The 288,358-nt window shown below is 43.0% G+C and overlaps 2 protein-coding genes across 7 annotated transcripts; one reads left to right on the forward strand and one right to left on the reverse strand.

The window, feature by feature from the left end:
- Positions 1-17,293: 17,293 nt before the first annotated feature.
- On the forward strand, positions 17,294-224,430 carry HELZ (helicase with zinc finger). 6 transcript variants are annotated; one of them, XM_075014570.1, is made up of 32 exons: positions 17,294-17,370; positions 48,255-48,482; positions 51,502-51,538; positions 55,800-55,924; positions 67,658-67,714; positions 69,607-69,658; positions 70,727-70,802; positions 76,038-76,236; positions 84,575-84,682; positions 85,058-85,355; positions 89,652-89,919; positions 98,215-98,548; positions 115,882-116,012; positions 120,264-120,443; positions 120,967-121,071; positions 137,515-137,693; positions 139,405-139,523; positions 144,563-144,708; positions 149,627-149,774; positions 160,924-161,107; positions 163,088-163,316; positions 172,143-172,347; positions 177,924-177,975; positions 178,798-178,991; positions 183,466-183,679; positions 188,965-189,041; positions 190,204-190,771; positions 191,555-191,789; positions 192,211-192,724; positions 210,912-211,164; positions 217,194-217,394; positions 221,841-221,975. In XM_075014570.1, exons 2-31 carry the CDS (start codon positions 48,273-48,275, stop codon positions 217,370-217,372), a joined length of 5,676 nt encoding a protein of 1,891 aa, XP_074870671.1. In that variant the 5' UTR covers positions 17,294-17,370; positions 48,255-48,272; the 3' UTR covers positions 217,373-217,394; positions 221,841-221,975. The 6 variants fall into 6 exon arrangements, with proteins under 6 accessions (XP_074870671.1, XP_074870666.1, XP_074870670.1 ...); XM_075014565.1 differs by lacking the exon at positions 217,194-217,394 and having other exon boundaries at positions 221,841-224,430; XM_075014569.1 differs by lacking the exon at positions 217,194-217,394 and having other exon boundaries at positions 120,970-121,071; positions 221,841-224,430.
- Positions 224,431-243,903: 19,473 nt separating this feature from the next.
- Positions 243,904-267,550, reverse strand: CACNG1 (calcium voltage-gated channel auxiliary subunit gamma 1). Its single transcript, XM_075014628.1, has 4 exons — positions 267,153-267,550; positions 253,051-253,125; positions 247,382-247,519; positions 243,904-244,700 (listed from the first exon to the last, which is right to left on the reverse strand). Exons 1-4 carry the CDS (start codon positions 267,391-267,393, stop codon positions 244,474-244,476), a joined length of 681 nt encoding a protein of 226 aa, XP_074870729.1. The 5' UTR covers positions 267,394-267,550; the 3' UTR covers positions 243,904-244,473.
- Positions 267,551-288,358: the final 20,808 nt, after the last annotated feature.

The raw sequence follows: 288,358 nt of genomic DNA on the forward strand, positions 1-288,358 counted from the left end.
CACTGCACTAGCAATTGTATGTGCAGTGACAGAACAGGGTTAGGGTTATTATCATGAGAGAAGAGAGCATGTGTTATTACAAGACTTATGCAGTGTTACTCAGGTCTTTCGGAGCTGATAGGGAGGGTTGGGGGCGTGGAAGAGGCAGAACTCAGGCTTCTTCCCAGCGGTGGGGGTGAGGAGTGTGTAGGTGGCCTACCAGTGTTATCTGTAGTGATGGGGACCCGCAGGTGAGGTGGCTGGTAACAGCCAGAGCCCCACCCCCAAGCAGCCATTCCATTCCTGGTATGGCTCCTCCCGTGTCCCTACTACAAACCCTTCCCTTTCAAGTTTATTAGAAACAATGGAATTCCAGGCACTTCCCTTTGTTTTTATACAACCTTGCTTTTAGTTATGGTAAGAGGAAGCTACATACCAAATCTGGTAGACCTCTAGCTCTTACCATTTAGGAGGTGTTCTTGAACAAATGGACTCACAGATGGAAGGACAAAAAGATATGCATATTTCTAAACTACATAGATAGGCTATGAATATATTCCTGTGTATAAACAAAATGTAACAAGTGTTCTATGATTGAGATATAGAAATATAGCTTTTGTAGTAACTTACACTCTGCCAAGACCAACTGCATAGAGAAGAAGCAGAGACTATTACTAGTCCTCAAAACCAAAAAGCAGTCCGGTAACACCTTAGAGACTAACAATGTAGTTTATTAGGTTATGAGCTTTTGTGGGACAGACCCATTTCTTCAGATCAGGCCAACATTGACATAATTTCCTGGTTCATCCCAAACTGTCCTCAGCAGCACTGACTCACTATCCTGTCTCATAGCCCAAGGAAGTAAAATGCCCTGGGGGAGGGGAGGAGGGTACAAGGATTTGGACTAGAAAGCACAGGTTGCCAGATCTTGCAATTAGATCAAAGGGGAGAAGGCTTTTAAGAGCTCTCTAATGCCCTTTGAGTTTAAAGAGCCCAGAACTGACCCTGAAGTTTTTTCTCTTCTCAGTCTTGAGTCTCACTCTGCTTGAATACACATATGCTGAAAAAGTTGGTGATGAACAGGTAAGCGTGCAAGCTTAAAGCTAGGAACGAGAAAGCCAGCAGAGGGGCATTCCTTGCCAAAGTTGTACCATCCTTCTCATTCTGTCCCCTGAGCTTGGCAGTTCAGTTGAAAAATCCTCTCAGCAGGTAATGTTGCACAGGCACGTTAAAAAGGTGCCTTATACTTCCTTGGTTGGTGGAAGACCTGCTCTCCCCATCTTTTACAGTGGTCTTAGGTTCATGGATTTCCAGACAAGAAGGAGCCACTGTGTTCATGGAGCGTGACTGCCCCACCCCTTGCATAATACGTCCCCTTCCTCAGTATTTCTCATGCTGTAAGTACTATCAAAATGCAAATCATGTAATTCATTACTTTGAGATGTTTCAATTCCTGTTTTCCCTTCCTCAGGTACATGTTTCCCCACTTCAATGGCTGCCTATCGTTTTTCAGTTAACTCCCTTTCACATGAAAAAGCAGTCCTGCAGCACTTTAAAGACTAACAAAATAATTTAGAAGTGTGTCTGTCCCACGAAAGCTCATCAGCTAATAAATTGCTGAGAGGACTTCTCAACTGAACTACCAAGCTCAGGGGGCGGGATGAAAAGGATGGTGCACCTTTGGCAAGGAATGCCTCTCTGATGGCTCTTTCTAGCTCCTACCCTTAAGCTTACATACTTGCCTGTTTATCGCCAACAACTCTTTCAGCATATGTGTATTCAAACTGAGTGAGACTCAAGACTGAGAAAAGACAAACGATCAAGTCAGTGCTGGGCTTCTTAAGCTCTGAAGAAGTGGGTCTGTCCCACGAAAGCTCATCAGCTAACAAATTATTTTGTTAGTCTTTAAAGTGCTACAGGACTGCTTTTTTTGTTTTAATAGAATACAGACTAGCACAGCTATCTCTCTGTCACTATTCCCTTTCACATGTTAATTATCTTGACGTGAGATGTTATAAGTTACTCAAGTGCAGGGCTTGCTATGCTTTTATGCCATATCTAGATTACGGGGATTTTGTCAGCAGAAGTTTGTGTTGGAAGATATCGTCTGACAAAATTTCTGTCTATAGATTGTACCCAGACCACCAAGTGGATCAAAAGAGTGATCTGCTCTGTTGACAGAGTGTGGCTGAAGTATCCAGCTGCTCTATTGGCAAAACAGCCAACCTGAAGCACAGCAGACAGGGCTGCCCGGTGTCCTGGAAGCCCTTTCTGTCAACAGAAGGCCCCTCCCAGAAAGTCCAGACCAGCTTTTTATGGACAGAGCAGAGGCATTCTTCCTCATGTTGAGTGGCGCACAGCACGGAGAGCTCACAGAGCTACTTACGCTGCTGCTCCCAGCAGCTGAGGAGGCTGTGGGAGAACTCAGCTGGAATCCCAAGTTGCCACAACACTGCATTGCTCACACTGTCAATGATGGTGTCTCCAGGATGTGTTGACAGACAAAGCAAGTGTGAGCATCCTCCAGCAATTTTAGTTTTGTCAACATTTAGGTGTCAACATAACTTTTCTTAAGTAAACTCAGTATAGTGGACACATCCTTAGTTCATTCTTAATATTAATTCTACTCTATAGCTAAAGAATGGATTAATTTGCCAGGCAGGGACAACATTTCCTCTAATCTTTTCCATCCCTGTGGAGAATAAATGTTATGTGCACGAATGCATGTGTGAATGTGCACCACCAGTGGAAACAAAAGCAAACTGTGGGCGCTCTGCTAATCAGGTGGGTGGCATCGTAATCTCACCTGAGCAGCTGCACAAGCACAGAGTTTACAGGGAACTCTGGTAGGGGTACTACTGAAAAAACTCAAGGCTGTCTCTCAAAAGACAAGTTATTTGTTACAAGATCCATGGATCTCATAAATTAAATGCTAGTGGGGTGAAAAGGTGCTACTAAATGAGGCTGTAATGGACGTCTGACCATCTCTTTCATATGTAAAGTTGAGTTTTTTTTCTGGTCTGTTGAAATCATTGATGATGGTTGCCACCAAAAACTGGGATAGATCAACTTTAATATGCAAACTTTGTTTTCCTCACCAACGAGTAAGTGTAGATTTGAAAACAAAAACAGCAAGTAATTCCATACCAGTTGCCATGGAGTAGAAAGAGACATGAGGAAGAACTTAGTTTACAACAACCTTGTAGGAAATCAGTAGCAAGACAGTGAATGCTGCTCCTTATGCTTTCTGTTATAAGAAGGGTGGATTGAAGAGTTCATTGTTTCTGATGAATGATAGAGCTACGGCATAGATTTTAGCCAGAGTGCCATCCAGTTCTCTTTCCAAAGGAGAGAACTATGTATTGCAGGTAGGAAATGCATAACAAGGAGCTTATGCCATCCATCATCAAAGCATGTTGAATAGTAACAGAGAGGAAGCCATGCTAGTCTATACACTATCAAAACAAAAAGCAGTCAAGTAGCAGTTTAAAGTCACTGTAGGGGCTCGTCTGCATACTTGGCTCAATCTAATTCTTGACCTTCCCCCCAACCCCTCCACTCTCTGATTTGCTCACCTTGATTATGTTTTTCTGATTTGTCCTCCTTGCTTTCTGTTTTTGGTTCTCCGTGCCTTTAAATATTGAGTCTGTTCTGGTCTGGCTATGGTCTGAAGAAGTGGGTCTGTCCCACGAAAGCTCACCTAATAAAGCATTTTGCTAGTCTTTAAAGTGCTACTTGACTGATTTTTGTTTTGATCATCAAAGCAGTATGACCAAATTCAATAGGTTTCTTTTTTTACCATTTCACCTACTGAACTGAATATACGTTTCTTTTTTTTTAGCTTAAGTGTTTAATGTAACAAGTGTATTACATCTCTCATAATGGAGAAGATATGTGACTATTTCATTCTCCATTACCTGTCTGAATCTACATCTGTTGGACTGGCACCAGAGTTGAGAATCAGAGAAAAAAGGAGCATACATTTTCTTGTAACCACTTTATGGAAAATCTGTGAACAGCAGTATTTACAGAACTCATTTGCTATTTGCCCAGCATGTGAAATTGTGTGCTTCTCAAACTCGGTTGGCATCATTTAAATAAAAAAAGCTTATAATATTTTATTGTCCCATATACTCTTTATATGCTATACATTTCTACAATCATTTCCTAATTTTCAATAGTGATTGGGTCTTTATACAATATGCAGTATTCAGTAAGAGTGTCTTAATTTCAGTGGGAAAGAGCACTACTAGAAATACAGCTTTTGTTGGCTAATAATGAAAATGAATCTTACCCATAACAAACTGAATTTTATATACCAAATTAAATATCGGAGCACTGATTTCTCACTGATGATAATACCTAACATTTGAATCTTTTAATAACTGGTAGCTTTTTAAAGGGAAACAGATAGCTCAGGCCCAAATTCTAGTTTATGAAAAAGTATTTATAACACCTATGTCAGCACTTACACATTTTTAAACTGCTAGGGGCAAAAATAAGCTAGTTGAATTGAAACTTTCCCAGTGTATTGGTTACAACTCAAACATTGTGCTAGCTCAGCAAAACCTTGAATTGAAGTTGATTAGATGAGTTTCACATTTGTGTCTGTTTTCACCACAAGGGTTCCAGAATTTCAAATGCCTGTCCTCCTCTCTAAGTGCTCAGTAATTCTTCAGATTTGAAGAAGTGGGTTTCTGTGACTATTCACCATGCAAGACACTGCATTTAGCTGTTTCGAGTGCAAATCTATCAACTGCATGAAAAAATTCACACCGATCCAGACAGACATCATCTTCCTCTTCAAGTGCTCAATAATTCTCCAGATCTGAAAAAGTGGATCTTTCCCACAACATCTCATCATCTAATAAATAATATTCTTGGTCTTTAAGGTGCTACAGGACTGCTTTTTTGTTTTATGAAGATATAGACTAACACCTCTTAGAGACTATGAAAAAGTTGGTAATTTTTATCCTGGTGGCATTCAAGAGGCCTTAAACGTGACCAGGGTCCATTGTGCTTGGTGCTTTACAACCACTTATTAAGAAAGAGCTTCTGCCCCAAGGAGCTTGCAGTGTCATTAGACAACACACACAAAGGAAGTAGTTTGCATTTGAGAAGGCGAGGTGCTGAGCAATTAAAGTGCTGGTCCTAATGCACACAGGAAGCCTATGCTGACTTGGGCACAGGCTGCAGGACTATAAAACTGCACTGTAGACACTAAGGTTCATGCTAGACCCTGGGTTCTAGGACCCACAGCAGAGCCTAAACATGCATGTTGCAATGTTATGGCCCTGAACTCTCAAGTCAGCCGCTACAGGCCAGCCGCAGCTTTTTTGCTGCAGTGTAGACATTTTCTAAAGCTATTTAGCAGAGATTATTAGGCAAATTAATATAGTTAGATTTTGAGCATTTAGCTGTCAAATCATTCTTCTCTTCCTGCTGTCTAATGTCATGGCAGTTCTGGCAATCCAATCATATATAGAAGCAGTTCTTATAATGGAGTACGTGGTGTCTGTATAGGCCTTCATTCTGCAGTGTGGGGACTACTTCCCCTCGTTGTTCCTGTTGTGGGCTCAGGTTTATGGTTCTGTGATTTGCTGTGTTCACCTGATATTATTTGGCATCTTCTTGAAGATTAAAAAAAAGCACCTGCTGCTTTCTTGATCCTCATTTACAAAGGTGAGGAAAAGAGACCCAGGCCTGGATTTTCTGAATGAATGTTTTCTGTGCACCTGCTTGTAGATCAGGAAGGTTTGGGTGCATGAACCTGCCTTTTTAACAGCATACCATTTGTCCTCCACAGAGATTTTTAAGCTGCACTCAAAACTGCGGTGGTGAGAGCAAGTTAATTGAGACCTGGACGTCTGAGACAACATTCAGCTGTCTGTTCAGGACACAAGAACAGTGGGATGGTTATCCAGAAGTTTATAAAACACAGATCCCAAACAAATCCTGGTATTCACTGGGATCCTAAGGTGTAAAGAGAAGTGTGTTGGTGGGTTGAATGCTGAGATCAAGTGTTTTTGTAAGGGGCTATAAGCCGGGAATGGGTTTAATGCATGGAATTAATCCTGCAATTGAGGCAGTGGGGCTCCGTGGGGCTGCTGTGTTATCAGACCCAGTTGTCCAAACTGGACCTATGTTTGTACAACAACTTCCTCCAGAAATGAGATTTTATGATTGATTATTTAAATTTATTCAGAAAAAAGAATCATTCTGAGAAATGACTCAGAGTTGGGAGATCCCAGAATAGAGCTATTTTGGAGATGGGCAAATTATTATCAATATGTGGGACTCACGTTTCCAAATACCTACGCTGTGGACCAAGAAACTCAGTAAAGATAAGGATGGAATCCCAAACTGGCACAGTGAGGCTATGTCTACACTAGAGAGTTTTGTAGACTAAACAGAGGTTTTGTAGACAAAACTCACAGCGTGACTACGTACTCAGGCTACATCTACACTGGCCCCTCCCTTTCGAAAGGGGTATAAAAAGCAGCCAGTAAAAATGCAAAGGAGGGACTGATTTGCATATCCAGTGCCTTGTTTGCATAATGGCAGCCATTTGTCATTCAGGAAGTGCTGTTTTCGAAAGCCAAAACAGCTGTGTAGACAGGATTCATTTGAAAGAAAGCCCTGCTTTCTAAAGCAGCCTTCTTCCTGAAAAAAATTAGCAAGAGGGGTGTTTTCAAAAGCGGGGCTTCCTTTCGAAGGAACTCCATCTGCACAGCTGTTTCAGCTTTCAAAAACAGCACGTCTGAAATGGTGAATGGCTGCCGTTATGCAAATGAGGCACTGAATATGCAAATCAACATCTTATTTGCATTTCAATAGGCCATTTTTGCATGCCCCTTTTTAAAGGGTGGAGCCAGAGTACATATAGCCAAAATGTGTTTTGTTGACAGTTTAAAGCTGCATAGATACTCCAAGGGACCCTTTTGTTAACAGAGCGGATCAAAAGATTGATCTACTTTTATGCGTAGACATGATCTGTCAACAGAAGTTTTGTCAGAATGTCTCCTCTGATGGTAACTTTTGTAGATAGACTCTCCTAGTGTAGATGTAGCCTGAGAGCAGCTCTTTAGCTGTGGTGAAGAATCATGAGCTAATTCCTTTTCTACAGATAATTACTCCTGCAGCTGTGGGCATGCTAACTTGAGAACAGTTCTGAACTAGCGAAAATCGGAGAAGATGTTAACGCCACCAGATGGCAGCTCTTCCTAGGAATCTCAAATTACACTTGTTTCAGTCTAAATTACTTTATGGTTGAAAGAGGGTAGGATGTGTCTTATGTGATGGCCTTTTTAGCAGCTTATGGTCAACAAGAAGGTATGCTGTCTTGTGGGTGTGCAGGAAGAGGGAGGGTGCACATGCGCGCATGTAAAGAGATCTGAGACCTGTAATCTTAACGATGTCCTTATGGTGTTATCTGAACATTTTCAGGTTGCCAGGAGGAGCACAGGCCCACAGGCTGGAGTGCATATCTCCAGATAAGGTAAGGAACTCGTTAAAATGAAAAGGAATCTAGTAGTCTGGTCTGAGTCTAAATTCGATTATCCAGTCTTGTCATTCTGAGGACTGTCGTGTCAGAGGAAGAAATCCATGCACCTACACCTCTCCCAGGTAACCTCATCCTCTCCTTTGCACTTTCCCTACAGGACGGCTTGGTTCTCAGCATCCTTCATTCTGTGGACCAGCCAGAGAGATTTCATCAGGCTACAGTTTGAAAACTGTTTGCACCACAAGCTGCACACCTTCAAACGATATAGGTCCACAGACTGTGACCCATGGAATTTGACCCATTGTTGTTTCCTTTTGGAACATCACAGGAAATATTTGGGGAATGTCAAATAGTTGGGGAATGTCATCAACAAAAATGATGAGGGGTTTGGAATGGCTGCCACAAAAGGAGAGATTAAAAAGACTGGGACTTTTCATCTTAGAAAAGAGGAGACTAAGGTGGGTGTGGTAGAGGGGAGTATGATAGATGTCTATGAAATGACTGGTGCTGAGAAAGTAAAGATGGACAGTTATTTACTTGTTCCCACAACACAAGAACTACTGAGTCACTAAATGAAATTAATGGGTAGCAGGTTTAAAACAAGCAAAAGGAAGTTCTTCTTCATGCAACACATGGTAGGCCTGTAGAACTCCTTGCCAGAGGATGTTGGGAAGACCAGGACTTTAACAGGGTTCAAAAAAGAGCTAGATAAATTCATGGAGGATAGGTCCTTTGATACTTATTAGCCAGGATGGGTAGGAATAGTGTCCCTAGTCTCTGTCAGAACTGGGAATGGGTGACAGGGAAGGGATCGCTTGGTGATTGCCCATTCTGTTGATTCCTCTGGGACATCTGGAATTGGCCACTGTCAGAAGATGGGATACTGGGCTAAATGGACCTTTGGTCTGGCTCAGTAAGGCTGTTCGTATGTTCTTATGTAGATATTTATTACTTTTAAAGGTAACCATCAGCCCATAAATAGCTGATTGGAGACAATTTGCTTTATTCCTTAACAGGGCAAAGTCAGGAGTCAGCAGCCCCCAGCATGGGTGCCAAGAGTGCATGCAAGCCAATTTTCATCAGCATGCAAGGTGGGAGATCAGCCTTACCCATCCTCCCTTGTGCAGCTGGGTGCTTGCTCAAAGCCAAAGCCATCAGTGGATTAACAAAAGATCAGCTAATGCTACCAATCACCACCTAAACAGTAAAGTTCTGCATCTTTATTAATGCAGCTGTTGTAAGTAGGACTGTTAGTGACTTTAAAATTGTCACCAGCACTTGAACCTTACTTAGAGGTCAAAGGATCAAACTTTGGCACTGTGCCTCGTAAAGGTTGCTGACCCCTGGGCAAAGTACTACTGCTTGGTTACAACCTTAGCTCTGCCACTGACTGGTTGTAAGGTCTTGGGTCCGTCAGTCAGGCCCAGACACACGTTTAGGTTCTTACCTTCCATTGAAATCAAATCCTTTGTGGGTGTGAGACTAACCTCTGCCATTTCCCCATGGTTCCTTCCTGTCCTAGGTGGGTGGGGGAAACCTGTGTTTTAACAAACCACCCCAGAAGCCTGATGTCCTGGACTAAAAGAGTGAGTTTGTTTCCCTCACTGGGCTTATTGTGCAAGCAGCAGAAGAGTAGGAACAGCAAGCATATTCCTGTCAGGCTGCTGGGATGGTGGTACATCTCAGCATCCCTGTTTGTAACTAGGAAGTTACTGCACCAAATAAAGTGTGAATGGGAGAGAGTAAGGGGAGACATTTGGGATTTTATTTTTGGGGGTGGCAATGGGAGAATTGTGGAGGGGGTGTTGAAAGTTTTATTGCTGGGAGAGGGACAGAGCAGTAGGAGAGATTCTAAAAGATACAGGGAATGCCAGACCTTTCTAACTTGCAGGAGACACAACCAACTTGGAGCCTCCACTATGGAGAGAAGGGGCGAGAGACGCCTAGTTCCCTCCACCCCATTCCTCGGCCTGGAAAGAATTTACAAAATGCCCTCTGAGATACCGGGCCTGCTGCTCCTCCCTCCTGCAGCTACTCTCTGCAGGATGGAATATATCAGACCTGCTCAAGGGCCAGTGTCTGTGCCTGACTGCAGTGGAGTGGCCACTGGAGCTCTCTGGTAAAGGTTTGTATTTCAGGAGTTGGAAATAATGACATCTGTTTTGTTGGTGTCTCGTGCACATAGGCAGCTGTGGTCTCTATATAAAGTCAAGAATCACTAAACCTCTTTCTAGCATATTCTGTTCAGAGCTGAACTAAACATAGTTTATCGACCAGAGACTATCTTGGGAACAACTCCTCACCAATCACATGATTAAATATAAACCATCCTTCTTTTCCTCATTCAGCTGTGTAACATCTCTGCAGCAACTACAGCAGTTGCTGATAGGGAACAAGTAACATTAAGGAAATACTAGTGTCCTTTTAGTACTTCTTTTAATGCAACTTAGCAGCTGGAGCCTTGGAGGACCGTATGTAAGGCGCATGCAGGGCTCAAGCTGGGCCTGATTCAGTTGCACTCATTGCACTGAGAAGCCCCTCTGGAAGCTTTTGATCTTTCTCAGGGAAGTGGCTAACACCACATTGATTTCAACATCCACGGAGATGATACATCCTGTGAAAGAAGCCAGGATTTCGTGGCCACTGTGAAACTATCTCAGGAAGCAGTTGGCTGAGTTGATACAGCAGGCCACACATGTGAGATGATCAAACTAGTAGTGAAAATGATGTTACTGGCAAAAATCTGCACCTTGGCGTACAAATGATACCATGCAGGAAATTTGTGTTCACTTTTAAATATAGAGTTCCTTTTGTTTCCTTGTATTAGAATTTTACAAGTATAGGTAGAATGCTAATCTGAAGGACTCTTAACTTTTCTAAAAAGATCTTATCTTTAGGTTGAACCACTAATACAGAAAAACATACAGGAAAACCACAGACTTTTATTTGTAAGTTGTCAGTTGAGTGTAATCTGTTTTAATGAAACACAGTTGTTTTATCTGTTAGTGATAATGCTGGTTTTAGAGTCTTATTGCTTGTGTTTTTGTTACTCGTGTTAAAATGCTATGTTGTTGCTGAATGAAAAGCAAATTTTTCAATAGCATGGAATGGATGAATTATTAACATTTTGCTTTTTAAAAATTTAAATAGTGCTGTGGATCCTGAGGTTCTGTACCAGCTACTGTATATAATTGTGTACATTTGACACTCTCTCTCTCTCTCTCTCTCTCTCTCAAACAAAGGGGTGGGGTGTGTTCAGTGGTGAAACAAACAATGGACAACACATTGAACTGCAGTGAGTGGGAATACCCACCAATAATGGAGTTACGGAGTGGCCTGGCAACATTTTGCTGCAAGCCAACCGCCCACGTCATTCAGCCAGGCCTTGGGAGGCTTTAGTGAAGCAGATTTAATTTCAGTGTGACTCACCCATTTGGTGATACTGTGCTGAGATCCACAATCACTGGTTAGAAGGGGAAGTTTTAACAAAGGAGCTTTGGGCAAAATTCTATTCTCACAAAAATGGCTGTGGGTTCTTCAATTTAGTTCCAGCCTAAATGAATGTACAGTTTATCTTTTGAGTATGTTTGTTTGTGTGTGTCTCTCTCTCTGGGATCCCTCACGTACAGTAAGATTTTCCTTGGATGCCATTAACTGGTGAATGTGAAGGTGAGAAATTAGACCAGTTCTAGCAAGGAACATCCCCTAGCAGTAGCTACACTTGAGGTCTTTGTCTCTGTTGGTGCCAGCACCAGCAGCACTGATGCGCACCTGGGCATGTGCCATATGTCAGGCTCTCTGGTTTTATTCAAGAGACAATGCTTGATCTCAAAGTGCTGGACACCATTCTTGATGGTGGCCTCCAGTTTACCTAATCCTCCAGCTGCCTCTCCCAGGTGTCAGTGTCAATGTTGTACTTTATCAAGGTGTTCTTCAGGACATCTTTGTAGTGCTTCCTCTGCCCAGCATGAGACCTTGCCCCAGTCCTCAGCTGAGCATAGAAAATCTGTTTGGGCAGAGAGGTTGGGCATCTTAACTACATGACCAGACCATCATAGCTGCCTGTGCAGTTACAGGAATCAGCCTGTGCAAGGACTCTAATGTTGGTGCATCTATACTGCCATATAATGCCAAATATTCTCCTCATGTGCCTTTGGTAGAGTTTCTCCAGATCTTCTATGAGGGCTATAGACAATCCAAGCTTCAGCTCCATATAGCAATATTGGGATGACTATGGCATTAAAGACGGCAATCTTGGTCTGTGTCTTGATGTCACAGTCATCAAAAACTCACCTCCAGAAACGTCCGTAAGCTGCACCAGCACTGGAAATTTGGTGATGGATTTAATCGTCAATGTCAGTGTTCCTGGATGGGTAGCTTCTAGGGGAAACTGTTGACATTTTCCAGAAGTTGGTCACCTACTATGACGATCGGTTTGGGTAACAGTAGAGTGATTTATAGCTGAAAGAGAACTTTTGGTCTTTTGGATATTTAGAGTTAGTCCCAGCCTGCAGTAGGCTGTGGCAAAAACATCAGTGGTTGCCTGGAGACCATCTTCTGAGGTAGCACTGGCGTACTGGAGTTCTACCACTGATGGTGTGGTCTTGGTCTCAGCCCTGAAGCAGCCCAGAATGAAGAGGCTACTGTCCATTCTGTAAGTTATTTCAAGTCCACTTGGGAGAGCATCTCCAATAATGGCTGGCTATTAATGCCATCTTTGGGTTTGACAAGTGATGTCTTGTCTGCTGATCATAGGAGAGTGACTCCCTGTTTTGACAGTTCATAAATTGTCCTAACAGTATTAAAGTAGTAGTAAGAGAGAGGAAGCTGTGCTAGTCTATACACTATCAAAACAAAAAGCAGTCAAGTAGCACTTTAAAGACGAGCAAAATAGTTTATTAGGTGAGCTTTCATGGGACAGAAGTGGGTCTGTCCCAGGAAAGCTCACCTAATAAACTATTCTGCTAATCTTTAAAGTGCTACTTGACTGCTTTTTGTTTTGATAGTATTAAAGAACTCATGACTGTTGTTGGAGTTGGCATAGGCCTGTATTTCCTTTGCTTTGTCTCTCCACCAATTGTTTTTAAGGACTCTAATTGTTAGCTATACTTCACCCATGGCAAGCTTGTAATGATATTTCCTCTGTTGACACATGAAGTTGCTATGCCAGATGCAGAGCATTCAAAACCTAACATCAGTTAGGTCCTGGATCTCCTTATTGTTAATATCAAACCAATCCTGGTTCCTTTGCTTGGTGTAGCCCAGGGTTTCACCACAGGTTTTCAGGGCAGCAGTTTTCAGAAATGTATGTATTGCATCTAGCACAATGGGGAACTGCTTTTGGTCCATACTGCAATGCTACTCTCACTAACCATGTCCACGCTAACGAAGGGTAACTTTGATTTTTAATGTCTGGAGGTTGTTTTCAGCCAGCATGAAAGCCATGGAATGCAGTTTGACAGTCCTCCTGTTTTGTTTTTGCATTGTTATAGGACCGAGCTTGGCTTGCATTTAAATCAATGGCAAATTTTCTGCAGGATCTAGTCCATAAAATCTTTCAAAGTAGTTTATCACTAGCAGTGCTAATTGTCCTGAATTACTGCAGTTATTCTCTAGACATACAAATGCTAAGAAGAGTAGATACTGGTAACTATTCAGGGTCTAGTGGATCAAAAATGGGCTAAAAATATTTTTTTCCATCTGGTGAAAAAATTGGTTCCCAGAAATGGGAGGAAACCCAAGAAAAAGTATTGTTGAAGATAATATTTGTGGAATTCAACCAGGAATAAAACAAAGCCTGGTTAACATCTTCATGCAATAATTAATACTAAGTCTCCAATAATAATAAGGCTCCAATTAATAATTAATTAAGGCTCCAATTCACATCCACAAGTGACAGGTGGTGACAAGTCCTGAGTCAGCAGTTCAGGAAAACAGAAGCATTGTGAATGGGAGCATTAACAAACGAGCATAGGACAAAGCCAGTGGAGTCTGCCATTTTACACTGGAGCTGAATGCTCCTGGTATCATATCAGACTGGTTCGCATACACAAACCTTTTGCTTTGTCACAGCCATTCAACCTACACTTGGCTGATCTTTAAAAGATTTTAAATTCTGGAGTGGAAATAGAATCTAAGGACTCAAGAATGATACAAGGAGACAGGTTTCTGGGGCTGTGCTAACTTGCTATCTAAACTTGATTAGATTATTTGTTTTACCAGTCTGTAAAATTTTCACATAATATTTACCTACATGGCAGCAAAAATGTGAAACTTCTTTATAAAGCATTGGGAAGACAGTCACTCTACAGTACTCTACAAATGCAAAGTTCTACATGCTATGAAGGCAATCTTACCTTAGCTCAAGATAAGGAACCTTTATATAGACCCTTTTCTAAAATGAGAGGCAACACCAATTCAATGTTAGTTAAATTAAAATTAGTTAATCTCTCTCTTTACACAACCCCTATCACTGTAGTATCTTAGCTCCTCACTGTCTTTCAATATATTTACCTTCACCATATGTTTGTGAGGTAGGGCGGTGCTAATATCTCAATTTTAGACATAGAGAACTGAGACACACAAAGGCTAATGACTTGCTCAACATCACAAAGAAAGTGTGTGGCAGAGCAGGAAATAGCAGCTGGGTTTCCCTGGACCATCCTTCCATTGACATGGGAATGTATTAATGCAAACTCATTAGTAATAGTATTAATTATTGCATGTAGATGTTAACCAAGTTTTGTTTCATTTATGGATGAAGCTCACCAATATTATCTTCAACAATACTTTACACATTAATAAAATGTCAAAACAAAAAGCAGTCAAGTAGCACTTTAAAGACTAGCAAAATAGTTTATTAGGTGAGCTTTCGTGGGACAGACCCACTTCTTCAGACCATAGCCAGACAGGCTATGGTCTGAAGAAGTGGGTCTGTCCCACGAAAGCTCACCTAATAAACTATTTTGCTAGTCTTTAAAGTGCTACTTGACTGCTTTTTGTTTTGATCGTGTATAGACTGGCACGGCTTCCTCTCTGTTATTAATAAAATGTGTGTTACTAGATACTCATACATGTGCACTCCCTCTCAGGGGTGTCCTCTTTTCTGAAAGTTCAGATTTGTTAACCCTAGAATAAATGGGTCTCACCCATTAAAGCTCATGACCTAATATATGTCAGTCTTCAAGTTGCTACAGGACTGCTTGTTGTTTGTGATACTCCAGACTAACACTGCTACTCCTCTGAGACTAGGGCCCTCCAGTTTACTGAAGATGGGTATTTTCCCTTGCACATTTTCTTATTTTTCAAAAAAGATGTTTCATTCAGAAATGCATTATTGGATATTTACACATGCTACAAAATAGCTTGCATGCCAACCTCTGTGGCAAAGTGCACTGAAATATGTTTTTCCCTTACATTTATTTTATTGTAAGTTTTGCAATAACTGATTTCCCCCATGGGACTGGATTAGTGACTGTGTATATACCAACTAATACATGGACAAATATTATAACATTTCTCTGGAAAGTATATTGTTGCATTTTAAAATATATTTTCTCATATACTTTTGCTAAGAAAAATTGTCTTGTGAAACCACTTCTGGCACTGAATTAATCTTAACAATTATATAATAGTTTTATTTTTGCAGATGAACCTTTCCTGTTAGCAAGAAGTGAATCTTTCCCACGTAAGCTCATTACCTAATATATAAATGAGTTAGTCTTTCAGGTGATACAGAAGTACTTGTTTTTTTTGAAGCTACATACTAACATGGCTACCCCCGATATTATTTTAAGTATTTTTCTTCACAATTACAATGTTTTGCAAAATAATGTTAGACATGTTATTGACTCTACATGTGTCTGAATGTCATAATAATGTCTTATGGTTCGGAGCAAATAACATACAAATACAAAGAAAATAGGATTGCAATTGTTTAAAGATTTCCCCTCCATATTTTGAAAAATATATGATTCAAATCAGTTTAGCATTGAACTGTGCTAAATGCATTTATATTTAAGTTTACACTGAATATCATCTAAATTCCTTGAGGGGTAACCACCAAAACACAAGATACTTTCTGAGGCTTTGCCACTGTAATGACAGAGACTTGTGCCAGGAATATTTTCAGTACTCAACTGTAACACAGTCTTGATTATTACAAAGAAGGCCTGTTGCATAAACATAAACACATGAGGAAATAAATTGTTTTTGCTGCCCAGTTGTTAAATCAATGCATTTATTTTCCTTATTCAACATCAAATACATATTTGTCAATATGTTAAACTTTTTCAGTGCTCTGGGGAAGGCCTTATCAGGGGCTGGTGAGGAGAAGTGCACAATTTCAACTCTGAGGAAGTGAGGACTATTTCAAATGACAAAAATATTCTTGTGCAGCCTGCCATGGGCCGTCACTGCTGGCTGAGCAGGGGCTGCTTGCCTGCCTGCCTGCCACAAGCACTCATTCCCCAAAGTAAATATGCTGCAAATAGAATCCAGTCACAAAAGTTTCCACTGGCACAAATGACCTTTCCTCTGTCATAAATAGCGCACTGTGACTTTAAATGTCTTTCAAAGAGTGTGTGGAAACACTTTGCAGCCACACTGACTGGCCCCCGGAAGGACTTGTTCACTTAGGTAACTTGGGCATTCGGAGGACATTAACAAGACCACTATGTGGAACAACTCTGTCAATTTATAGCCATTATCTTGTAAAAACATAAGAATTGCAGGAAATGGCTAAAGGATACAATAAATAACGCTTAAGTCTATCTAACTTTTTACCATTACTTTTTGTTATACTTTTTGCTTTTCATTCAGCCAGGAAATTTGAATTAGATTAGGACATGTCACACATTAGTTGCTTGCCAATTTCCCTTTCGACTTTTATGTAGCATCAGGTCACAATGTTTGTGTTGAAAACTGCAGAGGAATTTGTTTAATCAACTAATTTAGAAAGAAAGGCATTTAGAAAAATAACATGTCTAATGGAACTGGAAAAAAAAACTTCTCTATTTGGCTTATGTTTTACAAAAGCTTCTCTTTGCCAATATTTGATCTGTGTCCCTTTGTTTTTCCTTTGTACAAGGGAAAGGATTACTTTGTGTAGGTAGTAATTAAATTATGTATCATATAGTACATTAATACAATGTGGGTTGGTAGATACTGACACAGATATACTTCCTCTCTGGGGTGTCCTCTTTTTTTTAAAAAAAAAGTTCAAATATGATCTGATTATTCAGAAAATGCAGTTACGTGGAGTTGCATCGGCAATTCCAAACTCTCTCTCTCGCTGTCGCTCTCTCTCTCTCTCACTCACACACACACACACACACACTTTGTAAACCTCATTTAGAATTAGACATTTCTTTTGCAAAGAGACCACATAATAAATGAATGAACTCGCTCGTCCCAAACCTGTTGTCCCCCGGGCAATTTGTTGCAAGCCGGTGACACATGCCCCAGAAGGAAGGGTCCCGGGGAAGTGTGCGTGTGTATGTGTGTGGGGGGGAAGGCACGAAACCACACGATTCCAGGCAGCCTCACTCTACTCCAGAGCCTGCACAGAGGGGCTGGGGTGGGGGGCAGCGATTGCACGCCTCTAGCAAAACACCGCCCGGAGCAGCACTCCCTGGCCCAGTGCCCCAAAGCCAGCAGTATGCGGGGCTGCTCCGCGCCCTAGCGCCGCTCCGGTGGCGGGGTGGGGTGTCCTCGCTGTGTTTACACAGCAGCAGCAGCAGGACCCCCTAGGCGCCCACCCCCGCGCCTTCCTGCCTCCTCTAACTTTCTTTGCTCGGCTCCCGTGCAGGGAGGGGGGGAGTTTTTCCCACAATGCTTTGTGGGGACGTTGACAAGTGGATCCAAGATGGCGTAGAAAGTAATGACAGGTAAGTCAGGACTTCCCTATTCCCCCCCTGTGGGGGCCCGGAGCTGGGGGCCCGGCCTAGGAGAGCCCCGCGGCGGGGCTGAGGGGCCCCCCGAGGCCTAGCAGCCTGCCGGGGGCTGGGGCTGAGGCGGCCGGCCCGGCTGGAGGCTGAGCAGTGCCGGCTGGAGGCGGCCTGTGTCTGCGGAGGGGCCTGCAGTAGCAGCAGCTCAGAGGCTGTTTACAAGCAGCCTCAGCCCGAGCGCGGGCGGCTGCTGGGCGGCCCCTCCGGGAGAGACACCCCGGGACGGAGAGACATTGCCCCGGGCCGGGCAGAGCTGGTTCAGACGGGCCAGCGCTGGGAGAGGCCTCCCACACAGTCCCCCCCCCCGGTTCCCCTCCGGCGCCCCAGGTCAGGGGTTTCTGACCGGGGTGGGGGTGGGTCTGTTTGTTTTTTTACTCTGGGTGGGGGGAGTTGCTGACCTCAGGGAAGACAAGGAGAGATGTAATAGGGTTTTTTACGGGGGTTCGAGGGGTAAAAAAAAAAAAAGTCAAAGAGTTTAACAGCTGCTTAAAAATGAATCCCCAGATGAGCGAGGAGGGCTACAGCTTGTCTTTTGTATTGCTTTTTCTTGGGACAGCCCCTGTGTAACAGTGTGACATGAAGAATTTTCACACACACACACGCACGAAGCCCTCTGTGAGATCACTATGCACTGGAAATCTAGTGGGAGCTGAAATGTGAAAAGGTCTTGTTGAACCGCCTCACTCCCCAAACAAAGCCTGAACAACACTTTAAGAGCCAAATTCTGCAAGCAGAAACACCAGTCCCAGCTAAGATTACTCCCATGAGTGAGGTTATCTGTGTTTACATGTTGGAAGGACCAAGTTCTTGTAGTACTTTTCCTCCATATGAGAAGTTGGTTGATCTCGATCTCTTAGAGTTGATCAGGCTGTGATAGCTTTGAGTGAAGGAGATTTTAAATATGTCATTGGCACAAGAGTAAATAAATTCCTTCTTTTACTGAATGAAAATGCACTTTTACAAACTGTGCTTTATTGAAATGCAAAATGAGTGAGAATTTGGCATATTAACTTTATTGTTTCTCAGAGGAGCTGACTGCATCTGGGCAAGTTTGAAGAGGGAGATTTAAAGTACTGGATAAGGTATAACTGCAATCTGATTGAAAAAAAATGGGGAAAAGTCAGTTGTGCGATTTAGAACTTCTTTCCAGTTAATCCCCTGAATAGCAGATGTGTATTTATCATGACTGGTCAGGCTAGCATATTATACATAGGAGGGTACTTCAATAATTTTCCTACTCCCCCCCCCCCTCATGAAATAGCGAATGAAAATAAAAAAAATGTTGAAGGGAAAGACACTTTGTGAAAATACAATTAAATTTGATCATAAACGAGCAAGGACTTGGCAAGTTCACATAACTGTTTTTCATCCTTGGATGAATGGAAGGAGTGAGATTTGTAGAATTATTTATAAATTGTAAAATTTTATGGAAACAGTTGTGAGTTGCTTTAGAAACTAAGCAAAACATGCATGAAAAATCAGTAGTCCATCTGAGCTAGCTTTGGTGGGAGAATTTGAGTGAGTAGTAGTAATTCCTCCATACAAAACAGGAGATTTTATATATTAAATTGAAACAAACTAGGAAAAAAACCAAAGTCAACAAGTGAACACTACTGTATAAAAGAGTTTTCGTATTAACGAATATTGAAGAATTTTCCCTCTAGATGAATGACATGGTAGGCCTTTGCAGCAGGAGGTGTATTAAATTTTCTGTGTCTGAACTTCACTCTAGTCGGTGGAGCTGTATCACTTTATTATTAAGCAAAGATCAGATGCAAGGCATGCAATGTGTTCTGTTTTCATGTTATTCTGTTAATACAACTTGAAGACTTTGAGTTCAGGAAAAATAAAAGAGGAGCTGTCACCTCCTCACATGAGGTGCAAAATGTAAATTTTATTCCCAGTCCCACTTCTTTATTCTTGTTGTATGAACATAACTTACGTTCAATGAGCTAGGCTAATTGGTGGGAAAAATCTTTATTTTAGGCATCTGATGAAGTGAGTCTGTGCTCACGAAAGCTCATGCTCAAAACTTTTCCGTTAGTCTACAAGGTGCCACAGGACCCTTCGTTGCTATTTTAGAACTGTAGCTCTGAGATTTGAAAGGCTGTAGAAGTTTATATTTTGTTTGATCAAGGTAATATTTGAAAGCAGCACATTGACCCACATTTTGGTTGCTTTTGTGTCTGTTAGCAAGGACTCATGTGCCTGTATGGGATCCCATTAATGGCAGTGGGACTCTTCTTGGGCATATGGGTCCATGTTAGCAGCTGTGATTGCAGGATCAGGGCTTTCTTTTGTAACGATTATTTTTTCTGTTTTGTGTTCAGACATACAGAGAGGAATTTCAGTCTCAATGTAAAATTAAAAAGATATGTAACAGTGGATATTGTTTTCCAGGAGGATGTGAGGCCTGATGGGTCAAGTATTGAATTATTTTGCTTGCTTAAATTTCCCTTGCAATTTTCAGTGTGTATTTCCTTACTTCCTCGGGGGGGGGGGGTGTGGGTGTGGGTGTGTTTTAAAGCAGTTGTGTCCTATCATTCTGCATTGCCTCGTGTGTTTCATGTAACAGGTGGCTTCCTTTCAGTGACTGAAGCTGTCCCTGTTTATAATGTGGTGTGTCGTTTTAAGGCCTCTGATCCTTTTTCCCTTGTGGAACTCCTTCATTGAGGTTACAGAAGTAAGATCTAAATTAGCAGAGAGCTTTGGGACCACATGTGCTCTGTGTCCCAGATCCTGTCCCCACCCTCAGTAGGGAGGGCCAGGGGAGCCTGCTTGGGGAATAGGTGAGAAAGTGTGGAGCTGCTGTGTGGCTGCTACTCAACTTCAGGGCTGGAATATCTTATGCAGCTGGTGTGCTTCCCTTCTTGAGGCAAGGGAATGGTACAAAATGGTTGGTAGATATAGGTAGATCAAGAAGCCATGGATTTTAATGAGTATCTGTGTATCCATCTCTGATTTGCTCCTTAAACTCTTGAGCCCCTGGTATAGGAGCATTTAGCCTGAGGAGTCCTTGCCAGGGGATGTCTTCTTTTAACAGCATCACAGTATTCCAATTCAACCAAAATCCTCTGGCTGCTTACTATGGAGAAAATGGCAGCAGGATTTTTGTTACATATCTCTCCTTCCACTCATCAATCAGAGTGGTGTCTTTATTATTATTTTTATTGGTGCTGCAGAAGTACCAAAAGGCTAGGGGTCCCACTGTGCTTAACATTGAACAATATTTTATTCTGTTTTTTCCCCCTTTAAATTTAAAAATTGTATCATGGATGAAGTATTATCAGACCAAATAACCTTTTTTTAAATTCCTATTTGTCTTACCATTTCTTTCACAGTAGACATGTCTTCTCTTAAAAGTCTTGGCCTTATCTAGAACAACTTGTATATAGGAAAACAATGTGTGAATGTTTCAGTCTTTTCATTCCAAATGTCAGGTAAAGGTAGTTAGGTACTCTTCATCCTTTTTTCCAAAGAAAAAGGAGAAGAGAATGAATTTAAAAAGTTCATATAGGACATACTTTTAAATTAAAAAAAAAAACAAAAACCCAGACAATCCTTATGAGAGTTTCACTGGAAGTTTTAACCATTAAAACAGGCTAGGCTTTTCTCTTCTCTCCACCTGTTCCTGCTAGTAGACTTTGTTCAGCATCTGAGCCTTTTTCCTAATTGTTTTGGCAAAAGAAAACCTCGTATAGACTGTGATGTTAGTTTCTGCAGTCAGATTGCTGTCTGAAAACACAGACTGGCATTTGGTGATTTTTGTTGTGGTGGTAGGACATACAATGCAGATCTTTTATATTGTTTTTTTTCCTCCTTTCCTCCTTTCTCCACATAAGGGGTCTGCAAAGAGAGAACCAAACAATACAGGGATAATTAGTTCCACCATGGAAGTGTACTCACTTCTGGAGTGAAACACTGAAAACAGGCATGGTAATTTTGCAAAGGTGGTAAAGAACACAGTATTCAGTTGAAACTGCATGTGGAATTTGAGCATGCAGAGTGTAATTACATAAATCAAAATTTGTGTTTCCGTTGCCCATGAAAGCTTATGCGCTAATATACATTAGTCTGTAAGGTACCACAGGACTTCTTATTGTTTTTCTGACTCCAGACTAACACAGCAACCTCTCTGATAATGGTAAGTTAGAATGCCTGACGTAGCTACAGTGGCTATGATGCCTCGGTTGCATGTTTCTCTATTTGTGGTATACTCAAGGCTTCTGTGGGTAGTCACAGTGCCATCTACAGCAACTCACAGGTTTTTTGTCTCATTCTTTTCCTCTTTGTGCCCAAACAGTAACGTTTGCAGATTCATGATGTGAAAGCCAGACTGTAGGCAAAAGTAACAGGAAGCCCAAGATGGTATGTTTTCCATGAAGGCTATTTTACAAGTGTGAGATGCTGCATTCCACAGCTGAAAGTCCTCATTTATGGCCACAGCCGCATCCCATTTATAAGGGTGCAGTTGGCTACCATATTTTCTGACTGGTCTGGTGCCTGTGAAATCTTTGTCAGTTCACATTAAAAGTAACTCAGTACATAGAAAGAAGAGTTGGTATTAACAGTCAACTGTTTTACTTGTCCAAGAAGCAATAGCCCCTGTGTGGTAACACTGTCACTAGAAGAGTTATATTATGTACTGACATTATTACAGATCCCTGCCTGGTCTGCTTCTGTTGCAACCTCAGGTAATACCTCTGGTATCAAGAATGGCCAGATGAAGATGAATGTTTTGTAATCCGTGGTTATATATTGTCTGGGAACAACATCTAATGATTTACCCTCATTTAATTAAGTTGAGTACTAATGCTTCTAAGAGGTCTACTGAGTAAATTGGAAGAATAAGAATTGTTGCAGGACAGAAGATCTGAATTTGTGTATTTTGGAGTTATAGGAGCTAAATGAAAATTTCAATCCACCGTCTCACGAGCAGCATTTGGTATGTTCCAAGCTGGCCTTGTGGCCAGTTAGAGTAATTGTTATCCAGAAATGGTGGCAATGCCTTTCAGCTTCTTTACCACATTGTGCTTAGTTTGTATAGCAAGATTTTTGCATATAAAATATAAAAATGTTGTGTTTGCCACTGACATTTAAAGTTACACTACTTAGAAATTTAGGATATCCATGTTGCTAAACAAAACCTATATAAACTGGGGTTTTAGTGTTGTTGGACTGAGCCCTTGATTGATGGATCTCGTCTTCTATGACGCTTTTGGTGAGCGACTAAACTAATCCTTGAGTGGCAGAGCCGATCACAGATGTCACATAAAAAGCCGCCAACTGCGGGCGTTGTATGTTCTTTTTGGATCCTACACTTTTCCTGTAGTGCCTGGATATGCTGACTCTCAAAGCAGTTAAGAGCCTGTACAAGCCAAGGCATACTGTGTAGTAGAAAGGAAATTAGTAACTCTGTGGAAGTTGAAGAGTACTGTTCTTGATATCTGGATTGTCATAGTAGTAACATAATTGTTTAATATAGGTTAATTTTCTTCTAACATTGGTTAGAAAGAGAAAAAAGCAACATAACTTTGTGGACAAAAATATGGAGGTACTCAAAATAAAGAGAAGAGTTGTTTTGGCACCATATAGTGACTCAGAAAATGCACAAATAAGTACTTATTCATACAGTATTTTATTTTTTTGCATGATTGTTTCATTTTCTCCTAGTGTACCTTTTAAAAAATGCAACATACTTCTGCTCCAAAGGAATGTGCCCTCCCTGGAGCTCATCTAAATTCCTCACCATCTAGTAGGATTCCCAACTATTCTTAGAGACTCACATAAAGATAACATCCAACCAATAACACTTTAGTCTCTGAGCTTGTGCCATCTTGTGAGTCAAGCAAAATCAAGCTTTCTTACTGCTTAGAGAGGAGACTTCCAAGGAAAAGCCTAGGGTTGCTTAGGAGATCTGCCATTCAAGTGCTGAGCTTCTCAGTCTGTCCAGAGACAAGAGTGGCATGTGAGCTGATTTTCATCAGCAAATGTGGCAGGAGCGCAGCCCTGCCCCTCCTCCATATATCTAGGAGCTTGCTCAAAGCCATACTGCCTGCGGATTAACAAAAGACCAGCTAAACGATGCCTAGATGGTAAACCACCACCTAAATGGTAGAGCTCTGCATCTTTACTTATTAATGAAGCTATTGTAAGTAGGACTATTAGTGACTTTAAAAAGTATCACCAGCACTCTGTCAGTACATAGAGCTCAAAAGGTCAAATTTCAGCCCTCCGCCTCGAAAAGGTTGCTGACCCCGGTCTATATTGGACATCCGAGGTTAGCATCGTAAACATGATATTATTGGATGTGCTGTTTTGATTTTAGAGGCCTCTCCTTATAGGGTTAGGGCACTTTGGCCAGTTCTTACAGCACATGCTTGTAGAACAGTGAAAGAGAGTCAACATGGTTTCAGACTAAGTGAGGGACTTTAGTTTTGCTAGCCTTTAGGGCTAGACACTCTCTCTCTTTTTAGGACTTGCCAGAATTGTTCATTTTACCTATATCAAATACTTAATCCATCTGCAGGCTAGAAGTAGGAAGGAAATTAGAGAAATGTTCTCAAACTTTAAAAGAAAGCTTTTATAATTTTATTTTTAGAGTTTGGAGTTTTAAATTCAAGTTTGAAGGAAAATCTGGTGTTTGTATTCATTTTAAAAGTGACTAAGTAGAGTAAATGCTCTTGGGAAAACTTACATGACAAGACTTATATTAGCCTGGGGTGTGGAGTGTTTCTTCTAGGAATTACTGTTCTAAGAAAAGATGTGGAGTTCCCAACATAGCTGCATTTATAGGCAGATTCAGCAGAATGGTAGCCCTTCTGGTGTACCATGTTTGTTTATGCATTTGTGGTTTTTGTTAGTACTAAAGCAGTAATTTATAGGAAACAGGGGAATGACCAGAAAAGCCTGATCCAAACCTAATAGGGTTAATATGGTTAGGAGCAGAGGTTTGAAAAAGCAGGCACATAAGAAAAGCCATACTGGGTCAGACCACAGGTCCATCTAGCCCAGTATCCTGTCTTCGGAAAGTGGCCAATGCCAGGTGCCCCCCAGGAAATTAACAGATCAGGTAATCATCGTAGCTGTGTCTACATATGCCCCCTCCATCTGGAGGAGGCATGTTAATAAGGCAGTTTGGAAGATGCGAATGAGATGCTGACATGAATATGCAGCACCTTGTAAGCATAACGATGGCTGTGCACTATTCAAAAGTGCCACTTTCGGAATGTATGCTGCCCATGTAGAGGGGGGCCTTTCAAAAGGACCCCCTGACTTCAAAAGCCCCTTCTTCCTATGAGAAAGGGTTTTCAGAGTCAGGGGATCCTTTTGAAAGGTCCCCATCTACATGGGCAGCATGCATTCTGAAAGAGGCACTCTTGAAATGCATGTGGCTGCCATTACGCTGATGGGGAACTGCATATTCGTGTCAGTGCCTCATTAGCATCTTCCAAACTGTCTTATTAGGAAGAGGCTCATGTAGACATAGCTCGAGTGATATGTGCCCTGTTGCCCATTCCCAGGCTACATCTACACTATGAGGTAAATTCAAATTTAAGGTAGTTAGCTCAATATTAAAATGTTACTGTGTTCACTGTAAATACCATTAGCTCAAATTAGGGAGCACTAATATTGCTATCATAATGTCTGAACCTGCTGGGTGTAACATCAAGTTTGAATTTAAAATTTCAAATAAAGTCTGGTGTGGAAGCACCATGTCTTAAAATCACATTTATTAGCCTCCAGAAGTGTCCCATATGCATCCCACAAAGCTATGTGGTTACCCACCAGGTATGGCTGCATCCTTCTCCACTGCTTTCCAGGTGTGCATGTAGGAGGTCAGAGTAATCCCACAAATTTGAATTTGAATTTGAATTCATCAGCACCCAGTCCTGGAAATATAAAGAGTGCCCATAATGAAAATCCTGTAATCGCACTGCATCGATAGTCATCGAATCGGTAGCCATCTCCTTCAATCATGAGCACTCAGGGTAGTGATCTGCCTATTAGTCTCAGTCTTGCAAGACAGCTCCAGCATGGAGCCATCAGGAGATAATGGATCTTCTTGCAGTTTGGGGAATCAGTGGCAAACAGACTTTGTGTGTCCAAGAGAAACACAAGCATATATAATAAGATCTCGCAGTTGTTGATTGCCAGAGGTTACTCCTGGGACTCTACGCAATGCTGGGTGAAGGTGAAAGAACTCTGGCAGGCCTGTCACAGAGTCCAGGAAGCCATCTGGTCATCTGGATCGTATCCAAAGACCTCCTGCTATTATGAACAGCTTCATGTGCTTCTTGGGGGGCACTCCACCATGTTGCCCTCTCTTCATTTTGACACTTGTGGAGGCCCTGGTCTGGAGTCTGGGGTGAGCCAAGAGTAGCTGGGAGGCCAGGAGGAAGAGGCCAGTGGAGAGGAGGATGGAGGCAACCAGCAGGGGCCTGAGGAAGTTCTTCCCAACAGCCTGGAGCTCTTCACCCTGGATCTGGAGCCAGTTCCCTCTATGTTGGTCCCCTCTACACCGGTCCCTGAACCTCTGAGACCAAACTCTTCTGGTGAGTATTTTTCTATTAATTTTAGAAACGGTTTGTGGGAGAATATAGGTATAGGTATGGCTATGGGTATAGGTTTTCTATGGATCTCTACCCCTCAGAACAGCATGTTTATATTTCTGGGGATGGAGTGCTTATCCTTTTTTGAAGATCTCCTCAAAGGCCTCATCCAGGCACTCTTGTATTTTTTGCACCAGGTTTTTGGGCAGGCTTGACTTATTGCGGCTTTCATGGTAGCACACCTTGCCATGCCAGGCAACAAGATAGCGATTTGGTATCATGGCACCACACAGCATTTTGGCAGATTTTTCAGGCTTGTGCTCACACAGGATGAGCACCTCTTCTTCATCAATATCTGTTAGTTTTAGGAAGGTGATGTCTTCTTTGGCAACCTAAAGAAGCATGGGAATTTGGATTGGATTTTTTTGCAGTCCTTTTATGTTTCCCTGGAGCTCATTGCCACACTATGTGGCTGGTGCGCACTCTGTCTCCCTCGCTCCACGTAGGTGGCAGGCTCTCTGGGCCTTCTCCCCTTCTATTTCCCTTTCCCCTTGCATTTTTTTTTCCACTTTACAGGGATCCCTCTGCACCCAGCTGTCCATGCGGCTGGAATCAAACCCTTTCCCTTCGCCATGGGGCTGCCAGGCTCTCTGGACCCTGCTACCACAAACCATCGTGTGCAGCACAGGTGGGTTTGCCCTCCATTACATGGCTTTATTCCCCTCATGAGGGCTGCTCCAATGACTGCAGAGAAAATTTTTTACCCCAAACCGGTGGAGGGCTGGAAGTCAGCATCCCCTCAGCATTTTTTTTGTCCTTACTGGGATTCCTCTGTGCCCAGCTGCCCGTGTGACTGGAATTGAACCCTTCCCCACCCTTCATCCTTGCCAAGCGGCTGCTGGGCTCTACAGTCCTTGCTCATAGTCGAGAATTGCTCCAGGAATGGCTGAAAAAACTTTTTCGCCTGCTCCAGGACATTGAATGGCTTTCCCTTCTTTGTACCACTCCCCTCCCTGCAGAACATGGACAACGAAATGTTCTGGGTAAACGATGGTAATCATGGCTTGTGCAATGCATGCTTTGAATCCCATCCATAATAGGCCTTAAGCAGCCTTGCAAAAAGAAACTTTCCTTGATAGTAGAGACAGAGATCCATTCGTTCCATGGGTAAGTACTTTGTGTGAAGTGTATCTCATTTTTAACCTTCACTCTGCAGCTGGCATGCCCAGCATGGGAGACAGGGTGAAGAAGCGCAGAAAGTCCAAGCAGGATCTGATCTTGGAGCACATGGGGTGGTCTGAAGCAGAAACCAGTGACAGGAAGAGGGAGATAGCAGAGGTGCAGCAGAGTATGCTTGAGTTCCAGAGAGAGCAAGTGGCAGACCAGAAGGGGGACATGGCAAAGCTCATAACGGCAGTGAGCGACCAGATGCAGGTCCTGCACTCCATGCTGGAGCTGCAGAGGGGGTCCCAACACAGCAGTTGGGAGGCCCCTGAAGACAGGTCACCCAGCCCCTAACGTTGCGGTCCCTCAACGTGGGGAGGGAGGGCAAGGACAGCCTGCCACTGTAGCTCCAAGAGCTGTAGCCACAATGGCCGCTGCAAAAGTCTATTCCACCACCTTTGACAATGCTTCTTTTCCCTGCCGCTTAAACTTCTCCTCCCCCACAAAATAAACTTGTTCTTTTGAGCTCGTTGTCATTTTTTGGCATGCACGAGTGGCAGGGTACACAAATAATTGAGGGGATCTGCATGGGCGGGGAGAGGGCTGATAGCACAGCTGCCCGCCACTATGCCGAGGTCCATAGAGAACTTGCGGCAGAGACACCTAGGCGGGAATGGGGAGGGCTGATAGCACACGTGCCTGCTGCTATGCCAAGGTCTGCAGAGGACTTGTGGCAGAGGCACCTGGGTGGGGGAGGAGAAGGCCGATAGCACAGTTGCCCACAGCTCCGCCATGGTCCGCAGAGGACTTGTGGCAGAGACACCTGGGTGGGGGTGAGGAGGGCTGATAGTACAGGTGCTTGCTGGTACACAAGCTCTGCAGAGGACTCGTGGCAGAGGCACCTGGGCTGGGGAGGAGAAGGCCGATAGCACAGATGCCCTTTTTTTAGGAAAATAACCCTCCCTCCACATCCATTCTTTTGCCTGCGACTTAACCCCTTTCTACCAGGTAAAAGCATTCTTTCTGTGTTAGACACGGTCTGATTTATTGGTTCACATTTGGTGGGGAGCACAAATCAGTTTGGTTAATGGGGATTGGCTGTTATTACAACAGAGAAATACGTTGCTATCATGTGCGTGGCAGATCGTTCATGAAGCTATGATTTAAAGCATCCTTGATAGCTGTTGCCCCCACATGGTTATTGGTGAGTGGTCGTGTAGGCAGCTGTGAGTAAGCCTTGCCCATGGCCTCAGCCTCCGTATTCCAGGTGTTCAGGAAATTCTCCCGCCTGGATTCACAAATATTATGCAGAATAATGCATGCTGTAATCATGGTGGGGATGTTAGTTTTGTAAAGGTCCAAATGGGTCAATGGGCATCTGAACCTCATTTTTAAGTGGCAAAGGCACATTCAACCACCATTCGGCACTTGCTGAATTTTTAAAGTTTTCCTTGTGGTTCAGGGCTCTTGTGTAGAGTTTCATAAGGCAAGGGAGCAGAGGGTAAGCAGGGTCACCCAGTATTATAACAGGCATCTCCAAGTCACCAATCTTGACTTTCCTGGCCTGGGAAAAAAGACCCATCCATGAGCTTTCTTTACAGCCCAGGATTTCTGAAGATGTGCATATTGTGAACCTTCCCCAGCCCTCCCACGTTGGTGTGAGTGAAATGACCTTTGTGATCTACCAATGCCTGCAAAACCTTGGAGAAGTACCCGTTTCTACTTATATACTCAGAGGACAGGTGTGCTGGGGCCCTGATGGAGTGTACATGCCATCTGTTGCCCCACTGCAGTTAGGAAACCGCTCGCCAGCAGAGTCATCCGCTATGGTCTGTACATCTCCCAGAGTCGCAGTCTTCCTGAGGGGGTACCAACAGATTGCATTGGCTTCCTTTATCACCACAGCTCGCACTATAGATCTGTCCACCCCGAATTGATTTGCCAGTGACCAGTAATTGTTGAGCATTGCAGACTTCCACAGAGCTATTGCTGCTCTCTTCTGAACCGTTAAAGCCAGCCTTGTTCTTGTGTTACTGCGCTTCAGAGTGGGGGTCAGCACATCACAAAGTTCCATGAAAGTGGACTTGCCCATGCGAAAGTTCTCCACCCACTGCTGGTCATCCCAGGGCTCCAAAACAATCTGGTTCCACCAGTGTGTGCTGGTCTCACAAGTCCAAAACCTCCACTCTCTGTCAGCAGTGCATTCAGGGCAGCCAGCATTTGTGAGTTCTTGGACCACAGTATAAAGATTTCATCTTCAAAATCTTCATCATCATCAACATACTCAGCCATCGTCTCACTTTCTAAGCGACAAAAAAATTTCACGACACTCCATGAACTTGCTGTAACGGTATATGCAATGACTTGAAACATTTGAGGATCCATGCACGCGTTAGCATTGTGGTGGAGAAAATGGTGTGATCTCCAGTTTGGTTTTGTGTGGTTAATGGGTGCTCTGAATTCTGGGACAGTGCTTTGCATTCTGGAATAGTGACATCAAACACCTACAAACAAGTGGCCTTAAGGTACTGTGGGATAGGTACCCACAATGCATTGCTCAGGCAGTTGAACTTGGATAAGGCTATGGAGACATGGAAACTTGACATGGAGGCACAGAGGGTCGAATTTCCAGAAGGTTTGTGGACAATTAACCTCGTTCTTATGAATTTGAATTTAAAAATCAAATTTATTAAAAATGGAATTTATCTCATAGAAACAGATGCTCGGGACACCATTCCTTCCCATCCTGGCTAAAAGCATAAGAACGGCCACAATGTGTTAGACCAAAGGTCCATCTAGCCCAATATCCTGTAGCCAATGCCAAATGCCTCAGAAGGTGTAAACAGAACAGGTAATCATCAAATGATCCCTTTCTTGTCATCAGTTTCCAGCATCTGACAAACAGAGGCTAAGGATACTGTTCTTGCCCATCCTGGCTAAAGGTCATTGATGGACCTGTCCTCCATGAATTTATCTAGCTCTGTTTTGAACCTTATTACAGTCTTGGCCTTCAAATCATCCTCTGTCAAGAAGTTCTGCAGGCCTACGCTGTGGTACATGAAGGAAAAACTTCTTTATGCTATCCATTAATTTAATTCGGTGAAGCCTACTTCATATGCGAAGGGAACAAGTAAATAAATGCTCCTTATTCACTTTTTCCACACCAGTCAAGATTTTATAGACCTCTTTCATATAACTGCTTAGACTCCTCTTTTCAAAAAATGAAAAGTCCCAGTCTTTTTAATCTTGCTTCACAAGGCACCTGTTCCAAACCCCTAATAATTGTTGGTGCCCTTTTCAGAACCTTTTCCAATGCCAATATATCTTCTATGAGATGAGGTGACCACATTTGTATGTAGTATTCAAGGTGTGGGTGTACCATGGGTTTATATAGAGGCAATAAGATATTCTCTGTCATATTCTCTATCCAGTTTTTAATGATTTCTAACTTTGTTTGCTTTTTTGACTGCTGCTGCACATTGACTGGATGTTTTTAGAGTACTGTCCACAATGATCAAGATCTCTGTCTTGAGTGGTAATAGCTAAATTAGTCCCCATCATTTTGTGTGTGTAGCTGGCATTATTTTACAATGTCTATTACTTTACATTTATTAACATTATATTTCATTTGCCATCCTGTTGCCCAATCACTTAGTTTTGTGAGCCCTTTCTGAAGTTCTTCATTGTCTGCTTTGTTCATAATTAATTATCTTGATCAGTTCAGTATCAACTACAATTTCTGCCTCCTCACTGTATACCCCTTTCATCAAATCATTTATGAATTGGTTGAATAGGATTGGTCCCAGTACAGACCTTTGGGGGACACCATTACTTGCCACTCTCCATTCTGAGAACTTACCATTTATTCCTACCCTTTGTTTCTTATCTTTTAACCAGTTATCATTCCACGAGAGGATCCTTCCTCTTATGCCACGACATCTTAATGAGAAGTCCTGTGGCACCTTATAGACTAACAGATATATTTGAGCATAAGCTTTCATGGGCAAAGACCTGCTTCTGCATGCATCTGATGAAGCAGATCTTTGCCCGCAAAACTTTGTGCTCAAAAATATCTGTTAGTCTATAAGGTGCCACAGAACTTCTAGTTGTGTTTGCAGATACAGACTAACATGGCTACCCCTCTGATACTCATGACAATTTAATTTATTTAAGAGTCATAGGTTAGGGACCTGGTCAAAGACTTTCTGAAAATCTAAATACACTATATCCATGGGCTCCCACTTGTCCAGATGCTTAGTGACCCCCTCAAAACCTTTAGTAAGGCATGATTTCCCTTTACAGACTCTGAATTTCTGCTTGCCTACCTAGTCCTGCACAAGGAGCTGGAAGCATTTCAGAGAATGCTGCCATAGAGGTCCTGGATTTCAATTTCTTTCCTAACAGCCTAAATTTGGCCTTCAGAACCTCTCTCCTACCCTTTCCTATATTAGTAGTACCTACATGTACCAAAACCACTAGTTCCTTCCCAACACTACATATAAGTCTATCTGGATGTCTTCAGAGATCCACAACCTTTGTACCAGGCAGGCAAGTCACCATATGGTTCTCCTGGTGATCACAAACCCAGCTGCCTGTGATCGAATCAGTCTGTTGAATAATAGCCATTGATGGACCTGTCCTCTATGAATTTACCTAGCTGTTTTTTGAAACCTGTTAAGGTTTTGGTTTTCACAACACCCTCTGTCAAAGATTTCCACAGGTTGACTGTGCGCTGTGGGAAGAAGTACCTCCATTTGCTTGTTTTAAACCTGCTACCTCTTAATTTCCTTTGGTGACCTCTAGTTTTTGTGTTATGGGACAGAGTAAATAAGTCGTCTTTATTCACTTTTTCCATACCAGTCATGGTTTTATAGATCTCTGCTCCTTTAGCCATCTCTCTTTCAAGCTGAAAAGTCCAAGTCTTAGTAATCTCTTCTCTTGTGACAGCCATTCAATATCCTTAATTAATTTTGTTGCCTTTTTCTGAACTTCTTCTAATGCCAAAATATCTTCTTTGAGATGAGGTGACCACATGTGCATGTAGTGTGCAAGATGTGGACATACCAAGGATACATATAGAGGCGTCAGATGTCCTCTGTCTTATTCTGTATCCCTTTCTTAATGATTTCTAACATTCTGTTTGCTTTTTTGACTGTTGCATATTGTGTAGACATTTTCAGAGAACTATCCACAGTGTCTCCAAGATCTCTCTCTTGAATGGTAACAGCTAATTTAGTCCCCACCATTTTATATGTATAGTTGGGATTATGTTTTCCAATATGAATTACTTTACATTTATTATCATGATCTACCAGTTAACAAGGGACCGCAAACAGGGTGTTTAGAGTGGGAGTTTGGAAGGGAGTGGAAGGGGCCAGGGACCCTTTCCTTTCTTTTCTTTCCTTTCTTTCAAATCACTGTTCTAGGATGGCAGGCATGGATAGTGACAGGTCTGCTGCTGTTACCTGCTCAGGATGCGCCATGTTTGTCTTCCTCCCTGAGGAAAGAAGGGATTTCGTGTGCACTAAGTGCAAGCTGGTCTCCATTTTAGAAGAAAAAATTAGAGGACTGGAGTCTCAAGTGTTGACCCTGCGCTCAGTCAGGGAGGATGAAGATTTCCTGGACAGAAGGGAGCATTTAATCTTGCAAGCACGGCAGGCGGAAGAACGGGGGAGGATGGTAGGGGATGAAGCGGAGAACTGGCAGCATGTAACTTCTATAAGAAAAGGAAGGCCGGTACATGAGTCCCCCATTGATATAGAGATAAGTAATCACTTTCAGGCACTCTCCACTGGTTCTGCGGTGGTGAATGCTTTGGAAGGAGCCTCACAGGAAGAAAATCGCAAGAGAACTGCTTCTACTGCAGGACAGAGGATGTGTAGTCCTAGGGGTGGGGGTTCAATGACCACCACCCCGAGAAGAAAAAGATGGGTGGTAGTGGTAGGGGACTCGGTCCTAAGAGGGACTGAACCATCCATCTGCTGACCGGACCTGCAATCTCGTGAGATGTACTGTTTACCGGGAGCTCAAATTCAGGATGTGACTGAGAGCCTCACAAAACTGCTCAAGCCTTCGGAATATGACCCCTTCCTACTTCAGCATGTGGGAACTAATGATACGGCCAAGAATGACCTTGAGCGGGTTACTGCAGATTATGTGGCGCTGGGAAGAAGGGTCAAAGATTTTGGAGCACACGTGGTGTTCTTGTCCATCCTTCCTGTCGAAAGGAAAGGGCTAGGTAGGGACCGTCGAATTGACGAAGTAAATGCATGGTTACGCAGGTGGTGTCGGAGAGAGGGCTTTGGATTCTTTGATCATGGGACGCTGTTCCGGGCTCAAGGATTATTGGGAAGAGGTGGGGTCCACCTAACCAAGAGAGGAAGGACCATTTTCTCAAGTAGGCTTGCAAATTTAGTGAGGAAAGCTTTAAACTAGGTTCGCTGGGGGAAGGTGACCAAAACCCTGTGGGTAGAAAGGAACTTGGAGGCTGGGAAGAAATGCAATCAGGAATGAACAACAAAAGTGGACCCTTGGTTCAAGTAGTGAGGACGGGGAGATCGACTGTTTATCTAAGGTGTTTGTACACCAATGCCAGAAGCCTGGGTAACGAGCAGGAGGAATTAGAAGCCCTGTCTCAGTCCAAGAACTCTGACTTGACTGGAATAACAGAGACTTGGTGGGATGACTCGCATGACTGGAGCGCTGCCATGAAAGGGTATAGACTGTTCAGGAAGAACAGGCAAGGGAGAAAAGGAGGAGGGGTTGGCGCTGTATGTAAGAGAGCACTATGATTGCTTGGAACTCCAGTATATAGAGGGAGAAAAGTCTGTTAAAAGTCAATGGGTCAAGCTTGGTGGTGTAGGCAGCACTGGAGATGTGGTGGTTGGTGTCTGCTACAGGCCACCAAATCAGGATGATGAGGTAGATTAGGCTTTTTTAGACAACTGAGAGAAGTTTCCAGATCGTGGGCTCTCATTATCATGGGGGACTTCAAGTACCCTGACATCTGTTGGGAGACCAATATGGCGGTACACAAGCGGTCCAGGAAATTTCTGGAGAATGTTGAGGATCACTTCTTGGTACAAGTGCTGAAGGATGCAACCAGAGGTCGTGCGGGCTTGACCTGCTGCTTACAAACAGGGAGGAACTAATAGGGAAGGTAGAAGTGGGGAACAACCTGGGAAGCAGTGATTATGAGATGGTAGACTTCAGGATCCTGACCAAAGGGGACTTCAGAAAAGCAGACTTTGACTCCTTCAGGAACCTGATGGGCAGAATCCCCTGGGATGATACCATGAAGGGAAAAGGAGTCCATGAAAACTGGCAGGATTTTAAGGAAGCCCTATTGAAGGCGCAGAGCGAAACTGTCCCAGTGCGCAGCAAGAGAAGTAAATATCGTAGGAGACCAGACTAGCTTAATGGGGAAATCCTTGGAAAACTTAGGCGCAAAAAGGGAGCTTACAAAAAGTGGAAACTTGGACAGATGTCTAGGGAGACGTATAAATGTATAGCTTGAGAATGTAGGGCAGTTATCAGGAAGGCGAAAGTGCAACTGGAATTGCGACATGCAAGGAATGTGAAGGATAACAAGAAAGGTTTCTGCAGGCATGTTACCAAGAAGGTGATCGGAGAGGGTATGGGGCCCCTACTGGATGAGGGAGGTAACCCAGTGACACATGATAATAGGGAAAGCTGAAGTACTTAATGCTTTCTTTGCCTCTGTCTTCACGGACAAAGACAGCTCCCGGACTAATGCGATAAGTGATGCATTGTGGCATGAAGGTGGACAGCCTTTGGTGGGGAAGGAACAGGTTAGGAGCTATTGAAAAAAGCTAAATGTCCATAAATCGATGGGCCCAGACCTAATTCATCCTCGGGTTCTGAGGGAGTTGGTGTATGTTGTTGACGAGCCCTTGGCCGTTATTCTTGAAAAGTTGTGGAGATCAGGAGAGATCCCAGATGATTGGAAAAAGGCAAATGTAGTGCCCATCTTTAAAAAAGGGAAGAAGGATGATCCAGGGAACTATAGGCTGGTCAGTCTTACATCAATCCCTGGAAAAATCATGGAGGGGCTTCTCAAGGAAGTCATTTTCAGGCACTTGTAGGAGGGGAGAGTGATCAAGAATAGTCAGCATGGATTCATGAAGGACAAGTCATTCCTGACCAATCTGATTAGTTTCTACGATGAGATAACTGACTCTGTGGATAGGGGAAAATGAATGGATGTGATTTATCTTGACTTTAGCCAAGCTTTTGATACGGTCTTCCACGATATTCTTGTTGGCAAGTAAAAGCAATGTGGTTTGGGTAAATGGACGGTAAGATGGATAGAAAGTTGGCTAGACGGTCGGGCCCAGAGGGTAGCGATCAACGGCTTGATGTCGGGATGGCAGTCGGTTTCTAGTGGAGTGCCCCAAGGTTCGGTTCTGGGTCCTGTTCTGTTCAACATATTTATCAGTGACCTGGATGAGGGGTTGGATTGCACCCTCAGTAAGTTTGCGGGTGACACCAAGCTAGGGGGAGAGGTAGATATGCTGCAGGGTAGGGATAGGGTGCAGACTGACTTAGACAAAGTGGAAGACTGGGCTGCAAGAAATCTGATGAGGTTCAGTAAGGGCAAGTGCAGAGTCCTGCACTTGGGCCAGAAGAATCCCACGCATAGTTACAGGCTGGGGTCCGACTGGCTTGGTAGTAGTTTTGCAGAAAAGGACTTGGGAGTTGTAGTGGACGAGAAGCTGGATATGAGTCAACAGTGTGCCGTTGTAGCCAAGAAAGCTAATGGCATATTAGGTTGCATAAAGAGGAGCGTTGCCAGTAGATCCAGAGAAGTGATTATTCCTCTTTATTCGGCTTTGGTGAGGCTGCATCTGGAGTACTGTGTAGAGTTCTGGGCCCCCAATTATAGGAAGGATGTGGATACACTGGAGAGGGTCCAGCGGAGGGCGACCAAAATAAGTAGGGGGCTGGAGCATATGACCAATGAAGAAAGGTTGAGGGAATTGGGACTGTTTAGTCTGCAGAAGAGAAGACTAAGGGGGGGTACTTGATAACAGCCTTCAGCTTACTGAAGGGAGGCTGGAGAGAGGCTGTTCACAGTTGTCACGGATGGCAGAACATGGTACAATGGTCTCAAGTTGTGGATGGAAAGGTCCAGGTTGAACATTAAGAAAAACTTTTTCACTAGGAGGGTGGTGAAGAATTGGCATGATCTACCCAGGGAAGTAGTGGAGTCTCCATCCCTGGAGGTGTTTAAATCTTGCCTCGGCTGGGCTGATCTGATGGGTTTGGTCCTGCTTAGTGCAGGGGGCTGGACTTGATGGCTTTTTTAGGTCTCTTCCAGCTCTGTTGTTCTATGATTAAAAAGAATGTTACTGCAGAAATTTGAGATCTGAGCCCAGGACCATCAGCTAGAACAGGGGTTTGCAGCCTGCAGCTCCTGAGCCACATGCAGCTCTTTAAGGACTTCTTTGTGACTCCTGATGCTATAATTGCAAAGTAAAAACAACCTCCTTCCTGATGATTATTTTCGATAAATGATGAACATCTAAAAGCCCCAAAATGAACAAACTCATATCTAAATAGCAAATGTTATGTGATCTCAAAACATTAGATACTTTCCATAGCGTCCTCCAAAGAGAGCAAAAAAGTTGGGGAGTGAAAATCAAGAATACAGTGGTGCAAACATATGTAAAGTGTGAGGAAATAGAATATGGAAAAGCTTGTGAATGTCCTGCAGTGAACATGTATCACATTACAAATATTTGTGTCTGTTGTTCTTGAAATAGGGGCTACATAAAGTATCGTTTGACATTATTTATTAAGGACTGTCTCATATTCACGTGTATTGTAGCTCTTGATTTGTGTTTTTACCAAATTGGGAAAAATGGCTCTTCTTGCTATTTTGATTGCCAGCCCCTGGCCGAGAGACTCTTAGACCTCAATCCAACGTCTGCACTTAATTCGCTGCAGTGCTTCAGTGTACATGCTCACTACAGCCATGGAGGTAGTGAATCATCTTCTTTGAGAGGCAGTAGCTAGAAGAATTCTTCTGTTGACTTTGTGCTTTTTTGGTACCAGTAGTTCTCAGCAGCCCCAGACGTGGGACTGGCTGGGAGATGGGTTCAGGGAACTGGCTGAGTACCAGCCTTTTTTTAAAAGGGCGCTGCTTTGTACTGTCTGCAGTTGGGCTAGGCCTGCTTACCTACGTCTGATAGAGGTGTGTCACGTGATTTTTCACACTCTGAGCGATATGTCTGAGTCAGCCGAACTTTCTAATGTAGATCTGGTCTAATTGTTGCTTGATGTTGTGTAGTCCAGGGCAGGTCACTTAAGACTAAATGCTTTCTGAAGATAAAGTGCGAAGTATAATATTTAAAACCTGTTTGGAGCATATCTGTTGTCACTGAATCTGACATATGTTTTAAAATAGCTTCCAGTGGCACCTACACCTAAAAGGGAATGCTTGGAGGCCTTGGTCTGTTTGTGCAACTGATATTATTTTGAAAAATCTGGGAAATCATACACAGGAAAAACCTGTTAAAAGGACATTATTTAAGGTTACAGAGTCATTCATTCAAAAGTTAGGTAGTGCCTTTCTTGAGGTTATGTGAGAAACCATAATTCAGCCCCTTAGTGTACATATTATGATACAGTCTTTAATTACATGACTATACGCTATTTTTTCCAAAGAATCTCTGCCTCATTCAATGCAAAGGTCAGTTCTGCTCTGTAGGACCATTGCCTAATTTGTGGCAGAAGTTGGAAGATGTGTAATGAATGAAATGGAAGATAGCAAGATGAGAAAGCACGGTCTTGTGACTAAAGCAGTTGAATGCTGTTCCAAAGAACTGGATTTTCTTCTTGCCTCTGCCACAGAGTTCCCATGTGATATCAGGCACATGACTTCACCTAAATTTTCACAGGTGATCACTAATAGTATATTCTTCATTTTCTGGGTGCCTAATTTGGGACAATGGGATCTGATTTTCAAAAGGGCTAAGTTCTCACAACTCAAACCAAAGTCAGTGGGAGCTATGTTTGAATATAGGGAGTGCTATACTAGGCTAAGTATTTTGAAAAGTCAGGTCTGAGATATGTCAAATTGGACACCCAAAAGTATTAAAAAGTTTTGACTTTAATCTTTCTGTTCCTAGTTCCCCATCTCTAAACTGGAAATGTAATACCGCTTCATTTCACAGGGGTGTTGAACATCATAGAATAGCTCCTGAGGAAATTATAATTGACTTGAGGGCAGGGTTTGACTGGTGTGCAATAAATAAGACGTGGGACCACACACTGAACAACGAGAAAGCAAAATCAATATTGAATTGGTGGTCAGTGAATGAGCACTATCCATTCTGTACAATGAATAATGTAGGGGGTCTTGTGGAAGAAGTGATAGGTGATTGTACCATTATACTGTATCATAATACTGCATACCAGGAGGTGGGTGATCTTTTAATGTAGTTCTTTATTTGTAACCATGTATGTGTTGTTTTTGCTGTATCCGTCCTTCTCTCTCTCTCTCTCTCTCTCTCTCTGGGCAAGGTTCTACCATGATCCCCCCTACACACTGTGCCAGGCCCAGCCCAGCCCTACCAACAGACCCTCCCCGCATTGTGCCAGCCCCTTCCCCAGCCAGTGTGGGATTGGGCCCATCTCCCAATGGAATCCCTCCTCCAGCCAGTATGAGGTCCGGCCCAGCCCCCCAAACCGAGCCCTCCCACACCATGACAGCCTCCGCCCCTCCCCCAGCCAGTGTGGGGCCCAGTCCAGACTCCTGACAGAGCCCCCCCCAACTTTTACAAAAAGTTTGCCCCCCACACTATGCCAGCCCCTCCTCCACTCAGCATAGTGCTTGGCCCAGCCCCCCGCACCCCCCTGCATCCTGCCAGCTGCAGCCCCTTCCCTAACTAGAATGGGGCCTGGCCCAGCCCCCTGATGGAGCGTTCCCCCCAGCACCGGGTCAGCCCCCACCTTTTCCCCATCCAGTGTGGGGCCGGGCCCAGCCCAGCCCAGCCTAGCAATGGAGCTCCTTCTCTGGCCAGCATTGGGCCCATCCCATACGCTCTGGAAGTATATTACGAAAAGTTTGTCTACTCTAGAACTTTCTTCCATCCCAACTTCCACTTGCAAATGAAGCTGCAATTGGAGCTCTAGTATATATTATTATATATGATGTGTCTCTCTCACACACACTTGTTAAGATCTCTGTTATGTTCTTGCTGTGTGTAAAGAAGGAATCAGTAACTTGTAACTACCAGTTACAGATGACTTAGAATTCAGTGGCTATACCAGGTACTGTTACTTTGCTATAATTTGGAGAGCCTATTGTTCAGTTTCATCAAGTATTTGTAACACTTTATGTACAGCCTTGAACAAACGGGTCACTTAAAAGGCTGTAGATCAAGAAAATAAATGATGTAGTTGTGACAGATGAGGCAATTAGATGTATACAAATTAAGTAATTTTCAGAATCTAGCACAAAGGTCTAGGTTAGCTCAACAGATGCTTGTGCAAGGCTGCTGACGTGACATGGCTAAATCAGTTTGACAGACCCCTTGACTAGGAATTGTCAGTGTAAAGTGGGTAGGTTTGGAGGAGATAACTCGTACAATTTAAATAAGGGATTACAATCCTAGGGGGGCCACTAGTGAAATTAACTAAAAGCTCTTAAAATGATCTTCTTCTTCTTCTTCATTTTCTCTACATATAGTGTCGCTGCCAGTGTCAGTGCACACTGTTCTCTCTCTTCCACTGATTCCAAAGTAAAAAGAAAAGGGATTGGTAAACAAAATGAAAAGTTATGGGTATCTCTATTGAAATCTGTCTCAGTGTGTTATAATATCTTATCATTTACATATGTAATTTGTTTAGTGTGTAAAGGCTCCAGGTGTTGGGAGATGTCTTTCCTTAATGTAAAATACTATCTGACTATTATTATTATTGATTTGTGGAAGATAAACCCTGTTTAAAGCATACAAGGCTTGGCTACCACCCATCCATTCTGAAGTTCAGTCCCAGTCCTACTTTTCAGCAGATGTAAATGAGACTAACATGGGTAAAGATTGACCACTTGGCCATTTGATTGGCTGGCCTCTCTATATGGAATAAGAATAGAAATGCTTAGTGGCTTTAAGTTAAAATATGTGGTGTTTTGAGAGGCACTTATCTCTTTGTTCCTTCTCTTAAGATCTAGTCATATCACTTTTCTCATAGGCCATGTAGCTTAAGTTCTGAAGTGCCACTGTGCTATAGTCAAACCTTGACATAGGTTTTCTTGATCTAGACTGATTTCAGATTTAACGTTTGAACTTAGGCCATTTTGCCTGCAAGTGCACATTATAAATGGAGGAATTGATATCTTTCTAGTAAACAAGTTAGATTATCAGGTGTTTGGGGCAGGGACTTAGCCTTTGTAATGTTCTGTGAAGTGCATTGCATGGTTTGAATGCTGCATAAATGGTATTGCTGTGGTAACCTTTTGAGCATTGTGTGAATGCTGAAGATAGGTGCTATTATGCTTTTAAGGAAAATAGAAGCAACCTTTGATTCTTCCCTTTTACTTCCATCCCATACATCTAGGATGTGGCATTCTTTCTGCTTTATAGTCCATAATTCTTTTGCTTTGATGTCATGATCTACACTAATGTTATTAGGTACTGGCTGGTGGATATACCATTGTTCACAGTACAACTGTCAGGCTGAATGGGGAGTGCAACAGGAAAATAGAATTCTTTGCCAGAAAAGAGCTTCATTTTCTAGTGATGTGCAACGTTATTTTGCATTTTTAGCTGGAATAACACCCTTTTGTGGTTTGACTGATTTGTTTTCTTAAAATATAGGCAAAGGTATGTAAGTTTCTATCATCATTGTAGATGAGAAAAATAAATAAGAAGTAACAATATTTTTGATTAATCTAAAGCACTTCAATGGGGATTTGTAGTTACAATCATAAAGCCTCATTTGGAGTTGTGAATGACTCTTAAAATGGGGTGGGTAAAAACTTAAAAGCCTATTATGGTTTTGTAATATGTATAGAGAGAGAGTTACTGTTGGTTAGTATATTATTCCTTATTTTATTAAAATAACAATGTCTGATTCATGCAGGATGTGTGCTATTGACAGTTAAACACTAAGTTATCATTTTTGTCTGCAAAATGTTGATACAGTCACAGACACAGTGAAGTATCAGAGGGGTAGCCGTGTTAGTCTGGATCTGCAAAAGCAATGAGGGGTCCTGTGGCACCTTATAGACAACAGGTGCCACAGGACCCCTCGTTGCTTTTGCAAAGACAGTGAAATGGTAGTTAACAAGTTGTTTGTATTTAACATTTATTTTAAAAGCTAAATGGTAGTTAATGGGTTGTTTATATGTTTCATTTATTCCAGTTTATAAAATTATAAAATTCACCCAACCAGATCTCTGGATGCACATGTAAATGAGAAAACAACAGCAACCGAATACCACACCCAGTAGTAATTTGGAAAAAAAAAAAGTCTAGAAAATCTTCTTTGCACAGGGGTCTTGTCCTTCCTGCTATCTAATGTGATCCTTCTTCCTACGAAAAATTTATCACAAGCCAGTTTGCTGATAAGTCCTTCTGCTGTGAGTAGTTCACATCTCATTTTTACCAATGGTAATAAATTGTGTGAGGTAACTATCTTATATGGAGGTTTTGAGATTCACCAAATAGTGCTAAACACATGGGTTAAGTTACGTGTTTATATTCTTTCTCCCTAATTTGTCTCAGTATAATGTCTTTTAATTAGAGTAACTATTCACAGTTTTGAAAGCTCCAATTTGTAAAGACTGTATGGTTGTCTTGAGTTTTATATAATTATCCAGTTCAGGGTTTCTTGGCTTTTTTTTTTTAAATAAAGTAACCCTTTAAAAAAAAAAGTACCCCAGACTTCTCTCATTTACCCCTACAGGTACGTGTACCACTGGTTCAGAAACATGGTCCTAAGGTAGTCTGAGGTCTTGAAACATGTGTGATTTACCCTTTCTAGATTACTTTACCCTTCGCAGGAGTGAGGTTTGTTTTGTATACCACCAAGTTACACCTAACTTAAAACCTACTTACAAAAACATGCAAATATATCACAGAAGACTACAACTGAAAACTTGCTTACTTTGTCATCTTATTATCACATGAATGAATTGGAATAGAAATAAAGTAAACCCTCAATTTTACAAAACCCGATTTAGCAGACTTGGGGAACAACGGACGTCTGCCAGCTCAGCCCTCATTGTTCCTGAATCCTTCTTAATTGGTGTCTGTAAAATCCTAAAGCCCACCCTCCATCAGCCCACCAAAAAATGTAACAGACTTACTGGGTCCACTATGGCCAAACCCTCCACAGTGGCCTGGACCACCGCTGGAGCCATCACACACTCCTCCCACCAGGTCTGGGGAGCATACGCAGACAGATGGCACTTGCATATGCATCCCACACCTGGTGGGAAGAGCATGTGGCAGCTCCTGTAGCAGTGGCTCTTTCAGCTGCATGGCGGAGTGCTTCTAGCCCTGTGGCTGTGGTGTCCCAGCTGCGGTGGGAAAGCCATGCAATGCAGGGTTAAAACAAAAAAGCAGTCGTGTAGCACTTTAAAGACTAACAAAGTAATTTATTAGGTGCTGAGCTTTTGTGAAACAGACCCACTTCTTCAGATCATAGCCTTACTGGAACAGAGTCAACATATAAAGCACAGAGGTCCAGAAATTGTTATCAAGGTTGGACACTTCAGCCATGGCAGCAGGCTTTGGCAGCTCCTCTGGTGATGGTGGCTTCTTTGGCGAGTCGCGGGCATTTTTGGAGGGCTGGGGCTAGGGGAGCCTGGTGGGGGTGGGTGGACTTTCGGCTTTAACAGACACCACTTCCCCCATTAGTCCATTAAAGTGAGGGTTTGCTGTTTTGTACTTACCCCCATTTCAGTATAAGGCATATGAAGCAGTAGAAACAAGTCATTGTCTGAATGAATTTTTAGATTATACTGGCTTTACTAGTGTTTTTATGTAGCCTGTTGTAAAGCTAGGCAAATATCTAGATGAGTTGATTTACCCCCGGAAGACCTCTGTGTACCCCCAAAGGTACACGCACCCCCATGCAGGAACACTGACCTAGTTTGTATGATGAGCATGAGCCTCAATAAAGTTATTGATTGCTGCTGATGGAAATTTCATGGCCAAATCCTGCAGTCCTTATCTTGACAAAATGCCAATTAAAGTCAGTAACTGACGTGAAATGAATGTTTTTCCTGAGTAAAGATTGTGGGATTTGGTCCTTCATTGATGGTCTTTCTTCCTATATTTACACAGTTGTTAAAATCAATTTAGTAACTTATTTTGATTGTTTTAGAGGGGGCTATTTGGGTTTCCAACCTCTGTCCATTGGTGGTGTTCTTATCTTAAACTCAAATTTCCTTTTTGCTGTTAGCTTATTTTCTCATGCTTAAATTATTTAAACATGGATTTTTGTGTTTAATTCATTGTAGACCTATGATTAACACCCTATTTAAGAGCCAGACAAGAACAGCTATCATGCTAAATCAGTCACTCAGCTCTAATAATTAGGTACGCCAAATGAAATCTAGTAATAATCATAATAAAAGAATCCTTCATAGGTCTTTTGTTGCCTCTCTAAAATAATTGCTAGGAAGCCATCTTTCCTTGAATCTTTACCTATATTTGGAAAGATAATGTCTTTAAACTCTATGCCCCATAGATAGTTCTGCCACAGTAGTGTACAGATTTCTCAGGCCGAGGAGCCACAATTGATTATTTAATTATTTCCCTAAGCTCAGGCAGAACCACTGTAGCTGTATCCTGCTGCCCCCATGGCTCTGACAGTTTGGCAGAGAAGCAGAAAATTGAGCTGGCAGAGCTGTGTTCTCCCTTTCCCTGCAGTGCAGCAGGCTGTTAGCTGGGGTGCGCTGCTGAGTAGCTCTAAAGGAAAGGGACAAGAGCTACTCTGACTACGTGTGGATTTGAGTAGAGCTGTTTGTGCAGCAGGGAGGCAGTTGGGAAGGCCACACCCCCCCTCCTCCTGTTTCCTCTGCCTAATGATGGGTCAGATTCAGAACTCCTCAGTTAAAAAAAAAATTCTGGTTATAGCTCAGGGAGCACATTTTCAATTTGTAATCAACTACACAGTTTTGTGTTAACACAGTTGCACTGCAGGGCTAGAGGTTGGACATCAGTGCTCTATCGTCAGTCTTGGACTTGTTAAAATATGCAAATAGTTCCTGAATTGCCTAGGTGGAACATTCCAAGAATTTTGATATGTGTTCGCAGACTGCACTTTTCTATTATACTAATGGAGGGATATGGTTTCAGGGACCAAGTTTGGGTGCAGGAGGGAGCTCCAGGTGGGCATTAGGATGCAAGAGGGAGGGAAGGGTCTGGGAGAGAGTTTAGATGCAGGCAGGAGTGTAGGAGAAGGTGCAGGGTCTGGAAAGGAGTTTGGGTCCATGAGAGGGTTCTGACCTGAGGCTGAGATTCTCAAGGTGGTGCCAGGTGCAGGCTTTGGCCCTGGCTGGGAGACATTTACCATAGTGGCTCCTGGCTGGCAGTGCAGTGGGACATTCATGCCAAGGTGGTTCCATGCTGCTCGAAGCTGTTGGCTGTTGTTGGCAAGCATGTCTGTGCAACTCTTGGCAGTATGGGGGCAATGGATCTCTATGTGGGTTCTGGCTGTGGCACCTCCAGTAGTGTGGCTGGAGCCAGGACAGGCTGGCAGACTACTTGAGTGTTCTGGTGTGCTGTGGGACATTTTTCTCTGGCCCTGGTGGGTCATGGCAGACCAAAGAAAAGGCTATGTCTACACTACAGCGATCTGTCAAAAGAAGTTTCTGTTGAAAGATATTGTCTGACAAAACTTCTGTCTACAGGTTGCGGCCAGGCACGAAAGCGGATTGCTCTGTTGATCCGCTCGGTCAACAGAGAGAAGCCAGACTGCCCAGCTGCTCTCTCCACAGAATGACCAAACAAAAGCACAGCAGACAGGACTGCCCGGTGTCCTGGAAGCCCTGTCTATCAACAGAGGACCCCCACCCCACCCGGAGCATCCACACTGGCTTTCTGTTGACAGATTCCATTGAGAAAGGTGTTCTGGCTCCTGGGGGAAGGCAGAATGTTGTCGATGGAAGTGCCGCATTCTGTTGATTTACTGTCGACAGAACACATTTGTAACGTGGACGGTCTGCGGGTATTGTCGAGAAAACTCTCTAGTGTAGCTGTAGCCAAAATGTTTGGTGGGCTGGATCCAGCTGGTAGGCTGTATTTTTCTTACCCTTGCTCTTGTGTGCCCAGAAAGGATGGCGTTTACATTAGAATAAGAAAATTATCTCCTTGTATACTGGGGCAGTAGATGATATAGTAGACTGGTGTGGAGCTAGTCTACAGAAACTAAGCCCGTCCACATTGGACAGGGAAAGATGGAAGGAAATAGTGAGGGAGGCTTTGGACACCAACGGGCACTGAGACCACGGTTGTTGATGATGATGCCAGAGCAGTGAAAGTAAGGTCTAGAGTATAAACAAGTAGGCTGCAGAGATAAAAACATCTAACAATAAAGAGCTTGAGTGAGACAGTGGTCTGGGAAATTTTATTTATGTGATGGTGTTGGTATGGAATTAGGAAATCAATAGTGCCACGGATAAACTGAAATCCTCTTTTTGCTGCCCTGTAGCAGGAAAGTGTAATTTAAATTCCAGAGAATAAACTGCCAATCCCATTTCTTTTTTCTCCCAGGAATTCGTACTAATACTGGAACAAATGCCAGGGGTGTGAAATTTATTATGGGCTCAAACATAAGCGAGCTAAAGATATATGTATGGGTGTGGTCTGTACAGACGCTCTTGCAAACATTCACCCAAACAAAATCTGTGAATCTCCTTAATTTTGTGACTTTTTAGAGTGTTTGTGGAAAGAAAATATTTGGGCTGAAAACCTGGCCCTAGTGAAGTAAATGGCAAAATTCCGATTAATTTTACAGGGCTGGGATTTCATCCTTTCTGAATACTCATGTGGATAGGAATTCCCATGCTGGAAGTATTCATGTAGCTGTCTTGAGAGTGCTTTGAGTTTGGAAGTCATTCAATCAGGAAACAGCAGCATGTGATGTAAGTGGCGTGTTACATGGCAGGAGTAGTGTGTCAGAGTAATCAAAGTTGGATGCTTGCATATAAGCATCAATAACTTTTAAGTTTTAAATAAAGTTCAAATTATTTCTTTAACCAAAGTTACTAATTTTAATAAAACTGCAAATCAGCCTGGCAGATGAGTAAAGAAAACGTAAACTTGTTAAATATTCAACCCTGCAAACATCTGAGTAACTTGAACATCAGGGCAGTTACTCGGGTGTATGCGGTTCTTCATGTGCTTAAATGAATCAAATCTATTGCTTGTCCTTACCATGACAATGATAATGAAAACATAAATAACATTTTTAAAACATCAACAAATGATAAAGCTGTAGGTGAGTGAATGACAGTAAGAATTTTGTAAGATCACTGTTAACTCAGAAGAGAATGTTATAGTCTTTCTTTAGACTAAAGGCAGAAAGCTCAAAATTCTCTTTCTCCATTTTAGTGACATATGTATTACAGACACAGACATGTGCACGTACACACCCACCCACCCATCCACCTGACCACCCATCAAAAAAGATGACTTCAGTCCTCGTTGTTCTAACAAATCTTAAAATATTTTTTGTACATTCTTTTGCCTTTTGATTCTGAAAATTAAATTGAGTGATATCAGCCAAATAGAGGGTTATGCCACTCTGCTCTAAAATTTATTGAACATTTCTTGTTTACAGTTGTATTGCTTAAATATTGGCGTGAAAGAGCATGTCGTAATGGGTAGATAGGCACAGTGGATTACTTAAATGGGAAAGGTATGCCCTTATCTATTTGAGCTTTAGACTTGTTGAAATTGATGTACCTTAGTTTGATAAAGACTTAGAAAGATCAAACATAAAGGTGATTTCTAACAGTAACTTTGTTAAATGTCCTAGATATGGAAATTATTTTGTATGATCATAAAAGCTGATTTTAGAGCCATAAGATTTATGCATCGTCTCATAAAAATATCAGAGAATTTATTTAAAAAAATTGCCAAAGATGAGCTGCTCCAAGAAGGAAATGAGAAATGGCATCATTCCGTGCTTTAACTATCAAAACAAATTATTGGTAAATGAATTTTAAACTAAATAGATGTCCTGAATCTGTAAAATATATTTAGGTATTTGGCCATGGGAGGTCTGATAATGTAGAGGGCAGTTACTGAAAGGGTTTGTGCTTTACTGGCAATGTATTTTTGTTAAATCACCTTGAACCTCTTTGGATATAACCTTTATCTCAAACAAAAAGCTTAAATGATTGAAAATAAAGTTCAGTGGCTTCCAGCTAGCCCTGCCTGGCTTCCTTACACTTTCCTTTCTAAAATACCACATCTTTAGTGATCCGCGGTCCCCAAAAGTGAAGAGGGAAGCAATTATAATGGTACCTGACCCGCTTGTTACCTCTGGCCTCTGTCCGACATCAATATAAATAAAACAAGAGAATGACTGGAAATGTACAGCGAAGGCACTTAATATTGTTTCTCACATCACCCACCCATCTGAGGTTGCATTGCCAATGTGAAGAGCAAACAGGCTCCTGGAGGGAAGGGTGGATTGGAGGAGAAGGCTGAAGGTTGAAAGAAAGGATACTTAGAGGCTAGGAAGGAAGTTTTCTTTTCAGATTATGTGGGGTGTCATTAAACAAGGCCCAGAGTATGGTGCGGTTCATCGTTCAGTCAGGTACTTAGAGGCATGCCTCACTTGAAATCTATGGGATTACTCGCCAGTTTAAATTTAGGCATGTTCTTGTGTACCTTGATGAATCATGGCCAAATTTAAGAGCAAGAGGGGATGTGATAAAAAGAGTAGTGTGAAGAAAGGATTAGAATGAGTTTAGGGAATGAAGTAGGAAACATGAATGAAGCTGGATAGATGGGGTGAGATTATGGTACCTTGAAGATGTGAACAGAAGGAGGCTTTCCACAATCTGATCACCTGTGTAAAGCTAACCAACATTTTATCATCCCCTTGCCCCCTCTTTAGGATTTCTGTCACTGAGTCATGGCAGACAGAAGACCAGAGAAGTCATGTGAACAAGCATGTGAATCACTTAAACAGCAGGATTATGAAGTGGCTGTGAAGCACTGCACGGAGGCGCTCCTTTCCCTCAGCCAGTACCCCCCAGGTCACTTCCCAGAGGCATGCCAGGCTGAAATCGACCGCATCAAAACTGAGAGTCTTCTCTATAGAATTGCTTCTTTTTTACAACTTGTGAGTGTAACTCTTTAAAATTATCAGGTGACATGGGAAGGAAAATCAAGTGCCTTTATTTTTCAAGGTTTAATTAAAAATCAGAACCTTATTATCACTATCATTTTGCTTGGACATAAAACCCCTTCTTGCAAAAGCAGATGTCAGCCAACAGTTTTGCAAGAGTCTGTTTGTGTGTAGTAGCTTGCAGGATTGGGACCCAACTGTTGTTTGGCTCTAGACAAATAATCGACTAAAAAACAGTGGAAACATTTTAAATTCTGCAAAGTTTATTTCAGCAATAGAAATATTCACTAATAATGTATTAAATTGTGTAAAATGACACAATGACACAGAAAATATGTTGAAAGAATATTAATTAGGTTGCCAAGTCAAGCATTCAAAAGTTAGGAAGTGCCTAAGTTAAAGTTGCTCATATGAATAGACTCTTTAGGAAGTTTAGCTATAAAGCTCTAGTAAGACACTACTGGACATATACAAACTGTTGTTTTTTAAGTACAGTAAAATGCCGATCTATGCAATTTCAACTTGTGCATAACTTGGATTAACACGAGTTGAGATCGTGAGTGGCAGGGAGCTGGGAACCAGGTGGCTCCCAGCTCCCCTCTGCTTGTGGGAGCCAAGAAACTGATTAGCGCTATTGCACTGGTTAGTCTTCTGGCTCCCGGGAGTGGTGGGGAGCAAGGAACCAGGTGACAGCCTGGCTCTCGGCTCCCCTTCACTTGCGGGAGTTGGGAAACTGACCGGCGCTGGTGCGCTGGTCAGTTTCCTGGATCCCAGGATTGGCGGGGAGCTGGGATCCGGGCGGCAAGCTGGCTCCCGGCTCCCCTTTGCTCCTGGCTTCTCTCCACTTGTGGGAGCTCGGAAACTGGAACTAACTGTCCACCACATGTGGGAGCCAGAAAACTGACAATGCAGCAGGACTGGTCAGTTTCATGGCTCCCGCAGCCTGGTTTGCTGCTCCCTACCAGTCCTGAGAGCTGGGAAACTGACCAGTGCAGCAGTAGTTTCCTTGCTCCCCCAACTTGCATGAAATTCAATTTACACGTGGTTGCACGGGAGTGCAACCTACACATAAGTTGGGTTTTACTGTACAATGTGTATGCTGCACATTGTGACCACACCATATTAGAGCAAAATTAATTAAACATTATAATTCATAGGCAACAATGTGAATTTTGAGCAAACTTAGGAAATGATAGGTTTATATTTTCTGCCGGATGTTGTGGCTTCACATAAACATAACAAACCCTTCTCTTGAAACATCCATTTGGTTAAAATCCTGGGGAGTGTCAGTGTTCTAAAGGTGACTGTATTAGACCCATGTCTGAAGTTCAAGTTGAATTAATGTACCTTCAACTATGTCATATTTTTTATCATGAAAAAATAAAATGTGTGAGAGAAAATGGGTTATTTGATAGTGACAGAGAGATGGCTGTGTTCGTCTGTATTCTATCAAAACAAAAAAGCAGTCATGTAGCACTTTAAAGACTAACAAAATAATTTCTTAGGTGATGAGCTTTCGTGGGACAGACCCACTTCTTCAGATCATAGCCTTACCAGAACAGACTCAATATATAAAGCACAGAGGTCCAAAAATTGTTATCAAGGTTGACTAATCAGAAAAATTGTTATCAAGGTTGGCAAATCAGAAGAGCAGAGGGGCGGTCGGAGGAGGGTGTGGGGTGGGGAAGTAAAGAGTTAGATAAAACTAAGTATGTAATAGAGTCTTTATAATGGGCCAGGTAATTGCTGTCCCAGTTCAAACCACATATTAACGTGTCGAATTTGAGTATAAATAACAATTCTGAGCATTCCCTCTGTGAATGATTGTTAAAGTTCCTTTTCAGTAAAACACGACTTTCACATCATTAACAGAATGGCCCACTCCATTAAAGTGCCGGCTGACAGATTTGTGAGTTAGGAGTTTTTTTATGTCTGTTTTGTGTCCATTCATGCTTTATCGAAGAGTGTTTGCAGTCTGTCCTATATACATTGTGTGTGGGCATTCCAGTAACAGAACACCACTGGTCATTACCTACAGCCCCCAATTCAAACCACTGCAATGCATCATTAAAGACCTACAACCTATCCTAAATCAGGATGCCACACTCCAGAATGCCCTAGGTGACAGGCTTATTCTTTTGTACAGACAACCTCCCAACCTTATGAGGATTCTCACCAGCAACCACAGGCTATACCACAATAATACCAATCCTGGAAGTTTTTCTTGCAACAAGCCCCGTTGCCAACTTTGTCCACATAATCTATTCTGGAGACACCATCACTGGATCTAACCATGTTATTCACAGAATCATGGGCACGTTCTCCTGTTCCTCAGCTAACATCATATATGTCATCATGTGCCAACAGTGCCCGCACATCATGTATATAGGACAGACTGTAAACATTCTTCAACAAAGAATGAATGGACACAAAACAGACATCGAAAAACTCCAAACTCACAAATCTGTCAGCCAGCACTTTAATGGAGTGGGTCATTCTGTTAATGATGTGAAAGTCTGTGTTTTTACTGAAAAGGAACTTTAACAATTGTTTACAGAGGGAATGATCAGAATGGTCATTTATATTCAAATTCGACACGTTAACACATGGTTTGAACCAGAACAGCAATTACCTGGCCCATTATAAGGATTCTTTTACATACTTAGTTTTACCTAACTCTTAACTTCCCCACCCACACCCTCCTCCTGCCACCCCTTTGCTCTTTTGATTTACCAACCATGATGATAATTATTCTGACTTGTCAACCTTGAAAACAATTTTTGGACCTCTGTGCTTTCTATGTTGAGTCTGTTCTGGTATGGCTATGATCTGAAGAAGAGAGTCTGCCCCACGAAATCTCATCACCTGAGAAATTATTTTGTTAATCTTTAAAGTGCTACATGACTGCTTTTTTGTAATGGGTTATTTGATGTTTCAGGGTTGCTGTTGATTGGAGCAGGAAGTTGTTTATCCTAACTGGAATAATATTTTTAAACCTTTTTTTTTTCCCCAGAAAAACTATGGACAAGCAGATGAAGACTGTAGGCATGGTATGCTGATTTATTTATTCTGATGTAAAATATGTAATAAGGTCTCTGGGTTACAGAATGTTCCAAAATGAATGTCAAAATGTTCACCTTCTTAGTGTCATAAAATTGTTCTAGTCAGATGATTACTCTGGTTTCCAATGTGTATGTACAACCCCACTGAAATACAACCACTTCTGCTGTGGAGGGTGGAAGCTGACTAATGAACTGCATACTGCATACTGCATAGAAGTGGAACCGGGGAGAGGATCCTCTGATGACCAAGAAGGGCCTGATTCAGCAAGGCATGTGCTTGACTTTAAGAGCGTGCTCAAATTCATCCCTATTCAGCAAGGCATTTAAGCACATGTAGTAAAGCTCATATCAAGTATTCTAGTGCATTATTGAATTGGAGTCTTACCAAAGATAAAACCATCTGTGCTAACATTCCATTCCCCTTTTATTATGGACCTGATTCAACACCCAAGACAATCAGAATCTTTCCATTGACTTCATTGGGCATGGAATTAGGCTCTACTAGCATAGACTTGGGAAGTAAATTGTACTGTGGATAAATCCCATCTTGTGGCACTCTGATTCTAACTAAGCGTGCATTGTAATGCAGAGATTTTCCCCAATCCTTGGTGGAGTTTGAAAGCAATTGTTAAATGGGGACTATGTGATTACTTGTATTGTAGATTTGTTCACCTGATGGGATAATTGAGCGTTTATCACTTCTGAGTATTTTCTGTGAATTCATCATACGCAGTGCTGTCCTTAAAGCAATCTGCTGTGTTTAAAATTCACCTATTATGTCTGTTGCTGGTATCTGCCAGAGGTGTATTGTTCTGAACTGGCTCTGCACAGTTGTCCTTCCCAACAGTGAATCAAGAAGCAGGAAGAGGTGTATGGAAGGATGCATAATGGCTAGAAGATCAAAGAGAGAGAGTGCTGTTAAATGAAGTGTATTTTCATTGACTAATAGTCTAAGGAGTCCTACTAAAGTCAAACGGAAGATTTGACATTGATTGCAATAAAAGTAGGATTTATCCTTGAGACAACTTTGTGACTTACACAGAGAGACAATCTTTTTTTCTTGTCAGCATGTATAGCAGATGCCTGAACATTTCAAAGGAGCTGTACAGTGAAGAATATTTTTCTTGCACTTTTTGTGCACATACAACGTGGTAATGGCAGAAGAATATTTCAACTGTAGAGTAGATTAACTTGCGTTTTTAATTTAAACCAGTTTCTTTTGAAACACATGGAAAGGGGAGAAAATTTAGTGTGTGCTGGCCTTTAAAGTCAGACCCACTTAAACAGCTGTTCTAGCTGGAAGTCTGATTTAGTACATTACACACACAAATCTTTTTTTTTCCCCTGCAGGTCCAAAGTACAAAATGTTAGAACAATTTTTATACCAAAAAGATGTTTTTAAAATGTATATGTACACATTTGATTGTCTTGAACTGCTCTGCTTTTAATTGATCTCCTCCCAGCAGCTAGCATTTCAAGAGAGCTGCAGAGATTGTCTCAGCCAGTCTAAGTTTTTATTACTATTGAAAGGATATTTTAAAATAAAAATGCCAGGCATATATCAAGTTTTAGGCCTGTCTACTATAACGGTATCTATTGAAGCATGCCAAACCTTTCGACAGAAAAAGCTTTATTCAAACTGCGGTTCTGACTTTTTTCAAGACAGGACACATTGCAGACACCAATGACTTCATTTTGATTTTAAAGGAATGAAATGCATGTTCTGTCATGCGCACTAGAAATATGTATTGTCCACAAACAGTTGCATTTATCGTTAGAAACACAAGGGCTTATTGTCATGGTGAATCTCTTAAGTTATTCCATAAATATTCAAAGAATTTTGTTTAAAATTAAAATATACAAGCTGCTGACATACTGTCAACAGAATGGTTCAGCTAAATATCTCCATGCAATTAAGTAACAGAGAAAGCTGTGCTAGTCTATATACTATCAAAACAAAAAAGCGGTAAAGTAGCACTTTAAAGACTAACAAAATAATTCATTAGGTGAGCTTTCGTGGGACAGACCCACTTCTTCAGACCATAGCCATACCAGAACAGACTCAATATTTAAGGCATAGAGAACCAAAAACAGTAATCAAGGTTGACAAATCAGAAAAAAATTATCAAGGTGAGCAAATCAGAGAGCAGAGGGGTTGGTCGGGGGAAGTCAAGAATTAGATTAAGCCAGATATTCAAAAGAGACCCGATAGTGTCCCAGAAAATTTGCATCCCAGTTCAAACCACATGTTAATGTATCGAATTTGAATGTGAAAGAGAGTTCAGCAGTTTCTCTTTCCAAATCAAAGTGAAAGTTCTTCTTCAATAAGACGCAAACTCTTCAGTCATTAACAGAATGGCCCACTCCATTAAAATGTAGACTAACTGGTTTGTGGATCAGGAATGTTTTGATGTCTGTTTTGTGCCCATTAACTCTTTTTCTGAGAGAGTTTGAAGTCTGTCCAATATACAAAGCACCTGGGCATAGTTGGCACATGATGGCATGTATGATGTTAGTTGAGGAGCATGAGAATGTGCCCGTGATTCTGTGACTAACCTGAATCATGGATACGTTCTCATGTTCCTCAACTAACATCATATGTGGCAACAATGCCCAAGGTGCTTTGTATATTGGACAGACTTCAGTCTGATCTGGTATGGCTATGGTCTGAGGAAGTGGGTTTGTCCAACGAAAGCTCACCTAATAAAAGTGCTACTTTACTGCTTTTTTGTTTCCATGCAATTAAGTATGTAAAATATTTTAATATAGTATCAAAAGTTTGAGGTATGTTATCCTTATTACAAACTGTGTGTACCTTATAACTGAGCTTCTGGAGATATATTCCCCCCCACCCCCAATTTGAGAAGTTCTGAAATTGTTTTCAGCAGCCCCAGTGTGATTTCAATTCAGAGTCATGTTTGGTTACCATTATAGAATTTAAAACATTTTTGATAGAGATGTTCTTTTGGGACTGTTTTTTCCTTGATGTGTTCACATAATTCCCCCTTAGTGGCACATACACTTGCCGTATTAAAGGGGAGAATTGGTTTATTTTTGAGAATCTAATCCTGTAGTCCTTGTGCCTATAAACTTCACGCTAGCATTAATGGGAGCTACAGCCATCTAAGAACTGCATAACTGGTGATGGGCAGTACAAATAGAAATGGTGACAGTGTGAAATAACAATAATGTATGTTTTTAGTGTAACATTAAACAGCTTTCCTACTTTAATAGAATTTGCATGCATGCATAGCTTAACATCTCAGTTTTACACACACATACACACACACAGTTAATATTACTGGACTAGAGCATTTCTATATCATGAAATAAATCTTTCTATTGCAAATGTCAAGGAAATTACCTGTTGGGCTAGTTATCTGATCCTAGAATTGCCTGGTGCAACATTAATGTTACATGAAGCTTTCAAATATCAGGATTAAAACAATCATTCTTATTTCAAGTGAATACCAAGTCACCTGGACTTTTTAAAGTAGCAAGAATATTAATATCTTTAGAGAAATTGACTAGTGAGGAGGTTTGATAAATTTGCAAACTAGAAAGTATGTTTTCTGCTAGCATGCATATATCCTCATGAGCACAGTTTTTTCACCAACATACGGTTTATTGCAATTTTGACTATTGAAGGGATATCCTTTGCATCCTAGTCAATGAGCTGCAGTAGAGATACACACGTCTCATAGAACTGGAAGGGAGCTTTGGAGGTCATTGAGTCCAGTCCCCTGCCCTCTTGGCAGTACTAAGCACCATCCCTGACAGATTTTTTTTTTTAATACTATTTGCCCCAGATCCCTAAATGGTCTCCCCAAGGATTGGGCTCACAGCCCTGGGTTTAGCAGGCCAATGCTCAAACCACTAAGGTATGCCTCCGCCAAAAGTTTTACTGTTCCCATATTGGGAGTCAAACCTAGACCGCCTGGGTGAAAACCAGGAATCTTAACCACTAGACCATATGTCTTCTAACCTAAACTATGTTGTCATCACCCTTTTGGCTATGATGGGCTTGCATCTCCTTAGCCCTCATGTGCATAATTTCTGCATAGGAGATGTCACTGCTAAATGGCAGGAGGCATGAGGGCAAAGCTGGTCCAGGTCTTGCCAATTCAGGAAGGATTTGAGCCCGGGTCTCAGACATGTTAGTTTTAAAGGTGAAAGGAAGACAGAGTAGTATTTAGTTAAGCGTATACTGTGCTGTGGTGAGCCTAAAAACTGGTGCTTTGTGTTGCAGTGCTTGGAGAGGGACTGGCCAAGGGAGATGTTTCTTTCCGTGCAGTGCTTTGCTGCATGCATTTCAAAGGGAAGCTACAAATTGTATCCAATATTCTTTCCAAATCACTGATGGGCGAATCATTGGTAAGTGGATCTGATTTAGTTTATATAACTTGAAAACTAACTAACTTTTAGACTTTTTAGTTGTTTGTAACTGAGAATGTTTGTAATAGTTTGTAGCTGAGAATGTCTTGTAACTGAGAACGTTTGCAGTAGTTCGTAGCTAAGAATGTCTCCGTGACCAACAGATTACAACAATAAAATAGTTCATATGGAAAATCCAAGGATGAAAATCTCTTAAAATATTCAGGTGCTCTTACATAAGCAGAAGCCCAGATTGTTGCTTCACCAGTATTTCTGAGTCAGTACACTTTTTTGCAGATTTTTTTCTACTTCTTTTACAAATCTGTAGAATGTTCAAATTAGTGGTCTGCTTCTAATCCCCAGAGAATGTGATGTAATTGTTATACATATGCAGTTTAATAGAGCAGAGCATACATTTCTCTCCTTTTTGCCTGCATTTTAACCATCCACCTGAGACCTTTTTTGTGTGCTTCAGTTGACTGAGTTCAGGTTTTATAGCAGAAAATACATTGACATGATTAAATTTTTTAAAGATGACCCAAATTGTTTTAAAGTAATCTTTAGAACTGTTCAGAACAGAAGATAATCCAAATACTTCATTCTAAAATAAAACAGTTTGACTCACATGCAGAGACCCGAGTTTTTCTCTTGTAGGCCTTTTCTTCATGCACCTGAGTAGTCTCTGTAACTCCTCTTATGTGTGAGGTTATGGCTACATGCTGGTCTTTGCATTATTGGGCTCTCATTCATTTACTCTCTGTGTTCAATGCTGCAAACGTCAATGGTAACACTAACATCAAGGGTAGTGTAAGCAAGGTCCCGCTCTGCTGTCAGTGTTGTTAGCGACTTCAGAAGCTCCTTCTGGAAGAACCCAGAACTCAGGCCTTGGCAAGAGAAGAAAAAAAACATGCGGTGAATGCAAGTTCATCATTTTAATAAGTTTATCATTTTAAGGCTGTTCCTGTAATTGCTGAATAATTTAAGAGCTTAAACATGAAGCATTGATACTAATGTATATAAAATACCATAAGCTCGCTTGTTGCTCTACAGTATGGGAGCTTTGTCAAATAATTTGTTGTCCCTTGCTCCTAAGAGTATAAAATCTAAACCCTACTTGAAGATTTAAATGTTTTGTAGAAATATTTGGCAGTACAAATCTCCTTTCTCTTTCATCTGGGAAGAGGTTCTTGTTTTCCTGGCTGCGGTTGATTGCTGAAGCCCCATCAAACATTGGGGCTGCTGTCCCTTGTTTGAAGGGCTCATTCTGATGAATCCTGACATCTTTAACAAGCCTTTGGATTGGTTGACATGCAGCGTGACTCTAACTGTAAACATGCTTCTTCCTGTTTTGTACCACTTTATTACATGTAAGATTGGGTAGCTGCGCAAGGAACAAATATGCAGCCTCCTGCATGTGAATAATTGGTTAGTTTTGAAGAAATCTGAAATGGGTCATAAATATTGTGACTGCGGAGAAATAGGTTGGTGTAATACAGTCCTGATAGCAAAACAAACATAGATATATTATCTTTTTAAAATAATCCACTCTCTGACTAATAATATTACTTTCATTTATCTGAAGCCTGTCTGACATATTTCTGAAGATAAACAAAGAATACAAAAGTTTAACTTATATTTTCATGTCTTACTTTCTTTTTGCCTTTGGAAAAATAATGTGAATAGCCTAATGCTCTATTACCTAGGCAATGCATTTCAGGCTGTATTTTGCAGTTATGATAGGTTGGCACATAGCTTATGATTTTCTGACTGATCAGAGATTGTTTTATTTGATCAACGATTCATGGCTGTTTTGAATAGGAGTATTAAAGCTAGCAAATGGCTTATTGGCTTCTCCTAGCATCTGTGTGGAATAGTTACGTAAATAAAGTTTGGAGTGTTTTTGCTTGCTGAAGCTGGAATACATCCATCTTCCTCTGCAGTAATACAGTAAAATCCCAATTTCTTCTTTGAGTGATTGCTCATATGCATTCCAAGATGGGTGTGTGCTGGCTCATGCCCAGTTGCCGGAAGCTTTTTTCCCTGGCTAGTAGCCATAGGGCCAAAGCAGCGACCCCTGGAGTGGCGCCTGTATGGTCACCAGTATATGCACCGCCCAACCCACCCTCCACTCAGTTCCTTCTCGCTGCGCTGTCGGTTGCTGGAGCTCTCTCTTCTTTGGTTATTGGGCTGGTAGCTATCACTTGTAAATTAGTAAGTAATTGTTAGTGAATTGTTAGTGGTCTGAAGAAGTGGGTCTGGCCCACAAAAACTCACATTGTAAATTATTTTGCTAGTCTTTAAAGTGCTACTTTACTGCTTTTTTTGTTTAGTTGTAAATAGTTTAGATAGTTACTTCTCACTTGTAAATAGTTTTTACTTAGTTATCAGTGAGCTGAGGCAGGACTTTAACCCCTCTCAGCGCTTTGGCATCAAGGGATGCCTGGCTCCCCAGGTTTCAAAACCTGTTCAAAATGTGGCAAATGAATGCCTGAGAGTGATCCACACAGGACTTGTTTGAGTTGCCTCAGTGAGGCACACCTTCGTGAATATTGCTCCATCTGTAAGGACTTCAAGCATAGGATGCTAAAGGACAGAGCGCAATGTTTAAAAGTCCTAGTAATGGAAGCAGCCTTGTGCCTGGACATTTCCCCTGCAGGAACTGAGAGAGGTGCATCCTAGGTGCAGAGTGCTCCAGCACCCTCGGCGCTGTCAGAAAGTTCCCAACATCGGGACCAGGGTTGGCGCCTAGCAGTACAAGGTGGCATAGAAGTCAGTCCCCAGAGCCTCACAAGAAAAAGAGGCATGAACAAGGCTGGTCTCCCGACAGGATCAAGTGCCGAGAACCCCCGCAAGATGTCTGCCGTATTGCATCATGAGTTGGGTCATGAAGTGCAGGCATTGACGCTGGCGCAAGGAGGGAAACTGCACTTTCCAAGGCTTCCCTCAATGCTGGAGGCATTCAGTGCGGTTCAGGGCCTGTTACAGATCATGGTGCTGGGACCACTGCTGTGCTCAGAGTTGTCATCGCCACCAGAAGGACTGTCCCAGAAGCAGGCGCCGACGTAGTCCACAGGGCAAGAGTCATCCTTTATGGCACTGTTACAGTTCCTGTTGTCCGACCAGTCTCCACAGGGCAGATCAACTACAATGACACTGTTCAGCATGCCTTATCACACGGCACAAGGAATAATGGAGCCTGTGCAAACCATTAGTCCTGTGGCACTGCCTTGGTTGTCAGTTGGTATAAGAGTCTGACTCTTATTACTCCAGCTCAGTCAGGAGCGGGAGTACGAGATCATCAAGATGCAGCTGCTGTCAGCACCGAAGTCAGCACCCTGCAGATGAGGGTTGACAGGCGTCTTCTCAAGGCATACCCCAGTGGCCCTTTTGGACCCCGGGGGCGGTTCAGGAAATAGAAGGGCAGGATGTGGGACTCCCTACTAAGGCGCCGGGGACTCCCCAGGTGCCAAGAGCGGCACTATCAGTGTCATTGAGGGTGTCTCCACTGGTACAATCGCAGGGGCTGACCGTGCCGGAGGCCCCTTCGGTGAGCTCAGCACCAGTGTCGGCACCGTCACAGATGGCACCAACTCAATTTGGGCACCACACTTGCAGGCACCAGGATGCACGGCACCAGCGGTAACAGCACCGGCAGGTCTGGTGCTGTTTCAGGTACCGAACTACCCTACATACTCCTAATGCAGCCCACATTTTATTTGGGTGCTCTTCCCCAGGCGCTGAACACAGCACTGTAGACCACGATGCTGGGAACTCAAACAGGAGAATAGGAACCCTCTTGCCAGTGGGCATGGAAGGGGCAGGGGTGTTGTCCTCCCCCTTCCCAGACAAGGCCTTGGCTGGATCCTCAGCATCATCAGTTATGGAGGGTGGTAGAGCATACTAGCGGTTTCTATGCAGCGTGGCCCAGAGCCTGGATATGCAAGCAGAAAAGGACCCAGTGACAGATATCTTCTCGGCACTGGGGCCCACAAGGGTAGCACTGCCTATTATTAAAACAATTGCCAATATGGCAAAGACAGTGTGGCAGACCCTGGCCTCTGCCCTACCCACGGCCAGAAGGAACGACTTTGTTCCTGTCCAGGGCAATGAGCACCTCTTTACCCACCCTCCCCCGACTCCCTTTTTGTTGATGCAGTGAATCATAGGGAGAGACGGGTTTCAAGGCCTTTCCCCTAAAAACAGAGAGGCCAAACACTTGGACTTGTATGGTAGAAAGGTTTATTCAATGGGAGGCCTACAGTTAAGGATTGCTAACCAGCAGACTCTGGTGAGCAGGTATGCTAACTCGGCCAGTGCCTTATCCCACTTCTTGGAGCTTGTTGCACCGGAGAATAAACCTGATTTTAATGCAGTGGTGGCCGAGCATAAGCTCATATCCAGGACAGCGCTTCAGGTGACACTGGATGCAGCAAGTGCTGCCACTAGAGTCATGGCCTCTGGGATAGCCATGTATAGGGGAGCATGGTTACAAGTCTCAGGGCTCCCTTATAAGGTCCAACAGACTATCCAGGACCTTCCCTTCGAGGGGCCATCTCTGTTTTCGGAAAAGCCAGACAAAAGGCTCCACAGCCTGAAAGACTTGAGGGCCATGTTATGGTCACTCGGCCTGCACACCTCTGCGACCCAACATCGACATTTCACTCCTAGGCCTCAGTTCAGACGATTCCCTCAACAGCAACCGGATAACAGTAGGAGATGGGGCCGCACCAGTAGGAGATGTCATGGCCAACAGACTTAGGGCCAGAGTCATCAAAAACCCCCACCAGGGCCTAAACAACAATTTTGATAGTGTGGTTGTGAGCGACACACTGGTCACCACCCCAGTTCCAGCTCAGCTTTTATTTTCATTTCACCTACCGACTTCTACCAGCTCTGGTGCAACATAACTTCAGACCAGTGGGTCCCGCACACAGTAGAAAGGGGATGCACTACCCAATTTTCTTCGTACCCAGCTTCCCACTCTCCCTCCCTATCCCTCTTCAGGGACCTCTCTCATGAGATTCTGCTCAGGCAGGAGATACAGCCCCTTCTCCAACATGGGGCTATAGGGGAGGTTCCCCATCATCAGTTTCAGGGACAGGGGTTTTATTCCCATTATCTCCTAATCCTGAAGACAAAAGCGGGGGCTACGGCCCATTTTGGACCTGCTAAACCTAAACAAATTAGTAAAAAAGATAAGGTTTTATATGATATCCCTGGGCCTAATCATTCTGATGCTGGAATCAAGGGACTGGTTTGCCACTCTTGACTTACAGGATTCATATTTCTACATAGCTGTTTATCTGCCCCACAGGAGGTTCCTCTGGTTTGTGGTGAGGAAGGACCATTATCAGTTCCCAGTTTTTCAGTTCGGTCTGTCATCCGCCCTGAGGGTCTCCACCAAATTCATGACAGTGGTGGCAGCCTTCCTTCGCAGGCAGGGGGTGCGCCTCTTTCCCTACCTGGATGATTGGCTGGTCAGCTCGCAGCCCCAGGTAGCACAGCACGTGCTGCTGATGCGACAAATGTTCGACACTCTTGGTCTCATGGTAAATGAGGTGAAGTTGGTGTTGACCCCCACTCAAGTAATGGAGTTTGTGCAGGCCCTGCTAGATGTGGGACAGGCCAGAGCCTTCCTGCTGCAAAGCAGGTTTCAGACCATGACATCCTTTACCCATGAATTGATCAAGTTCCCCACCATGATGGCCAGAGGCTGCCTGAGGTTGTTTGGTCACATGGTGGCATGCATGTTTGTAGTCCAGCATGCCATACTGTGAACATGTCCTTTCCAGCTGTGGCGTGCCTTGGTGTACTGACCTGTCAGGGACATCATAGACAGGTTGGTGACAGTCCCTCCACGAGTGCTATTAACCCTACACTGGTGGCTGTACGCTCAGTTGGTCTACATGGAAGTGCCTTTCAACTCTCCCAGAACCCTCCCTCTCTGTAGTCACAGGTGCCTCAAACTTGGGCTGGCAGGGGCGCATCTGGGAGAGGGCCAGACCCAGGCCCTGTGGAGCAAGGAGGAGGCCCAGCTCCACATGAATATTCGAGAACTCAGGGCCATGCGAGGTGTTTCAAGACAATTTAAAGGGTCAATATGCTGCTGTGAACATGGACAATACCACAGCAATGTACCATATAAACAAGCAAGGGGCGCATGCTCCTCTCCCCTGTGTCAGAGGGCCCTCAGGCTCTAGGAGTTTTGCATTCAGCATCAAATTCTCCTGAAAACACATCACTTATCAGGGACCCACAACTCCCTGGCAGACCATCTTAGTAAGTGTTTCATGGACCATGAGTGTTCACTACACCCAGACGTGCTACATTTAATTTTCCAGAAGTGGGGGCATCCCCAAGTAATCTTATTTGCCTCCCATCTCAATGCAAAGTGCTGGATGTTCTGCTCAGACCAGAATCAGAGCCCGGGCTCCTGGGCAGATGAATTCAGCATTCACTGGTCAGGCCCTCTGCTTTACACTTTCCTTCTGGTGCCACTCATCCACCGAACCCTACTCAAAATTTGGTCAGACCGAGCATCGGTCATCCCAGTGGCCCTAGTGTGGGCTCAACAACGTTGGTACTCGACCCTCTTGGAGCTGTCCATCTGCCACCCAATCGAACTTCCATTACGCCCAGCCCTATTGACTCAGGAGGAGGAGAGACTGCCGCACCCCAACCTTTAAGTGCTACGTCTCACAGCGTGGAAGCTCCATGGCTGAAAGTGGTGGAGCTTTTGTGCTTGGGACCAGTGAAAGATGTGCTGTTGAACAGCAGGAAGCCCTCCACAAGGGCAACATCTGTAGCCAAATGGAAAAGATTTTCTCTCTTGGCAGCTCAAAAGGGGTTATTCCCAGGGCAGACTCTGATACTGGTCAGTCTGGGCTATGTGTTGCTCTTGAGTCAGGAAGGGTTATCACTATTCTTTGTCAAGGTGCACTTAGTGGCTATCTTGGCCTTTCACCCTGGGCCAGGCCTGTCATCAGCCTTCTGAGACCCTGTGTTAAAAAGGTTTATGAAGGGCCTGGAAAGGGTCAAGCAGCAGGTGCATCCCCCTCTGCTGGTGTGGGACCTTAATCTGGTATTGTCTTGACTCATGGGGGCACTTTTTGAACCGCTTGCTTCCCATCCCCTCCTATTTCTTAGTTGCAAAACAGAATTCTTGGTGGCCATTGCTTCAGCCAGGAGGGTGTCAGAACTAAGGGCCCCCACAGTGGACCCACTCTACACAGTGTTCCACAAGGACAAGGTCAGATTGAGACCCCACCCAGCGTTCCTGCCAAAGGTGGTCTCCCCCTTTCATGTTAACCAGGACATTTCCTTACTGGTCTTTTACCTGAAGCCTCATGCCTCCCTTAGGGAGCAGAGTCTGCATACTTTGGATGTTTGGAGGGTGCTGTCCTTCTTTATGGACAGGACCAAACCTTTTAGGAAGTCCCAACAGCTGTTTGTGGCAGTGGCAGACAGGATGAAGGGCCATTTGGTCTCCTTCCAGTGGATCTCATCCTGAATAGTGGCCTGCATTAAGGAATGCTACAAGCTGGTGGGGGATCCCTGTTCCCCCGATCAGAGCTCAAGCTTCCTCAGAAGCATATTTGGCCTGGATCCCTATCCAGGATATCTGCAAGGCGGCCACCCTGGTCTGGTACACACTTTTACGGCCCATTATGTATTGATGTAGCGTGCTAGAGATGACACTGCTCCTGTCAGGGGTAGCAGTCACTCCTGTCAAGGGCAGCAGCTGCGAGTCAGGCTGCCGTCCCTGACAGACAGCTTCTTGCAGCACACAGAAACCGCATGGCTGCCCCCCTCACCTCCCCTCAGCTGCCTGCTCCCTCAACCCACCCACGCCATTGATGTGAAATGCGACTTTCGCAGAGGTTGCCCAGGATGCAGCCTCCATGTTAATCAAGGGATTACTGTACTCCAGACCTGTTGTACTGTCAAAATAGTCAGTTTGTAAAATAGCTTCTTCAGAAGTGATTTATATCAGGTATGTCCCTTTTTTCAAAGCAACATTATTAAGGGCCTAAAAGCAATCTCTACCGCTGCATAGGAAGGATAGAAAGTACGGGTAAAAGACTGATTTGGCTTAGCCAGGAGCTCTTGCATGATCTCAAAATCAAAAAGGAGTCATATAAAAAGTGGAAATTAGGAGAAATTACAAAAGGTGAATGTGAGCAAACAATGTATGTATGCAGGGGTAAGATTAGAAAGGCCAAGACACAAAATGAACTCAAATTAGCTAGAGATATAAAAGGTAACAAGAAGTCATTCTATAAATATATTAGAAGCAAGAGGAAGGCCAAGGACAGAATAGGCCCACTACTCAGTGAGGAGAGAGAAACAATATCAGAAAACTTGGAAATAGCAGAGGTGCTTAATAACTTCTTTGTTTTGGTCTCCACGAAGAAGGACGATACAGAAATCACTAACATAATGCATGCTGCGGGGAAAGGGGGAGGTTTAGAAGGTAGAATAAAAAAAGAACAAGTTAAAAATTACTTAGAAAAATTAATGTCTGCAGGTCACCAGGGCCTGATGAAATGCATCCTACAATACAAAAGGAGCTGATAGAAGAGGTTTCTGAGCCTTCAGCTACCATCTTTGAAAAGTCCTGGAAGTTGTGAGAGATTCCAGAAGGCTGGAAAAGGGCAAACATATTGCCCATCTATAAAAAGGAAAAAAAGAATAACCCAGGAAACCACAGTCCAGTCAGTTTAACTTCTGTGCCTGGAAAGATAATGGAGCAAATAATTAAGGAATTCATTTGCAAACATCTGGAAGAAAATAAGGTGATAGATAACAGCCAGCATGGATTTGTAAAGAACAAATCAGGATAGACCAATCTCATAGTTATTATTATTATTTTTTTTTTTTACAGGATAGCAAGTCTTGTGGATAAGGTGGATTTGGTGTACCTAGACTTTAGTGAGGCATTTGACACTGTCTTGCATAGATCTTCTTATCAATAAACTAAGCAAATACAATTTAGATGGGGCCTCTATAAGGTGGGTGCATAACTACCTGGATAACCTTTCTCTGAGAGTAGTTGTTAATGGTTCGCAGTCATGCTGGAAGGCCATAACAAGTGGGGTTCCCCAGGGATCTGTTTTGGGGCAGATTCTAATCTGTATCTTCATCAATGATTTAGATATTGGCATAGAAAGTACGCTTATTAAGTTTGCAGATGATACCAACCTGGGAGGGGTTGCAACTTCTTTGAAGGATAGGCTCATAATTCAAAATGATCTGGACAAACAGGAGAAATGGTCTGAGGTAAAGAGGATGAAGTTTAATAAGGACAGTGCAAAGTACTCCACTTAGGAAGGAAAAATCACCTTCATACATATAAAATGGGAAGCGACTGTCTAGGAAGGAGTACAACAGAATGGGAGTTAGGGGTCATAGTAGACCACAAACTAAACATGAGTCAATGGTGTGACACTGTTGCAAAAAAATCAAACATGATTCTGAGATGCATCAACAGGAGTGTTGCAAGGAAGACACAAGAAGTCATTCTTGCACTCTGCTCAGCTCTCATTAGGCCTCAGTTGTAGTATTGTGTCCGGTTCTGGGCACCACATTTCAAGAAAGATGTGGAGAAATTGGAGAAGGTCCAGAGAAGAGCAACAAGAATGATTAAAGGTCTAGAGAACATGAGCTATGAGGTAGACTGAAAGAACTGGGCTTAGTTAGTTTAGAACATGAGAAGACTTAGGGAGGACATGATAGTGGTTTTCAGATACCTCAGAGAGGGTTACAAGGGGGAGGAAGAAAAGTCATTCTCCTTGGCCTCTGAGGCTAGGGCAAGGAGCAATGGGCTTAAACTTCAGCAAGTGAGGTTTAGATTAGACATTAGGAAAAACTTTCTAACTGTCTAGGTGGTTAAACATTAGAATAAATTACCTAGGAAGGTTGTGGAATCTCCATTGCTGGAGATATTTAAGAGCAGGTTATAAAGACACCTATCAGGGATGATCTAGATGGTGATTGGTCCTGCTAAGAGGGCAAGGAACTGGACTCAATGCCCTCTTGAGATCCCTTCCATTTCTGGTGTTCTAGGATTCTATGGACAAACTTTTATGGCCAGAAACCCACATCTTGGTGTGAAAATTGTATGATAGCCATGAATACTTATGGGGAATGGGGTGTGGCTGGGAGTGAAGACACGAGGGTGGAGGCAGGGGTGAAGAGAGCCAGTTGCTGAGAGTGCTCTGTTCTGGAACCTAGGGGTTCGGATAACAGAAGGAGGGATCAGTGCTCTGGAAGGGGTAGTATGTGACGGGGAGGGGGATGAGGTTTCCATCTGGGGATGTGGGCTCTGGGTTCAGGATGGGGAAGTGGGGTTTGGGTGCAGGAGAGGGCTTTGGGTTGGAACTGAGAGATTCAGAGGGTGGAGGAGGGATTGGTGTGTGGGAGCAAGTGAGGTTCCAGAAGGGTTTGGAGACAGGATGAGGGGTTCAGACTGCAGGAGGGTTCTCTGGTCTAGGACTGAGGGGTTCGGAGGGCGGGGGATGGATCAAGGCTGGGGCAGGGAGTTGGGGTGTGTGGGGTGGAATCAGGGCTTCGGCTGGGTGTGCAGGCTCTGGGGTTGAGCCGGGGATGCAGGTTTTGGAGGGTGGGCTGGGATTTGGGGTAGGGAATGCAGTTGGGGTATGAAGGGAAGGCTTAGGGGTTCATGCTCTAGGTGGTGCTTATGCCAAGCAGCTTCAAGGAGCAGCAGCATGTCTCCTTTCTGGTTACTACGTGAAGGTGCAGCCAGGGGGCTCTGCAGGCTGCCCCAGCCGCAGGTGCTTCCCCCACTGTTCGCAGCTAGTGGGAGCTACAGAGACAATACTGGGGGTGTGGGTAACATAGAAATCCTCTTGGCAGTACCTACACATAGGAGATGGAGGGGAGACATGCTGCTGCTTCTGGGAGCTGCATGGTGTGGGGCAAGCCCCCAACTCCACTGCCTGGCTAGAGCAGGGCAAGCCCCTGGCTCCACTTGGCTCCCAGGTGGGATCTTGAGGGCTGGAGTGAAAGATCTGATGGGCCATAGTTTGACCACCGTGGACTAGATCATGGACATAACAGTGTGAATTTCTGATATTGACTCCTTTTGAGCTGTAATATATATTCTAATAAACAATAATAGTAATAATGCCTAGCCATCATATAAAACTTGTCATGAATAGATCTCAAAGCTCGTTAAAGAAGTCAGTATCATCATCCCCATTTTACAGATGGGGAGGCTGAGACACAATGAAGTGAAATGACTTTGCCAAGGCTACCCACCACACCAGTGGCCATGTTGGGAATAGAATCCAGGTCTCAAATCTCTTTCCATTGGGCTACAGTGCTTATTAGGGTACTTGTTCTGAAGGACACTACCTTGTGAATGTTGAGCCTATTAAGACATCATGTGAGCAACGGCCAGATTTCCCAGAGTTTATTTAACAAGTTGTCCTGCATGTGTATCCCATTTTGCCTTACCTTGTGCTGATACCTGTTGTATGGGATTAGCTTTTATCCACTGCAGGCTACCCTGCTGCATAATAATGTTTGTGCACTGTTGCACAGAATGTCATTTAACATTGTGTAATACAACTCAGCAGCGTGTTTCTCGTCCCTCTCTTGCCCACCCCTTTTTCCAAGTATTGGATAGAAAGGAAAAGTTCCTTGCTGCCTGGATTTTCTGTAGCAGAGGATTTACATTCTGCATGCACTAATGTTTTTCTCTTTCCCCAGAATGGTATGGTAACTAAAGATTTGACAAGACTAAAAATGCTTCTTGCTGAAATGGAGGTAAGAGCAAGCATGTTAGTGGAGAGAAGGTGAAAACTGCCTGATCAGTTGGCCACATCCTATTTTGTTTCACGCTCTACAACAGGGATTCCCAGCCTAAGGGTTGCGACCCTAACAGGCGTCACCATTAGATTTTCTAAGGGTCACCAGCCAGGCGGCCCCATGCCACATGTGGTTCTTTAAGGAGCCATTTGTGGCTCCTGCCACTCCTTTGGCTCCCAATCCCTTCCCAGCTGTGCTGAAATGGAACTCAGTTTAGTTGGTTTAATGGCTAGTAGGAGGGATCCTGCTGTTAACAAGTTAAATTGAGTGTTCCATTTCAGCACGGCAGGGCATGGAACTGCCTGAGCTGCAGGTGGGAGAAGGGAGTAGGAGGGCTGTGGGAGCAGCACAGAGGAGGAGGCGGCGGTGGTGACGGAGACCTGGCAAAGGGGCAGCAGAGGCAGCTGCAGTGCTCATGTGAGGTGGGGGAGGAGGGGTGTTGTGGGACTGTGAGGGGTTTAAGTGCCACCTCCAAACACCATGCCCCTGCAAACAGCACCACCCACCCTCCCTATCCCTGTGTGCAGTTTTCCCAGGGGAGAACCTCCCCCACAGTTTTGAATTGCCTTGGGTCACAAAGTCTTACTGAATTGTCAGAATGGGTCACCATCTCAAAAAGGTTGGGAACTGCTGTTCTACAAGATCCTGTGTTCTTTGAACAAGGTGCATTGGGCATCAGAGCTTCCATTGGCCTGCTAGCCTTTACCATCTTTAAAGCAGCCTTTCACCACAATCCTGAAGCTGTTGTTTTGATGAAAGAATAAGAAAAATGTTGAAAAGTGGATGACTCTGGCCTGCAGCGGGGAAAAATGAGAATATCCTCATATACTCTGTTTTGTGGCTCAGAAAGTGATTTCTCTTTACAGGGGACATTTTCCACTAGAGCTCTTTGCTGTATGCTAAAGATGAAGTATGTCTTAAAGTGAATAGCAAATTCTAGATGCTACATCACCATCTGTGGGAGGGAAGGATTAGTCTAAACATACTTATTGATTGAATTGCTATTTTCTCGTTTGGACTTTGTTCTTAATTTGTCAAATCGTTGTTTTGTTTTTTCCCCTGCAAATATAACATAAATAGAGATGTCAGTACATTGTAAGACGTTGCTCTTATTCTGATGCAGATTAATGTGATTGTACTTTGACTCTTTCTATTGCATCTACTTTCTGCTTTGGAACATTCTGCTCAATGATCAGCCCACAACTTAATTTACCAGTGTCAGGTGTTTAATTCTTATGTCTCAAACAGCTGTATTGTTCAGTCTCCAAAATAATAGTAAGTGATGAAAACTGGTCTTAAAATTCCTAGAGATAGACAGTAGAAAAGTCTCTGTTGGCAGAAGTGTGACTCTGTAATTTTCTTCATTATTTGCCTCTCCTACACAATATAAAGTTAAAAAATGGATGTTTGAGGCGTGATTGTGGATGAGAGGGGATATGATGTAGCAGATCTTCACCATGTCTAATCCTCTCTTGGCATAAGAGCCATTGTTTGCCTTACACAAGTGGCAGAAGTTAGAATAGGCCTCCTCCTGTTCTTATTTCCAATGGAGCTGGGCTGCTGAGGATTGGTGAACAGTGACTGGCTCCTCTTGGCCACAGTTACAGTGGAGACCTGGGGCCAAAGTTTTTAGATAGTACAGTAGATTTAGCATTCACATTAGAATTCCTTTGTTCAGTTACTGTGATTGCTGGTCTGTTAACATGAGACCCAGGTTTGTGAATGTTGTTTGAACTAGTTCGGTTTTTTTATTTTTTGCTACTGGCCGTTCTTAGGAACACAAGCAAAACAGAACTGTCAGTCCAAACCTTGATATGTAAGCCAACACTTTTTGTTCTTTATTATTGCAGGCAGCAGCTAGCAAAGTATCCTCAGGATACCATGGGGAGGATTTGGAAGATGGTAAGTAGATCATATTTAAGATATGCTTTGATTTGCAAGGTGAAGCATTGAAGGTGTAACCACCGTAGATGTCTGCAGAAACACCACTGTTTTACATAGGCATAGCTAAATCATGTGTCTTAGGCCACGTCTACATGGGCAGCTTCTGTTGACAGAAGTCACTGGGCAGAGAAATCATGACAGAACATCTACACACAATTTGCTCTGTCGACAGCGAACTGCCCTGCCCTCTGGTGGCAGAACAGTGGAACGGCAGCTCTGCAAATGGGTGCCCGGGTAACCAGAAGCCCTCTCTGTCGACAGAACTGTCTTCACGCTCACTCTGTCAACAAATTGCTGTTGACAGACATTATATCTGAATGGGGAGAGATATAAGTCTGCCGATTAAATATCAGAGAGGTAGCCGAGTTAGTCTGTATCTTCAAAAACAGCAAGAAGTCCGGTGGCACCTTATAGATTAATAGATATTTTGAAGTGTAAGCTTTCGTGGGCAAAGACCTGCTGACGAAGCAGGTCTTTGCCCATAAAAGTTATGCTCCCAAATATCTACTACTCTGTAAAGTGCCACAGGACTTGTTGTTTCTGCCAATTAAATAGCTCACTTCTGTCAACAAACTCTTGACAGAGCACCTTACCCTTGTAGATGGTCTGTGAGTTTTGTCGACAAAAGCCCTGTTCTGTCAACCAAAGATGCCTGAGTAGACGTGGCCCTCGTGCTTAGAAGGAGGGGAAGCATTAGGAGTACAGAGGCACACGGCATGGATATTTAGCTTGAGTCAATGAAATGAGATAGTTATCCCTCCCTCCAGTTTTGTTTGGCGATACCAGCCCCTATGTATTGGTCAGTTTGTTATGGCAACAGTATAGATCCATTTCTGTAACTTTATTTAATGAACACAACATATATTTTTGATTGTTCTGTGGACAGTTTCGGGGAAACAGCAGACCCGCTTGTATGTACATATCCTGTGAGTTGGTGTTCAGAATCATATAACCCTGTGCAATTACTACAGATAGTGTTGATACTGGCAACTGGAAGAATAATCAGAATTCCCCGTTATTCTACAGGATCTCAGGATGGTTGGCAGTTCCGACCCCCACCCAGGGGAGTCACAAGTAGCGAGGAGTACACGTTGTGTAAGAGGTAAGGTAATGGTTTTGTTGTGTGATGCAACATTCCACTGTTCAAGGGATAATTTAATTTTCAATGTGCAGATAACTCTTTAATTCACAAATAGAGAAACTACAAGGTCAAAGAATGTAAACTACATGTTGAACCCATTCACAAAGTAATTTTGGGAAGGTCACTTCACTTCTCAGCATATCAGTTTCTCTTTCTGTAAAATGAAGTTCAGACTACTTATCGTTAGCCCCATTTTGTAGAGGGAGACGCTCACAAATAGAGGTGAAGTGCCTTGCTCAAGATCACACAACCTGTGCTAAGATTAACATTCTTAGTTCCTAGTTTCTTTCTCAGTCTAAGATTGGACCTTGCTGCCTGTATATGTAGTAAGTATTTTTCATTATAAGTAAAATAGTGTTTAATTGAATGAAAGACTCATAGAATGCTAGGACTAGAAGGGACCTTGAGAGGTCATCAAGTCCAGCCCCCTGCTCTCATGGCAGGACCAAGTAGTGTCTAGACCATCCCTGATAGACATTTATCTAACCTGTTCTTAAATATCTCCAGAGATGGAAATTCCACTACCTCCCTAAGCAATTTATTCTAGTGTTTGACCACCCTGACAGTTACGGTGTTTTTCCTAATGTCCAACCTAAACTTCTCTTGCTGCAGTTTAGCCCATTGCTTCTTGTTCTATCCTCAGAGACCAAGAAGAACAAGTTTTTTCCCTCCTCCTTATGACACTATTTTAGATACTTTTGAAAACCTCTCTTCATCTTACTTTTTCCAAACTAAACAAGCCCAGTTGTTTCAGCCTGTCTTCATAGGTCATGCTCTCTAGACCTTTAATCATTCTTGTCGCTCTTTTCTGGACCTTTTCCAGTTTCTCCATATCTTTCTTGAAATGTGGCTCCCAGAACTGGACACAATACTCCAACTGGGGCCTAACCAGCGCAGAGTAGAGTGGAAGAATGACTTCTCGTGTCTTGTTCACAACACACCTCTTAATGTATCCCGGAATCATGTTTGCCTCTTTTGTTACACCATCACACTGTTGACTCATATTTAACTTCTGGTCCACTATAACCCCTAGATCCCTTTCTGCCATACTCCTTCCTAGACAGTCGCTTCCCATTCTGTATGTGTGAAACTGATTGTTCCTTCCTAAGTGGAGCACTTTGCATTTCTCTTTATTAAACGTCATCCTGTTTACTTCAGACCATTTCTGCAGTTTGTCCAGATCATTTTGAATTTTGACCCTATCCTCCAAAGCAATTGCAACCCCTCCTAGCTTGGTATCATCTGCAGACATAATAAGCTCGTCCTTCCGTCCTGGGGACTGCGCTTCTACACAGTGTTTTGGAGTCCGGAAGAATGATCTTCCTGACTCCAAATTACATGATGTCATGCTAATGAGGCACGGAGTATTTGCATCCATGCCTCATTAGTATCTTTTGCTCCGTGTATTAGTGTGTAGAAACGGCTTTAGTGTCTAAAGATGTAGAAAAGTGTCATGTTATTCTGTCTTTTCATGAGACACATATACAGGGATTAATTTCTCAGAATGAGTAGCAATTGGACATGGTTTTCAGCTGGCATGATTGACCCTGTGAAAATCTAGGCTATTTGGACCTGATTTTTCAGACATGCTGAGCATTTGCAGTTCCTATTAATGTCAGCAGGTGTTGTCAGTGCTCAGCATTTTATAATTTCATACTGGTAATCATACTGGGAGAGTGACAACTTTATGTTTGGTAGTCTTGTGATATTCATTGTGTTAATACCACATAAAAGGAGCACCAAGTGATGTTTGTCATCTTGCTCCTGGACTTAGTTATTTGAATGTTGCTGATCATTGTTTTTGCCCAATGAAATAAGCAACAACATTTTAGAAAATTATGACCTTCTGTTTCTAACTCCTCAGTATTATACCTTCATATTTTGAGCCAGATTTTTTTAATCTTCGTTCTGAATTTTTTTCTATTCAAGATAAAGACTGCTTGGTCTGTATTACGGGAACTATTAACTTTGGGCTGAGAAGGTCTTGATTAGTGAATTCATGTGATTATTATAATTCTGTCTATGGGTTTCAGATTTTAGATGTATTTAAAAAAAGAGAGAGTAATTTTTAAACCACGGTTGTGCCCAAAGTGGCACCATGGCACCATAGCTATGTGGTATCTCCCGGGTAAAGAAATGAAGGACTTGGAAGACATACTCAGTAAGGAACTGAATGTGTAAAGTAAATATAATTAGTGCTAGAAATACTGAGAAATGCAATGATGTGCAAAACTGATTAATGGTGAATAATTTTAAGTGCTCTGTCTTCCTATAAAGTGCTGTTGAGGAAGAACCCAGGTGTTTGTTTCTCGAAATATTTTCTGAAAAATGAGAATACTTCTCATACAAAGGGTCAATATTTGCCAAATAATAATAAAAATTCTAAATATCCAGTCATGCATATTGTGGTTTATAGTTGTCATTAGGCCAGGAATTAATTTGAAATTTCCTCTTAAAGGGATGTTGACGAAATTATACTTTCAGAATACAATCTCATACTTGTCAGTAGAATTATAGATTGGTTAAATATAAACAACTAGGGGTCCTTTACTTAATTAAGTGTGTGCACTTTCCTCTTGCTCCATGACAGTGGTGAAGGGGAACAGCCAGCAATATCCATGTATGAATCTGGGCAGAGTGGAGGGAAGGGAGCTGCAGACCCCCCCGCCTCCCTAAAGAGTGCCTGGAGAATGGGAGGTGTGGGGCAGGTGCAGTCCCAGGTGGAGGGGGGATATTCGCTGTCAGCGCCTTTTACCTGCTTGGTGATTGTCTCTTTTCTGTATGGTTTTATGAGAAGCTGTCACATTCAAGACACATCCCATTTTCCTGGCACTACCAACTCTCACGTTGCTTCAAGTTATGAGACAAGGAAGCTGTGTACTGAATTTGGAGGTCCTAGCTCTTACAATTTAGGAAGAGTTCTTGAACAGAAGAACAGACAGACAAACTCTCTAAAATACATAGTAAATTTCTTTTACTCAGATTTTCATACATTTGTTTTGGTTTTGCTCTACATTTAGTTTGATCTCTGTTAACATGGTATTAAAAATGCTTACTTTTGTTTATACACAATGTTAGAGTATAAGCTTTATTATCTGGTATTCCCAGGGAGCAGGGGTTGCTGGATAATGGAATGTGCTGGTTATTGGAGCGGGGCTGCTGTTCCTGGTAGGGTAGCTTACAGCTGGTCCTGCTCCACTGGCCCGAGCAGATGCTGGTTAACAGAGAGTGGTAGTTATCCAAATTCTGGATAACATGGCTTTTACTGTACTTGGAGCCTTTACAACACAGTATCATCATTTTAAACTTTCTAAAATTTTCTTATAGGAGAAGAGTATGCTAATTTAGATAATAAGCAATAAATAAAAGTGGCTTGAATATCATATTTTGCCTCAAGGTTTTTCTGTGATTGTTTTCAGTCATATAGGTCAAGATTTACCCTCTATTTCACATCATTACATAATATATTTACTATGGAAAGTAATATTAATCATCATGTGTTGTATCTTTCAGTGATTTGAATTGCTAACTTGCCACTTATTTTTACTGCAGTATGTCCAAGTTGATCTTTTTCAGTTACACATCAGTGTGGGAAGATGTCTAAATTCATCCTGTAGTGTAAACTTACAGTAAAGTCTTTCATATGCGGCATTCTGTTATCTGGAATGATCAAATAACCAGCATTTTAACCATAAGTAAATTTTAGTTACGTTTTCCATAAGTAAAGTAAGTGAAAGTAAATACAAATAAATACAGCAAGTACAGTGTAAGTTTACAGTGTACAGTACTACTATTGTTGGTAAATAAAATACTCTGCATATGTGTTTGTTTCTTAATATCTAACCTGGTTTTTCTTTAGAGTTATGCATTGCTAGGTGTACCTTTCTATTATCCCGAATATATGAATATTCGGTAACCTCCCTGTCTCCAGGCTGCTGAATATGAAAGAGTTTGCTGTATATAGGAAATGCAACAAAAATTTAACTTACATATTTTCTACATTACAAGAGAGTGACATGGATCCTTGCCTGCCCTCAGCTGTATAATACATGCTGTGTTTTAATTAATCGTTTTTACATTTGTCATTTAGAAGTGATGATTGGCCTGCTCTTTATACTGTGTAGCAGATGATTTCATAGTATTGTTATGACTTAAAAATTAAATTCTGTCCTCCAATTTTCCTTCCATCCAGTCTAGTAATATATGGAGGTATACCTTCAGAGGTCATTGAGTCCACTTCCCTGCATTCACAGCAGGACCTGTCACCATCCCTGACAGATATTTTTTTTAAAATGTATTGCCCCATATCTGTATATGGCCCTCTCATGGAGTGAATTCACACCTCTGGGTTTAGCAGGCCAATGCTCAAACCACTAGTTTTTGGGTGTTTAAAACTTTAAATAATAATAGAACTGTAGTTGCAGCTGCAGACATTAAAATTTTAGCTCCAAAAACATTTTCCAGATAATGTAGCTATCTGAATGCAAAGTGTAGAATAACGACTGCATAGCATTTTCTGAGAGAACTGGAATTCTTAAATTGTTTGTGGGTGATAAAGTGATACTGAAGGGATTTCTTAATTAAAAAGCACAAGAAAAATGATACCACATGGGGAACATTACATTATTTAAAAAAAAATCCACAAACATAAAATATTGCGCACACGTGTGGTCTGATTCTTTGGTTTCAAAGAGGTTAGTGTTCAGTATGTCCTTTGGAGATTTTCTGAAGTTGTCTACAAAGCATATACAAACTATGTACCTGAAGTTAACTAAAAGAACCACCTGATGTCACTGCGGCTTCAGAAAACTGCTGGAAGAACACACATCTGATAAGTAATAATATGACTTTTAGGGAGAAGTTTGTCCTTGACACTGTTAGATGTTCAGCACATATTTATTTGAAAGTAGAAGTTTCTTAGTAAAGAGATTTGTGGCCCTTTTATGTTTAAATTGGAAAAATGTGTTTATACCATTATGGGCATTACTATAAGAGATGCTGCTGCTGAACAGTCCCATATATACATGTTTATGTGGCTAACCCAGTTTCTAATGACTGATCTTGCCATTTTGTGTTTTATGTGTGAGAATAAAAGAAGAAGAAAACTCTTCAAAGTAAAATCTCAATTATTGTTTTTTCTTTAAATGTGAGCTATTGAAAAGTTTGAAGCATAATTGCCTTTCCTCTTTTATGTAGATTTTTAGAGCAAGGGATCTGTAGGTATGGTGCACAGTGTACTTCAGCACATTCCCAAGAAGAGCTAACAGAATGGCAAAAGCGATACGCTTCCCGCTTGATAAGGTTAAAACAACAGAAGGAAAACAAACAGTGTTCGGGTAGTTATATGGAAACGTTGATTGAGAAATGGATGAATTCATTATCTCCTGAGAAAGTGGTAAGGAAAAACAAAATCATTCTCTGTGTTTCTATTTAAAAGTGTCAGATGAGCCTGTTTTTAGCCCTTAGCACTAAAACAGGCCAAATTATTCATTAGCAAGAAACATTTTTTTTCCAAAGCTTTCATAGATGTAGGCTACATCTACACTACTGTGGGGGTCAACACTTTGAGATGATCCACTGGTGGTCAGTTTAGCAAATTTAGTCAAAACCTGCCAAATCGATTGCAGATTGCTCTCCTGTCAACTTGTTACTCAACAGAAGAGTTTCTCATTTTGGACCCTTCATTGTGTAGGCCCCACGATAAGTTGACTTAAGGTACATGGACTCCAACTACTTTATTCATGTAGCTAGAGTTGCGTATCTTACATCGACTGTGTGATGTAGCTATAGCTCTATAGCATTTTCTACAAATGTAGTTATATTTCTCAGGAATTCAGTAAAGAGTTTGTAAGTAACTGCTCGTGGGTTACTTTGCTTATTGACTATTTGTGATGCAGGATTGGTTAACTAAGTCACGCAATGGTGTTCCTGCTCTCTGATTGGATGGTGATAGTTTTAAACCAAAGCATTAATTTTCAGTGGCAAATACTTTCTGTGCCTGACTCCCCTTTGCTTGCAATTACAAGAGTTTGCATAAGGAAGAGACATCCTTGAAAAATTCACTTGGTCACACAAATGTTGGTGAATGCTGAAGAGTAAGGATTATGAGTCAGATCAAATTCAACAGCTCCTTCCAATTCTAAAGAATGTGGCACTGGTTTTGCAAAATTCAAACCTTTCCACCGACACTAAGGAGTTTTCAGTTTGTTTGTTGTTGATAAAATCTGGGAAAAACAAACACTTTGCCAAATGCATTAATGAATAGAAAGCTCGATTCTAGTACTCACACTGAAGTCACTGAGAATATTGGATCTGTTGGGAGTGCAGTCTTGATGTTGTACTGGATAAGACCCTATTTCCAACTAGAATGTTACACCTAACTGAAAAAGGCTGATTCTGGAGATCCATACCCATGAAAATCAGGTTCTTCTTCGAGTGGTCCTCGTGGGTGCTCCACAATAGGTGTTGGGCTCGCCCGGCGCCACAGATCGGAATTCTTCTAGCAGTTTCTATTGGATCGCGCGTGCGCCGATGTGTGCCGCTCCCTTGCGCACCCCCAGCCATGTGCGCAATCCGGTCCCCGCCAGTTCCTTCTCAACCACCATCGGTTGCAGACGGAATCTGCTCCAGCTAAAGCCAGAGACAAATAAGAGAGAAAGAAAGAGAATACTAGACAGCAGAGAGAAGAGGAACGAAGGAGAGAGGGGCGGGCAAGAAGGCTGTTAAGCCGTCCGCTGCCCTGAAGGCAGTGAATGTTATTTTGGGTTAGAAAGCACTGATTAGTGGCTAAGTACCCTATTAACAGTAAAGACTCACCGCGATGGCTTCTTCGGGGTTTAAGAAGTGTGAGTCATGCCACGAGGCTATGCTGGCCTCTGATGGGCATAGTGAATGCGTTCGCTGTCTGGGAGAGTCGCATGTTACCCAGAAGTGTTCCCACTGCACTAAGCTTACAGCCAGGGCCAGGAAAGACAGAGAGATGAGGCTCAAAATGATCTTGTTTGATAAGGCTCTCCAGCCTGAACCGCCAGAGAAGCCTCACGCAGAAGGGCCCTCTGGGTCACATAAAAGGAAGGCAGCCTCTTTGACCCCCTCTGTGCAGAAGAGGAGGAAACTCTCCCCGGCTCAAACCTTGCCGGCGGGCCCAGCGGGCAGGACGAGCGGAACGCAGAGCCCCCAGCCGTGAGCTCATGAAAGCGGCAGCGTAGCAGCGCACGTGGCAGAGGCTGAGCCTCCGATTACACAACAGGTGGCGCGGAAGGCGCCGCCAGCGCGGTAAGCGCCGGAATCATCGGCACCGACGCATGCGGCACTGGCTTCCATGGCGCCAACGGCGCAGGGGCACCCGGCACAGAGCCTATCGGCGTCAGAGGAAGCTACCCGCGCGGCGCCGACAACGGGGTCGAGATCCCCAGCATGGGAGGGGGCAAGGCAAAAGCAAAAACTCGGCACCTTAGTCCATCTCCAGGCAGGGCTGCGCTGCCCTTATCACCCAGCCCCCCCCTACCCCCCCGAGATACACATGCCTCACCGCTGGGCTGTAACTCCACCGGCTTATCTCGGGCCTCCCTCTCCGTTCCTCCAACCAATTTCACCGTGGTTCAGGCCACCTTCACCATTTTTGGGCATGGATCCCCTTGAATACTGTCACAAACTGGCTTCATCACTATCTATGTCGTCGCGGAGGTCCCACTCTCCCAGACATCATGGGTACACTCCCTGATCATGGTCCAGTTCTCCATCACCGGGCCCTTGCCCATGCTGCTATGGTCGTCCTCATCATGCTGAACACAGACACCGCAGGTCTAGATCCAGGGGCAGGTCCTCTCCTACTACTCGTCAATACTCCCGTGTACACTCTTGCTCTGGGACGGGAACACAGTTGTCCCAGGGGGAATTAGGTCCAGAATCCCAAGACTTCCCTTCACAGTCCTCCAGGGAGCAAGTATATCACCGAACTCGGGAGTCAGAGGATTTGGGGGAGGTTTACCCCAGTGGTTCCTCCTCATCCTCCCCAGATGAGGCCATTGCCCCCGGGGATGTCTCCCCTCCGGATGACCTTAAACAATTCCAGGAGCTGTTCAAAAGAGTAGCTTTCACGCAGGACATTCAAATAGCAGAGGTGCAGGAGAAGCACCATAAGCTCCTGAAAAATTTGAGACCCCCGGCTTCATCTAAAATCGCTATCCCGCTGGATGAAGCCATTATGGAGTCAGCCACTAACATATGGCAGACTCCGGCCTCTATTCCGCCTACGAACAAGAGAGCGGATAAGAAGTGCTTCGTCCCAGCCAAGGGCATGGAGTTCCTCTTTAGTCACCCACAACCCAATTCTTTGGTGGTCGAATCATCTCAGCAGAGGTCGAAGATGTCTCAGTACAAATCGGGGTGGGGGGGGGTCAGATAAAGATGCTAAGAAGCTCGAGCTGTTTCGCAGGAAGGTCTATTCCTCCTCTACCCTATTATTGAGAGTGGCAAATTACGCGGCACATCTATCAAACCATAACTTTGACAATTACTCTAGACTCACGCCCCTCATGGATTCACTCCCGGAGGACAAGAAGCCAGTGTTAAAGGCGATTGTCCAAGAGGGCTATGCGGTATCGTGGACGGGAGTCCAGATTGCCCTGGACGTGGCAGACACAGCGGCACGTTCAACAGCCGTAGCAGTGGTAATGCGTAGGGAATCTTGGCTCCAGACGAAGATCGTGGATCTTCCCTTTGATAAGCAAAAGCTGTTTGCGGACTCAACCGACTTGGTCCTCCACTCCAGCAAAGACTCGAGGGCCACACTTAGGACCTTCGGTATTTATACTCCCCCATACAAGCAAAAGAAAGTTTATCCTCAGCAAAGACGCTATGCTTACCAACCACGGCGCGCTCAATATCAGCGAGGCTGTGACCAAGGGCGACATCAACAGCAGCAGCAGTACAGGGCTCCCAGGCGACGTTCTCAACAAAGCCGTACACCCTTGTGACAGGCCCAGAGACAGCAAGTTTGACGGGTATGTCGGGGGCTGCACTATCAATACCATCGCTCAATGCCATTCTCATCTCATGTTCCATCATCGCCTCAAACCGTTCTACTCCCAATGGCAAAAGATCACCACAGACAAATGGGTGCTAGAAATTACAGCCACGGGTTACACGATCCCTTTCCAGTCACTTCCACTGACGAAGCCTCCCGCCTGGCCTCATCTCAGGGACGCCGCCCACAAGGCGAGGCTGAAGCAGGAGGTAGATCACCTCATGTTCATAGGGGCAGTGGAAAGAGTGCCGGAACAATTCCAAGGGAAAGGTTTTTATTCACGCTACTTCCTAACAGAGAAGAAAACAGGAGGCTGGAGGCCAATTTTGGATCTACGGGGCCTCAACCGTTACTTGCGCAAGCGATGCTTTCCGATGATCACAGTTGCCTCCATACTTATGGCACTGGACGATGGAGACTGGTTTGCAGCCCTCGACTTACAAGATGCTTACTTTCATATAACAATCCACCCGGCACACAGGCACTTCCTCTGCTTCACGGTTGGTGGGGAACATTTCCAGTACAGGGTTCTTCCGTTCGGCCTATCCTCGGCACCCAGAGTCTTTACCACAAGCCTGGCAGTGGTATCAGCCTACCTGCACAGACAGGGGGTGTTTATTTTCCCATATCTGGACGACTGTCTACTGAAAGGGGCCTCAAAGGCAGAGGTCTGACACATGATATGCGTCACCGGGAACACGTTTACTTCGCGGGGCCTAGTTATCAACCTCGCAAAGCCAAAGACCAAACCCACGCAAGATATAGAGTTCATAGGGGCACGCATAAACTCTATCACAGCAAGAGTATACTTGCCCGACGCTCGCTTCCGCGCCATCAACTCCCTGGTGCAAGTCATGACGTACAGCCCCACGGTGCCGGTCCTAATGTGTCTGCAACTGTTAGGGCACATGGCGGCAGCGACTTTTGTGGTACAGAATGCCAGGTTACACATGCGAAGCCTGCAGCATTGGCTGGCGAGTGTTTACAAACCGGCATCCCACACTGTCCACAGGGTAGTGTCACCCACGACTGAGGTGCGCATATCCCTAGCATGGTGGGAAAACCCCGAGAATCTGCTAGTTGGGGTGCCTTTCCACCAACCACAAATTTCTATTTTTCTTACTACCGACGCCTCCCACATAGGATGGGGAGCGCACATTGGCAGCAAGGTGACGCAAGGGCTATGGTCCCCTGTGGAACAGACACTGCACATAAACATACTGGAGCTCAGAGCAGTGTTCAACACGTGCAGACATTTTCGAGAATACCTGCATGGCAAGGTAGTCAGGATCAATACCGACAATACCTCCACTATGTTCTACATCAATCGACAAGGAGGGGCACGCTTCCGTGCGTTATGTGCGGAAGCAGTCCGATTGTGGAACTGGTGCATCACCAACAACATAACCTTGAAAGCCTCGTACTTGCCGGGTGCCCACAACGAGAAGGCAGATCAGCTGAGCAGGCGCTTCGCGCTCACGCACGAATGGCAGATCCGCTTCGACCTGCTACGGCACATATTTTGTACATGGGGGTTTCCCCAAGTCGATTTGTTTGCCACCCAGTACAACAAGAAGTGTCCTCAGTACTGCTCCAGATCAGGAATAGGGCGAGGGTCCCTGGGGGACGCATTCATGATTTCATGGAAGGGCCCTCTACCCTACGCGTTTCCCCCCACAACGCTTATCCACAAGGTTCTGCAGAAAGCCAGAAGGGAGAGAGCTCGCATGATGCTCATAGTTCCAACTTGGGACCAGCAACAATGGTTTCCCTTGCTTCTACGCATGTCAGATCGTCCACCACTCCCCCTACCGGTGGTCCCGGACTTACTTACTCAGGCTCAGGGGTCCATAGTGCACCCGCACCCTCGGGGACTGCGCCTACAAGCATGGTTAATTCATGGCTCAGTGCCTTAGAGAGCACGTGTACAGAGGGAGTACAACAAGTCTTGGAGTGTAGCCAAAGGACCTCCACCAGGAGGACTTATGAACAGAAATGGACTCAATTTACAGCCTGGTGTTCCGCCAAACAGTTAGCTCCCCTTGACGTTCCTATAACCGTAATACTAGAATACCTATTGGACCTCAAACAAGACGGGCTTTCTCTATCCTCGCTAAAGGTCCACCTTGCTGCTATATCAGCTTTTCGGCATGCAGAGGAAGGGCCCACTGTATTCGCCCACCCTATCGTCACAAGGTTCTTGAAGGGGCTGGTAAACCTGTACCCCCCTCGAAAACCGCTTCCGCTGTCATGGAGTTTGGACTTGGTGCTCAGCACACTATCGGGACCACCCTTCGAACCATTAGCCACGGTACCCCTCCGACTCCTTACAATGAAAACAACCTTCCTCCTTGCGGTTACGTCAGCCCGCAGGGGGAGCGAGCTCGCAGCAGTGATGGCAATGCCGCCTTGCACAGTATTCTCAAAGGAGGCGGTAACCTTACGGTTACACCCAGCCTTCATTCCAAAAGTTTCCTCGGAGTTCCATCTTAACGAACCAATAGTTTTACCCTCGTTTTACCCGAAGCCTCACAGCTCCAGCAAGGAGGTGCGCATACATCTCCTAGACGTGAGAAGGGCTTTGACCTTTTACATAGACAGAACTAAGTCCTTCCGGAAAACGGACAGGCTTCTGGTGTGTCTCGCTCCCAGGTCAAAAGGGGAAGACCTCTCTTCACAGAGAATTTCAAAGCACATTGTGTCCTGTATAAAAATGTGCTACGAGCTTTGAAAGACCCCTTTGCTGGCCCCGCCTAGGGCTCACTCCACCAGGGCGGTGGTGGCGTCAACAGCCTTCTTCAAGGGTATCGCGTTAAAAGACATCTGTAGAGCGGCAACCTGGTCATCTTACGACACCTTCGGCAAGCATTATGCCCTGCATTGGGTATTCGAGGAGGATACCCGTCTGTTGACAGCAGTCCTCTCGGGGGCAAGCTGCACATGAATTGATTACCCACCTCCTTACTTGGGTTACTGCTGGGTAGTCGCCTATTGTGGAGCACCCACGGGGACCACTCGAAGAAGAAAGAGAAGTTACTCACCTGTAGTAACGATGGTTCTTCGAGATGTGTCCCCGTGGGTGCTCCACCACCCGCCCATCCTCCCTGCTTCGGATCTCTGTCTGGTGTTTTTCAGGAGCATCTGAGGCGGTTGGTCAAGGAACTGGCAGGGACCGGATCGGGCACATGGCCGGGGGCGCGCAAGGGAGCGGCGTGCGTCGGTGTATGCGTGATCCAATAGAAACTGCTAGAAGAATTCCGATCTGCGGCGCCGGGCGAGCCCGACACCTAATGTGGAGCACCCATGGGGACACATCTCGAAGAACCATCATTACTACAGGTGAGTAACTTCTCTATCTGTGTTTGTTCTCCCTAGATGGTGATTATTTTTTGTTTTGTTTTGTTTTTTTCATATACAATGTGATGTAGTTGACTTACAATCTTAATTTTTGTCTGCCTCCCTTATTTAGTATGCAGTCATCCCTCGTTAAACGAGTACTTTAAATACAAGTACTTGCTTAAACAAAGGACACACATACCTCCCCCCTCTAATACGAGACTTACTCCCCGAGTCTCCAACCCACTGCAGCCTGAGTCCCCCACTGCCCCCGCAGACACAAAATCACCGAAACCTAAATCCCCCACCGCTCCTCTGCACCCAAACTGCTGAAACTTAACCCCCCCCCGCTGGCCTTGCACACCGGAATTGCTGAAATTTAACCCCCCCGCCGGCCCTGTGCACCCAAACCAACAAAACCTAAAACCCCCTCTGACTCTGTGCACCTGAACTGGCAAAACCTAAACCCTCCCCTGGCCCCATGCACCCAAACCGGTGAAATCTACCCCCCCGCCCCCCCGTGCACCTGCACTGGCGAAACCTAAACCCCCTGCAGCCTTTGCGCACCCTGAACCGCCGAAATTTCAAGACCCCACTGGCCACGTGCACCTGAACTGCCGAAATTTAACCCCCCCGCCACCAGCCACGTGCATCTGAACCGCCGAAATTGAACTCCTCTGTCGGCCCCCGCGCACCCGAACTGCTGAAACTTAAACACCCCCCACCCCGCTGGCCCCGCACACCAGAACTTCCGAAATTTAACCCTCCCCCCCTTCCTGGCCAGCCCCTGATCACGCGAACTGGTGAAACTTAAACCCCTGCCAGCCCCTGTGCACCCAAACCGCTGAAACTTAAACCCCCGATGGCCCCATCCACCCAAACTGCTGCAGCCTTAACCGTCCCTCCCCCCCGGCGCCAGCCCCACAGACCCAACCCACCACCATGTTTTAATCCTCCCTTCCACTCATGTCCCCAGATTTCCCCCCAGCCTTTAACCCCTGCAACGCCAGGTTCACTTACCTTTAAAAAGCAGTGCCATCTGCTGCCACTCCCAGCACTTGGAACCAATCAGAGACTTTTACAAGTATTTTAGTAGGAATTTAGTGTCCCTCTTACGAGTTTTCACCTATGTGCAAACAGTTAGGAACCAAATGTGGTCATATAATGAGGGATGAGTGTATATCTATATTAGTTATTGTCCTTACTTGTATTAGAATCCTGCACAATATTTTTGCCAAAATGTATGCTGAAACCAGGAAACAATCATTTTAGGCTTGTTGTTTTAAGTTACCAACTTCCCCTGAGTGTCTTCTGTATTGACCAAGTCTGTAGATGTTTAATGGTAGGCTCCTTTTGTCTTTATATCTAGCTTAGTGAATGTGTGGAAGGAGTGAGAGTGGAGCATAGTCCTGAACTATCGGTTACTGTCACCACCAAAAAATCTCAACGGACGTGGACATTTGCTCTCACTTGTAAGGTAAGAGCCCTTCTCTTTTGAAAATGGATCTATATTGAAGGCTAGCTTGAGGCAGCACTTGGTCGTACGTTTTTGCAGCAGTAAAACCACAGACTTCTGCAACTGGTGTTTTACTTCCGAAACGATCATTTTAGAGTGAAGGAGTGGAGCATGGTCCAGCCTCCACTCTGTTTCTCCCCATTGGGGAAGTGATTGCTTGTCTGGATGCCGCATGCTAGCGGGATGCCATGTTCTAGAGAGTGCAGAGACTCAGCTGTGCTTGCTGAATGACGCTGAGGCTTCTTTTAGCCTCCTATAATCTGGCCTCAAATGAAAAACTGCACAAAATAGTTTTCAGCATTTTATTGTCACTTCAATATTTGTATTTCTCTGTAGCCTGCAAGAATGCTGTATCGAGTGGCATTGCTTTATGATGCCCATCGTCCTCATTTCAGTATCGTTGCAATATCTGCTGGAGATAGTGCTACCCAGGTATCACAAGAAGTCCCAGAAAACTGTCAGGAATGGATAGGAGGAAAGATGGCCCAAAATGGAATAGATCATTACATGTACAAAGTCAGTATAGCCTTTAACACGGAAATCTTTGGAACATTTCGCCAAACGGTAGTGTTTGATTTTGGGGTGGAACCAGTACTCATGCAACGAGTAATGATCGATGCTGCTTCAACGGAAGGTAATGTTCATCTATATTTCTTTTCTTCTGACCTGACTTGATAGAAATGGCTAAAACAATGTTTCTCCTCACAGTTCTGAGATTGTGAAACACTTCCTTGCAGTGCCCATTAGTTCATATGATCAGGACTTGATATTTTATGTTCTCCTGTGTTGTAATAATCATTTTATTATAAATACAAGATAATGGTTATACTCATTTGTTCTTTTCTCATCTCTGCGCAGAACATTTATTTTAGCAGATAATGAGTGTGCTCCATCATATAATATATAAAGTCCTACACGTTTATGCAGATTTGGGTGTAGATTTTTAGTACAGTAATTTGCCATAGCGTCCATGGGATTAATGTTGCCTTGCCAATTTACAGGACCATATGGTCCTAAATCTTGATATGGAATTGCTAGAAATTGTTGGAAAGTAATATAGGCTCTACTTGCACTGGGCAGAAGTCATGATTGTCTCTGTGTTCAAGTTAAACTTGAACTAAATGTTGCCATGGTCATTCTACTGTATTTACTGCATTGGTATATGGCAGTCTGTTAGAAAGAGTAAATCAGGACTTTCAGTTCTAGACACCTCATTATTAGAAGGATATCTACAAATTGGCAGGCATTCAAAAAAGAAGGGGAAAGATGACTAGGGAGGATGAGTGATCCATTTATGGGGAAGGATTAAAAGAGCTAAATATGTGTCACTTGGCAACAAAGAAGGTAGGGTGAGGCATGGTAATCATCTGTGCCTCTACGAAAAATGGGGAGATGCAAAGACTAATTTTACTGTGTTGCAGTGGGAATAACCACGAATAATGAGATGAAATTAAGGGAAGAAAATTGAGATTGTGCCTCAGAAAAAGAGATTTAACAGATGTTGGCAGAATCTCCCAGTGGAAGTGGTAACAACTGCTTTGCTTAGGACATTTTACAGCAACTGAATGCTAGAGTCAGGCAGACGTGAATAATGCCTGCTATTTAATTCTGCTTCACTAGTATCATTTCTCATTGTTTTTGAATAAATAAAAGGGTTTATTTCTCCTTCTTTTCTGACTAGCTTTCCCTTTTGTAAAAGAATTTCCAGATTAGCACACAAAAACCTTTCTCCCTTCACAGTGTTGAGTTGTTTGTTGGTTAAGCTGCTCTGAAATGCTTGTGGTCCTCTTAATGTTTTTAGTTTTGTTTTTGCACTGACTGTTCTCCAGATGCTGATTAGGTTCAGCATCAAAACATGCCCTCTGAAGAATTTTGTTTTTTTTTAATGTAACGAAAGTATTGACCTTTGAGGCAAAGGGGAAGTAATGCCTTTCACTCCCTGAGACTGGTCAGTACAGACATGGCATGAAAGCCAAGATTATTAGAAATGTTTTGCTTCACAATGAATCAGGTATGAGTAGCCAAGCAGACTTACAATACTGTGGCGCCAAGAGCTGAGTGCTGATTCTTGTTTTGGACGTTTGGGCAAATCTGTTCCTCTGAATAGGAGATCAGAACTCAGAACCATTTAGCATAATTCCCTCTCAAAGTCAGTAGGAAAGTGCAACCAGTTGTACTCCTGTTAGTTGTAAATCTTATGAAGTTGACAAGATCTAAGCCAAAATTGTCAAAACTGCTTAGGAGATGCAGAAATGTAAATAGCATGTTTCAGAAAGCATGAGATACTGTGTTTAAGAGCAAGTCTGTGGTCTTTTCAGGAACTATTTGTTATATGATCTCCATGTTAGAGGGCTGCTAACCATAGCTGATAGGCTTACAATTTGTATAGACCTGGAGTCGTTGCACTGCAGAGCTGTTTAAGACAAAAAGAGCCAAACCATAATTTATTTTGCAAAGGCAAAACTATTAATCTTCAGACAAGTCTTTGTCCTTGTCAGTTTAAATTGTCAGGATTTTTCAGTGTTGACTACTAAAAATAGATCAAGGGCAGGGCAAAATAAATAGCACTCTAGTGCAAAAAAGATAGTTGAAGAGTCATACTGTACTCTTTCTGAAATGTCACATCTTTACATGCAGAGATAGCAAAGGAAATCTCCAATCAGTCAGATTATTATTAATATTTTTATAACATCCCTTACAATCACACATAAACAACAAAGCTCTTTCCTTGAGAACTAACAATCTCTTATGGGCCACAGAAGGGGTCAGAATTGAAACTGAAAGCATGTGATAGAGTAGGGATGTCAGACCGTGTTGAATGTGTCTACTCCAGCACCCTAGGCACCTGACTTGTGCCAAACCAGAGGTCAGTATTGTCTTGAGGTACTACCAACAGTTCTACTGCTTACTGGGCATTGAAGAAGAAGACATTGAGATGTAAATTAGAGCCAAATAACAGCACAGAACACAGAGAGGCAGGGCTGATGACTGTAAACAAACTATATGGGAGCATGGGAAAGTTGGCCACACACATAAGTAGACAGCTGGCTGACTAAAATCATGCTAGACCACAGAGGTTGCTGGACTAGAGAGTACCGGACTAGAGAGGTTCAACCTGTATTTCTTTCTGTGTGGGTTTCTTTTTCCTTTCTTTTTTGTTTTTGGCTGGCATTATGTTTCCTTGCATAGCGTGGTGCCAGGTTACTAGGTAGAGGTCTGATGGAAAAAGTATTTTCTGAACATCAAGCAAGCAATCCTGAAAGACTCCTTTAGTTGCTGTTGTTGAGCGCCGATGCTACCAGTGATGTACAGATCTATGCCGTGACTTGGGCAGGTCAATAATAAAACAGCTGTTAAAGACATTGTAGCTATGACCTCATGAAAGACAAGCATCCTCCTTCATTTAAATTGAGCGGCCGCTGTCAGCTTTCTTGGGCAGCTCTCTCATGGAAAAAGCTGCAAGTAATATACAATTAGTTTTTCATGCATTAAAAATATTCCTAGAATTGGAAATGTATAAAATTCTTCTTAAGAAAGCAACTCTGCATGCATATTCCATGTTAACACTTAGAAAATAATTATGTGACAGACCAACAGTTACAGGATGTGTCTGTAGCATGCAATATGAAATGACCAGTTTTTGGGCAAGGAAGGATAATTTGACTGAGCTGTTACACTCTAATAAATGATCAGCCAAGGAGAATGCAATACTCATGGTTATATGATCCCTAACTCTGAAATAGCCTAACGTGGGCTTTGTTTTCCTATTGCATATCACTAGCATCTGACATAGTTCAGTTTGGGGAAAGAAGACAACTATTTGTGTCTTCTTTCTAATCGCTCTTAGATGATCTTGCCGAAAATATTAGTTTATTCAGTGAGACAGATCTGTTTCCTGTCACTGTAACATGTTAAACTAAGATTCATGTTGCTAAACTGGCCTCATGTTATCAGTCAGATGTCATGTTTTTAATTTCTTTAGGTCACAGAATGATGAAGATAAAATAAAACATTTCGGTTGAGGCTATAGTCTTTCACAGACACTGCTGTGATATCTCAACACCACTTTAAGCCCAATTCAAAGATAATACATTAAATTGTAGCAGATGCTTCACCATGAAGGCCAAACCATCCCAGCTTTTAACTTAACTATTTTTCTTCCTTTTATCAACGTACGTCACACTTTCAAGTGATGCTTGGAGATTTAATTGTGTGTGTACAAAGTGAATCTTTACAAGTGCCAGCCCAAATGTCATATTAACCTAGGAGTTAGTTTTTAAAATGCTAAAGGCCATCTGTGTACTGAAAGTCACGAGATTCCCTGTCAGCTAACCTACTGGTTCTCCCACAGCTTAGCTGATATGAGTAACCTCTTTTAGTTCATAGATATTCTTTCTGTTTTTGGAGGGGGAATATATCTGCTTTTTTATCTAAATTTTGAAAAGGACATGCGCATATGTTTCTGATTATTCTTAGTTGTTTTGATAGATGCCTTCCATCACTTGCTTGATTTGTGTTCTCTCTCTGTTTCTATCTATATAGTTGTTATATTTTCATATTTTGTTATTCTTGTATATGAGCTTGTTCTTTTGACTGTTGTCAGTCAGCATATGAAGTTGGAATAGTTCTTCAACAGTAAAATAATGAAAGTTGTCCTAGACAAAGGAGAAACGCTTCGATTATTAAGATGAGTGACTTCAGTAATCGCATGTTCTACTTAAAGAACCAAACCACATTTGGTTAGTTAAAAATTAAGTTTAGCTTATAAGTTCACAATTACTCTGTTTTACATGATTAAGCATTTGTGGGACACTTTCAGGGGGTAAAACAAACGTTTCCCACTTACATTAAGTACATGTGATCAAATTGAAGAGAATTATCTTGAAAATTTGAACTGAAATCTTGGCCTTGTTTATATCTCCACATGTAGATCTTGAATACCTGATGCATGCACGGCAACAGTTACTAACTACAGCGAAGCGTTGGGATTCTACTTCTAAGACTATTGTAGATTTTGAGCCTAATGAAACTACTGAATTGGAGAAGAGCCTTCTTATCAGATACCAAATTCCTCTGTCTGCTGATCAGCTATTTACACAGTCTGTTCTGGACAAATCATTGACCAAGACCAACTATCAGTCACGGTTGCATGACCTCCTTTATATTGAAGAAATAGCACAGTATAAGGAAGTCAGCAAGTAAGTCATACTTATACAAAATTCTGTCTTAAGCAACTGCTGCTGTCCTACTACAAATTATTAGAATGTCACCCTTTCATTGTAATTGCACTTCTCTGTCTGGTTTTGAAAGGACTAACAGTTCAGAGATACTCACCTCTATTGTACTGTGTTTTCTTAAGATCCTAATGTTAGCTCTTTTCTTCGGTTTAGAATGTTTCTGTCCCCTTGCCAAAAAAGGGTCTCTTGCAGTTATTTATCCGTAACATCCTCAGAATAAAAGGGTTTACAGAACTGAAAAGTATTATTGTACTTCTAAACAGCTGATTGCGGGTGCAAGACAACTTTGGAATCTTCCCCATGGTGGGTCAGATCCTGATCTTTGTTGCACTGATGTACACCTAGGGTGCCTGCCCTGGAGAGCTGATGCTTTCCCTACTATTCATTAAACAGGCAGACTGAGTAATAGCTTTACGAGTGTAAGATGGGCACATAATGTAGACTCTATATTTTTGTGTCAAGAATATCCATTGCCGTTATATATATATATATATATGCTGTCCAGCACCATTAGACACATGACAAGGATGCAGGTTGAGAAATGAGGTACACATTTCAGGTTCACAGTTATGCTATACTAGACCATTTTTCTATTTTTCCATGTTTGATTAATGATCTCACTTTCACTTGTGTGGTATGAAAATATTTCTAGGTGATACACACTTACATCAAGAACTCTTAATGGCATCATTTCCCCCTCAACTTGATGCAGTAGCAAATAAAATCTTGTATATACCAATACAAGAATGTTTCCTGAAGAGCACTGTGTTTCTAGACGTAGTAAGGTGTTTAATTGTGTGTTGGATGTTTAAGAATATTCATAATATATGCTATTATTGAAAAAGACTTTTTTTGAAGCTGGAAAATAATATCTGTTCGTTTCGCTTTCATATCGAGTATAAGACATAGTAAACTTGAACTGGTTCATTGATTATACCGAGTTATACCTCTCCTCTGGTGAGGAGCTGGAATGTAAGATACAAAGAACTTGCTTCTATATGGTGTTTTCGGCAAACAAACATTGTCTGTCTAGTAGACCTCCATCACATGGATTTTTATTGAGGTTTATCTTTCAAGTCTTTTTGAAACAAGATCAAACTTAGATAAAACAGTGATACAAACAAAAAGCAAATAATGTTTTACTATGTTAATTTTCATGTTGAAAATTATGTTGCCAACATCTCATGGAAGACAAAAGAGCAGCTTGCATGTACAAACGATGGAATAACGAGTACATTCCAATACATGATGCTTCACTTTTGGATAATTTGGTACTGCAATAAATTATTGCTGTTCCATGACTTTCTGTTAAATGGATTAATAAAAGTAAGTTTAATACATGTTTTTAAGTGTCTTCTGTTTGGTAGAGTTGATAGAAATATTCTTTTGATTAAATTGTATTATAGTCAACCCATTTTTACTTTTACATATCTTGTGATGCCTGAGGTCACAAGCGGTGATGTGGGACTCTTTCTGGCCTCTAGTTGGTATTTGTACAGATTGTAAAATGACTGATTGTCAGCATGGTATCCCAGGAGAGGTTTCACACATGGAGAACATGTACTAGCTACCAGTTGATTTCCAGGTCAAATTCAAAGTGTTGATTTTGATCCGTGACACAATAATTGATTTGTTTCTGTCTTCCTCCAAGACTGCCTCTCTTCATGTGCGCTATAGTGGATGTGATCCTCTCAAGTATTTGAGTTAACATCTTTCACTATAAGTACGAGGATGTTTCTTGGTGAAGGATTCATCAGTCTGGTTTTTGCTCCTAGCCTTGATTTGTCAGAACATGTGTTTATTTATTTATTTATTTATTTATTTTTTGTTTTTTAAAATCTTTACGTCATGCTGCAAATTGCAGTGCTTGTCCTGAGCCTTCGCTACACTAATTCCACCCCGACCACCCCAGTCAATCTAACTTAAGCAACTTCAGCTATACAAATAGCATAACTGAAATCGACATACTTACAATTATGTCTTCTGTGTGGGAAGGTCAGCGGGGGCTGTTCTTCCATCAACTCCAATTATTCTTCTTGTTCTGGTAAAGTACAGGAGTTGACAGGAGAGCACATAGAGATTGCTTTATTGCATCTAAGTGGATGAGATACATTGATGGCTGGTGGATCAGTTGCTGTGGCATCTATCCATTATGTAGTGGAGACAAGCCCGCAGAGTTTTATCTTGGAGGACCAGAGGACAAGTGCTGAAATGTGTCATGTAGAAGAGGTTGCAATGGCATTAGCAAGTTGTCTCACAAGGGAGTCTTTGTTGGGGTAGGGAAGTTTCTGTGAACTTTATATGTAAGCTGTGTATATTATAGCATTGAACAAAATTTTTATTTTGGATAGTTAATTTAGCCTGCTTAGAGTAGAAGATCAGGGCAATAAAGGTTTTAGTAAATAAGCCATCACTCTGATTTCCATATGCAGACACAGTGTTCGTCTAAACAAGTCAGTGAGCAGGCCAAATTCAGATGTTCTGATTTAGATGCTAATTTGTATCCATGGAAATTTGGATCTTTCATGTTGTTTTTGAGGATTTAAACTCATCTTCAGTTTCACATTAAAAAAGAAAGCTAATAATAATAATAATACCTATTACTTACATGATGCTTTACGTACTAAGTGCTGTACAAACACTAAGTAAGGAGTCAGAGGTGAAATAATTGCAGCTAACTCTATTTTGAGCACATGCAGTACATATTTGCTATCCACATTGTACAGCAGATTGTCACTCAAGTTTGTGGAAGTCTCACATATTGGCTTTCATGGAAGGTCAATGTATGTTTGCTGCTTTAGTCCCTGAGTTCATGGGCCATTACGACAAATCAGACTGTGCCACAAAGTAGTAAAATGCTGCTGTGCATGCCCTGTGTGGAACTTACTCAGATGAATATTAAACACCATTCTGAGCCATCTTCTTAAAAAAGAGACAGAAAAAAAAGGTGACTAAGGAAGAATATGACAGAGGTCTATAAAATCATTACTGATGTTGCAGAAAATGAATAAGGAAGTGTTATTTACTCCTTGCCATAACACAATAACTAAGGGATCACCAGATGAAATTAATAGGTAGCATAATGCACCATCAGTCTGTGAAATTCCTTGCCAGAGGATGTTGTGGAGATCAAGACTATAACAAGGTTCAAAAAAGAGCTAGATCAATTCGTAGGGCATCAGTGTGTCTTAGCCAGGATGGGAAGGTGTGGTGTCCTCTGTTTGTCAGAAGCTGGGAATAGGTGACGGGCTGGATCAGTTGATGGTTACCTATTCTGTTCGTTCCCCCTCTGGGCCACCTAGCATTGGCCATTGTCAGAAGACAGAGTATTGGGATAGATGGATTTTTAATCTGACCTCATATGACTGTTCTTATGTTCCTATGTTTTTAACACTGGCATAGCCATATTTTATATGGGCTATTTGGTGTTTTTGAGAGCTATAGTCTACATTGGCAATGGAGAGGCTAGTGCTCTGATAACTTTCAAGTTTCGTGATTTAAATGTAGACTATATCATTTTCCCCATCTAGGTAGAAATAGAAAAAAAAATATGTTGAAATTTTATAACAATTAGTAGGAAGGACAGAGAGCAGATTTGATCAAGAGATTTTTCTCTGTTTAGTTTCATTCTGCTTGTCTTCAGCTTTATGCTGCATAGAAAAAATCTGAGAGAAAGAAGTAAATCAAAAAGAGTCGAAGACTAGAAGGGTTTCACGGTGGCATGATGACTAAGACAGCTGAAGTTTCACAAGAAACTCATACTTAGTTTTTCTCACCGACCTGAGAGTTCATCTTGCAGTGAAAAATAAGTATTTCTAAAATTATACAGAGCTTGAATTTACAGTGTAAGAACACTAAAAATTAATTATGGCTTTTGTGGTAAAGTGTTTGTGACAGCACACTAAAAAGTGTTAATTGGACTTGTGTTTCTGATTAGCTGAGCATCAGATCTTTAAGTGTTAGTGTGAAAGCATCCATTGTGTAATCCAGAAATATTATGTCAAATATGAGAGAAACCTCAAAAATATTTGAATTTTTATGCAAGTTTTTAGGAGACAAAGGAGTTTACTTCCTCTAAGAAAAACTCTGTGATGTACTGTTTAAAAGAACCTACAGTAAAGCAAATGGTAGTTTTGACTGTTAGTAGCCAAAAACTGTTAGTCAGGCTTAGTAGTAGTTAATACACTAGAACAGGGAAGATTGGCCTGGGAAACAGGAAACCGGGGTTTTGTTGTTGCCTTCACTCTTGCACTGGAGTGTTAAATTGAGTAGATGGCTAAGATTTGCTTTTTTAAAATGTAACCTTTGATTTTGGGTGCTCCATTCTTGCATGCCTAACTTCAGACATCCATGACCTAATTCCCTGAGGAGCATCCAGGACACCAGTTGAAGGGCCTTGATATTTAAAGTTGAACACTCAAAATTAAAGGTCATCATAAAAAATATGGCAGTTAAGCTCTTTGTTGCGTCTGTTTCATGATCTGACTTCACAGGGATGTTCAGAGGCTTGATTCCCCCATTTATAGAAACAAACTTTTGAAAGTAAACTGCAGTGCAAGTACAAAATGTTATTTTTAGTTGGCTTGATTCAGATCTTTTCCTGGGGGAGGGAGGTTCATTCACTCAGGTCTTATTAAGCGTGAACACGGAGTGTGTTTGTGTTCAGCCTGAAAAAGAAAGGGGGAATGAATACAGGAAGTGTAGTACTTGAGTACTAGAGGAGTTGAATGGTTCACCAGAAGGTGTCTCCCTAGTCAGTGGAAATCATTTACTAATACTGAGAAGAAAGTTCTGATTACAGTTTTCCCCCGCCTTACGAGAGTAATTCGTTCCTGAAAAACCCCTCTTAGGGTGAATACTCATAAGTCGAAAACATAATTACGATTAATTTCAATGTGAAAAAAATTTTGTGTGTTCCTGAGCCCCAAAATTTACACTCATTTATGCTAAAACAACACCAAATTCCATTAAAATGAACGCAATTACTTCAATAGTTAACATTAGTTACCATAACACAACCTAACAAGGCATTTTCCCTTTATTAATTACTTTATAATATGGCTGTTTACCTGCTTTCAGGGGGCTGTCCCAGGTGCAGAGACAGGGTTGCGAGGGGAACGGAAATTGAAAAGCGCCTGGGAGCGGGGATCCGGGAAACCACTGCTGGGCGCTGTGGAGAGATGTGCTGGGCAGGGTGCAGCTGCGGGCAGCCATTGCCTGGAGCCATGGCCTTTCTCCCTCTGCGGGGCGGCCGCCTCCCGCTGAGGCACGTGAAATCCAAATCAGTCCTCGTAAATGCGAAGAAATGTCTCATAAGCCGAAGTAGGGGTATTAAATGAAACTCCTTGTAAAGTTGAATTCTCGTAACCCAGATGGGCGTATCTTGGCGTATGACTGTAGTAAACTAGAACCAATGCAGCCACTTCAGATGATGCTGTAAAAGTGGCATGTCTCAGAATAATATATATAGTCATCTAATATATATTTGATAATATGGACTGTTTTAAGTTGATTTAAGTTAGTTAAAGTTCTGATTAAATAAAACATTATACTGCTGTCTGATATCTGATTACAATAATGAGATTTTGAATGTTACTGAGGTTTATATATATTAACACAACATTGCTGCAATCATCTGAACGGACTGTGAGCTGTAGTTAAGATCTATAACTGACTAATAGAGCATTCTGACATATAAGCTGATAAGGAAGAAGTCGTGCATGCATTTTCCTAAATGCTGTTAGAAAGTGGAAGGGATTCTTTTTAATTTCCACCATGATCTTCTGAATTTATGCTTTGAGGGATACTAAATGATCACTTTTACTGCAAATTGCTTAGTAGCTATCGCAATTATCTTAATTATACTGAGGATGAAGAAAGTAAATTTGTTTCCCCGTCAAGTTAAAAGAACAAACGAACAAAAAAAAGTCTCTTAGTTCTGCATTGCTTACTTTGCCAGGGATGTTTCTATAAGTTGGTGTATGTGTTCTACAAAGAACAAAAATACCCCACAAGAAGACAGGCTTGCAGTTTTCATTTAAACAGAAGGATGTATCAGATGTGACAAAAAAAAAAAATCTTCCATGGGTTTAATAGGTGTTTAACATGCACAGAAAAAAACTGAAACTGAAACTGATTTGATTTTGGCACTGGTTTGGGACTCTGATACTTTGTGGTAAACATTTTCTGTTACAATGGATTGAATAGTATTCAGTAATTTTCCAGGAATGACTGAAAAGAAGCTGAAGAGATTGAAACAAAGACAGCATAAATGGTGGAAAGCATCATATGGAGACAGCACACTTAATAGTAGAAAATTGACCATTTCATGTGATAAAAATCACTTATTTTTAGTGGAAAGTAGCATATTCTGCATCCCTTCTACTTTGATTGAGGTACTCCCTTGTTACTCATTACAAAATATTAGGCTAAACTTGCTGACAGTGAGACAGATACATGAATGTGTGTGATTCACTTCCAAGGGAGTGGCAGAAGCTCTGTTACTTGGCACATTTTGAAACCAGGATGAAGAAAGAGCTAGAAAACATTCTGGATTGTTGTGCTGTAGAAAAGGGATGGACGAGACAGGCTAATAGGTCATTTTCATCTTTTAACATTTATGATGTCTAAGACTTTTTGAGAAGTGCAACTAAAAAGAGCTTTGTGCACAGATGCCCTATCTGATTAGGCATGTGAAATGTTAGATATTAATCATTTATTTAAAATACATCCATGCTGTTATTTATTGGTATTTGCTTCTAATTTCATAAAGTTTTAGAAGAATCTGTTAAACTCCACGTATGTCATAACCCTTTGTTCCCCTCCAGACAGCAGCTTACCCTCTTTGATCTGCATCTGGAGCAAGGTATACGGAAGGAATAATAACTGTGATCTGTTCTAGATTTGTATATATGTACCTAAATTCAATGTAGCCAATTAATGAATATATTGTAAATTTATAAGCTATTAAAATGACTTCACTACTTGAGTAAAAATGGTAGGATTTGGTTCTGTCTATTCAGAGTGTTTTTTAAAAACCTTCAAAGATGTTGCTGCTTATAACTGCCGTTCGATGTTAGTTGTATTCTATTCAGAAGCATAATAGACATTCAGGCTGCTTCTACACTTTCACTCTCCCATCGGAGGTGGCATGATAATGAGGCAATTCGAAGCAGGCTAATGAGGTGCTAACATGCATATTCAGTGCCTCATTAACATAATAGCAGCCATGCAAATTTCAAAGTGCAGACTTCGCATTGCAGAGTGACAGTGAAGATGGCAGCAGTTTCAAAATAAGCCCCCCACTTTGACATTCCCTTACTCCCACAAAACTAGATTGGAGTAAGGGAATGTCAAAGCGGGGGACTTAATTTGAAGCTGCCCCCATCTTCACTGACAATCTGCAATTTGAAGTCTGCACTTCAAAATTTGCGTGGCAGCCACTATGCTAATGCAACACTGAATATGCATGTTAGTGCCTCATTACAATGCCACCTCCAATGAGAGAGTGAGCGTGTAGGAACAGCCTTAGACATTTTTCTACCCTTCATTTACTTTTTTGTTTGCAGTTCCATTCCTTCCTTCTATTATGTATTGTTTTCCTTCCCTAAGGTAATGTATATTTACACTTTTTATATCTTTACTGATTTATTTAATATAGGTCTAATTTGAGTCTGTGTTTTGTAATGAATACATTCAATGATGTCAAGGAATATGTCAGTTATGTAATGATTTATGATGTTTTTGTACCGCATCGTCTCTTGGCTTTGTAGTTGGGTTTGAAGTTCATGGACCAGATTTACCTGCCAAAAGAAGAATCTCTGATCTCTTTTCATTCTGAATAAACTGAATATTTATTATTCTCAAAGTGCATGTTGCTTGTAAATAACAGTTAAAAGGTTGCCATATCTGCCATTACAGCGAGAGCAATTGCTTTCTGAGAATTTTTCTCTTATCCATAGAATTTGTAGCTCCCTTCTCTGAATGGAAGCACAAAATTCTTGAGTATTCTATGGTATGGTGTTCACCTTTCCCCTTGCTCGGGTGCAGGTTCTGTCATCCTTATTCACAATGAATAGTTACTTATGATCTCATTGAACTTATGTGGAAGAAGGTGTCACTCAGTGTAAGGGAGGTAGGGCTGGATCCTAAATGTGTGGTGTCTCTGAATTGGAGGCATTTTTTATTTGACTACCATTGCCTCCTGATTTTTAAAATCATCTCCTTTTCTGAACTAATTTATACTTTTTGATTTAGGTTCAACATAAAAGTGCAATTGCAGATTGTAGCAAGCTTCATGCTTACTGGTGTTTCTGGAGGTGCAAAGTATGCCCAAAACGGACAACTTTTCGGTCGCTTTAAACTCACTGAAACGCTTTCTGAAGACACGTTGGCTGGACGGCTGGTGATGACCAAAGTCAATGCTGTTTATTTATTGCCAGTCACTAAAGAGAAGTCAGTACAGCCCCAAGGAACCAAAGAGAAGGTTTATGAAGCAGCTATTGAAGAGAAAACAAAGGATTATATCTTCTTGAGGATATCCAGGGAATGCTGTGAAGAACTTAATCTTCGAGCAGATTGTGAAATGCAGGTATGTTTGAATGGAAGATACTTGCCATGGGAGGGAGTTTTCTCCCTCCTAAAGTAATTGCATGTCAAAAGACTAGAAATATCTGAATTGGAATATTTTATTCCTCGTTATATGCATTAAAACTAGCAAGGGGAAACTTTTCAGATTAAATTGTTATGTTTAAATATGATTTTTGTATGAAATGAAATTAATATTTTAAAACTGTTAGAATATATTTTAATAAGGTTCGTTTTTGACATAGAATTTGTTCTAATCTGATTAAGCATCCGGTGCAGATCTGAGCTTGTGTCTCTCCATGTTCTCAGGAGTACAGCTTGAAAGTTAATAAGGCAGAGGTTTTTGAACTCCAGTTCAAACACACTACCATTTTTGTGCCTGAGTATGGGCTTGTTCAGCAGAGCCTTCAGCTTCATCTTGTTGTTATGGATGGGTTTGTGGAGTGACATGGGTATTCTTTCCACTTTTGACACCTATCTTTGATATTTCTTTGTGCTGCCTTTTGTGCATTTGATTACTCTCCCTTTCTCTGCAGTCTCTCCTGTTGTTCCCCTGGACTTTTATCATCTTGTTCTTGAGTATGTGTCAGTAGGGATCCCTCTCTAGATGCACATATGCTTCTTGATTGTAGTTTGGATTTTTATTTAAAGTAGCTGTATCATTTGGGGCTGAGCACATGGCCTTTGCCTCTTTATTCTAGGTCATAACGAGTGTGAACCTACTTCAGTTCCCTCTTACTGCCTGAGGAAGTGAAGTAGAATCCACCATCTTCAGAGACCTGTAACATGTCTTTTTCAGCTTATTTCAGCCTGTTTGGCTGTCTTATCCTCACTGTTGATTGTGTAGCATATTCTTTAAAAACAAAACAACTGCCCCTCCAGATCTGGAAAATTACATCAATGATTCTCATGTACAGCGGGGTGAGGTAAGGCAAGACACATGATGCCAACAGTTAGCCACACAGGGACAGTTCACACCCTCTTTGAAGGGCTGCAGGCCTTGAACACAGGTCCACGTGTCCCCACACAGTGCATAGGCCATGACCACCACTCCACTGTTCACTTGAACCAGAGAAGAAGGGGGGCTAGCAAAGCTTTAGCTCACAGAGTCCCACTTGTGAGGAGACACAAGAAATTGTCAGCCATCTAGGTGAATTCCTGGTTGTCTGCTAATTGTGGTCTCTGCCTGCTTGGCTGAGTATTGGTTTTGTCTTCCAGGCCTGATCCTGGCTCCTGCTTTCCTCATCCCAGACCCCTGTTTATTTCAGATGCTTGTTTTCCAGCATTGGTCTAGGTTCCTGCTCCTACAGCTTATTCATATGCTGGATCTGGATTCACCCCTTGGCTTGACTCCTGATTCTGCTTCTGATGTTTGGCTTGGCACCTGTTTCTGAAGCCAGTTCTTGCTGTGGGTTCCTATGATTAGGTAGGATCACTCATGCCCCAATCCCTAAAACTCTGTGCCCTTCCACAAATTGATGCGCATTAATGATGGACACAGTCCAAGCCTCTTCTTCTTAGGAGAGAGTTACATCCCAGGTAAATGCCCTGTGTGCAACTCCTTGTCTAGGACCTGCAGATCCGGTGAAAGGCACAAGCTGCATTTGCTTGAGCAGGCCACATAAGTGATTTTGAATTAAGAGGTGATTGTTATGACTAAATTGAGGCTGAATCAACCTGCACTCCCTCAAGCAGTCTTCATGCTCCAGGATCAGCCAGTAGAAAGAAGGTGAAGAAGTTACTGTCAGAGTCAGCACTGAAAACATTGTCTCCAGCCGCCTCACCACTGGTTATGCAAGATCCTGGCACCAACAGTCTCAGTGTTGACTGTCCCAGCACCAACATGCTGGTATCAATGACTCCAGTTCCTGTATCAGCTGTATCAGCATCACGGGCAATAAAGCTGCCACCTGCACTCACTTAAAATGGGACACAGACTTACACAGTTAGTCTGAGCATAAACAGAAATCCAAGACTGAAGAGAGCTCCCAGAAAGAGAGGAAATGAGACATCACTCTCCAAGGGCAAAACCTCTAAACAGTTGGGCAGAATGAGAGATGTGGCGTTAATCCCTATACTGATGTCTGTGGAAGGCAGGAAGCCTGCTTCAGAGTCCTGGCAGACCACAGGCTAGATACAAAGGCGTGGCAGGTCGGATTGGGCCTACAGACCATATTTTGCCTGCTGCTGGGCAAGGAGGTATTCATTCATCTTGTCTCTTTCTGGAAACCATCACACCCTAGACATGGTGCCACTAATATGTTGTCGCATGGATGGAGGTGGCTTTAGACCACCCGATCAGAGAGATGAGGTAGATGAGGATTTCTTCAGACGGCTAAGAGAAGTTTCCAAATCACAGGCCCTAGTTCTCATGGGACACTTTAATCATCCAAGCATTTGGTGGGAGACCAATATAGCAGCACACAGACAATCCATGAAGTTTTTGGAGAAAGTTGGGGATAACTTCTTGGTACAAGCACTGATGGAACCAACCAGGGGCCATGCACAACTTGACCTGCTGCTTGTGAACAGGGAAGAACTTGTAGGAGGAATAGAAGTGGGTGGCAACCTGGGCTGCAGTGGCCATAAGATGGTAGATTTCAGGATGCTGACAAAAGGAAGAAAGGTGAGCAGCAATATACAGACACTTGATTTCAAAAGAGCAGATTTTGACTCTCTGAGAAAACTGATGAGCAAGATCCCTTGCGAAATGAAGATGAAGGGAAAAAGAGTTCAGGAAAACTGGTAGTATTTTAAAGAAGTCTTACTGAAGGCACAAGAACAAATCATCCCGCTGCATAGTAAGAAATGCAAATATGGTGGGCAACCAGCTTCGCTTAACAGGGAAATCATTGGTCAGCTTAAACTCAAAAAGGATGTGTATAAGAAGAGGAAACGGGGACAGTTGACTGAGGAGGAGTATAAATATATGGATGGAGAATGCTGGGCAGTAATCAGTAAATCGAAAGCACAATTGGAACTGCAGCTGGTAAGGGATGTCAACATAAGAACATAAGAATGGCCATACTGGGTCAGACCAAAGGTCCATCCAGCCCAGCATCCCATCTGCCGACGGTGGCCAATGCCAGGTGCCCCAGAGAAGGAGAACAGAAGACAATGATCAAGTGATTTGTCTCCTGCCTTTGTTCTGAAGGCTAGGGCACCATACTTTATCCCTGGCTAATAGCCATTTATGGACCTAACCTGCAAAAATTTATCAAGCTCTTTTTTAAACCCTAATAGAGTCCTAATGTCAAGGGTAACAAGAAGGGTTTGTACCGGCATGTTAACAATAAGAGGGTTAACAGGGAAGGTGTGGGGCCACTACTGGATGAGGGAGGTAACCTAGTGACAGATGATGTAAGAAAAGCTGAAGTACTCAATGCTTTTTTTGCCTCAGTCTTCATGGACAAGGACAGCTGCCACACTACAGTGTTAGACAATGCAGTATGGAATGGCAGAGGACAGCTCTTGGTGGGGAAGGAACGAGTTAAAAACTACCTAGAGAAACTAGATGTACACAAATCCATTGGTTCTGGATTTAATGCTCCCAAGGGTACTGAGGGAATTGGCGGACATCATTGCTGAGCCTTTGGCCGTTATCTTTGAAGACTCTTGGAGATAGGGAGAAATCCTGGATAACAGGAAAAAAGCAGATGTAGTGCCCATCTTTAGAAAAGGAAAGAAGGACAATCTGGAGAACTATAGACTGGTCAGCCTTACCTCACTCTCTGGGAAAGTAATGGAGGGGATCCTCAAGGAATCCATTTTAGAGCACTTGGAAGAGGGAAAAGTGATCAAAAGTAGTCAACGGATTCACCACGGACAAGTCATGCCTGACCAATTTGATTAGCTTCTATGATGAGATAACAGGCTCTGTGGATATGGGGAAGTCAGTGGATGTGATATACCTTTACTTCAGCAAAGCTATTGATACAGTCTCCCACAACATTCTTGTCCATAAATTAAGGGCAAGGTTATGGGTATGGATGGAATTACATGGACTATAAGATGGATAGAAAGCTGGCTTGATGGTTGGGCTGAATGGGTGGTGATCAGTGGCTCAATATCTGAATGGCAGTCAGTTTCAAGTGGAGTACCTCAAGGCTTGGTTCTGGGACCAGTGTTGTTCAACATCTTTATTAATGATCTGAATGAAGGACTGGATTGCACCCTCAGCAAGTTTGGGGATGACACTAATCTAGAGAGAAAGGCAGATATGTTGGAGGGTAGAGAGAGGTTCCAGAGTGACCTGGATAAATTGGAGGATTGGGCCAAAAGAAATCTCATGTGGTTCAACAAAGAGAAGCATACAGTCCTGCATTTGGGATGGAAGAATCCTAACCATTGCTATAGGCTGGGGACTGACTGTCTAAACAGCAGTACAGCAGAAAGGGACCTAGGGATTATGGTGGATGAAAGGCTGGATATGCATAAACAGTGTGCCCTTGTAGCCAAGAAGGCTTAACGGCATGTTGAGCTGCATTAGGAGGAGCATTTTGAGCAGATCTTGAGAAGTAGTTGTTCCTCTGTGTTTGGCACTGGAGAGGCCACATCTGGAGTACTGCATCCAGTTTTGGGGCCTCCAGTACAAAAAGGATGTGGATGTGCTCGAGCAGGTTCAGCAGAGGGCAACGAAAATGATTAAGGGGCTGGAGCACATGACCTATAAGGAGAGGCGGAAGGATTTGGGCTTATTTAGTTTTCAGAAGAGAGGAATGGGGAATGGTTTAGTAGTAGCCTTCAGCTTCCTGAAAGGGAGCTCTAAAGTGGATGGAAACAAACTGTTCTCAGTGGTGACAGAGAGCAGAACAAGGAACAATGGTCTGAAGTTACAGAAGGAGTGGAATAGGTTGGATATTAGGAAAAACTACTTCACCAGGAAGCACTGGAATGTTGCCTAGAGAGGTGGTGCAATCCCCATCCCTAGAGGTTTTTAAGTCCTGGTTTGACAAAATCTTGGCTGGGATGACTTAGTTAGGGTTGATCCTTCTTGAAGGAGGGGGCTGGTGTCGATGACTTCCTGAAGTCCCTTCCAGTCCTATGATTCTATGATATTTTGAGCAGGCAGTTTCCACTTATGAGAGGTAATTGCAGCTGACCATTATTTAGTTGTGACACTGTGAGTACCTGTCCTGAAACTGACAAAGAGCTGTGTATAGCTTGTTTCTTTCACCAAGAAAAATTGGTTCAATAAAAGATATTACCTTATCCACATTGTCTGTCTAGTATTCTGGGATGAACATAGCTGCAGCAACATTGCAGACATTATAGACCAATCATTGCTACATTTGGAAATCCTGGTGATAGATCTTTTGCCCCCTGTGTCAGTTAGGGTTGTTAATGACTAACTGATTAACCATTGTCAGGGGGTGCTCCAGCTCTATCGGTCTGCCATGGATGGGGGGGCACACCATTGTGGCTGGAACAACCCGTCTGCATTGTCCTGGCCCGGGAGTACCATGGGCATTGGCACTCCAGCCCGACCAGAGCATTTCTGCATGCAGTGCATTAAACCTAACATTTAACCATTTAACATTTTGCCATTTGACTAATTAAATAGGATTTTACATCCCTAGTGTCAATTCTGACTTGCTGTAAATTTTTATTCCATAGAGGGCATGGGTCCAGAGTCATTGCCAGTTGTCTTCCTTCTGCAATGGTCACGTTCCTTTTGTAAGCCTTTCTGTTGATTCCTCTGATCCTCAAGGTGATTTTCAAAGTGAAAAGAGATGTTTCAATGATAATTCTGAGCTCTGTACTGGAGGAGTCAGTTTTATCTTGCAGGCCTTGTACTCTGACCCATCTCCCCAGTTGTTGACATCATGACCAGATACTCCATCCAGAGCTAAAATCACTGGATCTGAAGGCATGGCTTCTGGCTACCACAGACAGAGACTGCTCCCTACATGTCTCAGAAGTCATAATAAATAGCAAGAAAACCTTTGCTGGAAGAATATAGTCATCTAAATAAGAGGTTCTTGGTATGACCCCCCAGCATGCATGTAGGGACAGTCTAGGTCTTGATACATCAGAACCTCAGCTGCTTATTACACTTAACACATCCCAGCCTCTTCTTCAGCTTGATTAAGGTTTAGCTTGCATTCTCAGCATGTCATCAGTCTATACAATTGGGCTTAGTCTTTTCTTATCCCATGGTAGCAAAATTTCACAATGGGCCATTATACATTAAGTCAGTGGGCAGAGAATCTATTCCTGCCTGGGACCTCATTAGTTCTCCTGAGACATATGGAGCATCTCTGTGAAACTGTTCCCTGCAACATCTCACTTTGAAGACCATCTTCCTAATGTCTGTTACTTGGGCTAGGAGAAGGGAGTGAGCTTCAAGCACTTATGGCTGAACTCTGCAATATGACATTCTATAGGGACAAGTGTCCACCTCCTCTAATTATTGCTATAGTTGTGCTTTGTAAAGCTACCTTCTCACAGAGAATATCAGTTCTGGATAACTCCCTGCATTCTGGTGTGTCACTCATTGGCTTAAGTACCTCTGTTGCTCAGTGTCCGGACACACTCAACCAGACCTCAGGCAACACTTTCCTCCTGCTTCAGATATAAATCTGTGTCCAAGATCTGCAAAATGCAGAACAATCTGCTGACCTTTGTGAAGCATTATTCCTTGGATTTGGCTGCCAAATGCTGGGTATGAGAGAGCAGTACAGTAGGGTCTCAACATTCGTGATTATTCTGTGTTGACAACCCTCACAAATGTTGAATTTTGAGAATACGGGGGCCTGGGAGCCCCAGGGAAGCCATGGCTGTTGGGGCTCCCTACCCAGACCCCTGTAGAAGCCACAGCTGCTGGCATTCCTCCCTGGGGCTCCGGGGAAGCCATGCCTGCCAGTGCTACCTGCCCAGAGCCCCAGGGAAGTGGCTGCTTGCAAATAATCTAGGTTTGTGAATATTGAGACTCTACTGTACTACAATTACTATTAGGCTAACGTAGCTGAAACTCCTATTCTCAACTTCAAAGAAAATACTACTTCCCCATTGCCAATAGCAGTTTCCACACTGACACACATTCGAATAAGAATGGTTAGTTATCCTACATCTGTGTGCTCATTAAAAGCTAGGCATTTCAAATGATTTGTTAGTAGGAAGATTTAGTATGGCCCAGTTCCTCTTACAGGTAGTAGCAGACATCCTTCAGTCTTAAAAGACCACAAGTGTGCACCCCTGAGAGGTAAAGAATTTACTCAGTTGTCTTATGGCATCTGCAAATGGGGCTGAAGAGACCCACTCGAGAGAGAGAATCTCTGCCACATCTTTTATACTTAAAGGTGATATTTTGACTTTTGGGGATCTTTCTGCAAGCCGCACTGCTTCCTCTCATAACTCCGGAGATCTTTGTATAAGCTCCTGTTTCCAAAGGCTGTGATCTTGAATGTTATCTTCCCATTTGTCTGCATTCATGTGTGTTTCTGTGAGGTCTCAGTTGCACACATCCTTGGAACTCAATTTTGGGCAACCTTTGGGTGTGTTTCCAGATAGTGGATATGCTTTGAGATGTGTGTATCATTCATTCGGCACACGTGCCTGTGCCAGTGAAGGCATACCTGAGGAGTGTTTTCATGCTGGGTATACTGGCCTATTTGAGAATCACAGTGTTGGCGACTCTGTCCCTCCAGGAGATTCCAAAGATTCAAGGTAACAAACATAAAAGGGATTGAGCCTCTTTTCCTGATGAAAGTATAAAGTCCATGTCTCACTTGCATAGAAAAGTTTGCTGATAACACGTGCATGATAAACACAGATCTTTGTTCTGTCCGTTTGTTTTGCTATACCTACTCTAGACATTGTTGTGGTGCCTTTTCCAGTGCAAGATGCTGTGTTCTGTTTCAGATGAAAGATTGACTGTGATAGTGGACCTAAGTTATTTGGGTTCAAATTCATAGTTGTTGATCTTGGTGGCAGGTGCTTCAACTCCTTGGCACGTTATGTTAGTGTTCTTCAGCCCAAAGTCTTGGCAGGATCTGGAAAAACTGTCCATAGTTAGGTGAAGAAATTGTGCAATTGAATACAAGAAACTAGAATGAAAATGCTAATGTATCCGTGTAAGAGGCGCACTAAATCTCCCTCCACCAGATGTCGTTGATGGAGGAATCCCTTCACAACATTAAGATTTACAGCACCATTGTCACAGCAAACAGTATTGGAGGTACAGTCAGTGCTTTGTTTACTTTGGAATCAGCAGGAAATGGATCAAAATAGAAAGCTTTGCCTTAAGTAATGTGCGGTTTATGGACAGGATAGTTAGGTAAAGTAAATGCATCCTGCTCTAGAACAAGGAAGCATAAACTCTAGTTAACAAAAATCAAATAATTCCATCCTCCCACTATTTCCCTTATTAGAGATAAGGGGATTGACTCTGCTACCTAGTTGAAATAATCCCAAATTAAGGCCACTGAAATTGATTGATTGAAATAAATCAATTTGTATGGAGGATGTCACCTTCCATTCAGTTTTGTGAGAACGTGCAAGGATCCTAATGTCTTCATTTAACATGGATAATTAGTCTACAAGACTTTTATGATGCTGAGTACTTTGTGTTTGTTTTCGTAAATCAACAATTAAGGGCTCTAACTAACTCTGTCAATAAACTCCACTGGACTGCAAAATGAGTTGGGGTTTTTAGTAACTTTGACTCATTTTTTTCTTTTAAAGCTTCTTATGAAACTCGGAGTGAGTTGCTCGGATCTGTCATCTTAGGATTCCAATATCCAGTAATGAGAATTGGGTCCTACAGTTATTCATAAAGAAGTGTAATACTTTGTAAATGTGCTAGAGAACCAATGGTCAAATCCTAAAGCCCTTTATATAGATTCTAATTAGCCCTGATTTCAGGGACGGTTCTTCAATGCAAGGACTGATGGACAATTGAGTAAAAAATTAATAGCGAGTTCAGTTTCTGATCCCATATACTTTGGATATACTGAAGTCAATAAAAGTTTTACCATCGACTAAGATGGACCCAGTATTTCATGTTTCATTTTGAATGCTCACCAGATCTGTCCTATTGCTGTGGTCTGTGAATAAAATATATAGTTTGATTCATATCTCTGTCAGCAATCTAAGTAAAAATCCTCCCTGATCATGCATTTTTGCTGGTGCCCTGCTTTTCTTGTAATGGAGGCACCTTAATATGTTTTGCAGTTCTGATTTTATTAAAGGCATCCTTCTTAGTGGTGCAATGGACATAACCATTGTTCAGTGTGAAGTACTCTTTCTTCCTGGTCTCTGCTGTCTTGGTGCATACCTCTTGGTAGGCCATGTCAGGATAATTTTTGACTGCCCACATGTTTCCATGTTGTTTTCTCTTTACTGGCAATGGAACTCTTAATTCCTTTCCCCACTGTTCCCTTGTAGTGGAATGAAGAACGATAATGCAGGTAACATACCACTCTTTTCCAAATAGTATCAAAGTACTTCACAAAACAGCATATCAAACAGGAGTTAATACAAATTAGATTAAAACATCTGTATGTATTATAAGGTACAATGGCAAAATACTTACAGCTAGTAAGAGATTTTTGACTTTAACTCAGATTCTAAGAAAGGGCTGTTATGGGGCCATGCCAACATGAAAATCACATTTCTATCTACAATTTTTGTTAGTTAGTTAGTTAAAGCCTGCTTCGCCCGCTGGCTGTAGGGCATCAGTAAAGGTCCTCCACTTCTGTCTGTCTTTGGCCATTTTGTCCAGTGTGTCCCAGTTGTCGTTCATTCTCTTCAATGAAATACTTAAAAAAAAGACTTTTCCTGTTTATGTACTTGGTGCATTTTACAGCACTTTGCAAGATGGCTAGTTTGTGTGTTTTTACATTATAAGCCCCAGTCTTGCATTGGCAGAGCTTTGTTCCTGTGTAGCCCCAATTGCAAGGTTGGGGCCATAGTCATTTGTTAGGAAGACACTTCTAGTCATCCACAGGTGAAAAACTCCTGTGATATGTTTATACAAAGATAAAAACAGACCAAAAAAATGGACAAACTATTTTGAAGGGGTTTCCACTGGAACATACATTCTAAAAACTTAGTTAAATTTATCTTGACATTGCCTCTTTAGTAGTATAGGAACGTTTTTAGAGACCAATGAATTGTGACCTCTCTTCATGCACTGTTGAAAACTCATACTCTTTCAAGTGCGGGGGAGCACCTGGATCGGACGGAGACTTCTCTTACACGAGGCTCCATAGACAGGGATTCCCTAGAAGTTAGTCAGATAGGGAACGTGGGAAATAATATATGGGCAAGATCAGATGTGAAACAATCATGCATAAAAAAATCCAACGCGTCTGTGAAAGGCGGACATATAAATAGTGGTAGTTTTCTAACATGCTTTTACACTAATGCTAGGAGTCTGTCTAATAAGATGGGTGAACTGGAGTACCTCATATCAAAGGAGGAAGTTGACATAATAGGCATCTCAGAAACATGGTGGAATGAGGAAAATCAGTGGGACACTATCATACCGGGATATAAATTATATCGGAAAGACAGAACAGGTCGTGCGGGTGGCGGAGTGGTACTATATGTGAAGGATAATATAGAATCAAATAAAGTAAAAATCCTAAAGGAATCAAAATGTTCCATAGAATCATTATGGATAACAATTCATTCCTCTAATATGAATATGGCATTAGGAATATATTACCGACCACCTAACCAGGACAGTGATAGTGATGCTGAAATGATGAGGGAGATTAGAGAGGCTATCAAAATAAAAAACACGGTAATAATAGGAGATTTCAATTATCCCCATATTGATTGGGTGCATGTCACCTCAGGACGGGATTCAGAGATTAAATTTCTTGATGCCTTAAATGACTGCTTCTTGGAGCAGCTAGTACAGGAACCCACAAGGGGAGAGTCGATTCTCGATCTAGTCTTGACTGGAACGCAGGATCTGGTCCAAGAGGTAACTGTTACTGGACCGCTTGGAAATAGTGACCACAATATAATAACTTTTAATATTCCTGTGTTGGGAAGAACACCGCAGCGGTCAAACACTCTGGCATTTAATTTCAAAAAGGGGAATTACACTAAAATGAGGAAGCTAGTTAAACAGAAACTAAAAGGTAGAGTAATTAAACTAAAATCCCTGGAAGCTGCATGGAAACTGTTTAAAGACACCATACTAGAGGCCCAACTTAAATGTATACCCCAAATAAAAAAACACAGTAAGAGACCTAACAAAGAACCGCCATGGCTAAACAGCCATGTTAAAAAGGCAGTGAGAGAGAAAAGGGCAGCTTTTAAAAAGTGGAAGTCAAATCCTAGTGAGGAAAATAGAAAGGAACATAAACACTCCCAAATTAACTGTCATAATGTAGTAAGAAAAGCCAAAAAAGAGTTTGAGGAACAGCTAGCCAAAAATTCAAAAAACAATAGTAAAATGTTTTTTAAATACATTAGAAGCAGGAAGCCTGCTAAAAAAGCAGTGGGGCCCTTGGATGATAAAGATATAAAAGGAGCGATCAAGGAAGACAGTGCCATTGCGGAGCGATTAAATGATTTCTTTGCTTCAGTCTTCACGGCTGAAGATGTTACAGAGGTTCCTAAATCTGAGCCAGCCTTTTTAGGCAACAAATCTGAGGAACTCACTCAGATTGAAGTGACATTAGAGGAGGTTTTGGAATTAATTGATAAGCTGAATAGTAACAAGTCTCCAGGACCAGACGGCGTTCACCCAAGGGTTCTGAAAGAACTCAAATGTGAAATTGCGGAGTTATTAACAGTGGTTTGTAACCTATCCTTTAAATCCACTTTGGTACCAAATGACTGGAAGACGGCCAATATAACACCAATATTTAAAAAAGGCTCTAGAGGAGATCCTGGCAATTATAGACCGATAAGTTTAACATCAGTACCAGGCAAATTAGTAGAAACACTAGTAAAGAGTAAAATTGCAAGGCACATAGAAGAGCACGAATTGTTGGGCAAAAGTCAGCATGGTTTCTGCAGAGGGAAGTCGTGTCTGTCTAATCTATTAGAATTCTTTGAAGGGGTTAATAAACATGTGGACAAGGGGCACCCAGTGGACATAATATACCTAGATTTCCAGAAAGCCTTTGACACGGTCCCACACCAAAGGCTTTTATTTAAATTAGGTGGTCATGGGATAGGAGGAAAGGTCCTTTCATGGATCGGGAATTGGTTAAAAGACAGAAAACAAAGGGTTGGAATAAATGGTAAATTTTCACAATGGAGGGGGGTAACTAGTGGTGTTCCCCAGGGCTCAGTCCTGGGACCGATCCTGTTCAACTTGTTCATCAATGATCTAGAAAATGAGGTAAGCAGTGAGGTGGCAAAGTTTGCAGATGACACCAAGTTGTTCAGGACAGTCAAAAGCAAAAGGGATTGTGAAGAACTACAAAAAGATCTCAGCAAACTGAGTGATTGGGCAGCAAAATGGCAAATGAAATTTAATGTGGGTAAGTGTAAGGTAATGCATGTTGGAAAAAATAACCCAAATTACACGTACTACATGATGGGGTCAAATTTAGCTACGACAGATCAGGAAAGGGATCTTGGAGTTATAGTGGATAGTTCTCTGAAGACATCCACGCAGTGTGCAGCGGCAGTTAGTAAGGCAAATAGGATGTTAGGAATTATTAAAAAAGGGATCGATAATAAGACAAAAGATATCATACTTCCCCTATATAAAACTATGGTACGCCCACATCTCGAGTACTGCGTGCAGATGTGGTCTCCTCACCTCAAAAAAGATATATTGGCATTAGAAAAGGTTCAGAAAAGGGCGACTAAGATGATTAGGGGCTTGGAACGGGTCCCATATGGGGAGAGGCTAGAGAGACTGGGACTTTTCAGTTTGGAAAAAAGGCGATTGAGGGGCGATATGATAGAGGTATATAAAATCATGAATGGTGTGGAGAAAGTGAATATAGAAAAATTATTTACCTTTTCCCATAATACAAGAACTAGGGGACACCAAATGAAATTGATGGGTAGTAGGTTCAAAACTAATAAAAGGAAATTTTTCTTCACACAGCGCACAGTCAACCTGTGGAACTCCTTGCCCGAGGAGGCTGTGAAGGCCAGGACTCTATTAGGGTTTAAAAAAGAGCTTGATAAATTTTTGCAGGTTAGGTCCATAAATGGCTATTAGCCAGGGATAAAGTATGGTGCCCTAGCCTTCATAACAAGGGCAGGAGATGGATGGCAGGTGATAAATCACTTGATCATTGTCTTCTGTTCTCCTTCTCTGGGGCACCTGGCATTGGCCACCGTCGGCAGATGGGATGCTGGGCTGGATGGACCTTTGGTCTGACCCAGTATGGCCATTCTTATGTTCTTATGTTCTTAAGATCATGAAAAAAGTGTTTAGAACAGAGGCCTAGGAGCAAGGAATCTTGGAGTCTGTTTCTTTCTCTGCCACTGACTCATGATGTAATGTTGGTTAGGACACTGAAGCTGGGGTTTCAAAGGATTTTATTATAGCTTGTCACCAACGCCAACATGGACTATGTGCTTAGCATTAAAGAATCCTCCCATGAAGAATAAGGTTACGTCCAGTCTGCTGTGATTGTGAGAGGAAAGGAGGGTGCTGAACGTGGTGGGGATGAGATCTAGGACTTTGGCTGTTGGTGTTAAGAAGAATGTAGAGAGACGTGCGTCTTGAAGGGCTGTGGGGATCAGTGTTGGACAACCACTGAAGATGGGAAATTGATGTTGACTGAGGTGAGGAAAGATCATGTCAAAGCAGAAGCATGAGTTGTGTCCTAAAAGGTGGTAGGTGTGTCCAGCACTTAGCACAGTGAGGGTATCCTCTCAGTGCTTAACACCCAAGTTTAATGATTCAAGGTTCCTTTCTGCCAGTCTAGAATATAGTTCCTGTGTACCTGGTTAAGGGATTTATCCAGTGACTGGTTCAGAAAATAGTGTAAACATCCCCAGAATAATGCAACGTCCTAGTATTTTATTACTATTTCTAAAAGGTATATTAAAAATATACTCAAGGTGTATTGGTAAACATAAAATGTGTGTTATATGCAGCATTTGGTAGGCTCACATTCTAAAGTAACCTGGGCTATAGAAAAAGAGATTCCTTAATTAAGTAACTTTTGAAAATCATGTACAGGTTGAACTTCCCTATTCTGGAATCCTTGAGACCTTACTGGTACCAGACTAGAGAATTTGCCAAGACACGGGAAGTCAATATTGTCTAGTAGCACTTGCGCTGATTATTAGGCTCTTAGAAGACATTTGGGGTAAATTAGAGCTAAGGAATAGCATAGAACTCTTGAGAACCAGGACTGGACAGATTTTATGGGGTTGCGGGAGATGGCCGCACCCATGATAGGTGGGTATCTGGCTAACTAAAATCATGCCAGATGACGGATATTACCAGATCAGAGTGTTCTGTATTAGAGAGTTTGGTAGCTCAGTGGTTAGAGCTTTGTCCTTGTAAACCTAGTGTTGTGAGTTCAGTTCTGGGGCAGGTTAGATTTAAAAAAACTATATCTGTTAGGAATGGTGATAGGTCCTGCTGTGAGTGCAGGGGACTGCACTTGAAGACCCCCACCCCCAAGGGCTCTTCCAGTTCTGTGATACAGATATAACCCTATAGTATTTGCCGTGCTAAGTGAACACCATATTGAATGCTATGATGTCACCTTTAGCTCTTTAGGTGGTTGCCTTTATATTTTACGTAAAACTAAGCAAGATGGGGTGAATATTAAGTTTTTGTATTGATTTTTTTAAGAGGTTTCCAACTTTTGGAGCAGATTCTGCCCTAATATAACAACCACTGCTGTATTACCTCTATTAGACTTTATCCAGGGCTGGATTTGGCCTCTTTTAGTAAATATTGGTACTGTTCATATTACTGTACACATATTACTGTACAAGAGCGCCGAGCTTAAGGTAGATTCGGCAGGTTCCAGCCCCAGTGAGCTTTCATTGTTAAGAGCCTAACCTTGCATACCCTAAAATGGAATAATTGAAACATTGACCGTTGAGTTTGCAAAATTGGGCCCTAAATTATGAAGTGATTTCACAAGCAATTATTAACTCTGGGATGTAACAACTAACGAAGAATGAGGATTACAACAGTAAGGTGATACTATTGCCTGCATTAGAGAAGTTCTGAGGTCTGTTTTTATTGGGTTTTGATTCCACCTGAGATAGCATGTTGTTGATACAGTGGAATGATCAATAATCCGCTGAGAGAAATAAGGGGATTTCGAAAGGAGCAGAGTCCTTTCAAAAAGGACCCCTATGTAGCCACACCGAGCTGCACGCTTTCGAAAGTGGCTCTTTCGAAGTGCTGTGGCCGGAAGCGTCCTAATGCTGATGAGTGCCTCATTAGTAATCTGGCCATTTCGAAGTTTTGGCCAAGTGTGGCCACAGCCTTGGAGTTTAACCCCTAAATTCAATTTGCAGCTCTATTGCAGAGTTGTTGTGAGGTCTTGAGTAAGTCACTGTTGAGTCCCTTCATTTTCCCATCTATAAAATGGGGAAAGTAGTACTTAATCACTTTTCTAAAGTGCTTTGAGATCCTAGAGTGAAGGTTGCCATAGAAGTACAAGTGTTCTTAGTGCGTGTTGCAGTCAATGTATTTCTTGATGAGTACCCATTCATAAACATCAGCTTGGGCATCCTCTGGCCCATTGGGGTTCTACGTGTGGCCCATAAGACATTTTCTTTACTGCTTTGCATGTGCAGGGTTGCCAGATTCCATGGCAAGGGTCCATGAGTTAAAGTGCTTGCTGATGGCACAAAATTGTCTGTGAGAGCTGTGCACTCTCTCTCTATCCAGCCCAAGTGCTGCTATGCTTCAGCAGAACCAACAGATACGCATGTGCAGTTAGCTAAACTGATCTATCTGGGGAGACTGTCTTGGTTATAACAGTCTTGTGGCACTCTGAGTGTGCTTACATGATTATTTGCTTGTTATCATACTACCTACGTCTACCCCAGCATTCCTTTTGCAAAAGAGGCATGCAAACGATGGAAATTGAAAATACAAATGAGGCACAGATTTACATATTTGGCACCTCATATTCTCAGTTCGAAAGAAGAAAAGCAATGTAGAGGTGGCTGTTTCAAAAATAAACCCTGTTTTCAAAGGAACCCTTATTCCTATTTTATTTTAGAAAGAAGGGTTCTTTCGAAAACAGGGTTCATTTTTGAAAGAGCTGTGTCCACACTGCTTTTCTTCTTTCAAAAGAAGCTCTTTTGAAAGGAGAATATACAAATGAGATGCCAGATGTGTAAATATACACGTCAGTTGCATGTTCAGTTTCCATCATTTGCATGCTTCTTTTGAGAGAGGAATGCTAGTGTAGATGTAGCCATTATGAAGAGCTGTGCTTCCAGGGTAACAATCACAGCAAATATGAATTTATTTGTTCTCTTCTATTGGTGTGGTTTTATGTCAAATTATTTATATAGATTTCTGTTTTAATCGTAATTCTTCTATTCAGTACTTGGATCAAGACCATTTGTTTCTGGAGAGATTAATACATGCAAAATTAAAGCTGTATAGATGATAGTCTGGATAATTTTCATGAATTGTTTCCCCTTGTAGCAGCTTTTATCTGTTTCTGTAATTAAAATGTATTTCTTTGTTTTTGCTTCATTTGTAGAAATCCATTTTACCGTTCATTGCTTAACTCTGGGTTTAATGAAGCATGCCAATGTGCTGTGGTTACACTTCTGGCTTTGTACCAAGATTTTGTTGTTCTCATTCTTTATTTATTAGCATTAAAACAGCCATAATTGGAAAGAAGAAAATGATCATGTTAATATACAGTTAATCTCAGAAATCCATCTTTATAAAGACCGTGAGGTATTTTAAGCATCTTTATAGTTCAATAAGTCAACAAATTTTGACTTGGAAAATATGCTCACGGTATATGGGTTTTTCCTGTCTTGGGAGTGTGTCATGTATGGTCATCTACTGGTCCATGACAATTTCTTCTGATCAGATCAATATTTCAGAATAGTTTCTGTAACCTGTCTTTCAGCTTCTATTTTAAAATATATTTTTAAAAGATTCTTCGAAGATAGTCCTTTCCAGTTCTGCATGAGATTGCTCAATTATTTCTAAAACCACTATGAAATTCTTTAATAATAGCCAAACATGCAAATTACATTACAAAGAAATGATGTTTCTCTAAGGTTGTGGACTTAAGCAAGTTTTCTTAATAGTACATCTTTTGATCTCATTCTGTCGGCTTCAGTTTTTCCTTGAAGTTCAGTATAATTTGTCGGAAGATAAAACTGAAGTAAAAAGAGTCCTCTTCATTTAGTATTTTCTGATACATTTATTCATTCACTCCTTTTGTACTGTAGGTTGAACTTCAATTTCAGTTAAATCGCTTACCCCTCTGTGAAATGCATTATGCCTTGGACAGGATCAAGGACAACAGTATTTTGTTTCCCGATGTCCGCATGACTCCCACCATACCCTGGAGCCCCAACAGGTACAAAATTACAAACACTTTTGTTTAAAAGATATGTTAATTCTGTGCTGAATTCCTTACAGCTGATGGCTCCGATACACTTCCCATTTAAGGGTACGTTTGCTCTTCATGAATGGTGAAGGTATTGCAGGGGAGGAAGTTGAACTGCTTTAAAAAGAAAATGAAAACAGGCTTTTGCATGGTTAAGACTGGTGCATTGCTTTTTCCTTTTCTTCCCAAAGTAGACCTATATTAGAAAACTGAAACATATTAGTATTATTTCCTATTTCTTTATCCCTTTGCTGAAAATGTGGATGGTGCTTTATCGAGAAATAAAAGTACAAGTTCCTGTTCTAAAGGGCTTACAATATAAATTTGCACTTGGAAAAGTCAGTACTTATTTGAGTTTTCAGGATCAGCTCCAAAGTTAGATGTGGCATTGCACTGTCTGACCAATAAAGAGGTGATAGGCAGTGTGGCACTACGCTGCAAAACTGTTGCAAGATCCTCTGTTCACTTATCTTGTTAGTTGCTTTTATGAAGTGTAAAAGCTGTAAATTATATTAATAGTTTTGAGGGAGCTAAATCTGGCAGAAGGGCAGGTGTGGTAGAGTCAAGGTCAGCATGGGGATAACTGATCAAAGTGGTTCTTGTAAATGAAGCTGTTAGTGGAAAGAATGAAACTTTGTAGACTTGAAGTTCAGAAGGGAACATATTGAATTTTTTAGTTTCATGATTATACACTGGAGACCACAGAACTTTCCATATGCCTATCCCATAGCCTCTCTCCGAGTTACTGAAGTCCTCAAATCATGATTTAAAAATTTTGAGGTACACGGAATCCACCATTTACATTAGTTGAAACCTGTAAGGAACTCTTTCCTCTGACTTCATTGAGCTTTGGATCAAGGCAATAAAGAAAGCACAGAAAGGATTTACCAACAGGCCTGGATGTGGGTGGAGAGGAGTGAAAAGGCAGAAGTGTAATTAAAATAAAATTTTATATTTTCTGTTTTTCTGAGAAGAATATTTGAGCTGTCTGTAACAGAAAAATAAATCACTCTACTACTCTGAAGTTAGTCTTCAGATCGTAGTATATACACGTAATTTGATTACATACGACACATTTCCTATAAGTAAATAATGCAAACATGTTTAATATCAGGCAGCTATCTTCCATCAAGCACTGTATAAATTAGTTTTGCCATTAAGACAAAATCTATGACAATCAAGACAGTGCACAATGTGAATTATGTTCAGAACATAGTAATGAGATGTTTCCTTCAGAATGTATATTTGTTTCATTTTCTTCTGATCATCATCAGCAACAGAGTGACTTGTCTGATGATAATTCCAAATTTATAATTGTAATACAGCAGAGCCCCTGACTCAGGGCTTATGAGTTCTTTCTCACTTTAAATTATATTAAATCTTTTGTGCACCATGTCAGAAATCAAATTTTGTAAACTCTAAAACCAGAGTTGCTAAAGGATAGAGTGTGAAATTAACAAAAAGTGATGTGAAGCAGCATGGAGCTGAAAAAGGCTATTAAATGGACTTTTTGACTAAACATTTATTTGACAGAGAGCACACTCCATGCTTTTTCTTGGCAAATTAATAATTTTTTTTTAAATTAAACAAACAGTCATCAAAATTGGAGGTTTTGAGTTCATTATAGAAATACTTCTTAAAAAACTAATTATTGCAGAGTGGGAAGAGTGTTAATATGAATACACAGACAATCATGCTGATACTTGGTGTTTGACTTCTCTCCCTAACATTGTTTGCTTTCCTTATTTCTTGTATTATATGGACGATATTTTCAAAGACATACATAGTATCTATGTACCATTTCTCAGGGCAAGTCTACACTGCAAAGGAAGGTCAAATTAAGGTATGCAATTCCAGCTACATTAATTATACAAAGGACACAATTATCTAAGGTATTAGATAATTAGACGTAATGATCTACATTAATTATCTAAGGTACGAAATTCTAGCTATGTTAATTATGTAGCTGGAGCCAGCATACCTTAATTCGGGCTTCCACACTGTCTCTACTAACAGATGTTGATGGGAGTGTGTGTTTCTGTCGAGTTGCCTTACTCCTAACAGGAGTCAGGAGCACTGGCACTGATGCGGGTTCCCTGTAAGTTTGATTTAGCGCATCTCTACTAAGTGTGCTAAATCAAACTATGGAAGATTGACTGCAGCAGTGTCGATATTCCCTGTAATGAAAATGTCTCCTTGATGAGTAGGAATTTGGGGCTCAACTGCCACTTGTGCCTATAAAAATCTCTCCCTAAATCTCTCTGCTGCATTGACTCTAAAGCTGATACGAGATGGTTGGGGAATGAAACAGTAGGACTGGATTCAAATTTTGAAAGCATGTTATGTATTTCCACTTACGGTTAAGAAGAAAAAAAGTGCTGTTGTGCTGGTACAGTAGAATGTTAATGCAGTTTGTCAGATACTATTCCCAAAATATTAAGATTTCAGGAATTTCTATAAACCAGCAAATGTCACACTGTATCATTTTCCATCTGATTTTTGAATATATATTGTTGGTAAAGAGAAATGAAGCACAATCTAAGTAGCTGCTTTTTTGGTTATTAGGCCAGCACACTTTGATAACATAAATCAGAGCATATTTGTGATGTCAATATTTATAACATGAGAAAATAGTTTCATGGTGTGGGTAAACCATTTTTATTTACTTATTAGATAGTGAGTTTTTGCCTTTGTTCATCTATATATTCATGTAATGCTGGAACTTTTAGTTTATCTGTGATATGATCATTAGGGCTGACTTTATTTGAAAGCATTTTGATTAATTTTTATTTCTTATTTTCCTACAGTTGAATAGATTTTTACATATTCTTCCTGTTTTTTAACAGGAAAAATATTACAGTTATCGTTGCAAGACATTTTTTTCTTTCATCATAAATAATCCTGTGTAATCTAATCCATTTATATCATTATAAAACACTTCTTGTTAAATTGTTCACATTTTTATTAGACTTCTTTGATTTCTGTGGCCTAACTGTTATGGATCCAAGGAGGATTTTTAATTACTTTGGCCTAAATCTTACATAAGTTAGTAAAGTCGTGTTAGAGATAAATTTGGCCCACTATCTTTATCTTTTTAATGCAGGATTTTTCTGACATGCTCTTGGGGCCAGATGTTTAACTTGTATAAATAATTGCAGCTCAGCTGAAGTCTGTCTAGTTATGACAATTTGCACCGTAGGATCTGGTCTACACAATCTTTTCTTGACTCAAACTGACTTCCCCTCTAGGTTTACTTCTATTTTTGTTTTGCATCCTATCATGTTTCCACTAGTTCTTAGGCTCTTTCGTCATGTAGTTGTTCATAGCAGTTCTATGAGTTAGGAATTCAGTTAATTCCCTCTTGGTTTTATCCCATACCTCTACCCAACACAAGTTTTCCAGGCCCAGAAGAATTATAATGTAAGTAGACAGATAGATCACATTACAAAAGTATGGCCATATGTGCAACAGTGACAGGTGTTTCTTGCTATGTATACCAACTTTTAAATCTGTCAGTGAGAATATTAAAAACTGCATATAGAAATCCTTAGCCTCTTATGTTCATTGGAACTTTCCAAAAGTAACTTCCTGTTTAAATGCGGACACTCTTAACCCAGTTATAGTACTAGTAGGATTTTTTTTTAAAGACCTCAGATGCATTTTTCTTATGGTAAAGAATAAGAGTGAAGAAAAACCTTCAATTGGCCGGGTAGCTGTAAATTCTCTGGGTAACTTTTATATTTTGCAATACTACTTAGTTCAGCTATACCATGATTGAATGCCTGTATTTGGCCATAGCTAAAGGTGGCTTGTTTAAGTTGCCACCGTCCAAAATTCTGTTACACGGTTAATAGTTGTCATTTGGCTGACCAATGACAGATGTCTGTTCAGTTATATTGTCTTTGTGATGGTTAAGTGTACACTGTATCTGAAATGTATACTCTAGCGGTTAATTGTCATCAAGTTAGGCAGTGCAAATCAAGCATTGGTTAGTGTGCTTCTGAGTAATTTACTGATTCATCATGAACTTTAACAGAGCTTTGTGATAACAGCATGTAGTTTAGTTGTTGGAATAGCTTTTGTTTTTGTTAAAGTGCCTCAAAATGATACAGTTGATAACATGTAGGGGTTTTAAGTCTTTTTTATGTGCTGTACAGTTTGATTTCTAATTGACTATAAATTGCTGCTAATTATACAAACAATCTTGCTTTCGTTTTACAGACAATGGGATGAGCAGTTGGACCCTCGGTTAAATGCAAAGCAGAAAGAGGCTGTTCTGGCTATCACAACTCCACTTTCAATACAACTGCCTCCTGTTCTTATCATCGGTCCCTATGGGACAGGCAAAACATTCACTCTGGCTCAGGCAGTCAAGCACATACTCCAACAGCAGGATACTAGGTGAGCTGGGACACGAGAGACAGAGCACCATAGTTTATTAGAAATGAAATGCTTCTTTTTACTTAAATTCAAATGAAAATTAACAGTACAGAATTTCCATCCATCTCCTAAAAAGCTCATCCATCATTGTTTTTAAAGCTATTAAGAAAGTAATGTTATAGTCATAAACTATATTCTCCCATTTTAAAAAATTCATTAAAATGGGTCCGATGTAGAATAAATGCAATTCACTTGATGTGGAAAGTTGTGGAGTGTGTCAGACAATAAAGGCTGTGTTTTATTTAAAATCTAGGTTAGAGTAAGAATCATTAAATATTTTTTTTAAAGTTGAATTTAAAGTTTACATCTTTTCCTGTTAGAGAAAGTGAATTAGGGAGCATTGTTGAAACTTGGGCAAAGTCAGGCACTAGTTTCACTGAGGGAAATGTGCAGGAAGATGGCCAGTTTCCTTTTTTTTGTATTCTACTGCTTTGAATTGTTTTCTGTTTCTTCATTGCTTTTTTATTTGCACCATTTATTCCAGCAGGATTCTCATTTGCACCCATTCTAATAGTGCTGCTGATCTCTACATAAAGGATTATTTACATCCATATGTAGAAGCAGGCAATCCCCAGGCGAGACCTCTCAGGTATTCTTTAAGGTTTATTATGTCTCTTTAAAATACTATTCTTAAGAAAAGATGTCTGTAAAAAGGGTTTAAAGACCTGTTAACACTTAAAAACACATTGGCATATAACAGTAGTGCTTTGAACAGCACGGTCTGTTTAGAAGGAAAATGGATAAAATGGGACATGAAGCGTAATGTCAATGTGATTTTGTTTCATGTGTTAAGTAATGATAAAGACATCCTTTTTTAAGCTTTTCTTATTTCTGTTGATAAATGTGTCTTTCCTACCTGAGCAAACTTTTGATATGCTCCTCTAAAAGCTACTATGATGAAACAAAACAGAGATTAATTGGCTTGGACTTCAAAAAAGATTCTGACACACCTTTACCATGGGCATTTGGAAACTGGGGCTACACATGCAGCTTTTTGAAGCAATCTCTCGAAGTCATAGAAGCTGTATATTTAGAGAATCATGTGAAATTAGTTTGGCCTCTTCTAAAAGGCAATTTGAAGTAATGTGTGTATGTGAATAAATTTGCTTGATCTGGGTGTCTTGGGGGAATTAGCTAAGGAAAAATTATGGGGAAGAGGATTTAAACTTGCAGTCAGACAATAAGGAGGAATTCATTTATTGACTGAGGAAAGTCCTTTGGAAGGTTTTGCTAAGTGATCATGCTGTGTAATATACTGCCAGTGTGGTGTGTTTTTATCTAAAACAGTGGAGATTTATGTTCATGATTTGCTGAGCATCAAGCTGTGAATACGTCGTATTAATTTGCATCATAATGTAAGGTAAAATGCTACTATTTAATATCTAAACTACCATGCAGCTTCATTGAAGTCAACAGGGTTGCACAGAGGGGACCAGATCCACAGGTGATGTAAATTGTTATAGCTCTGTTGACGTTTCAATTATGACAGCTTACACAAGATGAGAATCTGACCCACTGAGCCTAACTAAAGGCAGATGTATATATTTATTGTGGACCTGAAAGGCAGCTGCAACCCAGAAATGTCTTATAATGCAATTTGTGAAGCACTTTGGGAAGAAAGGCATTATGTGCATTTTTTTTTGGTTGTGGTTATTGGGGGAATGGAAGGAAACTCTCTCCCTGTTTTCAATTACTATATATAGGGTTGAAAGGGTGGGGGAGGGGGAAATAATATGTGATTTAACATTGTAAAAGAGTTCTGTGTGAGTTGTAAAAACATTTACTTCATGCTTTGGGATGGAGTGAGCAATAAAACGGCGGCAGTTCGCTTTGGGTTAGCCACTGGTGGGCTGCCACTGCTGTATTTACCTGCATCACTTTAGGTGCGGGTAGTTGCGGCTTCCATTGGCTGTGATGACCGTTCCTAGCTAACGGGAGCTGCAGGAAGCAATGCAGACTGGAACATTGCTTTGCAGTGCTCCCATTGGCCGGGAACGGTGATCTGCAGACAACTGGAGCTGCAGTTGCCAGTACCTGTGGAGGTGCAGGTAAATGCAGGGATGTCAGCCCACCAAGGGCTAACCCTGGGGAACCGATTTCGGCCTGCAGGCCGGTATTTGCTTACCACTGCTATAGGAACTAAATTTTAGCCTCCTGTGTGCCCAGGGTTTTCATTAAACTATGCCATATGACTTTCAAAATTACATGTCGGTTGGTTAGAAAATATATCTTTCTTTATGGTAAAAGATGGCACACAACTGTTTTGAGAAAGCAGTTTTTTCTTCTTCCAAGTTCAATTCAAATATTACTTTTTTAAAAACTAAGTCATTAACGTATTTAATTTGAATATAATTGGCACTGGGTTTTGACCACTTCAGAAAGTGTTACTCTATCAGTGAGATTATACAAATAATTATTTTCTTCCTATATTAATTTCCCAATTTTTAAAAAATGAAAGGGGCTCAGATTTTCCTCATTTTATAGTTTATACATTTCTCGACTTTTTAAAGAACATTTGCTTTCAAAAGTACGATAGTTTGTTAAGGAGCTAATTGTGAAAATCAGTGCAATTAAATAGAAGGGGAGTTACAGCATCACTAGTTGCAGTGGAATGAAAGAGATAGATAGACTCCCAAAATAAAACCAAATTAGTCTTACTATGTACGTTATTGTCCTTGCCTAAGAGAAGCCTTTTCTGGTTAATTTTCACAGCACAGTTGGATATTTCAGAGACCAGATTTTGAAATCTCCAATTGTAGCAAAAACCAGAAGCCGATACTGAGACATCATAAGTGGCTGTGAACTTTCCCCTGGAATTGTTTTGCTATCCAGCTGCTATTCAATCCCATAGCTTTAAAATTCCACTCATTCCTTAGGAAAGTCTATTTTAACAGGGTCTCAGTGTTTCTTAATGGAATTCATTGTGGTAGGCAGGAAGTTGCCTAAAGTACACTTTATGCATACATGCCATTGTGAGTGGTTTCATTTTCAGTTGCGTTGGGTACTGATAAGTTTACTTTTTATGTCGAAGAACATGCATCTTGCATGACCCATGTAGACATTAGGATTCAGTTCAGCTCATAAAAAATATAATTTTTTGTTGTATGACTTAAAATTGTGCGATGTGATGTTAAGAGTTGTAATAGGCACAAGCATGCCTCATATGCCATCAGTACTTGTAGGCTGCCTGTGATACTCCATGTATTAGAACTAAATATAGTGAAGATGATCAGTTTCCTGAAGTCATCATTTGCGCTGACATACCAATGGCATTCAGGTTCCACCTACATTGCAAAGTGTGTTTTATTTTAATTTATTTAATCTCTTGGCCTCTGCAGAGAATAGGCCAAATTCCAGTTTTCTAAATTTTATTTCTGCCAAGGGAAATGGGTATTATGAAAAATAAATTGCCTTAGTTGATTGGACTGATACTCAGGAATCTTAGTTTCCAATTCTGCCCCTAACTTGCTAGATGACATTTGGCAAGTCACTTCACTTCTGTGCCCAGTGTGAGATGATGGTACTTACCTTCTTTGTAAAGTGCTTTGAGATCTAGTGATGGAAAGTGCTGTGAAAACGCTTGATGATATTATTAGTTATTGCCATAGTCTGATATGATAGGTGATGGAAGAAAATCTCTGTTCAGAACAACACTATCCAAATTACAAGCTATTGTTTGTAGTACTATTAGCTTTTGTTGCACTGTAAACTAGTATTCTGTTATCCAGTTACATAAACTAGTCTAGCATGCAGCATGTTGTTCATATCTGACAGCTAGATATTACTATTTGGCTATTAATAATTGATAGGAATCTTTGAATTAGATTATTGTATTCTTAGAAAAGTATTACATGTTACGAAGTCAATCTCAATGGACGTTTAATAGATGAATTGTGTTGAAACAGGAAAGGATGTATTCACCATTAACAGTGGGATTGCACCTGATTTTTTGGTATTGCACCTGATTTTTTGGTATTGCAAAGAATTTTGTGCTGTAGCCTTTGATATAGATTGTTGCTTTTCTGGGGAAACCCTGTGGAGAGGTTTTGCATCCAGCAGTGAAGGTGTCAGTTATTGCTCAACTTCAGAAGGGAAGGTACCAGCAGTTAAGCCAGCAGTGGTTAGGCCCCTATTTAGGAAAGTATCACTTGATATTAATATTCTTTTCAGTTACTGCCTACTCTTGATAATTTTGCTTTTTGGAGAAGATTGAGACCTTTTTGATGAGATAAGTTTAGCTTTGACTCTTCATATTTCTTTGACTTCGTTTAATCTGTTTTTAGAGCTTGTCTTGGCATCAAAGAGCATTTATTTCTTTTTTGGACGATCCTATCCCAGCTGTGGAGAAAGGTCCAGTGTCTGTGCTGAGCATATTGGCTCTGTCAGGTGTCTTGGATATTATGGACCATGAGTTGTTCTGTTGAGCAGTCTCGATAGGAGGGATTGTTCTTTAGTTGTTAGGATAATTGCGTCACCAGCAGTACATTTTGTGTTGTTATAATTAGAGTAAAGAAGACTTAGTTCTTTGATTGCTTCTTTTTAGTCTGTCATGATGAAAGTTTCCAATTAAAATAATTGTCACTAGTGTAAGTAGTGCCACAAGTCTTTTTCTGTATTCTAGGAAAATATCAAGTGGAGCAGAATCAGTTAAGTGTCAAGGCAGGAAATGGTAGTTACAGTGATTGATGTGTTTATAGATGACTGAAGAGTTTGCTTTAGGTTTTCTTTTATTTATTATGCAAGTGATGAAATGGATAAATATTATCTTTACTAGGGATGTTTTGTAGATTACTTGGGATGACAGTAACATTGGTCTTCAAGGAGAAGACATAGTATTTACTAAGTAGTGACACTTGCATAATCATTTTTCTATGTGTATATTTTGTGGTGTGGGTTATCTGTAAAGTAAATAAATTATTGCATCAGTGGTACAGTTTAAAAGTTTTAAGTTTTAGAACTTCTAAATTTTTGAATGCTCTGATTTAAATTAAAATATGTTCTCTAATTTTACAGCCCTTTCAAAGCAAAAGTATAGCAAATACATGGTAGTGTGATATGATAAGAAGAGTCTACTAGGATGATTGTAGACAGCTGTATTTTTGATGTATAGTGAAGCTAAAGATATGTAGATCACCGCAGTGAAGTGTAATTAAAACTTGTATTGCATACTTTATTATTATTATCAAAATAAAAAAGCAGTAAAGTAGCACTTTAAAGACAAACAAAATAATTTATTAGGTGAGCTTTCGTGGGACAGACCCACTTCTTCAGACCATAGCCATACCAGAACAGACTCAATATTTAAGGCATAGAGAACCAAAAATAGTAATCAAGGCTGACAGATCAGAAAAAAATGATCAAGGTGAGCAAGTCAGAGAGCAGGGGGTGGGGAGAAGGAGTCAAGAATTAGATTAAGCCAAATATGCAAAAGAGCCCCTATAATTATAGTTGTTATTAACATTAATTATTATTGCTTATTACTAATAGTAACTTTTCTTTGTTAGAAAATCATAGTCTATAGTTAAGGAACAGAACTGAAGACAAAGAAGTGATATTACAGTCTGCCAGCCCAGGAGCATGGAAAGTTACTGGCAAAAGGCTTTCTTAGATCACATGACCTTTGTCTGTATTGTGGGGGTGTCCAAAGACCCCACTCAGCATTGGGTCGGAAAAATGCAAAGCTTCAGGAGATACAAAATTTATACAAATAAATTCATCAGAGCAATTCCATACAATGAGAATTAAAACAAAAATTGCCTATATTGAAGAACAAGTCATTTACATAATTGGTTGTAAGCAGTAAGGAGAACATTAGCAAACTAAAACAAAAAAATCATACTAAACAACACATAACACCCATTAACATCCTGTTCCCTGGGGATACCTTTATCTCTGCATGTTAAATGGATGTTAAATATTCTCACTGACTAATATACAGTTGATAATGCAATTTCAAATTAATTTTACAGCTAACACAATTTTATATTAAATATATGAACTTTACATTAATGTACTGTTAAGTTTACAGTGGAAGGGTCCAGTCCTGCACTTGGAAATGATGTACAAGACTCCTGCTCTTGTGTGGAGTGCCACTGCATTAAATCTTGAAATCTTGGGATGTGCAGACATTGAGCCTGTCTTAATAAGCTTAGCTCACCAGTGTTAGATCTGTAGAGAGGCCGTTTTGTTCATGAGCATTCTGTAGAATTAACTCAAATTATAACTTCACTGAAGAAACAGACACATTTTATTTTGAGTCTGATGCTTGTAAGTTGAGGTAGCGGCCCATTAACAGGAGGGACTACAGCTTGACTGAACACACCTCGTTAGCAGCTGACATGGCCACTGTTCAAGGCTCGAGTCTCCTTTTGGAGTGTGGATGCTCTCTCTTGAGCTAGGCTTACTCAGGAGGAGTTAATTGGAGCAAAGTGGGATGGGGGTCCAGCTCGGTGCCTCCCAGAAGGGGCAGGACCAAGGACAGAAGGGACAGGGCCAAGGGCAGAATGAGTGGGCCTTAGAGCAGGCAGCCCTGACCACTGCTTGAATTGTAGTACTGGGCCTCCCTTGATTCCCTGGGCAGTTGCCCCCTTTGCCCTCCCTTGCCGGTGAGTCTGCATAACTTACATTTTTGCTATAAAGTTAGTGTAGCCTTAATCATTTGGAGCTGAATGGGTGTATCTGAGATGAGATTTGCTCTCAGAGCACATTAGTCCCTTGTAAAAACAAAACAAAGAACAAAACAAAAAAAATTTTGAACGGTAACTGACAAGCTGGAATATTCCATATATGTAGTGGAGATGATGATGTTTGAGTGTTAAACATTGTAGCTTGAGTTTTGCACTATACAATTCTATCTTTAATGTCACAATTGTTTAAATAGGAAAAAAAATCAAAGAACTCATCTTTCTACTGGTTTTGCTTTGTACTGTCACAGTTACAAAGACAAAAACTCAAAAAGCTGAGTGTAAGATCAGAAAATTACAACTCAGCATGGAATTTTTTCCCTGAAGTTATGAGGTGATAACATTAATTTAGATTGGAAATGTCAGTGTAATTTTAAGTATAGTTTTCAATACTAAATATATACTATAATAATCCCATTTCTCACCAGGTTTTCACTCTGTTTCACCATTAAAGTAAGGAATTAATAGGTTTGTTCAGTGTGATATGGAGGCAGAGCAGTGTTGTACACAGGGTTGTGTGATTTAGGAGACTGTGAAGGAAAGAGATGAGAAAATAACATGGTACGGGAAATGCTGTTTAATAATATTTCAGAGAGCATTTTTAAGTGGGGTCTATAGGAATGTGAAAGAATTAGGATGTAATTATCTGTGGGACAAAATGAGAAAAACCTGAATAACACAATATTTTAGGTAGAAACTGATTTTACATTGTGATAGAACCTGCTCTGAACAGAAGTAGATCCTTCAGTTCCCTGCTGGAGCTCAAAGGATTTCTTCTCCTTGCTGACAACATTTGTGTCATTCTTTCAGCTGTGGAGCATTGGACATGCTCTTTCTAGAGATTTTTGGCTCTGGTTGTCAATAGGCTAGAAGGGTCACTAATGGAAAATTTACTCATCTGCTGATTTCCTTTCTTATGTGTAATCTCTCCACTAATCTTCAGAGACAGAGGGCAGCTTCAGTGCTTTCACACTGTGATGTGGAGACCTTTGGGTTTGCCTGCTTGGCAATTCACCAACAAAATTTTTGCAAAGCCGTAAAGTATTATTTAAAGAGAATCTAAGCTTTGCCCTTTAACCAGTGAGTGCGACCACTGCCAATGAAAAGATGGAAAACATTATTTTTGATTGTTCATCCCTCCTGTGAATGAAATAATAAAGAGAGATAGCTTATGTGACCATGCCTGCTGCGATCACAGCTGAGAATGTCAAATTCAGGATGTACTGATAAAAAATAGGGCAGACAAGTCTTTAAACTAGTGACTTATTTTATAATTAGATTTCACAAAGCCAGCTACAGAAGTGAGCTCCTGTATCATCACACCGGGTAACAAGAAGCTACAACACTGTCCCCAGAAGCAATCTCTTATCACCCATACACCTGGTCTTTATGATTAGAGACAGAACAAAACAGCACTGAAAATCAGATTCATTGTACGTCAGACACATACACTTCAGATCTTTCTAAATAACACAGTAGCCAAATCCTTTAGTAAAACTATAACTAAAGGGTTATTAATTAAAATAGGTTTTAAATGGTTGAAGGAATCATATATGTTACAAGTGATTTCGGAGTCTGTAAATCAGATTCATAGCAGTCATAGTAACTCTATAAACTTCAAAAGGTGTGTTAAGGTAACCCGAATGGATTGGGGTCATTCACCAGTCTTCTGTTGAAAACTTTCCTTTGTTAGAAAATCATAGTCTATAGTTGAGGAACAGAACTAAAGACAAAGAAGTGATATTACAGTCTGCCAGCCCAAGAGCACGGCAAGAGGTGAAGTCTTAGATCACACAACCATCTCACATGTCCTTATGTGTATCGCTGAATTGTGGGGCAGCCAGTGCCAACAGAGCTCTGTGAAATACACACACATCTCCTAGAACTGGAAGGGACCTCTGGAGGTCATTTAGTCCAATCCTCTGCCCTCTTGGCAGGACCAAGCACCATCCCTGACATCTATTTGCCTCAATCCCTGAATGGCCTTCTCAAGGATTGAACTCACAACCCTGGATTTAGCAGGCTAATGCTCAAACCACTGAACTAAATAAATGTCTCCTGCTGAGATTCCCTGAGTGGGTTGATTCTCTTCAGTGGCCCAGCGTGTGGAGCTGGCTAGTCTGGATGTAAATTTGCCTTGTGGGTGTCACTCAAGAACAAAACATTTTTGAACACTTAAGCAATATTCACAACTTCACATACAGTGAAGATACATGAATTTAAAGAGGGTTGTGTTACTTAACAGATTATAACTTTTGGATTGTTTCCATACTTGACATATTTCATATAAGGTTTATTGTCATTTTGTAACATTGGTTTCTGAACTAGTACAACTAGTTATCTTCCATTTTATACAGCTTCAAAATTTATTTTTACCTCTGAGTTGAAGCTGTTCACAATAAGACCATTCAGAGTTCTCTGGATGACCAATTTTGCTTTGTGGAATAAAGAAGTGTGAATTAACATATCCACCCACAGGTGCATAGGCTTTTTAGGGTAGTCGCTTAACCAAAGAGCAGCAGAATGGGGAGTGATTAGGATTTAAATTGGAGATCCTCTTATGTGATGGTGACATGAAAAAGCAGCACCATTCAGTGGTAGGGATGTTAAGTGACAGCAGGATTTACTGCGAGGAATGTCTTATCTATACTAAGCGGAAGATCGACTCGGGATCGACCCAGTGAGGGTCGATCTTCCAGTTTCATTTTGTATGCCTGGTGAAGACGCAGCAAAATCGAGGTCTCTGGAGTCAGCAGTCTACACCTGTACTCCACACAATTGTGTGGAGTAAAGGAGGCCAATGTGAGAGTATAGAGGCTAGGTCTTCACTAGGGAAATAAATTGATTCCGGTACGTCAATTCTAGCTATGCAATGCTGTAGCTAGAAATTCATGTCTGAAATCAACTGTTTCTCTAGTATAGACTTAGCCTAAAAAAATCTCCCAGGCATGTTGAAGGAGAGGCTGCCACAGATGTTTCTATCTGGGAGTTCTTTGCTTTTATAGTTTTTCTTATCTTAGCATTGAACTGCATTACATTTGATACTGCTTTGACTCCCCCATCCTCTTGCGGATGATTTTAAAAAAAAAAAAACATGGTACAGCCCTGAGAATTTTTCTGATATTGTGCAGACTTTGTGGTGCCCAGAACAAGGTGACAGAATTCCTGTTTAATTAGTGTGGTTTTGTGGGTTTTTGGACAGCAGAAATTGAATGAAAAATGTTTAGAGTCGTCATGTCGCTTCCGGGAAACATCCATGCTGAACTACATCCAGCACTTGCTAGTCTGTTTGTGGAGGCTTGCCGGTAGAGGAAGAAATTGACATGCCATACATACTTAGATCCAGGCAAAGGCTTTAGTTTGTCATAGAGAGGCATTGAGGGCAGGCCAAGAAAGCAGAAGAACTGGATGACTTTTCCTTGATATCTTTATTCCAGTACTTTTTAGGCTTATGGTTGGAATCTCTGGGGATATCTGTTGATCCTGGGTTCAAAAGGACTGCTTTGGGGAGTATAATTGCTTGAATGTCCTTTTAGTAACCTGTAGAAAACATTTTGGGTGTGCCGGAATTAAGACACAACCTTTTCCTTTTTCTTTGAATATCATTTGAACAAGAGAATTGTGAAGCACGTAGAAGCTTAGAAGAATCCATCAGTTTTCCAAGTATGCATGGCTGTGGCAGAAGAATGCATGACATTCTGGGAAGCATTGGGTATTACGGCAAAATAGTTTGCTGTTGGTGAACTTAAATCCATTGCACCATGCCATGGAGATGTTAGCAAAATGCGTAGCACAGAGAGCAGCTTACAGGACCACTGCTAGCCAGTCAATATGTTCTCAAGGTGTCTTTTAATGGAATCCCTATTTGTGCTTATTTTTGATTTTAAATAAAATTTTATACCAAGTTTTTGTGTTTATTTTTAATTTTAAATTACAAATTAATTTTTTTTGTTAAAAGGGGGCTGGATGATGGTAAAGAAGAGGTGGGAGTGGCATGAAGGCTTCTGAAAAATCGAAAAGAGGGTGTGATACCAAAAAGTTTGGGAATCACTGACTTCGGCACTTTTAAAAATTTACCCTAAGGCTACGTCTACACTAGAGAGTTTTGTTTCAACACAACTTGTGGATCATCTACATACAAAACACGTTTTGTTGACAGAAACTGTCAACAAAAAAGCTGTGCAGACGCTTTGGGGACCCCTTTTGTCAACAGAGCTAATCAAAAGATCTATCTGCTTTTATGTGTAGATTCTATCTGTCGACAGAAGTTTTGTCGGAACATCTCTTCTGACAGTAACTTCTGTAGACAGATGCTTGTAGTGCAGACGTTGTGTGAGTTCCCAGTAAAGCTCATAAACATGGAGATGGCCTTAACTTTTAGTCACATGTGGAAGTTTGTTATTTTAGAGTTAAACTGTTGGCCTTGCTCACTCAAACAATTTGATAGAAATTCTACAATGTCATTGTAATGTGGAGGAACAGAAGAAAATAAGCAGGTGGACATGGAGCAGTCAAATTCTGTGCTGGTGTAACTCTGAAGGCAATGAAGAGTTAGATTAGCAGAGAATATGATCAACTCTCTGTACTTTTTGTACGTGTAGACCTCAGCAAAGTACTGGTAAATGCATTTTTCTGGAACATACTACTGTCAGATTAGAAAAATAATTTAAATAGGTTTCCTTGTAATTGCAAGTTATATGGAGAATGCTTTTTAAAATGGCATTAAGAAATACTGCAACATGTACAGTGCCATTTTCTGAAAAGGGACGGATCCCTGCTCTGAGATGTTGAAAGGGTTCTATTACAGTATAGTTGCTGGACAGATTGCTGTATAAATTATCCATACTTTTTTTCAGTTTCACCATGTATTTCCTATGGATTTCATTGCATATGTGTATTCTAGTTCTGTGCAAAGATAGGTCAGCCTGAACCACAATGTTCTGATTTGAATTTCCTCTTAAATTAGGTGTATTTTGGGGTTCTTGTTGTAATATATTTAATATTGGGGCCTAAATACTCAGCTGGCTGAGGCCAGCCTTCCCTTTCTATGGCCACAATTTACAACCATATCATTTGCACTTGTAACTTGGCTCAAGAAAATTAAGTTGCAAGCACAAATTTGAGTAATTGTATTTTTAAGTGCCGAGTTGCACCTGCAGTTAGATACTTAAAATATTCAAATCTGAGGAATCAAAAATTTGTTGTCCCCCTGAAAGGATGTTTCTGGTGGGTACCTGCAGTGGTCTGTCCTGGGTCTGGCTTTATTCAGTATTTTTATTAATCGCTTTGAGGACGTTGTGGAGAATATGCTTATACATTTTGTGGACAACACCAGGCTAAGAGCGGTTGCAAGCACTTTGGATAACAGGATTAGAATTCAAAATGATCTTATAAGTTGGAGAATTGATCAGAAATTAATAAGATAAAATTCAGTAAAGGTAAGTACAAAGTACAATGCTTAAGAAGGAATTGCAAAATATGTAAATATTAAGTGTTTAATAAGTATTAACGGTGGTATTGTAGAGAAGGGTCTGAGGATTCTAGTGGATCATAAAATTGAATATGAGTCAAGGATGTGATGTAGTTGTGAAAAGGCTATTATATTATGAGACGTATGAACAAGACTGTCAGGTGTAAGATACCAGAGGTAATTGTCCTGCACTGGTTGGTACTGTTGAGGCCTCAAATAGAGTATTATATTGTATTTTTGGGTTCCATGCTTTGAGAAAGATGTGGAGAGACTTTAGGAAATCTAGAGAAGGGGTTCTTTCTCTAAGGGGTTCTTGGAAAGAATCTTTCCAAGGCAGAGTGCTGAAATTTGACCTTTTGACCTCCATGTATGGTTCAAGTGCTGGCAATGCTTTTAAAAGGCGCTAAGGCTATGACCACAAAGCAAAGTTATTTTGAGATAACAGCTATTATTTTGAAATAGCTTTGCGAGCATCTATACCATGCACATGCTATTTCAAAATAAAGTTGAAATAGCAGGCATGTTATTTTGAATTTCGTAAAGCTGATTGCAAGGGGAATACTGCATATTTCAAAATAGCTATTTCAAAATACGTGCTGTTAAGGCATGGAATAGCGCTATTTAGGATAAGTTATAATGGTGTCCAAAGGCACTATTTCAAAATAGGCACTCTGGCTGTCTCTACACTGGCATTCCTCTTTCAAAAGAGGTATGCAAATAAGGGGAATCGAAAATGTAAATGTACAGATTTGCATATTGGACACCTCATTTGCATATTCTAATTTCAAAAGATTCTTTCGAAAGAAGAAAACTAGTGTAGACATTACTCTTTCAAAAGTAAACCCCATCTTCGAAAGAATCCTTCTTCCAGTAAGAAAGGGGGAGGAGGGGCGGGGCTGAGCTTCTGCCTCATGCGCCAATGAAAATTGGCTCGCATGCCACTCGTGGCACCTGTGCTGGGGGTTGCTGATGCCTGGTCTAGAAAAGAGCATCAGAAATGATTAAAGATTTAGGAAACCTGACCTGTGAGGAAAGGTTAAAATAAACTTGGCATGTTTATTGTGGAGGAAAGACCGGAGGGGGACCTAATAACAGTCTTCAAATATGTCGAGGGCTGTTATAAAAAGTATGAAGATAAATCATTCTCCTTGTGTACTGAACATAGAACAAGAAGTAATTGACACAACCTGTACCAAAATTAGGCTAGATGTTGGAAAGAATTTTCTAAATATGAAGGATGGTTAAGAGCTAGAATTGGTTACCAAGATGATAATGAAATCCCCATCGCTGGAGGTTTTAAAGACCAGGTTAGACAAACTGCTGTCAAGTATGATCTACGTATATTTGGCCCTGCGTTGGGGTGGGGTGGGGTGGGGGAAAATGGATTATCTGATCCTTCAAGGTCCTTTAAAGCTATATGTTTCTGAGATTTTAAAAGTCTTTGCTGCCAGTGGTGAATAATTGTTCTAGGCCACCCTTTTAAATCTCTTTAACAAATTAAGAGAATGTGATGGATGGGCAGAGAAATTTTTGAGATGCTGTCAGTCATGATTCATGCAGTTAAATTTGTGTAATTAAAGGTAGTGTGTGGCATAATAATGTCTAATGACCATATATTTTGCATTTCAATAGCACTTTACAGCCAAGATTCTCAAAGTGCTTTACAAACATAAACTCGTATGAAATTGAGTAATCCTCACAAATACCTCTACAAAGTGATAGGTAAGGAGTGTCCCCATTGAACAGTCAGATAAACTGGATCAGAGAGAGCTTGAGTCAGTTGCCTTATTTCACACAGGAGATGTGACACATGTAGGAATAGAATCTAGGCCTTTACTCTGCCATTTTTCTGTGCTCCCCGTGTCTTTCATACTGAATTATGAAACAGCAGTTGAAATTACCAGCTGGTGATAACTATATATTTATATCGTTAGAATGTGCTTTTTCTGTCTTCATTAGTGTAAATCAGAAGTTTAAATCAGTTCCTTCTCCATTGATCCCTAGCTTGATTGCATTTTTGTTTGGTAACGAAATAATGTCAATTTCAAGTTATTCAGAGTAAGGCAAGACATTTGCATCTCTTTGCATTTCGTTCTGTGCTCATTGGGCCATAAGCACTTTTGTTTTCATAAACCAAATTTAAAATACCTTGAGTAAGTGTTTTTGTCTTGTTAGAGCATAGTACAGGGGACTCAGACTCACGGCTTGTGAGCCATCTGCGGCTGAGCAGTTTCAAGTTTCAGCCTGCACATGGCTGCTGGCATATGAGTTCCTGCAGACCAGCTGGGATGGGGCATCTAGCCCCTTCTCTACCCCGCCACCCTGCCTCTTCCTGCCCCTTCTCTGCCGTTCCTGCCCCTCCATCATACCCCTTCCCGCAAACTCCCTGCACCTAGGAATGCAGCCTCAGGGTTTGCTGCGGGGGCCTGGTGCTGGATGGCATCAGGGATCACCCCTCCCCCACCCCCGCACTCACTGTAGTGGTGGAATACATGGGAAAGCAGAATGATGACAGAGTAACATCTGCTCTGCTCCACTGCCATCTCCCTGGCCAGCCCAGTCACTCTGCTTTCCCATGGTGGCAGGAAGCACAGCACCCCAGCTCCAGTGTGGGCTGGTTTGAGAGATGGTGTTGGAGTGGAGCAGGCTGCAACATACCTCTGCACTGCTGCAGTTCTTGGCTCTGCAGTGAGTTGGGGGCAGGCCCAATCTTTGCTGCTGGTCCCAGCCCATAGAGGGCCCTCGGGTCCATAAAACTGTTGGGTCAGCCTTCCTGGGCCCCCCAAACCATGGGGCCTGGGGCGGCTGCGCCAAACTGCCTATGGACAGGACAGCTCTGCCCACACCTCCTCTGAGCTACAGGGGCATGGCAGCAATGAGACAGAGCTAGCAGCAAGAAGACACTCTAGCCCCTCTGGGTGACCAGTGCAGCTGGTGGGGACCCTTGGAGGAGTTAAATTGTCCAGGAGTAGCAGGTCGGGCTGAGAGATGCACAAGGGGAGAGTATGTGGGCCTGCAGGTGGGGCTGTGAGACACGTGGTAGAGGCGGGACACCATGAAGATATTCCCTCTTGCGCCCAGAGCCCTGCCAGACAGGAGTGCCTTCTGGTGCACTCGGAGGATTTGAGAACTGGTATTGGCCCTAAGTGAACTGAGCTCGAGACCCCTGGTGTAACTGAATAGGATCCTTGTAGGTATTGTGAGCCCAATTTTCAAACATGGGTACCTTCATAAGATGCCAAAATGCCACATTTTTCAGTCATGTTGATGTGTAGGTGCATAAATCCCTGGTTTTTAATGCCTGCATGCAGATTTAGGTATCTTGGGCCAGATCCTTAGCTGGTGTAATTTGGCATAGCTCCGTTTACATCAGTGGACTGACTTATGCTTGAATGCTTTGCTGGTTCATGACCTAAATTCCTCTTCCCCTCCCTCCATCCCTTTTGACATATTGGATCATATCATGCCATCAGTTTGTAAACAGAAGTCTTTATTGAAATGCTAACATAGTAGGGCCCATTAAAATTACCTTATGGGTGCATCTACACTTGCATTCCTCTTTCAAAAGAGGTATTCAAATGAGGGAAATCGAAAATGCAAATGAGGTGCATATTTGCTTGTATGGCACATCATTTGCATATTATTATTTTGAAAGCACTTCTTTTGAAAGAAGAAAAACAGTGTAGATGCTGCTCTTTCAAAAGTAAACGCCATCTTCGAAAGAATCCTTCCCATTAAATAAAGGGAAGAAGGATTCTTTCGAATATGGGGTTTACTTTTGAAAGAGCTGTGTCTACACTGGTTTTCTTCTTTTGAAAGAAGCTCTTTTGAAATTAGAATATGCAAATGAGGTGCCAATATGCAAACATGCACCTCATTCGCATTTTCAATTTCCCTCATTTGCATGCCTCTTTTGAAAGAGGAGTGCAAGTGTAGATGAGCCCTAAATGTTTTGAGATGACATTTCTGTTCTGTATCTTTGACGGTGTGCAGATTATTAAAGTTTAGTTAAGGAAAATCCCGACTTCTAGTACTAGAACCCTCCCCCACATTTTATCGCCCTATATCTAGTATATGTTTATCATGGTCCCTCACAATAAAACAATTTGCTTCTTAGAGCTTACATGAATGTCAATAAGTTAAAAAAAAAAAAAAAAAAAAATGGGGGGGTAGCATTCAAACGGTGTCCTTTCACATACCTTTTAAGGCCCTGAACCTGTAGTTAACTCTCAGATTGAATTATTGCCATATACTTTTCCAGATGCAAGATTAGGATCCAAGAGGTATTTCAGTGGATCAGATCAGTGCTTTTTTGGTGCCAGTACTTGCCAGTACTGACTACCGGTACCTCAGTAGCCCCAGCTGCAGGTTTGGCTGGCGAGTGGGGGCAGGCTCCATTTTCTTTCTTTTTTTTTTTTTCCTTTTTTGTCTTTTGTCTTTTTCTTTTCTTTTTCTTAAAAAAAGCACTGCATAAAATAGTCCCAAAATATTAATAAATTGAGTTTTAAAGAGAATGAAAGTTAAGAGCATGACAGTCAAATCAGGCTTAATAAAGGTCAGAGGCTAACTATTTGATTTGGGTATTGACTGCTTAATTAAGAATCAAGTAGTTGTCCATACAGTGTATGCATAGATATTTGTTACTTATCCTAATTGTTTAACTAACTTCAATATTTTCTGTTGAACTGAGTCCAATATCTGTGTATATCTAACAATATAAGGGACTCAGCTTCAATCTGTAGGCTTTTATACTGTGGCAAGATTTAAATTCCAAAAGAAAGGGTTATATTTAATAGAAAACAGAATCTTAGCTTGTGATATGTTAAGATGTCTTTATGTTTAAGTGCTATAGAAAATGAGTCCCTCTCTTCTTTTCTAGGGTATATTTCAGAAATCGCTGGGTAAAGACTGTCCACCCTGTTGTGCATCAATACTGTTTGATTTCAAGCACACATTCCACCTTTCAGATGCCACAGAAAGAAGATATTCTTAGGCAACGAGTAGTAGTTGTTACTTTGAATACTTCACAGTATCTATGTCAACTGGATCTTGAACCTGGTGAGAAGAGTTCAAACATGAAATATCTTTAAAATAGATTCGTGAAGTAGTCTCCTTCATTTTTTGCCAGTGCCAGTCAAAGTTGCTCTTATGTCTTTCTCAGTCTCTGCTGTAAATGATCCCTCTTGATAGTCTTGTTGGTTTTCCCTTTTGGATCCAGAAACAAGAAGGAAAATAGGAATATTTGGAATTAGTGAATATTAGTGATGCTAAATGTTACAATCAGAATTTATTGGTATTCAGATTAGCCTCATTTAGAATTTTTTTTAAAAGTGGGGATCTTTTTTTAAAAAAATGAAAGCTTTAATGAACCCCCCCCCCAGGGTTATGCATTATCTAGAAATGAACCAGCATAGAGACAATAGGCATACCGATATTTTATTTCTCTTTCTTTTTTTTTTTTTTTGTCAAACTTGGTTTCACTGGAAACTATTTGACCATTTCTACCATGCTCGCTCCAGGCCCTGATCCAGCAAAACACTAAGGTGCTTTGCTGAAGAGGAACAGATTTATGCGTATGTTATATATTTTCTTGAATCAGAGCATTTGGGATGGTGGTAGTAGGGTAGCTTTCTTTTCCACATACAGCACATATTTTCTTATCTTTATCAGATAATTTATTTTTCAAAACACCCACAGATCATTCGGTACTTTTTGTAGATTGTTTAGCCATGCAGACTCCCTGACTGCCCCCTTTCCCTCCTCCCTCCTTTGCATTCATGTGTACACACATTATATTAAAAAGAGATTAATTTGTTATTTCTAGATGGTTATTTGATTTGAAATAACCTAGACTATTTCACTGAGGTAAAGGCTGCCCATCACTTCCCTTGATCCACAAATAAATTTCATATGACATTTCGAGAATGTCTAATCTCTTTAAAGACATTTTTAAGATTAACTCCTTGTGGCTGGACATGCTGCTGTAAAGAAGGTTAAAGTTTAAATCATTATATTTTTTTTCAAGATTTTAGAGTTGACTATGATCTATAGATTATGTATTAATTATATTAAAAATTTCCAGTTCTTACTTGGAGGGTTGACAGGTTCTTTTCCCAAAATCAGGCTCAGTATTACTTAAATCTTCTTCACCCTCCTGGTTTTCCCTCATGAACTTCCACTTTCCATGGAGTCCCATTCCAGGAAAGCTCTTTAGTGTGTATATAACTTTAAGAACACTTATAGTGCCACTAAAGTCAAAGGGACTACACACATATATTTAAAGCCTAGCATGGGTTGAAGTGCTTTGCTTGGTCAGTGTCTTAATGCCTCCAAGAATACACGGACTTGGCACTGTGTGTGAAAAGTTAACAGATCTGGTCTGCATCAGACCTGGTAGGGAAACAAATTCCAGAGTTAAAAAATCTATTTGGAGGACACCCTGCCAGTGATCTCCTCTTGTTGGTATCAAGGAAGCTGCAGATTGAGCATCTCCACAGATATAAAGTCTGGCAGGGGATAGAGGTGTTCCCTCAGGCGAAAGCTAAAATAATTGTCTGACTCAGTTGGCCACCATTTTCCATCTGATCTGCTGTGTTATTGTTGTGGATGGTTTTCAGCACTTAGTAGGCATTCGTTTACATATGGATGTGTGGATAGTTTCCATTGGTGAATATCAAAATGTAAAGCTCTAGATAGTTTACCACATTGTCATCACTGTTTTTAATCATATATGCAATTTCATTTATTTGCCAACTTCTCTATTTTACAGGTTTTTTCACGCATATTCTGTTAGATGAAGCTGCACAGGCCATGGAGTGTGAGACGATCATGCCTCTAGCATTAGCTAATAAAAACACAAGAATCGTATTGGCTGGAGACCATATGCAAGTAAGAGCCTCAGGACCTTTTAATAGCAAGATTGCTCTATATTTCTCTCAGAAAATGTATTAAATGTATCCATCTGTTTAAGGTACTTATCTGGCCCCATTACCATGGTAGCCTCACAGTCTCTAATATATTTATCCTCATACCACATTGTGGAATGGGGAAGTGGTGTATTTTATATATGGGAAACAGAAGCACAGTTAGGCTAAGTGGGTTGCTTAAGGTCACACAGGTAAATGTGTAGAGGACAAGGAATTTGAATTCAGCTCCACTGAGACCTAAGCTAGTGCTGAAACCATTGGAACAGTTCTTTCTTTTATAAACTCTGCACATTTAAAATACATGGTTCTTCAGCCTAATGAGGTGGCTAGGTAAGTATAATCACCCCACATTATACATGTCACAAAGAAGTAAGGTAGCTTGCCTAAGGCCACCCACTGAGTCCATGGCAGAATCAGCATAAGAATTCCTTCTGACCACTGGCCCACACAATCGCAAAGGTTGTGTCTACACTATGAGATAAATTTGAATTTATTTATATCAGTATTCTAATTTTGGAATTTATATGTTCAATGTTGACCATTCTCACTTCACACCTTGCTCCCCACAAAGTCAAGTCATTGCTGCCCCACATACGTTGGCTAACTTTGACTTGCAGTAGTGCATTGTGGAAGCTATCCCACAGTTCCCTCATCCCCGTAGCATTCTGAGTATGCTCGCTGGTCTTGACGTCATCTTCCCCCATTGCATTTTCATCATTCCACTACTGATCCATTGGAAGTAATGCAGACACTCAAAGTTAGAAGAAAGAATTTTTCGTTTCCCCATACGTTACATTGCTAACATGGGTGCAGTGGCTATATTCTCAACTGATTATCCATCCCACCTCCCATCATTGCCGGAATGTGATTCCTGAAAATAATGTGGTGGCCCAGAATGTTTCTTGTTACACTGAGAAGAATATAGGAGGAAAGAATTTTTGGTTTCCCCCTACACTATATTACCAACATGGGTGCATCGACTGTTTTCTGAACTGGCCATCCATCCCACCTTCCTTCATCACAGAAAAAAAGAATTGTTGGTTTTCCCCTGGTGGCAGCAAGTCCAGGTATGGGTCAAGGCAGGGTGTAGCTGGATGTCCAGTTGAGCTGTTACTTCCCCATGGTGGCAGCAAAGCCCCCACTACCTTAATCACTTGGGGAAACTTCCCCACAGCAGCAGCAAAGCGTGCTGTTTTGTAACTGCTGGGGGAGACTTCCCCATGGCAGCAGCAAACACCCCGTATCTTGACCCCCAGGGGAGACTTCCCCATGGCAGCAGCAAAGTCCCCAGCATCTTAACCACTGGGGAAGACTTCCCCATGGTGGCAGCAAAGCCCTATCTTTCCCATGCGACTGGTAGTATTGCCAGCACCGAACAGCAGGCAAATCCTTTCATTGGGTTGGGTTGGGGGCTACCCACGTGTTGTGCGTGCTCACAGGAAAGACCCAGACTGTTTGGCGCCTGTGGGGCAGGGAAGGGGGTTTGCACACAAATGTAAACCGCTGAGAAGAAGTTTCTTGGCATGTTATGAAAACATGACCCCCCAGCACAGCCTTGTTGATAAGTGATACGGCAGGGCAGGGGCTGGCGCCAGGCAATGCAGGAAAAAACTAAGAGTACAGAGAGTTGGGAATTCCCTGCAGGGGCTATTTGAATGGGTAGATGCACGCACCCTGCTAACAGCATGGAAAGAAAGAAGCCATTACTCAGACTGTCAGAAACTAACATGAGCCCACAGCTAAACGCTTGCTGCTCCCACTTGGAAAATCAGGCTCTTCCTGTTACTGGAGAGCAGCGGCCAGAGCATAGCAGCGAGAGGGGCTTTCTGGGCTACATACAGGACACATCTGAAGGCTAGTAAATTTGATTTTAAGACATGGTGCTTCCACATTGGCCTTCTATCGAACTTCTGAATTCGAGCTTGATGCTATACCTGTCAGGTACCTGCGATTTTGTGATCTCGAGATTAGTGTGCCCAAAATAGAGCTGATGGTCTTTACAGTGAAGACAGTCATGTGGTAAAATCAAGCTAACTGAATTAAATTTGAATTTACCTTGTAGTGTAGATGCAGCCAAAGAGCAGTGAAGGAAAGCAGACACCACATTACATTTTAGGAAGAGGCTCTAAACAGGCAGTAAATAGAAACTTGAAAATATCATTTATGTTTCTCCTTTGTGCCACCATATTGTGCTGAGAAATTGAGACTCTCAAATACTGATGATGGCATGCTGTTCTGCTGCCTGTAGGCCTGTGAGGGGCAACCAAGGCCAGTGAGTGGGCCACAGGAGTGGCCCTTCATCATCTCTGCGGGCTGCAAGATTGAAATCAGACGTGTGCTAGCCATGACCCCAAGAATAAGATTAAATAGATTGAACTTGATTCACTTTCTGTATCCTGACTTTTCAACACAAAGGCTACATCTACACTAGACAAAAACTTCAAAATGGCCATGCAAATGGCCATTTCGAAGTTTACTAACGCAGCGCTGAAATACATATTCATCGCCTTATTAGCATGCGGGCGGCCATGGCACTTCGAAATTGGCGCAGCTCGTCCAGATGGGGCTCCTTTTCAAAAGGACCCCGCCTACTTGAAAGTCCCCTTATTCCAATGAGCAGATAGGAATAAGGGGACTTCGAAGAAGCCAAGGTCCTTTCGAAAAGGAGCCCCGTCTGGACGAGCCGCACAGCGGCTAGCCTTGTCAATTTTGAAGTGCTGCGGCTGCCGCATGCTAATGAGGTGCTGAATGTGTATTTCAGCGCTTCATAAGTAAACTTCGAAATGGCCATTTGCATGACCATTTCAAAGTTTTTGGCTAGTGTAGGCACGGGCAAAGTGATCTGTCTTTGGTGCAAATTAAATTGCCTGCAAAAGTAGCACGAAGTAGGAGAGGAAACGCATGGTTCTTGCAAGGTGTGTGAAATCAACATGCACCTCACACATGCCCTTGCTTTAACTGTGAAACTTTTCATTTTGCCAGGGGCTGCTTGAGCCTCCCCTCCACTGCAGGCTCTGCCCCAACTCCACCCTTTCCCTCAAAGCCCAGCCTGGCCTCTTCCTTGCCTCCTCCCCCTTCTCCTCTCTTCCAGCATTTTGGAGCTCTGTGAATTGGTTGGTTTTACATCCCATCCTTGCTTCTCCCCATCTCTTTCCCACAGCTTGAATGCCACAAATCAGCTGTTTTACGGTGTTCAAGCTCTGGGAGTGAGCAGGCAGAGTGGGGAAGGGGCATGAATCAGCTGATTCACAGTGCTACAAAGTTCTGACAGGGAGGGGGAGGAGTAGGTAGTGGCAAGGGGGAAGGGGCCGAGGGAGGTTGTATGGGCAGCACATAGAACCACAATGGGTCTCATGTAGTGTGTGGGCTGCTTGTTGCCCTCCACTGTTGTAGGCCAAAGTGAGTGAACTATGAGTAGGAGCAGCAATATTGGCTTTGTTGGTTTATGTTAGACTTTTATGATGACTTTTACAGACACACTGTGAGTGTCTGCTACATCTTACATACAGGGTTAACATTGAAATTAAATTTTAGTGAGGGTGCATCTTCTTCCTTGGCACTTCCACAGTGCATGTCATGTCATGTCGTGTCATATGCTTACAGCTCCTCTAATCCTTGCATGTATTACTACCCCGTCGGGCCTGCAGGGCCTGCAGACCTGATAAAGGGCCAATGGAGCATTTTTTGCTCCAAGAGTAATCCTTAGCTCTCATATAGCGCTGCTCAGCCACAGATCTCAAAACATTTTACAAAGAAGGTCATTATCATTGTTCCAACCCACGTGCAAGATAGGGGAAACTGAGCGAGAGGGAGGGAAGTGAATTTCAGCCACTGCTTTGCTGGGTGTCAGGAGTTCAATCCAGGTGTCTGGAGTCCAACCGTAGTACCCCATTAGTCACACCACATCCTCTATTGTATCCTACCACTTCTCTGTAAAAAGCTGTTTTCTGGAGTAAAATAGCTTGGCTGTTTTCATTTTTTAAAGTGATTTCTCTCTGCAGTGTTCACATTTCTAAAGTTAAAAGTGAGTTGCCATTTAAAAAATAAATGTAGCACCCCAAATCATTAATATAGCAGAATATATATGTAGGCTTAACGTTTCCCAGCATATCTTTCACAAGGTTTTAAAATCAGTTGTATATTTCATTACATCTCTAACCTGAAATACTGTGTTACGCATTTTCTTGCTGCAGCAAATTATATGACTCGCCACTACAGCAGTGTAAGGGTATGGTAGGCATTAGGTGGGCATACAGTTCACCAGGGCATCTGAGTTCCATTTGCAGATCTCCCAGTTAAACCAGTAAGAGATCTTCAAATTAAAGGTATTTGAGAATCACAAAACAGTAATTTGCGAGGTATATATCTCCTTCCATTGTTTCAGATGGTCAGTGATGTCTGTAAACTGGAGAAGTGAAACATAGATAAAGACAGGTTGGTATGCCAGTGTGCAAGCCAGCGTTTTTTCTTCCTTTCATCTTTACATAGTAACAAAATAGTAACAGAAAGGAAGCCGTGCTAGTCTATACACTATCAAAACAAAAAGCAGTCAAGTAGCACTTTAAAGACTAACAAAATAATTTATTAGGTGAGCTTTCGTGGGACAGACCCACTTCTTCAGACCATGCTGTTCTGGTCTGGCTATGGTCTGAAGACGTGGGTCTGTCCCACGAAAGCTCACCGAATAAATTATTTTGTTAGTCTTTAAAGTGCTACTTGACTGCTTTTTGTTTTAATAGTAACGAAATAGTTTGCTGTACATCTAAGATCATATTTTTGTGTCGGTCTTTGTAGCAGAAAAGTGTTTCTATGTAGTTTTTGTAACTAGCCTCAGATCGAAATTACGGACATATATCTTCTTAATACTACTGAAGCAGGTTTGTAACATATAATTGCTTACAAGTCATCCTTCAGCTGATGTGGAATTTTTCTTTTAGGAGCACAAAAATCAAAGTCTGTATATTTAGTTACATTTTCTTTGTATGTGTGTGTCTATTACAGCTCAGTCCTTTTGTCTACAGCGAATTTGCCAGGGAGAGAAATCTTCATGTTTCTTTACTTGATCGGCTCTATGAGCACTACCCTGCAGAATTTCCGTGCAGGATCTTGCTGTGTGAGAACTATCGCTCCCATGAAGCTATCATCAAGTAGGTGTGAACTTTTTCACTGTATCACACTTTTTTCTGATTGGTGTGAGTGAACCTTGAAAGGCAAAACAACCTTGTCATTTTAGTGCCACGGGTAGTTGAAAGAGAGAGAGAGAAGTAACTACAACTTGCATATTCATCGAAAAATCATAGCAGTTTTGCATTTTAAAAGTTAATTGGTAAGATTATTTTTACACTTAAATAACAAGGCAAGAAGGTTATTTTTTGTTTAAAAAAAAGTTCTGAAGCTAGCTGAAGAGAGCAAAAATTAGGGTATATTTTGACACTCATTATGGAACTGTTATTCAGGGAGAGATTCCTTGATTCCATGTCTTTCCTACTCTGGCTTAAATTAGTTAACCTTCCCTGAATATGCTCAGTACGTTCCTCAGTGTCTTTTTCAAAGGCCATGGCTAATTTGTGATTCTGTTCTTCAGAAGCAGGGAGGTTCAGGTGGCCAGAGGTTGCTGAAAAAAATACTATTATAGCCATTCCAGCCTCTCAAATAGGAAATAACCTCTGGACCTGCAGAACCTGGCCCTTTAAAAAATACTGCAGTAATAGCCTGTGATACTGAGGAACATTTTTAAAACTTATAGTAGTTGAGACCACTAACATAGTACTTGGTGGAATTGAAATTAATTAGCTTTCAACACAGTTCATAGTCTGCAATTCTTTTATTAGCTTCCAAAATTTAGACAGCATCAGAATAATTTCAGAGCACTGATATTTTTTTTCTTTTTGGGGGAAAAAGTAAGTTGTCTGCAACATACAGGTCATACATACGTGTTCCTATAAGTACAGAAAAGGAAAAAGGTCAAATATTATTCTTGCCACTTTGCTAATGTTCTTTTCTATTAGCTTTTTTAAGACACACTAATTAGTTGTTTGTTATTTTTAAGCTAGGATAAATTAATGGCTGCTAATATAATGAATTCATCCATGAGCTATGCTAAAAAGAATCAGTACAGTCATGGAGAAAAATGTTAAGTTTAAATCCTTGCTCAGATGTTTAGTGAAGAATATTATGTTGCTATCCAGTCGTGTTAATTAGGCTATCATACACTGTATTTATGGCAAAAAGGAGAAAAATGTGTTATGGAATCAAGATTACAAGAGTAACGTATTTTGCTGAATAGTTTATCATAAAGGCCTCTTTCATTTAGATGTAAACGGGCATGACAGATTCAACTGTGGTTTAGTCTCAGGTAAATTTGTAGAAATTATACCTCAGAGAAAGGCTAATAGGACTCAGACGGATAAAGATTCTTTCCAACTGAGGTTGTAGATGGCATATAGATACATTCACTTAGGGTGGTCTAGTGTAATGCAGGCCTGGTTGATAGTGACCAAAAGTTGTGATCTAGTGGGGATTTGATGACATATGTCAAATATGAGTTTTTAAAGTTTCTAGTGGACAGTTGTCTACATCTCCATCCAAAACCAGAATTACAATAATTAGCAGGATTCAAGGATGAGGGGGATCACAAAGACTGAGCTATATCCACTGTCTTCTAGAGGGGGTAACTCAGTGTCCAAGTTGAGACTGACGAGTGAGACAATGTTGAGAAACTTGCATGTTTTTTGTCTTGTTTGTACAATGCCTAGCACAGTGGGGTTCTGGACCATGACTAGGGCTCCTAAGGGCTATAGTAATACAAATGTTAAATAAATAATAAAACCTATACCTGTTCTTTAAGTAAAGTCAGGGATACAGGGTTGCAAGAATGAATGTTTTCATGTTCTCGCAGGGACATAAGGTTGCAGCTGATATCATATGGGGTAGCCGTACCAGTCTGTAGCTTCACAAATAACAAGCAGTCTCATGGCACAAGAGGCAAACAAATTTATTAGGTTATAAGACTGTACATCCTATTTTCTTCTCATTTTCTACTTACTCCTGAGGGGATTCTGTGCCAAAAATGAAAAATTATGTAGAACATTTTAAAATTCTCTAAAATGCTTCCAATTTTATTTGTCAGTAAATCAATGTGGCTTCAGCATGGCTGTGGGGAACACAGGCCACTGGCTGCATTGAAATGGGAGCTCATCCCAAAACCCCCACTTCCCCAGGTACAGGGATTCAGCAACAAGACCCTGACACGGTGCAAGGACTGGGCCTCCACCTGCCCCTGAAACACGCTGAGGTCTTGCCCCACTGTTCCAGGCACACCAGGTGTGGGTGGGCAGGCTCATCCCAGCAGGATCTAATCTGGATGGATCCAGATGTGGGGTGACAGATTTCTTTGTGGGGTCATATCGGTGTGGATCTCGATGCTTAGGAGCATGTTAGGAAGTTCCAGGTGCAGGAATAATGGGACTCTGCAGGGGATCCAGGTGAAGGTGGTTGGGGCTGAGTAAGAGCTGGTGTCTGACTGTGGGGAGATGTGGCTCGGTGGGGAGGTCTGAGTTTAGGGGGCTTAATGAGAAGGGTACAGATGCTGGCGGGGTGGGAGTCTGGGTGCAGCTGGTTGGGGATAAGTGGGGGGTCTGCATGTGGGGGGGGCTTCAACAGAGTTGTCCAGGGCTCATCCAGGTGAAGGTTCAGTGGGCTCCCTTAATGGGGGAAACCAGCTGCTGCTGCGGGATGCCACATGCTGAACTCATGCTTCACATTGTGATTCCGTTATCCCATTTTCTTCCTCATCTCACCCCCCCCCCCCATTCACTCCTGTGGTCCCCTGCCCTTTTCCACCCTCTTCCTTCCCCACTGCCTCTTCCCATCATCCTTCACTCCCCCCACGCCCACGGCTAGCACTCACTGCTTCATAGAAAACTGGAAGGCTCCCAGTACACAGAAAGGGAGCACAACTGACACTAAGATGCTGCAAGCAGTATTCAGCTGCAGAGTCAGTGAGGCCAAGACGTGGTTTCCTTCAGTAGGGCAGCTCTTTGCCAGCAGAAATGAGGTGGGAGCAGTAACACTGTGTGCTCACCATGCCTTGTCTCTGTTGTTGGGGCAATGCCCATTCGTGTCCCCATGCTCCCCCTCTCATTTTCCGCAGCAAAACACAGGCATTCTGCCAAGGTGGAGTGGTGGGGGGGGAGGGGGGGGCTGTAGCTGTGTGATCCTGCAGAATTCACCTCACTATAGCCGTGTCTACACGTGCACACTTCTTCGAAGTAGCGGCACTAACTTGGAAATAGCGCCCGTCACGGCTACACGCATCGGGCGCTATTTCGAAGTTAACTTCGACGTTAGGCGGCGAGACGTCGAAGTCGCTATCCTCATCAGGAGATGGGTTTAGCACCCTACTTCAACGTTCAATGTCGAAGTAGGGACCGTGTAGTCATTGCGCGTCCCGCAACTTCGAAATAGTGGGGTCCGCCATGGCGGCCATCAGCTGAGGGGTTGAGAGACGCTCTCTCTCCAGCCCCTGTGGGGCTCTGTGGTCACCGTGGGCAGCAGCCCTTAGCCCAGGGCTTCTGGCTGCTGCTGCGGCAGCTGGGGATCCATGCTGCAGGCACAGGGTCTGCAACCAGTTGTCGGCTCTGTGGATCTTGTGTTGTTTAGTGCAACTGTGTCTGGGAGGGGCCCTTTAAGGGAGCGGCTTGCTGTTGAGTCCACCCTGTGACCCTGTCTGCAGCTATGCCTGGCACCCTTATTTCGAGGTGTCCTACTTTGGCGTGTAGACGTTCCCTCGCAGCGCCTATTCCGATGTGGTGCTGCGCAACGTTGAAGTTGAACATCGACGTTGCTAGCCCTGGACGACGTGTAGATGTTATTCATCGAAATAGCCTATAAGCTATTTTGATGTAGGCTTCACGTGTAGACGTAGCCTATGTGGCTACATTTAATAAGCAGTGTGCCAGGGTTTCCCCTAAAATAAAACTTCCCAGTGAGTTTTTTTTTTCTTTTTTCACTGCAAAAGTCTCCAAGGTTTCTTTGGTAGCCTATACGGGTCCCTTGTGTCTTCTGTTTCCCTCCTACAGTGTGTGGTTTTCTTTGTCTGATACAGGAAGACAAAGAACATTGCTGAGCATAGCTGCAAAATGACTGGCCAGTGAAGTTCAGTACACATCCATAAAGGGCACACAAATGGGGCTTATGCGTACGGGTAGTTCCTTTCTCTAGTCTTCGTCCCCTGGCTCCTTACCTCTGTCTCCTGGTCCAGCCAGTCCCAGTCCAACTTCCCAACACTCCAGTCTACTTGCCTTCTGCCCCCAGGTCCAGCTATTGTCCCCTCTCCTTTTAGGTCTGGCAGCTCCCTTCTCTTGGATGGCACCTGGGTGTCAGCAAGGAGTGCACTGCTTTCACATTTCATGACTAGCATCACATTGACTTGTAACAGCAGTTGCGGGGAAAGCCCTGCTTAACCGCTGCAGCCCCAGGCTGGAGCATGCCCAGTGCAGACAAAATCTTCAGAGCGTTTGTCACCATTTGCTAACAACTCTTTACTAAACATTTGCAAATGGAGGTTTTTCAAAGGGTCGCAACTTGACCAGATTTGGGCAGTTTTTGATGGGAGCAGCCAAAGTGCTCTGGTGTCACACCAAAGTGATATTTCTGTCCAATTTCAAGTCTTTGCTCAAAAGCATGGAGGGCTAGAGTGTCTAATTTTAATAACTGTAAGAATTTTAACATGAGCTAAAGAACATATTTTGAAATGGCTGAAACATCTGTGAGGCAGCTCAGTCTGATGCAGATATCTACCACAGAGAGTTTCAGTCTGAATGGTTAGAATTTGGCATCAGAAAATAGGGTCTTACAGTGGGAAGTGTTAGGCAAACATTAGTGGTACAACCAGCACTGCCTGTCACGTGGAAACAACACGAAAGAGAAATCAGTGGGACTGAATGAGTAAGAATTAAGGGTTTTGTTTCAGTATCAAATATTATGTTTGATGTCATATTTGTCAGTGGGCTGCAGGATCAAATGTAAATTCCACGTTTTATGCTGTGTTTTGCCTCATTGCAGTTACACATCTGACCTTTTCTATGAAGGCAAATTGATGGCAAGTGGAAAGCAGCCAGCACACAAAGATTTCTACCCTTTGACTTTTTTCACAGCTCGTGGAGAAGATGTGCAGGAGAAAAACAGTACAGCTTTCTACAACAATGCAGAGGTAGCTCTTATTTGGATTTACCTTTCCTTGCTTTCTCAAAAGTCTGAATTCCTTGTACACTTCAGCATTTTATATGCCACAATATCTGTTATCAAGCTGCATATTTTCAGAGGTTTTTTTGAAAGACTTTCCTATTGAATGTTGTATGTTGTGGTAGCTGTGTTAGTCTTAGGACAGTGTTTGTTAAACGTTTTGAGTCCATGGAACACGAAACAATAATATTTTTTTATGTAGAACACCTGTGAAAATTTACTTCAAAAATTGTTCTGAGACCAAGAACAAAAACAAAAACAAAAACCAGCCCCGCCCCCCAAAATAAAAAACCCAAACAAACAGCGACATATACAGCAAAAACAAAATGAAGTGATTTAATAAGGTATCATAGAAATGAAGAAGTAACATTGTTTATGGTTTCAGTAACAGAAAATATATACCATCAGTGTATTTTTCCAAACCCTGGTGGAACACCTGTGAGTTCTCAGAACACCAGTGTTTGAAGGAACATTGTTTGAGAAACACTGTCCTAAGATATTTGAGAGATAAGGTGTGATTAATATGTTCTATTGGACCAACTTTTGAAAGGTTCTCTCTCCTACCAATAAAAAATATTTCTTTTCCTACCTTGTGTTTGTGTTGGCTTTTGTGTTTGATGTAGGTAACCTATGCCATCTATCTCGGCCTTAATAGAACAGGTAGCATCTTGCACAGTGCTCCAGTCCTTCGAACTGCTCCATCTCTACAACTGCACGAACTTTTGTTTCACCTGCATGAGAAGCCTGTAGAATCATGGCCATAAATAGTAATCACTATTTCAATGGATTTAGCTTTTCTCTCTGAAGATTGGCTGCAAAGTACTTACAGTTTACTCAGGCCTGTTCATTTACTCAGAATTATTTGCCCAGTAGTTTCTATGACATAGTGATGGCTGAATCGTAGAACCTGAAAGAAATTCTTTTTACAATTTAAAATAAAGCTTGCAATTTTCAGACAGTTGTAGAATTATTTACTGTCTCTGCTTGCATGATCCACCTTTTTTCTTCACTCCCATGATTTCCTTGTGTTCCTGATCTTAACAATACTTGATCCCCTTTTAAAGGGGCATGTTTTGTGTGCATGACTGAGATGTTCAGTCTGGTTTATACAAATTGTTCCAGAAGATGATGATGATAACTCATATTATTTCCAAGCAGCAGCTCTCAAAGCACTTTGCAACACCCTCTGAAGCAAGAAAATATTATTATCTCTGAGGCCGTGAGAGGCTAAAAGACTTGTCCAGCACCATACAGGAGGTCTGTGACAGAGCAGGGACTTGGAACCTGAGTGCCTTAAGTTCTAAATGAGGGCCCTACCACTGGGTCATTTTTCCTCTCTAGCTAGAGATCAAAGGTCTTATGAAAGCCCACTGAATTCTCTGGGAAGAGTCCCAGTGATTTAAATAGTAACAGAGAGAAAGCTGTGCTAGTCTGTATACTATCAAAAACAAAAAAGCAGTAAAATAACACTTTAAAGACTGACAAAATAATTTATTAGGTGAGCTTTTGTGGGACAGACTCACTTCTTCAGACCATAGCCATACCAGAACAGACGCAATATTTAAGGCATAGGGAACCAAAAATAGTAATCAAGGTTGACAACTCAGAAAAAAAATTATCAAGGAAAGCAAATCAGAGAGTAGAGGGGCAGGGGGTGGGTGGGGGGAAGTCAAGAATTAGATTAAAGCCAAGTTTGCAAAAGAGCCTCTACAATGACCCAGAAAATTCACATCCTGGTTCAAACCACATGTTAATGTGTCAAATGTGAATATAAAAGAGAGTTCAGCAGCCTCTCTTTCCGAAGTAGTGTGAATATTCCTCTTCAGTAAGACGCAAACTCTCAAGTCATTAACAGAAGATGTCGGCTGACTAGTTTGTGGATCAGGAGTGTCTTTATGTCTGTTTTGTGCCCATTAACTCTTTGTCTAAGAGAGTTTGAAGTCTGTCCAATATACAAAGCATCTGGGCATTGTTGGCACATGATGGCATATATGATGTTAGTTGAGGAACATGAGAATGTGCCCGTGATTCTGTGACTAACCTGGTTGGGTCTAATGATGGTATCCCTAGAATAGGTATATGGACAGAGCTGACAGTGGGCTTTGTTGCAAGTAAAAGTCCCAGGACTGGTGTTCCTGCAGTATAGACTGTGGCTGTTGGTGAGAATCTTCTTAAGATTGGGAGGTTGTCTGTAGGAGAGAACAGGCCTGTCACCGAGGGCCTTCTGGAGTGTGGCATCCTGATTAAGGATAGGTTGTAGGTCTTTAATAATGCGTTGCAGTGGTTTGAGTTGGGGCTGTAGGTAATGACCAATGATGTTCTGTTCTTGGCTTTTTTGGGCCTGTTTTGGAGTAGTTGGTCTCTGGGTAATCGTCTGGCCCTGTCGATTTTGTTTTTTATTTCTGCTGGCGGGTAATTCAGGTTTATGAATATTTGGTAAAGATCTTGTAGTTCTTGGTCTCTGACAGTAGGATCAGAGCAAATGCGATTGTACCCTAAGGGTTTGACTGTAAACAATGGATCTAGTTATGTGTGCAGGATGGAAGGTAGAAGCACGTAGGTAAGTATAGTGATCAGTGGGTTTCCCGTACAGTGTGGTACCAATCAGGCCATCCTTGATTTATACTGTAGTGTCCAGGAAATGTATCTCTCATGTGGAGTAATCGAGGAATAAGTTGATGGTGGGGTGCACATAGTTAAAGTCTATGTGGAATTCTTCTAGAGTCTCTATACCATGGGTCCAAATCATAAAGATGTCATCAATGTATCTTAAGTAGAGGAGGGCTAAGAGGGGATGAGAGCTGAGGAATCGTTGTTCCAGGTCAGCTATAAATATATTAGCATATTGTGGGACCATGCGGGTGCCCATAGCAGTTCCACTAATCTGGAGGTATAAATTGTCCCCAGTTCGAAAATAATTGTGGATGAGAACAAAGGTACAGAGGTCAGACACCAGATTGGCTGTGGTGACATCAGGTGACATCAGGGTTTCCTGATCGCTTGTAATCCGTCTTGGTGTGGAATATTAGTGTACAGAGCCTCTACATCCATGGTGACAAGGATGGTGGTGTCAGGATCTTTTCCAATGTTTTGTAATTTCTTCAAGAAGTCAGTGGTACCTCGGAGATAGCTGGGAGTGTTGGTGGCACAGGGTTTGGTAAGAGAGTTGACATAACTGGACAGTCTGGTGGTAAGGGTGCCAATACCCGAAATGATAGGTCGTCCGGGATTCCCAGGTTTGTGGATTTTGGAAGTAAATAGAATAATCCAGGATGGGGCTCAGATGGTGTGTCTGAGTGAATAAGGTCCCGAGTGGCAGCAGGGAGTTCCTTAAGTAGTTGTTGTAATTTCTTTTGGAATTCCAAACTGGGATCAGAGGAGAGAGGTCTGTAAAATGTGGTGTTGGAGAGTTGTCTGGCTGCCTCCTGTTCATAGTGTGACTTATTCATGATGACAACAGCACCCCCTTTGTCAGCTGGTTTGATTATAGTGTCTGGGTTATTTTTGAGACTCTGGACAGCATAGCGTTCAGCATAACTGAGATTGTGTCTCATTTGGCATTGTTTGTGTATAATGTCAGTCTGAGCATGCTTGCAAAAGCATTGTACGTAGAAATCCAGACTTCCACTACGACTGTCAGGGGGAGTCCACACAGAGTTCTTCTTTTGGTGTTGGTAGGGGGGGTCGAGAGAGTCAGACTGTTGTTCATAGTTGTGTTGGAAGAATTCCTTTCCTCAACTAACATCAGATATGCCATCATGTGCCAACAATGCCCAGATGCTTTTTATATTGGACAGACTTCAAACTCTCTGAGACAAAAAGTTAATGGGCACAAAACAGACATAAAAACACTCCTGATCCACAAACCGGTCAGCTGGCATTTTAGTGGAGTGGGCCATTCTGTTAATGACTTAAGAGTTTGCATCTTACTGAAGAGGAATTTTCACACTACTTTGGAAAGAGAGGCTGCTGAAGTCTCTTTTATGTTCAAATTCAACACATTAACATGTGGTTTGAACTGGGATGCGAACTTCCTTGGTCATTATAGGGGCTCTTTTGCATAGTTGTCTTGATCTAATTCTTGAGTCCCCCCCACCGCCCCTCTACTCTCTGATTTGCTCACTTTGATCATTTTTTTTCTGATTCGTCAACCTTGATTACTATTTTTGGTTCTCTAGGCCTTAAATATTGAGTCTGTTCTGGTATGGCTATGATCTGAAGAAGTGGGTCTGTCCCATGAAAGCTCACCTAATAAATTATTTTGTTAGTCTTTAAAGTGCTACTTTACTGCTTTTTTGTTTCAATTTAAATAGAGGGATCAGGTCCTTAGTGAGCATGCTCAGATCGGATTTTTCAATTATCTATAACTGTGCATTAGCCAATCAGTATCTGCCATGTAATGGCTGTTCTCTAGAAGGGCTTTTATTTGCATACCCAGAGCCAAAACTCGTTCCTCTAACAGTGACTATTTTAAAATGTTCTTCCCCATAGAAACTATGGGATTCTCCTCTCCCACATGTATGGGAACTTGGCCTTGACCAAACCCCAAACCCTGACACTCACAAACTATGAACCCCTATTCAAACTTAGTTGTTTTAGGTTCTTTTCTGCTAAAAAGGGATTTCCTGAAATTCTTTAAAAAAACAAAATGACCCATTTCTTGAGAGTAACAATGGGAAAATACCAGCCCCAAAGGAAGTATTTTCCTAAATTTATGAGAAAGTGAAAATAGAGGGTTATAACTGATGTTGATTTGCAGTTTAGGAACACTGTTCATTACAAAGGGAGAACTATAATACAGTGAGGGGCAACTTAGACTAGCCAGTGGGCCATATGAATGGCCTGCCTTCATCTCAGTGAGCTGCAAGATTGTTGTAACCAGGATGGTCTCCCATGTTAGGGTAGTTTTGCTAACTGTGTCTGCATATCCAGTGTGTCAGTTGAACTATAGCAACATTTTGATTGGACGCAGAAGGAGCACATATTCTTACAGTCAAGGCTGCATGCAGTCAGCTCCCTACTCACTTCACATGGCCTTACTTTATATGCATGTCACTTTACTAATACAGGTAGGAAAAATCTATGCCGATAGAAACCTGCAAAATCTGGCAGCCCTTCACAGGTCAGTGGCGATGTCTTGTGTGCTAAACGCAGGACCTCGCTGGGGCTGCATGTGCCCCACATGCCATGTGTTGCCCATCACTGCTATAGTAGTTTCAATATATATCTATATGTTAACTTCGATGGGCAGTTTTTAGCATAGCTTTCCTCATTTGTTCTGGAGTCGTTTGTTAGTAAGAGATCTGCTGAAATAAGAGGCTCCTGATAGCATAGCTGAACAGTAACCACCAGTGACTTCAGGACATATCTCTGAACAAGGAAACTGAAGGCTACTGACTTCTCTCATTCATGTACTTGTGTCTCTTCTTCCTAAGTGAAAAAGGCTGTGAAAGATCTTGAAGTATCTTCATTGCTATGCAGTTCAGTCATTGAATGAAAATTGATTCATTAGCAGTCAGCAGGCAAGAATAAAGGACAAAAGCTGCTTAATACTGACAGTGAAAGCTCAAACAAAGAAGGAGCATTTATTACAGTTAGCTTTTGCTGATTAAAAAAAAACACATTTTTATTAGCACATGCAGTGTTACAAGGGTGTCTGCTGGCATTTTAGACTTGTCGAAGCTTATATTTATGAGAAGCATGCAAGTTTCAGAATTGAAAAATATACTTTGTTTTGACTGTTGGTTGTATTTGTAAGCATATATCCAGAAGCAGTGGGTTTTCAGAAGAATTTTACTTGATAGCTGAATAAACTGGCAAAGAAATTAGAATAGCTTTTATTCAAGTATGTTTTAACAACAGAACAGACATGTTAAGTTTCCTGAGAATTTAGGAATTCTGTGAATCTTGGAAGATTTGCGGTTAAAGTATTTTCACTGTCTGTTTACAAACCCTGCCTGAATACCACCAAAATATATTTACTGTGCTTCTAAAATCTGTAATGTTTAAAACAATCTATTCCTGACTATGGTAACAACTTTTATCCTCGCTGACTAGGCAGGAGGGTTCTGCTTTGTGTATTTGTCTGTTCATTTGTCAAGCAAATCAGAAGCTCAGAAGTAATGGTGTAACAGTACAGGTAACTTTGTTACGTGGCAATTAAAAAGCATGCAAATGTTGAGCGTGTTTACTGGAGGGTCACAAAGTAGGACGTTGCACACATGAGGAGCTCCTTGCACTCCTCCATTCCACCCAACCGGATCCTTGTACGACACCCTCCCATTCCCTTCTATTTCAAGGACTCTGCAATTTCTGCTTCCCTGCTCTAGAAACTCTGTGTGTCCTCCCCTCCCCATTTCCCCTCTCTGTCCCATGCAAGTGGGTCAGTGTACCTCAGGTCAAGCTTTCCCATTCTTCTCCCCAGTGCCAGGGGCTTTGTGGGCCCACCTACTTTCCCCTGACCCACGTTCTCATTTCTGTATTGGGGTGATGGCCAGAGCTGAACGGTTGGGTATTGTTATGATAGGAGGTGATGATGGCTGCTATCATCTGTTTTTGAGCTGCAGATAATTTATGGAGGAGATAGAAACAGCTGCTCAAATGCCACGCCCTCTGCATGTCCACCATTTCCCCTTCTTTTTTTCTAGTTTTTACCAAATGTGTCTGCCCTTTGATGTCCAGAAAGATCCCTGAAAATTTTGGAATTGATTTGATGTGGTGTTCCAAAGTTGTCCCGCCACAGCTTAACAAGCAGAGAAGTGCAGTAAAGTTGGGTTTAAAACCTCATTTCATTCAGCCAACAACCTAGTGTTAAATAGATTGTCTTTCCTCAACCAGAGCCGGTTTGAAATATGTCCATATTTTAACTTAATTGAGTAAAACATGGTTAGGTACCTGGTACTCACCCTCTAAACCTGGCCTTTCTCAGCCTGGCTCCCAGTTAACTTAATGCTTCGCACACAAAATGACAATGGAACATTCACTGCAGGTGATAGAAGCCAAGTCCTGAAGATTCACCTTTCTGTGTAAAGCATTATCGAATAGGTAAAACCAATTTTCTGTGAAAGTGTTACAAGTTGCTTTGACAAGATTTTGACTTTATTTGTACACAGATTATACAAACCTATTTGTATTGCACTTGTAATCTGTGAGGTTTGCATTCTGTGCTTACTACTCAAACTGCTAGTATGGAAAGTAATTGGTGCTCATCAAACATGTTAGAAAGTTTATGTGGGAAATGTACAAAATGGCTAAAGGAAGTGGGGAAAAACCTCCAATAAAATGAACACTTCGCTGTATAGCATTCATTGGTATAGTTTGGGTTGGAGATGTTCGGACCAGATGGGATCATTCTCTTTATCTAAACAAAGCAGCAGTGAAGTAGCACTTTAAAGACTAACAAAAGAATTTATTAGATGAACTTTCATTGGACAGACGAAATCTGAAGAGGTGGGTCTGTCCTACGAAAGCTCATCACCTAATAATTTATTTTGTTAGTCTCTAAAGTGCTACTTGACTGCCTTTTTGTTTTCATAGTATATAGACTAGCACGGCTTCCTCTCTGTCACTATTCAACATGCAAGGCACTCTCTTTATCTAGTCAGACTTAAGACATAATAAAGCCCATAAAACCTCACAGTAATCTGTCGCAGTTGTTAATTACCAGGACAACTAAATAAAACCTATGTTTTTATTGAAAAATATCAAAGGGCCATGTCCTCAGCTGGTGTAAATTAGTGTAGCATATATTAGTGGAGCTTTGCTAACTTATACCACCCTAGGACCAGGCCTGTAGTTTTTAGTTGCTGTGGTATATTTTTCACTAGGATAGTCCTGATCCTGCAAGATTTTTCCTTGTCATTTCTGTTCTGTAATCTCATGTAAGCGTGACTGCATTTTTTGGCATGTACCCATTACAACTCATATCAGTTTCAGTGTTCATCAGATATTTCTCCACAGGCAGCGAAAGTACCAGCCTACTGATTTGAAAGCTAATTAATATAAATAAGGAATTATTTTTAACAACTCCACTAAAAATAACTGGGTGGGTAACAAAGAGAATCTTGAATACTCGTAATTCTTACAGTCTGGGTCTACGCTTGCCCCCAGTTTCAAAGGTGGCATGGTAATCAGGGTGATGGGAGATTACTGATGAAGTGCTGCAGGGAATACGTAGCACTTCATTGGGCAAATTCTCCCCCGTGGCAACTACGAAGTGTCAGACTTCAAAGTGCCGGCATGTGTGTAGCCATGGGCACTTTGAAGTGCCTTTACTCCTCAAAGTTGGGGGGCAAGTGTATACAAGCCCATAGTTTTGATTCTGTTATAATGACATTAAGAGAATGGGCTTGAGGCACTACAGGAAACTCCATTGACCAGTTATCATACATAGGGTAGCTAGGTAAATGTTTATGGAATAAGAATGTAGATATTTAAAAAGGTTTCACAATGTTTTTTTTTTTTAGAAATATTTGCCACTGTGTCAGTATCTCCGTCCTGTGTGTGTCAGTAGTGGGCACTGTCTTTGGGATAATTTTGATAATGCGAAGTAGAACTGAGAACAGCTCTGTTCTGTGTTATCAAGATAGAAGATTCCTGGTTTTAAAAGCATTTTTTAGGTATGATCCCAATAGGGATGAATCTATCATGAGTTCACTTGGGCTACAGTTACGCTAGTGAGTTTTGCCAACAAAACCCTGGTTTTCTCAATCAAACTGCACACAAAATGTGTTTTGTTGACAATTTGTCAAGAAAACTTAGCACTTTTGTTGGCTGTATTCTGCCTCTCAGCCATGACGCATCATGCTGCTGTTAACAGATTCTGTTGACGAAAAGGCTGTGTGAGTGCTCTGGGGGGCCTTCTTTCCACAGACTGGACATCCAGAACAATCGGCAGCCCTGTCTGCTGTGCTTTCGGGTGCCTGTTCTGTTGAGCAGGAGGCCTGTCTGCTCTACTGACAGAGCCAAATGCTCTTCCAATTGTCTCTTGTGTGTGGCTGCACTTTGTTGAGAGAAATTTTGTTAGGAAATCTCTTTGACAATGACTTTTGTCGACTGATCGCTGTAGTGTAACTGTAGCCTTGGAGTGGTAGGTGGCCGGTGGCTCTGATGATCAGGCGCAGTTCCTAGTGCTTGACTATGTCTCATTGTTAATTTTCACAGCCCACCTTTTTACCCAGGCCTCCGTCTGATTAAGGGTGTGCAGGAAAGGCAGTAGACAGTAGAGCTCTGCATCTTAATGTGTCTGTTAATGAAGCTGTTGTAAGTAGGACTACTATTGACTTTAAAAGGTATCACCAGCACTCAGATTGTACATAGAGGTCAAAAGGTCAAGTTTCAGCACTCCACCTAGGAAAGGTTGCTGACTTCTGGTCTAGCACAATGGAATTCCAGTCTCTGAAGCCTCTAGCAGAGGGGTCAGCAACCTGAGGCTCCAGAGCCACGTGCGGCTCTTTAAGGAGTCATTTGTGGTTCCAGATGCTGCTGCCACTGACTTCTCTGGGTTAAGCCTGGGGATGCCAGTTTTGCAGGCTGGGCGATAAAGCTTGGGTATAGAAGGGCGGATATGGGGGAAGAGGGATGAGGCGGATAAAGCCTGGAGAAATGGGGGGCAGGTTTGGGGCTGAGAGGAGTAGAGCCTGGGAAAGGTGGGAGGGGGTGGAGGGTATTATGCAAAAATTGCTCCTTCCTGCTTAAGAGCCTATCCCCAGGCATGCGTAGCATTTCCTTGTCCTCATTTGCTCTCCAATCCAGGAGTGAAAGTAACTTAAACTTTCTAACTGTGTGTGTGCTGTTCTCAAAATAGGAGATGCAAAAAGTACAGTTTGATGTTATTTATTAAGGACTGTCTTGTACTCGCATGCATTGCGGCTCTTGAAGTATTAATTTTGTAACTGAATTTGCAAGAACGGCTCTTCTCGCCTTTTTGGTTGCAGACAGTTGCTCTAGCAGCTGCCACAATGCAAATAATAAGCAATAGTCATCTTCAGAAGTTCACCATTTTAAATTTTATTATGATGACTCCCCAGACCACTGGCATTTTTTATTTGAATTCTGAAAGCATTTCTCTTTTAAGGGCCTGATTCTGCTGAGTTTAAAATCTGGAAGAATTTTGCCACTTCTGGGATTTAGTTTTGTTGCCTCAGATTAGTAATAGTTAGTAAGAACATCTCCAATTCCGTTGCGTCCTCCACATGATAAAGTAGTTTCCTTTAGGTAAGGCTAATTTAGAAACATTTCCGTGAAACTTTACAAAGTGAAGGCACTAGCCTGCCTTTATAGCTCACCTGGTGATTCCCAGTGGTCCATGGATATTTGTTTATGTAGCCTGGCAGGTTACATGGTGCTAAAAAACAAGTATGGACAGTGTTTCCTAGGGTATTTCTGCTCCAAAAATGCACACCTGCTGTGGAACGAGAAAAGGATTTGTTTGCACTTTATTCATACACCCCCTGAAGTTCTCTGCTGGATTCTCCATTACCATCAGTCTTCGTCAGTGACATACAGTATGCTTTCCTCAGTTGAACTGATTGGTAGCAGAGGCACGTGTAGTCTTACGTGATACAGGAGCTTTCAGTGTATTTACTTATTTGTGTTTTGTTTTTGTTTAGATTTCAAAATGTTACATGAACAGAAAGTAAAATCTTAAAAGAAAAAGCAAAAAAAAATAACCCCCATAAAATACTTGTATTTTGCTAACACTAGGTATAGCTATGACCCAAGATCCTGATGCTCCAGAGTTTAGCATGAATCTGTCTGATTATTTTAGTAGTTATAGTTAAGCATATGCTTATGTGCTTTGCTGGATCAAGGTTTTAAAGAATACGTTTTCATAGCAAGCATTTGTCCTAATAGGAATTGTTTACGGTGTTCCCAGAATTATGACCACAAACACCACTGATATGGTTGTAAGCTATAGTGTTTTGAAGCATTATTAGGGAACAAAATAGGAGGTTTCTAAGATGTACTAAGTAGCTTCTATGTAACGTTATGCCTATAAAATCCTCTAAGATTTTAAAATTCCCCTTGTGTTTTTTTTATAAAGGAATGATATTGGACTGAACACAAAAAACCTCTTAAAAATATTTTTGACTGCGTTTTATGATTCTCTTTTTAAGGTATTTGAAGTAGTAGAACGTGTTGAAGAATTGAGAAGAAAGTGGCCAGTAGCTTGGGGAAAATTAGATGACGGCAGTATAGGAGTTGTAACACCATATGCTGATCAAGTGTTCCGAATTCGGGCAGAACTTCGAAAAAAGAGATTATCTGATGTCAGCGTAGAAAGAGTGCTAAATGTTCAGGGTAAGTAGCAGTTGTGTGTGTTAAGGATCTGCTAATAAAGATAAGAAAGTGAAATGTAGTCCTAATTTCTGTATGTGTCATTCTATGTAATTTTGTAATAAGTGATATTGGAGGGTTTTTACAATAAGCTTTTTAACTGTGATCCCCAGTTTCACACTTAAATTGTCTTTGGTTGTACTCTATAAGTAAAGTATGATAGTAATTGCAATTTGAACAAGTGAATATCGTATAGGAGAAGCTGGTCAAATAATCTTGACTAAGACTACGAAGAGCAGATGTAAAGTACATTAAACCCTCGAGATTTGTGCAACCAAATTGCGCATCTCAGGTTAACATGACTGCTGCCCCGGACAGAAAACCTGCTCAGTTTCCTGGCTCTGCAAGCAGAGAGGAGCTGGGAGTTGGTTCCCAGTTCCTAGCCACATGGGGGACCTGGGAAACTGACCTGGTCAGTTTCCCGGGTCTGGCAAGCAGGGGGCATATCGGAACCAAGCTGCCCCCTGGTTCCTGGCTCCCTGCCACTTTGGGAGCCAGAAAACTGACCAGTCCCGGCTCCCCTTGACTAGCACGAAAATTTGAGTTACATGGGGGTTGCAGAATGTACAGATGTTAGCGTGACAGGATCTCACTAGTACAGATGCTCATTGGATATTATTCTCTCATAGAATGCCCAAAGGTTTGTGAAATAAACCATTTTTCCAAATTAATGTTGCTTTTCGTGTAAATAGTGGCCGAAAAAAGCCCCTTACAATGTATTTCTTTATATAGCTCCAGCAGTGTGCTTGGCATTTTGCAAATAATTATGGAGACAAGACCCTTAAAGAAAGCATACTGCCTCACAAAGTTTGCAGTCCAAGGCCACAATTGTACAAAGGAGTCCACACCCTTGGACTCCTGTTCGCATAGGCTGTCACACTAGTACCCGTGTTGTTTGTGGGTAGGGGAGAGCAGGACAATATTCGTTTGCCAGATAATGTTTTAAATAGACAAGGAGCAGATGAATGTCGGCAGCATAGCAATTGGCAGGCTCAAATAGCTGAGCAGAACAGCATGGCTGTGTCTACACTAGCAAGTTCTTTCGAAATATTTTTTAAAGAAATGGCTCTTTTGAAATATCCAGGAGAGCATCTGCATGCACAAAGCGTTTTTTCAAAATTAAATTGAAAGAACATGGCGCTCCTTTTGAACGTACTGTTCCACTCCTGTTTCAGGAAGAGCACCTTCTTTCAAACGCTTCTTTTGAAAGAAAAAGTGTAGATACTCCATGGGCCCTTTTTTTTTTTCTTCCCAAAAGAGCAGTTCTGATGCCACCGTATTTTTTGATCCTTGGCCTGTTCTTTTGAAAGAGTGGGGGCTGTGTGGATGTTCTCTTTCAAAAGAACAGATCACTGTTTTCATCGGCTTTTTTGTGTGTGGACGTGTTCTTTCTAAAGAAGTCCTTCCGGAGGATTTCTTCCCAAAGGACTTCTTTCGAAAGATTGCTGTAGTGTAGACGTAGCTGAGATGCCTTATTAATTTCATATAGGTAGAAATTTGTATTGATGTCACTTCTGTGGCATTTTTATTTGCTAAACTGTGAAACGGAAATGGCTGAAACCATGTGCATTTCCCCCCTCCCCCGCAGAATAGCTTGATTTTTAGTGTAAATTGGTACTGTACCTAATACTGACAGAGCAAAAGCTTCACTGAGGAGTTCCGAACTTTAAAGAGTTCTTGAGTACTTAAAACTGTCATGGAAAACAAGGATCTTAAAAGGAGAAACTGGTCTTGCAGTGAAACTGTTTTTTATAATGCGTTTTAAAATGTTTAAACTTTTGTTATTCTTGCACAAATCTCTTTATGTGAAGAGTAACTAACAACTCACTACAATTACTTACATGTAAAATGTCATTGTGAAATCTGTCTAGCAAGTGTCATTTGGTTGCATTACATCTGAAAATGGTTAAAATTATCTCAAACTTCCACCTCCCCTTTCTTTAGGAAAGCAGTTTAGAGTTCTGTTTCTCAGCACAGTACGAACGAGGCATACATGCAAACACAAGCAAACACCGATCAAAAGAAAGGAGCAATTGCTGGAGGATTCAACAGAGGACTTGGATTATGGTTTTCTGTCCAATTACAAACTTCTCAACACTGCCATTACAAGAGCACAATCCCTGGTAGCTGTGGTGGGAGATCCAATTGCTTTATGTTCCATTGGAAGATGCAGGTACAGCATAAGTTTTCTTCGAAATTGGTCTGCTTTTCAAGCTTCAGAGTTAAATGAAATGCATTTAACTTATGCAGTTGGAGAAGCATGTATGAATTTTTACACCATTTTATATATAGTCCACAAAACAAAACCAGCATTCAAATCAATTAAAATTGCTCCAGTGATACCAAACCTGTGGTAAAAAGACAGGAAAACACTAAGTTCTTGTCCATCCTTTGCAGTCTACATTCATGGTTTCACATTGTCCATATTATACCATTGAGCTCCACCATACATATGACTTATTTTCTGTAGTTAACTTGCAGCTCTTAACTGCAGCCCCCCAGAGTGAGTACAAATTGATGTTTTATGGTTGTTGCCAATATTGAGTTATCTTGAAATGGTTTACTGTGCATATTCTGTACTGATGGTATTTGTGTTATTTTGGAAGATTGGTAAAGGAGGAAATTGCTTTTTTTTAAGAGGAAATTATTTTAATAGTGTAGCTTGTAATATTTCTAGCAGTGTAAGTCAGATGCTGTAATAAGGGCATGTTGCATTTTATTTTTTCAATAGTTGGAGTTAGGGTGGTATATTTTATGTTTCCAAACAATAACACTAGTAAAGGTGAGAAGTCACCTTTCATCTTTTACAGTGAACATCAGAGTCTAAATGGGATTGTAATGTGATTGAGCACATGGTATTTTTTTCTTTTCTGTTCTTTTTTTTAAAGTACTATAAGTACAAAATCTCTGGGAATTGAACATAAAGGTAGCTCTGTTACAAAGGACATAATGCAAAGTTCAAAACAAAAAGCAGTCAAGTAGCACTTTAAAGACTAGCAAAATAGTTTATTAGGTGAGCTTTCGTGGGACAGACCCACTTCTTCAGTCCCACGAAAGCTCACCTAATAAACTATTTTGCTAGTCTTTCAAGTGCTACTTGACTGCTTTTTGTTTTGATAGTGTATAGACTAGCACAGCTTCCTCTCAGTTACTATAATGCAAAGTTAAGGTACTTCTGTGTCCAACTAAGAAGTAACTTCAATGTGTTCGGAAACAGTATCTTGTTTTAGGACTCTGCTCCTTTGAAATGATTTTAAGTAGAGGAAATGGAAATGACAGTGTTGGGAGAGAGTGGTATGGACTTTCATACTGAAGGAGAAAGCAAGGGGCAGAGTTGAGAGTAACTAGCTGTTGAAGAGTGAGATCATAGGGGAGGGAAACCTTTATGGCTACCTTTATATCCCAGTGCTCTGTCAACAGAAGTTACTGCCTGGAGAGTTTTCCTGACAAAACTTCTGTTGACAGAGTGTGCTCACAAACAAAAGCCAATTGGCAGAGCTCTCTGTTCTGTCAACAGAGCAGCTGGATTGCCCAGCTGCTCTCTCAACAAACCAGGCACCCAGAAGCACAGCAAACAGGGCTGCCCATTGTTGTGGATGCCTGTCTGTCGAGAGAGCCCCCCTTGGGGCGTTTACACTTCTGTTTTGTTGACAGACATCTGTCCATGAAGGCATTATGTGTTTTGAGGCAGAATGCTGCCAGCAGAAGTGCTGAGTTACACACTGTCAACAAAACCCACTTTGTGTGTAAATATGCAGTGTGTTTTGTCGATAAAACCTGCTAGTGTAGCCATAGCCTACAAATGCCTTCACTCTAGGAAAAGAGCCACAAAATTTTAGTGTTCATTAAGGTTGACCTGGATTTAATTATCACACTGAAATCACACAGTGAAATCACACTGTAGCTCTTGGTTACTTATCCAAGAAACAGTAAGAGCCTCAGTTCTGTATGTATTGAAGGGCTTGATAAAGCAGCATTCTTGTTGTATTTGCTAGTTCTGCAATATGTAGTTGACGCCAATAGCCCAAGCCTCTACATTTCATTTTCAGCTGTTTTTACTGTGCTTATTATAATATTGCATGTCAGTAAAAATACTGCAAGAAAATCTGGGCATTCAAAAATAGTATGATTTATTACTTACCTTTTTTGTTGTTGTTAGCCATCGTTGCAGTCATGTGAAAGTGAAAATCATGAAGCCACTGTTTTTCTGTTCTTGGTAAACCTGGAATAAGCCAAATGGGAGTTGAGTAGATGAACTTTCCGGTGATGTGAATGAGGAAATGTGAAAAATGATGATATGTAAACAATCATTTTAAGGATATAAAGGGCTTTGTCTTCAAAGGGCTCTCTTTCTGTGGAAGGGTAAAATGTTAAGATGATCAGAGATTGAGCCTAAAGCTTTTTTCTGAAACAGAAGAAATGCTGAACTGATTGCGCTGTACCATAGCAGAAAAGTGTGTGTGTGTGTGTGTGTGTGCGTGCGCGCGGGCACATGCACTCAAGCATGGGTGTTTGTGGTTTTATTCCTTTACATTGACTTCACTTTCCTGAGGAAATGAGTCTTTATTACAGTGCTTCTGATATCCAAGGCAATGTTCAGAGAAGCCCTGTTTTTAAAAAATGGAAACCAAACCTTTATCTAGTACATTTATTCAATATACTTTGCAATTAAATTCTTGTTTAGAGAGACAGCATCAAAATAACCTCTGCTTTACTGCTACAGTCACATTGTTAAAATGATAGGGTTTTTATTTCACCATCCCTGTTGCTTGCATTTTTGAACATGTCTGCTTATGTAACTCGCTAGTCAGCATTTGTTATTCCTACTACTCTGTACTCAAGCCAAAGATGATGTGAACCTGTTACATGTCCCAAATACAGGACATTGTTTTTTAATTGAAGCTGTGGAGACAATTCATGCTTTAAATTCTGGAGGTTTCTGGTCCTATCCCTTGGGCTCTTTCAAAAGATCCAGCAGAGGATCTATGCACACAAACTGTTCTTCCGAAAGTAAATTGAAAGAATGAGGCACTCCTTTCTAAATCGCTCTTCCTTTCCCATTTCAGGAAGAGTGCCCCCTTTTGAAAGCTTCTTTTGCAGAAAACCTGTGTAGACACTCCACAGGCCCTTTTTTTCAAAAGAGCAGTCCTCATGGGGCCTGATTTTTTGATCCCTGGTCCATTCTTTTGAAAGAGCAGGGGCTTTGTGGATGCTTGCTTTCGAAAGAGCAAATCACTCGTTCAGTCCTCTTTTTGCGTGTGGACGTGCTCTTTTGAATGAAGTTCTTTTGGAAGAGATCTTCCGGAAGGGCTTCTTTCAAAAGATCTCTGTAGTATAGACGTAGCTTTGGTGTTATGGCATAGAAGCTGGTCATCGCATTTAAGGAAATTTGTCTGTTTCAGTTACTCCTCTGCCCAACAGTAGGCTTTGGATACACCATGTTTGCCCAGGAAGGGGGCAAGGCTCTTGCATCCCTTAGTAACACTAGCAATTGGCTCAAAAGTCATCCTTTTAAAGTGACACACAGAGTTCATCCATTTATTCTTCAGCTTTTGTTGGGTTACGGTACTGACCCAAATTCTGACCCTTTTGAGTCCTGATTGTGAAGAATTATGGCTCAAATTATTGTTAAGTGACTAGTGTTTTTTGATGTCTGAATTTTAGGGGCTCAACACGTTAAAAAGGCCTGGTTTTCAAATACATTCTACATCAACAAATTTCTGGAAATCAGCCTCCTTAGGCCTAGGTTGCCATTAAAATATGAAAATTTAGGCCTAGGTTGCCATTAAATTGCTCTTTTGACAGCTAGTGGACCAGTCTGCCTTTCTGAGACCAGCCCCTGTGCAAAAACCAACACAACAAAAAATTATTTAATTAAAAAGTAACCAATGTGTTGGAGCTTTATCAAGATGTTACTTGAACATTGCTTTTAATATGCCATTGTTTTGTTTCACTGAATAATTGAATATTTACTGTTTGAAAATCCTGCTGGAGTGCTTGGGCACTCTGCTATAAAGAGTTCTTTTGAGCACAGAATAAGTTCAGAAGTTGGGAAGCAGTGATGTTTTGTGAGAAAAGCAGACCTCAATAATTTTAGAGAGTTCTTGAATTTTATAAATATTCTAATACCTGACAAAGTGAGTCAGGAATTTGTAGCTGTAGTTATAGAGAGCTATGTGAAGTAGTAGTAGGCATCCTTCAGTCTGCATAGACTATGGATCGTGCCCTTTAAAGTTTCAATTGAGGACTTCATTTACAGCGTCTGTTGTGACTATAAAGACCCACACGAGAGTGACAGTCCTTGCTGCATCTCTTGCAGATGTAGTGGGTGTCTGCCCCAGGTAATCATTGTATTTTTGTATGTTACAGTCGGACTAGGCAGGGCTGTTTTGCAGACGTTCCCTTTAAAATCAGAAGCAGCTGCAAAGCCCGGATGGCAGTGTTTTATTTTTTGTCCTTACACCCCAGTACAAATGTTCCATGCCTAGAGAGACTGCTTGGGGCATTCTAAACAAAAGTGCATGGGTCTCTGTGCAGTTCTGGTGCTTTCCAGTAGGTTTGACAACGGCATTAATTAATCACAGAAAGCTCTGTCCTTAAAGCATCCCAGTGAAATATTTCCATGTTGTTGTTTAATTCTCACTTAAAAACTTGTAAAATATATTTTGCCTTACAGACAAATGATTTGAAGCTCATGTAGAAAAAGGGCCATCTACCCAGTGAAACTTAAAAGAGTACTTCTGATTTTCAGGATATCACATTGGCATTAGAATGGATGTTTTAAATTCTTTTATATATGAGGCTTGGCCTACAGTTCATATTTACTTTGATCTCACTGTGTCCTTTAGGGTGTAAAAAATCTACCTCCTTGGACAATGTAGTTATACTGACATTAAAGCCCGGTGTAGACAGTGCTACTGCCTCTTATGGAGGTGGAGTTAAGCTGATGGAAGAGCTCTTTCCCATTGGCTTAGAGCAGCTGTTCTCGAACTTCATTGCCCTGTGACACCCCCACCCCCGCCACCTCCTTTTGACATTAAAAATTACTACACATCCATGGGAAGCGGGGGACCAAACAACACACCTGCCCAAGCCCCATCACGCAAGTCTTGCTGCCCTGGACAGAGCCACCAAACCTGAAGCCTGAGGGCTTCTGCAGTGGGGTGGGGAGCATGTAATCTTAGCTCTGGGCAGTGGGTCCTGGGCTTGGTTTGGACTTAGAGCACCTTCACCAGATATGCCACAGTGGTACAGCTGCACCAGGGTAAATTTGTGGTGTAGATTTGCCCTTAGTATCTGTTACTGTGGCCTTTCAAGAGAGAGACTTGACTTGCCTCAGGTTAGCCTACGAATAGCAGTGATTAACCAGTGACAGCTCTCCTTAGTATCGGCATTGCCATAGGCTGAGTGAACTTGCCACCCTGAACTAGGCTGATTGTCTGTCCTGTTTTCTTAAATGGCCAACTTTATGGTACAATTCCCATGTTGTTTCATTTGCCAGCACTTCTTGCCTGGTGCTTCGAAACATTCCCTAAACTTCATGAGGTATGATGTGAGAAATAATGTGCATTGTATATGACTCACCTAGTTTATTCTCATGCTTTGCCATTCTGAACAGGCTGAATGAAATTCAAAGGGTTTAAATAAGTGTACGTTTTTGTTATAAGAGACTTAACAAACAATTCCCCATATCGGAGGGGTAGCCATGTTAGTCTGGATCTGTAACAGCAATGAAGGGTCCTGTGGCACCTTATAGACTAACAGAAAAGTTTTGAGCATGAGCTTTCGTGAGCACAGACTCACTTCTTCAGATGCTGGTCTTGGAAATCTGCAGGGCCAGGTATAAATAGACCAGAGCAAGGGTGGGGATAACAAGGTTAGCTCAGTCAGCAAGGGTGAGGCTTACTACCAGCAGTTGATCTGGAGGTGTGATCACCAAGGGAGGGGAAGCAGCTTCTGTATTTAGCCAGCCATTCGCAGTCTTTGTTTAAGCCTGAGCTGAGGGTGTCGAATTTGCAGATGAATTGTAGCTCAGAAATTTCTCTTTGGAGTCGGGTCCTGAAATTTCTTTGCTGTAGGATAGCTACTTTTAAGTCTGCAACTGTGTGGCCTTGGAGATTGAAGTGCTCTCCTACGGGTTTTTATATATTGCCATTTCTAATATCTGATTTGTGTGCGTTTATTCTTTTACGTAGAGACTGTCCAGTTTGTCCGATGTATATAGCAGAGGGGCATTGCTGGCACATGATGGCATAAATTATATTGGCTGCTGGTAGTAAGCCTCACCCTTGCTGACTGAGCTAACCTTGTTATCCCCAGCCTTGCTCTGGCTTATTTATACCTGGCCCCGCAGATTTCCAAGACCAGCATCTGATGAAGTGAGTCTGTGCTCACAAAAGCTCATGCTCAAAACTTTTCTGTTAGTCTATAAGGTGCCACAGGACCCTTGGTTGTTAATTCCCCATATCTGACTCTAGACAGTGAGCAAAGATTTTTTTTTTTTATCTTATCACTCATAGTGTTCTCAATACTAAGGTAATTATAAAATATAAAGCAAAAGGTGTCTGTCACCTTGTGGGGAAAAATTATCCCTCTTCAAATACAGTGTGTCATCTAATTAATCAGCAAGCTTACTTACTTGGTTCTTAATAGGGTTGCTCATGAAATATTCTGAAATATTTAGGATGCTCCACCACAGAAATCTCATTATTTATTGACAGGAATTGGCAGATTCTATTCTTTGAGTATGACCTCCGACCAAGCTTGTCTCTTTATGCGCAGTAGCCGTAGGGAGATCATGGGACAATCTTTTATTTTTAAAAATAATTCTTTGCTCATTTGCATGGCCTCCTGGGATGCCCATTTGTAAAATGGGTGTTTATGATACTATCAGATCTACATATGGATATAATTCTTATTACCTTAGGTTCAGGAAACCACCTGAAAAAACTGAAGAAGCAGGCACAAGACCATCTGCTTGTGAATAATGGGAAAAACATTTTTTAACATCTTTCACTACAGAAATCAATCTGAGATTGTCAGCAGATATTTACATTTGTAAAATATTGTCAGCCTGTTGTCTTTAATCTCTCACAAAAATGAAAATTAAAAAGAAGGGTTATTATTAAATGTGCCTTTTTGGGTTTTCATTTTTTCAAAGTTTAATGTAGTTTTTCCCACTCCAGCTTTTGTTTTTCATCACTCTTCGTTGCTTGAAGATGATTTAATCATTTTCCTTTGATTAAAGGAGATAAGAACATGGTGGTTGTTGTGTTGTGTTTTTAAACAATGACAGATTTAAACTTTTTAGAGGAAAATTACTGCCCCGTGTTTTGCTTGTTCCTCTGCCTTCTGCAAAAGTATTTGTTTCTAGAACTCCCTAAAATCACTTTTTTCTTTGACAGATATTGCCACATAAGTTTTAAAAAATAGACTTCTGCATAAGAGTCACATGGAAAATTGGAATGGCAGATTAAAATGATCATTTACTAAGTGATTTAATTCAAAATAAGCTAATTGCAGGACCATAGGGGAAAATAACATCTTTCTGACATGGACGTGGTAACCCTTGTGAGAAATATCCATAGTATTACAATAAGAACAATTTGCATTTATACGTGTTGAAGGATCTCAAGTAATTTACACATATACTTGAACCTCTGTAGTCTGGGTGTCCCTATCGAGGAACACCCATGCTACAGACGAGGAAGTGGCTTTGTGTGCTGCCGATCCTCTTGCCCCAGCTGGGGTAACAGTAGCCCAGCAAAGCACTTCCCGTAAGGCTTTTCCTCGCTGTTCCCATATCAACAGGGGGCAGGGGACAGAGCCTGGGAGCAGCAGGGGGCACAGAACTACATGTGCCCTCAGGAATGGGGTGCCAAACAAGCATCCCATCACCCTCATGCCCAGACCCCACCATACCCTCCATGACCCAGTAAAATTGTTAATCTGGTATATCCTGTTTCCCAGGGTTTCTGGATTAAAGAAGTCCAACTGTACTAACATATTAAGCCTCACCACATACCTGGAAGGTAGGCAAACTTTAACCCCATTTTTCAGATGGAAAAACTGACGGTCAGAGTGGTTAAGTAACTTGCCCAGAGTCATATGGTGAATCAGTGGCAGAGCTAGGAAATGAATTTAGCTCTTCTGACTCACCAGCCTGTTCTTTCACAAGACCTATTTTGTCCCACTATTGATCCTAGAGAAATACTGTGTGATTTGTGTTTTGTGTTTTGTATATTACTTCAAGAAGAACAATAAAAACTCAGGGTCATATTGTTTCCCTGTTCTGTTAGTGGACTGAGGAGTCTGCCTCTACTATTCCCCCCCCACCCCCCACTGGGGTTGGACTCTTTGGAATGGGAGGGTTTGGAGCTGTTAGAATGATGCAGGTTATTAGTGGATAAAGTAATCCAGATCAGTGATGACTTCCTTCTTCCTAGGAAGGCAGCAGTGGATGGGACACTGGATTGGAACTCAAGATTGGGGTTCTGGTTGTGTCGCTGCTTTGCTGGGTGGCCTTGGGCAAGTCACTTTTTTCTGTGCCTCACTTTCCCCATTTGAAAAATGGAGATAATGATACTAACCTTCTCTGTAAAGCACCTTAAGTTCAATAGATGAAAAATTATTTGGCTTTCTGAGCTTTAGTAGAATGTCTGATATTCTATGGCCTTAGCATGTTTTTACTGTGTGTTTGGTTTTCCTGGTTAGTTCAGTCTGCACTTCTATGTTGACATACATATAGGAATCTGAAACGATGTGACACAGTTCAGGGCTATCATCTGATCTGCCTGGACAGACCCTTATGCCCACGTCGTGGTTGGGGGTTCACATGGATGCATTGGACACCGTGGATATGTAGCAGAACTGGGGCATGATGTGTAAGATGGGCATGTTGGAAAATACAAACTGGACTTCGCTGTGTGAAATCTCTGTTAACTGTAAAGTGAGTTGATAAATAGTACTCTTTTTATATTTTTAAAACTGTTTTCCATAGGAAATTTTGGGAGCAGTTCATTGCCCTGTGTCACGAGAATGAGAGTCTCCACGGTATCACATTTGAACAGATAAAGGCACAGTTGGAGGCTCTGGAGTTGAAGAAAACGTATGTGTTGAATCCCCTAGCACCCGAGTTTATCCCTCGGGCTCTGCGACAGCAGCATTCAGCAAATACCAACAAACAGCAACAATCACCACCCAAGGTAAAGCATAACTGGTAATATAGTTTGTCTGGAGGTGGGAGTGAAGGTAGAAATACCTGTCAAAATGACATAAAAAGTTTATTGGGCTAGTTGTTTTAAAATTCCTTCCACGCATATATAGACTTGCAGTCGGAGATGTCAGTGCAATTGCTGAAGGGGCCTTCAACCATTTCAAAAGAAGGCACTAGATCTAATTACAAGGTGGTTGTTGTTTAGCAACAACTTGGATTGGACAAGATTGTCCAATAAAAGATATGCTGTAGCTCAAGCACAGTTTATTTATGTATGCTGTTTGTGTTACTGAGCAGCTAGGAGCTTCAGTCATGGATCTGGACTCCATTGTGCTAGGTGGTGTATAAATGCAGAACAAGAAGACAGTCCCTAGCTGGAAGAGCTTACAGTCAAAGGCTAAGTCTATACTAGGGAAATAAGTCAATTTCAGATACACAGTTCCAGCTATGGCATTTGCATAGCTAGAATTGACATACTGGAATTGACTTACTTTTCTAGTGAAGACCTAGGCTCTCTACACTCGCGTCGACCTCTCTTATTCCACACGATAGTGTGGAGTACAGGGGTCAAATCCCGACCCCAGAGAGAAATTTTGCCGCATTTTCACCAGATGTGCAAAATCAGAGTTGGAAAAGTCATCCTGGTCAATCTTCTGCTTAGAATAGACAAGCCCTAAACTGAGAGAGAACAGGTGGATACAGACAGGCCAGTGGAGGAATAAAAATAAGCAGTGTGTACATAACCACAGATATTTAGGCTTGGTACATTGGGCAAAATTCACTGGCCTGTGTTTTTCAGGAGGCACATTGGATGATTTTAATACTCCCTTCATACTTACATCTTTTGAAATGCGTATTTTTTTAGTTTTCACTGATTATTACTGTTCATGAAAAGACCCAGTTAGTGTCAAGGGTGTAACTAAAAAAGCAGTCAAGATTGATATAACAGTGAAGTTTACCATCACAAAAACTAGGTTTCTTTCCCCTTCTCAAGAAAAAATAGTACATGAACAGTGAAAACAGATGATTCCCCTGAATTGTGCTCATTATGAATTGTATGAAATGTGTCTTTATGCTTATCAGACCTTATCATAAACTTTATCCAAATCCATTGGTCTCTGACAATAACTGCAGCTTTTTAAAGCTACTACTAATGCTTGAAAGCATTAGGCTTATGAGAAACATAAGGTCCATTCATTTTAAATTGCTCTTATTGCTGTTTCATTTTTTTACTGGTGCTTCACTCTTGAGTGCAGCTGACAGTTGAAAGATTTGCCATGTTTGCTTATAATTGATAAAATATGAAAATATTTTTTTGACCTGTATTGTATTAGTAAGTAAAAATTGCTGTTTCTGGAAGGAGGATAAATTTTTTGCAGTTAAAAAAAGAGAGTTTTTTGGGCATATGGTTTCATTTTATTTTTTTCCCCCCTCAATGATTTGTAAACTATGCACATTTGATATAGAAATCGAAAGGTACGTTTTCAAACTGCCTACAATTTCAACCAAAGATCTCAAAATTTTTTGCCACCTACATCATCACAGTAATAAGCGCTCTTCCATCTGAACATAGTTGACAAGTTGTCATCTGGGATGACAGGAGTAAAGTAAGCAGATAATACTTGAACACACGTAGGAAGTAACTACAATAAGTAATAAAACTCCCTCTCACTCCCTCCTCCTACAAGTTTTAAAAGTCCACGATTAGTTCTGTTCTTGTTTGGCCACTTTAAACGTAACATTTATTTGTTAGTGGAGCGAGGCTAGAGAGCTGAATGATGCTGGTATATTTCTGAAGAAACAGGAACACTGATCTCCAAGAATTGTTCTGGAATGAGTGTATAGATGTTCGTGCATTTCAAAAGGTACTGCTTACACTGAAGAGTGACTGTGCAAAATTGGTACTTTCTTACTCAGTGCATCTGCCCCTGTGCTTATTTGGTATAAACTTTATTCCCTGACATAAGAATGGGCATACTGGGTCAGACCTCTGACCCATCTAGCTCAGCGTCCTCAAACAATCTATATCCCCTCTGTCCATTCCCAGCTTCTGACAAAGAGATGCTAAGGACACTTCAGAGCATGGTTTTGTATCACTGCCCATCTTGGCTAATAGTTTGTAAAAAGTTTTTATGCATGTTGCCCTTATAGGACCAAATGGCTAATACGGAGTTAGCTGGAGTCTGTACTGGCATTAGAATTATCAATTGCCTTTCCTTTATTGCATGTGAAACTACGTGAAGATAAAAAAGCGGTCAAGTAGCACTTTAAAGACTAACAAAATAATTTATTAGGTGAGCTTTTGTGGGACAGACCCACTTCTTTAGACCATAGCCATACCAGAACAGACTCAATATTTAAGGCACAGAGAGCCAAAAATAGTAATCAAGGTTGACAAATCAGAAAAAAAAATCAATGTGAGCAAATCAGAGAGCAGAGGGGTGGGGCGTGTCAAGAATTAGATTAAGCCAAGTACGCCAGAGAGCCCCTATAATGACCAAGAAAATTCCCATCCTGGTTCAAGCCACGTGTTGATGTGTTGAATTTGAATATAAAAGAGAGTTCAGCAGCCTCTCTTTCCAGACTGTTGTGAAATTCCTCTTCAGTAAGACGCAAACTTTTAAGTCAAAAACAGAATGGCCCACTTCTTACTGAAGAGGAATTTTCACAACAGTCAACCCTCCACCTTCCAGTTCAGCCCTCGTGCCGGCTCACTAGCCACGTCCAGTTCTGGCTCCAGCTCAGCCCCCTGCCACCGCCTGGCTTACCATCCTTGCATGGCTGTAGCTCACCTGCCACCCCCACCCCTGGCTCTGGCTCACGACCCCTCACGCGTGGCTCTGGTTCACCCTCCACTCCCCACCCTGGTTTAAACCCCCCACGTGCAGCTCCAATTCAGACCTCTCGCACATGGCCCCATTTCCATCCTCCCATCCTGGTTTAAACTCCCATGTGTGGCTCCAATTCAACCCCCCGACCTCCTAGTTCACCCTCCCCGCTCCCCCCGCTGTCTCACCACCCACGCCTGGCTCTGGCTCCAGTTCAGTCTTCCACTGCGTCCTGGCTCACCGCCTGAGAAGGGCTCTGACTCACCGACCCACACACAGCTACAGCTTAACTCCACCCCTCTCCCCCCTGCAGGCCTAACCCACCCCAGCCTTATCCCCCCATCCCACCACCAGGCTTAACCCTCCCCCACTGCCACCCCCTACCTCAGGACTTACCTTTCCACTGCTTCCCCGGCTGCAGAACATGTGTTCTGCTGGGGAAAAAGCCAGACCCTAACTTGTGCGAAAACCGGGTTACACAAGGGTTCGTGGAACGGAACCCTCGCATACTCTGAGACCTTACTGTACGTAATTATTTTCTTATACATGCCAAAAGTTTTGTGTTTGTTTTTGTTTTTGTTTTTAATGAACGTAACCAAACTTTCTGTTGGTTTGGATTACATTAGACAGGTTGGGGGCCCTGCTAATTGCAGGGATGAAAAGTGAGGCCTAACATAAAAGTTCGCTCACCCCTGCTTTAAAGTGTTGCAGCTTTCTGCACTCATGGGGTCGTTTTTTTCTCCCCCCAAGTGAGAAAGTTACAGTGCTATAACTTGGCAGTATAGGCAAGCCCTAGATGTTCACGAAACTACAGGACTGATAGCTCTGACTGTTGCTTCCTTTCTAATATGAAATACACCCATCGGAGGAGAAGTCATCCCAAAAGTCTGTGGATCCCTTCTGGGCAGCAGATGTGAATTACAAAAGGTGATTGAAGGCAAAGAATACTACTACAGGCATCTAAGATTATCATTCAGGGTTCATGGTGCCATGCTTTACCTCCTCCAGCTCTGGCAGCATCGCTTAGCACCAATTGGCTTCTTGTGTACTGCATCACACTGCAGTGCACCATGTAAAATCTCAGCAGTGATAACATACAGTGTTTACCTTGACACATTAAGCAAATATAACAGAGAGGTATTTTTACAATATATGTATATATACTGTGACACATACTGTAGAAGGAAGGGATTACGTTAGCATTGCTGTTTCTTTGGCTACATCTACACGATGAAATAGGGGTGTGATTTCCCTGCTTAAGTGCCCATACTTGTGTGAGCTTGATGTGAGCTAGCAGGAGTGTATGTAGCAGTGTACCTGAAGTAGCATGGGTAGCAGCAGCAGAAGCACAGCTTCGTTGTACTGACTACAAACCTGCAGGTGGTTGGCTAGGGTGGTGGGGGAGATGCTCAGTATTGCTAAGCCATGCCTCCTCTCCCACTATACGGCTGTTATATTCACACCCCTAGCTTGTGGTCTGTCAGTAACGTGTGAAAAATAACACTTAAATTGATTCCATTGTCTTTTCTAGTCAGCTTCTAAAATGGTTGCCCTTAGTACCTTATTTACATTTTGCAGATTTTTACATACTTACAGCTTTTACAGGTCTTATGCTTATTCTTTTCTTTATTTTCAGTTCTCCTATGTAAGCAACTGCCTTCTTGTTTTTAAAAGTGCTCTTGTCATACAAATTATACAAATAAGGATTGCCTCCTTAGCCCTTGTTACATGTCTTTTGAATACATAATCAAAGTTCCCTTCAGCAAAATGTAAATGTATTATATACGAATGGAGTCAAACTAGCTTAAAATCAAGAATGAGAGCTTTGAATATATAAATATTTTTGTCTGAAGGTAGCTGTTACTGTTTCAAGCTTAGGTCCCATGACCATTGGAGTGTCCTCTATGTTTAGATACTTTTGGAAACTCAGTTTTGAGGGTCAGGCATGCATACCTGTGCATGCGTTGATGGAGAGCTGGTAACAACAAATTAAGTTGGTAACAGCTGTTTGCTTTCTTGCTGCACATCTGTGATGATGGAAAAGTTTTTTGTTCTTTTGTCTACTCTTTACAAGTTATCAAGGTACTCAGTTAAATCTGGCCAAAATAATACTAATATTTATCCTGACAAGTGTTTCTGTTCTAAATTTTTACCTTGCAGCTGCAGAAAATTATCAGATCCTCAGAGAACCTTGTGTCCCAATTCTGTCTGTATCATAAGATCTTAAAGACCATGTAAAGACAGAAGCACTTGGAGAAGCTAAAGGAAAATAGTCATTTCAAATCCATTTATCAAATTGCTTGTAGTTCCCATTTCAAGCAGTAATAATAAAGCAAATCTACATCTTTTGCTTTGGAGAAAGAGAGAAATGGGAGAATTTCAGATACTGCAAAATTAGACACCATGCAATTTTGAGTATCTCTTTCTAGTAGTCAGGTTTGTTAGCGTGAATTGAAAGGATGGGCAGAACAGACTCTGAAACAAGGGTGCTTACTAAATGTACTTTATACCGGCCTTTTTTGAAAGACTGCTTGACCAGTGGAATTGGGCAAGTAGAAGATATAATAAATAAAACCCTCACGAAAAGAACCACAATTGTTGGCCTTTCCAACCTCCACTCAGTAATTGTATTTCATTTACATGACTATTACTGTGTTGAAATAAAGAACAACCTTTTATGTTTGGTTTGCATTCAATATATAAAATAGAAATCATACTGTCTTTTTTTTCATTAAAGGGCAAAGGCCATCATCATAATCAGAATGACCATTTTCAAGCAGATGGAATTGGTAAGTTTCTACTGTTTTACTAGAAAATCTGGTCCTGATTTTACCCTGCTTCTCCTGGTTTGTAGTGTTGATTTATAAAGATGTATGTGTGAAGGGAGGATCAGGCACATAGTGGCTATGTAATTTATTTCTTGTGTGAATTCAGAAAGCAGATATCTCAAGATACTTTATGAAGACATTAGGTAACTCCTGGGCTCTCATTATATATGCCCTTTCCATGCTGACTGTAGACCTAAATACAAGCTTGTTGCTATCTTGGTTCTACACAATGTCTCTGATGTGTGGAAGAGGATATGTATCTGAAATGCATGTTATAAAACCCTGCTATACACCACCTGAGAATGGTAGTGAGAGAGGAAAATGGCTGTGTCAGGGAATCCTGGTGTAAAATGATAGTGCTCTAACTGTTTTATAACGTAATTTGGATTTAGCTAGTTATATGGCTCTACACAGAGCTATAACTTAATGAGTCATGATATTCTAGCCGGGTAGTCTATGGTGACTTCAGACCTACATGCATTTGTATTTAATTGTAAAAGTAATTCTAGTCTGTGTTAAAAGAATGGAGAAGTAAACCTAGGAAACTCTTTCTTCCAGTTCCAGAAGTTCACTAAAATTTAGCTTGTATATTGAATCTGGTGAAACTTATGGAAAGTATATTGATTTTTAGATTAATGCTCTGTCCATATCAGATTCTTCTGTATAAAGAGTTACGAAGTGTATTGGTAAAGAGAGGGGTTCTTTTTTGGATGGGAATAACAATCACTTGAGTACTTCATCTTCGTTTCCTCCCTTTGTGTTTCTTCCTTGTTTATTTTTCAGTTCAGCCCAATCCTTCTGTCCTAATTGGAAATCCTATCAGAGCATATACTCCCCCCCCTCCTCCTCTTGGACCTCATCCCAACCTGGGGAAATCTCCAAGCCCTGTTCAAAGGATAGATCCTCACACGGGGACAAGTATTCTTTATGTACCTGCTGTCTATGGAGGAAATATGGTCATGTCTGTGCCTTTACCTGTAAGCATTTATTTCCTTATTTTCCGCTTTTATTACATCGATAAAAATGAACACAAGACTGAGCAGTGAAATGTATGTCAACATCTTTGATGTTTACATGGGTTTTCCTGGCTGGGAATGTATCGTGCTGACCACAGGACTACAAGGGCTTAATGATGTTGCTCCTACAACGAATATCACACAGCCTAAACGGGGTTTTCCTGTTTTAGCCAAATGAGTTTTAGCCATGTTAAAATCAAATGAAGATTGTCAAGATTAATTACTGACCTTCTACAATAATTCAGGAGGTTTCTGAGTAATATTGATTCGAAAGTATTAATTGAATATGTGGAGGAATAGAAGTGACAGGGTCCTTTCTGTGTAGGGTTGTGAAGAGAGCACTGTGATGAAGTTTCAAAAGTCCTGCTGTTTCACAAAGCACAGAAGCAGTCCATAACAGCCCTGAGTTTTTCAGAACAGATCATGTTATCATGGCAGCCTTTGATCTCTCATTTCCAAAAATATGAGGTTAGTTAATTGAGTCATTGATCTACCCAGCCTTCTCCTTAGATAAAAACTTAAGTACTGTAGGTGCAACTTGTGGCTAGACTCCCCACATCCGCTAATTATAATAATCATTTATAGGTTTGTTTGATTTCTGTTTCAGTTACTTGGATTTTATGACATGTTACAGTGTTAGCCATGTTTTGTATTAATTTAACCAGTCTGAATCCAGTCCTGGAAGACTGTTGACTCATACTTTTATTACCCTAAATTAACAAGGAAAAATATAACTTTAAACAACACAGTTTGAATGCTATGTTTAAATTATAATGGATTTGCTTGCCTGTCTTTTAGCACATTGAGAAAATGTGGCTTGCAGAGTACTTACGGCTTCAAAATTGCTTCTCTTCTTTTTGTGTAAGGGCTTGTCTACACTTGAAACGTTACAGCAGTACAGGTGTAGTGCTGCAGTTGTGATCCTCAGTGCTTCAGTATAAATGCTACCTATGCCAACTGCAGAGGTTCTCCTGTAGGTAATCCACTTTCCCAAGAGGTAGTACTATATTCATGGAAGAATTCTTCCATTGACCTAGCATTGTCTACGCAGGGACTTAGGTAGGCTTAAATAAATTGCTCAACTGGGGGGATTGTTCACACCTCTGAACGACATTGTTAAGACAACCTACTGTTCTAGTGCATACCAGGTCTAAGGGGTATATTCTGATTTTCCCTTCCCTGTTTTAATTCAGAAGACACTCCAGTCAATAGAATTACTTCAAAGTAAAAGTGGTGTAAGGTTAGATTGTCATAACAGATGTTCTCATGACTCTATGCAAAGTAATTTTTGCACTGTGTGACAGCAGTATTGGCTTTAAAGCTTGTGACTTGAACAGATAAGAATATAATCCTGTGTATCTGAACACTGAACAGCTGAATAAGTGAAAAGGACCTCTTACTGTGTCTGCTTTGACTAAATATCCACAGGTTTGTACTTCTGGTCTTTCACATTCTCTGCATATAAGTCTGATTTTCAAATCCACTTCTGTGAAGTTGCATGGGTGCACATCAGAGTCCCCAGAAGGCAAATGCATAATAGGAGCTGTATCTTTCTTTCTGGAGCATCTCAAGTAGTGCATCCAGTTCCCTCAGAGCTGTTGCTTTATGATTTGCACCACTTTTAAATTTGTCATACTGCTGAACCAAAACACGCTAGAGAATAGAGGATGATTCAAGCTCGCTTCACTTTGAGTGCCAAAACATTAGCAGCATATGAAAGTTCAGTTATTAGCTGTTAACTGTCCAACTGATTGGTTTTGAACTATCAATTTTCTTTTTGTGGATTACTGTGCTGCTGCAATTATACATGCCTGGTTTTGTTATTGATTACATTGCCATGGTTATGTCAATAGATACCTCTTACTTTTTTTAAATGGGAGTCAATAGTCCCTCGGCTCCTCCTTCCATTAGATGTAGCAACTGTAATTCTGAGTGACTTTACCCACAATGTTGCCAAATAATCATCAGCCTTGAGACGTCAAAGAGGAAGCTGGAATTTAGGCATATAATGAGAGTCCCTGATGCTTGTAGTTTGTGTTAGGTTGCATGAATTACTTGCAGATGTACATATTGATGTAACATCAAAGAGTGTTCTAGACCAGTGTTTCTTAAACTTTTTGAGGCCAACAAACACCAAACAATATTTTTTATGCAAAACCCCTATGAAAATTTTGTTCACAAATATTGTCAGACCCCCTTCCCCGCTAAAAAAAAACAAAACACCCAAGCAGCAACATATGCAGCAAAACCAAAAGGAAGTAATTTAATCAGGTATCAACAACAATGAAGAAGTAACATTGTGTCTGGTGTTAATAACAGAAAATATATACCATCAGCATATTTTTCTGAACACTTGCATCACGTGTGAGTTGTTTGTGGAACACAGTTTAAGAAACACTGTTCGATACTTTTCGTTGTAGAGTTTAAAAACGTATTTCCTCACCTGGAGACCTTATAATGTAAGGGTCAGAGCCAAAAGTGTCATTTCAGGAGGGCACGAGGGGTCTACTGCTGCATGTATTGGGATGCTGCTTGGTCTTCTTCCCCTTCCATTTACTGTCAAGGAGTGAGGGGAAAGCATACAGCTTGTATCTTTTACTCCTCTGCCCTGTCCCTCACCAGCTGGGATTGGGAAGAATGTATGCGAGCAGTGTACTTTTCCCTTGTTCCCTGATAGTGAGGGGAAGGGGAAGAAGCGAAAGCAGCATCCTAATATGCACGACTGTAGCCCCCTCATCTCCCAATATTGAGCCCATGGTAAGAGCAGAAAAAGTAAGTAGGGAATTGGGTTAGAGAGAACAGTAGCTACAAAAACGATGTTTTGTGGTAATATAGTTGTGTATGTCTTCTGAAAGCTTCTTCGGGGATAGAATATATGTATACACGTGTACCTGTGATTTCTTATAAATTTGTAAATATTCACACACAATTAACTTTTTTAATAGTTGTGGGCAGTGTTCCTGCTAATCTCTTACACCCTTGTGTGGAGTTTTGCATCCACGTGCAGAATAAATTTTGATATGTGCGCTGAGGTTTGTGTGAACATGCACTGCCAATAGAAACACAAAGTATAGATTATGCATGCAGTCGTCTCCTTTTTAAGTAGCAACACTGATTTCCACTCATTAACCCAGATAACCTTCCTTTTTTACCAGGTTACCAGAAATCTTCATATGATGCTTAAAATTTAAATGGAATGAGAAGGCTAGCATCTGTATCTTAACTTAAATATTCTATTTTACAGGTTTATTAAGAGGCCTAATATATTCCTGTGTACCACCAATGAAAAGAATAATATGAAAATATCAGTGTGTTTAGTGTAGTCCACCCCTATCCCTGGGGATGTAATTTTAAATAATTAGGTATGAAGGGCCACATACTAATGAGATGTCTTCTTTCAAAAAGTATATTGGAGATAATTTGAAATTGCACAGACACAACTGAAGGAAGCACATAGCCCAGAGCTGAAGTTCAGGAGTACAGGTTTCAAGGGCAAATAATTGCAAAAATCTTTTGAATTATTTCTAAGACACTGTGCTCATAACAAATAATGAAGGGATTCACTTATTAAACGTAAAATAAAGTGAACTGAGGCCATGTAAGATAAAAGGACCTTCTGCTATCATTTAGGGCAGTTTTTATCTACAGAGCAAATAATGAGGGGGCTTGTCTGCTGCCATTAGTTAAGGATAGTTTGTCACACTAAGCATTGATGATTAAATTCATTTCATTCTCTTTTATTCATGGGATCACCTTTTTTAATAAACTTGCACACAGCATAAGATTGAACTAATTTGATTCAAAGATATCTTCATTTTCAGGTTTTAGAGAACAAATGAACAGTATTTTAAAGACCCTGGATTTCTTGCTTTCAGGAAGCCAATTGTATTTTAAAGAGAAAATTCTATCCTGGAAGAGAGAGAGTGCAGTGGTTAAAATATGTCCCATAATATAGATTCTTAGGTCCCCGTCCTCCAGCATGTAAGGTGTGGGCAGACTGCTCTGTCCATCCTTCCCACTAATGTATTAGGCAACCTGTTCTTGAATAGCTGCAATAATGGTACATTCACCTGTCTAGTTTATTTAACTAGTTTCATTTGCTTTTACTGCTGTTAGGAGAGGGGAAAGTCTCTGCCTTCTTGCTTCAGTGGCTTTTAATTCTCATCCTCTGTTGAATGCACTTCCATGATCTTTCCCCCTTCCCCACACATCTTTGTTGGTTTATCTCCTCTTCAGAAATCATCTTTGTGAGCCTTGCTATTGTGCCTGAACTTTGTGCTCCTTTTTCCTATCACTCACATGTGCTTTTATTATTTAATCATCACCTCTGATATTGTCATGTCCTTCCTGACAATGCCATAATCATTGTAATGGACACTGCCTTTCCTTAAATATACATTTGTTTATGGGTTCTGTTTTTTTTTAAATTACGTAGGTACCATGGACAGGATACCAGGGTAGGTTTGCAGTCGATCCTCGAATCATTACGCATCAAGCAGCTATGGCGTATAATATGAACCTGTTACAGGCACATGGGCGTGGGTCTCCTATACCTTACAGCCTGGGACATCATTCACCAGTTAGTATAGGGCAGCAGCAGCAGCAGCTACAGAATCAAGAAAAGGAGCAACATGAACAAAATCGAAATGGTGAGTTGTATGTTTCTTCATATACTTCAGCAGGTGACTACTTCTGCAGTTCTGACAGAGTATTGTGAGAAACCTATCATTTTGAAGGTAAATGTGAAGTCTCTGACAGATCCTGAATTTGACAGAAATGGAAACTTGTTTCTTTGTTTACACCAGGATGGGCAATAAGTGACCTAGGGGCTGCATATTATTCACTAGAGTTAGCTGCTTGCTGGCCACCAGGCGGTTTGTTTACCTGAATGCTTGCAGGTACAGCTGCTTGCAGATCCCAGTGGCTGTGACTCACTGTTCCTGGAAATCGAGAGCTGTGGGAAGCTTTCTGCTGCTCACATTGTCCAGGAATGGTGAACTGCAGCCACTGGGAACTTCACGAAGCCATATGTGCAGATGTGCAGTTAAACAAAGTGTCTGGCAGCACTTCTCTGGTTAACTCCAGCGAGCCATGTCCAGTCTGCAGGCCACTTCTTGCCCACCCCTGGGTTATACACAGGAATGGTTATCACAGGGCAAGGTTCTCTGCATCATCCCCATCGTGTGAACATCAGTCCTATTTTTCTGGGGGCTAATAAGAGTAGTTCATGTACCACTGATCATTCAGTACCTGTTCTCTTCCTTGAGACTCTCCATGGAGGTGGTGTCTTTGGGGATGTGGATAGAGTTAGAATATTGTGTAAAACATTGGAAATATATTAAGTAGGAATGGTTATTCTTGATATTGCCTAACCAGGAATATAGCTTCATCTCTTTAATGTTTGAAAATTGAGTCTTTTATTTATGGCTTTATTGTGGTACGAATTGTGTGTTTGTAATGGTAGGCCGTACCAGGTTGTAGGCCAGACTATTCACTGGTGATAGTGATGGTGGAGGATTCATTTCCTTCAGTATGACTTCAGCATTGGACATAAGCCTGCTGGAGTATTGTAAACATCCAGGGATCTTGGTTATTCAAATATAGTTGAAAAACCATTTATGTTCTAAAGTATAAGGAAATACATTGTCACACCTGAAATAGTTTAGGGCTTAGAATGAAAATGTCTCCATTTGGGGCACTGCAAAGTGAATCTGGAATAAAGTCAAAAGGCATTGAGGTCCTATTTCAGATTTGGCTATAATTTGAAAATGATGGCTGTCACATAACTTGCTCATTAAAGTGTTGTTATGATCAGAAAAATGACTGCATAAAAATGCCACCTTCATACTCAATATCTTCTTCTGATGGGTATTCTGAGTCATATTTGCTTGCTATAATGACAAAAAATAGTTTCCTGCCTTTATCCCTCTACAGCAATGAGAGGGTGAGCTGGATTGTTTTGTCATTCATGTCACCAACAAAACTGCAAAGTCAGTTTGCATTGTGGAATCTTTACTGAGGAAGAGAAAGGCACTTGACTTCAGGTCTCAGTAACAATTGCAGGGTAGGCAACTGAAACGGGGAAGTGCTTAATTTACAGCGGGATGAATCTTGCTCCCCTTACTTACGTGAGTGGTCCCATTGCCTTCTGCGAGGCTGCACAAACAAATAGGAGGAGGAGGATTTGGCCCCCACTGCGAAAGTTTGACATAGCGTCACTGAGAGGTGATGAAGAGGGAACCTCGTGATACTATTTTCATAAAATCCTATTTTGGAGCAGAATTTTATCGTAGCATTGAAGGCTTATATCATAATTCTGTAGTATACCGAACATATAAGCTGTCACAGTAGCACACCAGAAGACACTATTATTTCTTTTCAAAGAATTGTATAGCTAATTGGACTCTAAATAGTTCACTGAAATGGTCATGTGAAGGGGATCTCGTTGAAGCTCATTAGAACATGGATAACAAAGAGGGAAATCCAACATGCCATGCTCTGTTATCCTCCAATGATATTTTAGGATTCAGAGAAGAGGGAAGTCCTCAGAAAAAAATAGACTTTGGCCATGACAGTTCAATAACATGATTTTCAGTAAGCTAATTGTTGGGTTATTATTGTGAACTATGGAGTTCTCTGTGGACAAGTTAATCTTGTGAAATGCACTCGAAAAGACTCCTTCTCGTCTGTTGGTCACCCAAAAATCAGATGACTAGGGATTGATTGCACAAGGGCTGAGCACGTTCCCTGTCTATTAATTGAAATAGGTGTTGAAGTCTGCTGCTGATTTAGCCCTTAATTCTTGGCAGCAAGAGTCAGAGAATCAGTAGCTTCTTTCCTGCTGACCAGTGTGAACCAAACCCTTTCTCTGTTATGTTTGGAGGTGCTCTTGGTAGATGTACTAGGAAATAAGGATGAAAGGTGGGTTACGTGAGACGGCGATGTTCTGCACTTGGTTAACACCCTGTTAGCTGAAAAGGCTTCGTCCTGTGGCTTGGGCCTGTGCTCTGACCTTAATAGCAGTCTTGAGCCCAGTACTTAACACCCAGGAACAGTGCAGTTAACTGGGCTCCAGCCCTCGTTCAGGGTGGGAAACAAAGTTCTGAGTTCTTGCGCCCAAGCCCTGGGGCAGGGTGGGGCCAACAAACAATCCAATTCACAGCAATCGGGGGACTGCCACCCTGGGATTGGAGGTTGCAGGGTGTGTGTGTCTGGGCGGGATGCGGTACAGGCCTGCCCACTCCACTCCACCCTGGCTCAGGGCCCTAGCAGTGGCAAAAGTGACTGCCACTGGTGTCAGTGGGGATCGAACCCACAACACGCTGTCTCAGCGCACTCCACTTAGCTCAGCAGCCTGACTCTTGTCAGCTGCCCCGGGCCACTTTGGCACTCCTCCCTTGTGTATACCTGACCCGGCAGAAAATCCTTAGGGTCGTCAGGGTCTAAACTTTTGGGTGAGGCCAGTAGTCTTCCTGCTTGTCTGTTAAGGGGCCCAAGCCAGTCGTGTCCATCTACCAAGTCCTCAGCAGCCTCACAGCTTGGGAGTGGGAGACAGGACTCTGCTTCCTCCAATGGCTGGGGCCTGACTGGGCCTCTGGCCTGAGCTTTCATACAGGTAGCCCTGCCTCCTGACTTCCAGTCAGGTAAAGAGGTGGGGCTAGGCTGTACCCCTTCTTGGTCTGTGAGTGGCCAGCCCTGCTCACTACATACCTCTCTGCATCTAAAGTAACTCAGTAACAGAATGTGTACCCATATCAGCATATGAGGGAGAGGCATATGGTTCTATTAAGTTATTTGGTTGATTGGATACTGTTTAATTATGAAGATAATAGCCAGCTAGAAGGTTTTCAAGCTAAGGTTTCAATCATCCTGATCTCTAAGATTTTTTTTCTGGGTATGGATTTTTAGTACCTACTTATACACCTGGAAACATCTCTTTCCTTCCTCTGCACTAAGAACTAAGAGCAAGAAGGAAATATCTCTAATTTTTTTGAGCTAAGATTTTGTTTTTCAATTTCCAGAGACCCTTTTATTTACAAATGTGTAGCACTATCATTTTTTTCTGAATATATGTTTTTGCCAGGTAGCTATTTGAACTGTTAGCTAACATGCTTTTATTATCATCAGTGTTTGCTTTGCCTTTCTCTAGTATGATCTTGTATAGCTGTTCTGACCCTAAGATAATCTCCTCTTTTCTCTGAATTACCTAAGAGAGCTGAGAATTTTTCCTAACTAAGAGTCTATTCAGTGAAAAAAAAGTATCATACCAACAAAAAGTACCTTTTGTATTTGAAACAGTCCTACATTTTTGAAGACAAAAGGTAGCTGATCAGTCAGTTTCCATTACCATATTCAGCATGTCTTAAAGATTGTTCCACAGAGCAAGAATTCTGCTACAGAAGAACAATGTACCACAGAAAAAAGAATTATGTCATTAATACTATACTGGAGCCTGAAGAGAAGCTGTAATAGCAAAACTCAAAAATCAGCAATGCAGTGAAGTGAACATTGTTAGCAGATTTGAAATGACTGTTTTAGGAACAAAAATGTTATTAGATGTAAATGCCTATGACATCTATCTTATCCCATCTTTTAAGTGATTTTTTTTCTCACAAGCTTTTCTTGATTTACCCTTATAAATGCTGTTTTAAACAACTGTCTTTTAAAACGGAATATCCACTTCACTTATCACCTCATTTCCGTGAAAAGTATAAGTGCCCCACATGAAAAATACGCCTAGATTGATTTAGCCTGCCCTCATGCAATTCATACTGTTTAGAAATTAGAAGAGAAAGCAATTTTACTTGGAAAAAAGAAACACTTACAGAAATGCATGAATTCTTTTGATTGTTGAGTTTTTGTGTTTTCTTACCGTGTACTTTGAGATGAACGTTTCTGGTAAGTCTACTTAAAGGAGCTACATTTCATAGACAGCCAATACTGTTTTTGGTTCTCTGTCCCTAAAATATTGAGTCTGTTCTGGTCTGGCTATGGTCTGAAGAAGTGGGTCTGTCCCACGAAAGCTCACCTAATAAACTATTTTGCTAGCCTTTAAAGTGCTACTTGACTGCTTTGTGTTTTGATAGTGTATAGACTAGCACGGCTTCCTCTCTGTTACTGAAAAAGGATGTTTATATGTCAACTATGTATTTATGAAAAAGCTGTATTTGGGAAGTATACTTACGTGATCAGATGCAAGATTTCTAATATTGTTGCACCTCCTTGTGTTGAAGAGTTTGGGATCAATGAGTCAGTGTAAGGGTATTGTGGCAGTCTTCACTGAAAATTTCTGTTTATCTTACCTGGACCTAAAAAGTTTAAGTTAAACTCGGAGTTCAGATTTTTTTCAATAAGGTTCTGACATCTTTAATATCAGTTCCCTGCCTTCTCACAGAACTCCAGTGATGGATGAATTTTAGGGATGGTCTTTGCTTTAAATGAAGCATTTCCCACAGACTCATCCAATGTTCTATTATTTTCTTTAAATACTGCTTAAAAGTTTAAACCAGAGAGGTTCTAAGGAAGGTATTTTTACCTTTACAGAATAGTCATTGTTTGCTTGGATCAAAGGTCACTGAGCTGCCAAAGTTACGGGAAAGGAGTAATTAGGATAGAAGTTCTGTTTGCTTCATTTCTATTTCTGTTTCTATTTCTATTGCACAAACCAGTGATTACTTTTTCCTGCAATAACTCTAGTACCCCAGCTATTGAACTGGAAGAGATACCTCATTATTATTCAAATACAAAACTGAAAACATACGGTGTAAGAGGAAGGGAGGAAGTAGCTGTGCGTTAAGTTTCTGTCCCCATCATAAATGCTTCACTTACAGTTCTAAGTCTGGCCATGTCTAAGAAAAACAAATGAATCTGTTTAAAATGTTCTTCTTTCTGTACCTACATAGAAATTGATGCATAAATATCATAAATATTTTAGGTAAAACTGAAAACAGTGCTGGACCCGAAATTAATAAAATTCGGACACCTGAGAAAAAGCCTATGGAATCCAAACAGGTCTGTTTGAGTTAGTTTTCCCTCTAATTTTTATTCCCTTTTGGATACTTTGTATGTCATGTGAGGCTTCTGTCATTTCTTCCTCTCCTGCTGAACAGGCTTGCTACTCAGTCACCACATTTCTATCCCAGGGCAGCAAATGGGATTTTCTTCAGAATATCTCAGTGTAGATCAGCACTACTTGTTGAATGATGATAGTTCTCTCTTCTCCTCTACCAAGAACAAGAGAAGATTTAAAAGATGTGAATCTGATTTATAAACTGTTTTCTCATGCTGCTTGTCCTTGTATATCATATTAATCCCACTGTTAACAATTTGGGTTGCTCTGACTACTGGCATAAATAAATTTTTTTAAATGTTTTCATCTGTAAATTGTAAGTCCACACATGCTGGAATAACACTGTGTGTCACTGATTTTTAAATGTTTAAAATTAATGTACCTTTTGATATAAAATTGCTATAAATGCAGATAATTCTGTTAGAAGTGAAGATTCAGACATCTTCCATTATTTTGTGGGAGAGTAAGAGTATAGTGTAATGTAGATTACAATTTCCATTTAAGGAAAAAAGGTGTGAGTCATATAATGGAGTGTTCTGAAGTAAAATGTCGAAAACTGGAAAATAATTACTTTTTTCATTAAATATTTGGTATCTGTGTCCTAGAAATAAAAGCAAAAGGCTCATCAGTTGACAGTTGCCTATAATTAGCTAAATTAGAGATGATCATAAGGAAGCAGCTGCTAATTCTTTTCAGCAATAACTGTAGCTGCAGAATGAAATTCAATGATGGCTATGTCTGAGAATGGTGTTTAAATATAGAAGAATAAGAAGAGAATATGGAGTGCACTTCTTAGTTTATACCTAGTGAATACTTATGACGGAATTGTTTTTTTCTGTCTAATGGACAGAAATTTCAGATTAATAAAATATCTCATATAGTGTAAAGGAGTTTAAATAAGATGAAGTCAGCTTGAACTGTTTGACAGATTATACCTTCAGACTGAGAAGTAAAGAGAATATGTTTTTCTTCCTTCTTTTTCCCACTTTCCTGAGGTTTTATATGGTTGAGTTAGTGTTAATTTGCTTAGTGCACTACAATCGTCACTTATGGCGATTTTGTTTTATTGAGTAACTTTGAAACGTTTTCTATTCTTTGTTGTAGGTTGATGTAGAAGGAAGTTCCCAGAATAGAAGCCCAGAGTCACGTTCTAGCATTAATTATCCTAATTCTAAATTTCATCGCAAAGATAATCTCAACCCTAGGCAGATAAATCTACATCTCACCCCACCCCATACACAGTATGCAGTCCCCAGTCGCCACTTCCAGCACCTGTCACAGATCCCAAGGCAGCCATACCCTGTTCAACCACAGCAAAATCTTCTATGTCAGCAACAAAATCATTTGTCTGAACAGCAAAACCAAATACCACCCCAGCAGAACCAGGTAGTCCATCAGCATAATCATGTAAATCAGCAGCTTCTGCAACCCTCGCAGCTTTCCCCTGCTTACCAGATAGGTCCCAACCAGTCTTTTTTTAATAACCCAATTCCCCACAGACCACATTCTCCTGCAGTAGATACTGTGCTTTCAGAACATCATCCCCCACCCATGTTACAAGAAGTCAGTAACCCTCTGAGACCTATACCACAGCACAATCCAATGCTGCCACCTCACTTAAACAACTTCGTTGAAGAGAATCCTGCAGGAATGCCCATCGGAGAGACATTAGGTAGGTATCATTGCTCTTTTCCACTCATGCAGTAAAGTGAAAATGAAGAAAGTGTTTACTTATCAGGGGCATGGCTATATGACTTTAAAATTATGAATTGGTCATTTTGGGGCTAGTTTCAGTAAGTAATGTGATCAGGAAGAATTTGCTCCCTAGGCTATATTTTAATACATAGTGGTTCACTATGAGTTTCAGAGAGAGAGAGTTTTTCGGAGGGATTTAAATAACTAGGTTATAAGCTGTGATACATTATGAAGTGCTTAGCGTAGAGTACAGGTAGAATCTCTACAGTCCAGAAACCTCAGGACCTGACCGGTGCCAAACCAGAGAATTTGCTGAACCACAGGAGGCCAATATTGTCTAGCAGCATTACCAGCACTTTCACTGCTTACTGGGCTTTTAGAAGACATTTAGGGCTAAATCAGAGCTAAATAACATCACAGAACACTGAGAGCCAGGCCTGGTGGCTGTAAACAGACCTTACGGGACCATGGGAGACTTCGCCATACCCAAGATAAGTGGACTTCTGGCTAATTAAAATTATGCTGAACCATGGATGTTGCTGGAGAAGAGAGTGCCAGACTAGCGAGGTTCAAGCCTGTAGTCACTTTATTAATAAACAAATGTTTAGTATTTGAAGGTTTGGATATTCCATTGCATATAATCTTAGTGCTATTATTTTTACATTTAATATACCACACAGTAGGTTCCTCCTTTCTGGCACCGAATGCTTTGAAAAAGGGGGGTTGGGTAAATTTTTGTATTTTTATTACTGTTTTACAGATCGTATGCATGGAAATGTAGCTTTGGAAACATTAAGGCAGCAGCAAGCAAGATTACAGCAATGGAATGAGCATAATGCCTATCTCAGTCAGGGCAATATTCCATATCCACACCCTCACCATCCCCACCTACAACATCTTCCTCAGCAACCAATGGGATTGCACCAACAGCCAATTAGGGCAAACTGGAAACTTGCTAATAATGCAGAAGATGAAACGGAGGCAACATATTCAAGGTATTTGGTGATGGAATTCTCAAAATTCTATATTTAAAAACAACATATCCAGCCTTTAGTTCAGTGTAGAGCTGCTGTTATTATGAGTTTTATAACATAAATATACATACGTAACAGTAGTATTATTAATAGGCCCTTTGGTTGCAATAGAAATTAAAGACATTTTCAAACCTTCAGAAGGGTATTGTTCACTGAGTTTTGTGTGATGGTTCCAGTTGGTATGTCAATCTAGCAGTCTCTTGTCTTCAATTTCCAGTTGCTCATAATTACAGTCCTTGAAGGTTGAGCATATTTAAGTATAATGTTTTGTGTGGATTGAGTTTGCAGCCAACTTGGCTGTGATGTTAAGAACCTGGTAACTAAAAATGGATAGAACTTTTTGCATTTCTCTGTCTTAATAACATTTATTCTGTTAATACAGGTTCCAGGACTTGCTCAGAGAACTGTCACACCGCGATCAAAGTGAAAGCAGGGACCTAACTGAAATGCCACCTCCCCAGTCCAGACTGTTGCAATATAGACAAGTTCAGTCCAGAAGCCCACCAGCACTCCCTTCTCCTTCATGCAACTCAAACCACAGCAGTCACTTTCCTAACTTCACTGAAAACAACAGAGACACTGAAATCCCCAATAACCCAGCATTTCAGCAGCATTTGCCCCAAATATACAATCCCCCTTTCTCAATGCCATCTGAACACATAACCCCACCTCCCTTGAAGTACCTGCAACCTGATGGATCATGGACCTATGCTAACCTACAGCAGAATCACCTAATGGGGCAGGGCTTTCATTTTGGTATACCTCCATTGCCGCATAGGTCGCAACAGAACCCTTTTATACAAATACAGAATCATCAGCATGCAGTTGGTCAGGAGCCATTTCATCCACTCACATCTCGAGCAGTATCTGCTTCTTCGCTCCACAGCTTAGAAGAGGTAGGGGGATTTTAATACATATCAAATGCATGTGGAAATATATGTTTGGTCACAAGTAGCAAGCATTTTGTAGATTACAAATTCATGTCTTGAATGCTTGTGAAAGAGGACAGTTTTGCAGCCACTTTCCTCCCCTCATACCTGCACCGGTAACTCAGGGCTCTATACTCAGCTGTTTCCTGGCTTGTAGGGAGTTACATTCTGGCTTCTGGAAATTAAGATTAGAGGGATCATCCTACTCAGCTCATGCCACTGGGAGTCTATCCTTGCTCTTGAAAGAAAGCAAAATAGATGCCTTATTCCACATAGCTGAGTAAAGCACTATCAATAAATATCATTTATTGTACACATTTTTGCAGAATCAAAGACATAAAATGTCTTACCCAGAGCCACATATAGAATCCTAGTAATAGCAAGTCTACACTTAAAACAGTACATCGGCACATCTGTAGAGGTCTAATGAAGTCACTAGGCCAGAGAGTCTCCTGTGTCTTAGTTAATCTGCTTCTGTGAGAGGTAGTAGGCATGCTGGAGAAAGTAGCTCTCCCATCTTGTAGTGCTCTATACAACGATGCTCAGGTTGGTCTAACTGTATTACTCACGGGTGTGGCTTATTCATCCAAAGCAGTATAGTTGTACCAAAGTAATTTTGTGGTATAGACGACGGCAGAAATGATTGTTACAAGTCAGAAAGTCCTGCGTGGATTCCTAGTCCATTAGACCACATCTCTCTGTAAGAAATCTACTACTTAGTTGCCAAGATTCAACACAATTATTACTTTCTTCCCTTTTGATGGCACTGCAGTAGCAAAAAAACTAATAAACTACTGAGTAGAGCTGTGCTGACAACACTGGATGCTAATGTGGAAGCAAAGCAAATCAATATTTAACTAACACAAATTAAGTGTATTCCTTTGAAAAGAAGAGAGGTGGAGGAATTACTGTTTGCTAAATGCAGGTGGAAATGTTTAAGGAATAAATCTTTCTTCTAGAGTTTGTAATCAGTCTCCTTCAAATAAAGGCCAGGGCTCAGGTCTATAAAGAAAACACAAAGTGCTAGATGTATTTTTAACACAGATTCCTGCTACAAGGTCAAGTTTCATGAAAGCTGAATACTAGCAGTCATTTGAAAGCTAGGTTAGTTCACTCATTCAGCTTGACAGCTGTTTTTCTGTGCATAAAACCTAAAATAGAGTTGATGTTCTAAATCATAAAAGAAAATATCTGGTTGTGTTTGAGCTTTCATCAACTGAGAAACTATATGAAACATTTGAGTTGCTCTGCTAATCACTAGGCTTTGACAGTTCATCGATTTTACTTTAATTGTGCGTCATTACAGCTGGAAAAGCTGATTGTTCTCAAATTAGCTAAACTGTATCTCTGCCAGCGTAGTATGTAATGTTTGGCTATGTGTTTCTTTATGTAAGTACAAAACTGAAAGCCATATGTTTGTTGTTTATGATGAAGAGAAGTTAAATAGAGTGACTAGTACATATACTGATGAAGTTGTTTTTAAAGTAAACTTTTAGGTTTGGGTACATGTAAGTAAATTATAAAATACAAATGACCTTGTTAAATGTTGCTGTGATTAATTTATAAGACATATGAACTTTTGGCAATACAGGTCTTCAGAAATGTAAGTTAAGAATAATCTTCTGAAATATGTGATCAGAGGCCTATACATTGATTCTGAATTTACTTCGGCTGAAAGCTCTTAGTCACATTCAAGTTTATTTTAACAGATTAAAACTAGCCTTGCAGGCCTTGGAGAATGAAGGAGGTTTTGAAAAGGTTGTCAGTTTTACAGTTACAGGTTTTAATTGCAAAGCCCTTGGAAGAGTTTTGTATGACTTGGTGTCATGTGCCACAGTTTCTCACAACCAGATATATCACAAACCCAATCCAGCAGTATATTAGGCACTTGTTATCTTCTTACAACGGACTGCAGTGCATATGTAGGCTGATGTCTTTCTCAAAATAACCATAAAATAAGAGTCAGAACCTTTGTATGTTGATGCAACTTTACACTATAAGCAAAGTAAATACAGAGGAATCAGGGGTGGTATTGATTTGTCCAGGAAGCTCTGTTGTAGCTTTCTGTTTCTTTTGTTTTATCTTTTTATCTGGATCATCCAAACTATTTCCTAGGATTTATAACATACTGTTTGTTGCAGTTCTAGCCACTTTGTGTCAAAATAGTTTTGAGTGCAGACTGAAAGTTCTTGGGGGTATCCAGGGCTGTGATTCCCTGCCTCCATTGGAGAGGGGATCTTGATTCTGGTAGCTGGATGTTAGCATTCTCATGCTACCAGCTTGTCAACCACTTAAGCACCCTCCTCTGCACTATGCGAGCCCTATCTTTGTCTGGCAAGTTACCAAGAGGTACATCTAGTCCCCAGATCCTCTGTGCCAAAAAAGGCAGTGTGTCCCAGTTATCAATTTTACTTTAAATCACCACTGCAGCATAACAGGCAGCGCTTGTGTTCACTTTTAATGAAACAAAATAATGTTTGTTTAAGAGAGAATAGAGATTCACTAAAAGCAAGAGTGTTGTATGGTGGAAACAAATGGTTAAGATACAGAACAATATCATATTACATTAACTTTGGTCTGTATTTTTTAACAGTGACCTTTCCTAGCTAATAGGTTTTCCTCTCAAACTTCAGTGTGTTGCTGAGCTGGTTGGCTTCTCAGGAATTAGGATCGGATATTTCTGCTGCCTTGGTGAAGGAATACAGGCTGCCTTTCCCTTCAGGCTTTGTCTTTATTCACAGGGCTGGTGATCTATCTATTTGTAATGCTCCTTTTTACCTACAAGTGATTTCAGTTTGCAGTTGTCTGTTGGTTTTCCATTGAAAATGTTGGGATAGACAAAGGCTAAACAGTGTCACTTTGCTTTATCACATCACCTGCCTATCCGGGTGAGGTAGTAAGTCTGTGGCCTTAGAGGTTCATCAATGAGACGTATTATTCTCCTTTTGAATAACTTTTACTCCAAATCCCTTAAACATACTTTAAATGTATATACATTATTCCTTGTGTATTACCTATAAAGTATTCCCACAGTTATGCCAGGGTTGTGTTCCTGGGCACCCTTGCATAACATAATTTCACATAAGTCAGTTGGGGGAGCTGGGAGCCAGTCAGTAACCTGGCTCCCAGCTCTCCTGGTGTTGCGGGAGCCAGGCACGGCTTCTCCCAGGCTTCCCCAGCTGGGGGAAGCTGGAAAGAAGCCATGCCACCGTGTCTGTTTGCCAGCTGGGGAGAAACCATGCTGCAGCAGCTCTCTGTTTGCCAGGATACCCCAGCTGGGGGATCCCAGTGGGCACATAGCTGTTGTGGTACAGCTTCTCAGCTGGGGGAGCCAGGTGCTGGAGGGCTTTCGATTTGCACTTAACTCGTGTTAATGCGAGTTAAGCGCAAATCGAAATCGTGCATACTGGGGGATTACTGTACATGTCAAAATCATTACGAGAAGTCATGAGATTTCTGTAGATGTTACTCTGTATAGATTAACATCATCTAAGATGTGTATTTGGTGTAGTGAGTTTGTCAGGCCTGAGGTGTCAATTGTTTGCAAATAACAGGGGATCCTTTGCCATGAAGCCTCTGTACCACATGAAGTTAAGCCCAAATTTGAAGATTTTATAAAAGGACACCAGTAATCATATCTGGTTCTGCACACTCAGGTTCCTAAATTGTGATCACTTCCTAATTTTTTGTCAAAAAATTAAACTGTAAAAAGTAGTCTATCCTTGTGTGGAACAAAATAATTGTAAATCACTCTGGCTACATGTACTCGAAAAGCATCTGTCATAAGTAACATCTGTCAACAGAAACTCTCTTGATGGAGTGCATCTACACACAAAAGCAGGTCTACAGAGCAATCTGCTCTGTCTACAGAGAGCAGCCAGACTGCCCTGTCCTCTGTGGACAGAATGGCTGACCAGAAGCTCTGCTAATGGGGCTGCCCAGTGAACCAGAAGCCCCCTCTGATGACAGAAGTGTCTACACTGCAGTTCTGTCGACAGAATTCTGTCAAGAGAAGCATTACTCCTCAAATATTCATAGGATAACACTGTCGACACAAATGCAGAGTTCCGTCGAGACTATTGACAGAACACTTAATCTGTGCAGAAACTCCCTGAGTTATGTTGACAGAAGGCCCCTTCTGTCAGCAAAGCTCTCTAGTGTAGACATAGCCTCTGAGGCTGTATCTACACTGCCCCTCCCTTTTGGAAGGGACAGGTAAATGCAGGGGATTGAAAATGCTAATGAAGTGCTGATATGAATATTCAGCACCACATTTGCATAATGGCAGCTACTTGCCGCATCAAAAGTTCTGTTTTTGAACTTCAAAATAGCCATGTAGCTGGTGTTCCTTTGAAAGAAGGCCCCGATTTTGAAAGTTCTCTTTTTCCTAATTTTTTTCAGGAAAAAGTGCCTAGATGACTTGTTAGGGCAATTGTTCTGTAATTCTTGACTCCAGTCTGCTTCCTTTTTTGTGTATTATCACTTGCACAGATCTGATCCATTCCTTAGGTGCCTTCCTTTTTTTCCATGCTATATTACATAGCCAGTGTATTTCTTGAATCATGCTTCCCCTGCAATATTTGATCATCTCTCCTGTGATCATAGCATTTCCAGGACTCTTGTTGTTGTTTAGTCGTTTCACTGCTCTTTCTACTTCCTCCTTTGAAATATCGGTCTTGCTCTCGATGCTCAGTGGAGATATCTCTTTCAGTTCTTCGATCAGTCTCTCTGAGACACTCAGGTCCAAATGTGCTTTGTATAGATCGGAGCAATATCTTGTCCATCGCTGAACAACCTTCTCCTTGTTCATGAGCACCTCTTCATTCTCATCTTTGATTGCCATCTGCTTCAGCTGCCACTTCCTATTAATACTCCTAGTCATATTATACACTTCCCTGGTCTTACGTTTGCCATAATACCGCTCTATATCTTCACACTGCTCCTCCAACCATTTTGCCTCATCCTTTCTGGCCACTTTCCTTACCTCATTGCATTTCACTCAATATTGCTATTCCACTGTCTTGGAAACATCCCTTCTGAACTTCAGTGCTCTTCTCTTGGACCAACTTCAGCGTCTCCTGCGTAATCCACTTGTTATTGATCTTTTCTTCTAGATCATTCTGCTCAATTGCCTCTTCTTTCGCCATGGCTATCCCTTCAACTCTCTTATCTAGGTCTTTCTCTGTGCCCGCATTCCTAATCTTCTCTTCAAGCGCTGCTCTGTGCGCGTTACCTATTTCTTCCTCACCTAGCCTTGTCACATCTCTTCTTCTCTTTAACTGTGTCTTATATTTCCTCATGAGTTTCACCTTAATGTTTGCAAGCACTAGTATATGGTCCAAGTCTATATCCTTTCCTTGCAAAGTTCAGCACCGCTGTACTGATGTTGTCCATCTTCTTCTTATCAAAATCATGTTCACTTCCTACAGTCCTTTTGTTGGAATCTTGTGTTGCAGATCACCATCTCATGCTCCATAACAAACTCTACTAGTTTCTTGCTTCATTCATTTCTTTCTCTGTATCCGAACCTTCCCATGACTCTCTCCCAACTTTTGTTATCTGTTCTGAACTTCGCATTCCAACCTCCAAATGCTCATTATTAAATCCACCTTTCCATTTCCAAGGTTTTAAAATAGAGGCTATCCTTTCAGTAGCCTACACACAATATGTCCTAATGTTGAAGTCATTAGAGGATGGGATTCTTCTGGTCTTGGCCCGTAAGTCCAGGATTGGCCTCCAGCCTCCTGTCTTCTTCTCTGTTAGGAAGTATTGTGAGTAGAAACCTTTCCCTTGGAATTGTTCTGGTACTCTCTCCACCACCCCTGTACACATGAGATGGTCTACCTCCTGTTTTAACCTTGTCTCGTGAGAGGGGTCCTTGAGGAAGGACTGGGTTGGAGGTTTCAGTGGCGGTAGTGATTGGAAGGGGATCGTGTATCCCGTGGCTATAATTTCCAGTACCCATTTGTCTGTCATGATGTTTTGTAGAATAACCACTGCATGGTATACAAGGAGCTTTGTCTTGGGATAGATGTATTCATTCTATAGATACTCTTCACTCCATCTGGAAGCTTGCCATCAATGAGGTGAAGGGTCATAGTGAGGAAGATGCAGAACAGTGATAGGGCAATGAGACGTAGCCTAATTTGACTCCTGTTTTGACCTCAGAGGGGTTGCTTTGAGATCTGTTGTTGCTCAATACTGTAACAGTCATGTTGTTGTGAAGCAGCGTCAAGATCATCTTTTGAAAAATCACTGTAGTGTAGATGCAGTCTATTATATTTCAGAGGGCTATGACCCTGTCTCTGTGTTAGCGCTGGAGGAAACCTGAGGATGTGGCTCAGCAGGACAGAGTTGAGGGGCACCCATCAGGACAGGAAAGTGGGCTTTGTGGTGTTTCAGTACATCAGCTGTCAGTCCCAATGACGTTCCAGTGACCACATCTGTTGCATTGTTGAATAGGTCTTTTCTATCTTAGACCCAGGAAATTTCAAATCTTTGGAGAAAGCTCTATTTACTTGAATGGTCTTTTGATTCAGGCCCTACCCAGTGGAGAGCAACCTGTGCCCCTTGGGCCATATACAACCCATCAGCATAATCCGCTGGTAGGCAGCAAGACATTTGCTGACTTTGACCATATGTGAGCAATGCTCTCATAGTTTGGCCCCTACAGTTTGTTGTCCTAGCCAATGAGAGCTGTGGGAAATGGCAGACCACAGGGACCTGCTGGCCTCCAGTTCCTGCAATTCTCATTGGCCTGGAATTTCAAATCATAGTCACTGGGAGCTGCAGGGCATGGTGCCTATGGGCAGTCAATATCAGCAAAATGTCTCATGGCGTGCCAGCAGATTACCCTGATGGGCCACATACAGCCTGTAGGCCACAAGTTGCCCACCACTGCTCTAAAGTTTCTGGTGCTTTTAAAAAATTGGACTTCCAAAGAGAAGGCAATGTCAGGGAAGCAAAGTGGTGTTTCTCCTGTAAATCATAGCGGCTGAGATTAGGTTGATATTTTCTCTGTTTCACTAGCTATCTCATTCTTTTCGCTTTTTGTGCACGGCATAGTAGCTAGCAGCTGAGGGACATAACAGGAAATTTCATTCATATGTACCTAGCTAATTTTTGTTGACATTTAATGAAAGTGTCTGTTTTCCTCCTTCACCAAATGAAGATGACTGCTGTACTTACTTCATTTATGATTTTCCCATCGCTTGTGTACTTTTGACAGCCAGCCTAGTACAGCGTGAAGCAATTATTGATGCGATCTTTGATGATACCTTAATCTTTTAACCAAAGTACTGTCTCTATTTTTAAGGAGGAAAATTGTGGTTTTATACTTCAGCTTTGAATCACAATGAATAAAATATATCTATGCTAGCTAGGGTAACCATCCGTCTCAGTTTCGGTGGGACAGTCCCATATTTGGGATGCAAGGATGGCATCCTGATTTATTTTGTCAAAGGGGCTAATGGCCCCATATTTTCTTCCAGTTGCTACCCACTTCCCCTGGCTCCCCCCCAGTGGCGTGGCTTCCCCCCCAGATTCCCTTGTAGGGAGAGCCAGAACCAGCCACAGCTACCCCACCCCAAGCTTCCCCCTGCTGTGGGAGCTGGGAGCCGGACCTGTGCAACAGCGTGGATGCTCCCCAGATTCCCTGGCTCCCCCACGGTGGTGTGGCTGCCCCACCAACTTCCCCTGGCTGGGGGAGCCAGACCCAGCCATGGCTGCCCCACCCCCCAGCTTCCCTCTGCTGGGGTAGCCACCAGCTCCCCTGCCACGCCACAGCTGCCCCCAACCTTCCCCTGCTGAGGGAGCTGGGAGCTGGGCCCGTGCCATGGCTGCCCTCACCCCTAGCTTCCCTTGGCTAGGGGAGTCGGAGCTGGACCCACACAGCAGTGCGGCTGCCCCCGAGCTTTCCTCAGCTGTGGGAGCAGGGAGCTGGAGCCACAGCACGGTGGTCCCCCACAGGACAGCCACCTCCTGACTCACGGGTAGGGTGACCATCCATCTTGTTTTGGCTGGGATGGCATCATTCCCCTTGTCCCATATTTGGGCAGGGGGAGATAGGGTCACCCCAATGCTAGCAAGAGGTTCTTCTTCGAGTGGTCCCCATGGGTGCTCCACAGTAGGTGTCGGGCTCGCCCCGGCGCCGCAGATCAGAAAATTTCCATCAGTCTCCGTCGGGTCGCACATGCGCCGATACGCACCAGTCCTTCGCACGCTTTCGGTCACATGCGCAATCCGGTCCCCGCCAGTTCCTGCTCAACCGCCGACGGCTGCAGACGGAATCCGCTCCAGCTCCAACGCCTGAGACAGATAAACTGTGTTTATTACTGTTAATAGTTATTAGTTGATAGTTTATTTAACACTGTTGAAGCTGTTCCATGTTAGATGCATATATAGTTTTAAAAAAAAAAAAGGAGAGAGAGAGAAAGAGAGAAGGAGGAAAGGGGGAGAAGAGAGGACAGAGGCAGCCGCCTTAGGCGGTCCGCTATCCTAAAGGCTGCGAACATTATCTGTTCCAGAACGGATTAGCTGCTAAGTGCCCTATCAACATTCAACGCCTGGGCAGAGATGTCTTCACCAGGGTTTAAGAAATGTGAGTCATTCCGTGAGGCCATGCCTGCCTCAGATGGGCATAGCAAGTGCATTCGTTGCCTCAGGGAGACCCACGTTCCACACAAGTGTCCTCACTGCTCTAAGCTTACAGCCAGAGCCAGAAAGGACAGGGAAATGAGGCTGAAGATGATTTTATTTGATAAGGCCCTCCAACCTGAACCATCGGAGAAGCCCCACAAAGAGGGGCCCTCAGGGTCACACAAGAGGAAGGCGGCTTCCCTAACCACCTCTGTGCAAAAGAAAAAGAAGCTCTCCCCAGCTCGATCCTTGCCGGTAACATCCGCGAGCAGGACGAGCAGAGCACAGGGCCCTGACCCGCTGGCTGCTCATAGTGGGAAGACTGCAGTGCACATAGCTGTGCAGGGGCCTCCGACCATTAAGCAGTTGGCACTGAGGGCTCCACAGGCGCCAGAATCGGCAGCACCGACTTCCACGGCACCAAGCCTTGCAGCACTGACGGCACCGGAGCAAGGGCACCCGGCATGGGACCCAACTGTGCTGGAGGAAGCTACCCGCGCGGCACTGTGCATAGCGGCACCGAGCACGGCACCGACAACGGTGCAGAGGTCCCCGGCACCAAAGGGGGCGGCACCTGCTCCTGAGGGATGGAGCAAAGCAAAAGCCAAAACCCGGCACTGTAGCCCATCTCCGGACGTCATCGCATTGCCGTTATCGCCTAGCTCCCCCCCCCACACCCCCGAGATAGACACAGCACACCGGGCAGCAACTCCAACAGCCTGCTTCAGACCTCCATCCCCGTTCCTTCAACCACCATTCCCCTGGCTTAGGCAACCTTCACCAATCTCCAGTACGGATCCCTATGAATACTATCACAGAACATCTCCGCCATTGTCAACGTCATCACGGAGGTCACGCTCTTCTAGGCACCATATGTACACATTCCGATCGTGGTCCAGATCTCCATCACCAGGCCCTTGCCCCTGTTGTCATGGCCGTCCTTACCATACTGAACACCGGCACAGGGGGTCCAGATCCAGGGGTAGATCCCCACCCACACCTCGCCAACACCCCTTCACACAGCCTCACTCTGTGAGAAGAACACAGCCTTCCCAGGTGGAAATTGGTCCAGAGTCCCTGGACCTTCCTTCAGAACTGTTGAAAGAGCAAGCACATGAACAAACTCAGGAACCAGAGGAATTAGAGGAGGTATATCATAGCGACGTCTCTTCATCCTCCCCGATGAGGCGGTTGTCCCCGGGGATATCCCCCCTGCCCCCCAGATGACCTTAAGCAATTTCAAGAGCTGTTCAAGAGGGTAGCACACACACAGGACATTCAAATAGCAGAGGTGCAGGAGAAATATCATAAACTCCTGAAAAATTTGAGACCTCCGGCTTCATCCAAGATCGCTATCCCACTAGATGGAATCAGCCACCAACATATGGCAGACTCCGGCCTCCATCCCACCTATAAGAGGGCGGATAAGAAATACTTTGTTCCAGCCAAGGGCATGGAATTCCTGTTTAGCCACCCCCAGCCAAATTCCTTGGTGGTCGAATCATCACAGGATAGATCCAAGACACCCCAGTATAAATCAGGAGGGTCAGATAAAGATGCAAGGAAATCAGACCTGTTCGGCAGGAAGGTCTATTCCTCCTCTACCTTATTACTGAGAATGGCAAACTATGCGGCACACCTGTCAAACCACAACTTCGACAATTACCCCAGACTTACCTCCCTCATGGATTTCCTTCCAGAGGACAAGAAACCGGTGCTGAAGGCGATCATCCAGGAGGGCTACGCGGCCTCATGAACAGGAGTTCAGATTGCCCTGGATGTGGCGGACACGGCAGCACGCTCCACAGCCACAGCAGTGGTAATGCATAGGGAATCGTGGCTCCAGACGTCCGGTATTCCCAGAGATCTGCAAATGAAAATCGTAGATGTTCCATTTGGTAAACAAAAGTTATTTGCAGATTCAACCGACTCGGTTCTACACTCCAGCAAGGACTCGAGAGCCACACTTAGGACCCTGGACATACATACCCCCCCATACAGGAGGAGGAAGTTTTATCCCCAACAAAGGCACTACACTTATCAACCACAGCATGTACAATATCAACGGAGCTATGACGAAGGGCGCCACCAACATCAGCAACAGTATAGGGCCCCCAGACGATGTCCCCAGCAGGGTCGCGCACCCTCAGGGCAAGCCCTGAGACAGCAAGTTTGACGTGTATGTCGAGGACTGCAATATCAAGACCATCTCTCAATGCCAGTCTCAGCACATGTTCCACCATCAGCTCAAACCGTTCTATTCTCAATGGCAAAACATCACAACAGACAAATGGGTACTGGAAATTATAGCCACGGGATACACGATTCCCTTCCAATCGCTACCACCACAGAAACCTCCCACCCAGTCCTTCCTCAAGCACCCCTCTCACAAGACAAGGTTAAAACAGGAGGTAGACCATCTCATGTTTATAGGGGCGGTGGAGAGAGTACCAGAACAATTCCAAGGGAAAGGTTTCTACTCACAATACTTCCTAACAGAGAAGAAGACAGGAGGCTGGAGGCCAATCCTGGACTTTTGGGCCCTCAACTGACATTTGCACAAACAGCGTTTCAGGATGACTACAATTGCCTCCATAATCACTGCACTGGACGATGGAGACTGGTTTGCAGCCCTCGACTTACAGGATGCGTACTTTCATATAACAATCCACCCAGCACACAGATGTTTTCTCTGCTTCAAAGTAGGCAGGAGGGAGCATTTTCAATACAGAGTTCTTCCGTTCGGTCTCTCTTCGACGCCCAGAGTTTTTACCAAAACGCTGGTGGTAGTATCAGCTTACCTACACAGGCAGGGTGTGTTCATTTTTCCATACCTGGATGACTGCCTGCTGAAAGGGGTCTCAAAGGTAGAGGTCCTACTCATGATACAAGTCACTACAAACACATTCGCCTCCTTGGGCCTAGTTATCAACCTCTCGAAATCAAAGACCGAGCCCACGCAAAATATAGAGTTAATAGGGGCAGGCCTAGACTCTATTACATCAAGAGTATACCTACCCGAACCCCGTTTCTGTGCCATCAAATCTCTGGTACAAGTAATGATGTACAGCCCAAAAGTGCCAATCCTAACATGTCTACAACTGTTGGGGCACGTGGCGACCACCACGTTTGTGGTACAAAATGCCAGGCTACATATGCGAAGCCTGCAGCATTGGTTGGCAAGCGTTTACAGACCAATAGTCCATGCCATCCACAGGACAGTATTGCCCACAACGGAGGTGCGAAGATTGCTGGCATGGTGGGCAGATCCCAAGAACTTACTGGTAGGGGTGCCCTTCCACCAACCAGAAATTGTGATTTTTCTTACAACAGACACATCCCACATAGGATGGGGAGCGCACATCGGCAACAAAGTAACTCGGGCTATGATCCCCCGCGGAAAAGACATTGCACATAAACATACTAGAACTCAGAGCAGTGTTCAATGCGTGCAGACGCTTTTGAAAATACCTGCATGGCAAAGTAGTCGGGATCAATACCGACAACACCTCCACCATGTTTTATATCAATCGACAAGGAGGGGCCACATCCCGTGCGCTATGCGCGGAGGCAGTCCGGTTGTGGAACTGGTGCATTGTCAACAATATAACGCTAAAAGCCTCGTACTTACCCAGTGTCCACAACGTGAAGGTGGACCAACTAACCAGACGCTTTGCGCTCATGCACGAGTGGCAGATCTGTTCTGATCTTCTCCGACAAGTATTTCACAAATGGGGGTTTCCCCAAATTGATTTGTTTGCCACTCACAACAGCAAGAAATGCCCTCAGTATTGCTCCAGAGCAGGCATAGGACAGGGATCCTTGGGGGACGCCTTCATGGTTCCATGGAAGGGCCCTCTACTCTATGCGTTCCCTCCCACAACACTCATCCACAAGGTTCTAGAGAAAGCCAGAAGGGAAAGAGCACGCATAATGCTTGTAGTCCCAACCTGGGACCGACAGCAATGGTTTCCTCTGCTTCTGCGCATGTCATGCTGCCTGCCACTCCCCTTACCGGTAGTGCCGGACCTTCTCACGCAGGCTCAGGGGTCCATAGTGCACCCACATCCTCAAGGACTCCACCTACAGGCGTGGCTAATCCATGGCTCAGCACCTTACAGAGCACGTGTTTGGAGGGAGTAAAACAAGTCTTGGAGTGCAGTTGAAGGACTTCCACAAGAAGGACTTACGCGCAGAAGTGAAAACGATTTATCTCCTGGTGCTCTTCCAAGCAGTTAGCTCCTCTGGACGTCCCTACAACTGTAATTCTAGAATACCTCCTGGAGCTAAAACAAGACAGACTCTCCCTATTCTCACTAAAGGTCCATCTCGCAGCTATATCAGCGTTTCAACACAAAGAGGAAGGGCCAACCATATTCGCCCATCCTATGGTCACACGGTTCCTAAAGGGGCTGGCAAACCTGTACCCCCCTCGGAAACCGCTATCACTGTCATGGAGTTTAGACTTGGTCCTCCACACACTGTTGGGACCACCCTTTGAACCATTGGCCACGGTACCCCTCCGGTTACTTACCATGAAAACAACCTTCCTTCTTGTGATTACGTCAGCCTGCAGGGTCAGCGAACTTGCAGCAATAATGGCAACGCCGCCCTGCACAGTATTCTCAAAGGAAGCGGTGATCTTACAATTACACCCAGCCTTCGTTCCAAAGGTTTCCTCAGAGTTCCTCATTAATGAACCAATAGTATTACCCTCGTTTTATCCTAAGCCTCACAACTCCAGCAAGGAGGCGCGGCTGCACCTACTAGATGTGAGGAGGGCGTTGGCCTTTTACATAGACAGAAGTAAGCCCCTCCGGAAAACAGACTGACTCCTGGTGCTCCACTACCCACCCGCTCCTCCCCACTTTGGAGCTCCATTTGATGTTTTTCAGGAGCCTCCGGGGCAGTTGGTCAAGGAACTGGAGGGGACTGGATAGCGCACGTGGCCGAAAGCGCGCGAAGGACCGGTGCGCATCGGCGCATGCGCGACCCGACGGAGACTGCTGGAAATTTTCCAGTCTGCAGCACCAGGGCGAGCCCGACACCTACTGTGGAGCACCCACGGGGACACATCTCGCAGAACCATCGTTACTACACAAGTGAGTAACTTCTCTTTGTCTTTGGATCTTGAAAATACAGTATTTCATATTGTAGCTTTTCCCTATAAGAATAGCTCATTCTTCTGTGTTCGTGGAATTTGAGATAAACTGCTGACAAGGTTTTTAAATTCAAGGGTACTTTTTTAACTTTGAAAATGTTCTATTTTCCTTTTGCCTTTTTCTTCATATGTTTTTAAAAAATCAGCAAGGATAAGGGCACTAGAAGGGAAAGGCAGAGTGGAGAAATTGAAAGTATTTACAGAAAATATTAATGTGTCAGAAGGTACCATGTGCTAACTAGAAATTGTTTTCAAGGGATGAAAAGGATCAGTGTAGGAACATACCAAGAATGGCCATAAAGTAAGCAAAAGTGCCTTCAGTGGGCACAAAACAGACATCAAAACACTCCAGATCCACAAACCAGTTAGTCAACATTTTAATGGAATGGGGCATTCTGTCAGTGACCTAAAGGTATGTGTGTTACTGAAGAGGAATAATCGCACCATTCTGGAAAGAGAAGCAGCCGAGCTGGCTTTTATTTTCAAATTCGGCACATTAACACATGGTTTAAATTGTGATGGGAACTTTCTGAGTCACTATAGGGGCTCATCTGCATACTTGGCTCAATCTAATTCTTGACCTTCCCCCCCACCCCTCCACTCTCTGATTTGCTCACCTTGATTATCTTTTTCTGATTTGTCCTCCTTGCTTACTGTTTTTGGTTCTCTGTGTCTTAAATATTGAGTCTGTTCTGGTCTGGCTATGGTCTGAAGAAGTGAGTCTGTCCCACGAAAGCTCACCTAATAAGCTATTTTCCTAGTCTTTAAAGTGCTATTTGACTGCTTTTTGTTTTGATAGTGTATAGACTAGCCCGGCTTCCTCTCTGTTACTCTCCATCTAAGTGTGTGCTGTACATAGTGATATTTGTCCTGAATAATGGGAGCACTGAAGTTAGTAAATTTCAGAATTTGCCAATTTGCCAGTTCTGTTACTGTTAAATTAAACTGAAGAAATTGGCACTGTATGTTGTACTAAAGACATTATAAAAATAAAATTGGTTTTCATCATTTTCACAAAAATAATAAAAGTTATTGTAAATGGATAATTTTAAAAACTTAATGAGAAGGCGTATCTAATGCATTCATTTAAGTTGAACTTAAATCTGCTATGTCTCAGAGGGGTAGCCATGTTAGTCTAGCTTCAAAAACAAGAAATAAGCAGTTCCATAGCACCTTGAAGAACTAACAAATTTATTTATTTATTAGGTAATGAGCTTTCATGGGTAAGGCCACTTCTTCAGATTAACAAATGTAGTAGGTCATGAGCTTTTGTAGGTGAAACAAGTGGGTTTTAAATTTTCTGTGTATCAGGTTCTTTTTTTGAAGCCCCAGAGGAGGATTGACTGAAACATACTCATCAAATTCCTGCTTTAAGGATTAAAACAAAAGCAAAAAACCTGCATCAACCTTCCTTCTTTTTGCTTTATCTGTTATACCTTGCTGTATAGCCTCCTTTTATGATAGAAAAAATATCTGAATTCTCTGGCTATGTCTAGATTACAGTGATTTGTTGGCAGAAGTTTTTGTCAGAAGAGATCTTCCAGAAGAGTTTCTGTCAACAGATTGCAGCCAAATTGCCAAGCAGATCACGAGAATGATCCACTCTGTTCATAGAGAGCAGCCAGATTGCCCAGACACTCTCTTGGCAAAATGTCCAAGCAGAAGCACAGTAGACAGGGATGCCCAGTGTCCTGGAAGCCCTGTCTGTCAACAGAAGGGACCTTTGGGATGGCCAGACCAGCTTTCTGTCAACAAGTCGCCGTAGAAAGAGGCATTATACCTTGTGGGGAGCAGGATAAGGCTTTCAACAGAGTACTGTGTCCTGTCAATTTACTGCTGACCGAACGCCTTGGGATTCTGAATGCTCCCTGGGTTTTGTCATCAAAACCCTCTTGTATAGACATAGCCTTTGAGATGTCAGTGAGAATTTGCATATTACATATGTAACTGATCAGGTGTTGAATCCTGTGGATGAATCCCGCATCCCCTGAAGTCAATGGCAAAACTCCTATGTCTACACTACAGCGATCTATCGGCAGACGTTACTGTTGGAAGATATCTTCTGACAAAACTTCTGTCGACAGATTGTGGCCACAAACAAAAGTGAATTGAAAAAGTAATCTGCTCTGTCAACAGAGAGTGGCTAGTCTTTCCATCCACTCTCCAGGCAGAATGGCCAACCGGAAGCACAGCAGACGGGGTTGCTCGATGACCCTGAAGCCCTGTTTGTCAACAGAGGGCCCCCGAGAGCATCCACTTGGCTTTTTTGTCAACAGATTCTGTCAAGAAAGCCATTCTGCCTCCTGGAGGAGAGGCAGAAGTCTGTCAATGAAAGTGCCGAGTTCTGTCAACAGAAAGCATTTTTAGTGTGAACGCTCCGTAAAACCCTCTAGTGTAGACATCGTCCCATTGACTCAAGTGGGACCAGGCTGTTACTGAATTAGGTACAGCACTCTGGTCTTGCTGCTGCACTCATACTATTAATGTTAATAGAAATTTTTTTTTTTTTAACTTTCATCCTGCTTATTTCAGACCATTCCTCCAGTTTGTCAAGCTTCTTTTGAATTCTAATCCTGTTCTCCTAAGCGCTTGCAACTTCTCCCAGTTCAGTGTTGTCCACAAACAGTAACTTTACTTTCTATGCCATCATACAAACGTTTTACCAAAATATTGAATAGATATTGATAAACACTTTGTATTTATTTTAAATATTTACATTAAATTACCTTTAATTGCATAGAATAATATAATGTGTAAGTGCCCATGTTTCCTCAGGAATGTGAGACAGAAGCATTTCCTTTTCATGAGAAGCAGGCATCTTCTTGCATGTGACTGGGTCTTTTACGGAATTAATGTGAAATTCAGTATGTTGTTTTTCAGTATGTTGTTTTTCAGTAACTCACGGTTATTCCCTACAATGCCATCTCACAATAATGTGGCGAATTATATGTGCCACCACCATTGTTCCGATATGGTTGATTGCTGCCTTCCACTCACTGAACCTGGTGATTGAGGTAGCAGAGGCCTGTGATTCTCAGTCAGGTGTTGGTACCTCTGGGGTACACAGATTCTTCCAGAGCATACATAAACTTATCTAGATATTTTTGTAGTTTTACAACAGGCTACATGGAAACAGCTAGTGAAGTTGGTATGAGGTAAAATGTCTTACAGTGACTTTTTTACACGGCTCTGTAAGTTATACTCCAAAATGTATTTGTTTATTTCTTTTATTATGTATTGTAATGAGAAAGTAAGACATTCTCAGTACTAGTGTGCTGTCACCCTTTTGTATTTTTATGTCTTATTTTGTAAGCAAGTAGTTTTGAAGTGAGGTGAAGCTTGGGTTTCACAAGACAAATCAGAATTCTGAAAACAGTACTGTAGTCTGGAAAGGCTGAGAGCTCCTTTGTTAGACTTAGTCCTTTGAGCCATGTTCCAGGGGAACCTCTTCTTCCCTAAAACATCATCATAGCTGTTCAGCAATCCTTTCTTCTTTATAACCAACAGAGGGTTAAAGAGGCAAAAATATAACTTGAGATCTAGATCTTGTGTGGCTGAAAAACCTGTGTAGTTCCATAATGGAGTTAAGTCTATGCTAAATAGAGATCTGGCTTTGCATGTGTTTATAAGGACCAGGTATTCTCTGTTAGATCTGTGGGGCTACTCCTGTAAAGGTTTCAGGATCCAGGCCCATATGGTGCTTTTTCACCTTTAATTTAAGATACAAATCCAGAGATCTTTAACCACTAACTGCAGCAGCAACGTACTGGCTCCATTACAAAGGCACAGTTTTCTGCCACAATAGTCACATGGCAAGACACAATATCCACATATGTAATATCTGAATGAAATATATTACATTTTATTTACACTTTGGAAACATGATATGAACGCAGTCTTGCTGCCATTAAAATCAATGGCAAATCTCCTGCTGCCTTTAATACCAAACATATGAAAACCATTCAAGTAGGTCAACCCTGCCAGTTATTTTCTGTGCATTGCAACTGAGCATTTTCACTCTTCATACTATTCTCACTTATTTAAACATTTAAAGTATGCATTTGTATGTTTATTGAGAGAGACTGTAGAAAAGAAAATTCATGTTAAGGCTGAGATCTCAGGTATTTACTAGTCAAGGAATCTCAACCTTAACTCTGCCCTCTTTGTACATAGTTTTAATTATCATTCCCCTTTACCATGAACAGTTTTTGTCAATTAATATAATCATTACCAATGGGAATTTCTTTTTTTTTCCCTAGTATTTGAAGGCACTTTCACAAGTGGATTTATAAGAGAGATGTAGGAGGGAAAGTCCCATATGCCAGGAAATTAAAGAACTTTTTGTTTTTCTTGCAGTATGAACCAAGAGGACCAGGCAGGCCGCTGTACCAAAGAAGAATTTCCTCTAGTTCAGTCCAGGCTTGTTCTGAAGATTTTAACACTCCTCAAGACAATCTTGGTCAGTGTAAAGAGCTTCAGGACCATAATAACCAGTCTTCTTTCAACTATTCATCACCTGAGTTGTGGGTAAACTCCACCTCATCTGCCCCATATCAGAACATTCCATGCAACGGATCCAACAGAGCAGTACCACCCAGAGAGCTGTTAGGTAAGTAATGCTTGCTTGCTTGCTTGCTTGTTTGTAAATCCCTCCACTTGCCTTACTGGGGTGAACCGGTTGGGCTAGAGTGAAAAACTCTAACGATGCTTACCTGCTCTTTATAATGTATTTGTCTTGTCTACCAAGACTTGAAGCTAAGTTAGACAAAATATTTCTGAAGTGTTCATTATTTTGTAATTAATTGTTGTGCACAAATCTATTTTCATATACCATTGTCTCAGGTAGTTAACAGGTTGGTATGTTGCATGTGACGGAGAAGTGAATGCTATAGAACATTTTACCTCCAAATAGCTCCACTCTCCTCCTGGTTTTCTTCCAGAAATATCACTAAGTTCAAACATTCTCTTCCATTGGTTGAAATTCAACCAATTTTGGGGTAGGAGGACCTGGTGTGAGACATGTTGTTTCATCTCAAAACACTGGTTCATGTTACTACCATCATCTTAGGTTTTGATGGCGGTCTGTATAAACTGAGTTTTAGATTTCGGCGTATTTCCTAGTGAACTCATACGCTTAAACATTTTAATGATATAGCCCATAGAATCACACTGGCAGATAGATAAATCTGAATGTCACAGAAAAACAGGCCTATTAACAGGGAGCAGGTGGGCAAAGGTGGCAACTTCTCCAGGGCCTGGTGATTCATCTAGAGGGCGTGGGGCTCTTGACCACCACCCTAACCCCACACCTTTTAAATTGCTCTGGATGATTCTGGGGATGGCACAGGCCTGTCCGGGCGCCACTGAGGACTGGCTGCCCAGCACTTGCCCTTCTGCCCAGGGCCTTACCTTTTCCAGGATGGCAGAGCCATCTCTCTCCCACCCCAGCCTTGTCCAATGGCCCAGCAAGTCTGTCAGTTCCTCTGCAAAAGAATAGCACCTTTCTTCTTTTCTGGCAGTCTTAGCAGAGACTGATTTGACATTTACACTGAACTAATTTTTCACTGCCGGAGGTGGTCATTCCAGAGCAGAGTTCAGGTAGCAAAGGGAATCTTGCTTTGCTGTTCCTCATGTTATTCATAACATGCAAATAACAAGTCTGCCAGTAATGTTGTGTAGTTTTTGCTTTCTTTTCATTTCATTGTGCAATAGTTATGAAGGCATTTTAAATTAACGACATATATACAAAAATAGTCATTAGAGAGTGAAAGAAAAGAAAATTACTTTCTTCAAATGCATATTACTTTTTCAGCGTTCTAAAATTTTGATATTGTGCAACAGGATTGCAAATACACCATCATTTACTGCAGTATTGGTAGTATCACGGTCGTAATTCTCTGTGTGATATTCAAGTTCAGGGCACATCCTTTACAAAATTGATGTTCCTTTTTCACTGGGAAAATATGGCACCAAATTCACTCTGTTCTTTCTCACAACAGTGGCATCCGTAATCCAATGTTCCTCTAGACTTTTTGGTTTTCTGATATGATCAGTATTTACCACATTTCATTGATTTAGTGTAAAGGTTAAGAAAAAGCTCTAAACAAAATCCTCCAAAGGAAATAAGGATTTGTAAAATGTACATGCTAGATCTGTTGCTGCCAACGGATAAATCCTAAACCCAATTGAGCAAGCTAGACTAGCATCTGTATTTGATACAATGATGTTTCCATCCTTGGGCATGGAAGCAATGTTTACGAGTAAGTAAATCTACACACACACATCATTTGTTGTGTACAGTCCCTAATGCAAAGAAACCCACTTTTGATGTCTGCTAAGTTTTTCTGTATTTACCAGTTTGCTGGGGCTCATAATTCTATTCTGATCTTAACTCCCCTTTAGGATACCAATGGCTGATGACTAGACACCAGCAATTTTAGTGTTTGTGGCTTATGCTATTTTATCTATCTGAGAATAAAAAGCTAGTGTTGCATTCATGCCTTGACTCATTACCTGGACTGAGTAGTCGATTACATCAGGGGATGGTGGGGAGCAGTCATTGACAGCAGAAGGTGGAAGGGATCACATTTTGGAACACCAGGAATGGAAGCAATAAGGATATTTAATTCTGCAGCCCCTGGATTCATGGAGTACAAGAGGACTGGCATAAAATTGTTCTGGGGTATTGCATGCTCTCAATGGCCCTTCCTAAATTGCTCTGTGAAAGGTTTCACATACATTCAGCTGTATGTGACTTTTTTGTAGACTGAGCATAGGTTAAGTTGTTATCAGTTATTATTACGCATTTCTTTCTGCACTGAGTGCCTCAGTTACAGTTCCTTTTCACCTACGGCCCTCGTGCAAGCCAGCTGCCCTTTGTTTGATCTTGCATTGCTTTTTCTTTGTAAGCTTAATAACTCTGTCTGTCCTCTCAGTCTTTTTGTCTCTGTCTCTGAGTCGACTTTTCTATTTAAAAACAAACCTGTTTAGGAAGTTTCTGTGGCCTTTTTAAATTGGATGTTGTGTATACCTGTTTCTTTATACTCGGTAATCATCTGATGGTTGTGTTTTTGTACACTCAAATTACAAAATATTCCAAGTGCCCCATCACTTGCATTCCTTTGATTTCATTTATATCATTATCCTCCAAATAAAAGGCTGATTTTTCTTAGCTCTTGGAAAGCAGCAGCAGAATTCCCCAGCTAAAAGTAAGGTACTTGATTAAGATTCAGAAAATTCTCTTGAAAGCAGCTTCATGCTTGTCAATTTAAAGCACATTTTCCTTACAGCTGGAGGAGGAGTGAAATATGAAGCAAGAGCATATCAGTTAATAAACGTGCATTCAGTCTAACCCATTAACAATTATAGGAGGAGTAGCCGTGTTAGTCTGGATCTGTAACAGCAACAAAGGGTCCTGTGGCACCTTATAGACTAACAGAAAAGTTTTGAGCATGAGCTTTCGTGAGCACAGACTCACTTCTTCAGATGCTGGTCTTGGAAATCTGCAGGGCCAGGTATAAATAAGCCAGAGCAAGGGTGGAGATAACAAAGTTAGCTCAGTCAGCAAGGGTGAGGCTTACTACCAGCAGTTGATCTGGAAGTGTGAACACCAAGGGAGGGGAAGCTGCTTCTGTATTTAGCCAGCCATTTGCAGTCTTTGTTTCAGCCAGAGCTGAGGGCGTCGAATTTGCAGATGAATTGCAGCTCAGAAATTTCTCTTTGGAGTCGGGTCCTGAAATTTCTTTGCTGTAGCATAGCTACTTTTAAGTCTGGTACTTTGTGGCCCGGGAGATTGAAGTGCTCTCCTACGGGTTTGTGTATATTGCCATTTCTGATATCTGATTTGTGTGCATTTATTCTTTCACGTACAGACTGTCCAGTTTGTCCGATGTATATAGCAGAGGGGCATACTACTATAGCCCCTCTGCTATATACATCGGACAAACTGGACAGTCTGTACGTGAAAGAATAAATGCACACAAATCAGATATCAGAAATGGCAATATACACAAACCCGTAGGAGAGCACTTCAATCTCCCGGGCCACACAGTAGCAGACTTAAAAGTAGCTATGCTACAGCAAAGAAATTTCAGGACCAGACTCCAAAGAGAAATTTCTGAGCTACAATTCATCTGCAAATTCGACGCCCTCAGCTCTGGCTGAAACAAAGACTGCAAATGGCTGGCTAAATACAGAAGCAGCTTCCCCTCCCTTGGTGTTCACACCTCCAGATCAACTGCTGGTAGTAAGCCTCACCCTTGCTGACTGAGCTAACCTTGTTATCCCCAGCCTTGCTCTGGCTTATTTATACCTGGCCCTGCAGATTTCCAAGACCAGCATCTGAAGAAGTGAGTCTGTGCTCACGAAAGCTCATGCTTAAAACTTTTCTGTTAGTCTATAAGGTGCCACAGGACCCTTCGTTGCCATTAACAATTATAAAAAACCCTCGATTTAATGGACCCTGATATAACGGACTTCGGAAACAATGGAAGCTGTCTGCCAGCCCCATTACCCCCTCTTAAATAAATGCCAGAGACTCACCAGAGCCACCGCTAGGGCTGGAGGAGCTGCCAGAGTAGCTGGGGCTGAAGGGGCCACCACAGTGGCTGTGACCAGAGGTGCTGCGAGGGTTGTGGGGCTGCAGTGTAACGCAGGAGTTCTCCTCCCACAGGTCTGTGTGCATGGAGCATGTCGGCACCTGGTCATCACTGTCTGCACTGGTACTGAGCAGCAGCCACGGTGTCGGAGGCTGCTGCCCGCTGGCAGGATGGGGGTAGCCATGCTACACCTTTGCACAGGCAGGTGGGGGCTGGAGGAGCCGCAGTGCTGAGAGCCGGGGGAGGTGGAAGGAGCCAAGCCAGCATTCAGCTCCTCTCCTGGTAATTGGGAGAGGGAGATGGAGGTGTGAGGGGAAGAATGGGGCAGGAGGGGGAAAGAAAAGGGGGACAGAGGACAGGGGTGAGTGATGAGCTGGGAAGGTCAGTGCATCATCATACAGAATAACCATTGGAATATAATGACTTTCGGAATTAACAGACACCCCTTCCCCCCATTAGTCTGTTAAATTGAGGGTTTACTGTAGTTGGGTTGTGTCAGAAGACTGAAGTTCAGTTTTTGAATGTAGTATATACAGAGATGTCAATTTAATTTTAGCCAGTTTAAGCTGTAACTGAGAAGGAAAGTGAAACATGCCCATGAGGTTCATCTCCTTGGATAAAGAGCATTTGAATTATCATAGATCCCATCCAGTCTACCCTATCCATCATGGCAGAATTAGTGTGACTAACTGTGATAGCAGGTGGGTGATTAGTTTCATCACTCCTGAGTCTCTCTCTGGAGCTGTGTCCACACGAGCAAGGCCCCTTGAAAGATAAATTGAAAGCCATGGCCCTTTTGAAAGAGCCAGCAGAGCGTCTACACAAAACACGTTCTTTCGAAAGGAAATTATGCGAATGCAGTGCTTCTTTTGGAAGCGCTCTTCTGATCCTGGATTGGGAAAAACACCTTCTTCCGGCAGATTCTTTTGAAAGAAAACGTGTGGATGCTCCATGACCATACTTTCAAAAAAGGCATACTTCATGATGCTGGCAAGCTGGCATGTGGAGACACCCTGGCCAGTGCAAGTGGAGCTCTGTGCTCCCCTTGGCTGACCATGTTTAAAGACACAGGGACTCAGAAACCCTATGGCAGGAAGCTGAGAGCATGCTGGCAGTAAAGGCATGAGCCTCCTGTTGCACGCCCTCTCGGCCACCCCTGAAACTGAGACAGCTGTGATGGCCACCAGCCTTCACAGGAGCCCACACGGCCACTCACAAACGGGCCTCATCATGGATGGAGCCAGACCTCCAGGACCTCTTCAGCCTGTGGCCACCCAGGGACACCCTGCCTACACACAGGACCAGGTCCGTAGCAAAGTGAAAGAGCACTGTCAAGGCTATACCTGGGCCCGGGAGGCAGCCGGACAATCAGGGGCAGGACCTGCCCCTATTATCGGAGACTCCAGAGCCTCCTGGGGTCCCAAGACACCTCACCACCACCTGCTGTCCTGGACATCTCAGCAGATGAGCTGCACCATGAGGCAGAGGTGGACGTGGAGGCCGAGCCAGGACCCCATGGCCGCACTACCCTGCCGGGCACAGAGCTGGTGCTGCCCTCCAGTGATGATGGGGACCTCATCACTGACATGCTATCGCGGTCATCCAACTGGGTGACAGCCAGCAGGGTGTTGCCAGACTTCAGCAATGGACCCTCCAGTAAGTACCTGTCGGGGTGCACACCCTGGGTCCTGGGAAGGTGGACCTGGCACAGCTGCCAGCACGCCACCCACGTGGCCAGAGGCCTCAGCCCAGATACAACCCCCATGGCCGCAGCACCCAGCATGCCGTAATGGGAGCTGGTGACACTCAGCGCCCGCTCCCATGGACAGCACTATGAGACTCACGCACAGGGAGGGTGTGGATGGGGCTGGACTGCACTAGAGGCCTGCCCCACAATCGCAGGCAGCTCCTCAGTGCCCGCGATCCTCTGTGGTTGCCATGCTATTGAATGGCGGGGTTGCTGCCTCCAACTGGGGACACAGACCTTGGGGCGTAGTGCAGGACTGATGTGCTGTCCGTCTCTTACCTTCTGTCCCTATAGCTGTGCCGTCAGAGGTCCAGGTGAACCCCATCCCATCCTTGGTGCTGGACACCCCACTGGAGGTGAAGGAGAGGGCTGGGCCACTCCCCCAGCAGCAGCATGGTGTGCCCACATCCAGAGGATCCAGAGGCGTGCAGCGGACAATGCTGTCTACACTGCCGCCAGATGGACGTGGCTGAGTGGAGGCTCCAGTTTAAGGAGGTGGACCTGGCCTGGCAGTGGGAGGCCTGGGTGGAACATATGGGGAACCTGGGGACATAACCGCTGTCCTGCAGGAGCACCTGGCCTGGCTTCCCGCCCCCCACACTGACCCCATCCCACTGCCCCCTCTCTCTCCATTGAGCCCAAGCCCATCAAAGCCCTCCTCTGGCCCTACCTCCTTGTGCTTCCTGCCCCATCCCAGTCCCACTGGGGACCTTGAACCCAGGGTAAGAGGAGATCTTGGGGCCAACAGGGCTGGTGGACCTCCACCCCCACCCTGGACTAATGCCCCCCTCTTCCTCAGCCCCCTTCCAAGCTGAGGTGCGGGCCACTTCCCCAGCTCACCAATGTACATAGTTAGCCCCTTTTCCCCACTGTATATAGTTGGTTGTATATATTGTAGTTTCAACATGTTCATTGATTGTGTTAAACAGTTTGTATTGTTACACCATCCCTGTGTCCTGTGCTCATGGCAGGGGGACAGTGAGGGGTGTAGGGGAGGGAGGGCCTATGTGGGGTGCCAGAGGGAGGGTCACTGGGGTCCGCAAGCAAAGCTGTCACAGATGGCCTTCCTAGTGCATACCTTGGACAAACACCTTGCCCTTGCTCTCCACCACATCGTGGCGTGCGCAACAGGCACCCACCACCTGAGGGCCGTTCTGCAGGCCAATGTCCAGTGGTAATGTCCTGTGGTAATCTGAGTAGGAACTATGTATAAGATTGGTCCATTGGCTGGCTGCCAAAGCAGAAGCATAATGCATTGAGAGCCAGACCAAATAATGCCCATTTGACAGTGCACCTGAAATGGCCCTTCAGGAGCCAAAATGCACGCTCCACCGCATTGCAGGCCTGGTTGAGCCTGGTGTTGAACAGCTCCTGGGTGGGATCTGGGTGGCTGGTGTAGGACCACATTAGCCAGGGCTACAGGCGGTAGGTGGCATCTGCCACCATGCACAGACACATGGCGACATTCCCAACCAGGAGCTCCTGCTGGGGGATGAAGGTCCTCCCTCCCGGTGGTGGGTGCCTGACCAGGGCATGCCTGAATTCCAGGAGGAGAGTCCTGACTGGGTTCTTGCCCACCCTGAACTGGTGCTGCACAGAGCAGGAGCTGTCTGGGGTGGCCAGCTTCCAGACCGTGATGGCGACCTGCTTCTCCAGGGGGAGAGTGGGACGCATCTGGGTGCCCTGGTGTCTAAGGGCAGGGGCGGGCCAGTTGCAGAGCTTCAGGAAGGTCTGCTTGCTCATCCTGAAGTTCTGCAGCCATCTGGCATCATCCCACTCCCCCCTCACAAGCTGGTCCCATCAGTAGAAGCTGCTGGGATGACTCCCCAGGCACTGTGGCACCCAGCAGGAGGACGCCGGTGGGGTCCCAAGGAGAATGGCTCCACAGCCTCGGTGGCTGGGGTGGGGGGCTTGCCCACTAGAGGAGGCGAAGGGCATCCATGACTACCGTGGCCAGCAGGCTGACCACAGCATTCACAGTGTCCAGCTCTGGGTGGTTGTGGTGATCCATTTGGCTATGCAGTGGCCGTCTGGTCCCTGTAATGGCTCTGCTTCACTTTGGTCAGCTCGGCAGGCCTCAGCGTGTGCAGGGAGGGCCCCTTTAAGGGAGCATATGGCCAGGTCCCTGGAAGGGTTTGGCAGCCACGCGACCCCATCCACAGCATTTTCTGCTCTGTTCTTCCGAAAGAGCAGCCAGGGCTTTGTGGCTGCTCTCTCTCAAAGGGTGGATCGGTCTTTCGGAAGAGTGATCTGCTTTGGGTGTGTGGACCCGCTCTTTCGAAAGATGATCTTCTGGAGGATGTCTTCCGGAACAACACTGTAGTGTAGACGTAGCTTGACTGATTTCAGAGCCTCTCCTTCATTAGCAGGGATTTGTTGCTATGAAAAGATCTTATTTGTATTGTAGTCATCATAACAAAGGATTCCAAGACATCCTTCAAACTTGGGCAACAGTGAAACATAATCTGTTTAGGAATTCTCTGGGTGAACCACAGATACTATTTCCCAATATATGGCAACACTGAGACTTGGGGTGCCTTGGCTAGGAGAATTACCACTGTAAATGTAATACAAAAGAAAAATAATTGCCACTGCTTAATTGCCCCCTGCAAGGAGCTAAAGTTCTTTAAGAAATGCCAGCACTCATAAAACAGAAATAATTCTTGAGTCGCAGTAAAAATGTTCCCTAAAATAGGTAATTGTATTAAGGCCCAAGTGGTTTAATAAGATTTTAGTCAAAAAGGAAAAAAAAAATGTTTTATTGTGAGCAGTGTTCCCTCTAAGCTGAGCGGTTGGGCAGCTGCCCAGGAGCGATTCAGGTGCTGCCCAGCTAATTACCATGGCACCCACAGCCACCCACAGTGGGCAGCAGATGTTTCTATTTGTTGTGCACATCCACACATGCTTTGGTGCACATAACAAAATTTATTCTGCCCATGGATGGAAAGAAATTAGAGGGGACACTGATTGTGAGGTACGTTTTTTCAGTGAGTTGAGTGTCCTATTAAATCATTTTGGCTGTAAGTTGAGCAGTTTTCAATATTCACCTGATTCTGACAGCTTTTTAACTGCCTTCGCTTCTCACTGTCCATAGTGTTTTAAGTGTATGTGACAGCCACTTGGACAATCCACTGGATCTAATACCCACTCAAGTGAGTGATGAAATATAAAAGACCCTAACTTGTGTTCACAAATATTTCATTCCAGATGATTCATTTCACGGTACAGCGAAAGAGTTAATGCTTGCCTTTTAGAATAAAGAGCCACAATTATTTTGAATATTTGAATGCCTAAAGTAGCGATTTGGTTTACCATGCCCTGATGTAACAAAATATTCTGTCATTGCAAAACTCTCCCAACTTGGAAATATATATTTCAGGGTAAGATATATTTATATCCCACCTGTTATGCTAAGGCTGGCTCTTCCTCATTTTTATTTTCTTTATTTTCAGGATGAGTTAGCCAGTGGTCATGAATAATTTTTCAAAATCAAATAAAAAAAGAGACTCACATTTTTCTAGACACTATTAAATTACACTGTTTGTTCCTGACCTACAAATACTTATACACATGTTAAATTGAGATACATGAGTATTAATATATCATAATATTTGCATTACCATAGTGCTTGGAGCCCAAGTCATGGACCAGAACTTCACAATGCCAGGCACTGAGATTACTCACATGCTTAAAATTTATGGCATGACTGTTGGAAAGATATTGGGCATTAGGCCTTCAGGAAGTATTCTGTAGCTTCCATTTAAATTGAAATGTCTTATTTTATTTTTTTCTTTATGAAATGTCATCTTACTTTAAAAAACCCTACACAGAAATAAAAATTCTTGATTGCTTTTTGTCTTAAATTCTGCCTGTGGTTATTCATGTGTTACTTGAGGTAGAATTCAACTCAAGTTATATGTTCCTGTACAAAAGGAGTGTAAAGCTGCAACAAGTCTATAAGGGATTTCCAAAATAAGGAGATTAGCCACTGGCCTGCTGCAGGTGTGAAATGGACATAACTGTGCTGATGTGTGACATGCTGTAATTAAAAAAGAGATCTTCTAACCTCATTGGAAGTCTGCAAGAAACTACCAAAGTAATATGCTCTCAGGGCTCAATCCTGCAAAGTACTCTGTGCACTGACCTCACAGTAAGGCATTTAAGCACATGCATAACTTTAAGCCTGCAAGTTGTCCCACTGTTTACTACTAAAATTAAGCAAAAACAATAAGAAGTCATGTGGCATCTTATAGCCTAACAGATATTTTGGAGTATAAGCCTTCATCAGAGAAAGCAGATCTTTGCCCACGAAAGCTTACGCTCCAAAATATCTGTTAGTCTATGAGGTGCCACAGGACTTCTCGTTGTTTTTGCAGATGGAGGCTAACCCGGCTACCCCTCTAAAATTAAGCAAGTGATTTAACTGGCTTGGAGTCCAGAAAACTCAGCACTTTGCAGAATGGAGTGGTTATTGGAGTGAGTTTGGTTTATGGTAAATCTATGAAGGGTCGGTACTAAATCTTATGTTTACCTATTTTCCAGTCAGCACCACTTTTCAGTATTCACATTTATGCTGGAATTGTTTGTCATTTTTTTCCATTCGGTAGATAATCTGTAGGCCCTAAATCCTTACATTCCCAATCAATTTTTTCTCAGTCCTTACTCCCAGAAGACAGATGTGGCCATAATAAGGCCTATTGTATATTGCTCTATTTGCTTGTAGAAACAAGAGAACAAAGGGAAAAAAAATACTCTGAAGCTTGAATCCTTTGAAAAGAGGCCCTGAAGAAATCAATATTGACCTGAAGCCTTTTGTCATTTTAATTTAATATTGAGGTTCTGCATATCTAGATGTCAGTTTGTCATTGTGTATGAGGTCATCTGCAAGTAGATTTCACTTGTGAAGGCTTTTAGTTAAGCCTTTATTTGTTCTGTTTCCAGCTCCACCGAAGACAGTCAAACCCTCAGAGGATCACCTAAAAGCCGAAAACATCCAGCTGTCCAATTCCTTCAACTACAACATGCTGCAGCATCTTGGCCAGTTCCCACCCCTCATGCCCAACAAGCAGATCGCCGAATCAAACAGCAACAGCCAGCAGAATGCTGGTGGGAACAAGCCTGCCATGTCCTACGCAAGTGCTCTGCGGGCTCCACCAAAGCCCAAACCTCCCCCTGAGCAGGCAAAAAAGAATAGTGACCCTTTGTCGTTGTTTCAGGAACTTAGCCTAGGTAGTTCATCAGGTAGCAATGGCTTTTACTCCTATTTTAAATAATCAGATTATTTTTTTTAGAGAGAATTTAATTTCTATTTGTGTCAGTAGATCTAAGATAGTTGGGGCTTCACCTGTAGTTGCAACTATTCCCTTTGTTTATATTAGTAAATATATCCTCACTTAATTGCTTTGCTGCTAGACTTGCAACTAATTTTTTAATTATATTCCATTATTTTGCATTTTTGATGTGGGTCAGAATTTTGAAAGCTTTTATCTAAAACAAACACAAACACACACACACACACACACACATTATTTTTTAATTTGTGTAATGTTACCAATGTGTTGCATTAAGCTAGCAGCTAAGAGGTTAACTGTGCAACTTTAAAAAAATAAAAATAAAAAAGTTTGTCTAAATTGTATTTAAAAAGAAATTGTAAGTAGCAATTACATTTATTCAATAACATTAGCATACTGTGCTGGGTTTCTGTACCAGAAATGGCCAGTTAATGTAAAAATGTATGTTATTTCTGCTTAAATTCATTTAATTTTTTTTAAATAAAGGTGCAGCATCTTATAAATACTTTCAGTTTTATCAGCTTTTTTGTGAAGGGATGCTGCATTCTGAGACTTTTATAGTTTTAGAGTCCATATGATGTGATATTGTATTCTCCATCCACTGTAAGGTAAAGTAAAGGCATTCTTTGCAGACTCATGCCATTGTTTGGAAACATTCAGATGAAAAGCATTGGTATACTTAAAATGCTCTTCATTTTATTGTTGGACAAGCTACTAATTTAAGCTTGTTTGAAAGGTTAATTTGATAGGTTTTTTAAATGAATCATGAAGCTGAAAACAAATTTTTAGGTATGTTGGTGCTTAGTAGATTTAATAACTATTTTAAAAAATGCGTGAATTTAGTAAAATACTTGGTTTTTTGGTTTCTTTTTTCCACTATGCATGTGTAAATGTTTGTAATCTGGCTTTTTCCCCCCTTTGCCAGTGGTATAAAAATAACAAATTGTGCCGCTTTAAAGTTTTTTGTTTTGTTTTGTTTTGTTTTTTTCTGGGTTTTTTTCCTTCCAGTAAAAATTTTGGTACATTATTTGATGTTTACATTAAAATGTGACATTATACAAAGAAATTCAAATATTTTGCTAACTGTTTTGTTTGAGGAACATCATTAAAGAAGAGATTTAATGTTTGTCAAAGCTGTATCCAAATTTATCTAAATCTTCTCTGGGACTAAAATGTTCTCCATCTTGTTTTATCTGTATGAGTCCTACTCAAGACCTCCACAAACCTAGTCTTTTAGGATAGCATGTAGAAATAGAATTCTACAGTATATATGAAGATGAAAGAGAAATCTTTGGACAAAAGCTCTAAGGATAAAATTTATGCTTTAGGAATTCCAGTCTTGCACATTGTTCATCATTTTGAAATAAAGGAATGTATCTTGATAGCATCTCCAGGGGTGGTAGTCTTACACTTCAGAAGATCTCCTGAAATCTGGGACATAAATAATTTTTCAAAAGACTGGGACTGATTGATTTGCAATATTCTTCCATTAGATGTAAGAATTACAGTGTCACAGTGGAGGGGGGAGGGTTAACTTTACCTTTCTCATTGGAATTATGCATCTTCTTTCCCACCCAGCACGTGGAAAACATAGAGTTTAATTCTAGGCTTTTACAGCTGTCAGTGAGAGACTGTGCAGCTGAGCAGTGCTTGCTGCTGTATTCAAACAGATTTTTGTTCTGGTTATAATAAATGTATTTGTGTTTGACTTTGGGTTGTAAGCTGTGGGTCTTTACGTAAAAAGACTCATTCAAATTCCATACACCACAGGGGTCTGAATGGATAACTATTGACCTTTGCTGGGTTCATGGTTCAGAAACTTAGCTGAAAACTGAATTTTCCTGCTGTAAAGACATGGAGAACTAGCTCATCTGTGTCTTACTATATGAAACCAAACAAAAGATGTGAGAGGATGGGTGGAAAGACACTTCCAAGTACTGCTTAACAATTTGATGCATAGCACCAAATCAGGAGGATCCTGAATAAGATGGGGCCAAGTAAATTATTGTTAAGCAAGCAGAACTCCCCTTGACTTCAGTGGGCATTTGCTCACTTGAGGACTGCAGAATTTACAAAGGCCAGATCCTCGGGTTGGTGTAAATGATCATACAACCATGTATTTTAGTGGAGCTAAGCTAATTAAAACTAGCTGAACAATTAGCCAAATCGGTCTGGGAGAAAATCTGTATCTCTGAATGGTATAGGTTATGGAGAATTCTTAGTAACGTGCACAAGACTGTGACAAAAAGTTAGGAGGACTTCCAATGCACTTCTTTGCTTAGCTGGCACTGTAATTTCTGGGGTCTCAGCCCCTTGTTTACACAGATCAGTCTTTTGCTTCTGTTTACCTTATTTAAGTATTTAACTAATAAACAGGACTTGTTAATTGACTGTTAGGTGTGAAATAGTTAAGCAGCATTGGATTATGATCTAAGGGGGTGCGTGCCCCACACCGGCATCTCCAGGGGTACTAGAGCCTTCAGAAGGTTGTGCAGGAGGCAGCCAATCACAGAAGGACTTACAGGAGCAGCCATTCAGGGGCGAGCAGGCTCACCACCCGTGGCTCCAGCCCCGTGAGACTAACCAGCAGCGGTTTGCAGCCATAGCAGTGCTTTAATGTGGCAGTGTAGAGCAGCAGGAGTCACTCCCTGGATATTGAGGAGGGATAAGAATGGGTTGTCTTTCATGCACAGGGCTGCAGAGACCTAGGGAGCTAAACACAGTGTCGAGGGCTGCAGCGATCTGCAGGCTGAGGCCATGAGGCAAGGGCAAAGAGGGTGCTGGGATGATGGGGAAGTGGCCTAAGAAGATCTACAGGGGAGTCAGAGGGGACGCAGCTAGGAGTGTACATATATAGGGTCCGTCGTGCAGGACCCAGAGGCCTGAGTCCTCCTGTGTGCACTCACCACTGTGGAAGCATCTGGATTGAGGGCCTGTGTGGAAGAGGGGAACATGGAGTGTGGCACAGCCAGAGTGGAGGACGCCTGCATATCTGGAATGGAATGGATCTGGGAGCAGAAGTGACGTCAGGAAGACATCCATGGAGGGCACATTGGAATCAGAGTTAATCCCCAGAATAGCCAGCAGAGGGCGCCACAGTGGTGAGTCAAACCCTGTCACAATCTCCAAATCCAGTTGACCTTTGGTACGTGACTCTTACCAAGACTGTGCCACTGTTGTGCTGTCTGGATTGTCTCCCAGTGGTGAGTGCCAGCTGCAGGGCAGACTGCAAAAGCAGAGCAAACATCCCAAACTGCCTGTATGTTCAGTAATTAGATTTCACCAGCCCAGTGAAAAGCATGAACTCCGAGAGTGTTGCGTCGGGCGTGCTAGAGAGTCCGTCAGTCAGTCAGCTTGTGCATTTCAGACTATTTTGCCCCCCAGGTAAGTTACATGGTGCAACAGATGATCACTTATGCCAAAAATCACACCGAAACATAGGTTACTTCCAGTCCCAAAAGACCGGTCACCTCAGCTCAACTGGTAGTTTAGATTTCACACCAACAACGGTGCTTGTAACCAGTCCCATAGTAAACGAATGAAGGATGTATTAACCAGGAGAGAGAAATGCGAGCATTATTTACAAGTTAAAGCAGGCATACATACATATATACATAGTGTGGCAGGGTGGGGCCAGGAGGGGAAAGGCAGGAGTAAAAAACAGGGCTGACAATCAAAGTGGGAGCAGCTGAGGAGTAGGTGGCCCTAGATCAGTTAGGGTTGGCTGCTCCCACTCAGGGCTCCCTTTATAAGCCCTTCTCCATGCTGGGCCAGGGAGGAGGAGCGTTTGGAAGGTGAGCGAGGAGAGGGAAGGAGACGGGGAGGAGTGCCAGAGACCGCAAAAGAGGAGAGGAGCCGAGCCTCAGCAACCCAGGGGTCTAAGCTACCTCAGCTCAGGGGGCCTGAAGCCCAGCCAGAGACTGCGGGGGGAACTGGTCAGCTGGAGGAGCCAAACAAAGGAGGGGACTTGCTGCCAAGGCTACGACTAGCAGAAGGAGGTACCGGGGGAATTCATTGGGGAAGTGGTCCAGGGAGAAGAGCTGTAGGGGGAAGGGCAACAGGAGTCAGCCCTTGCTGGTAGTGGCCATCCAGGGTCCCTGCACTGGAATGAGTGGGTGGGGATTGGGTGCCCCCCAGACCACCCCCTGCGCCAGCAAGGGTAATGGGGTTTGAATGGTGGGGCCAGTGGACTGATCAGGACCTGGGGCCCAGGAACGAGACTGACCCTGCCACAATATATAAAATCTCCCCAAATGTGTTCCTGTCTGTGGTTCTGAATGGTGACAGAGTTGTAATAATCTCTCAGCACTGAATGTTGTTTAGGTTTTATCTCAGGTAGACCTGAGGTTCTCAGCTTCGGTTTTCATAGCTTCAGGCTATGGGTGGTGGGTATCGTAGGCTACCCTTCCAAAACAACAAGCAACTCATGAGGAAACATTGTTGGCTGTTCCCCTTCAATGGGGAAAGAGCATGGTTTACTGCATTTCTCACTCTGTCTGGGGAGACGAAGCTGGATCTGTCCCAGCCAAGGGACATGCACCCCTCCCCTAGCTGTGGCTACTGGAGCTGCTGCGGCCATGGAGAGATGCTTGTCACCTGGCCCCAGGCTGCTGCGGTGAGAGAGGACTGGAGTAGTCCTCTCCTCACAGGGCAGCCTGCATCTACTGAACCGCTGCTCTGCAGAGCAGTATTTTAATGAAGCACCTGCATTTTTGTTATATTTTCCAAAAATGAGTCGAGTTAAGGACCTGAACAACGCCAAGTAAATCTAATGTCTGTGTGTGTATAGGCTCCTTTTTTCATCTGAAGAAGCACGTCTTACTGACAAAGGCTCATGACCTAATAAATGTGTCAGTCTCTAAGGTACTGCGTGACTGTTTGTTTCATATATAGTTATAGTATAGTTTAGTTTAAACTACTGCGGAAACCATATTTCTGATGATGTGGGCCCAGATCTTCAACTTGTGCAAATTACTGTAGCTTAGTTGAAGTCAATGGAGGTTTGACAACTTACACCAGTTGCAGATCTAGCCCTTGACTTCTGCATAGCTAAACTATCAACCTTAACTTTGTAGTCAGTCATCCCTGGTGCGTCTTACTTGAGAAAGAGTCCCAATATGTTCCATGGACATTTTGCCCTGATAAGGATCACAGGATCTGGCTCTAAATGAAGACTTTGCCTTTAATATCATGGAAAGATTCTGGTTTTGATTTTTTCTTTTAATTCATTCCACATTTTTATCAGCAAAATATCCTACTCTCATGGGACTTTGGGGTGTTTTGCTAACTTAGGAGCTAGTTGCATACACATGCAATTGAGAAAGACCTTCCAAGTAAATTCCTGGAGTGATAAACCACTTAATTTTAGATAACTGTTTAGAAGTAAGTGCTGCTGATCTTTAAAAAGACGTTATGTAACAATGTTGCTGGTAGATTTTTCTTCAGCATATTAAGGATTCATTCCTAAAACAGCATATAAGCCTTTAACTTGGTCATCTTAGATCAGAAAAAAAGGAACAGTGAGAGATCTTCTTTCTAACATGTGAGGCTAGAAATTCCTCTGAAATAGGCTGGTTCCTGAATTCAGTTCTCTGGTATTAATGGTGCAATATTTTAGCTCACTATCCTTGGTCAATTTCATTACAACACTGGGTATCCGTGTCTTGTCCTCATTTCTCCTGCTACACATAGGCTGTGTCTACACTAGCTCCCAGCGTCAAAGGGAGCATGGTAAGCAGGGTGTCGGGAAATCATTAATGATGTGCCGAAGTGCATATGCAGCTCTGCATTAAGCTAATTCTCCCTTGCGGCACCTTTGAAGTGTTAAACTTCGCAGTGCCGGCTTGCATGTAGCTGTGGCTCACCTGCCAGTACTTCAAAGTGAGGAGGGTGAGTACGTCAAAGGGCAGAGGGTTGGGGTGCGGGGTGGGAGGACTCTGGCTGGGTGTGTGGGCTCTCAATGAGGGTGGCTCAGAGTTGGGAGAGAGGGTTGGGGTGCAAGAGCTCTGGGGATGGGGAGGTTGGGGTGCAGAAGGGGGCTTCTTCCAGGGGGGATAGCACTGAGGGATTTGGAATATGGGAGAGGTCTGAGGGTTGAAGCAGGGTATTGGGGTGCAGGAGTGGGTACAAGCTCTGGACTAGGGTTGTAGGCTTTGGGGTGAAACTGGAGGTGAGAGTTTGGGGTGCAGGAGGAGGCTCCAGGTTGGAGGGCTCAGTGTGGGGGCAGAGGATTGGAGGATGGGCTTACCTGGGCAGCGGCACTAGGGCAGGCTGCCTGGTACCTGCCAGTGCTACAGGACCAAGCTGTGCCCTGAAAGCAGCCAGCATGTCCGGCTCCTGGGAGGAGGGCAATGAGGCCCTCTAGCATGTGGATCCCATGTTTCTCCTGACTCTCGCCAATGATCCAGATCTGTAGAGCTGGCGGCTTCCCCACTGGCCCCAGCACGGGACTGGCCTAGCCAGCAGATTGGGGCCCCTCCTTGCAGGCCTCAGCACGGACCTGCCCTGGGCGCGGCAGCTCATGGCTTAAAACCAGGACCTTTTCTTGATATTAAATGTTCTTTTATTTTAGAGCCAGGTGCTGTGATCCTTATCAAGGCAAAATGTCCCTGGGACTTCTGTGGACTCTTTCTCATGTAAGAAGCACCATATAGGACTAACTTCAATGTTAAAGTTCAAGGGAGGGGCACCTCTCCCCTGCTTACAGCACCTCTCCACTGGCCATGGCAGCTTCGCGGCTTGGGGAGAGGCATCTCACCCCTTCCAGCCATCAGACCCTGCACAGGGCTCAGCGGGAACTTGAATAACAAGAATCTGGTCTGACTTCCTGAACATGAGACCAGAAAGACCTCAGCCACCCGCTCTTCTAGTAGCCCCTAACTTCCAATTTACTGACATCCTCAGATCTTGAATTCAGTTACAGAGGATCCTAGTTTAAAACAGCAAGTGACCAGCGGGTGACTGCAGAGAGAGGTTAAATAACCCTCTAGTCTCTCTGTGGAATAGTAACAGAGAGGTAGCCAGGTTAGTCTGTATTCTGACAAAACAAAGCAGCAGAAATGTACCACTTTAAAGACTAAAAATCTCAGTCTGTATTGGAAGTGAGACTGATCTGATGGAGGGGGTCTGCCCCACGAAAGCTCATCACCGAATAAATTGTTAGTCTTTAAAGTGCTACATTTCTGCTGCTTTGTTTTGCTCCAGTCTCTCTGTCATTCTTGGCAGGGGAAATTCCTTTCCAGTCTCAAATGGTGGATCAGTGAGACCCTCCCGTGGCCATAGGTGCCGACTCCGTGGGTGCGCTGAGGCTCAGTACCCGCTAGCAGCACCTCTGGCAGTTCCCCTCATCCCCTCGGTGCCTCCCATCCACTGGTGGGCCCTGAGGTCAGTACCTCCTGCCCACATCAATCAGCTGTTTTCAGGAAGCTGCAGGGAAGGGATGTGGAGCAGCCAGGGTGGAACACATGGGGGTGGAACAGAGGAGGGATGTGGGGAAGGTCCTTAAAGGGAGGGGTGGAGTGTGAGCAGGGTCTGTGGTAGAGAACGAATCTGAATCCTCCCTTCTATCTAGCCAGTTCCAACATCACCTTCCCTTGTCCTGTGGACATCGGCTTCACCTGACTGAGCCCCGGAAGCCAAAGCCTGTCTAGTCAAACCTCTCCGAGCTACCAGCCTCTCTTATCCCAGCATGTGCCGTTGCCAGAGTTCTCCCATTATGGCAAGCCCTGAAATAGGATTCATCCTTCAGTAGTGGAACACCTTCTGCATTAGAATCTGATCCCACTAACTCCCCTGTCTACCAGAAGCCCTCCTATAAATGTTGGGCAGACTCATCCCCGCTTCCTCCTTCTCCAGTCTGTATAACACTGAACTCCAGCTCCCAGGGGTACACCTAGAGAGTGTTTTGCTCCCCAAGAGCACCTGGCAGTGGCCACCTCTGCCCCAGGTTTCATAAGCTGTGCTAACAGTTTTCAAAGCCCATAACGTCTGAGTTGAATTTTAAAAATCATGAGGTCTGAGTTAGGCATTTTCCGGTTCCTAAGTCAAACCAATGCCTCAGTGGTGTGAATGGGCATAGACCTTCTAATAATCATGACACACTGTGGACATTCATAGGGCGAGCACATTTTTTGGCTTTGTCCATATGTTGTAATGCAGTACTGGAGCTGGTTTTGTTGCTTAGTCTAGCTGTGATTTGTGTTTATTTCTGCCTTTATTAAACTGATGCATCATGCCCAGGGTAAGTTTGGTGAAGAAGGTTTCGTTCTGCCTTGTAGTCAGTCTCTCTCCCTGCAGCCAGTTATGCTGCTGACATATCACAGGTCCATGCTAGAGGAGCTGGTGAAAATGTGATTATCAAGGTTTGATGCTGGTTATAAGCTTCTAATATATTCAGCACCAGGTGCATTTGTGCATCTGTAACACGCGAGGAATTATTTTATCTGGTCCTCTACTGAGAAGTTAGTATAGTCATTCAGTGATGAGTTTGCAGTCAGGTCCAGTTAAGTCAAGCGACTGGTTAGATGTGCTCCTACAGACAGGACCATGAACGTGGCAAATTAATAAGACGACGTTACATCATATAAGAAAACGGTGAATAAAGTAGACAGTAAATGAGCCTGGTCTATCTACTATTTATGTTTATGGAAAGAAAACGCTTTGGCAATGACTGGACCATTGAAACAGGTGTTTTATATCATCGACAGAAATAAATGATGCCATTAATGTCACTGATATGTCAGCTGGTCCACAAATCTTGACTTCCACTTTTGTATACTACACGGGTACTCAATTACTCACAAGCATTTCCAAGCTGCCTTACCTGAGCGGGTTGGGTATTTTGATATCCCCTACCCCTGACAAGCAAGTGCCTCAGAGATTCAGGATCACAAGAGCCAGTGCAAGTCACAGAGGTGCTTTAGAAAATGGACGGATGCTGTGCCAAGTTACTAACCCTTCTGATCTCAAACCCAGCCGGGAGCCCTAGGAGCACGCACTCCGAGATGGCAATTAGAGAAACGCTTCTGCTCTGGAGATACAGGAAAACCCATTTCAGTGGGGTATAAACTGGTACAGGAAGCTTAGTTTAGGCTCTTTGGGTGTATAGTTCACCCCCCAAAAACAGTATTTGAAGGCTTCACAGGGACTTAGGCCTGATCCTGCACCATTAAAATCCATGAGAGTTTTGTCATTGACTTCAGTGCACTTAGGCTCAAACCCTAGTGCCTAGAGCTTAGACCAACCACTGCAGGACTGAACTTCACCTTAAATGCAGATTTGTTCATAAACCTTGGGAATGGATAATCTTGAATCAAACACGAAGCTGCAAAACTCTGAACTAGTCAATTCCCTTTTGTTAGGACCAGGCCCACTGACGGGGGTGGGCAAAGGGGGCCTCTGCCACCCGGCCCCGTGTTTCAAAGGAGCCTAGAGCTCCAGCTGCCACCACTGCTACTTCAACAATGGTGGCAGCCAGAGCTCCAGGTCCCTTTGAAGTGCTGGAGCAGCACTGCTGAGCCCCTGCATGCAGCGGTAAGGGAGTGATGGGAGGGCAGTGCTGAGGTCTGGATGGCGCTGAGGGCTGAATGGCCTAGGCCCTGCCCCTTCCAGGGTGCAGAGCTGGGCCCCTCTCCCACCTTGCTGTGGGGCCTGCAGTGGCTTTTGGACCTGCTGGTTTGGTCACACGCACATGCACCCCTCCTTCCTTTTTTTTTTTTCTTAATGAGAGAACCAGAGCTTTCAGCGAGACAGACCTTGCACTATGTAGAGCAAAATGGCATGCATATAAATAAAGACATTGTGGCAAACCACCTAGGAAGGGCAGAAAGATTGCAAATCAGCCAGAGTGATTTACATCTTTTAAATATGCAGCTCACTCTTTCCAGTCACCACAACACAGCTGTAAGCCAAATGGTGCTTTTTTCCCAAATCGATTTGTCCTAACCTCTTTGTGATTCCCAGTAAAATGCATTGAGGTTTGGGATTTACAGTGTATATTTATAGTGCAATAACTGTCTTGGTGCACTCCCATGGCTTTTGAAGATTAATAGCAACACAGAATGTATTTTACTGCTACATTTAGAATGTATTTATAATAAAAAATGTCTTTTCAATAAATAATGCTGACATTTACCCCGGGGTGATGTTTACAGCATACGGTGCTGTTTCTTCATCAACCTCTTTGTACCACCACACACCGATGTAGGCAGAATGGATTTGAGACAGGAGCTGGGGGTGAGGAGGGAAGCTTTGTTTTATGTACGGCCATTGCAAGGGGTGAACAATAATTTTAGTTGTGAACACAGGCCTGGAGCCTCAGCTGGTGGACATCAGCATAGTGCTGTCAGCTTTAATGTAATGATGCTGCTTTTACACTAGCTGAGCATCTGAGATGATAGGTTTTGTTAAGGCATGGAAATGGACGTAGGGACAAAATGAATTTCTGCCTTCTCAGTCATATGCCCTATGTAGCTCATGAAAGGCCAGAACTGACAGTTGAGTTTTCAATATTAGGGATCCACTGGACATTTTGCTGTGGACTTCAATGGGACCTGAATTTCAATGACTACAGGGGCATGTTTATACCAACAATCCATTTGAAAGTGCCCTTGATTTTTGAGATTGAGAGAGAGCTTCAGTTAGATGAACTTGCTAGAGTTAACTCTCCTGCCAGCTTCCCTTACTCCTCACGATACTGCAGACAGTTTGATTTCGTGCATCCCAGCAACCATTTGGAGTTGTACCAAACGGGCCCAAATGACAGCCCTGTTGGAATGGTAGTGAGTCACCCGCGCCTTTCACAACACAAGGGGCAGGGCAGCAGCTAACCAGGCAGTAAAGAATGCATCATAAGAGCTGGTGAATAGGGACTATCACCAATGAGAACACTGATGTAAGATGACACAAGTCTTTTCTGGAATCTATGAAGGACAACAAAGCATCTTCACTCAGGAGTGAAATAACACTTGGAGAGGATAGTGAAAAAGTAGTTGCAGAAGTTGCAGTCCACTGGGGACATTCAGTTATTGGTGGTGAAGGATACTGAGAATAGTTCAAATTCATGCGTCCCCGCTAGGTGTGACCTGGTCAATCTTCCAAGGAGTGAAGACATACTCCAAGGTTAACAGGGCCTATAGAAGCTTCATGTGTCCCACAAGCTGGCAGTGAATTAAAAACTGCCCTAATGACTAACATGCTTACATGCATCAGCTGGCTATTTTCCAGTCACTGCTCTGGGCTGCTAGCTGAAGGATATCTGTCTTGACACCTGACACCTCAGCTTTAACTCGCGGTGCAGTTCTGAGCATGTCTCTGGAATCAGGTAAGGGATCCAGCGCAAGATGACAGCCACGCCAGTCCTCAGACAGACACCCTTTGCTCTGCTCGAGTCTTTCTAATGGTGTCTGAAAGCAAGCTGGCACTGCTCAGAACCAGGGTTCCCTCTAATCTTTTCTATACATGGGTGGCATAATTTTTTATGTGCACTTAGGCATGTGTGGACGTGCACTCCAATCGAAACACATGCTGCCCAGCGTGTGTGGCTGTGGGTGCTCTGCTGATCAGCGGGACAGCACCTGAATCTTTCCTGGGTGGCTACTGAATTGCCCGTGGGTAGCTCAGCTTACAGGAAACACTGGTAAAAACCTCCCTTTATTAGTGGCAAAACAGTTGTGCTTTCCTCATGCCTTCCTACCAAGGTGCTGCAAGTTCTTTTCAAATGTGAATTAAGTCTACCAGCATTTTGAGGGCATAGGGAAGAATTAGCCCCACTTTAGACAGGGAAACTGAGGCACCGAGTTATTCTCCGTTCACATTACAAGGCTGTGGGAAAGGCAGGAGCAGCACCCAGATCTCCTGACCCTTTTAAACAGCTCAGCATTTACTAATATAAGAAGGCTGTGTGAACACACACATCCCTTCTGAGTTTATGGCTGCTGTCCCAATTACAAGATGCTGCTTAAAACAATCTGATGGCAAACATTTAGCTTTGGATGCTCAATATAAGAAAAAAAGCTGGCTCAGTTTTTCAACGTATGTGAAGTGGAGTTAATCCTAAAGTCATTCCTTCAGGGAAATAATGTACAGGTATGTTGCTCTGGACCCAGGGAGGTTACTTTTTAGTTGTTAAAGGCAGGCCACAGGAAGTAGAAAGCATTGCTTGACAGCACATTCTAGAAGTATGAACAATGCAAGATAATTGTAGGTGGGAGGATGGTGCTCAGGATTGGGAGCCAGAAACTCCTCAGATCTAATTACAGCTTTGCCAGTGAGTTTCATTTTGCAATGGAAAAAAGTGAGAAGGCTGGGAGCAGGGGAATCTGCAAAAACCTGCAAGAATGGTGAAGGAAATTGATTGTACCAAAAAAAAAAAAATCTAATCTTATTGTGCAAGGACCCTAGTGACAATATGCCAAAATGTTATGAAACCTGATTACTAATACATCACTATGGGGACTTTCAAGCTTTTCCATGCGATGGTCCACATTTTAATTGAGAGATTGTCTCTTGAGTACCATCATCTCCCCATTTACGTCTGCATAGACCATCACAACAGGGCCCTGCTATCACACAGGGGCTCTAAGTCCTTCCGTGCATCATAAAATTAATTATTAAACAATAGCTAGCCATCTAAAACAGTTCATCTGTGGTTTCTAGATAATATTAAAGGCTAATAATTTTTGTTTCTCTTTGTTTAATTATAGACCCCATGCATGATTAACTGTTTCTTATGAGAGTTGACGTCCATCCTTTCTGAATATTTTATGTATCATTGGTTGCTTTGATGAACTTGTTTTGCTTGCAGATTCCCCAGGTTCCAGCATATTGTACTTCACTTTTGGTGTTTGTTCAAACACTGCTTTTAAGGTATCTACACTACATCTTTTGTAAGTGACACTAGGATCCATAAATAGGAGTATGTCTGACAGGACAGAAAAAGAATTTCTTTTTAGAGTTAAATCTGGCATGCCAGAATCTGCAAATTTCTTACGCAATAACCCTGAGGTATGCTAGTCTTCCCAGTAGCAGTTGTTTTGACTAAGGCTTGGTCTACGCTAGGCAGGTAAGTTGATTGCAGATACACAATTCTACTTATGGCAATTGTGTATCTACAATTGACATCTGCAATTGTCTTACCTGGCTGCCCTCACTGAGGAAGGTTGATGGGAGAGTTTCTCCCACTGACTTCCCTTACTCCTTGCTATCGACTGCTAACCCCTGATAGGTTGATTTTGCACGTCTCTACCCAGGCACACAAAATTGAGCCCTGGAAGATCGACTTTGAGCAGATCAGTCTTTCAGGTAATGTAGCCGTGGCCTCAGTTTCCTTGGGTTTTAGTTTTAAAAAGTTTCTAGATTTCCTAGGAAAATTGTAAACCATGAAGTTGCCAGGATAGGTGAAAAAGATCCATGGCACCTGTAAAAATTTGCACCACGTCATATTGTTTGGCATACAAAAGCTCATGACTGAATAAAAGTATTAGCCTCTAAGGTGCTATAGTATTGCTTGTTGAGTTCCCAACTCAGTAATTCAACACATGCAGCAGGGTGTAATTACCTGATGGGCTCAGCAAGCATTGGATTGAATTGCAGCCCTTTGTGTCTTTCTTTCTCATAGGCAGCATGGAAAATTTCTGGAAAAGGAAGTAAACATGGGCTTGGGATAACTGAAACTGGGAAATGTTGGAGAGTTTATTTTAGCACAGAATCTAATGTTCTGGGTTTCTAATGGAGCTGGTTGGAAGTTTCGCTGGGACATGGTGAAACTTTGAGATTGAATGCTGGAGCCATTCACTGGCAGGGAAGGGAAGAGAAGAGGGAGGCAGGGGGGCTCTCATCTCTACTGCTTGGTGGTTCATTGGGATTGAACCAAGGTCACCAAAGGAAATTAGTAGGCAGCAGGTTTAAAACAAACAAAAGGAAGTGTTTCGTCACACAGTGCACAGTCAACCCGTGGAACTCCTTGCCAGAGGATGTTGTGAAGGCCAAGACTATAACAGGGCTCAAAGAAGAGCTAGGTGAATTCATGGAGTAGAGGTTCATCAATGGCTATTAGCCAGGATGGGCAGGAATGGTGTCCCGGCCTCTGTCAGAAGCTGGGAATGGGCAACAAAGGATGGCTTGCTTGATGACTGCCTGTTCTGTTCATTCCCTCTGGGGCACGTAACGTTGGCCACTGTCGGCAGACAGGCTACTGGGCTAGATGGACCTTTGGTCTGACCCAGCATGGCCCGTCTTATGTTCTTAATCCCTGGTACTAATACTCCAAACAAACTGGAGCAACTGTCCAATGTCACAGAGGTCTGGCCTTGCATCAGCAATGAGCATTCATTAAAGAAGTACTGGCTGAGGACAAAGCTGAAGAAAGCAAGCTGGAGCAGCAAGAGATGGAAAATAATTGCCCAGCTGAAAAAGAGCTGTTGTATTTTGATTTCCTGTGAGAAATCAGTCACCTGCCTTTCTCACCTCTCCCGCAGAAAGCAGGCAGGTGTGTAGATAGAACACTGTAGTAGGCGCACTTGCAATGGGTAGTATATTCCATATATATTTATTAACATCATGAGCTCCAGGGTGTCTACTACTTATGACGAAGAGAAATCTACCTGAATCCAAAGCAGCTTTTCAAATAGCTCCTTCATCCTGAACTAGCTGGGCCTGAGCCTTACCTCGCAGCAGTGTAAAGTAGGGGGCAGTTACACTAACTCAGTGCTCTGCCACCGTTGTGCCGCAAAGTGGCGCTTAGTGCGCTCTCAAATTTTGAGGACAAAAGTTAAACTTGATTGAATAAATCAGAGGTGGCCAACCTGTGGCTCTTGCGCCGCATGAGGCTCTTTGAGCTGTTAAAAGCGGCTCTTCCTCAGAGCTGCGCATGGGGAATGCCATTTGCCGCGCTGCACAGGTGCCCCGTTGATTGGTTGGAGAAGCACGTGGTGGCAGCGGTAGTGGCTCTGGGGTGGCAGCAGCGATGGCGGCGGCTCTGGTGAGTCACTGGCTTCGAGATGGCAGGAGGCTGGGGGCACCTGGGTCTGGAGGAGGGGAGGGGGGATTTGGTTAGAGTTGGGAGCTGGGAGTACCTGGTTCTGGGGGAGGGGAGGGGAAGCATTAGAGCAGGGGGGCTGGGGATGCCTGGCTCTGGGGGATTGGGGATTGGGTTACATACATTGGGTGTGCCCTGAAATTCTAACGAGTGCTGAAGTGGGCCATGAGGTGATAAAGGTTGCTGAGCACTGCACCAGCTTGTTGTTGTTGTTTTTGTTGTGACAAGAGCCAAATGTGCTAGTCGAGATTGGTGGAAGCATAGCACCAACCCATTGTAAGAGAATCGGGGCGCCCTGGGCTGCCATCGAGGTTGGTGGTAGATGCGGGAGCAGGTCTCTGATGCGGTGGGATGAAAATCTTTTGTTTCTAATCTCTCTGCAGTTCACTGTCTGGCTTTTACTGCTCGCCAGCTCACTTGGGCCTTTTTGTCAATGGTAGGTGGCAGTTGATTGGTTCTTTTGGTCTGTCTCATTGGCAGGGCCCTTCGAGGATACAAAAAACTGGATCCACCTCTGCTAGGCTCAGCTCCTCATCTGAGCTGCAATCCAAGAGCCGGATTTTACTTGTACCCGCAGAGCGAAGCATCAGGAGGAGAGAAGCATAGAGCACTGGTGAGCAAGGGCAGAGCAGGGCTGTGTGGGGATGAAGCAGGCTGCAGGAAACTTGGGACTGGGGTAAGGGAGAGCGCAGGGGCTGGCCAGGGCCCCGCAGGTCAGTGCTCGCCAGGTGGGGAGTGGGTTGGGTAAGGTCAGCACTGGCAGATTTAGGACAGAGCTTCTTGTGTCCTTAACCTGTTGGCAAAGCAGGGGCCTGCCCTGGGTGCCCCCTTCCCCCTGTCTGGCAGCCAGGTGGGTGCGGGGACAAGCCCTGCGCAGGTATTTGTTCCACTGTTTGTGGATAGCCACGGATATACTGGGCTGTACTCACTGTCCCCTTTCTCCTTTGGGACATCAGAAGGATATATTATATGTTCAGCCCAGCTTCATTTGCCTTTTCTCCTTTCCTGTGGCATTAGAGGATTTTACCACCGGCCCGGACCAGAAGTTTCTGTGTGTGTACGTGTGTGCGCTTTTTGGTAAATGGGACTGCAATTTTTAAATATAGAGGCGTTCAAAATAGTTGTGCAATGAGTGTGCATGAGAAGGTAATGGAAAATTTCCGTGAAAACACTGATTGGTAAAATGATTTTGTTATAACATACTAAGAATTGATACTGTAATCAAGATTTTATGGAAGTTATCTTCTGGGACTTTGCTTTAATATTTTAAGTGAAAAACAATAGTCCCTCGTTCCCCTCCCTTTCCTGTTGCTAATGGCCCTGGGCATGCTGGGGAAATGTAGTCCCTTCCCTGCTCCAGGACCATCTCTCTAGGCAGGGAGCTAGCCAAGGAACTACAGCTCCCAGTATGCCGTGAGTCTCCTCTTCCCATCATGCCATTCAGGCTCCCTCTGCACAGTGCAGCAGGGAGGAAAGAAGAGAAATGAGAAATGGGGAGAATGTGTTCACTCCCTATGCACCTCCCCTGTGTAAGGGGATGTACTGGGACTTCCTTGTCCTGTGTCTTTTTAATAATGGAAAGGGATGTGATGGGTTAGGTGCATGCGAATCAGATCCTGTTGCAATGCAAGTGCTGTGCAGCTGAGAGCAGTTTGTCATTCCAATAGCCTCTGTTTTAAAAATAGCCCTAAATCTCAAGTTGCATTGGATGGCTTTTTTCCCCTGGTTATTGGCTCCTCTCCCAGTTTTGAAGATCTCACGTGGAAAGGCTGAATGGTTTCTGAATCTGAACTTGTTTCATGATTCAGGTTTCTGCACGTCAGTCTAGTTCCAACAGCTGTGTTACAGAATCTCTGGCTACAACCATCACCTGGATTGTTCCCTGGAGAATGAGCTCAAATTCCAGGTCTCCCAGGCTCTGTTGCTCTGTACCTTTAAGAGTGCCTCCCTCCTTGCAGTGGCCTCCTCCCTTTCAAGCCACACTCCCCGGGAATGGTGAAGCCTGAGAGAAGAGTGGAGGTGACTTTCTCAGCAATCAGGCCAAGGCTTTGGAACTTGTTGCTGAGCAGATGAGAATGATCAACCAACTCCACAGCCTTCAAAACTCTGTGGTTTAGCATTGCTGCCACTGCACATAAAATCGGCAAAGAGGTGACGGCTAGAATAAAGAGCGAAAGCAGGGAAGCATAGTAGGAAAAGAGGAGAGAAGACAGAGAGACACTATGAAAATGTGTCTACACAGCAAGGTGGTTTTGGAATAACAACTGCTATTCTAAAATAACTTTGCGGGCATCTATAATATGCATCTGCTATTTCAAAATAATTTCTAAATAGTGGATGGCTTATTTTGAATTTGTTAAACCTCATTCTGGCTACTTGTACACTTAGAAAAAACTTCAAAATGGCCATGCTAATGGCCAAATTGAAGAATACTAATGAGGCACTGGAATGAATATTCAGCACCTCATTAGCATGCTGCCGGTCGTGGCACTTTAAAAATGCCATGTTTCACTCGCCCGCGGCTTGTCTGCATGGGGGTCCTTTTCGAAAGGACCCTGCAGACATTGAAATCCCCTTATTCACATCAGCTGAATATGTTGGAATAAGTTTTGCTTATTTTGGGGCTTCCCTGTAGTGTGGACGAGTTATTCCAGAATAGCTTATTTTGGAATGATAACTCCTGAATAAACTATTCCAGAATAAATCTGTAGTGTAGACATACCCTAAGGCTACAGCGATGCTACAGAGAGATCTTTTGAAAGACAGCGTCCACACAGCCCTTGCTCTTTCGAAAGAATGGGCGAGGGATAGAAAAGTCAGGCCCCATGAGGACGGCTGTTTCAAAAGAAGGGCCCTGAGGAGCGTCTGCACACATTTTCTTTCGAAAGAAACTTTGGAAAGAAGGCGTTCTTCCTGAACTGGGAGTGGAAGTGCCCTTTTGAAAGGAGCACCACTTTCTTTCAATTTACTTTCGAAAGAAGGCTTTTGTATGTGTTTTTTGATGCTCCATGGGATCATTTGAAAAGGGCCCCTTCTTTTGAAAAATCTTTCAAAAGAACTTGCTAGTGTAGATGCAGCCTAAGTGAATAGAGTGTGTGTGTGTGTGTGTGTGTGTGTGTGTGTGTGTGTGTGTGTGTGTGTAAAAAGTCCCAACTGCCTTCGGAAACTAGGCAACATATTAGGTCATTGAGACCTGTTGTGAGTTTGGGAGCTGCTGATAAACACTGTTCCAAGAACCTAACTAACTAGTAGCTAAACAGAGAACTTTATTCTTCAGCACTACGAGTCTGGCACCATTTCTGCACTCTGAGTTTACATTTAAAATTAAAAACTCAAGTTTTCAAGCCTGTGCCTCCAACCTCATTTCTGCATAAAAATGTAGAAATATTCTATTGCTTTGCTTTCACTTCACATTTACATTGTGCTTTATCATTTCAAAGTGCTGGCCAAACTGTAGGGAACCAGGATCCCCTGTTAGTTAGAGCTTTGGAAACACCAAGGGAGAATAGTCACGGAACTCTAGGGAAGTATTTTATGGTGGGACAAATGGAGATTTTTAGGTGAGCTAGGCCTAAAATGGAGGCCACCAAGGGAGGCTGTAGCTGAGCCAGCCAGAACCAAAACATGTTTAAGACCAACGCGTTTGCTCATGAGTTGCTTTGCCATTTTCCAACATCCCGCCTGTAGGTCCATAAATCACTTTGTTTAGGGTTGCCATATAAAAATGGACACACCCCTGAGAGGGAGCCTATCTGTATCAGTATCTGCCAACCCACCTTGTGTTCATGTGTTGTTATAGTATATATCGTACATTAATACAAGGTGAGGTGGTAGATGCTGACACAGATAGGGTCCCTCTCAGGGGAGTCCTCTTTTTTTGAAAGGTCAGATGTGGTAACCCTACTTTTATTTGCTACTGCTCTATTTGCACCACACTTGGCCAGGCTGTTAGCATGTGGATACTTTAGCTCAGGGATTTCCTCCGCTTCTTTTTTGATGATTTCCTCCTAATATTAACATTCTCTGTATATTTTTGTGCTACATTAAACAATAATATCAGTGAGTTCCTGCCACATGCTCGACAGAGAAAATGAAAACTCCCATTGGTCAATGGTCCCCTCCCTTTTCGTCCCGCCCAGATTTATACTTTGTTGTCTCTGCACAGCAGCTAATTACTTGTATTAACTTTTCTTGCAGCACAAGATCAAGACCCTGGAAGGGAGACTGGGAGCTAAAAGACAAGACCGGCACTAAGAGCTGCTGTTTCCCATGGTGAATACCAACCACAGCATTAATGGATAAGTCCCTCGGCGATCTTCATTAATAGCTGAGAAAAGGAAAGTGAAGTCATACCTCTCTTCATTCTTGGCATTGCAGGTAACATGTGTAAGTAATAAATGGCCAATAAGCCCCTTAGGAGGCAGCAGATAGAAAGTAAAGCTGGCAGCCACTGTGGGCCCAGGACCAAGATGGGGGTGTGCTCCACGCCCCTAAAGGAAGAGCCGCAGTCAGAAGGGGTGGGGCTGAGAGCAATCGCCTCATACTGCTGCCTGGAGCATGGTGCTGGGTCCTTGCCCCCAGTCCTCGGAGCCACGTGGCATGGCATTTCAAAGGGGCCCAGGGCAATACCCCCCCTTTTCTCCCATCAGTGGGCCTGTAAGGCTTCAGGACCTTTAGAAAAGGGATCTAGCTCCATTTTATGACTTAAATGGGTGATGGGCCTAATGCCTCACGGTCTTGTATTAAACTGTAAGAACGGCCATACTTGGTCACATAGGTGACGTAGGGGGCCACCTGGACCCCCAGCATGGCTCCCCCCCTGCAATGACCATCAGCACTGTACTGTTCCTGTAGGGTGTGGGGGCAGTCCCGCCCATCCCCCAAATGGTGTGGCCCAAAAAGCAGTGTAAGCTTGGAAGTGTGCAGCGAACAGGCCTTTCCAGGACATCCCAGGATTACCCACCTGTCCTGCAAGACAGGTATGTGCCTCTGCTACAGGAGCTCGGTGCTGTGTGGTGGAAGTCACAGAGAAAGGTCAAGACCTATACAGTCAACCTGCAGCTGTCCCGAACTCTCACTTGTCCTGTGTTTGACTCCAATGGAAATTCCCTCCTCACTCATTCCCAATCCAGCCCTTGATTTAACGGGCCCCGATAGAAAGGACTTTGGAAATAATAGACGCTGTCTGCCAGCTCCCCGCTCCCTCCCCACCAAATAAATGCCAGAGACTTACCAGAGCCACCACCGGTGCTGGAAGAGCTGCTGGAATGGCGGGGCCAGCCGGGGCTGGAGGAGGCACTGGAGTGGCTGGGGCCACTGGGCCCAGAGGAGCTGAGTGGGGCTGCGTCAGGGTGCAGGAGCTCTCCTCCCCCAGCCCCGTGTGTGTGGAGCATGTTGGCGCCCAGCCGCAGCTGCCTGCAGTGGTGCTGAGCAGCAGCCATGGTGTTGGCAGCTGCTGCCCGCTGGCAGGCTGGGAGCAGACATGCTCTATCTTCAATCGGGTGGCTCGGAGCCAGGGGCTGGAGGAGCCGCAGTGCTGAGAGCCTTGGGAGGTGGAAGTAGCCAGGCCGGCGTTCAGCTTCTCTCCTGGAAATTGGAGAGGGATGGAGGTGTGAGGGGAAGAAGGCAGCAGGAAGAGGAAGGGAGGCAGAGGGCAGGAGTGAGTGATGAGCTGGGAAGGTCAGTGCATCATCATACAGTATAACCACTGGGATGTAATGGACTGTTGGCATTAACAGACACCCCTTCCCCCCATTAGTCCATTAAATTGAGCGTTTACTGCACTCTGCATCAGTTTAGACGTCTGACTTTGGGCTGTACCATTTTTGTCTCATCAGTCATCTGAAGCAGTTCCTTTTTCCCTTGTTCGGCACACGGTCTGCCCTAGAAAACTGATCTTGTTTTCCCCAGGGCAGGGCTCAGAAGAGAGATACAATGAGCTGTGCCTCTCAGGCAGGTGCAAAATGTTATGTGTATCTAAAAATGTTGATACCATCTGGACGTACCACAGCTATTCAACGGCAGCTGATCTGGTCCTTCAAAATGAGGGGCATCCCTCATTTGAGAGCCAAAGTTCAGCTCAGATTACTCAATTCCAGTATTCAGTAACAATTGAACTAAGTAACACTTAGCATGTTCCTGCTTCAAAGTATTGGGCAATATTAATGCAGCTTCCTGAAAACCTGTATTATCACCACCACTTTGCAAAGGGGGAAAACTGAAATGCCTGTTTCAGGCCACCCTGGTGTAATACAGCTGAATCGTTTTTATAAAGCCCAGATCCCCAAATACAGGTGCTTAGCCTATCTCTAGAGGAGGTCATTTCCTGGGGTTAGGAGCTTAAATCCCGCAGAAATCAACAGGATCCTATCTCAGAGTACTATCTCGGGGCATGGTGACATCTGTTTATTAAAGCAAAGCATTGTCCCTACAGGTCAGAACTTGCTTGCCTGTGCCATTATCATTTGCCTGCTAAACCCAGGGTTGTGAGCTCAATCCTTGAGGAAGTTGCTTAGGGGTCTGGGACAAAAAATTTGGAAAAAAAATGTGTCAGGGATGGTGCTTGGTCCTGCTGAGAGAGCAGAGGCCTGGACTTGATGACCTCTGAAGGTCCCTTCCAGTTCTGGACTTTCAAGTTGTTGGATCAGCGGAACAAAACAACTTGTAGAGCTTTAGGAAATACATTTGTAATGCTGACTTCTATTCCAACACCTCGTTTTATTGTAGTACTATGACTGATGCAGCCCCTCCTATGGAAGGGTCTCCGAATTATGTACAGACATCAGCCTCACACCATGACAATGAGACAGGGAAGCAATACTTTCATTGTGCAGATGGGGAAACTGACTCACAGAGAAGCCAAAAGTCCCACAGTGAGTCCATAGCCAAGCCAGTAATTCAACATAGTTCGCTTAATTCCAGACCTGTGCTTTTAACCACTAGATAGAACACACACTTTCTCATTCAACCATGCAGTGCTCTCTCCCTTGCCCTCTACCGCATTTGCAGAATGCGTTCCCAATTTGCAAATGACCTTTCCTAGTATTCAGTGGATTGAGGATACAAATTGAGTAACCCAAGCAGCTGGTCTAATTAGTACTGAACTTCCCTCTGGTTCAATAGCTTGGTTTTAACTAAGGACACTTTTATCTTCATACACCACCATCCTGATATGTTACAAAAAAAAAAGTATCAATTCTTTTATAGCATTTTCCGGCATTGCATAAGCCGTGAACCTAGATGAAGGCATTTAGTGCTCTGGTTCTGCGTCCATACAAGTCTCCCACGGGTTCTGTGGGAAACGAGGCAAGGCGATTAGCAGCAGAGCGATCCCACAGATGAAGAGGAGGACGAAGGAGGCACAGGCGCAGGCAAAAGACCAGGAATAATAGTACTCGATCCAGATAGTCTCCTTGCTGTCAATCATTCTTTTCACAGACTGTCTCATGACTTCAACAGAGATGATCATGCAGAGGCCTAGAGAACAAAGAGGAGGGTGGGGGTGAGCTGCAGAACAGGGAATTCAATGACTGCTCCACCTGCCTTTCTGATTACAAGACTGTGCAATGAAGCACATCGATGAATCCTAGGTTTTAGGGACTGATATGACCATCTAACTGAAACTCTTATGTAACATGGGCCGTAAATGTCACCCAGTAAGTCCTGCATCAGACCCACTGATGACTTGTTCAACTACCATGTATTGTTTAGTAAGATCTCCACTCTTGACTGAAGAACTCCAAGGGACAGAGAACTTACCACCTGCATTGAGAAGCAGCTCTAATGGTTATGTACCTCATGGTAAAACTTTGCATTTGAAGTATGAATTTTTCTAACTTGAAATTCCAGTCACTATGGATCTTGTTATGTCTTTGTCCGCTGGACTAAGAGGCCGTGTCTACACTAGCCAAAAACTTCGAAATGGCCATACAAATGGCCATTTCGAAGTTTACTAATGAAGTGCTGAAATACATATTCAGCGCTTCATTAGCATGCGGGCGGCCGCGGCACTTCGAAATTGACGCGGCACGCCGCCGCGTGGCTTGTCCCAATGGGGCTCCTTTTCGAAAGGACCCCACCTACTTTGAAGTCCCCTTATTCCTATGAGCAGATGGGAATAAGGGGACTTCAAAGTAGGCAGGGTCCTTTCGAAAAGGAGCCCCGTCAGGACGAGCCGCGCGGCGGCGATCCGCGTCAATTTTGAAGTGCCGCAGCCGCCCACATGCTAAAGAAGTGCTGAATATGTATTTCAGCACTTCATTAGTAAACTTCGAAATGGCCATTTGCAAGGCCATTTCGAAGTTTTTGGCTAGTGTAGACATAGCCAGAGTCTCAGAGGGGTAGCCTTGTTAGTCTGTAGCTTCTTAAAAAAAACCCGCAGTCCTGTAGTACCTTAAAGACTAACCATTTATATTTTAGGTAGTGATTTTTGTGGGTAAGACCTACTTACCCATTGTCAGGATTGCCTTTCCACTCTGACATGCCAAATATAGAAGATGGGGACCCACAAAAACTTTAAAAATACCTTGCCTCTATAGGTTCTGCTTTAAAAAAAGCTCCTCGAGGTCACAGATCCCCTGACCCTGGGAGGTAGATGCCACCACCCAAGCAAGAATCCAGGAACCTCTTTAGAACCCAGGAAGACACACTTGAGATGTCTCCTTGTGGTGGTGACCCCAAGCTCTTAAGCCTTCCTTAAGAGACAGCTTGAAAACGAGGAAAAATTAAGCTGTAATCTGCCCTTGTAGTCTAAGGCATGAATACACACAGACCCTTCTCTAGGAATCGGGAAGCAAATCATTGCCTTAAAACAAGTGATTTATTCACAAAATGAGAGATGGAAAAGTACCAACAAAGTAACTCAACATATTTAGTTGCTTCATATAATAAAACATCTCAAAACATTCCAATTGCAGCACAGAGAATTACTTCCCTGGGATTCAGATTAGAAGTTACAGAGTACAGGGGAAAGAATCAGTCATTAACCAGTGAACCTCCACACCAAGTCCAAAAATAAAAATAACCTGCGAGTGTCTAGCTAAATCTTTCCTTTTTCCTTACATATCTATGCTCTGACTGTGATGCGGCCAAGAGATTTACTGGATTCATTCCAGCTGCTTAGGCTCAATCATTTCTGCCTGTGTCCTCTGAATCAGCCACACAGAGGAAGACTGCAATAGTTTTCAGTTCAAAAGAAGTTCTCTTCCTCCCATTGGCTTACCTGACTGCCCCCCCATAGAAAGAGACTTCAGAGGGTTAACCCTTTCCCTGCATTCTTTCATGATATGCACAAAAGCTCATTACCTAATAAATAAAATTTTTAGTCTTTATGGTGTGAGAGGACTGCTTGGTTTTTTTGAGACGTCCTTAGAATATGAGTGATTGACTTCCTGTTTGCTATGGGCTGTAAATCGTTTCTTTTTGAGCTGTAAGGCACAAGAAAGGCCACGCGACAGGAACCAATAGTTGTGCCCATTTGGCACCTGCACTTGAACGATGACTTATCTCCAAGCTTGAAATAACATTTTATATTTAGGCAGCTTTGAAAAATCTGAGCCTCATTTTTTAGCGGAAAACAGAAACGTCCTCGAGGCAGGTGCGGGTTCAGGCAAAATGTGGCTGGGAATGATCAAAACCACAAAGTGCTTCAGGAAGCTGTGAATATAAAGTAGGGCTCCTTGAAAAGTGAAGAAAACGCTGTATAATTCACTCTTTCAGATATGCATCTCAACAGCAGGTAAAAGATGATAAAAATTGCTCAGTTGGCCACCAGCGCATGCTCTGGATGGTGGCTTTTATAAATCCTTTATCATTGTGCTACCTACATGCTGTCTTGGTCAGGGTGATGTGTGTTGGGTGAAGGGGGGTGGGTCACATACACCCGTTGCCCCAGTGCCCACCCAACACAGTCACTCCGGTGCCATGCTGCTTCCATGGGCAGGGAGGGGCACATGACCTGGGCCTCTCTGTAGTCCCCCTTACTAGTTGCCACCATTTATGGTATCTTGTGGATTACCATATATGAACTTTCAAACAAGAGGACACCCCTGAGAGGGAGCTTATCTGTATCAGTGTCTACCAACTCACCTTGTATGAAAGCGTTAACACACTAAGATCTAAGTGCATGCGTCTCTTTTAAGTCTTACCATATGACCTACCTGCAAAGGTGTAGAACATCGATGCTGGCTTCAGGAGATAATCCATATTTTTCCTGAAGGATAAGAGGATGCAGATTGTTCCAATGATTGCAAAGCCAACGCTGAAGATGGCGATGGCTGCAGCTGAAATGCTGTACTCTGCCGAGGCAAAACACAGGGAGAGACGTATAAATGTGTGTGAATTCCTGCATTCAGCTCCCCAGCCACCACACTTTTGCAATAGGGTCAGTTCAGCAAAAGAAAGGTATTTAAAATGGAAACAGCTGTTCTTTCCTCGCCATGAAGAGAGAAACAGGAATTTCTAGTGCAGAAAACTATGGGGAGCAGCTCCAGGTCTTTGTCATGCCCAGTGTTCCCTATAAGTTTTTCTAGCCATTTTGTGTGGAATAAATTTTATTATGTGCACTGAGGCATCTGCAGATGTGCAGCACCAATAGAAACACATCCTTCCAGCTGTGGACATGCTGCCAATCAGCTGGGTGACATTTGAATGTCTTCTGAGTAGCCGCCCAAGCACTCAGCTTAGAGGGAACATGAGTCATGCCTCAGCTGAATTCAGTAGGAGGTGAAGAAAGACAAAGATTCTTACTAAATGCACCTGGTAGAAAAGGGCAAATAACAGACACACACAATGACATGATATAAACTCTGGGGCTGGGCCTCATTTAACTAGCCCACACTCTCACAGACAGTTTCATTGTCATCCATAGGCTCTATGGGATTATGAAAGGGTTACAATTTTGCAGGGTCTGGACGCTTTTCTGTCTGTGCTTACAATTCCCATGCCGCGCTAGGCTGGAATAGCAGAACGTCAGAGTGTGTTACTAGTCCTATTATTCCATTCTTTATTTGTATTGCAATAGCACTTCCTAAGCCCAGTCTTGGACCTAGACCACACTGTGCTGAACAAGCACATATTGCCTTCCACATGAGCACACTAGCCATCTCTAACGATTACCATCATTTTCTAAAACCATCCCTTGCAAACGTTCAAACAGAGTTGGCTTGGAGGCAAAATCTGGAGGAGAACAGCCCAGAAAGAGCTTATTATAAGGTAATAAATTGTCATGACTGGCTTTTTAGTTTCTAAGATTTCCTCCCATACAGGTTTGGTCAAGAGGGTAGAGATTTGGCCTTAAATCTTTAAAACTGTTTAACTCCATTATTCCAGCTCAATGTAAATAAAAAGCAATACTATTTTTTTATTATATATTTGAATTAGCATAGCACATATAGGCTTCAACTAGCATCAGGGCCATATAGTACCAGGCAACATCAAAACACATACTAAGGCCATGTCTACATTACCCAGAAGATCGACCTACTCAGCTTTGATCTTCCAGGGTTCAGTTTCATGCACCTGGTGGGGATGTGTGAAACTGACCTATCAGGGGTTGGCGGTCGCCAATGTACTCCTTGCTGTTGCTATCGCAAGGGGTTAAGAGAGGATGACCAGAGGAGCTACCCTGCCAAGCTTCCTCAGTGAGGATGGCCAGGTAAGTCAGTTGTAGATGAGTGGATTCTAGTTATGAAACTGCCGTAGCTAGAACTGCGTATCTGCAATTGACTTAACTTTCTTAGTGTAGACCAAACCCTTAGAGACAGATTTCTGCCCCAGGGATTCCAAAGCTAAATAGACAAACCAGACATTGTGTGTGTGTGTGTGTGTGTGTGTGTGTGTGTGTAAAATGACTTGCTCATGATTATAGAGCACTATGCTCCTCTCTTCCTGCAAAACAAAGTTTCCTGGATCTGTGAAACCCTCACATCTCAAGAGCCTGGGAATAAACCCATCACACATGCTGCTGGCCCAGTTTTTGGAGTTGAGGTGTGACCTATGCCTCTGTCCCCCTTACCATTGTCCACACCCCTTACTGACCCCTGAAGGTGGCAGCTGGGACCCTGCACACGGGGCTGGTGTCCAGGACCCTGGGCTTGGTGTCTGGGCAGGACCCCACATTTGGAGCCCAGCAGATGGGCAGGACCCCAGGGCTCAGTGGGGTATGGGTCCAGCCGCAGAGTCCCTAAAGAGCAATAGGTCCAGTGACTGGGATCCTGGGCAGCAGGGGTGTGGGGCCAGGACACCCAAATCCTGGAGTGTTGCAGTATCTCCCCCATCTCATTTCCCATGCTGACGTCCATCACAAATGTATTCCATGCGGCCAAGCTAAGCCACGGGTAGGATGATTCACCCAGCCAAAACACAGTTCAATAGCTGAAGGGGAAGTGGGGAGCCAATGTTCTCTCAAACCGTTTCCATCCATGTGCGGATTTTTTCCATTGATGTGCAGAATAAATTTTGTTATGTGCACCAAGGCACATGCAAATGTGCACTGCCAGGAGGAACAGAAACCTAGTTTTGGAACTCAGCTGATCAGGTGGGCAGCACTGGAATCTCTCCTAAGTGGCCACACAAGTGCTCAGCTTATAGGGAACAACTGTGGGGTGGCGAGGGGGAGAGAAAGGGGATTGCTAGGTGAATAATTTAGCTCTTCACTTACATATTGCATTGGTTTTCAGAGGCATTTAACATTTAACATGTGTAGCCAGGCACAAAACATAGCACCCTTTGGTGCTATTTGCCATCCATGCTCTTTTTTTTTACATTGTCTTCTAAGCAAAATCGTTAAGAATCTTTCTGCCGTGTGCTAAATGGCTTTTGCAGAAAAGCAGCTGTTTTTCTAGTAGGCCAAAGCATATTGCTGTCTGTTCCCGTTGTTTTATCATACGCTTTCTTCTCTTGGCATTTTCCTAACATTTTTCCCCTGTGTGTTATCTGCTATGTGTTTGAATGGCCTGAAAGAGTTCATTGCAATTTAGGAACCGTTTGTGTTGGTTTCATTTTTTTCCACCATCTCTTCAAAGAAAAGAAGTTTTTCACAGCTTCCTTCTGAACTGACTATTAATGTAACGGAGACATTTTACAAACCAGGTGGATGGATAGAATAGCATACGAAGGGCTAAGAAAAGCAGGTAGCTCAGATATTTATTCTTTATTGCACTTAGAGTGTCATTTAATTTTCACTTTCTTCCTTGTGATTGGGAATGAGAAAAAATACGCTGCAGTGTTTTCCATCATTTTTATTTACACTGGAAGCAAAGCAGATGATTTAACATGTGAAACTTAATATTCAGCTAGTTTACTCCACATTAAAATGTTGAATAGTACAATGTAAGGGGACGCATCCGAAATAAGAGAAGTAAAGCCCTTCCGACTGATTAGAAAGGGTCTAAATTGTCCGTGAGGGGCAGATTGTTTTCTGCATGCAAGCTGGGTAATCGCTAGATGGTCAGATTTCAAACATAAGGGTTCTGAAAGAACTCAAATGTGAAATTGCGGAGTTATTAACAGTGGTTTGTAACCTATCCTTTAAATCCGCTTTGGTACCCAATGACTGGAAGACGGCCAATATAACGCCAATATTTAAAAAAGGCTCTAGAGGAGACCCTGGCAATTATAGACTGATAAGTTTAACATCAATACCAGGCAAATTAGTAGAAACAATAGTAAAGAATAACCTTGCAAGGCACGTAGAAGAGCATGAATTGTTGGGCAAAAGTCAGCATGGTTTCTGCAGAGGGAAGTCGTGTCTAACTAATCTATTAGAATTCTTTGAAGGCGTTAATAAACATGCGGACAAGGGGCACCCAGTGGACATAATATACCTAGATTTCCAGAAAGCCTTTGACACGGTCCCACACCAAAGGCTTTTATGTAAATTAGGCGGTCATGGGATAGGAGGAAAGATCCTTTCATGGATTGGGAATTGGTTAAAAGACAGAAAACAGAGGGTTGGAATAAAAGGTAAATTTTCACAATGGAGGGGGGTAACTAGTGGTGTTCCCCAGGGGTCAGTCCTGGGACCGTTCCTGTTCAACTTGTTCATCAGTGATCTAGAAAATGAGGTAAGCAGTGAGGTGGCAAAGTTTGCAGATGACACCAAGTTGTTCAGGACAGTCAAAACCAAAAGGGATTGTGAAGAACTACAAAAAGATCTCAACAAACTGAGTGATTGGGCAGCAAAATGGCAAATGAAATTTAATGTGGGTAAGTGTAAGGTAATGCACATTGGAAAAAATAACCCAGATTACACGTACAACATGATGGGGTCAAATTTAGCTACGACAGATCAGGAAAGGGAGCTTGGAGTTATAGTGGATAGTTCTCTGAAGACATCCACGCAGTGTGCAGCGGCAGTTAGTAAAGCAAATAGGATGTTAGGAATTATTAAAAAAGGGATAGATAATAAGACAAAAGATATCATACTTCCCCTATATAAAAGTGTGGTACGCCCACATCTTGAGTACTGCGTGCAGATGTGGTCTCCTCACCTCAAAAAAGATATATTGGCATTAGAAAAGGTTCAGAAAGGGCGACTAAGATGATTAGGGGCTTGGAACGGGTCCCATATGGGGAGAGGCTAGAGAGACTGGGACTTTTCAGTCTGGAAAAGAGGCAATTGAGGGGCGATATGATAGAGGAATATAAAATCATGAATGGTGTGGAGAAAGTGAATATAGAAAAATTATTTACCTTTTCCCATAATACAAGAACTAGGGGACACCAAATGAAATTGATGGGTAGTAGGTTCAAAACTAATAAAAGGAAATTTTTCTTCACACAGCGCACAGTCAACCTGTGGAACTCCTTGCCGGGGGAGGCTGAGAAGGCCAGGACTCTATTAGGGTTTAAAAAAGAGCTCGATAAATTTTTGCAGGCTAGGTCCATAAATGGCTATTAGCCAGGGATAAAGTATGGTGCCCTAGCCTTCAGAACAAGGGCAGGAGATGGATGGCAGGTGATAAATCATTTGATCATTGTCTTCTGTTCTCCTTCTCTGGGGCACCTGGCATTGGCCACTGTTGGCAGACGGGATACTGGGCTGGATGGACCTTTGGTCTGACCCAGTATGGCCATTCTTATGTTTCTAAACGTGGCTGTCTTTGCTGGAAGTCCGTGTGCTGTATCGTTCTTTCAATGAGCACCTTTCATAGGATAGCAGTAGCAAAGGCACGAGCAGACTAGGTGGGCTCTGGGTCACCTCTACCTCGTTGGTGTCAAAACTCTGCTTGGGGCTGGATTTTGATTTATTTAGTTGTTGATTTAATTACTAGCCTTTCTTGTCGGTATTGTGAGGCCACTCCTGTGGTAGGAAGGCTGTGGGAGTTTCCACATTGGGCCTTAGCTGTGTCATGCCTGTTTCATGTGCCTAAGGAACAATCTGAGCAGCAGCTGAGCATGTGACGTGGACAACCTTGGCTGGCCCAAAGCCTCCATTAATGGAATATGAAGCACATTTCAGCACCAACCAGTGTTCTCTGTAAGCTGTGCACTTGCGTAGTCACTCAGAAAAGAGTCACATGCCACCCAGCTGATTAGCAGCGCACCCACAGCTAGGATTTAGTTTCTACTGGTGGTGCACATTCACACATGCTTCAGTGCACATAAAATTTATTCCACACCTGGATGGAAAAAAAGCTGCACATGGATGGAAAAGTTTAGCGGAAACATTGGTACCAACTATCTAGTCTAACTCTCTGTACAATCCCTAGGTGTTCCACTTCAATTGCAGCAGGATGGGGCGCTAAAGCTGAACTTTACATTAGCTCCTGGGTGCACTCAGTTCACGTCATGCTACTAAAAAGAATGTCTTTAAGCAAATTCTTACCTTTTTGGGTGGTTCTTTCAAATATCTCTGAGCTCTCTCCTGGCGAGAAGTGTTTGAAGTAGGAACAGTTGCGGTCTGGACAAGAACAAAGGACAAAATTAGGTAAATAATAGTTTTGGGTTCAGATTAATGGGACCGTAATCTGGAACTTTCTGTCCAGTATGCAATAAACCAGCCAGTGAGCATGGTTAACACCCCAGTTCAACAATGTACTGAAGCATTTGCTTCATGTAGTTTCAATGAACCATGAACCTTTGCTTCCAAAGTCTAGTTATTAGAGAACAATTCTCATCCAAGCCAGACCAAAGGGGAAAAAAATCCTAATGAGACAAACCCATTGTCTGGAAATGTCCTGCTCATGGTTTCAAATTCACTTGACTCGTAGAGTCATAGAATCCTAGGGCTGGAAGGGACCTCAGGAGATCACTGATTCCAGCCCCCTGCCCAAAGCAGGACCAACCCTAACTAAATCATCCCAGCCAGGCCTCTGTCAAGCAGGGAGTTAAAAACTTCTAGTGGTGGAGATTCCACCACCTCTCTGGGAAACACATTCCATTGCTTCACCACCCTCCTAGGGAAATGGTTTTTCCTAACATCCAACCTAGACCTCCCTCATTGTGACTTGAAACCATTGCTCCTTATTCTTCTGTCTGTCACTGAGAACAGCCTCTCTCCATCCTCTTCAGAGCCCCCCTTCAGGAAGCTGAAGGATGCTATCACTTCTCCACAAGCAGCTAATATAAAATGATTGAATGTTAATTGAATGCAAGTCCCCGTCAGGTTCTCAGCTCAGTCCTAATGTCATTCAGTGAAGCCTCAGAGCACTGTGTGGTGGGTTACACATGGGATGCATTGGCAAGGATGTGAGTCCACAACCGATGAGCCTGTGCAAGCTCAAGATGTCATCGTCGGACACAACGGACTACCTACATGTGACAAGAACTAAGACCATGAAAGGGAACTGGGGTTTTCTGAAAGCTGGTAGCCAAGTGCATGAAGAAGTGTTAAGGTTTCACCAGTCTATAATCAGCTCTGTGCACATTATACTTACTTTGCACAACAATCCCCAACTATCCTGTTGCCAATGCGACCTCTGAAGAATTTGGAAAGGACAGGCTCTTGTGTCCGCATGGGATGAATTTTCCTCTCATATCAAGATGAACTTCTAGTGACTTTGATGACTGCCAGCGTGGCACATATGTTGAGGACAGGAGAGATGGCATAGAGTGTTTTACATCTGAGCAGATGAATGGATGCTGTGTTGAAGGGCAGCCGGTTATGTAAGCAAAGACAACACAATCATGAAGGGGGTCTTTGGGCACAGGCTCTGACACTGTTCCCATAAAAAGCACTGCCCATGGACTCACCTTTCTGTTTCGAGAAGGAAAGACACAAGACCCTTTCCTTCCATCTGCAGCCAGGGCAGATTCCTGCCTCGTTGCCCTCCCCTGGGGTATTTCCTCAGACTGGCATCCCAGGGCTGACTTAGCATCTTCCCCTCCTCTTCTCTCTGGCACTGCCAACTCACCCCACTCCTGAATGGCACCTCTCCTCCTTTCCTTGCTTAATGCTCTCTCTGCCAAGCCATGGAGCTATCTGCATGGGATGTCACACATATGTTAGGAGAGGGCAAGATATGGCCCATGGGACACATTCTCCCACCCCAGCAATCCTTTTAATCCTTTGGGACCAGTTCTATTCACAATATCTTCATCAAGGATATAGATATTGGCATAGAGAGTACACTTATTAAGTTTCCAGCTAATACCAAGCTGTGGGGGGCAGGGGCGTTGCAACTGCTTTGAAGGATAGGCTCATAATTCAAAATGATCTGGACAAACTGTAGAGATGGTCTGAGGTAAAGAGGATGAAGTTTAATAAGGAAAAATTCAAAGTACTCCACTTAGGAAGAAACAATCAGCTTCATACATATAGAATGGGAAGTGACAGTCAAGGAAGGAGTACTGCGGAAAGGGACTTAGGGGTCATAGTAGACTACAAGCTAAATATGAGTCAACAGTATGATGGTGTTGCAAAAATATTAAACATGACTCTGGGATGCATTAACAGGAGTGTTCAAAGCAAGACATGAGAAGTCATTCTCCCACTCTACTAAGCGTTCATTAGGCCTCAGTTGGAGTATTGTGTCCAGTTCTGGGCATCACATTTCAAGAAAGATGTGGATAAATTGGAGAAAGTCCACAGAAGAGCAACAAGAATGATTAGAGGTCTAGAGAACATGAGTTATGAGAGAAGACTGAAAGAACTGGGTTTGTTTCGTTTAGAAAAGAGAAAACTTAGAGGGGACATGATAGTGGCTTTCAAGTACCTCAAAGAGGGTTACAAGGAAGAGGAAGAAAAATTGTTCTCCTTGGCCTCTGAGGACAGGACAAGAAGCAATGGGCTTAAACTGCAGCAAGGGAAGTTTAGATTAGACATTAGAAAAAACTTCCTGTCAGGGTGGTTAAACACTGGAACAAATTACTTACTTAGGAAGGTTGTGGAATCTCCGTCATTGGAGATATTTAAGAGCTGGTTAGATAGACACCTCTCAGGGATAAATGGTGTTTGGTCCTGCCCAGAGGGCAGGCAACTGGACTCGGTGACCTCTTGAGGTCCTTTCCAATTCTAGCTTTCTATGACTATAATCTGGCCTCTCCTTTGTACAGAGTGGCCTTGTACAAAGTGGTTAGCAGCTCATTGTTGCCCTTTTTGCTGCGGAGGAACAGTGGAGGGTGGGGGTGCTCCTGACCCCAGCACAATCTCTCAGTGCCCATTGGCCAGTCTCTGGCCAATAGGAAGTAAGAGATTTTGCTGAGGGTGGGGGCAGCACATAAAGAGTGCAACTTGTAGTGGTCTAGGGCTGCTATCAAGCCTGGAAGTTTGCTTGAGTGTGCTGCCGGAGGGCAGCTGCTTAGGTAAGTGCCTCCCAGCCACAGCCTGCCCCTGGCACCCCACATTCTGCACCCCAACTCTCTCCCAGACCCTGCACCCCTCCTACACACCTCTCCCAGGGCAGAATCCTCTTCTGTACCCATGCCCCCTCCTGGACACTGCACTGCAGCAACTGTCCCAGGTCTCACCCCCTCCTTCTCCCAAACTCCCTCTCAGACACCCCAATCTCTCCTGCACCCCAGTCTCCTACCCCCAGGTTGTTTCTGTGCTGAACCTTCATCAGAGGCCTTCCAAGCTCTCCATAGAAATTCACAGCCCTTGACCACGTACCAAAATTATGGTGTATCCCCCCCGCATCAAAAATTATTGCCCATCCATGTTAAAGTAGGAAGGGAATGGGGAATGCAGTTCCCTCTCTTCTGATAGAAGCAGAGGGGTGCCATGTAACACACCCACAGACCTATCTGCAGGCCTAGAGGTTGTAAAGAGGAGCCTGCAGGCCTCAGAGAGCCAGAGTGGGAGCTTCCATTCCTGTGGCTCAACCAAGTTCTCATCCCTGTGTTACAGTCTGTTACAGACTTGGACCCCATAAACATAAACACAAGAAAACCACATCATCCCCTGACACCTGTGTGTAGACATGGGAACCTGAGACGGAACCAGTAACCAGGGCAACCTTGGCTTCCGCCCGCGAGAATGCTACAAGTGGTGTTGAGCCAGTGTGCACACACCCGGTAAACAGCTAAGGGATAAAATCACTGTGACATCCTGCCCCTAGCTGAGTTTTGACCAGGGACACTCAGCCTCAGGAATGCCCTGGACCTTCTCCCCAGCTGGAACAACATCCACTGCAGCCATGACGAGGCACTTTGGGACTGGACCTCCCAGTGGCTGAAAGGGATGTAAGCATGCCAAATAGCCTCTTGTCCATATATATATATATATATACACTATTCCTGTAGTACTTCATTTATCATCTGTACCATGTGAATTAATTGCAGTAATGTGGAGTATATAAGCTTAATAAAGTACTATTGTTCCTATTCTGCTCTGTGTTGAAATGAATCCCATAAATCCTTGGTCTTGTGAGTTGACAAGGGGGTTTTCTCCCACCCCATGGCTTGGGTCAGTACAGCCGACCACCTCCAGCTTCCTCTCTGACTTGGTTGCGGGCATCAGAGCTCCCTCTTCTGCTTCTGGCTCCTTAGCCATTGGCTAACTCCTTTCAATGCCTGGCAGCCAGAACAAGAAGGGGGACTAGATGCCGTGGGAGCCACCGGAGTTAGACGTTTTGCATCATGGGCTCCTTTTACAATGCAGTGAAGTTTCGGTGTCTACTGAAACACAAGGAATCAAGTGGCATTGGCATGTCCCACTCTGTGGAGGTGTCACAAACAGGGTGTGGTGTGAGCAAACGTTGGGGTCTTGGAATGGACAGCATCTCCCAGTGCGTGCAAGGACCAATGAGTCCTGCTTCTGGAATGAGAGCAAGGAGAAGTATTTGCTGGGATGATGCCCGTGGGTGTTAAACTTTGCCAGCTGTACCATTTGGAGGGAGATTATTCGCACGTAGCATTTATTTATAACTTCCTGAATTGAGGTCTGGACCAGTACATATAGCTAACAGAAACTTCCCTTGCCAAGAATTTGGAGGGAAGTTGTGTAATCAACAAGCTCCTGCTGACATAGCCAACTGGAAGAGTGTATAGTCTGATTTTGCTCTGCTAGAGGCCGGAGAGATAATTGAAAGAGACTCCAGTAAACTCTGTCTTTATAGTCTACATTAAAAATCTTACATTGACGGCACCATGGCGTTATATTTCTTATAGTAACATGAGATTATACTGCCAAGACTGCTGGGAACATAACCACCCTGGATTGCAAATGGCTGTAATTTGTAGAACACATAATGGAGGAAGTTGGAAAGAAAAGGCTATAAAGTCCGGGGGTTGTGAGGCTGCTCCTCACTGCAACAAATTGGAAATTTAATGGGGCATTTCAGCCATAGGTAACCAGCCATGATGGAACCCAGTGCCACTCTATGGTGCAGCTGCACAAAGGCATTATAGGGTATATCTACCCAGAAGCCTTGCTTCGAAATAAGCTCTTCTGGAAGAGCTATTCTGGAATAGCTGATTTCAAAGCAACGCTGCTACATGCAGAAATGCATTTCAAAATAGCACTGAGCTATTTCAAAACACGGCATCTGCACATGTAGGCCTATTTCAAAATAGAGCTGTTGGATGCATTATGGCTTATTTCGAAATAGGCGCTATTCCCTGTCTTAACAGCACATAGTTCGAAATAGCTATGGCTGTGCTTACATTATGAGATAAAATCGAATTTAGTAATATCGATTTTGTAATTCTGGTATTTATAAATTCGATTTTGACTAGCCTCACCTACCAACATGCTCCTCACAAAGTTGACTTACTGCTGCCACACTCAATTGGCAGACATCAACTGTTGCAGCAGTGCATTGTGGGAACCTATCCCACAGTTCCCTCATCCCCATAGAATTCTGGATATGTTTGCTGGGTACGTCTTTGACATCATCTTCCCACATTGCATTGTCCTTGTTCCTCATTACTCTTCTGCATTAAGCAAATGTCCATTTTTCCAGTCAGAAGGAAGGAAAAGTAGGGCATCAACAAAGATGGCAAAGTTAACAGAAATCTCTCCCTTCTGTAAGTGAATTATCAGGGATTTCATAAAAATCAGCAAGTGTGTATCTTCTCAACTGGCCATCCACTGACTGTCCCCCACTCCCTTGGTTTCATCTGATCACTGAAAATAACACAGGAACAATGAAAAATTGAAGAAAGAGTTGACAGTAAAGTTTCTGAAAGAAGAGAATTGCTGAGGGGAGGCTATTTGGCTTCCCAGTTCATTATATAGCTTCTGAGCACAGTCTGTATTCTCAGTTGGCCCTTCACCCACTCTTCCCTGCGTCGAGGGGTCCAAAGTTAGAAGAAAGAGGGTCGAAAAGGCGAGGAAAAAAGATTTTTGTCTTCCTTCTTCACTGCACAGACTGCCACAATCTGGGGGATGGCAGTGAATCTCATACACTGAATTTGCAATGGAAACAGGAATCTCAACTGGCCCTCCACCCTGTTCCCTGGGTTTCTGCGGGGTCGAAGCACGAAGAAACAGGTTAGGAAAAAGATTTTATCAATGAAATACCAACGATTTTGCAAAAAAGCAGCACGTGTCTGCAATGAGCAGAAAGCCCCTGAAAATATTTTTGGTGGGGGGTCAGAGGAAGTAGTTCCCTCCCGTGTGGCAGAAGTGCCCCGAATGCATATTGAGGGCAGGGGGACAGTTGAAGTAGTCTCCCTGTGAGACAGCAAGCCACCAAAAATCTCATCTGCTGGGGAGACCTTTTGTGCAAGCACAACCTCCCGCTCCCTGCCCCCAGAACAGCCTTGTTGCCACATGGTACAGTGGGGCAGCAGTTGGCTCCAGGCAGCACAGAAAAAAAATACCAAGTGTAGTGACAGAACCAAGAACTCCGTGCAGGGGCTATTTGCAAGCAGTAGGGACGCTCACAATGCAAATAGCAAAGAAAGAAAGACATTGCTCAGGCTCTCCTACAAACATGACCCCACAGCCACAGGCTTCCTGGTCCCAATTTGAAATTCATGGTCTTCCTATTACCTAATTCCTGTACACCTGCAGAGCAGCGGCCAGAGCGGAGCACTGAGGGGCATTGTGGGTTATGTGCGGGACACCACTGGAGGCTGATGAATTCAATTTTAAGACGTGGTGCTTCCACACTCGCCTTGAGTCAAACTTTTGAACTGGAGCTTAATGCTGTACCATTAGGTATCAACGCTACTATTAGTGCTCCCTCAATTGAGCTAGAGTGAACTGTCCCCCTACTCTGCTCAGCATTATTAGGGCCTTCCATGAAGGCATGAAGGGGACTGTCGTATACGACGGATCCACATCCGAACCCTTCGAGATTCTCAGCGGAGTGAAGCAGGGGTGTGTGCTGGCTCCAATGCTGTTTGGCATCTTCTTTGCAGGTTTGCTCAAATATGCTTTCGGAACTGCTACAGAGGGCATCTCTCTCCGCATGAGAACGGACGGCAACCTCTTCAAACTGTCGAGGCTTAGAGCGAAGACCAGGGTGCTTACGAAGCATCTAAGGGAGTTCCTTTTTGCTGACGATGCAGCTATTGGTGCTCACGCTCAGCAGGAACTGCAGTCACTCATAACTCGCTTTGCGGATGCATGTATGGAATTTGGCCTCACAATCAGCTTAAAGAAGACCCAGGTGATGGGCCAAAATGTGGGTAATGAGCCATCTATCAACGTGCCAGACTACGAACTGGAAGTTGTCTATGAGTTTGTGTACCTAGGCTCGACGATCTCGGACAACTTGTCACTTGATAGCGAGATCAACAAGGACATTGGAAAAGCTGCCACAATGTTTTCCAGGCTGACGAAGAGAGTATGGGCGAACAATAAGCTCACTGTACACACCAAGGTGCAGGTCTACACAGCCTGTGTTTTGAGCACATTGCTGTACGCCAGTGAAACATGGACTTTACGCTCAAAACAAGAGCAGCGGCTCAACACATTCCTCATGTGCTGCCTTAGGTGCATACTCGGTATTTCATGGCAGGACAAGGTCCCCTACAGCGCAGTGCTTGAGAGGGCAGGCACCACCTCCATGCTCACCCTTCTCAAAAAGAGGTGTATGCGCTGGCTGGGCCATGTCTCACGCATGACGGATGGCCGAATACCGAAGGACCTCCTCTTCGGCGAACTGGCGTCTGGAAAGAGGCTGAAAGGGCGACCTAAATTGCGCTACAAGGACACGTGCAAGCGTGACCTCAGCGCTCTCTCTATCAGTGTGAACACCTGGCATTCGCTCGTCTCAGACAGGCATGTCTGGAAACAGGGAGTGAAGGAAGCTCTTGTTATGGATGAAACTACCTTGGTGAAGGAAGCGGAAGACAGGAGAGCCCTCAGGAAGATCCGTGCCCATGATACCAGAGCGACATCTGCCTACTGCCGCTCACAGTGCGGAAAGGACTGCCACTCCCGGATTGGATTGCACAGCCACAGAAGACGCTGCTCGAATCAGTCCAACTGGGGCGCAAACCCATGATCCCTCGGGATCGAAGGATGCCTACTGCAATTGAGCTAATGTTATTTACAGTGAAGACAGTCACGTGGTAATATTGAGCTAGCTGCCTTAAATTTGAATGTGTCTCGTAGTATAGACACAGCCACTATGCCTGGTAGAATGAGGGGTACCCATTTTGAAATAAGCCAACCGCTATTTTGAAATTATTTCAAAATAGCAGTTTGCGTCATGTAGTGCTAGGCGAGTTATTGGAAAGAACAGCTGTTTTCCTCCTAATAGCTCTGCTGTGGCCATAGGCCCCGAGCGAAGCATGGCATCAGGGGGAGTAACTCTGCTGCAGTGAGTGACATCAGCCGTCTACAACAGGGTTTTGTTTTGGAGCCACTGCATCAGGGACTGGGCATGCACAGTGCAACTTTGAGCAATTCCCCCCCCCCCCCCCCCCCCGGGCCCCCTCCAGTGTAGATAAGCCTTTGTTTGTGGAGTGCTGTGGACATTTAAAGAGCTAATTTTAATGGTAATAAGGTGCCCTAATGCTGCATGTTATCAACCCAGTTCTTTTCGTGTCTCCTATCGCGTAAATGGCATATTCCGGCACTGCTGATACAAGTACGCATTCGATTTTCTTTTCAGATGCAGATCAGACAGTTACCAAGCAAAACTCACTAATGAGCACGGGCTTGTTAGCTGAAGTTTCCTCAGAGATGCAGTTTTTTTATTTTTTATAAACTGATATTCTGCTATTTATTCAGTCCCCTCAGATTCTGCTCATTTACTTGCCTTTTATCACTAAAAAAAGATGCAAGCGCTGACATCTGGGCTCAAACACTGGAGAGGGTGTTTCATGTTTAAGCCGCTGCATACAGCAGCTAAACCTTCCTGTGATGAAAACAACGTGTCTCCAAGCAATCAGGGCTGAGGTTGCTAGCTCAGGGCAGCCGCATCCTTTTGACACTGATCACAGAGTGGTTGAGAATACAGATCAATGCAACTTCATTCTGGAGAGATGGAGGCTGTGATAGGCACCCTTTGATCCCTTGTGACAGAAGAAATGGAGATATTTCATCTGTTATGCCACTGGTTTTGCTTTTAACAAGCCTTGAGAAAAGTGAGGTGTTGGCAAAAGAGAAACCTGCTCTGTGTGGATTCCGGCAAAGCCAAGGCCCAAAAATCAAGCATCCAGGAGCTGATCAGGGCCAAGGGTGTAGCACAGGAAACTGGCTGGAGGACACTCCTGCACTGGTTTTAGAGCAGTGTGTTCAGCTAGCATGAAGCTAAGATGGATCAGCTGGGAGATAGTTTGTACATGAAATGTAGGTAATCTCCCACCCCAACACCACATCTAGTGCATGGACTTACTCTCTCAGGGCATGTCTACACTGGAGCTGGAAGTGTAAGCTCCAGCTCAGGCAGACATACCCACAATAGCTCTGACCAAGTTAAAGCACTAAAAAATAGCCATGTAACCGCAGCTGCATAGGGGTATGGTGGATTCACTGTCTCAAGCATATATGGGTTTTGGAGGGAATTGTACTCACGGTAGCTAGCCCACCCTGCTCTCACGCTCCTGAGGCTAGCTCACAATTTTCAGTGCTTTGGTTTAATCAGAACTCCTGCAGGTATGTTTCTGATTCTTCAGCTCCAGTGCTAATGTGCCCTCTTACACTACTGCAGGACCACTGAATGCAGGTCTCAAATCTTAGAGAAAAGCAAATATTCTGTGCTGTGAGTGTTGGGTTAATTTTGATTGAATCAATTTTGCATGGAGGAGTCAGGTCTTGCTGCCATGAGAGGAGGAGTCCTTTTACTAACCTTGCTCAAATTAAAACAGTGGGATTGCACAGCCTTAACTCTCCAATCATAATGAAATTGCTTCAGCGTATCATCTAAACCGCTCGCTACGAGTCCCAGGAATATCTTTATCAACACTGTTCTGTTATTCAACAAAGATGAGCCACTTCTAGCCTTGCCAGTTCCCATCATGAATTAAAGATCACCTAATTTGTGTCACACTATATTTACATAATGGAGATTTAAAATGGATTTCACAATAGATGAAAGCATTGCAAAATCCTTGGTTTTTTTCCATCCTTAATTACAGTATCTCTGTCTTGAAGTTACCCTGTTGAGCTAGTAACAAAACAACCAATGAGCTATGAACAGATTCTCTCTAAGGCAGAGGTTCTGAAAAGTATTCATGGTAAGGTCACAATATTACGGTCTCTTGTGGACACCTTCCTTCCCATTCATGGTCACCCAGTGCAGCTCCATCACAGTCGTCATCACTGGACTTCACTCTTTCCACTCATGATTTTCTGGACTTCCTTTGCTGCCATTCATAATTGCCTGGACCACCTTCACTGTCATTCGGGATCCCTGGGGTTTAATTTCCCTCCTGCTCAGGATTGCATGGACCACCTCACCTCTCATTCATGATCACCCACTGTGCCTCCACCATTGTCCCTGACTGCACACACTACCTTCCCTCCTTTTCATAATCAAGGAACATCCTGTGGCAACTACAGCAGTTGCCCGCCTGGAAAAATAAGTTATGGCAATATTTAATGTAGCCCTGGTTTCCTCTACATGATTTACCACCTGGAAACTAGGAACAGGAGACAGCAGTGTGTTTCGTAGATCAAGGCATGACCATCAGTGCTTTAAGAGACAGGCACTCTTGCTATTTCTTCAGGTCCCCAAACACCTTTTCTCCTACCAGTGAATGAGAAGGAGAATTACTAATTTATTTCTGAACAAGAGAAGATACTGGCTTTGTGGAACCTTAGGACACAAGTCCCTTTCCTGTGCTTGCCCACAAACCCATTTACAGGACAGCACCACAGAGGTTGCTGTTTCTGATCATCCCTAAATCAACATGAGCTTCAGTATCATTGGATAGGAATCCAGGGGAAGATGCTACCAGCATTTTACATTGCACCTGTGTTCTGACCCACATGGCATTTTGTGTTCTGATATCAAGGTAGCTGTGCTTGCATTCATGCTGAGATTGGTTTCCAACAGACCCTTTACTTTGTGTGTTCTGCAACCCCCACCATCACAATCCAATCAACTCTTGTAAACTAAACTGGGTAGGGCCTGGTTTATGGGTCTGTCTACTCTCAGCAAAACCAACTGACCGAGTAGGAGCAAATGATAGTGAAGCCAACAGTGATTTAGAATTGAGGGAAGGAAAAAATTGTGTCATCCATGAATCAGGACGCCCACCACAGAAGTTGTTCCCATTAATGCCTCTCTTCCTTGCAGTAATGGTGATGTATTTCTCCCACATTCTGGCCATCCTTGGCTAGCTAATCACAAAAACATGAACCTTTGCATGCAGATATCTCCCACTGCTCTGAATGTGCTCCATCAGCAATCTAAATCAAAGTCTGGAATGCTTAAGCTCCCTGGAAATGCAGGTTTGAACACTGTCAGAGTGACCCATTGTCCTTCTGAAGTATATCAGTTAAACTCCATGAGATACGGCCTTTCACATGAGTCCTCCACAGCTCAGACAGACTGAAAGCCTGGCTCGCATGCTTCCCGACCAGTTCTCTCTACATTTTTCCATCCATAAATTTTGTTATGTGTGTCAGCAATACAAACAGATGCTGCCCAGTGTGGGTGGCTGTGGGTGATCTGCTAATCAGCTGGATGGCACCTGAACCTCTCCTGGGCAGCTGCCCAATACTAGCTCTCTTCCCCTGAGTAGTACTACGTAGGTAACTATTACAAGCAGTAAATGATGGTACTTTTTCAAATGATGGTAATTGCATACAATTTTCAGAGGGGGAAAAAAACAGATTTACTGACAAACTGGTCACCTACTCAACCTTTAGTTGTTTCACTTGCCTTCCTGGACCATTCCAAGTCTGACACCATTGCTGGCATTTCTCCCCAGCCATATGGTATCACCACAATGGTGTGTGCCATTCTGGAGCAGTGTGGGCTAGCAGCTAGAGTGGAGCACTGAAAGTCAAGACAGCTGAGTCTTTCCCAGGCCATGCCATGGACTCTCAGCATGGCTGGCCTTGCGCCAGCTTTGGACCCTTCTTGTGCTTCACTTTCTCTAATGTAAAAATAAAGAAGAGAGTATCTACCTAATGGCAGTGATGCCAGCATTTAGGTGGTGGTTTTAAAGAGTTCTTTCAGAACTTCAGATGACATGCCTGAAAGAATTTAATTGTACTGAGTACAAGGGTTTTGAGACCGAATTTCATCAAATCCCAGGAGTATCTGTCAAGCCCTCTAAAAGTATGCCTACCTATCCAATATCTAAAGGTCATCTCTGTTTCAGTCAAAGTGCTCTGCAGAGACCTTCAGCCCCATAATTACCTATTTGTTTACGCCACACTTTAAGAAGCCAGCACGGCGAGCGTGGGTAGCTCAGCTACGAGATGTCCAGGCAAGCACATGCTGATGTCTGTCAAAGATATCTAACACTTTTGTGCTGTATAGATGATGAATCTGTTTTACTGAGACAGCTGGATATTTATGAGTTATAAATTTAACCAACCATGTATGGTATTTATGTATTTCTCACAATCTGTCTCCCCCTTAAACATAAAGCTTCCTACATGTGCACAGAAAATTATATAGATTCAAACACCCCCCACCCCAGGGGGTGGAAAGCCAGATCGTAATTCCAATTTCAATGCTGTGGGCCAGCCTCTTCAGTCTAAAAATAAAGAGTTAAGCCAGATTGAGAATGGTCACTGTATGAGTTCATAGCAGGTTTACAAAACTTTAACTTCAACCCTGGGTGCTAATCAGAAGGGAATTCTGCAATTTAGGGGAATTTCTGTCCTCAGCCTCTTGAAACTAGAAGAAAATCAGGAAGAGAGTATTAGCACAGGCTGCGTGAAAGCAGCAGATTTTGCAATCAGCAGAAAGGTAACACTACTGCTCACAAATCATGTGATTGTAGCACTTCTCCAGGAAACTAGTGAAGGGTTCCAGTCTACCATGCTTCCTGTTGATATTAGTGGGACTACTTTCAGCATCTTTGCCTACTAAACAGCCTGATTAGACATCTTTTATTGCAAGCACAGAGCACCTTGGCTTTCTGTGATTGTATGAAATTTAAGGAGAACCTGATGCATGACAGATTATTTTTCACTTCATTTACAGCATTTTTGGGCACTTGGAGAAATTTACCTTGCATGCAGTTCCACACTGCCCAAGGTAATATATTTAATCTTAGCCTTCAAGAGACCGAGAACCAGGTTGAACCTCTCTAGTCCGGCACTTTCAGGACCTGACCGGCGCTGAATGAGAGAATTAGCCAGAATATGAGTGGTCAATATTGTCTAACACATTACTAATGCTTTCACGGCTTACTGGGCTCTTAGAAGACATTTAGGGGTAAATTACAGCTAAATAACAACACAGAACACTGAGAGCCAGGACTGGTGGCTGTAAACAAACTTTATGGGACCACAGGAAACTTGGCCACACCCAAGATAAGTGGTGGTCTGGCTAACTAAAATCATGCTGGACCATGCATGTTCCCAGAGGACAGAGTGCTGGGCTAGAGAAGTTCAACCTGTAATTATAAAGAGTAGCTTTTATGTAACTTCAGATCTTTCAAGAGTGAATTCTTTCTGTGGAAACAGATACTGGCCTCACTTCAGTAATCCACACTCAGGCAAAGCTCCCCGTGGACTCAGTGGAAGTTTGGCTTGAATAAGGCCTTGCATAGCCATTGCAAGGTTGCAGATATCAGCAAAAACATAGTACTGGGAAATATCCTTCTCTCTGTGACTTTTGCCTTCTCCTATTTGGCATCCTTTAGACCAGCCACTGTCTTCGCTGTATAAAAACAACAGAAGAATAGCTTACTAAATATGCTCACAGATACACACTGTGGTGGTGGCTCATGCAGTTAAGATGAGACCTCAAGGAAATGTGACAGTGAGGTGTATCTTCAGGCTAATATAAAAACCAAATTGACACGCTGAGTCTTGTAAGATAATGTGCAATGGGAACAAATACCATATTCTTCCAACATTGTTATTTCTCTTCCTAAAAGACATCCCTAAGAATAGCCTGACATTTTCTCCCATGCATTTTTGAGGTGGATGTGAAATGAATGAATGCAAGCACCTACCTCCTGTCAGCATTATCTGCCCACAGCTCCTCTCCTTGGTATCTTGTTCTTGGATGTAAAACTGCTTTGTGCAGAGCCGCCATAGCCCGAAGTGAGCAGCTTCACAGGTGGAATTGTAATTCTCCACTTTATGGCTCAGCACTGCCCAGTGATCGGTCACCACAGCTGCAAACATTAAAGAGACACCGACCAAAATAACAGAGAAAGTCACCCGGATTTTCAGTGCTTTGCCTTCATCCATGGCTGGGCTGCACGGGCGTGCATAGGGTAGACTCTTTCGGCGATCACTGCCCCGTCGAGTTGGGTGTGCCTACTTGAAGTGCTGCAAGTTATTCAAGTGGTCTTCCAAAGTCTTGGCATGTCTAAGCATTTTCAAATGTCAGCCGTGTGTTGCAAAAGTGGAGCAGGTTGTGGGCTGGGCTGGGCTGGACAGCTGGCCACATGTACAGCTGTTGAGATATATCAGGAGATGGGGTGACTAGACTTGTGAGTGAGGCTTCTATTAATGCACATAATGAATAAAGTCACTGAGGCAGCTCAGGTTACGAGCGCGTCCCTGCTGTGTTTGTGCAGCAAGGTCCATAAGCCAACGGAGGGCAAAGCTAGCTCAGTGTAATTAATAGTCACGGCCACAAGACCATACTCTCACTCGTCTCACTAGGGACCTGGCCAGGAGCAAAAACAGGTCTAAACTTTTTTAGAATGTGTGGCAAAGCTCCAGCCATGCCCTGTGGGTCCTGCACTTCTAGGAGCTTATTTATGTCTCAGAGGCAGTCTGTGACCCTCGACACTGCCTCTTACATTTTACTAGAGGCCAGGGCCACAGCTTACTGAGCCATCTTCATCATTGGCAAAGTCAAAGGATGAGGGTGAAACCTCTTCATAACCCTTGCCCCCCTACAGACAACCTCCCAACCTTATGAGGATTCTCACCAACAGCCACAGTCTATACCGCAGGAACACCAGTCCTGGAACATTTCCTTGCAACAAAGCCCGTTGCCAATTTTGTCCACATATCTGTTCTGGAGATACCATCACTGGACCTAACCAGGTTAATCACAGAATCACAGACACATTCTCATGTCCCTCAACTAGGACCATCTATGCCATCATGTGCCAACAATGCCCAGATGCTTTGTATATTGGACAGACTTCAAACTCTCTTAGACAAAGAGTTAATGGGCATAAAACAGACATAAAAACACTCGTGATCCACAAACCGGTCAGTCACCACTTTAATGGAATGGGCCAGTCTGTTAATGAGAGTTTGCGTCTTACTGAAGAGGAATTTTCACAACACTCCTGAAAGAGAGGCTGCTGAACTCTCTTTTATATTCAAATTCAGCACATTAAGATGCGGTTAGAACCGAGATGGGAATTTTTTAGGTCATTATAGGGGTTCTTTTGCATACTTGGCTTAATCTAATTCTTGACTCCCCCTTCTGTCCCTCTACTCTGTGATTTGCTCACCTTGATAATAGTTTTCTGATTTGTCCACCTTAATTACTATTTTTGGTTCTCTGTGCCTTACATACTGAGTCTGTTCTGGTATGGCTATGATCTGAAGAAGTGGGGCTGTCCCACGAAAGCTCATCACCTAATAAATTATTTCGTTAGTCTTTAAAGTGCTACTGGACTGCCTTTTTTAAAAAAAAAAAAAACAAAAAAGAACCTAAAGAGGTGGTGGAACCTCCATCCCTAGAGGTTTTTAAGTCCTGGCTTGACAGAGTCCTGGCTGGAATGATTTAGTTAGGGTTGGTCCTCCAGGGGCCTGGACGCAATGACCTCCTGAGGTCTCTTCCAGCCCTCGGATTCTATAATTCTGTGAAGGGAGGGTGAGCCAGTCAGCCAGTTACTGACTCACCTTGAGAGGAGACTGTGCCTCTCTGTTCAGTTTAGGAACACAACCTGAGGAGAAATCAGCCTGAGGAAAGAGAATCTTAACCCAGAATTTTTGAGCAACAACATCATGTTTTTTCACAAAAAGGGATTCACACTATTTTTTTTCACACATGCTTTTGTGTCATAAAAATATTTTCAACAAAGAATGAAGAGAGGGAATTTGTACCTAATTTAATCCAGGTGGAGCCTGTAGCAGCAACTCTGTTTCATACTACCATGCATCACAGGCCAGTAGACTCTCTATATAGCAGGAAGGTTGCTGGGGCGGGTTGCTAGTGGAAATGTCCAATGGGACTGCTATGGGGCTACGAGAGGCTAGAGGACCCTGGAGACCAGTTGAAGGGCTGGGATCTCTTTGCTGGCAACCCTGACTTCTCAGCAAATCCCTGACCTCCATGGATTTTGTTGAGAGAATTGGCAGCTTGGAGCTCTTCCCTGTTCGAATGGTGTAAAATAAAAACTCTCAGGACTTCCCATCTGTGTCGGGCACAAGCCATGGCTCTGTATTGTGTAAGGAAGCCAAGTGGATGAACTAACAAAGTTTGGCAAAAGACTGGTTTGGATCAAAGCACTCACTGCCTGGTATATTTTCAGAGGGCGGGTGAAGATTAGTTTCTAGAGCAGCATCCATAAATTTCATCCATCCATGTCCACTCCAACTAGATCTGTTGTGCAGTTTTATTACAGTGGTTCCAGCAATACATCAACTGCTAAGGTTGAGTTAGCAAATCTTTTATCCATTCTAATTTTGTGGGTTTTAATATTTCAGGAGTTTCAAGTCACACCTGGCTAAGATAAGATTTTTAATTTGCCTGCCTGGCTGGAAAGTTTCATTTAATATTTTAGACCAGTGAACCTGATAAGATAATTGGATTTTTCTTTCTTTCTTATTTAAAGAATCACTATCAAGTAGTTTATCAAAACAAAAGAGCAGTCATGTAACACTTTAAAGACTAACAAAATAATTTATTATGTGATGAACTTTCGTGGGACAGACCCACTTCTATCTCATGTTAATCCTGTAACTTTTCCTTGCAACAAGCCCTGCTGCCAATTTTTCCACATATCTGTTCTGGAGATACCATCACTGGACCTAACCATGTTAAATACAGAATCAGGGGCAAGTTCTCCCTGTTCCTCAACTAATGTCATGCATGCCATCATGTGCCAGCAATGCCCACACACTATGTATATTGGGCAAACTGCAAACACTCTTCACCAAAGAATGAATGGACACAGCGCAGACATCAAAAATCTCCAAATACACAAACCTGGCAGCTGGTACTTTAGTGGAGTGGGCCATTCTGTTAAAGACCTGAGGGTTTGTGTTCTGGAGAAAAGAGACTTTAACAACCGTTTACAGAGCGGTTGTTTGGAACTAATATTCATATTCAAATTTGACACATTAACACTTGGTTTGAACAGAGACAGCAGTTACCTGATCCATTATAAGGACTCTTTTGCATTTGTCCTAACACTTCACTTCCCTACCCCTGACTCTCCTCTTTCTGCTCTTCTATCTGATTGGCCAAGCTTGATAACAATTTTTCTGATTTGTCAACCTTGATAACTATTTTTGGATCTCTATGCTTTATATATTGAGTCTGTTCTGGTGAGGCTATAGATCTGAAGAAGTGGGTCTGTCTCACAAAAGCTCATCACCTAATAAATTAGTCTTTAAAGTGCTACAGGACTGATATTTTGTTTTGATAGAATACAGACTAACACGGCTATCTCTCTGTTGCTATCAAGTAGTTTGTGGCTGTATACACATGAGTAACTGACCTTTTAATTAACTTCAGTGGTCTTTGGATCAGGCTCTCAGTTTCCAAATTTTAGGCTTTTTTAAAGACATTTTGCAAATCATCACAGGTTAGACGTTGACATATATTTTATGTGCAAACAGACATATGGGATTTAAAAATTCCTTTGTGGTGCTGGCAAGCCCGATGACAAAGACAGCATTAGCTTTGGGCTAGTGCTTGAAAATCGTCAGCTTAAACGGACTCCAAAAAGAATATGAAAGTTAGCGAACTGTGGAAGTTAGTTTCACTAGCCACGGTGACTCCAGTGCAAAAGCAAAACAAGGAATAGAAATAATAAAAACATAAAATATGCACACATGTAGAGAGAAAGAGAACTTAAGGCACGAGGAGAAACACACATCAGAGAATTTCTGTACAACTATTATTTGTCAGAACTGGGGACCCATTTTCTCCATAAAGCCAAAGGCTTGATCGCCATTCGAGGACATAAGAGGCCTCAAATCACATCTCTGTTCTGCCACAGATGTCCCATGTGACCTTGAGAAAGTCACTTAGCCTCTCTGTGCCTCAGTCCCTCACTCATAAGGGGATAACAACATTGTCTTACCTCACTGGGGTATTCTGAGGATAAAAGTGTTAAAGATTGTGAGGGGCTCAGATACTAAAGTAATGGGGCCTTTCAGAAGGTCCTAAGGCAGCTAGATCGTGCTTGCCAATAAACAGCTGCATTACGAGAAACACTCTCTGCATGAAAAACCCTGCACTCTTAATAGACATTAACAGAGAAAGAGTGTGAAGAAAACAATATGAAATGATTTGAAGATGGTAGTTGCGCTGGGAACAGCACCATGTCTCCTGATAACCAATCCAATAACTTAACCACTGGCCCACACAGGCTCTATGATTATCTTTAGCTGGAGATGTGTCCCTTTAAGATTGAAAATGCACCTTTGGGCAGGGGCAGCCCTACAATTGTATTCTGAAGCACTGACTCCTGGCCCCACTGAAGTTGACAGTGAAGCGCTCACCGTAGTCAGGAGGAACCCTCCCGCCAGTTCCCTTGGAGACTTTCCAGAACACAAAAATAACTCCACGAGGATGTCAGTGCAAACGTACTGAGGCCACAGTGGAGCTGACATTCTAATTACACTGTCAAACCCAGGAGGATGGCAATGCTGGCATGTCAAAACGATGGCTGCAAATGCCCACGGCAGTCGGTAAATACCATGTTACGATGTCAAGAGACTGTCAAAATGATGTTTGACAAACACAGTGTTACAAAGGCAAAATAATGGGCAACAGGGGTCGGTTCGAGTCAGTGGTGACAGCTTGGGTGAAACGTGTCCTGGACAAACTGAAGGGTTGGGAAGAGCGCGTGAGAGGGAAAAAAAATTAAATGTTATGAAACAAAACCCATTGTAACAGAGAGGGCTGTTCTGTGGTGAATGGATGATAACAGTGGTGGTTAATAATACCATGAATCACCATATTTCATGAATTAATTCTTGCAAAAAAAAAAGCTACAAGATGAACTGGTGTTGGTTCATTGGGGAAGGGCCCGTCCTTACTCTGTGCTGGTGCAGTGTCTAACACAGTGGGGTCAGGGTCGGTGACTGGGTGATACCAGGCCTGCCAATGGGGAGGACTGTGGGGGCAATTGTCCCTGAGCCTGGTGTTTCAAAGGGACCCAGAGCGCTAGCTGCCACCGCTGCTACTTTGGCAGTGATGGCATCTGGCGCTTTGGACCCCGCTGGCTTGCTGCGGCAGCACTGCTGCACAGGGCTGTGAGGGAAGGGGAGCCCCTAGTACTACAGTCCAGGTGGCGCTGAGAACTGAATGCCCTAGGCCCCACCCCTTCTGCCTTTGGCTCCACCCCTTACAGGGCACCAAGCTGGGTCCCTTTCCCATCTTGTCCCAGGGCCCGCAGCTGTTACAACTAAACAATAATATTTTGTTCCTTTCTTACAGATGGAGAAACTGAAATGTCCTGTGAATAAAGGCCAAACATGAGCCTGGATCCTCACGAAAGCCAAGTCCATTCTGCGTTCATTAGACTGCTCCTCCATGGTAAGGTGGATAAATGCCATAGCTCTTCATAGTATTAGCCCTTTAATGTTCATGAGGGGCTTCTCTTAGGGCAAGGCTACACTGTGGCAGGGCACTGGTTCAGCCAGCATAGGTCCAGAGTGGTCAGCATGAAACGCACTTTGCTTGGGGCGGAGGGTGTCACAGGGAAGGGTGCCTATTTCACAACCTCAAGTGGCGTAAGTTAGGTCAACTTAAGTGGTAGTGTAGACCTGCTGTTAGACCAGCCCTTCACTGCGCCAGGGACTTCCAATAGAGAGAAACGTCTGGGACTTGTCAACCCAGTGCTGCTTGGACTTGTCAGCTGGCCTTGCAAGGAATTCTGGGGAAAAGGCTGAGGGGGTATTGAAGCAGCTGCCTTTCCTCAGAAGAGAGAGAGATTGTGGAGGGAAGAGTTGGAAGTGTCACCTAGAGACAGGTATGTGCAACAGGCCTGGGGCCTGGGGCTTGGCTGGGGAATAGAGACTGTGGAGGAGTTTGAATGTGCCCTGCTTCCCACCAGCACTGAGGGCTGGGGGAAGGGTATGCCACGCTCCAGGCAGCGCTGGGGCTGGCTGCCCTTGTCTCCACCCCTTCGGCCTTTTGTCCCCTCCTTCAAGGAGCGTGGAGCTGGGGCCCCTCCCACCTTGCCACCAGGCCCATGGAGGCTCCCAGTTCCACTGGAGACAACTACTGCATTCAAGACAAGTTTTCAGCTGCTGAGGAAAAAACCACTAGTGATCCTGCCTTAGTCTAATTGCAGCTTGCCAGGACAGCCATGTTGTGAACTTTTCAGCTCTTTCTTCCATCTGTAGTTGGTATTTGCTCCTCCTGCCGAGGATCTGGCTGTCTGCTCCCGTAGAGAGTACACTTTTAAAGTTTGCAGATGACACCAAGCTGGGAGGGAGGGTTGTCCAGTGCTTTGAAGGAGAATCTTGTCATAAGAAAAATCTGTGGGGTGTTTCACGAGGAATTAAGTGTTGCAGCAGGCCGGCAGAATTGTAGGAAAGAGATTGCTACGGGACATGGGGAGAAGAAGTCTATGCATGTCCAATAGCAGCATGTCCAATAGCATGCATTCCAGAACCTCAGGTGTCACATGGAGAGAAGTCCCTCCTGAAATCTGACCCTCTTTCTCCAGTCCTATTCCGTATACTGCAAGGGAAAGGAGACCCTACAAGCAACAGTTTGTTTCAAAGGAACCTTGGAGGTGTGGCTTTATGTTTTTCTGCCGTGCCACACCGAATGAGATCTAGTTTATCCGTTCCCCGGGCCTTCAATTCCAAACTCTGAGGGATGGGTCACAGGATTGGATTTTGAGGAGTAAGACATGGATGGTGAGGAAGGTGATGAGCAAAGCCAGTACATCAGTACTGAAATCCAGTAAACTGCAGTCCAGGAACACCACAAATGTTTCACTACCCATGGGTGTGAAACAAGAGTGCCCTTGTTGTAGTCAGAAAACAATAGCACTGAACTAAAGCCTTCTGTTATGGAAATGCCGGTCACAATTCTGTTGTTAGAAATGAATTTTCCTTTAAAATCTATACAACAGAGGTCTGCTGAGTGCAGTGTAAGACAGAGAGTAAAGTACTGAGAGGCAAGTTCAGAAATGTCAGTGATAAACATCTACAGCAAAGCAGGAATTTTAAACAAAACTACTTAAATAAATATATGGAAATACACATCTCATAGAGCTGGAAGAGCCCTCAGGAGGTCATTGAGTCCAGTCCCCTGCCCTCTTGGCAGGACCAAGCACCATCCTCTTCCTTTTTTTTTTTCAAATCTATTTGCCCCAGATCCTGGGATGGCCACCTCACAGATTGAGCTCACACCCCTGGGTTTATTAGGCCAATGCTCAGACCACTGAGCTAGCCCTCCCCTCAGCTACTTAATGTATTTCTGTTTCAGGATTAGATGCTCAGGCTGCTTTCCAGTAGAGAAGACTGAGCTAAATGCTTGTTGCTTATATGCTTAGAAGCATGAGAGTGAAATATGTACTGACCTTCTGCCCCTAGCTTTTATAGGATGGTGGACACCATCATCTAGTAAGCATGTTACATTACTAGCTCTTACACTCCTGGTTTCTTGTGGGAGCCTCCCTCTGGGCAGGTCTGCACTGGGCAGATAAGTTGATTGTAGACACTCAATTCCAGCTGCGGCAATTGGGTAGCTAGAATTGACTTATCTGCAATCCACAACCTGGCCATCATCACTGAAGGAGACACCCTCTCTTAGATTTCCCTTACTCATTGCAATATAGAAGAGTACAGGGTTCGACTGCTGACCCCTGATAGTTTGATTTCACACATCTCTACCAGGCATGCCTAATCGAACCCGGAAGATCAACCCTGACCGCGTCACTCTTTCATGTAGTATAGACATACCCTTCTTTTTGTTTGTTTGCTAACAGCTCCCTATGAATCCACATTTGGGGTTAGATATTTCTGGACTGTTCATAGTTCAGTGCCTGCATGAAGTTACTGAGACCTGCCAATAGCCTTCCTAATACAGAGTATCATGGTTTGAATAGCTGATGTTGGTAGGGTGCTTTGGAGTCACTGAATGAATTTGCAATGTGAGGAAAATTTTGAAGAGGTAAAACTCTTCCTGCATGCTGCTTTGCAGCCTGGTGTTGGAGAGCCTATGGACCACAATCAATAGACCACGAGGAGGAGACAATGCACTGTAAACCCGACTCACGCCAGGGCTTCACTGTCTTTGTCAGCACAAACTCCTGTCCACCAGAGTGTAGCACATAGCTACAGGAATGTGTCCCTTTAAAAAGAGTGTGTATTTATTCACAGTGTTGTGCTCTAGAAGTAGCCAGAGCAACAGTGTGTTTATGTACAAGGTCTTGGATGTGGTGTATGTTCAGTAAATGCAGTTACTTGGACTCCATTATGCCCATGCAGTTCCTAGTTATTGTGTTGTGTAAAGAGCAAACCACACAAGGGGAAGGAAGGTGTAGTGTTATGCATGGCCTCAGCCTCGTTTCCTTTAGGGGATGGGTCATTAGAGGTCAGTGCAGCCCCCAAAGTAGGGTCACCACTGGTCTAGAAGGGGGCATGGTCAGGACGTACAGGTACAGCACTGATTTCATATTTCACCCACTGTGTTTCCGACTAGTTCCCATAACTGCCCCAGTAGAAATTCCCTAGAGGGCAGCCAAAGGAAGACAATACAAAGGGCACTACCATGCACCATGTGCATCTCCCTGGGGCAAAGGCCCCTGAGTGCAAGGGAACTCTCAGGTACAGCGACGGTCGTATGTTGGCTCCCTGTACCAGCTTTAGTGAGTCTGGTCCTATATATGTCAGCGTGAAATACTCTGCAGTGGGCCCTGATGACTGGTTCTCTGCAGCATTATCTCCAAGAGCATTTGCTTTTCCTGTAAAGGATCTTTGGGTGCCAGAGACTCTATGTGCAAGTGGTTCAAAATCCCTGAATTTCAGTCTCAAAGGAGACTAACGTTCAAGAGGGTAAGGAAGTCCCCAAAACAGCCCCGCAGCTCAGCAACATCCATCAAAGGGGAGTCCTATGCTAGCAGTAAGGAATGCTTCAAATGCGTAAGGAATGTGTCAGGCAATCCAAACAGCTGCTTATGGAAATATCAGGCATAGTCTGGCAATTGGTGTTCCTTCCAGTATGGTGTGAGTCAGTCAGAGGGAGGGGGATTACCAGCTCCCAGTGCAATCTCATGATGACTCTTCTGGAGCGGGGAGAAGATGCAAATTTGACACGGACTCTCGCCAAACCCCCTCCAAGGAAAATTTCATGTTGACCTGGGCGATTGACCCAGTCAGGGTTGATCTTCCGGGGTTCACTTTCACACACCTAGTAGGAACGCATGAAATTGAACTATCAGGGCTCAACAGTCGACCCTGGTACTCCTCATTCTGGAGTTTTAGGGCAAGTCTATACCGCAGGGCAAAGTCAAACTAAGTTACGAAGCTCCAGCTATGTGAATTGTGTAGCTGGAGTTGACGTAACTTAGTCTAACTTACTGCAGTGTCCCCCGTGTGGAAGGGTCGACAGGAAAAACTCTCCAGTCAACTTCCCTTACTCCCCATAACTCCATGAACTACCGTGGTTGCTGGGAAGATGAGGAGAGGTCGATTTCATATATCCCTACTAGACCCGTGAAATTGATCTGCAAAGCGTTGATCTCCTGGTGAGTACAGACAAATCCTAAATTCCCTTATCCGGCCACAGAAGAGGGCCAGCATGGGCAGTGGTGCTGCAGGCAGCCACAGCAAGGTGCCTCCCCCCCACCCCCCGTCTCCTGCTGGAGGGCCAATGCCAAGTGGGAGAAGCTGGGAAATGATTGTGGGTGACCCATTGCAGCTTGGCCTGTCTGCTTGGCCTGCAAAGAAGAGAGTCAGGGTATGCTGAGCCATGGCTCCTGATTGAATCAGTGGATGAGGCAGGTTTTCAACACCTCTGAAAATGAGGGCCTGGATGTCTCCTAACAGGTGTAGGAGGTGGCAGGTCTGGTTTCTTCTGTTGCTGGGTGGCTTTGGGCCAATTGCTTAGTGTGGCTGTTTCCCCATCGGTGGCATGGGGGGTAATTAACAGCCTGACCTCAGAGAACGGGGAATTAGTTATTGCTTGTGTAACCCAGACCCCTGCCAAGGGAGAGTGAAGTCTGCTTGACAGACTTAGCTGACAGCCAGCTGGCTTTCAGCTCATGCTGTAGTGCAGGGGCCCCACTTTTCATCCCTGCAGTCATCAGACACCCCCCCTCTCCCCAACTGTGCTGCAACTCCCCCCTTTTGGAATTTCATGCCCTCCCCCAAGCCCCTTTGTGTACCCCTGCTGTAGAGGCACATGGGTTTAGCCCCTAAGGCTGCAAGTTTAGTCCCACCTGCCAATGACAAGGTCCATGAGCTTTACCCTTGCAAAGCACTCTGGTGTCACCAGACAGTAAGGGGCTAGAGATAAGCAAACTGCCAACAGGTAGTGGCATTGTATAGCACAACCCCATTCGCTTGCTAAGTGTCCATATGAAAGGTAATGAAGCTGTCAACTTCATAAGAGCCAGGCAAGCATTTTTTAAAATTCCCATTGTGGCCTTTTCCAGGGATGGCCATTCAGCCACAATAAATTGCCCACCAGGCTGAAGAAATTTATGTTGCAAAAGGCTGAACAGCACTACGTCTTGTGCAGCAGAAAAATGGAATGATGTGTTGCAGGCTGAGCGTGATGTTACAGCAGGTTACCTTCCTGTTTTCTTAATGCCGGCCGTGCAGTTTCATGAAAGCAGAAAAGCCTACAGGGAGCAGGCGCTACAGAAGAGAAAGGATGCATTAAAAATTAAATGCCTTTTCTTTTGAAGTAGTCGCTTGTTAAATTGCACTAGACAGCTGTTGCTTTCATGAGCTGCAGTTTTACGTTACTTTCTAGACGCTGGCAACTCCACTGGTCCTTTGCAAGTTAAGCATACAAAGTGCAAGTGCAGATGGAGAAGAGGAAAGCGAAGCATTTGCCCTGGGCTCCCTAAAGCACTGCTGGACCGTGCAATCCAAGCTGCATTAAGGAGAGGGGTATGTCATGCTTTGGGCAGCGCTGAAGACCAGCTGCCTTCAGCCCCGCTCCTTCCAGGAGAGTGGAATAGCACCCTCCCCCCCCAACGTCACCCCCCAGAGGCAGTCAGCTCTGCTGGACACAACTACTGCACTCAGAACAAGCTTTCAGTTGCCAAGGAAACAGCCTATAGTAATCCTGCTTTAGTTTAATTGCCACCTGCCGGGCCAGCAGTGTCGTTAGCATTAGTTCTTTCTTCCAGCTGCACATGGCATTGGCTTTGCCTGCCAAGGGTCTGGTTGTCTACTCCCCTAGGCTACGTCTACACAGCGTGCTGCTGCTGCTGGCCTGATTATGCAAATGAAGCACTCATTTACAAAGCACATACTTCATTTGCATACTCTCACGTGATCACTGTCCTGGCTGAGGCTTCTGCCACCACAAAACAAGCCGTGTGGGCGGGGCTCCGTTGGCAAAAACCCCCTTCATCGACAGACCCATTCTTTTTTGGACAATGGAACCCTATCTGCATGGCTTGTTTTGTGGCGAAAGAAGCCTTTTCTGGAAGAGCAATCATGTGAGAGTATGCAACTGAGGCACGCGGTTTGTAAATGAATACCTTATTTGCACTGTTGAGTGCCCTTGTCTGCATGGCCCTGATGGCAGCAGCACACCGCGTAGACATAGAATACACATAAAGTTTGCAGACAAAAACCAAACTAGGAGAGGGGGTTGCAACTGCTTTGGGGAAGAGGCTCAATCAGAGAAGGGTAGCACAGTGGTTTGTACCTTGACCTTATAAGCACAAGGTTATGAGCCTGAATCCTTAAGGAGGCTGCTTAAGGGTCTGGGACCAATAGTTCTCCTTTAAAAAAAAAAAAATCTGTCGGGGATGGTGCTTGGCTGTGCCAAGAGGACAGGTGACTGGACTTGATGACTTCCTGAGGTCCCATCCAGTTCTATGAAATATATATATCCCCATATAGTTACTTTATATTCAAAATGATCTGGATGAACTGGAGAAATGGGCTGAGGTAAATGGGACGACGTTCGATCAGTACAAATGCAAAGTAGTCAACTTAGGAAGGCACAATCAGTGGCACACATACAAAATGGCAAACCCCTGCCTAGGAAGGAGTACTGCAGAAAGAGGTCTGGGAGCTGTAGGAGATCACAAACCAAACATGAATCAACAGTGTGACACCGTTGTAAAAGAAAACAAACAAACAAACAAAAACCATCAGGCAAGACATCAGAAGTAATGTTATACTGTTTAGGCGTCTGCTGCAGTATTGGGTCCAGTTCTGGGCGCCAGATTTCAGGATAGTAGGCATCCTTCAGTCTGCACAGACTATGGCTCGCGCCCTTTAAAGTTTCAATTTAAGACTTCATTTACAGCGTCTATTGTGACTATAAAGACCCACACGAGAGTGACAGTCCTTGCTGCATCTCTTGCAGATGTGGTGGGTGTCTGGCAAGTCCTTATTGTGCTTTCTGTGCGCTCGCTTCTCCTCTGCTAGCTGTCTGATCTTCAACTCGCCCTTCTGAAGGCCCTTGTGTAACCCCTGCCTCCATCTGCCGTGGTCGTCTGCTAGTTCTTCCCAGTTGTCCAGCTCGATGTCTACCTCTCTGAGGTCTCTCTTGCAGACATCTTTGTAACGCAACTGGGGGTGTCCGGGGGGTCTTTTGCCAGAGGCTAGCTCACCATACATGATGTCTTTTGGAATCCTTCCATCGTTCATCCTGTGGACGTGGCCAAGCCAGCGGAGCCGACGCTGCCTGAGGAGGGTGTGCATGGTTGGGATTCCAGCTTGCTCGAGGACGGCTGTGTTGGTAACTCTGTCCTTCCATGATATTCCAAGGATGCGCCTGAGGCAGCGCAAGTGGAAGACGTTCAGCCTCTTTTCCTGGTGGGCATACAGGGTCCAAGTCTCGCTGCCATAAAGGAGGGTGCTGAGGATGCAGGCTCTGTAGACTTGCATTTTGGTGTGAGTGTACAGCTTGTTGTTATTCCACACTCTCTTGCTGAGTCTGGACAGAGTTGTGGCCGCTTATCCGATCCTCCTATTTAGCTCAGTGTCCAACGACAGGGTGTCAGTGATGGTGGACCCGAGGTAAACGAACTCATGGACAACCTCTAACGTATAGTTGTCAATGCTGATTGATGGGGATTCAGCAACATCTTGACCAAGTACATTTGTCTTCTTTAGGCTGATGGTAAGCCCAAAGTCCTTGTACGCTTTGGAGAACCGATCCAGCAGTTTTTGAAGCTGGTCTTCTGTGTGAGACACTACAGCAGCATCGTCTGCGAACAGCATGTCTGATGAGGACTTCTCGCACCTTAGTCTTAGCTCTCAGCCTTGCAAAGTTAAACAGTTTCCCATCAGATCTCGTGTGCAGCAAGATGCCCTCTGTTGAAGATCCAAAGGCATGCTTCAGGAGGAGTGCGAAGAAGATCCCGAACAGTGTCGGAGCAAGCACGCATCCTTGTTTGACGCCGCTCCTGATTCTGAAAGCATCCGATAATGCGCCGTCATATTGGATGGTTCCTCTCACGTTTTCGTGGAACGACTGGATCATCTTGAGTAACCGTGGAGGACAGCCTATCTTGTGGAGCAGTTTGAATAGACCATCCCTGCTGACCAAGTCAAAAGCCTTGGTCAAGTCGATGAAGGCTATGTAGAGTGGCTTTCTCTGCTCCCTGCACTTCTCCTGCAGCTGCCTTAGAGAGAAGACCATGTCAACGGTAGACCTCTCTGCACGGAATCCGCACTGCGATTCGGGGTACACCCTCTCAGCAATCTTCTGGAGTCTGCCAAGGATGACGTGAGCGAACAGTTTACCAGTGACGCTTAGGAGGGAGATTCCATGGTAGTTGTTGCAGTCGCTTCTGTCTCCTTTGTTCTTATACAACGTTACAATGTTAGCGTCACGCATATCCTGTGGAACCTCACCCTCTTTCCAGCACAGGCACAGCAGCTCATGCAGGGGTTCCAGGAGTGTGTCCGCGGCACATTTGATTACCTCTGGTGGTATACCATCCTGGCCAGGGGCCTTTCCTGCTGCAATGCTGTCGATGGCTGTCTTCAGTTCATCCACAGTCGGTTCTTGATCCAGTTCGTCCATTACTGGTAGGAGCTCGACGGCATCGAGGGCTGCGTCAACCACAACATTCTGGCGTGAGTACAGCTCGGAGTAGTGCTCAACCCAGCGCTCCATCTGTTTGGCTTTGTCAGCGATGACTTCACCAGATTTGGATTTCAGAGGTGCCATCTTGTTCTGGGTGGGTCCTAATACCTTCTTCGTACCCTCGTACGTTCCTCTGAGATTACCAAAGTCGGCACAGGTCTGGATGCTGCTGCATAACTGGAGCCAGTGGTTGTTGGCACAGCGCCTGGCTGTCTGCTGTACTGTTCTTCTGGCCTCTCTAAGTGCTTGCTGGGTACTCTGGCTCAGTGAGCGTTTGTACTGCAGGAGTGCAGCACGTTTCTTTTCAATGACTGGAATCATCTCATCAGAGTTAGCTTCGAACCAGTCGTTCGTGTTTCTAGCTCTTCTTCCAAACACGACAAGGCCGTGTTGTAAACTGTATCCCTCAGATGTTGCCATTTGGATGTCGCATCGGCACCCCCAGTGCCGCTGCGCAGATTTTCCTGGAGGGTCTCTCTGAACTTTTCAGCTTTCTCCGAGTTTGCCGTCTTTCTGGCGTCAATGCGGGGCCTTCCAGCAGGTTGAGAGCGGTGCAGCTTCTTGGGTCTCAGCTTGAGCTTGGAGCAAACTAGCGAGTGATCTGTATCGCAGTCAGCACTATGATAGCTGCGTGTCAGAAGGATGTTTTTGAGGTTATTACGCCTAGTGATGACCACATCTAGTTGATGCCAGTGCTTCGAGCGTGGGTGTCTCCACGACACTCTGTGCTGTGGCTTCGTTCGGAAGAATGTGTTTGTGATGCACAGATTGTGGTACGTGCACAGTTCAAGGAGACGCTGTCCATTTTCATTCATTTTTCCCACACCGAAGTGTCCTAAGCAGGAAGGCCATGAGGCCCAATCAGCTCCAACTCTTGCATTGAAGTCACCCAAGATGTACAGTTGTTCACGAGCAGGTATTTGCGCTACAGCAGCACTAAGCACGTCATAGAACTTGTCTTTTACTTCTGGTGTGGCGTACAGGGTTGGGGCATAAGCACTGATCAGGTGGACAGGACCGACGCAAGTTTGAAGCGTGATCCGAAGTAGTCTTTCTGATCCGCCCATGACTAAATCAACCATTTGTAGAAGGGTGTTTCTGACAGCGAAGCCAACACCATGCTCTCTGGGTTCTTCTTGGGCTTTACCCTGCCAGAAAAAGGTGTAGTCCTTTTCCTTTAGAGATCCTGAATCTGCAAGTCGTGTCTCTTGCAGTGCAGCGATATCAACTCGGAGCCTCTTCAGTTCCTCATTGATGACAGCGATCTTGCGGGTGTCACTGATGGCCTGAAGATCTTCAGTCAAGCTGGTCAGCATGGTCTGCACATTCCAGCAAGCAAGCTTGAATTGTTGATGTTTCTCATTTCTTGTTGATTTTCTTATTGGTTTGCCTGGTGCCCAAATTTCAGTCACTTGTCAGGTTCAGGAACCTTAAGCCTCATGCACCCAGTGAGGCAGGTGAACTGTGGCGGGACAGTACCCTATTGGCTGGGGGCTGCCCAGCTTGAGGAGGGTGGTGACTGTCCAGTGAGATGCGAGAATCCCTCCCACCGTCGAAGGCAACCCCTGGCGCTCGTTCTCTACGCCAATCGAGCAAGAGCTTATAATCGGTAACTGTTGCCTCCTGTGTTGATGCAACGCTGTTCAGCGATGCCGGAGTACCTCTCCGGGCGCGAGCCTGGGCATTTGTTATGGAGACTCTGGGCTGCCCAGACACCAGTGTCCCCCTCTCGGCTTTACTGATATAGTCCAAAGGAGAGGATAACCTCCACGTCTGGTACCAGCTCAGCTGCACGAGTTGCCGGGACAGTGCCAGAAGTTGACACTGAACCGCCTTCGGACTCCACTCCGGGTTTTCTGTCAGGGTTTACTCCCTTAGCCTTCCTCCTTCCCAGGATAACCCACAAGGCAGTGGGGTGTGGAGTTGTGGAGAATGTGGTTAAGGATCATACTACTTCATACCTCCCTGTCAGCATGAGTCACCATAGCTCCCTGTGGAGCCATGACCCTTCTCCCTACCTTTTGCCCCTCCCCCCAGCTACCATCACCATAGGACCCTCCCCAACCCACTACCCCCATCTGCTCCCATGTCCACCCTCCTCACTGCACTGGCCCCTCTCCCCCCAGCTGCTCTCAGTGCCCCCAGGTCCACCTTCCCCTATCACTCTTCAGAGAATTTTTTTTCCCTCTGTCTCTCTTTTCCTTCTTCTTCCCTCTCTTCCCCTTCTCTCTTCTTCCTTCTTCTTCTTCTCTCTTTTCCTGGTAGTGCTGCCTTGCAGGGCACAGGTGGAACACCATACCTGAAAAGGACAAACCCGGGGCTCCTCCCTCGGCAAACTCCCCGAGGCAAACTCCCTTCCCTGTTGGCTGCTGCCCCGTTTGCTGCTCATCCCTGGTTCACTGGGAGCTCCCTTCTTATAGGGAGAGCTGCTGGCTGGTCAGGCCTGGCTCAAAGCCTTGCCTCCAGTCTATTCAGCCCCCCTTCAAGGCTCACCTGGCAGGGAACTGCCCCAATTCACACCTTGCAAACTGGAATTGGGGCAGTTCCCTGCCAGGTGAGCCTTGAAGGGGGGCTGAATAGACTGGAGGCAAGGCTTTGAGCCAGGCCTGACCAGCCAGCAGCTCTCCCTATAAGAAGGGAGCTCCCAGTGAACCAGGGGTGAGCAGCGAACAGGGGGCAGCAGCCAACAGGGAAGGGAGTTTGCCTCTGGGCAAAGCGTCCTAGAGGAGCTTGGGTGAGTGTGGGATTTGGGGGGCTGTGTGGTGAGCTGGTGGGGGGTGAATGTCTGTCTGTCTGTGCAGCTATGTTACTTTGCAGAGCCTGAGCTTGTGCTGTGCAGAGATTTCAGGATACATGGGGACAAATCGGAGAGGGTCCAGAGACGAGCAACAAAAATGAGTACAGGTCTAGAAAACATGACTTATGAGGGAAGATGGAAAGACCTGCGTTTGTTTAGGCTGGAACAGAGAAAACTGAGAGGGGACATGATAACAGCTTTCCATTACCTAAAAGTTGTTACAAGGAGGAGGGGAAATATTATTCTCCTCAGCATCCGAAGATAGGCGAAGAAGCAATGGTCTTAAATTGCAGCAAGGGAGGTTTACATTGGATATTAGGAAAAACTTTCTGTCGGGGTGGTTAAGCAATGGAACAAATTTCCTATGGCAGTCATGACACCCATCATTGGATGCTTTTTAAGAGCTGGCTAGACAAACATCTGGCACAACCATCTCCAGCCCTCCTTGCCTGTGCAGGTTGTCAGTCCTGGCGGGTGGGCCCGTTAAAGGGAGGAACACTAGCTAATGGTGGATGGTGCTCAGAATACAAACTGGAGCCCAGAGCAGCTGGATTACTTGGGAGGAACAACTTGTGAATATCATCAGTTGGTGCCCTCTGCGGAACGATGGTTGGCTTTGTTTTTTTTTTTTTTTTTTAATTGAGATATCCAGCACTGATTCTTGACCCACTTAAACAAGCAGAGAGCAGGAACTGAGCCTTTCTACATAGCCTGAAAGTCTTTGGCCCCTCTTGTCTATAAAGTGGGCCGGGGGGTCTGTCCTTGGATCTCTTTCCTTTCTTGTTCTATACGTGCATGTGTGCGCGCGCGCACACACACACACACACACACATGCACACACAGAGCCCTGCCCCAGAAGGATGAGCTAAGAAGTGCAGTGAGAGGGTGAGACCTTCCATCCAGAGCTGGCCCTCAGAACTTCTGTTGCCTAGAGAATCATATTTGTAAGCTTCTGGCTTTCTGATCCAGTGGTACCCTTAAGCCATAAGTTTTTAGGGTTGCAATCCAGCCAGGTCTTCAATGTCCCTCAGTTGAGGGAGCACCCTTACAGATTTGCTGCCAGGTGTTCAGTTTTGGGGTCTCAGGATCACCCCAGATGTTCTGGATTTTGTTTCTGTTTTTGTACTGACTGTCACATGTCTGGATGCCATAACATGTTTTAAGGGAGGGGGGGAAAAAGGTTATACGCAGAGTTTGGGTCAAAGTGCAAATCCTGGCTCCCAATTTTGGGAAGGCCAACATTTTGCATCAGACTGTTATATAGAAATGGCTCCACTTTCAAAAAGGGGAGGCAGGTATGGCTCTTTGCCATGTCTTTCAGGAACTACTGAGGACCTAGGTTTTTTTATTTGTGGTCACACATAATTTAGGACACCATTTTTACCATGCATGTGGTCTGCTGCAGAGAGCTCTTCTGTAGCAACCATTCTTTCCCTGCCTGGCCTATTGCATGGAACACAGTTAAATTACAGGCTAGTGAGTAAAATGCTGCCCTAAGAAGAGTCTAAACAGTGGCCATTCTTTGGTGTTAATGTCACATTGGTGATTAAAGCTCATGAAAAGGGCCCTGAGGATTTAGGCACACAAGTTCCCTCAAAGGTCACTGCGACCTGTGCACCTACGTACTGCAGGCACTTCGAAAATTTGCCTCCTTGGACTTCAAATTTACCCATGAGTAAAGGTCTAAAATGCCAAGTTATAACGCTCCCTTTTAAATGAAGTGGTGTTGTTCACTCCTTTTGAAATGGAGCTTCAAGGTGCTCTAGTCCAATTCATCATCCCCAGCGGGATTGGTCCTGCTTTAGGCAGGTGGGGCTGGACTAGATGAACTCCTGAGGTCCCTTCCAGCCCTAGAAATCTATGATTCCACTATTCTATGATTCAGTGTGAGCAGCTTCTGACTACAGAGGCATATTTGATTGCCAGAAGAGCAGGTGGCGAAAGAAATACGATGTCCCATCCTCCAGCAGGCTTTCGCATACAAACCATCATTCAGTGGTTCTAGCCATCTCCCGTTGGCAAGTATGCGCATTTACAAATCAATAACACATGAAATATAAACATACTATTAATGAGGACCTGAGGGGGAGCACAGAGGGTTTAATTAGTTGCACTTTAACAGCTGTGTCAGTGAGAGTCACAATTATATATATATGTTTCTTGAGAAAATGCTAAATGCGGTTGCTCAGGATCAAAAGCTGCAGTCATTTCTGCTTGGAAAATTCACTGTCTAGCCTGGTGCCCTTCTGGCATTTACATGTTAGATTTTTCCAAGTGTTAAAGGCCCCGATTTGGCATGTGCATAACAGAAGTGGGGACACAGATCCATATCCTGCAACCTTTGCTTCTGCATGTTGAATAGTAACAGAGAGGTAGCCGTGTTAGTCTGCATTCTAACAAAACAGCTCAGCAGTCCAGTAGCACTTTAAAGACTAAGAAAATAATTAATTAGGTGATGCACTTTCGTGGGAGAGATGCAATTCTTTAGCTCTACCGTGTTTCCAGTGCAGACTGACAATTATATAGCTAGCAGTCCCCCCAAAATGAAATAACCACTGACAAAGCAGATACATGGAACTGACAGGAAGTGGGGAGGGGGTATTTGATATTTGTAATGATCTCAGGCAGGACACTTGGGCTGTGTCTACACTACAACATAAATTTGATTTTAAGGCAGTTCGCTCAATATTTCCGAGTGACTGTCTTCACTGAAAACACCATTAGCTCGATTTTGGGAGCACTAATCTTGAGATTAAAAAATAGCAGTTACCTGATGGGTGTTGCGTTAAGCTCGAATTTGGAAGTTCGATTAAAGGCCGATTTGGAAGCGCTATGTCCTAAAATCGAATTTATTAGCCTCCAGAGGTGTCCCCTATCTATCCCACAAAGCTGTGTGTGCTGCATCTGGCTCCCAGTGCCTGTTATACCAGGGATCTGGGAAACTGACCAGGCTGCTTCACGCCTGTGGTGAGGGCCAGGCACCCCGTGGCCAGGCTGCTGGAGCTGTGTGTGGGGTGAGGCACCCCTCTACCAGGTGGTTCGCACCGCGTGGGGCCAGGCACCCTGCCACTGGCCTGCTCGAGCTGGCGCAAGACAAGGTACCTCACCGCTGGGCTGCTGTCGCTGCACTCAGGGCCAGGAACCCCATGGCTGGGCAGTTTGAGCTGTGTGGGGCCAGGCACTCTGTTGCCAGGTTGCTCAAGCCAGAGGCCCCTAGACAGCCACCCACCCTGCAGGTGCCACAGCAGCTCTTCCACCAGAGCCAGTGAGTGGCAGGGATTTGCTTTTTAAGAGGGTTTTTTTTTTTGTGGGGGCAGGAGTGTTTTTGGGTGGGTTTTTTTGGGGGTTGGTCTCAGGAGATTTTTTTTTGCGGGGGGAAGCTGGGGGTGGGACTGGGGCTGGAAGAGCTTGTGGGGAGGTGGAATAAACCCTTGCGTTTAAGGGACTATGGGGAAGAACAGACAGCCCTATTAGTCCATTAAATGGAGGGTTTACTGTAGTAGTGGGATCCAGGAAATTGATCAGGATTGCTCTGCTGTCAGTTTTCAGGGTCCCCCAAGCCACTGGACCCAGGAAACTGACAACACCGCTGCTCCTGGCTCCGAATGTGGGGCTGTGAGAACTGTGGGCTAGGTTCTCACAAAGCACGGCTGCAACAGTCGATGTTTGGTGATTTCCGTGTGGAAGCAATGTGTCGAACTTGTTGGGGGCTTGTGAGAAACAAGGATACTCAAAATCAAATTTAGAAAAACTGGCATAAAAATAAATGTTAATAAATTTGAATTTATCTCGTAGTGTAGACAGTTAGTATCTCTACCCTCACCTCCCCACTTCAGTTCCACATATCTGATTTATCGGGCTTTCTTTTTTTAACTTTTTTTTTTGCTTTTTGTGTTATATCACTAGTTTGTACTGGAAATGCTATAAATCTGAAGAAGGCGGGGGTGGCCAGTCCCACAAAA

The sequence above is a fragment of the Carettochelys insculpta genome, chromosome 20 (assembly GCF_033958435.1).
Source record: "Carettochelys insculpta isolate YL-2023 chromosome 20, ASM3395843v1, whole genome shotgun sequence".
Lineage (NCBI taxonomy): Eukaryota > Metazoa > Chordata > Testudines > Carettochelyidae > Carettochelys > Carettochelys insculpta.

Coding starts and splice junctions, on each gene's coding strand:
- HELZ (XM_075014565.1), top strand. CDS start 48,273: ATGGCAGACAGAAGACCAGAGAAGTCATGTGAACAAGCATGTGAATCA. Junction 84,683..85,057: donor CATTTGCTCTCACTTGTAAG/GTAAGAGCCCTT, acceptor ATTTCTCTGTAG/CCTGCAAGAATGCTGTATCG. Junction 144,709..149,626: donor TCCCATGAAGCTATCATCAA/GTAGGTGTGAAC, acceptor GCCTCATTGCAG/TTACACATCTGACCTTTTCT.
- CACNG1 (XM_075014628.1), bottom strand. CDS start 267,393: ATGGATGAAGGCAAAGCACTGAAAATCCGGGTGACTTTCTCTGTTATT. Junction 247,520..253,050: donor TGAAAGAACCACCCAAAAAG/GTAAGAATTTGC, acceptor TTGCCTCGGCAG/AGTACAGCATTTCAGCTGCA. Junction 244,701..247,381: donor GATGTTCTACACCTTTGCAG/GTAGGTCATATG, acceptor TTTGTTCTCTAG/GCCTCTGCATGATCATCTCT.